Source organism: Tachypleus tridentatus, chromosome 7 (genome assembly GCF_004210375.1).
Source record: "Tachypleus tridentatus isolate NWPU-2018 chromosome 7, ASM421037v1, whole genome shotgun sequence".
In the NCBI taxonomy this organism is placed as follows: domain Eukaryota; kingdom Metazoa; phylum Arthropoda; class Merostomata; order Xiphosura; family Limulidae; genus Tachypleus; species Tachypleus tridentatus.
Window position 1 is genome coordinate 53,042,316 of NC_134831.1, and position 288,358 is coordinate 53,330,673.

The window sequence follows — 288,358 nt, forward strand, 5'->3', positions numbered from 1 at the left end:
TAAGGGTTCGATTCATCTTGGTGGGCTCAGCAGATAGCTTGATGTGGGTGTGCTATAAGAAAAACGTACAGCCAGGGTTAGTCAATGTTTGTTGAAAAATAAAAATTTGCTGTTCTATTTATTTACGTTTAATAACAGTAAGTGATGTATTATAAGCTACAGACGCATCAAATCAAAAGAAAAATAATTACTTTTAACTTTAAAAGAATTCCTTAGTGGATTTGTTTTTGAATTTCGCGCAAAAATATACGAGGGTTATGTGAGCTACCCGTCCCTAATTTAACAATGTAAAACTGAAGGGAAGGCAGTTAGTTAGCTTGTCATCACTCCCCACCGTCAACTCTTGGTCTACTCTTTTACCAACGAATAATGGCAGAAAAGGCGAGCATGTTTGGTGCGACGGGAATTCGCACCCGCAACCACCAGATTACGAGTCAAGCGCCCTAACCACCTGGCCCTCCTGGGTCTTCTTCAGTTGGAAAAAAAATCAGTGATTGATAATTAACATGATAAGGCTGCTGGAACTTCATTTTAAGCATAAAGTTATATAGTTGTTCATCTGCGCTGAGCTCAATAAAGCTGAAACTCGCATTTTAGCGTAATAGGCCCTCTAGCTTATTGATGTGAAGTGGAGGATATCGTGAAACCGAAGTTGTTGTAATAATTGCATCACCACTCCTCGGCGTCAATAATTACTCACGTATAATTATGATCACTTCTTGGCACTAACGAATATTAACAGTACCTTTTAGACTTTTCTCCAAAATAAATGCTGTGAATAAATACTACTATTGCCATTATTTAACACAAGAAGATTTTTTTAAGCAAATGTATTTTTCAAAACAAACAATTATTTTTCATCATCAAACTAAGTGATTTACATGATCATCATTTTTCAGCAAAAACAATTATAAACGCATTCTTCACTCCAACAGTTACTTAACGCCAACATTATCTTATGCTAATTTTCTACGTGTCGCGAAACTAAATCAGGGTTACAACAATTTTATATGACTATCATAATTCCTCGACACCATTTTCTTAAACTAAATATAACAATTTCTTAACATCACTAACTATTAATGATAAGTACAACCGTTTTTGTTTTAGTATTCTCTGGCTGAGAATATAATGTTAATGACTTCTAAATCAAAATAACTAGTATATATAAACAATAAAATGTATGGAAATAATTTACTTTTTGTGTGTTTGTGCAAAACAGTGCTTGTAAAATATGTATATCAATGAAATATATAACTTACTTAAAGTACATATAAATATTAGAAAACAATACAAAACTAATCTTAATAATTGAATGAAATGATATGGATATAATATACTCAGTTATGAACTTATTATTAGATGTAAAAAAGAAGCTAGTTACCTTAACTTAAATTTAATTTGAAGCTCCGCCCTCCAGTGGCTCATCGGTATGTCTGCGGATTTAAACGCTAAAAACCAGGTTTCGATACCCGTGGTGGGCAGAGCACAAATAGCCCATTGTGTAGCTTTGTGCTTGATTCAAAACAACAATTTGAAGCTCAGGCCCAACACGGCTAGATGGCGTGGGCGCTCGACTCGACATCTGAGAGTTGGGGGTTTGAGTCCCTGTAACACCAAACATGCTCGTCCTTTCAGCCGTTAGGACGTTAAAAAAGTGACGGTCAATCTCATTATTCGTTTGTATAACAGTAGCCCAAGAGTTAGCGTTGGGTTGTGATGACTAACTGCCTTCCCTCTAGTCTTACACTGCTAAATTAGGGACAGCTAGTGTAGATAGCCCTCGTGTAGCTGTGCGCGAAATTCAAAATAATCAAACAAATTTTTAATCTTACATTTAGACCTATATTTAAAATACACATAGTTACGTTGAGAGCTTTATTTGTTTTTAGAGCAAAGCTCATTTGGCTATTTGTTGTGTTAACCGTGAGAAAATCTAGCTCCAGATTTTAGTGGTATCAGTTCGTGCACTTACCGCTGTTCCATCGAAGGACACGTTGAGAGATTTTGTACGTAATAGTGCTTTTATTTATAATTTCTATAATGTATTATGATGTTTGACTTACTTAACGTACGTGGCCCTGTTATCGTTACGTTGTAATTGAGGCACTCGACTCGTAATTTGAGGGACTCAGGTTCGAATCCCCTTCGCACCAAACAGATTCGCCCTTTCAGTCGTGAAAGTGTAATAATGCGATGGTCAATCCCACTATTCGTTGGTAAAAGAAATGCCCAAGAGTTGGCGGCGAGTGGTGATGACTAGCTGCCTTTCATCCAGTCTTACACTGCTAAATTAGGGACGTGTAGCTTTGCGCGAAATTCAAAAGCAAATTAAGTTAACGTACGTGAGTTATCCCTATGCCATTAAAACAAAAACATGTATATGATTATTCAATCTACTACTTTCGTTTATAAAGAAATATGGGTTGAAATGTGATTAATTCGATAGTTGTGCTGTTTTACACAAAATGTCTGGAAATTATCCTAACAAATTTAGCAACAGTTATTTCTGAATGTCTTCAAAACACAATTAACATTTTAGCACAATTTCTGAACGCCTTACATATATATTTACACAGTTTTAGTCCTAAGTTTATAGATGAAATGTCAATTGGCCGCGTAAGTTATATTTTGGATGGCTAAGAAGCCCAAGATCAGTAAGCTGGTACTTAAATACAAAACTATTACAAACAGAAAATTACTCCTGAGAAACGATACTTTCACTGACAGCAAGTGGCTATGGAGAAACATTTGTTTCAAGCATCAACACGTTTTCTTATTTATTTATTTCACATTAAGATGATATGTAATAAAAGCGACGTCTAAGTAATGAAGTGAAAGAGCACTTTCAGGAAAGGTAATAGTGAATGAAAAAAAACAACTATTTTTTCGCTTTTAAACTTACAACCGCAACTTAGAGGAATAGTAAGAGATTTAGAATAAAATAGAACGTACAGAATCTCCATTTCACTCTCTCCCAAGAAAAAATAAATCAAGACAAACGAAATCGTATTTGAATGTGTCGTTTTTCCTTTCTATTTTAAACGTTCGTGTCAAAAACCTGAAAACTTCGTGAATGGTAACTAAAAATGAACAAAATACAAAGAAATGATAAAACTTGAAAACAATTACAAACTTTCGTACATGACTTTACGTTTTCGTTTCAGAATACATATCCCTGCACTTCACTCGCAATCTGGGGGGGGGGTCGCGGATTAGAATCTCCGTCAATGAACATCTTATTCTTTCGGCAATGAGGACGTGATAGTGTGACACTTAATCCCACTATTCGTTAGTAAAAGTGTATTTAAGAGTTGGAGATAAGTGGTGTTGACTAACTTCATTTCGTGCTAAATTAGGGACGGATAGTGAAATAGCTCTTAAATGACTTTACAAGAAATTCTAAGTAAAACAGACCAATCCGATTAGATGCATTTTCTGACTTCCAAGCTAAAAAAAAACAAAAACAGAACAATTTTCTTTGTGAGTTTGTCTTCACATTAGATAAAGAGATTGACAAATGGACAGTTTTATTGTGACAGATTGCTTTATACCGCTTTCTTTGGCTCTATTAGAGACAGGTAGACTGTTGTAACCGTGCTTAGTAGGTTTTAGATATGTTCAGAAGTTGTAACTGTACTCTGTTGGTTGTAAGTATGTTCAGGTAGTTGTTGTAGCTGTACTTGGTAGGTTGTAGATATGTCAAGCAAGTTGTTGTAACTGTAGTTAGTAGGTGTTAGCTGCTTTCTGTAAGTTGTAGATATGTCAAGCAAGTTGTTGTAACTGTAGTTAGTAGGTGTTAGCTGCTTTCAGTAAGTTGTAGATATGTCTAGTAAGTTGCTATATGTGTACCAATAAGGCAAGTTATAGCTATACTGTGAAAGTTGTTGTAGCCCTACGTTAACTAGATCTCGAACAATGTATTATCATGGCTAAAACAGAATGGCATGAACAACCTATTAAGTAGAGCCACTGAATATAACTAAACAGCTACAGCTATAGTTAGTATGCTGTTATACCTGTATTCAGTGGATTTTTTATAGTTAGTACATCGTTGTATTCAGTAGTTTGCCAAAACTATTTTACTGTTTAGAAAAAAAAAGGAGGGATTTATAAGACACTGCATTACACCTTCATAATTCTCAGAGCTGATGAGCATGGCGTATTCTGTAATATGATCAATATTTATATGATGTTTTTACCAGCAAATTCAAACGGTTCTCGTAATGACAGCAAAAGTAGAAACAATTCAACTTTACCTCTTTGGAGAGAAAAGAATGTATGAACTAAAACATTTCTGAGTGTCTTCAAAACAAGAACACGTAGCATTTACATTAAATCATTTTTATTTCGAAATTCAGTGAGACTCATGCGATTATAAGAAACACAAAAATCTTGATGTTTTCAGTAATTATAAAATTTGGTTTAACTATAGATGCATACTATTGATGAGTTAGGCAGGTCCTTGAACTAAAAAACGACAGGCCCACAGAATCTCATTTATTTTCTAACATTGCTTTTGTTCTAGGTCTTTAACAGTTTTATTCTATCCACTTTTTATGATGATCATTGTAACTTGGTAAACTCTTCCCAAAATGAAGTTTCAACAACAAATTCGCTCTTGGGTGTACTGAAATATTTTTGAACGGCGTTTTTTCTTAATGTCAGAGTATAGTTTTACTGATCTTGCATTGTTAAATGTGGAGAATATAATAAAACAAGAAAATTGAGTTTTTTGTTTCATGGGTATTTCACTTGTGACTTTACATAAAGTCATAATATTTCAATTACAAGAGAATGAGGGCACATGGTTTAGCTCTATAATTCGGAGCTGACGAGTCTAGTTCAAATCCCTGTGAGGACACAAAATATTCTCCGCACTTTATGCTACGGGTGCGTTATAAGAGTGACAATTAATCCTTTAGAATAGATGATGGGTGTTAGGTGCTGCTAGTTGGTTGCCTTCCATTTGTCATTAGTCCCAAACAAGAGACAGCAGAAGAAGACCTTTGTATTTTTGATATAAATACAAAAAGCAATACAATTATAAGAAATTCTATAAAAAACAAACTCATTGGTAGAAACATCTCTCATGTTGTCCAATCTACCTTCGGTATAAAATAATAAACCTTCATTAGATTTATAGTTACTTCTACATTTTTTTTCTCTTACAGTTACTATGACGACCGGTATGCGCCATTTGGAGGACGTATTTTATTTCGATTAAACTAATCTTGATGCACTTTGTAGGAAACAGTTTCATCCAATCGTTAATAAAATATTTTTTTTAAAGTTATATGTAACTCTTCTTTTTTTCTTTCTAAAACACAAATGCAAAATATTTCTCCATAAGCGATAGAACATTGACATTTTAATGTTATTAGGTCGAAAAAGGAAAATATATAAAAAAGGAAAGAAACTTCTTAGAGGTTCTATTTTTTTCCTTTCATATTATCGATATTGCCCTTATAACAAAGATCTCTAATCAATATTATTTAAATAAAAAAAGGTTTATTTGATTTAACGTAGTTCAACTTGTATTTACAATGAGAAGAAATAAGACATAGACTTTTTCAAAATTTCAGCTTTAACTATTTTATATATTTCTCTTAGAAAAGAAAAATAAAGAACACTCTAGCTATTCAAAATACATTTCTAGTTGTTTATTTAATCTTCAACTTAACAAAAACGTGACTAGATTAATCTTAAAATTACCATCACTCAGCAAGTATTCCAAAAAAGTCGACTTGAGTATTTTTTTTAACGTACTGGATCTTAGATTGGTAATTTTTCCTATACAGTTAGTACACTGGCGTGGCCAGATGGTCAAGGCACTTAACTCGTAATCCGAGAGTCGCGGGTTCGAATCCCCGTCACACCAAACATGCTCGCCCTTTCAGCCGTGGGGAGGTGATAATGTTACGGTCAATCCCACTATTCGTTAGTAAAAGAGTAGCCCAAGAATTGGCGGTGGGTGGTGATTACTAGCTGCCTTCCCTCTAGTCTTACGCTGCTAAATTAGGGGCGGCTAGCGCAGATAGCCCTCGTGTAGCTTTACTCGAAATTAAAAACAAGCCAAACATATATTTAGTGAACGTTGTGATACTTTTTATTTATAAAACTAACTAGTGAATCTTTAGAAAAGTATACAAACAATGTCTGTTTTAGAAGTTTTACAGAAATTGGTAAAATAAATTACAGTTTCTATTGTTTAAACTCAAAAAAACATGGACAATAATAAAGGTTAGTAACAAAACTGTTGTTTAAACCATTTGAAGATGTTACGGTTGTGAAATAAACTATTGTGTATACAGTCATTGTTCAAACTAACAAATTATATTAAAGGTTTAACGTTGACCGACATTATATAGTTTAAACCTACATACTGTTAAAACTAAGAAAAATAATTATCGTCAAAATGAGTAAAATACACTACAATTTTAACAGTGACCGATGGTCAAATTATTAGAGATACTTTAAATTGATAGCAACTTTTATTAAAATAACCCAACTGTACTAACCTTTTAACATTAACTGTTATGGAAATCAATAACAAACCTTGCTAGATAACAGACGATACTACGATTTTAACAGTAACTTCACGAACGTAATATGCCACCTTTGTTAACAACCACCAAAATAACTGATATCTCTGCACGTTCATTCCTTGTAGAACTACTTTTAAAAGTAAACAATATAGATGTTTATATATATATGAATATTGCCAAGACAACCTGTTCGAAAGACAGGCAAATGTTTCATTCATCATGCATTAACAACAAGCCTTATACACGCATCCATTACCTTCTTCCATAAAATCGCTCCTTGCGTGTTGAAAACAACAAGGAATTTGTGAAAGAGCTAAGTGAACAAAAGCTCTCTACCTGATTCGTCAGAAGGAATGTACAGTTAAAAATGTTTTTTCTTGTCTATCTATACAGAAGCTACTGAGTTTGTTTACTGAACGAGTCTGTTGTTGTTCTTTTCAAAGAAAGGCAGAGAAGCTAGTCTATCTTTAATTAATTGCGCTTCCACGTAACGAAATTAACACAAACGAATTTTGTTTTAATTTAATTACAAACATTTCAAGCACTTTGCACTTTTGATTTTTTTTGTAAGTTTGTATAACCTTGGCTGTCCATTCGCAAGTAATCGTTTTTTTGTTATATTTTGTTATAGTATGATATTTCTTCTTAAGAGAAACTGTTTTACTATGTAAAACAAATGGAATGTGAACTCTATTGGTAAACCTAAACCTATTAAATTATTGTGGATTAGCAATATTATTGCTAATCCAAGACACTATGCTTTTTATAAGAAAGAGTAAAATTGTACAATATTGCCTGTCAAGTTTAATACAGCCATTTCAGTGGTTTTAAGAAGAACTACTGAGTTTATGTTTTTATTTTTTTTACCAAAAGTACCACAAGACAATGATAGACACCTGAAATAGACAGGCACACGTGGTGTTGACACACACAGCCAAAATAACGCGAAGCAATTTCCTTTTTAGGAACATGCTTTAACAAAGCTCACCTCAAACTTTATAATTATACGTAAATAATTTAAAGGGAGGAACGTCGCTTTCCTGTAGTCGTAAACCTAGAACATGCTTGAGTAACAAAATTGAGTCCCTTTAGGCGTTGTAGTAATCACAAAAGTTAAACAAACAGTTTATAGTTGAAAGCAACAAACTTTAATTAAACACTCAAACCAGTTAAATTGTTGTCAGCTTCCGAAAGGAGAGGGGGCTGACGATTATTTACTAAACACTTTTTTCTCCATAGTTCATTGAAAGTGAATTATTTACCTTTTAAGAAGAACGAAAATTGTTTGTTTTGAATTTCGCGCAAAGCTACTCGAAGGCTATCTGTGCTACCCGTCCCTAATATAGCAGTGTAAGATTAGAGGGAAGGCAGCTAGTCATCACCACCAACCGCCAACTCTTGGGCTACTCTTTACCAACGAATAGTGGGATTGCGACCGGGATTCGAACCCGCGACCCTCAGATTAGGAGTCGAACGCCTTAATACACTTGGCCATACCGGGCCTAAGAACGAAAATAGTTCAAACTATGTGTAAATCAATATTTGGTTTTCATTGTAAATAAATAACTCATTACATTTTTTATAGAGAACTTTTAACAAATTCAGTTTTATCTTAACATTTTTACAACTCTGTCATCAGTAAAAAGCAGGCGTATATAAATTTTGGAATGGAAATCTCAAACCTATTAAGTAAATAAACGTATATATTTATATATATATATATATTAATCTTAATATCACAAAAAATGCTCACTATTTTTCGACATACTGAGAGAAACCAATTTCAAGCAATAATTCTCTCTAAAGAGATATATTTTATCTTTTTTACATTATATTACATTCTTTAATATTTGCATGCTTTCACTTCAATTGTGGCTGTAACTTAAGGTTTGAAGAACATCTTGTATGTTTGTGGTTAAATCACCAGATCAGAGAACCCTAGGATTCAGACCTAACCGTCTCTAATTTGATTCACTGACCACAGATAGCTAGCAGTACCAGCTGTGACATGAACTCTGTATGATTCTTTGAATCCAATAACGGGATCAATTGTTACTTTTATAATGTACTTATAGCTGAAAGTACAAAACGTATACATTGCCATCACATTAGGAACCTTGGACCTTTTGAAACGCAGGCCGGCATGTTTACCACTATAGATTATGCCTATCATTACACAAGGATTGCAATGACCTTTGGCATTATAGTATTTTTAAAATTAGTTTTTTAACGATTATTTGGTTGTTGATAATGTAAAAACCAGACAACGCGCTGTTTCAGTTCTGCCCACTACAAATATTGAATCTGAAATTTGAGCATTATATGCCCTCAATCTTGCAGCTGAGCCTCTGGAGGACATTTCTATACATAAATATACTGAATTTCTCTAAAGTTCGGGCTTGTGGATAAAGGTAGCTTGCACGTAATAGATATATATATATATATCAAACCTTATATTATTCAGTTTTAATTTCTAAGTCCAGTGCTTTAATATATATAAAATGCGGCTGAAACACTCTGATCATAGATATCGAAAATAAATTTTAAAAACTGAGTGATAACTGTTAGTGTTTACAGTTACGACAGAAAGTGTTCGTACCCCTGCGTCGTGAGTAGTTTTTTCCTCAAAGCTCAACAAGTATCACGATTAGGATAATGAAAGTAAAGTATATTATAAATATTATACTAACACACATCTACATGAATTTTTATGTAAATTGAACGACAAATAAACTGTTTATAAACAAATAACCAAACATAGGAGGGGCAGAAAGCATTAGTGCGTCTACTTTAATGGTCAGTTGTATAGCCTTTCAGGTAAATTACTTGGCGCAATCTCTCCTCATAGCCCTCCATGGAGGCCCGGCCTGGCCAAGCGTGTTAAGGCGTGCGACTGGTAATCTGAGGGTCGCTGGTTCTCATCCCCGTCGCGCCAAACATGCTCGCCCTTTCAGCAGTGGGGGCGTTATAATGTGACGGTCAATCCCACTATTCGTTGGTAAAAGAGTATCCCAAGAGTTGGCGGTGGGTGGTGATGACTAGCTGCCTTCCCTCTAGTCTTACACTGCTAAATTAGGGACGGCTAGCACAGTAAGCCCTTCAATAGCTTTGTGCGAATTTCAAAAACAAATAAAACAAACAAAACCCTCTATGATTGTTTGACAGTACTCGACTGGTATTTTCTTCCATTCTTCTTTATAGAAGACCTCCAACTCTTGTAAGTTTTTCGGATGACGCTGATGAACCCTGGTCTTCAACTCATACCAAACTTTTTCAACTGGGTTGAGATCGGGTGACTGCGATGGCCACTCCAGAACGCTTATATGGTTCCTTTGCAACCAGAATTGCACATATTTCGATGTGTGCTTAGGGTCATTGTCGTGCTGGAAGATCCAACGACGCCCAAGCCGCAAGTTCCGAGCATCATTCTTGATATAAGTGCCTAATATATCAACGTACTCTTCTTTTTTCATGATTCCGTTGACGCGGTAAAAGCTGCCTACAACAGAAGAGCTAAAGGAACCCCATAGCATGATCGATCCACCTCCGTGTTTAACTGTAGGGACAGTGTTCTTTGGAAGATTTCGTTTCCCCTTTTTACGGAAAATATAGCGAACATCATTGTAGCCGAAAAGCTCTATTTTAGTCTCGTCTGACTAAAGAATACTCTTCCAATAGATAAAGGGTTTATCTACATGCTTTTTTGCATACCTCAATCGTGCTTCTAAATAAACAGGCTTTAAATATGGAGTTCTACGAGGACGGCATGCTTTAAATTCAGAAGAGTGTAACATGTTACCGTAGAGGTGCTTACTTCAACCCCAGTTTCCCTTACCAGTTTCTGTATGTCATTCTCTGAGAACCTTCCTCTTGGTTCTCTCTGGAATTTCGGTGGGGCATCCGGAACGAGGGAGGTTAGCAGTTGATTCTGTAAGCTTAAAGTTAGCAATTATGCTTTGAACAGTAGATTTCGGCACATTAAGTTGTGTAGCAATACCGGAAAGAGACACAAGACTTGTATTTTACAATAATTTGGTTTTTTAAATCACTGGACATTTGTTTCCTGATCGCCATGATGACCAAGCAGATAATGACGGAAACGGCGCTAAATTGCCGGAAGTACATTTTATGGTGGCTAAATTCCAATAATTATGAACCAACTGTCTAGTTCTGGAATGTTATAATGTAGTTTATTCGCCAAACTAAACAAAATTTTTACGGGAATATCAGTTTTCTCACACGTTCTGAACTGTACGAACACTTTCTGCTCCTCCTATTTTTGGTTATTTGTTTATAAACAGTTTATTTGTCGTTTAATTTACATAAAAATTTATGTAATTGTGTGTTAGTATAATATTTATAATATAGTTTACTTCTATTAGCATACTCCTGATACTTTGTAAGTTATGAGCAAGAAACCACTCGGGACGCAGGGGTACGAACACTTTCTGTCCTAATTGTAAGTATGTCTATGGACTAACAACTCTAGATACAGATAACTTATTTTATTCAGTTATTTCTTTTGTTATAAATATTTTTGTTTCAGAGAAATTAATATCAGAATTAATGTAACTTATATAAAATATATATTTAATTAACAGTAAGAAGTCTGGAACAGTTTACAATTATACACCGTTTTGAATTCAATAAGTTCAAAATAAGTTTATTTTATTCAGTTGATTTATTTGCAAATCAAAGTTTTCAGGTATTTTTTTTATTCAAACAATGTCAGATGATTTTTTTACGTAAATGACAAACCATAACCTACATGAAAGTAATTTGGCAAGGGTTTGGTATGAATGTAAATAATTTATTACAAACGTATTGAATGCAATTGCACAAATTATGTTTGAACGTTGATTATTATTACATGGTAAATCAATGAATTGCTTGGATTTTATAAACCAAGGATCGAGAGCATGGTAAGGATGTGGCATTTTCGGATAAAAATATTCATTCACAAAGATAACTGCTAAAAGTCCTCAAATAATGAACAGAGATTTCAGGAAATTAATCTGGCTAGAACTGATTGAAAGGTGTAAATAATGAACTGGACATATTCAACCAGTGGTATAATATGAAAGCACAATTCTTCATTATACACTTAGCAAAAAGTCGAGTAAACAATAGATAATATCACAGAATTTAAGTGAAGTGGTAAATGAATGAGTTATAGTAAGTAATGATAATTGGGGTAGTTAAAGTTATTATTTCAGTTTTTTTAAAAATAAGCTCTTAAAGTACGCTCTGGGTTGATTCATAGACGAGAAAGAACACTACAAATAATGTTTTCATTAGTTGGGAGCAAAAGACAAAATCCATAGTCAAAACTCTAACAAACACACAAAAGAAGAGTAGACATAGTATACACAAGTAGACATAGTATACACAAGTAACAGGGAGGGAACAAAAGATAAAACCCATAGTCAAAACTCTAACAAACACACAAAAGAAGAGTAGACATAGTATACACAAGTAACAGGGAGGGAACAAAAGATAAAACCCATAGACAAGGCTCTAACAAACACACAAAAGAAGAGTAGACATAGTATGAACAAGTAACAGGGAGGGAACAAAAGATAAAACCCATAGTCAATACTCTAAGAGACACACAAAAGAAAAGTAGACATAGTATACACAAGTAAAATAATGTTAATATAATTCTACTTTTCAAAAGCCTTAAATTGTCATTGTTGAAGACAAGCCCGGTTAGGTTTTACACATTAATTCCTTTCAGTTTCATGTAGTGAATGTGAATTTGAGCCGCGCTTATTTTACTTTTTATATCATTTTAAATAACCTTTAGTTCAGTATTTTATATTTATAGAACAGGCTTTCATAAGTATATTTCAAACAACTGCTTAAAGTAATGTACAGCCCCAACGTGCCACAATGGACATTCTCCGTTAGAAACGAGGTTTCGAAATGCATAGTGGACAGAGTACATATAACCCTTTGTGTAGCTTTGTGCTTAACAACAAGCTCATACGCTGCAAGGTGGAAATGGCACTCACCGATTACTTTAAAAAAAAAATTCAAAATTTAAACTGAACTTTTACTAATTCTTTATAAAAGTACTGTTAACGAATCAGGACACTCGGTCTCGTGGACTATAACAATAATTTTTGAAAACCTACTAACTGTGTTTTCAGTAATGTGTTATGATCATTGCAAAAACATGTTCTTCAATGTTTTAAATAATTTGTTTTTACATACACCTTTATATATAAAACACATCAGGATTTCAGTCACGAACACACGAACAGCTGAATCATCAGAAAATTATTTGCCATGCGATACAAAGCTCGACGAATCTTTCTAGAATTTTAGATATCGTTTAATGGCTGAAGAAGTCCAATCTGTCACGCTATATAAGACGTACGGAATGCTTCTAGCACTGAGACTGGTTTCACCTGCAATCACTTTTGGAGGTAAGTTTTTAGTTATGCAGTTATTTATAATAAAACTGTATATTTATAAAATAGAATAACCGGAATGATCATGAGTAGCAATGCATCTGATATAATGTCAAATGTCATCGTACGTTCTGTTTTTCCTTTTCTTTACGAGATTGAAGAGAAAGTAGCTGTGTTGAAATATTACGTATAAAATAATCGCCTGAAAGTGCTTTCAGCTTGTCATTTTTCAAACTACTTGTTCCATCTGCCTCTTCAGTTCATGTCACTTCTGTCAGTACAGTTGACAGGCTGTGCTGAAAAAAGTTACTTTTTATTGCTTTCAGGAACTACGATAACAGATTTTAAAGCATAGTATGTCTACAGTCCTTAGTCACACAAGTCATATGTTTCACTCTATCAAGCTGTAGAAACATTACTAGCATTTCTCATGGCTAACTAGCAATGAGTAATCATATCAATCAAATGGCCAATGACAAATTGTATAGATATTTAAAGCACACGTAGAAGAAGACTCATCACCATGTGATTCTTTCTATCTACTGCTAATAAAGATCCTTAGCTATGCATAAAGTAATTCATTTGAAAATAGGAAGGGATGTACGTGATCTAGTATAGAATTAGTGACTCTTTGACAGTGAGACTTTAGTAAAATACACAATAAATAAGCTATATAGGAATCTTCTATGTGACTTTATTGCTAAAAACCGCTAGTCTGATTTAGCAAGAAGCCCATGAATTATAAAACTATACTACATACAATATACATTTTAGGTGTTACTTACACGTGAAGGGTGTTGTTGTTATTGAACCAGTAGTAACACACTTGTGACACTGTGCAATATCGCTCTGCATGGCCAGGTGGTTAAGGCGATCGACACGTAATCTGAGGGTCACGGGTTCGAATCTCTGTCACACCAAATATGCGCGCCCTTTCAGCCGTGGGGACGTTGTAGTGTGACGGTCAATCTCACGATTTGTTGGTAAAAGAGCAGTCCAAGAGTTGGCGAGGGGTAGTGATGATTAGCTGCCTTCCCTCTAGTCTTACATTGTTAAATTAAGGACGGCTAGCGCAGATATCCCTCGTGTAGTTTTGCGCGAAATTCAAAAACAAACAAACAAACGATACAATATATTCTCCTCAGAACAGTTACAAATCCAAATATGTGAATAATTAAAGTTTTGTCTCTTTTTCAGTAACTGTCCAAGTTAATACTTTAACATCAATAGAATTTAGAACTGTTCTTTTTACAAGGTTAGGCTTACTTAACAAAACAGTACGTGAACTGTGTCTGTGCAACGTAACTTCTCCAAATTACATAAGACGACTAATTGAGGTGTGTGTGGTTTGTTCTTGTCTGTGAGTCACAACCCACTCCGAAGTTCTGCTTTTGTTCAGAAATAAATGCATACCTTTCAATACAAAGCATCCAACAAAGTTCTTATGCAATGTGAGCATTCGCGTCCTTCTGCAAGCTAGTACTCATATATTTAGTTACGTAAGAGACTCGACTGTTTCGTGAGTTTTTTATTTCTATTACTTCACATCAAACATTCTACGGCAGTGCTTGAGAATAATCATTATTTAATTTTCTCAAAACTGAAAGCACCAATAAAACGTTGTACATGTAATGATGCACTGGCTCTGAAGTAGTGGAGTGTTGTTCATTGTACTACACCAGTGATTGATCACTTGTAACTGTTAATTAAAACAACATCTGTGTCTCATTTTACTGTAGCTCGCTAAGAAATTCTTTATTAATATTAATGTCTTGTATTCTACTTTCACTGAGAAAAGGAACTGTAAATACAGTTATGTAGTACCTACAAAAGGCGTGGTATATGTAAAGGTATAATGGTATAAACGTATAATGTAATCGTACTGCAGTTAATAATATAACATCAGTCAAGAAATACGCGAAACAATGCATTAAGAGTCATGGATAGTTTAAGTGTCTCCCTAACATACTGTACGTACGTATGTAGAAATAAAACACTATTACAGTTACTTAGTGCGATAACAACTGGTAATTACTTCTAGAATTTCTTTGTCAGAAACATTTGATGAGTTCTGTATGCTATCCTATGATTGAACATTTACATATATATATACGAGATACATTCCTTTCTTCGTCATGCTTTGGTAGCATCGATGGTCCAGCAGTAAGAACATGTTCTATTAACTTCTATTTTACGAAGATGACTGTGGTTGATCTAAAATCTCTTTAGTCGTTTGTGAGTGAGAAACTCTTGTGTTGTTTTGAACCCTTTGAGGTATTGGCATGTGGTAAAATAAATTAGTAGATTTACTTTAGTAATGGCATGATATTTCTCTTCTAATTCAACTTTGATTGAAATGAAGACCACAGACAGTACTTCTATTAGAGCTTGTATTCCATTTTAATGATCTTGACCAATATCACCAGTCTTTACTTATCTTGTGATAGCATCTGAGATTCATATCTGATTGTCATCGAGGTGCTAAGTGGCTTTATGTACAATGATTTTACATTCTACCTACACAAAAGTGTTTCACTCAAACATTCAAATTCTTGAAAAATTTACCGTTAAGAGGGAAATTTGACTTTTGAAACGAAGAAATACAGAGTACTATATTTCCGACGGTCTTCAGAACGAGATAAAGCCTTCATAATGATTTACACGAAATTTAAGTGTTAAAAGAAACTTATAAGTGGCAGTGTTTAGATACGTTGTTGTTGTTGAATTAAACACAAAACTATACAATGGGCTATCTGTGCTCTGCCCACTACGGGTGTCGAAATCCGGTTTTTAGCTTTGTAAGTCCGCAGACTTATCGCTGAGCCACTGGGGAGCTTTTAAATACGAGCCCTCATCACATTACGAAACATTGCGTAATATATAGTTTTAAGCCGGGCCCGACATGGTCAGGTGGTTAGGTTGGTCGACTAGTTATCTGAAGGTTGCGAATTCGAATACCCGTTACACCAAATATGCTCGCCCTTTCAACCGTGGGGGCATTATAATGTTTTGGTCAATTCCATTATTCCTTTGTAAAAGAGAAACCCAAGAGTTGGCGGTGGGTGGTAACGACTCTAGTCTTACACTGCTAAATTAGGGATGGCTAACACAGATAGCCCTTGTGTAGCTTTACGCGAAATTCAAAAACAAATAAACAACCTGTTTCTCATTTGTAACATAATAAGTGCAACAATGTTTGAAACCAGTTAATTAATTAAATAAAACTTTTAAAAGTTAATTTGTTTGTCTAAGTTAAACACAAAGCTTGACACTGGACTATCGGAACTCTACCCACCAATGGTATTAAAAGTCCGAGAAAGAGCGTTGTGCCACAGGAGGGGTAAAAGTTAACACAAAAATAAACAAAACATACCATACTACATATACAAACTGATTAGCTCCCATTGATACACCAGTATGTATGCAGACTTACAACTCTAAAAATCGAGTTTTGATACCTATGGGAGGCACAGTAGAGACAGATCATTGTGAAGTTTTGTGTTTAACTTCAAACAAACAGACAAACTGATTAGCTATATTGTGATACCATGCTATTTTAGGAAAAGTAATTGATTTGCTTATGTAAAAATAGAACAAACATGTGATGTATCAAACTGTTCGAATTTTGCAAGTGTAGAGATAGAGTCATATCACTATTAATCTGCAGAAAGCAGGAAAGAGAAGCACAGATCTCTTCAGTTTTCTGAAGGACATTACCATGGATGCCCATCTAACAAAAGTGTTGTTATCAAAGAATATTTATTTGATTTACTTTTAAAAACATGTCATAAAGTCTATCAACAACAGCCATTAAAAGAGATATATATCAGTAACTAGGAATACGCGTAAGATAAATCGATAATACAATGATCTATACTAATATATTATTTTCTTATAATTTAATTATCGTATAGCTAGCTATTAGTTTTCAATCATGTGACTCAGCTAGCATTATTGACACAGAAACATTCGTCACTACTGGGGAAAGTTATTAAACATCTTAGCCTAGCTAGTCACATTATTATTCTTGATCTTAGCTGAGTGGCCAAACTGTGAGTGACACATGAGTGATTCATTATTTTTTTGTGTGTCATTTTGTCAACAAATTAGCTGTAAACTTATAATTTCTTATATTCCATTGAAACGATTTTCTTTGTTTTGAATTTCACCCAAAGCTACACGAGGGCTATCTGCGCTAACCGTCTCTAAGTTAGCAGTGTAAGACTAGAGGGAAGGCAATTTGTCATTACCACCTACCGCCAACTCTTGGACTGCTCTTTTACTAACGAATAGCGGAATTGACCGTCTCATCATAACGCCCCCATAGCTGAAAGGATGAGCATGTTTAATGTAACGGGATTCGAACCCCTCACTCTAGGATTACGAGTTGAGCGTCCTTAGTCACCTGGATATGCCAAGTCTGTTAAAACGATAAATGGCGTTGTTGCAAGTATGGGTTACGCCTTAAACATGGGTCTTTTTGTGAAGCGTGAATTTTAACATTATATAATGCCTTTTCTTTTAATCATTTATTTCCATAGAAAACTTTAAACGTCTGTATCGTAGGGTTTTTTTTTAGTCGGTGTATACGAATACGAGAACCATCAAGTATATACAGAAATACAGAGTACACCACTAGTTAAAATCGTGTCCATACAGTTTATGGTGTTAAATGATGCTTTACATAAAACTAGCTGATGACTTGACGAAGAAAATGTCGAATCAATAAAATCGTGCATTAATTTTTAATGCGTCTGTACTTTAATTAGTGTATTGCAATGGTAAGTGTACATAAAAACTGAATGTTGTTTTATACGGGCTATTACAAAATTTAGCAAAGTAAAAAAATGTATTATGTTCTTCCCATTTTTAGATATAAATTCTAACGTATATAGATATAACGTGTGCTTGTAAAGAGAACCCAGTTCTTTATATTATTATAGCTTATAACGTATTCGTCTTACGGGAGGGAAACTTCACTAGTAGAATATCGGGAATTATGTTTCTATGTTATTTTAGCAAAGTTTGGACATGGAATAGAATGTTTCATAACATTATCATTTTGGTTGTACAACTCATTCCCTGGCAGACCAGTACTTCTGTTTGTCTTTTTTACCTGTCTTTCAACAATGTAATTGTCAATGAATATAGTGTCTACAATAGATTATGCAAGCAATAAGTTACTTTAGGTAGCGATTTAGCATGCGTATTGAGAAAAATGGAGAGCATATTTTGAGACACTCTGTACAACATCCATACGTTTTTCAACGAAATACATATGATCTCCGGTGTTCTTCGGGAGAATTTATATTTCCAAAGAGTAGTTTTTAAAATATAATAATTTTTAAATGTGGGATTTTCCCTATTTGTTTGGAATTAAGCACAAAGTTACTCAATGGACTATCTGTATTCTGCTCACCAAGGGTATCGAAACCCGATTTCTAATGTGTGAGTCCGGAGACATGCCACTGTGCCACTGGGGGGCGATTTTTCCTGTAATCACCATGTTTACTGTCCCCAATGGCACAGTGGTATGTCTGCGGACTTAAACTACTAGAAACCGTGTTTCGAAACTCGTGTGTAGCTTTATGCATAACAGTAAAGTGAATTTCAAGTTGAAAATGAATTTCTTAAGCTTAATTACATCTATTAGTTTGCTTTTTCTTTTCCAAAGCTATAGAGATCAAACAGGGGTTGCTATTTGCTAGTTTGCTGGACTTTGGTGTGCGTCTCGAACTAACAGATTCATGCTCCACGCTTTGAGGCCATGAATGCATTATAAGATCGATGACCAAATCCCAGTACTGCAATAGATCTGGCAGTAGATCTGATCTTTAGTCCATCAGTTTGAAATTAAGAATATCCCACTATCTCAGATATCCCACGTGTAACTTGCTTCGACCTACTTATTTCATAATAAAGATCCATTGTTACAGAAGTCCTCAGTGTTCTTCGCTTTCATACTATGATGATTATTAAAACGTAAATAAACATTGGAAAGATAAGAAGAAGGCATTTTTTCGATGTGAAAAACAACTTGCTGTACTTGATACATTTGATTCAATAATTGTAGCTTTCGACCTACATGGGTAAAAGTTAACTTGTATAAATATTGGGTTTACCTGTGATTCAAATGAAAATGTCCTTCTCCAACAACCTTGGATAAATGTGAATGTGAAGGAGAAGAGCATATTAGTTAATACAAACAGCTTTTGAGGTATTTATGTACTTCAGTTCCTTGGAACGTTATTTTCGGGTTCTTCCATTTTGAATTTGGCTGAGAAAGAACATGATTGATTTAGAGATTATCATTCTCTTTTCTATTTTAAAATTTCATAAAATGAGAATTAATTTTTCGTGTATGAGGAAGAACGTTTTAAAGAGTGGTTATCACCTATTTTATAAATTACTTAAATTAGATCTCTTCAGAAAACTCATATTTCTTGCTTATCAGTTAGCTTGAATTGGTGGTTAGGGCGATAGTCTTAAAATTTGTGGAGTTCAGAATCGAAATCCGATGTTGAACATGCTCGCTTTTTCAGTCTTGAGGCGTTATAACTTTACGATCAATACCACTGTTCGTTAGTAAAATAGGAGCCTGAGGTTTGTCGGTGAATAATGCCAACCGTCTTTCTTTTGGACAACAGTTTAATATCATGGATGGTAGATGATAGTTAGTCTTAGCAGTTTTATGATATTAGAAACAAACAAAACTTCTAAAGTGTAATTGTTGTGTCTATGTTACAAAAGTTTTTAGTTCTATTTTATTTAATCAAAGTTTGTAGATTACATTAATGTAAGTTTTACATAAGATCTTAGTTTTATCAATAAAACAAAGAGAATATCATCCAAAAACTTACTAAACCGTTACAGAAAAAAAAACAGGAAAGCAAAAAAAGATAAATAGAGAGTGTATGTTTTTTATAACAGAATCACATCGACCTATCCGCTGAGTTCACCAAGGGGAATCGAACGGCTGATGTTAACGTTATAAATCCTTAGATTTACTTCTCTACTAGAAAAGGACGATAGAAGAGAGATATGTATTGTAACAAATCATTATATATACGTTAACGGACAATAGTTAAAATTGCGTTGTGTGACAATTATTACTGTTGTCCAGATCTAGTATTGAAGCTCTGTGCATAGGCTATTCGGTCTTCCCACTAAAAGAACAATGAAAATCAACCCTATATCTACAGTTGTTAAACTTGATTGAGGTTTGTCTTGACAGAAAGCACAAATTGTCCTGTTTCAGTAATATACTTGTATGGGACTTTGCTTATTGTACGTATATTAAACATCGTTTACACAACATAATTCATGAAAGTTATTCTCATATATACTGGACACTCTGTTAACGCTGTACATTTTAATGAAAGCTGACGTAACGTATGCATGGACTGAATCTGTTTTGAATATCGTGATGGACTACATTTCAGTATTTCTCTTAAAGTCTTGCTTAGGTCCATATGCAGTTCTTAGAAACATCTATTTTCAACTTTAATGCTATGGATGCATTCATCTGTTTACATTCGTGTAGTTGTAAAACTACTAGCTCATTGTGTGTCAGTCGCGACAGCTATATTGTTGAAAATGTATTTATAAAGCATACTATAATGTGTTTTTACATTTTCGAGTCATGAGCAAACAATCAATCATAAATTGTACATATTAAGATAAAATTACTAATTGTTCTTTCGTTTCCAATTTGATTAATTTGAAGTTAAAATGTTCTGTTTTTATTTCTTTCACTATCTAATGTTTATGCCATAAGGTCGTTATTTTTGCTGTTATTGTAGTTTTAGACTTGGTGTGTTAATGGTTAACGTGTTGAACTGTTAGTTCGAAAATTAAAGATTCGCGATTAGTTACATTTAAATGCCCTTTGAGCTTTATAATTGTGGGGATGCTGAAAGAGTAATAGTCAAATCGCACAATGCGTTCCATCTAGTGAATCATTTGTATCGACTGATAGAATTAGATATCTTCTGTGTAACTTTGGACAGAATTCTGAAATAAACAAACTAATTTATCAACGTAATAGTTTGTTTAACGACATTAAAAATAACAGGATGAGTTTAATAATATTCAACTCATGTTTTTTTTTTATTATCGGAAGTTATTTAATGCTAGTAATGAAGGGAAAACAGAAGTGTGTTTACACATGTTGTTTTCTTCTTATTCTTATTACATAGGAATGTTCTTTCAGGTATAATTCACTCATTTTGAGCTTTGAGCTGATATATTTTTATTCAGAAAATTTCATTCATTTCCAAATGACTTTCTTTGATGTGTGTGATAAATAAATTCTTAGTGATATTTAAAGGAATGTTGGAAAGTTTTAAAGAAATCCAATGAAAATGTATTCGTTCAGCAATCTAAGTTCATGAGTTTCCTTTAGGGCGATTAATCTTCCTTCCAGTGTTATAGAAGAGACGAAGCCCTAGACTTCCGTGCTTCGATCGACCGGCCATTGGCCCGAGGTCTTCTTGTGCAGGTCGACTCAATGGGTCTCTCACAAATAATCACAGTTTGTAAAACATTATGTTATACAGCAGACATAACAACTAATACTGGCGCCAGCAATATTATCCCAGAATGCTTCCTAGCTCGGAATTTTGCCAAAATGTTAAAAGAAACTACGAATGTAATGCTATTAATGTAAGTGAATACTTTTCAAAGTATTTGACGAATGTAGTTTAGGGTTTAGTGCTGAGATTAAAATCAAAAAGTCAGATAACACTGTAAATGAGAATCAGAGATACAAAAAAGAAATGAAACTTCCTATGCTCTTGTAGTATAATTATTATTGTCAGTTTACACTTTACAGTGACGATTGGGCTAATACTTTAAATAATTTTATAAAATTTAATATATTATGATGTATAATCTCTAGAATAACTATGATCTATCTCTTGGTACTTTGTGTAATATAGTAACAACTACAAATCCAGCCGACCTGACGAACTGTGGTATTAAGCGACAGGCCTCGTCGGCAGAGATTTGCAAAACGTAAATTATGCAGTTGAAACATACAATCTTCTTAGAGATAATCGACACGTTTTCAAGACTGTTCTCAAATACGACCCTTTATTTAAATTCGGTGATACATAAACCCTCACTAGTATTGGAAGATGTATTAGGAATAAATAAATAAATTATCTGCTTAGCAACAAAATATAAAATAATAAACGTAAAATATCTTGTAAAAACATTATTTTTTAGCTTATAAATATCAACGGACTAGGCCTCTTTCTTCTAATTATTAGAAATCAGGCTGAAGTATAGATTTTTTTATCACATCAAAAGACGGATCTTAGGATTCTAGAAAACATGAATTTTACAGAAACTTGCAACTTTTTCTCATCAATATAAACTGAACTAATTTTCATTACTGAATAGATAATAGATGTAGAAAAGAAATTCGAATGTAACTATACTGTAGCACGATTTTTTTTTTGTTAATATTCTTTGAGGGACCCTCAAGTAGGAGAACAAATCACTAACAAAATAAATAAATAAAAATCTCGATATTAGCCCCTGGGGATCTTATCCTGCACTACGCACCTGGGGACTTGGGGTTAAGGAACTTAAACCGCTGTGTTGTCTCAAACCGCTATAAACAATAAGAAAAGGAAGACTTTTACAGCCAGCGTATAAAATGACACGTGAAAGTAAAAATACTGATTGAATAAAATCAAATATTAACGAACAAACCACCAATAGATAAAAATGTGTTCTATAAAGTGTCTTTACATATATTACCGGTGCCCCAGTGACATGTCTGCAGACTTAGAATGCTAGAAACCGGGTTTCTATAGCTGTAGTGAAAAGAACACAGACAGCCAATTGTATAGCTTTGTGCTTAAGTTCAAACAAATGTCTTATCAATAAAGGTTTTAGTTTTCCCCGAAAATATCATTGCTATTTCTGTGAATTTTATAATTCATTTCTGTTTCCAGTATCTTCAGTTAGGGTTTTTTCAGTATTATATGAGTTGTAATTAATGAACCGTATCCTATTAAAAAAAACAAAAACATTTGGTGATTCAGCGGTAAGCTCGAAGACTCATTAGGCTAAAATTCGGAGCTTGGCCTTTGTTGTGGACATATAACAGTAATTTCACTGTCCTTAACGAGAAAGAAATAAACAAATGAAAAAACAAACAGAAATATATCTATGTTATACTTACAGAAACATACACACAGAGAAGGAGATTATGTAGTTAGAGTGTCAATGCTTTTTGTTGTTTGTTTTCATCGCTAAGTTTAAATTTGCTTTTAGTTTACCATATTTATCGATTCAAATCATTTCTTAAATATATATTTTTTTACTTTTAAACGTTAGCTATCTCTACGAACGAAATATACTATAGAAAGTCAGGCTCTATTGTATAAAGACTACTTTATCATCTTTGAAATTTCAAGCAATCAGTGTTTTATCCATAACTATCTTAAACCTGAATAACAATCCTTATGCATCTCAATAAAGAACATAATTTGTTGTTCTTCGTACTTCGCTTACAAACACATCAAAGAATTGTCCATGCAATACAAGGATGAATGTCAGCCTCATAGCCCATTCTTTCACAATCAATAGTGTTTTGTGTTATGGACTTGGTTATGGACTATTAATCTGCATTTCAAATTTCACTGCAGGAGGCTTTTGTGCACTGAGGTTAATTTGTCTTCTTCCTTTTTACATGCTTTCCAAAATCTATCCGTTGTGTAGGGATTACGATTTTCAAGGCTAGTTTGTGTAACCAAAGAATATTTAAGTTTACGAGAATATAGTTCGAACTTTCGTTTCTTCTTGCACTTAAGAAAGGAATAATTTGTTAAGTTCGATACATGACTGAATGCTTTGTCTTGAATGAACCATAATTTTTAGAGATCTGTAACGGATTTACTGATATAAATTTATTTTAATGTCTGTGTTTGTTTCAGTTTGATGCATATGACGTATACTTTTGTATGTGTATTGCGCAAGTCCCACTTGTTCCCTAAATTTGAAAAAGATTCTCGAGAGTAAGAATCAACAAGAAAAGTTTTACAAAAATACTAGTGTATCCTCGAATATTATTGAACTTTCGAGAATCTCGCCTAATGAGTATATAAAAGCAAGCCATCACAAGACGCCGAGAGACAGTAATAGAATATTATATTGTTTGGTCGCTGCAGTCAGTATACTATAAGCTTTGGAAACTATAATTGTGACAAACGCTTATTAATCGGTAAACTATCTGACCAGAAAAGCTTATATATTTCGAACATTACGAACCGTTCAACTTTATAGAATTAACTTCAGGCGTTAGTATTTATACGAAGCCACTGCATAACTTCAGCAGAAAAACTTAGGTGTGAAGAATAGAGCAAGCTAACATCCCCGTCAATAAATATATATCTGTGTATTAATATAAAAATAAATTGCGCCTCGTGAACCTGGACCGTTGATAAAATATTCAGTTTCAGACCAGACAGAAGATTTAAAATTGTTTGTAAAACTTGTATATAAACCGTCATTTGTAATAACAGTAATTAAAAATTGTATTATTTTTATATTAAAATATATTTGTGCTAAAAAAGGAAATTGTGTGCATCAATCTTGTTGGCAAATATAATAAATTTGGCACATATTAACATTTAATTAACTTATAAATTCAAAATTAAAATTTACGGCAATTTGAAATCGTAATACGTTAACATACGTAACATGATAATTTGTTTTTGTTTGTTTTTGAATTTCGCACAAAGCTACTCGAGAGCTATCTGTGCTAGCCGTCCCTAATTTAGCAGTGTAAGACTAGAGGGAAGGCAGCTAGTCATCACCACCCACCGTCAACTCTTGGGCTACTCTTTTACCAACGAATAGTGGGATTGACCGCCCCCACGGCTGAAAGGGCGAGCATGTTTCGCGCGACGGGGATGCGAACCCGCGACCCTCAGATTACGAGTCGCACGCCCTAACACGCTTGGCCATGCCGGGCCCGTAACATAATAAATCGGAGACTCTTCCGAGATTAATTATAATACGTAACGTTTCCTATACTTACAAAGATGGTATTTTTTATGCTGTAGTAGGATCAACATGTTAGCTAATAGTATGCATATTTAGAATTGGTATTTGTTTCGACTCTCTAAATGTTTAACGGACCACTATAAGTATATACAACAACAATCACAAAACCCTTAAAAAAACCTTTCTTACAATTTGTGAACCATTGTTTAAATGATTAGTCAGCAACAAGATGTTAATCATGTATCTCAGAACACCTGGTATGGGTATTAACAGTTTTATTGATAAGAAGAGAACAAAGTTTCTACCTTCCTAGGTCATCTTCAAGTTAAGAAAGAGAGTATTTGAATGTGACCGTTGACGGACACATGTTTTAGGGACGAGAGAATAAACGTGTACCGGATTGTAGGGGCGTTGCAGGTGGATGTTAGGTTGTTATTTAGTATAGGTATAAAGGTATTCCTTTATGTTGGTTTTAGTTGCTGTATAAGTAGTGCTTCTTTGATTTTGCGTTTGTTTATATTTGTTTCCCTACTTAATATCTGGATGTTTCTATGGTTATGTTGTGTTTATTTGATTTGCAGTGTTCAAAAACGTTTGAAGGTGTTTTTTTTTGTTCTTTTAATCTAGTTTCCATTTTCTGCTTGTTTCTTTAATATAGAAGTCGCGGCAGTTGTTACAATGTATTTTATAAATTATATTGGTGTTGTGTTTCTCAGTGTAATTCTTACATAGTATGGACGTTAGTTTTATAACTGATTTTTTAATAAATTTGATGTTTACTGGAATGTCCTGTTTTGTTATAAGTTTCCATTCCCAAATGTTGATTATTTTTTCGCTGATGTCGGGAACATATGGTATACAGCAGTATAAGGTTTTGTAGTTTGTTGTATATTGGGATTTATTGTTGTTTGTTTGTTGTTGATCTAGTTGGGTGCGTATAATTTTTTCACGGTTTTTTGAGGTAATTTGTTGATGTTAATGAAGTGTTGTAATATTTTGTTTATTTCATCGTTAATTTTTTCGGGTGAACATAATTTTGTGGCTGTGTTTATTTGGTTTTTAATATGTTGAGTTATTGTTTTGTTTCATGAGTCCCAGGGAATGTATAATCCAGTATGGGTGATTTTTCTGTGGATTTCTGTTCTGAATTGTGTATCAATTCTAGTGATTTTTAGGTTAAGAAATGCTATTTGATTAGTTTTTCCTGTTCTTACCTTTTTATTTCAATGGGTTTCTCGTCATCAAGAAGATGACAATCAATTACTCGGACTTTTACAGCGGACTAAATACACATATACTTCTTCTAATGTGACTACATACTTCCATTAGTCACATTATTTATACCACTTACGCAGTTTTCGACGGCTCATTTTCCATCCAGCAAAGTATCTTGAGGAGATGCCTGTATTTACGGTTCTTGTATTGTTGTTTTTTAAATCCAGTGTTTTGTAATTATCTTGAATTTACAAAGTTTCTTCTTGAATTATAGAAGATCACTATGTTACTAAGTTACTTCCAGTGACAAGCTGATTAATTGTCTCATCTACCATCAGTGTGTGACTGGCAACCAATCGTGAAGTGCCTGTTGATGTTTCTCTGCTGGAATCACATCTTCCATTATGATGACGAGAAACCCACTTGAAGTTAAAATGTATTCTGAAGACGGATGGTATGGGTATTAAAACTCTAATTATACAAGAAATCAAACCAAAATTAATCCAATATAAAGGAACGCCTTTATACCTATATTAATTAATAACCTAACATCTAATTGCAACGCCACCTACAATCTCATACCTGTTCACTTTCTCGTCTCTAAGACTTTTGCACAGCAACGGTTAGTTGCTAACTCTCTTTGTTAAGATGACCTAAAAATGTTGAAACATTGTTCTGTACTTTATTTTAATTAAAGTTTTAATACCCGTACCAGCCGTCTTTAGAATACATCTTTCATTGTTTTGCAATTACAATTCAAAACTGTAGATGTCCATATATACACGACTCAATACTGTAAATGCCCATATCATTAAATGGTAAAAAAGTCGTGGTTTTTAACCCGTATAGTCACAAGCTACTAAATGATGACTGGATATCTAAATTATCACCATATGGTCATTAATAATACCTCTGCATAATCTCGATAACAACGTTTTTGAAAGAGAATTTTCTCCGTGATTTTATGATACCTCACGCTGATGTTACTATATGATTCTAAACAAGAATAGTATCTTTAAATCTTGAAAGACAACAGTGGACGCTTTAATTACTTGTACCAAGAAATCACGTAAGAGAAAAAATTACGTGAGTCATAAAATAAAAACCGATAACCCGAGCACTTTTGGAGGATAAATATCTTCCAGGGATGGTAAAGAAAGGTTTATCTTCTGAAACTGTAGATTTATTGGACTTTTTATGATGTTTTATTGATTATTTAAGTTGGAATACAATAAAGCTGCAAGAATTACTTTTGACACCTACCTTCGGAATATCCAAAATACTTTTACTTTCCACAAATCCTCTATGGTACAAAGGTAAGTTTGAGAGTTTACGAAACAATAGTTCTGGGTTTTATCTCAGGGATGAACACAACCTATATAGCCAACTGTGTAACTTTACATAAACAAATCTGCTCTTCAAAAACGCATTCACCTTGGAACACTCAAGCACTGGTGCCATGGAATTTTTCTTCTTTTTTTCTTTTTGGAGGGTAATGCACTTTAAATATCTGTAATTAACAGTCATTTTCATTAATTTATGCAAACAAAAACATTTTTTTTTCATTGCTGTAAACAGGTTTGAACCCAGTACTGTTACAAACAGAAAAAAGTCGATACTTGGAAACTTACGATAAAAACCAATATTATATATTATAAAAACTAAGTTTAATACTCAACTAATCTAGTGAACAAATACGTTATAAAACGATTAAATCCAATGCTATTGTACTATTGTTTAGAATGAAAAGAACGTTGTAATATCTACTTTTTCGATACTATCCTTGAAAGTAGTTTTATACTGTTTCACTTATTGCTGATAGTGTATTGAATATGCCTGTTTTACATTTTATAGTTTAACTTATTAGAAATGTATGATAATACTATGCTCCCATAACTAAATCTGAGTGTAAATAGATGTAATTTATAGAATATTTGGATTTGCTTCCCTTCCATGCATACAAAAACACATATCTATATGATTTTTTCAAATTTTCTTTCACAAACTTACTACATGTTTAGAATAATTTATAAAATAAGGCAGCTATAGATGTTGTTCATTACATTGCAGCACTCGTTGTAATTCTACATGTTTGATAAAACATCTTGTTCAGAATATTAAAATGATTTGTTGCATTCCAATCGCAGATGAATGTTTTAAATATTTTTTTTTCTGTTGTCTGATTTTGATACGAAAACATACAGTCTCTCATTACATAACAAAACCTTCATCATGTATCCATAAGAAGGCTGGTATGAGTATTAAAACTTTAATTAAAATAAAGTATAGAACAACGTTTCGACCTTCTCCTGAAAACCTTCACCATGTCCAGGTGATAAGTACAGTTTCAACAGTAGAAGTTATCATCATTCTAATTAACCTACCAAGACAATTTATCACTTAGTGGAATGTTTTATACTCTATTGTGTGGAAAAATATATCGGCGTACTTCGTATGTAATTTTTATTTACGGACTTTTATTGTCATGTTTATGTATATGGAAGAGTCGAACTGTTGCTTAACTTTAAAGATCTTGTTTTTCATTTATTCATGAGGAGACATGTCTGTTTATGTTTTGTTTTACTTTTCCAATGCATGTTTCTGCTTTGTTTTACTTTATCCAATGTTTGTTTCTGCTTTGGTTTACTTTATCCAATATCTGTTTCTGCATCGTTTTAATTTATCCAATGTCTGTTTTTGCTTTGTTTTACTTTTCCAATGTACGTTTGTGCTTTGTTTTACTTTATCTAACACTTGTTTCTGTTTCGTTTTACTTTATCCAGTATATGTTTCTGCTTTGTTTTACTTTATCCAGTTTATGTTTCTGCTTTGTTTTACTTTATCCTATGTCTGTTTCTGCTTTGTTTTACGTTATTCAATGTCGTCTTCAAATTTTACTTTAACTTGCAGAATTAAGAATCTTTTTTCTAGTCTATAAAGATAAATATGAGTTCCGGGTTCTCACAAACTGTTTCATCACGGTAGATATTTGGTTGGGCATTGATTTTGTGCTTTATGACCTCTCTTGTTTTCAAATTGTTCTTATGTTTTATTGCAATTCACCTTTTACAGTAAGAAAAATTATTGCTTTGGACAGGTGCAACGTTTCGATCACTGAAACGATCATTTTCAAGTATATAAGTTATATAGTTGATGCCATTTCTAGGTTTCCATTCCTATTTTAAAATTTCCAACGGTATTTCATCGTCATCAAAAACTTAAGTCGGGTTTTAGTTTCTGTACAGTTGCTGTGACCTCTGATTCGAGAGTATTAGCGGATGATTAATACTATATTTTCTGGGCTCTTTTTTAACACTTGTATTACGGTATTAAACATTTATAACTGGGTTCAGTATGTAGTCTACATACTGTTACGTATTATAATTTATCTCGAACGAGTCTCCAATTTATTACGTTACGTACGTAACCTGAAATTTTAATTTGGATTTGGAATTTGATTTAATGTTAACATGTATCAAATTTATGATATTTGCGAAAAAGATTGATACACACAATTTTCTTGTTTATTACAAATATATGTTAATATACAAACAACAATACAATTTATAATAACGGTTATTACAAATATTGATTTATATATAACAGTTTTACAAACTTACCGACAATACTGAGTCTTAAATATGGTCTGGAACTGAATCTTTTATCGATGGCTCAGGAAGAGTGAATTAATTCTATGTTGTACACAGGTAAACTTCTTTACGGGAATGCTAGCTAGCTTTATTCTTGTCTGGTTTCACGTAAGTTTTTTGACAGCTGAAGATATGCAATGTCTTCGTAGAAATGCTAATATCCAAAGTTAATTTTTTGAAGTTTAACTGTTGGTAATATTCTAAATCTGTAAATGTTCCTGGTTAAATACCTGTAGTTTTCCAATTAATAAGCGTTTATTACAATTATAGCTTCCGAGGTTTATAGTATACTGACTATAACAAACCAGCCATATTGAAACTGTATGTTGATGTATCCATTTATAAACTTTAGGCGAGGTTCTCGAAAGTTCAGTTAATACAACAATGCTGGTATTTACGTACATATATACAATGTTGATTCTTACGCTTGAGAATCTTCTACAAATTTAGAGAACAGACGAGATTTTTTGAAATATGCATTTAACCAAATAACTTACATGCGCTTCTGAATATATATTTAGCTAAAACAAACATCATTAGTAGCAAATTCATTACAATACTAGCAGTTTAAATAGTCAGTGGTGAAAGTATAAACAAATGTTTAAATAACCGCTTTTGAACAAATTAAAGAAACAGCAGTTGTCAACATTTGTGTGTGCGAATGATACTATTTTCATACATACCTCAGATTTATTATCAAGAAACCCTAAGTACTAGTAATATAAGCAATGATAAATTCTTATGTAGATTATAGAGTAGCAATCGGAACTGCTATTTAATATATTTATTATTTTAATTTATGAGGAATATCATTCTTCCTCTTTATTCTTATGTCGTATTTAGGAACTATGGAGAATTAGTTAGAAGTATGAATACCTAACCCTTTGTTACAGTGAAAATTAAACAATTAAAAATGTAATTTCCCAAGGGAAAGAATCAGAAAAGAACTAAAACAAAGCGTTTTAAATATATTCATTTCGTTTGGCTAAGCTTGAGTTAAAAATGGAATGAAAATATTATAGAAACATTTTTAAAGTAACCCCATATATCGATAGGACTGAAAAAATATCATGTTAATCGTAAATAAAAAGAATCGCTTTTCTATACCAAAGTTTTTTTACATCTAAGTGAATTAGCTGTGTTGAAAAAAAAATGTTAATTTTAATTAAGAGTAGAATGTTAATATAATCCCACTAAATCACTAACAACCGGGCATGGCCGGCTGGCCACTAAATCACTAAAAACCGGGCATGGTCGGCTGGTTAAGGCACTTAACTCGTAATTTGAGGGTCGCGGGTTCGAATTTCATTATACCAGACATTTTTGCCATTTTAACCGTGGGAGAATTATAATGTAACGGTCACTCCCGCTATTCGCGGGTAAAAGAGTAGCCAGAGCGTCAGCAGCAGATGGTGATGACTGGTTTCCTTTTCTCTAGTCTTACCCTTCTAAATTAGGAATGGCTAGCGCAGATAACGTAAAATTCAAAAACAAACAATTTACTAATAAGAAAGCATAATTTTATTTACGTGATCACAAATCCAGAATTAGGGTAAATTTTAACACTATATTATTTAAACACCCATAGTATTAGTTATTAGTTTTATTGAATCAACCTGCTCACTATAAAGGCTCTAATTAGGTAAAGTCGAATTAAACTTTCATTTAGTTATTTAACACAAAAACAAACCTCTGATGCAACTTTACTGCGCTAGGTTGACCCTAGAAGTTTGCTTACGTAAATATTTGTTTGTTTATATTTTAATTCAACATTTTGTAGATGTTGAGAAACTTAACCGCATGGCTGATTCATGCCAACTAATAGCGTTCATGTTCAAGAATCGACAATAATTATAACAATTTTTAAGAACAATTAGAAGTATGTAATTCGAAAGTTCGAATAATGTATAAACATACACGTGGAAAAAAATGTATAATAAAAAGATTTATTGCAATAGACTGATAATTTTAATCCACTTCTTTTGCATGCAGTGCATGAACCAATTTCCACATGAACTAATGAGCAAATTATGTTAAACTTTTTACATTTCGATATTAGCGTGATAATACTTAAATAGCAGCTCTGATGGTCTTATTACATGATGCACCTGGGAATGTTTTAAACATATTAATTGTTCAGCTGAAATGTATATACAAAGTGAATGGTTCTCTGGGGAATCAATGGTAATTTACCCACTTACAATGCTAAAATTCGGCGTTTAATTCCCAACGGTCAACAGAGTGCAGATAGTCAATTGCGAAGCTTTTCACTAAGAAAAAAACAGTAGCAACAAAACAAAAGCTAAGCACATAAACTAAATGATATTTTAAATGAAGACCCCAACTTCTTTGGAAATATTAGACACAAAAAGAGAAAAGAAATAGTGGATTTAAATTCATTATTAATTGCATATATAGTTGTGTTTACCTCTCGACTATTTATTTATTGTTATAATTCCATGGCCTAGCGCGTTAAGGCGTGCGCTTCGTAATCTGAGGGTCGCGGATTCGCGCCCGAGTCGCGCCAAACATGCTCGCCCTCCCAGCCGTGGGGGTGTATAATGTGACGGTCAATCCCACTATTCGTTGGTAAAAGAGTAGCCCAAGAGTTGGCGGTGGGTGGTGATGACTAGCTGCCTTCCCTCTAGTCTTACACTGCTAAATTAGGGACGGCTAGCACAGATAGCCCTCGAGTAGCTTTGTGCGAAATTCCAAAACAAACAAACAAACTTGTTATAATTCACAATTCGCTCTTACGTCCCCAATCTAATTGTACGCTTCTCTTAAGTGATTTGTTAATCATGTCAATAAGCTAGTGAGTCTAGTATTACCCACGCTAAATGTTCCGTAAATTTAGCAGATAAACTAAAAGCAATATTTAAAGATTTTCTAATTTGCTCCTATAAGGTAAAATTATTTTTATATTTTGCTGCCATCTAGTGATGGCTATTTCATTTATTTAATACCCAATAAATGCCCGGATGAAAATATATCATCAATATAGGTTATTTTTTTACGTCGGTATCAATGTCTGATGAAGCTTTCAATATAGAAGCATATTAAAATAGTTTACATACCCATAGATATATTCTAATGTTGTTTATCTCTACGGTTTATACGTAAATGGTATTTGAAAATAAGTATATATGTGAACAAGGCTATGTGGTGCCTATTAACATTGAAATGTATTTTGGGTAATTACTTTATCATCTTAAACGTTGTTGTTGTTTTTTAATTACATTGAGATTTCGTTTGTGACTGTTACATTTTATTTCGTTTTTCTTATTTAATTGGTGTCATAGAAGTAATATTCTAACAGATTTTGATTCTACATGGTTCATCATGTAGAATGATATATAAAAACTATTTGCAGTCGTTCGTCCCTAGGTGAACTTCTTAGAAAAAAACTAAAACACCAATTCCACACGTTCTATACACAAATATATACATAAATAGAATAGTAATATCTGTTGTCTGTCTATGTAACAACTCCGAAGGGTGTGGATGGACCTCCACCAAAGGGGCATGGAAGCTCATTAGGTCCGTACGGGATACATACAAATTTTGCGTTTTGCAGTTTTAATGGGCGTTTGTGCGTGTTTTTTTACTCCTTCGCCCTCTGTAGATGGATCTTCACCAAATTAGGTATGTACATTATTTGGGTCCATAGAGAGATACATGAACATTTTTAGTTTTACAGTTTGCAGTTTTTACAAACATTTTTTACATTTTCGCCTTTTTACCATTACCTCGTCCCTTGTTGACGGATTTCTACCAAATTTGGAATAAAGGTTTGTTGGGTCCCTGGAGAGATATATGAAAATTTTGGGTTTCACATTTTTTGTTTTGAAGTTTTTATGGGAGTTTTTTTACAATTACGTATAAAGACAGCAACTTTGAATATCCTAAGATAACTTTTCATTAGTCACGAATTTACACAACCTCTGTCCAGGACAAGAGGGTACTACAATTAGTAGCACATATAATATGTAGTACTTACTGTTATTGTTTTAATAGCAGAACGAAATATTTTCAAGGAATGTTTTACCTAACTAAAGTCCCCCGCTAGAGTCTTTGGATTTACAACGCTAAAATCAGATATTTGATTCCCCAAGGTGAACACAGTAAATAGCCCGATGTGGCTTTGCTATAAGAAAAACACACACACAATTACATAGAAACATACGTACTTTACATAAGGGTGATAGTACTGTGTGTGTGTGTGTGCATGTAAAGAAACTGAAGATTAAAACATTTCTTAAACGAATACGCGCGGGTTCGAATCCCTGTCACACCAAACATGCTCAGCCTTTCAGCCGTGGGGGCGTTATAAATACAGTCAATCCCACTATTCATTGGTGAAAGAGTAGCCCAAGAGTTGGCGGTGGATGGTGATGACTACTGCCTTCCCTCTAGTATTGCACTGCTAAGTTAGGGACGGCTAACACAGATAGCCCTGGTGTAGCTTTGCGCGAAATTTAAAAAAACAAATAAATAAACATACCCTCAATCTATTTGATATTGTCCTTAGGTTACGGCGAGACTATTTCAATCCTATGTAGGCCTAACGTATTACTCTCAAATTCCATAAAACATATATATCTTTATAAAACGAAAACAATAATCTTGAATATACTCCAACGAAGTGCGTGGTATAAGGTAAGCAGAAGGTAAAAGTTTGTAGAAGTTTAGTAAAAGTGTTTTAGCGGTTTTGTAATATAAATGTCGGTCTTCGTGTATTTATTGGAGCATTACTGCAGTTATTGAGTTTTTTTCTTGTGTTTGTTCAATATATCACTACTACACGAAGCTTATGTCTAGTCTTAGAATCGTCCTTTCTTAATGTGTATAGCTCATGGAACGTTATTTTACACTATAAACTCCTTAACGCGTTTACGAAAGCTATTGATCTTTTCTGAGATCTTGGTATTATGGTATACGGAATAAAAGTTAACCATTTCTCGCTAAAACAATGACTGATAAGTATTTAACGGTTCAAAATACGCAAATCATTTAATTACGTACAGAGGTCCGACTTGGGCAGGTAGTTAGGAGAACTCGGGTTGTAATTCGAGAGTCACGATCTCGAATCTTCGTCACACTAAACATGTTCGACTTTTCAGCTGTGGACGCGTTATAATGTTACTGTCACTCCCACTCTTCGCTCGTAAAATAGTATCCCAGAGTGGGTGGAGATAACTAGTTGCCTCCTCTTTGGTCTTACACTGCTAAATTAAAAACAGCTACAGCAGATAGCCCTAGTGTGGCTTTGAGAAAATTCGAAAAGAAATAAACAGTTACGTATACATAAGCATAGTTTGTTCCGAAAATGTTTCAATATCTGGATGAAGTTAAAATTTATCATAATTCTATAAGAATTAGAAGCAGGTTACCTGCTAGTACAGCGGTATGTCTTCGGATTTACAACCCTATAATCAGGGGTTCGATTCCCCTCGGTGGGCTCAGCAGATAGTCCGATGTGGCTTTGTTATAAGAAAACACACACACACACACACACTAGAAGCAGATAATGGTATACATTTAAAAAGTTCATTGAAACTCTTATACTTTGAGGAAAAAAATTATTATAACGTAATGTGTATTTTTGGCACAACATTTATTAATCGATAGTAATTAATTATTATTAATGTTTATAAAATTGATTAATTGTCGAGTAACAGTTTTATGGATACGAATTGAATTAGTCTTAAAACAATATAAAACATTCGATGGAAACTGACGACTCATTTCTACAATGATACAAATCGTGACACACTTTCATATTCGAATTTGTAAAACCTCAAATAAAGAAGACTGACTAATTTCATGTTCATTGAATAGAAATGAAAGGATATAACTTTTACTATTTAAAAACTTCAAAGAGAAATTTTCTGTATTATGTTGACTTATTTTAAATAATCGCATGTTATTAATTTGTTTGTGGGTTTAGAATATTATTGAAAAAGTTAATTAAATATATTTGCAGGTAATTTTAGAGTCAATTAATCTTTACATACTTTCGTATATATGTATATGTATGCAGAAAGTTTTCAGAAAGTGTGAGTTGTAATGCGATGACCACAAATCCTTGGATTCGTAATGTTAGTGCTGTTTTTAGCCGTTATCGAGATAATGATCATACTAAATTACACACAACTTGGAACTCCAAAGACTTACTACTTACGGATTCTACGTTTGAAATGCTTCGTTACTTACGATCAGTGTACTCTGTCTTTATTATAATAAATAATATAAAATTCTTCAAAGCTAAAGACTTTTCTATTCGTTTTAAATGTAAGCTATCATAACAAAGTATGTTTTAGTAACTGCTTATAAAAGTTGGGAATCATCATATTTTTATACCTTTTAATACGCTTGGAGTGTGATACGCCTCTAGGCTCTAGTGTTTCTTTGTTTCGTTCAATTAAATAATCATGAAAATAACTAGTGAAATGTGTTTCATAGAAATAGTGCGAAATTAATTATCAACCAAGGTGTATCAATATGTTGAAGGAAGTTTTAATTTGAAAATTTAACAAGAGAAGTATATTAAATCATATATAACTTTGTTTTCCTTAATACATATTTAAAAGTTGTTAGTTCTTACACGCCACGCATAGCACCTTCGTCCTTTCCAGGTGGATACGTATAATTGTTCAATGACTATACAGCATTTTGATCATGTGACCAAAACGGTCATCCATTTTGTAACTTTCAGCCAGTAGGTACGAAGACCGAATATTTAAGATTCTTCGGTTCGTTGGCATAAATGGCGACGCTTAGGCTTATGGACTATCAAAGTTTGCGTTTCAAACGGTAGCCAGCTGATGTGGATAAAACAATTTAAACAGGTATTTAAGTATTTAAAATTATTTGAAATGGAATGTTTTTTTATGAAACTATTAAGTGAGAGAAATAATTGTAATACATGTTAGTTACTACTTTGAACTACTTAGTTTTACTAGTGTTGTATATGAATATTAGTATTAAAATCTCAATTCCAAATATTTCATTTGATTCTCGAGTCTGTTATTTGCATGTTAACCTACTTAAATATTTTCATATTTAAGTTTAAAGATAGAATAATTTTTTAGTGTCAAATACTTACTCTATTGAATTAAAGTAAACAAATATTAAAATGTTAAAAATGGGACATCGTGAATTTAAAATTTAAAAATCATTTTGAACGATGGAAAGACTAAGCTTAAGGTTAATTCATTTGTAGGTTAAAATGCACGTAAAAACTTCAGTTACTTAGAAAAAAAATCAAAATTTTGTAGGAGAAACAAAATTTCAAAGTTATCCAATTATCATGCGATAAGAAACACGATATTTGTTCTTTAAATTTTTTGTAGGTTTTTTTTTATCATTTTTTCTACAATGATAGTGAAACCTATGAAATAGATCACAAAGAAAAACGTGATTCGAGAAATAAGATTGATGTAATGATTTGTTAATAATAGCAAGTATTAACTATTTCAGTGCTTTAAACTGTTGACCATTTATGGAAAACGTGTGAACACAGTAGTTTGTTGTATATTTCATGACACGTTTTTTAAATTGTTGCTAAAGGTGCCATTTTTTAACATTTATCAATTTAAATAAGGTTTCAAATTTTAAGTAGAATATTTTTCGTAAGTTGTAATGGACTGTACTGCATGCTATTCTTTTACCTTGTAATGGTAAATTATTTTATCTGTAGTGTATCATAACCTGCTGAGAGAGTTGTTAAACATGTCTTGTTAAATGGCTATTTTAATATTTTTAATCTCATTTAAGATCTGCCATAATAAATTTTGCAGTTGATATTTGTACAAGTTATACCACATAGACAATGCAGTGGCAGGAGTTGATACTTCTAATCTAAAAATGTGAATATTGAAGGCTACTTAAATTAGAGAATAGTAACATCTAGAGACTGATTTATCTTGAAGCTCAGTGAAACAATCTGAATAAAAGTTTTGCACAGGAAGAATAAATATTCATTGCCATTTTTGTTTATTGTTGATTTGCAGGTGTTTGCTGTAAACTGCTATTAATTATAGGTATATAAAACTGATTTTGAAAATATTATTATTGTTTGAGGCTATTCAATACTCAAGTGTTTGGACTGTTGGATAATTTATTATTTGAAAGATTTTTCTTGGCTGTGAGATTTCAAGTAACTGCAAGCAGATAAATATTATAAATGCAGTTGCAACTAAATTTTTGCCTAACTTAATCATTTATGTAATTCTTCTCATTACATTTGTGGACTTTTGGTGAATATTTGTTTGGGTGTAGTGTATATTTTATTGAATTATTTAAGGTTGTTGATGTTATGTCAATATAATGTGCACTTGTTTTAGGAGAAAACTTAATTTTTCTGAAGATATTATTAGATTAATATCATTTTGAATTTTTTTGTACCAGTGTTCAAGTTATACATATTTGGAGTTGTAAATTATTTATAGTTTTATAGCCTTTTGTTAATGATATAATGTACACACTATTTTGCCATGATCTTCTATTAGAATATTGATTAGTGTGTGATCCAGATGACAACCTGATTTAGAATTATTACATTCCATGTTTATTAATAAAGTGACCTGAAACTAGGCTTGAATAATCTAGTGGTACCATTTCCTGTTTAAGAATTAAATTGGTTTACTCTTAGAAGTCTACAGGTACATCATACAACTAAACTATTTGTAAGTACACTACCAGTTCTGCCAGACCAGTTGTAATTAAACTGTAGTACAGTCTATTCACAGCAACCTCATTTAATTTTTTTGTGTGTGCTAGAGATGTTTTACATTTATAGTGCATTCATCTATGGGTATAAACAACAAAACAAGCAAACATTTTTATAAATTATTTTTTTTTTCTTTGTAAGTGCCAAGTATTTGTTTTAGTGTAAAAGAGATGAATTTAGTAGGTTAAAAGGTACTGTTGCTTTCCAGTTCTTGTGTTAAGTGTATTGTAACTTTCACTGTGTAAAGTAACTTTTCCATACTTAAGATAATATGAGTTTATTATTTTGAATTTGTGCTAAAATGTCTTTAATTGCTTGGATTTGATATGTACATTATACTAGCTGAAGTGTGGTATGTGATGATGGTTTTTGTACATGTTAAATTAAGTGAATTAAGTTCATCTTATAGTTTTCAATGCTTTATCCATTCCCATCTTACTAAAATGATAAATTCAGTATTAGATGCAACAATAGATCTTTCTATATTTTTACAAAAATGTGTGCAAGATTTGCTAAATGTTTCTCATTGCACACACAAAAGAAATTATTTTATAATGAAAGGTGGTAGCATTAAAAGAAAATAGGATGTTTAATGTTATTTCTAATTGAAATTATTTATTCTTAAGACAATTCCACATCTGGTTGTAATTGGTATGAGAGAGACTTTTTGTTTAAGATTGGATATTTAATTCTTTTAAATTTGAAGACCAAGATGCAGATGTTACTTATTTGTGTGTCAAAATCAGCTATGCAACAGTTGAAAATTCACCAGATTTGATTGAAACTGTTAATAATATTCATATATTGTGATTCAGTTGTGCTAAATATCTTCTCTATTTTGCTTTTTTGTGACAAATACAAATAATCTTTTAATGTTAATAAATATGAAACTTGAAAAGTTGACTTTGTATGTTTCTTTCTTCTAGTCTGTTATTCTTATCAATGAAACCAAAGAAAGATACATGTATGGATAATCAGCATGCATCAGAACAGGAGGAGGAAAAAGAGACCAAGTTATGGAGTTCGAACTGTAGAAATCAGCCGGGGAAAGAATGGTTTTGGTTTTACAATTTCTGGACAAGTACCATGCATATTAAGCTGTATTGTCACAGGTAGTCCTGCAGAAAAGGCTGGCCTTCGGCCTGGGGATTTTCTCATTGCTGTGAATGGACATAATGTTTCGAAAGCTCCACATGATGACGTAGTTCGCTTAATTGGTAACTCTAATGGAGTTTTGAAGTTGCAAATTGCAGAAAATTATTACTCAGACTCGTCTGATGAAGAATTTGTTGCTGTCACCCGACCTCGACCAAAATATCCTCATCGTTTAAGAAGACATCATCAGTTCAATGTGTGTCGTGCAGAAAAAGTTGTCCAGGATCTACAGTCAGGAGCTTTGTTTGTAGACTTACCAGGTGGATCAACTCCTCATCCCAATCAGAAACGTCATTCAAAAGATGGAGGAAATCTTCCAATTGATGTGACACTCAACATGGGCAGCAGGGCTAACAGACCCTTACTAGATCTTATTTTACAACATAGGCTCCGAGGATCTGGTTCTAGAAGTTCAGGTTTAATTGGTTCTCCAGTTGGTGATCTAGGAGTTAAGGTCATATCTAAAATCAAACAAACTCCAAATTCGGTGAAACGGAAAGATCAGAAGTTTCCAAAAAGCCAAAGTCATCCTGATCATCTAAATATATCTGGTGTTACAAAGCCATTTCATTCAGTCTTCACTGAGCAAGAACTTAACAATATTTTATACCCAGCAGGAAGCAGGCAGTGTGACCAGGAAGACAAGGATGATAGTTCATCAAGTAACATTATCTTACGCGGCTGTTGTTGGCTACTTGGGAACAATTGAAATGCCCAAAGAACCCCAGTTGCAGAGTTGTCGTCTTCAGGCCATTAGGAACTGCATTCGAAGGTTAAGAATAGAAAAAAAGGTTCATACTTTAGTTCTGTTATCAGTTTTCTCTGACAGTGTTGTTCTTACTAATCCCCATGGTTTAACTTTAGCAAAATTTCCAGCTGAGAAGATTACTTTTAGTGGAGTTTACTCTGATGATAAGAAGTTCTTTGGTCTGGTCACTACTCATAATATTAATGAAGATATTGTTGAAGAAAATAGGGTTTCTCCTTCAGCACTCAGTAGTTCATGCCATGTATTTATGGTTGACCCAAAACTTCAACCTCATCACCAACACTTGAAGCGTGCAAAAGCTTTCCATCTCTCTTGTACATTAAATCCAGTGACTAATCGATGTAAAGAGTTTCCTGAATCTGCAGAACCCATTTTACAGGTTATAACAGGCTTGTACAAAAGTAGACTTGGCCTAAACATTGATGCTGCACCTGGTTTGGTTGACATTGATGCTCACATCTCTCCTCAACCCAGCCACACAAGTAGCAATAGCAGCAACAGTGACAGTGGAATAGGTTTCAGAGATGAAGGTAGGAACATTAAGAAATCAGATTAATTGTTATTGTAGATAGACTAAGTTTGGAATTTCATGTAGTTTGCAGGCTACACAATTTGTACTAGTTTGAAAAAGTTATGCTAACTGGTCAAGTCTCAGTAAAATTATGTATTACATGTAGTTAAAGGATTATGGTCTCTTAATCAGTAGTTATGTCCTTAAAAAAGTATTATTGCCTAAATATTTGTCCATGAAAAATTTAAAAAATATTATATAAAAAGGAAAACATGGCATGTTACATAAATTCAGTTGAGGTTCTCTACATGTATAGCTAAATGCTATCATATGTATAAAGCTAACTACAAGTTAGATTTATTAATTTTCGGGTGCACATAAATAGGTTGTTGATATTTTACAATTCAGGAACATTAATATTTCAAAACACACTATTTTCTTCTAAACATATATTAAGAGATCTCCAACATATTGAAACATTAACTCTTGCTACCATCTCTCATTTGGGGACAACTTATCCAATCTCAGTTACAACAGTCCTAACCTTTTGAAAGTGTGATTATCTATAAAGTAATCTTCTAACATGTACTTATCTATGTTTGTAATAGGCAAGTCTACAACCACTTCCATAGGTAGTTACTCTGTCAATAGGAACTTGTACCCCCTGGTGTGGATTCCTGTACATGGTGAGGGGACCTCCCAGGGAAGATTCTGTTCTTTCAGTTTACCTCCTTTGGGATCTAAACATCCATCCATGTGTTTGCCGTGTGTGGCAACCCGTACAGAGGAGGAGAGGATTTTGGTGGTTGAAGTGTCCAACCCTAACACACCACTTTAGCCTTGAATTCCTAGATGAGCGGCCTTGGGGTGGACCCCCTTGGGTCAATCGGCTAGTCCACTTTGGCTAGGTTTTACCAAGTATCAATGTTGGATGTTCTCAACAGGTGTTGTGAACATTGTATCTGATGCTGGCATTTGGGTATTGTGCTCATGAAACCCTGGCGTTGCTACAGTGTCCTTGTTTGACATTGTAGTGCGTCCCCTCGTAGAGCTCCATGGTGGGTGGGGTCAGTGGCCACCTAAATTTCCCCTTTTTTTATGGATTCTCTAGATAAAAACTCAAATAGTGAAAAAACAGTCCACAGGTAAACTACTATGTCTTGACGATTCTAAGTAGCTATCTTTAACATCTGTAATATCTGTTGTACCTCATTTTCTTATACTACATTCTCTCTCAGACAACCTTTAAGACAAATGTCTCCCTTTTTCATTCAGAAGGGACTTGCTGGCTCTCCAAAGTCAGTAAAGAAGCTTTGATCTGGTGACTTATTGGTGGAAACATCCACATCTCAACACATTGAACTCCTCTTGCATTCGAAGGTCATTGGGGATATACCTATTCAGGTTACACCTCATGCTACTTTGAATTCATCACAAGGAGTTATTGTTGAGAGGAATTTGAAGAACATTCCCGAGTTGGAGATTCTTGCTGGTTTCACCACTCAAGTAGTTTCTGCAGTGAGGTGTGTCTCCACTTGCAAAGGTGGAATTACAGTGTCGACCAATATTCTTGTTCTGACATTTACATCATCATGTCCACCTGCAACCATTAAGGCAGGTTATAGTAATTGCAGGGTATGGCCATATGTCCAAACCCTCTCCGATGTTTCCAGTGTCAGAGCATCTGACATCTTGTCGTGTTTCACTGACATGTGCTTGTTGTGGTGGCAAGGACCATGATGCCTATGAGTGTGAAATGGACCCTCATTGCATCAATTGCACTGGTTCTCACCCATCCTACTTTTGTTCTTGCTCTAAATGGTTGGAAGAAAATGGGGTGCAGCATTTGAAAACTATTCATAACATTAGTTATCCTGAGGCTCGAAAGTTGCTGTCCACCACTTCATCTCGGATGTATGCTGCTGCACTTTGTTCCACAACTACAGTGGGAGTGCAGACATATTTCTCTGTATTTCCAAAAGAATCATTCTCCAAACAAATGAAAAGTCTTTTGACCTCCATGGCTAAAAAAATTGATGAATCAAGTTCAACACCTATTTGTCTCTTACATACATTTCCAACAAACCCCAAGATCCACATCCTTTGGTACCAGGTACAGGCATCTCCTTGGATACATCATCTTCTCCCACCCCAAGATGCAAAACAATCATTCGTTCATGTCCTCGGTCACTGGACTCCCAACATCAAAGACCTGCCCAATTGACCCAGGGCAGGATCCATTAAGGTCGATAGACCTCCATCAAATTAGGACAGTAAGGACAAAAAAGACATGGTCGTAAACAGAAGAGCTCTCCATTCAATTCACCTGTAAGAAAATAAAAATGGCCACATAGATACAATAGAACTGTTGAGGTTTACGTTCTAATCTGGATGACATCAAAACACTGATTGCTTCCTACTATCCTGTATGTCTTTCCTTACAGGAAACGTTTCTGAAACCTACTGATACAATCACCTTTCAGTGGTTTTATTTGTACAGAAATGACAGGCTGTGTGATGGACGAGTGCATGGAGGGGTGGCACTGTTTGTTGATCAGCATGTGCCCACCCTGTCTTTGCGACTTGACACACCCTTGGAGTTCGTAGCCATCTGTATTTCCTTGGGTCATACCATAATTGTTTGTTCTCTCTACCTGTTGCCTGGAGAGACCTATGATCAATCAGACCTTGATGCCCTCATTGAACAGTTGCTGTTTCCCTCTTTAATTCTGGGGGACTTTAACAGACATCATCCCCTTTGGGGAAGTGCTGATATTGATAGGAGGGGTTGCCCTGTAGAGCATATGCTCTCTCATCACAACCTTTCTTTTGTCAATACTGGTTCTTCTATTTATTTACATGCACTTAGTCAGTCCTTTACTGCTATTGATCTCTCAATTTGCTCCCCTTCATTATTCTCTCATTTTTTATGGAAGGTTGACAATTATCCATGAGGCAGTGACAATTTTCCTTTAATTTTGGGAGAGACTGGCTGTGGTCGATGCCACCCAACCTGCACTCCCAGGTGAAAGCTGGATCATGCAAACTGGCCCTCTTTCATTGCTCTCGCAGATCTTTACCCTGCCATCGTCTGTAAGCCATCAGTAGACAACTGTGTGGCAGCAGTAACTGACTGTGTTATACAAGCAGCTGCTCAATGTACTCCTAAAACCTCAAGTTTTCCACTATATCTTCGTCTGTGGTGGAATCCTGCCTACCATATGGCACAGAAGGCTCAAAAATGGGCCTGGGATACTTTCTGTACATATCCCACACTCTCAAACCGCATCCCTTTCCAGCAGGCCCATGCACATGCTCGATGGGTAAGGCGTCAAAGTCAGAAGAAATCTTGGATTAAGTTCACAACCAGCATATCTTCTACCACTAGCTCCAAAGTCATATGGGACAAGATTTGAAAGGTCAGTGGGCAACATAATTTTGTCATCCTCTCATTCTTGCTGTCTGATGGCCAGGAAGTAGCTGATACTCGGAACATTGCCGACACTCTAGGTGAAAGCTTTTGCCAGGTATCTAGCACTTCTACTTCTTCCTCCACCTTCTTAGCCCTCAAGAGTCAGGCAGAGTGATCACCTCTTTCCTTTCAAGCTGATTGTCTCTGTAACTATAATCATACCTTTACACTGGTGAAACTCAAATTGGCCCTTCATCGGTCTGGCAGTACATTGGTTGGACCTGATGATGTACTCTATGAAATGCTGTGCCATCTATCTCCTTCTTCTCTTGCTATTCTTCTGATTGTTTTTAACTGGATCTGGCAGGAGACTTTGTCCTGATGCCTGGTGCCAGGCTGTTGTCTTTTCTTTCTCTAAGCCTGGGATGGATCCCACGATTCCTTTAAACTACCGTCCGATTGCTTTGACGAGCTTTCTCTGTAAGACCTTAGAGAGGATGGTTAATGCTTCTCTTGTTTGGTTCCTCAAATCAAACAACTTTATCTCGCTCATCCATTGTGGGTTCTGATAGCAGCAGTCCACTATGGACCACCTGATTCAACTTGAAACATCAATCAGATAAGCCTTTCTCAAATGAAACATCTTGTACCTATATTCTTTGACATTGTGAAGGCTTATGATACAAATGGAGATGTGACATTTTGTGAGACCTCCAGTTATGAGTTACATGGCCATTTGCCCATTTTTATTAAAAATTTCTTAATGGACATGAGATTCCTAGTTTGGGTTCAACACTTTTCCGTTCTTTTGTACAGGAGCTTGGAGTTCCTTAGGGCTGTGTTTTGAGTGTTACACTTCAGTATAAAGATTAATGCCATCACTGAACAACTCTCTCTCTCACTGATGCAAATGGGCTCTGTGTCAACAACTTTCACATCTCATGTCAGTCATCGTACATGAAGTATATTGAGTGGCATCTACGGACTGCCCTCAATCGTTTACTGGAGTGGACCACAGCAAATGGCTTTAACTTATCTCTCTCTAAAACTGTTTGCTTGCACTTTTGCTGTCAATGGGGTATTCACCGTGATCCTGAACTCCATATCTGTGAAGTTGTGCTGCCTGTGGTTTCTGAGACAAAGTTCTTTGGGCTTATCTTTGACCATAAGCTGACCATTATTCTACACGTCAAGCAGCTAGGGTCAAATGTACAAGAGCACTGAATATCCTCCATGTCCTCTCTTCCATCAGTTTGGGAGTAGATCGATGTTCTATGCTAAAGATATATCGTGCTCTTATTTGATTGAAATTCGACTATGGCCCTACTAGAACCTTGGCCTTAAAGATGCTGGTCCTCATTCATCATCAAGGACTTAGGCTCTGCACATGGGCTTTCTGCACTTCCCCCAGTTTAGAGCATATACATAGTCTCATGAACCTTCTTTACACCTCTGCTGTTTGCAACTGCCTTTATTATATGCTTCAAAACTTTGTTTGTTACCAAAGTATCCCACCTGGGGTTGTGTTTTTTTTTCCTCGGTGGGCCATACTTTTTCAGAACAGACGAGCTGCCATTGCTCCTTTTGGCCTTCGTATCCAGGCGCATTTGGTTGAATTGGGTCTGTCCTTGGATAACATTGCTGTATTCACTGGTTAGCCCATCCTACCATGGCTTCTTGCAGTCCCCAAATGCAACTTATCTTTGAGTCATCTGAGAAAAGCACACATTTCTAATTGGAAATGCTGTTTGTTATTTGCTGAACATTTTTCAAATCATCCTTCCATTCCTATTTTTGCAGATAGTTCGAAATCAGGCGACTCTGTGGGCCCTGCCATGGTTTCTTATGGTTAGGTGGTTATGTGCAGAATCCCCCTCTGCAGCTTCTGTGTTCACTGCTGAACAGTATGCTATTTCTCTTGCCCTGGATCACATAGAAGCTAAGCAGTACTCAAACTGCACTATTTATACTGACTTGCTTAGTTCTCTACTGGTTCTGGAATTGCTTCATGTTAGTTCACATGAACTTGCTGAAGGCCAACTTCCTCACTGATATTGAAAACTAACTGGCCCATTTCTCTTTAACATCTACTTCTATCCAGATATACTGGATACTGGGTCATGTTGGTATTTGCAGGAAAGAACTTGTAGACACTGCAGCTAAATCTGTCTGCTTTGACACTATCACTGCTGTGCCTGTCCCATACATGGACTTTGGTCATATATTTAAGGCTTGGCTCTGTGCCAGCAGGCAGTTGGCTTGGAGTGAGCAACGTGAAAACAAGCTTTTCCAAATAAAACCTAATATTAGGCTCTGGATGTCTTGCTTCTGTAAGGATCCGAAAGAGAAAGTTGTTCTAACTGGACTACACATTGGTCACAGTTTTTTAACTCGTCGTTTTCTTTTATCTGGAACTGATGCACCAGAGTGTAGTCTGTGTAACACTCAGGTCACAATAAGCCACATTTTACTATCTTGCCGTCATTATGACTCTCAATGATGGAAACATTTTAAACATGTTCTGTTCCAAGATTTGTCCATAACATTACAGTGTTATTGGTGATGGAGACACTGTCCACCTTGGAAATGTTTTTAGTTTTTTAAAGGCTATTAATTTTTTTAATGCATTTAAGTTTTTTAATGTATACATTAGACCTTTTAAATGTGATTTCCATTTTGAGAATCACAGTCCATCTATTTCGATTTGAAATTAGAAAATGGCCATAAAGTGAAAGTAATCGAAACCAGGAATGGAAAGGCCAACTTCAGGTGACTAACACTGCTGTTTGAACTACCAATTAGTCATTCTGGCAAGTTATGATTAAAATTTTGCTACAAGTCTTTTAGAACTTTTATTACTTTACTTTTTGAAAATGGCCATAATGTAAAATAACTCAGAACCAGGACTGGAAAGGTCAACTTCAGGTGACTGACAGTTGTTTTTGTATTTGCCTGTTAGTCTTCCAGGTGAGTTATGATAATTAGTTATGCTACATAAAGTCCTTTTGCAACTTGTATTACAGTAGTTTTTCTCTTAATGTTATAGATTAGATATAAACATTGGTTTTAATGCTATTTGTTTTGCTTTACCTTAATTTCCTTTTATGAATTTTACTAAATTTAATTTTAACTTTTTACTGGATGTTTGGCACAGATAGCCTAGTTACTTTGTGCCATAAAACACTAAATCAACCAACCAGTCAGGAAGTTGTGTGGAATGCAATTTACATTATTTTTCAGAATTTTTTTTTCTAATGTTAGTGTTACCAACAATAGTAACTTTGTTATACCCTGTCCTTTCTTTAAGGTAATTTTCATTAATAGCATTTGTTAGTATATTTATAGTGACAAATTTTAATTATTTATAAGAAATGTTTCAAATTGTAAACTTAGTTTATGAATTTAAAGATAAGATAAATCTTCAAAGCAAGTACATTTTTCATGGTATTGTAGTTTACATTTGGACATTGGCTCACACAAGTAATCCTTTTATTACATTGAGCAAACAGTGTTGAGTAGAATGTCTAATATATGTACTTTTGTTTAATAGTTTATTACTTCTATTTTTATTGATTATTCTATATCCTAATAATCTTGATTTAGTATTTATTATAAGGATTATTTCACATTGTTTGCTTAGTTTGAGGGCTTAGGACTGAATTAAACCTATTAAGCTAGCTGAGCTCACTATAACTTTTGCTGCTCTTACTTGGACACACAGTGGTGGTTAGAATATTTAATATATCTACTTTTCAATAAAGGCTTCTTATTCAATTATTTTTGACACATTTCATTGTTCTTTTGTTTTGTTTTGTTTTGAAGATGCCTATTTTCTTGAGCATATATTATCTCCATTATCTCTAAAATGGACATTGTCTGACTGATGAATATCCAGATTTCTATTTCTGCTAAGCTAGATTCTTTGTTTAATTTTGTAACTTGACTATTCCAACATAATGCTTTGTATTTCTTTTTTTATTCTATGACTATAATGTTTGTCCCTTTACCAATATATATCAGTTATGGTTGGATAGAGGTGGTGGCTGTTATTTAAAAACGTTTTAATTTTGTAGTATCCTAAAAAGTTTGAAATTCACCTCAATCTCCCAGAACTTGAACAGTATTCATATTTTCTCACAGCTCCTATCATTCTACACTGGCTACATTGATATGTGTTTAGTGTTCTGCTTTCATTGACTGAGGCTTTGGTTTGAATTTGAAGGCTTTTACTTTCTTCTCCATTTAAGACTTTGGTCTCTTTATCACTTTTCTATCATTTATGACTTAATTTTCTGGTGTTAGCTGATAATTGATATATGATAGAAAAATGATAAAGAAAAGACTAAAGTCTTCTCCATTTAAGAATACCCTACTGCCCTTGGGAGTTATGAGAGGTCAAAGAAACACTGGGTTTCAGAAGAGCTGCATCCAACCTTGCACCAATTAATTTTTGTTTTGTTTTTTAAACCAAATTACGAGACCTATTTTCACTGTCTTTAAAGTTGGAGATCATTTTCTTAATCTTTTGATCTGGCAAAAGCTATGACTGTTATCACTACTGTCCTTGTCAGCACCAAACTTATTTTTGAGTGCTGGCCCCAGCATAGATGGATTAACAAGGGTAGTCAGAAAGTGCATAGTTTCATGCACAGTGGCTGTACAGATTGGAAGTTGAACATCTTGTAACCTTGTACAGTTTAGGTATTCAAGTGAATAATGGTTATCGATGATGACATGCCAGACAGTAGCAAAATTTTGGTCACATTCAGCTAGGTGTAATACTATCTGTTGGGCTGATGCATATTGGACCCGTCAGTTGCACAACAAGAAGTACTGTCATTAACCATAAACTTTCTGCCAATAGTGTAGCCACTTGTAATTTGGGCAGTTTTTTTTCAGTATGGAAATTATATTGTTGTCATGATATCTCAAAATGTTTTTACATTGTATATAAATTTCATGAAAATCGGTTAAGTCCCAGTTTTTGACTTCTGATCCCTGTCACCAAAGCATGTCTGGTTGATGGAGAGATCCTGTATTACAAATGTTAGACAGTAATCAAGTTTCTATGATTTAAGTAAAAATACATTAATTTACATATGATTAATGCTGCTCCCAGTATTTGTACAGTAAGTTTGGTGCATTCAATTAACCCCTTTACAACAGATCAAAGGCTATGCCATCATGTTTGTTGGCTTTCATTCAAAATTTTATTGAACTAGTATTTTATGAATACATGTTAATAAGTTTGAAATCAAATTTTAGATTATAATTCAAACTTTAATATTATGTACGAGTTAATTTCTTAATTTAAAAGTAAATATGGAAAGAATACACCTAAAATAGATTTTAATGAGTCACATGGAATGTTGAATGCAGTACTGTTTAAAATTAGATGTTTGTGATATCAGAATACTAAGTCTATAGCTTTGTACAATTATGAGTTCAAATTGCTAATATTAAGAAGCTTAGGACATAAAATAAGAACCTCGTATCTTTTTATTTTGCTGAAGTATGGCTTATATACTGAATCAAACACAGTGGCTCCCTTCACCTCTTTTCATTTTTGAAAACAGTCCCTTATATACACTTATACAGGGTGTTCGGGAAAGTCACTGTGCACTTGTATATTTATTAACAGACATGTTTCAATATAGAATACAGGAGGTAAATATGAATGAAAATTATAAACAGTGTTGAAAGTGACCTCCGTTGGCATCAATACAGGCCTGGATTCTTCTTATTTTGTTTCTAAACACTATCAGTTGCTGGCTTGAAATAGACTGAATAAAATATTATTACAAAACTGCACAGTGACTTTCCAAACACCCTGTATATGATATGTGAATAACCAATCATCAGCTTGTAATGTCCCCAAGTGGTTTTCTTAGCCATTTTAATTTGTGAAAAGTGTACCACAATCTTTCAAACATAGATGCCATTGAATGTACCTTGTGTCTTTAGAGTGCTCATAATTTCATTTCTTAAATCTAATTACATCTTAGTTACTAAGCTTAATATATTATAGTGGTATTCTATGGTATCAGTATAGTTATTTATGATTTTGTTATTCAACTGTTTATACAAAACCTAAAAATAATTGATACTCCACATGCAAAATGTTTAAAAGGCTTAGCTACCAATGTCCAGCAGCAACTGAGTTCATAGGTCATAATGAGAAGGGATAATCATTTGCTTTACTTCTTGATTTATTGTTCTCTACTTTAAGAAAAGTAACTTTAATTTATTTCTAAATAGTAATAGTCTATATACATGTATATATGTATAATAATTGAAATATGACTGTATATTATAAAATACTGGTCCACTAAAACACAGCCAAGACAGGGAAGACTATAGATCAGTTTTATATTACATGAATTCACATACACTGCATCAATGCAAGTTGTGTAAATATAAGCTAGTCATGACTGCAAGACCAATGTAATAATAAATAAATATATAGCTTTATGAGACTTAAGCTACTTAGACTAAACATTTGTATTTTTGTGTTATGATATGCAGTTATTTTAGCACGAAAAAAGCATAATTTATATTTCTTAATTTTTTTATGATGGTAATGTAGCTAGTTTAGTGACAGACCTTACATAGCTAGAGTATAGAACATAATATGAAATATAAAGCCTTACTGAAAACAAACATTTGAAATACATTTAGGAGGTTTCAAAGATTATGCAAATAATATTTGAAATTTTTGGGATGAAGAATAATTTTCTTAATCATAACATGAAATAAGTTTGCACTCAGACTAGAAATGAAACAGTATTTTCACAAACAAATCTTTAGTGAAAAATATTTCATTAAAAAATCTGATTTTTTGTGTACATAATTTGTAATTTTTACTAAAAGTTTACCAGATTTTGTGGAAATACACATTCTGTATCAAAAGCTGTAATGCAAATAATTAACATGTGGAACTGTAAATTAAGTTGTGTATTTTATACCGACCAAAAGGGTTAACAGAACTGCAGCTGACTTGAGAAAAAAAAGAACTTTAAGTTACCATTTGAAGCAGTTGAATAATCATATATTTTTAAAATTTGTTGAATAATTAAACATACTTCTAACAGAAATAATAGTAAATTATTAGTGTTGTTAGCATGTATTTTATGTTTGTATTTATTCTACTATAGTTTGGTACAGCAGACATTCAATGCATTTTATTGAAGCAATGTAGCCCCAAAATATACTGCCCTATTTTTCATCATAATGATCTTCTCAAATGCATGGAAGGAGCTGCTATGTAAAATGTTTTGTTTTTAATACATCTTTTGTTTAAGTCATGAGCAATTATATAAATTAAAAGACTGAATTTTCCATGAAGTAACATTAAATGTCTGGCTACTGTTTAAACATTCAGATGGATACACATATCAAAGAAAAACATTTATCAAACCTGAAACTGCTTGAATGCCACCTGACAAACTGTCAAACATAGTCCAAGTGGTAACTTTTATTTACTGATTATCATAAATGATTGAAAATGCAAAAGAAACTCCATGTTTAGATACTTTAAAGCAGTTGATAAAGTGAAAATTGTATAGCTTTAGCATATTAATTTTACCTGAAGGCAATGAGAAAGTAGCTTCTACTATCTCGATGCACAATTATATGTAATATAAGCATGCCTACAGTACAAGATGTTGCAATGAACTTTGAAGTTTACTGAATATAATTGTAGAGATTGACTGTATCTTCTGTAGTGTTAACCAAGTAACAAATGGGTATGGAATTTGAGAAAAAACAAACATCTGGTTCAAGGGACAAAATTACAGAATTGTTTTCTTAAAAGTCTGCTTATCTTCCCCTGTCCCACAAAAGAAAGTAGAATACAACTTTATTGTTAAATAAAAGCAAAACTCTATAAACGGTGAAAAACAAATTCTGAGATTTGCGTATTGATAAAGGGAGATAAAATGCATTTACAAGCCATTTTTTTATAAATTTTGTCTAAATTATATATATGATGTTGATCATATCGTATTAAATGCATTATTTTGCAGACACAGCACAAAGCTATCATGCAGTCAGTTTTTTAGTAAAATTAATAAAAAAAATATTTTTCTAAAAAGTGTGATTTATAAGATATAAAACGTGTTTTTTATTATACTTTCTGTCGCCAGTCATTATACTTTCTGCAGTGTAAAATTTGTAAGTCAGATCTGTGTTACTATTAATAATCATATTTGAATTTTGTGTATGTGTGTGTATTCTGCATTTTTGCAGATGTGAAATGAGGTGTGGGATATGCATTAAGTAAATCTGTTACATAAGATATTAAAATATAAAAAAATATATGTAATTACAACTAAAATATAATACATCAGAAAACAATTTAAAGAAACAAACAAGTCAAGAAAACAAAAATGTAGCACAATTGAAATAGTTGAATTAAAGTAAGTTTAAATCTCGTGAAAACCATGTGTTATTTAGGAATTGAAGAAAATGTTTACGTATGTTTCTTTTATAAGTTTAGTATCATGTTTGACTGTTGAGAGAATTTTGAAGTCAATTTCCTGTTTCTGTATTGTGCTGATAGGGAGGGTTTGTAACCTTCCTTCTTGTTTTTGTAGATATGCCCATGTGTTGACATGCTTGTACTTTAAGATTACTTTTAAGTTTCACCAATACATAGGGTCATTCCTTAAGTAATGTCTGATTTTAGGTTCAGAAAAAAGATTTTATTTGTTTTTAATATTATTTAATCGGTAATATATGTTCTATTATTATTAATCACTTTCTGCCAATGATTTACAAGCTTCTGAATGCCACTACTACAAAATTCTTGGGGTTTGGAGGAAAAGAATGTAGAGAGGTTAGTTTTGACATCTTCATGTGTTCCAAGCTCTTTTTCATCAAAATTGTTCTGCAAACTTAAGAAAAGATCATAATAAAATGGGGCAAGGTCTGGAGAATAAGGAGGATATGGAAGTTTTTACCAGTTTAGCTCTTCAATCTTTGCAGATGTGATGCTTGCTGTATGGGGCCCTGCATTGTCCTGGTGTAACACAACATCTTTGCAATTGATCAAAGCAAACCTCTATTTTTTTTCATTGCAACATTCAAGTGCTCTAACTGTTGACAATAGAAGTCTGATGTAATCGTTACATTGGGTGGCAGCAACTCAAAGTGGATCACACCAACAATATCCAACCAAACACTTAACAAGACTTTTCTAGGATGGAGGTCCATTTTGGACTGTGCTTTAGCGAGTTTACCTGCACTGAGCCATTGTCTGCAGCACTTAACATTTTCATAAAATATCCATTTTTCATCTCCAGTCACTAAACTGTCCAAAAGGTGAATTACATTCACAAGAGTGCAGAGAAGTGCAAACATCCACTCTTGCTCTGAGGTTGGCTTCTGTCAAATCATGGGGGGACCCATTTTCCAAGTTTGACATCTTTCCAAGGTGTTGCAGCCAGCAGCAAGTCATCATTAAACTCGACAGGATGACCTGAATGTGGCACATCACTTAAGCTGTAATCATCTAATCTGTACTTTTGAAATTGCCTTTGTCATTTTCTTTCATTGAGAGACTCCACACCATAAACACCTTGAATGTTTCGTGTAGTTTCTGCTGCACTATTGCCTTTTTAAACATATAAAGCATTATGTGCCCAATGTGCTCCTCGGACTCGTCCATCTTCATAAGGGTTTATTTTATTAATGATCTGAAAAAGTGGAGTTTGGTTAGTTTCTTTTATTTGTCTGAACATTTTTATACACGTCCTACTACATAGTTTCATTGTTAAAGCTTTCTACAAAGACAGAAATGATGATGTGCTTTCTGTATTAAATTTTTGGACATTACTTATGGGATGACCTGATAGGACTAAGTCTCTGCATGTGTTATAGTGGATGAGATGTGAACAATGGACAGTTGGCAAATGACCTTTGTAGCAGAAAAAATTTCTAGTCTGAAATTTTATTTCATAATAATTTTTAGCTAAAACTTGGGATAATAAGTGTTAAATTTTTACTTTTTGTAACAAGGGAGCTTTTTCTCGTGAGATATTGTAAGCAAGTGTATAAGGGAAGTTTGGGTACAGTGGGTATCTTGGTTTGGCAAACGACTTCATTAAGAAAGAGAAAGCTATTTTCTTGAACTAACTTTTACCACTGTGTGGGAATTCTTATTTGGACACAAAGTGATTGTCAGGAAATTTTAAGTTAAGTAGACTAGAAATACAGATTTAAGAATAAGTTTTCTACGTGTTACTGTGTAAGTAATGGTTGTATAAATCATGTACATGCACGTTTAATTAAAAAGGTTTGTGATCACACTAAAAAAAATGCTGCTATATCTGTAAGTGACTGCATAAAAAGTAGAGGAAAAGTTTAGTACATGTTTGTAACTTTGAAAATTTGAAAACAAAGATTTTTAATTCTTTCATCAAACTTTTCATACACCAATTATTTATAATAAATAGAATGTTTTATTTATCTTTATTATGTGTTATTACAGTGGGAAATGCCAGTGATCGTGTGCTTATTGTTGATGTTGAGAACTTTAACCGCTACAGAACCAACAGCTTGGATCGGCAGACATTATCTGTCCCAGCACTAAGCCTCACAAGGCCACCGTTGAGAATGTTACCAGTATCTCAAGAAAACAATTCTCAAATATCGAGTAGTCAACACCAAAATAATGAAGGGAATAAGAATAGCTCTCCTCAAAATGTTCCTGATGACCAGTCAAGTAGATTGACTGTTCGAGCTATGCCTGACCCAGTTGGTTTGGAAAGGGCTAATGTTTCTTTGAATTCAGAAAGACTTGATGCTCAGACTAACCCAAGCAATATACGTTTGAGCATGCACAAGTACATGCAGCAGCAGAATCAAGGAAATTTTCTTGTTCCCCAAAACTACCAAACTTCTGGCTTCTCCAAATCATCAGTAGGGAATAGCCAAGATAAATCAGAAGAATGTGTTGTAAAGCAGAAACAGATTTTGTCTGGTTTCCATAACACAACCAGCCAGCATCTTGCAAACTATAAGCTGAGTCCTAAAGTGTATGGATTAGACCCTGTCACACTGGTGACCAATAAGTCTGAAATTAAACAATTATGTGAAGGTGGTGATACCAAAGAGCCACTGGTCTTGAGTGAAATAACTACAGAGAATTTAGATGAACAAACTATATTAAATGTTGAAAACCACAAAGACTGTGGTGACTGTAAGATTTATGACAGGGTTGTGGAAGGAGCAGAAGATGGAGATGAGAGTAAAACAGCCAAGACCTCAACACAAGATGAAAACAGCAGTGAAGATGGCTGTCCTAAGAAGGTAAATTTATAATCATCTGAATAGTTGAAAAAGTATAGTAGTAGTTCTAAGTATAGGCTTAATGTTTACTGTTGTAATGCTAGAAGTATAAGAAATAAAATATAACTTTAAGGCACTGGTTGGAATGGAAAATTTTGATTTATGGGAATAACTTAAAAATGATTAAATGTACATGATTTTGATTGCAGAATTTCTTTGAAATATAAGGTTAGAAGTTATGGATGGAGTACTAAAGAAGGGGCAGGAGTGACTTTATTTGTAAAATGTGAGTTACATCCTGTTGAAATTGGGGATATCAAGGGTAATAGTAAGGAGATTGAATCAATTTATGTTTTTGTTAATGGATATAAAGGGAAAAGGCTTTTGTGGGAATTTGTTACAAACCATCAAATCATACTGATGAAAATTATCAATAACCTTTATGGTGAGATTTAAGATTTCAGCTGTGAATGAAGTCATGAGTGGTTTTAATTTCAGACATATATTGGGAAATGCTAGTTAAACTAAAGGCCTGTATGATAAGTAAGATGCATAACCAGTTAAGCCTAACTCATTAGCTAAACTGTAACTAGTTAATCAAACTTTTGTTTTCTACTTTGATAATTTACACAATCTTTTTTGCAGCTTTCTCTTTTTCAGAATTCACCAGATTTTTTTTTTCAAGGTAACTTTTGGTTTTATTAATTACTGCAACATACTTCAAATATAATTTGCATAGTGATACATTCAGTTTTATCTATACCATATTAAAACCAGCTTCAATTTTTGAACGAAATCTTATTGAATGAAAGTGACCCCTATATGATAATCTCTACTTTATTCACTGGTTACAACATATCAATTAAAGTTTTTAATAGCATGTATTTTGCAGCTTGTGGCTTTATCATAAAGTGAAAGAAGTAATTTTACTTTGCTCATTTACATGCATATGGAAGATATGCCATCTGCCTGAACATTGTTTATATATATATATATATATATATATGTGTGTGTGTGTGTGTGTGTGTGTGTGTGTGTGTGTGTGTAAAGTCAGTGGAAGACATAACATGCCTCTTTTTTCTGTTCTTTATGTCATGTTCAAATAAATATGTAATTAACTATATTAAATGAAGATTTTAGAGGTTGATTGCTAGCACTTGTGTATGCTGAAGTAATTATTTTTCTGACAATTTACAAATAAAATTTTGATTTGTATAATATATTTTTATCTAGAGCTATACTCATTTTCTGCTATAAATAGTATGAAATATATATATATATTAACATTGTACATACAGTGTATAGTAGATAAAATATCTTTGCTTGTGATATTCTATCAAAGAAGATTGCCTTTTCAGCATGGTTAGACTTGGTGGTTTCTTGGAGGTAATACTTTTATGATGCACACATCAGTGGTTTTGAACATTTGGAATTTCACCACTATACAATAAATGTTGGGAACGTAAACTAAATTTAATCTTTTTCTTATCTTCACTTATTTGGAAGAATTTCCAAATGTCTGACATTTATTTTTTCTCCGTATTGATGATTACTGTAGACTGAAGTAAGCATCATACTCATCACATATTTACTGTAATGTCAAGACTACAACCCAAACAAAATACAGCTCTGCAGTGTTTCTTTAAATTCCTCACCAAATTACTCATGTACATATGCACACCTTACAACCCAGAATTGTACCAAAAATCATGTAACAAAATCATGCTGTGTAGTGTGGTAGCACTGGAGATGACAGTAACTACAAATAGATACAGTAGCAAGCAAGGAAACAACTTGTGCAAAAATATCATCAAAAACTATAAAATTCAAACTGTTTTCAGTATGTCTTTACTTATCTAACTAATGATTATTTGGTTAGCAATTTTGTAACTGATTATTTGTGGTTAACACAACAATTTAACTGCTAACATTTAATTGTTTAATGACAAAGGCCCTAAGACAAGTCATGAGGGAGGTTTTGAAAACTGTTCAGATTGGTTTTCTTTACTAATTGTTCAAGGAATCTACTAGAAATAATGCTATTTTAGATTTGTTAACTTCTAATCTAGAAATTGAGAGGGTGGAAATTAGGAAACATCTGGGTGTAAGTGCTCACTACTCTGTTAGATGTGATGTTTTTGTTTCATATGGGTAAATTAAGAATAATGATAACTTGTTTACAAATTTTGAAGGGATGCAACAACAATTATCTGTTGTGAATTGAGCAGTTGAGTTATTTGAAGATACTGATCAAATGTGGGAACTGTAAGTGATAACTTTTTAAATATTCATAATAAACATACTCTTTTATAGAAAGAAAATAGTGGATTGATTTAAATAATAGTTTGATTTACAGAGTCTAAGAGAGAAATTAAAGAAAAACAAATCTAAGAAATTTTAAGCAGTAATCTTTACCTTTTGATAATTGATAGATGGAAACAAGGAAAGACAAAGTCTCTGAGCCAGATAGTATTTCCCCACAGGTTTTGAAGGAGGTTAAGGATTGGATATGTGAGGCATTTGCTACTAGTTGTTTGTAAGAAGTCTTGAATAGTGTGCATGTTTCAATGGATTAGAAGTTATTTAATGCCATTTCTCCTTTTAAGGGAGGTGATAAAAATTGTTCCAGTAATTATAGGCCTATTGGCCTTGCATCAATTGTAGGAAGAGTTTTGGAAAGTCTGATAAAAGATGCTTTTTGAAGTCATTTAACAAAGTTTAGAATTGTATTGGATGGCCAACATGATTTTATGAAGGGAAAGTTGTGCCTTACAAATCTTTGATGTAGTTGTGGATAAATAATGTAAATTTGGTGTATCTGGATTTTCAGAAAGCCTTTAACAAGGTAACACAAGGCTTGTAAAAAGTTATCTCTATAGGTGCTTGGGGATAAGTTAAATAATTGAATAGTATGGCTGGATGAAAGAAAACAGAGGGTTGTTGCAAATGGAGTTAAGTCAAATTGGATTAATGTCACAAGTGGGTTGCCTCAGGGTTCAGTCTTAGGGCCTTAGCTATTTATTTACCTCAATGAGATAGATGAAAAAATAGCCAATAAGATGCTTAAACTTGCTGATGATATTAAGGTCCTGAGCATAAAGAGAATGCTGCTGCTTTGAAAAAGGATTTAGATTATTTAGTGAGTTAGGCAAACATGCATTTTAATTATAATAAATGCATGTGGTTTATCATAAATTGTAAGTATAATTTGAATGGAAGTAACCTTAGTGGGATCTTAGTGTAATGATTGAACGGTATTGAACTACCCAAGTAGTGTGCTGTTGTTAGTGGTAAGACAAATATGATTTTAGGTTGTATCTACAGAAATATTGAATACAAATCTAAAAAGTTTATAATTTTATTGTTTAGCTTATTGCTTAGGCCACATATGGTGCATTGTGTTTGGTATTGGGCTCCTTATCTTAAGAAAGATATTGATCTTTTGGAAAGGGTTCAGAGAAGGGTTACTAGGATGGAGGGGTTATCATATGAGGAGAGATTGAACTCTCAAACTGTTTTCTCTTGAGAAAATAAGAGTTAGAAGAAGCTTGATTGTTTTAAATTGTAAAGGAAAGTATTTTCATGCATTATCATTTTTCACACTTAATGGTGAGAAGAGTGTGAGTAGGCAACACACAAATTTAGCTTAATGGGAGTCATCTTCAGTTAAGGCAGTCTTTTTTAACATTGTGGTTCACATCTGGAATGGGTTGCCTGTTGGAAATTACCATAGTTTAAAGAACAGGACATCCTAGATTGAGCAGCAGGTTGTTTGTTGTTTCTATATATTGTTATTACTGTCCTCGTACATACTGTGCGTATTTTTAGACCTAGAGGTATGCAGGTTACTAAATACTAATATGCGATACTGGTAAGAAAAAGTTCTACGCTCATAGTAGCGACTATGGGAGAAAAACAAAAGTAGAAGCTACAAAAAACAAAATTCACCATAGTAATTACAAAGACAAAAACTGTGGATTCAGTTGCTTTCACGTCTGACATCCAACGTACTAAGAATGTTTATAATTACCAAAGATCTTGTAGCATTTCATTCTTTCATTGGTTTAACTAGTGATGGAGTTAAAAAGCTACATATGAATATAACAATGTCCATGAGCTTGTTATGTTTTTTTTACTTAGCAAACATGATGAGCCTGTCTCTGGTATCAATAGTCTAGTCGTTCGGACAACCTGTGTAATAAAGTATAGGCCTTGAACAACATAATGATCCATATAAAATCCTCTCAACCTGCTTTCACAAGTCATTTTATATTTTTCAAGATCCGGAGTGAATACTTGGCTTTATCGTTATCGTAATTACAAAACAGTGAATTGCTTGACGTCCAAAATGGTAGATGCCATCATTGCGCTTCCCTTAAATTACATGATCTGAAAAGTATTTCAGTTCTTAGTACTATGTTTACAAAACATAAGCCTTAAGTTTCGTCGTTTATTCATATAAAATTAACTAAAACATAATTGAAATAAGTTAGAATAAAATAATTTCTTAGCAAGTTTTGTACGTGAGCTGCTCATGAATTGTGTATTAGTAGAAACGCTACTCTAAGGATGGTTATTTATGTAATCATAGTATTCATACCTCATTCGAAAATAATTTAAAAAGGTAAACAGTTTCTAAAGAAGGATTGTTTTATGTGAAGCACTGCACGGAAAGTGTTTCAATTGTACTCTTTAGTCATACGCAACTCATTGCATCAAATTCATTCAATGTACAGAGCTTCAAATTTTCGTAGATGTTACTGATATAATCTAATGTTTTATAGATTAAAAGTGTTATATAAGTATTTTAAGAACTCAAACTACACGGTACTACATTTAAAAATTACATTTAAACCTTCACGTACAGTTTTAATGATAGTTGTGTTCTTGTTACAAGGAGAATACTTTTATTTTAAATTGTGGTTATATTATAAATAAATGGTTGTTGCACACATCAGCTATTTTCTAATTGTCTAAATCTTGAATTAAAAAGTGTGAATTTATGTATTTTTGTTTATGGTATCGTTCAATAGATGGCGAAGTAGTTTTTGTTAAATACATAAAATTTGACATACGTGCAGCGTCCATTATGGTAAGATAATTTATGGAAGTTAGCTACCCGGTCAATGTACGTTTTAGTTTTTCTTTACTTAAGCAGGACTAGCACTTAATACGGTTCAAAGAGCAATAAAACAATAAAATTAAATGAAAAGGGTTTTGAAGAGAGTAGAAGACTGAACGTTTTAGGATAAGTAGCTGCGATTATCTGTTAGAGTTGCAGTCTTTCTAGAAAGAAAAAGCGTGTTGTAGGCATTTTTGTGATGGTTACAAGGTTGATCAGATAGGCCGATTGTGTAAAGTTTTATTTTAATAGGTGTTTCATTCATTTAGGATGTTCCTAGAGGCTATGCAAATAAAATGTGAAAATTGTAACATGAAGAAAGTTTTTCTTTCTTAACATGAAAAATCACACTGTATTACGCTGAGCTTACTCAGATTCCGATTCCATGTATTCACAGACAAGTCTGGTAAAACATTTTTAAACTAAATGTCTGTGTACAAAAGTCTTGTTGGGTACTAAGAACTTGTCGGATTTTGTGAAGATACACTTTCCGCATTAAAGTTATAGTTTTATGATAACATAATGGTTGCAAGTTTAGTCAAAACTAAAAAGCACGTGTAGAGGGTTAATAGAGACATGGCAAGGTTGGACAACTGTGACCCTAAATTGACTGGTACAAATCGTACGAACTTATCAAACGGCAGTGGTGTAAACAACTTGTTTTCAATTAGTTTTGAAAGACTACTTTGTGCAAGCATTACAAGTCAGCGATGGCAATTTTACTGCCCTAGATCACAGAACAATTTTCTACTTTGCACATATAAACAATGTGAATTATGTGAATTAGTACGAATTAGTGATTACTAAACCTAGACCGCCACAAATATATATGCGTTGATCAAAACATAATGACATGCCAGAAATATAAATATAAATACCATGGTTGGTCAATAGAGAATGCGATATTATTAACGTTTTGTTATTGTGATGTAATATTATACGCTTATTTACTTTAAGGGACAATAATGTTTGTTATATTCTGGTGTGTACAGTTATTTTATGTTTACGTGGTTTTACCCAAACCTGAAACAAGTTATTTTTCTGTTATTTGTTTAGGTATAAACAGTTTCACTTGTTAATTAGATCAAAGTTTTGTATGATTTGCTATGAAGTACGAGTGTTTTTAATACCTTTTTAATATAAGTTATGTATTCAGGTTTATACAAGTTTCGGGACCATTCAAGATGGTCGTTCCACTTAATATGCAATGTTATTTAGATAACTTTATCTATTGTACGTAGACTCATTTGATTGTTTATTTTTGAGTTTCATATTGAAGATGTAACAGTTAGAGAATTTCAACAATGCGTGGTCCATACTGAAAATTAACTTTCTCATCTATATTTGACTTCAGTTTGTAAACACTTAAGATAAGATAATCGTCAATTACTATTTTGTAGATTACGTAACGTAAAATTCACATTGGTCTGTAAAGTGTGTCGTGTTTGGACATCGTGTAAGACAATTCCAACTAATTTGGTCAATAGATGGCGACAATTACTAGCTTTACTAACATGAATATCACTTTTTAAACAGTTTTCAGTGTTGAGGTATGTAATTGTTTTGTTCGTTTCTTATGACGTATATTTTTGCAATAAATTTGTATTTATTTATTTATATACTACTAGAGAAAATGCATTTTTTTAAGCATTAGTGATTTATTATGTTTGGATCAATGTTATTCAGTACTTTTGTTTATTATATTTTACACCTCGATTGATCAATGATAATGTGCACGTTAACTTAGTGTTTAATATAGGTGGCAAGAAATTAAAGTTGTGGAATTATATGTATTGTAATTACCAAGGAAAACAATGGACCAAAGAAAGGAACAAGAAACCCAAAACGCGAACAGTGTTGGGTCCCCTGCAATTAACGTTATTATAAATAATCAAAGGGAGGGGTGTACCAATTGAAGAGTAGTGCAAACCGAAATGGTGATCGCAGCTGAAATTAATTAGGAAGGTCGCCGTCCAGCAAGGTGTATCTGAAAATTAGGAAGAAGCACCTACGTAAACCATATATGGCAGGAAAACTAGACATTTTAATAAAAGAAGCAGAAAGTACACTAGGAATCTCATACGCTAAATGGGATGATTCAGGATATATCCAGAAGGAAAACGTTTTTTTTTTTTCACTCTAACAGATGGTAAACAACTCAATATGGAGTTGGAATACTTTCACGGAAAGACTGTAATACACACACACACACACACACACACACACACACACACACACACACACACACACTGCTTGATTTACCATACTTTAACTATACGCTTCAAAAGAACATTTCATAAAAATATTTTATGAGGCTGTACAAGAAGTAACCGAACAGCTATGATGTGTTCCTGATAATTGGAGAACTAAGTACAAAAATAGGTGAAAAACGATTGATGCATGTCACAAATTAATATGGTTTAGGCACTATAGACGACAGAAGGTTTTGTTTTTGAATTTCGCACAAAGCTATGTGCTAGCCGTCCATAATTTAGCAGTGTAAAACTAGAGGGAAGGCAGGTAGTCATCACCATTCACCGCCAACTTTTGGGCTACTCTTTTACAAACGAATAGGTATTGATTGTCACATTATAACACCCCCACGGCTGAAAGGGTGAGCATGTTTGGTGCGACAGGGGTTCGAACCCGCGACCCTCAGATTACGAGTCGAACGCCTTAACCCACCGGGCCATGTCGGGCCATCGACAGAAGGGAACACTTCAGTTTTGTAAAGAGAATAATTTGATTATAAACCATACCTCTTCCAACATTATAAAAAAAAAAATGAAGACTTGCTGAGAAATCATATCGATTGCTTCATGACGAAAGATCGCAAGAAAGTATCAAATAAATAAGGACATATATTGGAGCGGACATCAACTTGGGTCATAAATCTCTCGTGCAGAAAAGGTTAGACTGAAGAAACCATTAAACACATCAGAAAACTGGATGAATGGGAAACAACTAAATATTAGACAAACATGCCAAGTTGAAATGAGAAGCAAGTGTGCAAAATGCTAACAAAATGATGTATACTAAAGAAAAATTTGGTAAATAATCGTGTATGAAAGAAAATATTTTAAGTCTCATGGAAAAATGATAAAAGCAGAAAAATATATCTGAAAATCATATCAACAAAACGATTAGTAGTGCAAACAAGGAAAAGAAGAATGACTAGACTACTTGAGCTGATCGAGAAACTTAATCATTTTCATCAGATGTATGACCAACAGATAAATGTGCTTATAGCAGTGACTGCATCAAAGTTAACTGAGACAATCCTAATTAAAAATGAAGTTCTAAGGAGATGGTCAGAATATCTTCAGGACTTCTCTAAAGATGACAAATAACAGAAATCATCGTAAAAAAAGACGCGTATGAGAGCCAACTGTTCTTATATATTAAGTAAAAAATGTACCAAAATGTATGAAATTGGTAAGACCTAATAGAATAGACAAAATATCTTGTGAGGTACTGGAGACTTTTGAAGAAGAACCTAGTGTTGACCAGCTGAAAAAGTTATGCAATACTATATACGAATAATACACGCTATATTACAGAAATTCGCAAGAAATTACGCCTCTCCCCAAGAAGCAGAAAGCAGTAGATTGCTCGTACTTTAGAGTGTTCACTGTGAAAAGCCATGTTACTAAGTTATTACTTAAGATAATATTAAAAATAATTGAATACAAAATAGAAGAGACTAACCATAGGTGGCATGAAGGTAAATATATAGAGGGTACAGCGCTAATGGTTGAAAAGTGTAATAAATTGGAGATAAAAATTTAATAAAGTGAGTAATGTGTATTTAATACGATCCTTAAGGTAACAAAGATATTTACTGTTAGTAAGAAGAAACAATAGCCCAAAGCTAAAATAATAATAATAATAATACGGATAAAAATCGGGACAAGTTAAAAGCTGTTTATCTGTTTAAAAAACTGTTTAAGACAGTTAATCTTATAGAAAATGGATAAGGAGAACAGCTGTAACAGAAATTGCCTTTAATAATAAAAACAAATTCTGATATCAGGAAAAACCTCCCACGAAAAATGGTAATCATTAAATGCTAAATATGACTAACGTTGTTGTATCGTGCAATGACTTGAACAGTCAATAAAAGTATTCAAGTTCGGTAGTACTTAATGATAGGGACTGAAAATGGTTGCTAATTAATCACGCTCCTCTAAACCACCATATTGAATTCCGAAGAGAAAACCTCTTCATTTGGTGTATTCTTTATGATACTCGCAAATATACTACTACACCAGAAAGTTCGCTAATATTTCTGATACAACAATTCAAAATTTTCTGAAATAGCAAATTTTTTGTTTACCGTCTACCTACCTGATCACGTCAGCTGGACGGGCGTCTAGACTATATGATTTCACCAGTTTACTTGACTGATCTGTGGGTATCCACTTTTGATATTGTAATGAAAAATCCACACACATACAGGTATAAATGGTAAACATATGCACATACTTAAATATTTTTTAAACACAATGGGTGGCGCTACATATCGACTGATACACTTAACAGTCTTTAGAGTTAAATTATATACTTTTACAGTCATAACATAAAAAGTAAACAAACAAAAGTATGAAGCAATGAAATTTTAAAATTAATTCGGGATCCTGCCATAAAAAGAAATGAAACGAATCTTAGAAGTGCTATCATAATAAAATTTATTTTCTACTATACCAGTTTTATGCATTCATCTGTTGGCTAAAGTAAGGATTACATTTTATAAATTTGTGATTGTGGTTTTAATTCTTATAAACGTTATGGTTATCCGGGATATAGCTATACTAAAAGTATATAAATGTTGTATCCATTCCACCAACGTCCGCCTTCCTCCAGTTGCACAAATTAGGTTTTGGTACCCGAGGTGTACAGACCACAGATATCTCGTTGTGTAACTGTGCTTAACTACAAATAAACAATCCACGGACGTATACAACTGTACAAATAGATAAGATAAAATAATTTTTAAGGGAAAGTAGGGATTGTTTGTTATTCGTAGAGCTGCTGTAAGAATTACATGTAAGAAATGTTACAAAACGAAAAACTATGAAAAATAAGCAATAGCACATCTTATATGCAACAAAAGCATGGAGCGTCTTATGCAACGATAGTGACAAACAAAAATATAATGTCCACTGTCATTTACTATCTTGACAAATTTCTTTACTTTCACCGTATTTACACTTGTAAACATGATCAAAAACGCGTTTCATTTTCTTTCAATCTTTGAATTATTTAAATCATGAAACTAAGATACCAATTTCAATATACTTCGTTTACATTCATCCAAACATGTCCCGGATTGGACAACGGTAAATATTTGGATTTACAACGCTAAAATCAGGGTTCGAGTCCCCTCGGTGGTCACAGTACATAGCCTGATATGGCTTTGCTACAAGAAAACACCGTTGGAGTTACTGTTTCTCAATTTTTTTAATGTTCATATTATTAGAAAATAAGATAAATTTTACACGTGTGTTATAAGAAACCGTTGCACTGTGAACAATAAAAACTTTGAATACTAAAATGTTTCATTGAAAACGCTCTTGACTTTACTCAATCCTAACAACTTAAACAGTGAACTAAGGAGAATACATAGGTTTTTTATTGATAAAAATGGTTGAGCAGGAGATAAAATTAAAATAGTGAGTTGTAACTAAAACTATTTGAAATGTTTACACGTTTGTTTCTGTTAATACGACCTGCTATAATGAATCAAGGTTGATAACTGTTCACTAAAAGGATTATGGTAAATGAGTGATTAACATCTGAAAGACTGGCGTTTTTGCTGACAAATACAATCTTTTACACTTTATGCTAAAATTAAAGATCAAACTGCAAGGCGTTAATGTGCTTTTGTGAGTAGTTTGCTAGAGAACGAAGTATGTATTAAATCTCGGGACTTGTTAGTTAAATGAATCTGCAATAACATCATAGGAAGTAAGACTTTCAATCCTACTCGGAACCTCCAAGTAGAACAGTGGTATGGAGGCTTATGTGCTAGAAACCGGATTTTGATGCTCGTGGTGGGCAGAGCGTACATAGCCCATTGTGTACTTTGTGCTCGAGTGCAAATCTACTCAGTTACAGGAATAAAGAATATTTCGAAGATGGTGTTAACAAATATGGTGGTCAGGCTTCAAATTATTACGTTTTCATGTGTGTCATGCGTTCTGATTAGAAAGCTAAAGTAATTTAAACTTAGCGTTTACGCATGTTATGTGCCAGACTTTGAAAGCTGGCACAATATGTGAAAGATTAGTCATTATTATATAAGAGAGTTAAGAGATGAAGCGCGCTAGGGAGCTGCATAGCTGAAATAAGTTAAGTACAAGTTTATTTACACATACCGGCCTTCACGGTTCATCTAGCAGATCAGCGTTTCAGTTATTTAAATTTATTACACGTACAAGTATTGTACGTGGTTTGTTGTTTTAAAAGGCAATTGCTACTTCCAAAGAACGCGCGTTTTTAACTCTTGTATGTAACGATCAGTGTAATAGGGTGGGGGTCAGGGGCTAGTTTTGTTACACCCAGACCTCATGATGTTACTCCCGTTGTTAAATTCTCTCCACGTTCTTTCTACCACAGCAATATACCTTCTGTTCCTATTGTTATGCTGATTGATACCTTGTGTCTCAGTTCTCAAGGAAGAGCGGAACAACAGCAAAGATGCTTGTATAAAAGACCCTCCCACTTCGTTGTCCTGCTATCCGTGAAACTGATCTATTACTATTATTTATTATGATAAACTGGCCTTTAATGAAAGCGAAGACGTGAACTGTATACATAGCGTACATTTTATTTTTTTGATACAATGAATTACTAGTAATGTTAGGTTTGGATTCAAATAATCCGTATTCTGTAGTGCAGAGTCGTACTTATTGCTTTTCAACTTTTCTCATGGCAAAACTATAAGCGTTTTTCATTCTCTCCAGTCATAATAAATAATTGCTTTTGTAAGTGCTAGTATTCAACTTTGTTTTTAGGTTATCTGGTGAAGCTTTGGAGTTGTAATGATTCATCTACTGTTGCTAGTATTAGTTACAGTTGTTATTTGAACAAGTTGCGAAGACCCATTTACTGTGTCCTCTGGTGGCAAAATATGGTATTTTATATATTAGTGATTCTATTAATATGATATTTAAGTTCTTGTCATTAAAACAGAAGTCGTGTGATTTAATTTATGAAAAGTACGAGAAAGAAGTGTTGAATCAGCGATTTCTCTTTGGCTGTATTAAATATTTTTAGAATTGCAATTTATTGTTTGAACGTTTTAGTGATACCGCAGCATTATATATTTTTATACTATTATAACTATTTCATGTGTAGTTTAAAAATGACATTTCGATTTAGCGGTTGATGTAATTGAAACTTGACAACTACAATAGGTGGCGCCTCTAAATGTGTTAAAAGAAAATATTTCTTTAACACAGTATTTAGCGCCATCTATTGTATATAAGAGCAAGTTTCTATATTATTTTTCACTTTAATTCTAACAAAAGATAATATTTAACTTGTAGTGAAAGAAACAAATTACAAAAATAACTAGGAATCAGTTGTGAAGTAACAAAGATATTGTTTTCATGCTGTTTTTTGCACTTGTATGTGTCTGAAGTATATACAAATATTTGTTTTTAAGTGGTTTGTTTTGAATTTCGCGCAAAGCTACTAAAGGGATATCTACGCTAGCCGTCCACAATTGAGCAGTGTAAAGCTAGAGGGAAGGCAACTGGTCATCACCACCCACCGCCAACTCTGAAAGGGCGAGGATGTTTGATGTGACGGGGATTCGAACCCGCGACCCTCAGAATAAGAGTTGAGTGCCGCTTGGCCATGCCGGGCCTGATTTTAAGTCCAAATATGCTTAATAGGCTGTCTGTGTGTGCTCATGGAAAATATTGAATCCTGAATTTTAACTCTGGAATTTCCGAGTTTATTTCTGAGCCACAGAATAGTGTGTAGATTGATAAAGTTTGAAATGGAGTACTTGTATTTTTGAATGCCATATCGTGCAGAACGTTTGCGACTATTGGCACCTGGTTTTCATTCTGTGATTTTTTTATAAGAACAATGACATCTTGCTTGCAAAAAGAAAGAGAGAATAAAGTTTTAAAATAATTTAGTTTCAAAAGAAAAAGTACAGATGATATCTTGAAACCTTACGCGCGCGCATACGCCCACACACACGCACGCACCTTACACGAGCTGTGTGGAACTAGTACAAAAGAATCACATTACGATAGGAAAGTTAACATGTGAGACCAAAAATGTACTTTATTGTTTGGTTTGTTTTGAATTTCGCGCAAAGCTACACGAGGGCTATCTGCGCTACTTTATCGTTAAAATTCGTATTCTCTGAACTAAATAGAATGTAATAGTATTTGTAGTGTTGAGTTAACGGTAATTCGGGTTCTCGTTTTGTTGTCTGCATGTTTGCTTAAGTAACAACTCGCAATAAAAATAAATAAAAAAAATTATCTTCTACTAAAAATATGCAACTGTTTCTCAGTAATTTTGCGATGATATTTTTATAAATCATTAAAAATTACTGATCTTTGATTTTCGAGTTATGATAGATTATGAAAATGGAAATACGATGAATTTATTCCAAAAACTTTCTTATATGTCGTGAAAATAACTTTAACTTTATTCATTCGTTTAAAATTGTGTTTAAGAACGTTTAAAAACAATATATAAGCGCAATAACAGTTTAAAAAGGCAATAAGCATAATAAGATTATATTTTGAACATACATTCAAGTTACATTGAAACTTTCAGTATGTTATTAGGCTCAGTATGGCCAGGTGATTAGGGTCCTTGGTTCGCAATTTACACTCGTGTGTTCGAATCCCCGACCCGCCAAACATGCTCTCTTATTCAACTATTTGTATGTTATAATGTTACAGTCAATCACACTGTTCGTTGGTAAAATAATAACTCAAGAGTTGCTAACACAAAATTCAAAACCAAACTGTCATGATATTATTTTTGTTACAAAATATCTGCTTGACTCGTAACGCTGTGGGAACCAACAGTAGTTTCCCATAATTGCAGGATTCTGTCATTCTTGATATCACTGTTCCATTGTGAATATATCTTGATGGACTCACTGCACCTAGATCATTTGAAAAGAAGTCTAAATAGAAGTGTAAGAAGAACATCTTTAGTGACAACCTGGACCCAATTTTTCTTTAGTTCTTGAACATGTAATCATAGTTTTTCTCTCTGTGATGTCCTAAGAAAATCATCATTCATCAGCTCTTCCCTAATTTGTGGCCCGACAAAGGTACCTCATATCTGGATCCATTACCATCTTTTGTTCTGAACCGAAGTTATGTGAATTGATTATTAATAAAAGTTATCTTAGAGCATAAAAAGTTGCTTCCGTTTTATGTAATTGTAAAACAAAACAAAACAGAGATGCCCATAAAACTGCAAAACTGAAAATTTGTATGTATTCCTGCATGGACGTAATGAACGTCCAAACAAATTTTGGTGAAGATCCATCCACACCCTGCGAAGTAGTTACAGCAGTGCTATTATATTTATGTAAATTACAGTAATTCGAAATATAGAGGTTATGAACATATTCTGATTATATTTTTGAAACCAACATCGTCAAATTATTCCAAATCACTCGAGATTTCTCCAGTTACAAATGTTTTGTTGTTCGGTGTACCACTAGGTACTGTAACAGGAATTAAACTGCACAAACATTGACTCTCTAAACTACACAGATAGTTGAGAACTTGAAATATATATATATATATACACACGCACATACTTAACTTAAATATCGTCATCTAAAAATAAAAAAAATTCTTGTGGATTAGAGGCACGTCTGAGAACTTGCAACATAAAAATCCTGGGCTCATTTCTCCTTGGTGGACATTGTACAGATAGCCCATTATGTAACTTTTTCAATAGAACAACGACGACTTACAAGTAATAACAACAGCAATAAGAAGGAAAAGTGTCGTGCTTAACTTTCGAACTTCTTTTGGTAAACAAAAACAAAATACATTACATCTTGATACAAATTTCAACAAACGCTTAAAAAATGACAGTTAGGCCTAAAGTTTAAGTATGCTTCATACGCGAAGAACAAGTTTACTCGTTGGGGTAATTAAATATTACACCATTTTAATTATTTTCGATAGTGGACCTGACGCTTTGTTAATACATTGGGGGAGAATAATAAAGAGTTGATACTATTGTCTAAGGGAAAAGAAATGAAATAGCGGAAAACGGAGACAGCTTATTTTTACAGCCCTTGGTACCATAATTTTAAAAAATCATCATTCTATATCGTCGCGTTATTAAGAGTTCGATGAAGAAAATATCTCAAGATCTGAGTTAAAGATGTTAATTTTCTAGAAGGGTAAGGTGTTTATATAAAAAATATATCGTGTACAGAAATATATGTTCTTTATAGTCGTTCAAGCTACCGACCATTGTATTACAGAAATCGGACAACTCTTGGATCGAGCAGTTAGTTAATTGAGTACTCAAACCTGCGAATTTAAACTTCATAAACGCTGATTTGGTTTTAATAACGGATTTTCCTTAATTCGTAGGTTACGAAAATAATATTATTTTGTTCTGTCGCATTCACATAAGCTTTTTTTTTTCAACTCGGGAAGCAAAAGACATTTACTTAGATCAAATTATTATTTGTTTACCACAATGAATATTTTTATTGTTATGTTTGCTTTTGGGTTCTAAAACGGCTTATAAGACTACTCACGTCGCGATTGGTCTAGAGAAATTTATAACTAGTGGTTGTCAACATTTTAAGCATAACAAAGTGTGACCCGATTTCAATGAAAATGATATGCTTATATAAAAGTACATGTGACGTTTTGTGAAAAATCTGTACATGATGGAGAAAAAAATGGATAATATTTTCTTATTCAGTACACAGGAATTATCAAGGAAAATGTAAACATTTCAAGAAAGTAAAGCCACCTCAGGCCTGTATTATTGCTAACAGAATATGTCGTATGCAGGTTTACGAAATGTTAGTTAACAATCCATTAACTGACACATAACAAAGTTTTATGTTTTTGAATTACTTTAATGAAATAAAAACGATGGAATCTTCAATAATTGCAGCACTTGAAATTCGTTTGGGCAGGATTAGAGTAAATTAATCCAAGAAACCTTGAGCGTGATCAGATACATCAGCGGATAGGGTTTGACCTCGGGACTCCAAAACCATAATTAGATCTCTCAATTTGGTCAAGAGATGACAGAGCTATGAGCAATAAGTTTGTAATTAAAAAGAAAAAAACACACCAACAAACAAGCTTGGAACCCTTCTGTTATCTGCTATACCGAAACTAAAAGTACTTACTATATAATAACGAATTATTTTCCTGCAAAGCTAAATGGAATCATGTAAAATTCATAGAGACTCGCAGAACATTTTCGTTCAAATTACTGTCCAATGCAACAGTACTTCTTTTTAATACAGGATTTCTAAAGTAATGCAAAATAATTCTAATCACAGACATCGAAATCAACAAGCCCACTTGTCTCAGGCCAAACATTAGTAAAGCAAATATTAAGTTCAGGCTATATTCTATAAGAAATAAATTAGCACTATGCCATGTACGATTTTCCCTTTAGTTTAGTTATGGTCAAACATCACCGAACTTGTTATTGTCAATAAAGTTAATGTTATTGTACGATTTCTGTCACATCAAACATACTAGCCTTTTCGGCCGTGGGGTTGTTATAATGTAACGGTCAATCCCACTTTGTTGCTGGCCCGGCATGGCCAAGCGTGTTAAGGCGTGCGACTCGTAATCTGAGGGTAGCGGGTTCGCATCCCGTCGCGAAAAAACATGCTCGCCCTTTCGGCCGTGGGGGCGTTATAATGTTACGGTCAATCCCACTATTCGTTGGTAAAAGAGTAGTCCAAGAGTTGGCGGTGGGTGGTGATGACTAGCTGCCTTCCCTCTAGTCTTACATTGCTAAATTAGGGACGGCTAGCACAGAAAACCCTCGAGTAGCTTTGTGCGAAATTAAATAACAAACAAACAAACCCACTTTGTTGATAAAAGAGTAGCCCAAGAGTTGACGGTGGGTGGTGATTGCTAGCGCAAATAGCCCTTGTGTAGCTTTGCGCGAAATTCAAAACAAACTAAACAAACCAACTGTATGATTTAGTGTTAGACATTAAAAAAGTGATACTTTTTTAACATGTACAAAATCTTCACTAAAGTATCTTTACACCAGTTAAAAGTAGTGCTCGCGCATGCGCGTTTCAGGATAGAAACTGAGAATTATTATAAATAAATTTGTGGCTTATTATTGATTCTTGAATGAACTGTTAAACTGATGCATGTTTATTTGATATGTTGATTACAGTGCTTTTTGTTTGAGAACTTGAGTATTTCCGGATTGTTTCCGTGTGGTTGTTATCTGGCTTGAATACTGTATATATAACTTATTTTGATAAAACTATCAACAACTTCCAAATACAATTTAGCTGTTCATATTGCTTAAGCTTTATTGAAATTGAAAAGGTGTTAAGATTTTACACATTTCATGTGTGTCACTATGATTGATAATTGCATAACATGTATATACCTAGAGCTCGATCAGTTTTTTTCTTATAAGTAGTAAACGTGGACTGTAGATGTTTAGGATTTGACAAGTACGTAGTAGTGATTAAAACCACAATGAAACGAGCTTTTATCTCACAGGCTTCACGTTACTGCATTATACGACCATTGAACTCTGAAAATGTGAAACAAGTTACACCAAATGACCTTGATTACTAAAGATCGCTGTCATACAGAACGATGATCTTTAAGGCGATTGTTTTAGGTGACCTTGGTCTGATCTCCGTCTTGTATGTTTTTAAAACTTTCCAGCAGACTAGCATGATGACTGTTCCGTATTATAATTAAATTCGGACGAATCTCTGATTTACTTTGTTACGTATACCACGTATTAAGATTTCAAACAGTTGGAACTTTTAGAATCAGTTAAATGTATCAAATTTATGATATTTGCCAATAAGATTGATACACAAAATTTTCTTTCTTAACACAAATATATTGTGTTATTTATAATAACGGTCATTACAAATGGCGGTTTAAGTACAAGAGTTTGACAAACAAACAATTTTCTATCTTCTGTCTGGTCTGGAACTTAATATTTTATCAACGGTCCAGGTCCTCAAGGCACAAATTACTTTTATGTTGAAACACAGATACACATTGCTTGACGATGATGTTAGCTTGCTCTATTCTTCATACGTAAGTTTTTCTGCTGAAGTTATGCAGTGGCTTCGTATAAATACTAACGTCTGAAATTAATTCTATAAAGTTGAACGGTTCGTAATGTTCAAAATCTATAAACGTTTCTGGTCAGATAGTTTACCGATTAATAAGCGTTTGTCACAATTATAGTTTCCAAAGCTTATAGTATACTGACTGTAGCGACCAAACAATATTCTATTACTGTCTCTCGGAGTCTTGTGATGGCTTGCTTTTATATACTCGAAGATACGCTAGTATTTTTGTAAAACATATATTGTTGATTTTCACTCTCGAGAATCTTCTACAAATGTAGGGAACAGGCGGGACTTGCGCAATACACATATAACAATATACGTCACATGCATTAAAAAGAAACAATCCTGAAACAAACGTTGGTATTAAACTAAACGGTTTAACGGTAAATCCGTTACATGCAATACAAAAATTTGACACTTCACTATAAGTTTAATTAAATTTGAAATGTTGTTGATTCCTTAGTAATATGGTCAAGAATAATTTTTGTAACACTGCTAAGGTTTATAATTCTAACAAACATTTTGAGGCTAGATGTGACATGTAAGCCTGAAATTTGGCTGCTAAGTATTTGAATGCACACCATTTTTGCTATTATTTTTAGTCTGTTTTACAAAATAACAGAAATGAGTAACTTCTTATGTCAAGTCGACATGTGGGGTTCTTTCTTTGTAAATACAAAACTAACAGCTTCTCAAAATTCTTCTAATAAATGGGTGCGAATACTCTTAATTAACTTTTATTGCTTCAAAATTATCGGTAAGTTCACAACTAGGATGTTATCTGTGACCAATTTATGTCAGAGTGGGTTGTCTTGGAAGTTTATGAAGAGTTTGATGGTCTTACACTGAACAAGTAGCAGTTTCATAACCTTCTGTTCAGATATGTAAAAATTCTTTTTGTTCAGACGTGTCCATCTGTTCAGACATACAGTTGTGAGAATTCATGATGACGATAAACCCGTTTGAAGTAAAAATGTATTCTAAATAAAGCTGGTATAGGTATTAAAACTTTAATTAAAATACAAAACAACGTTTCGACCTTTTAACCTTTTTTAACCTGAAGATGACCTAAAAACGTCAAAACGTTCTTTGTGCCGTAATTAAATTTTTAATACCCATACCAGCCGTCTTTAGACTACAGTTAACGAGAATAGTCAAAATATATGAGTTTTATTTTCTGCGACTTTTTGGTATACATGATTTTGTTATGCTTGTAAGTTTTGTGTTTTATAAACAATAACTGAGTAACATCTTTTTGGGTTAATTCTTGCTCGTAATTAAAATTAATATACTTCACTAGCGTCTGTTTAAACCTATATTTTTGAATGTATGTGTGTTATTTGTGGAAAAGTGGGTATGCTCTTGATACGTTTCCTTATTATCGTTTATACAACTTGGTGTTTTTGTTCTTCTCTCAAACAATTGCCAACAGTAATTCAGTTCCCCACGATGAATATAGCACATAGCTCAATGTGGCGTTGCTCTGAAGCATTTACTTGTACCGAAACTTGAAAAACGTTTTCTTTATTTATAATATAGTTTCGTATCCTTTCTCAGAAGTATGCTTCGAGTTAAATAGTTACACAGTTAGGCCTCGAATTTGACAGTTATATGTATTGTCAACGTTCTATGGTACTTAACAGTTTTACGAATGTTTTGCGTATTTATCGTAATTGCATTTTTAGAACCACGTCTCGATCCTCAAATTGTCTATAATATATATATATATATATATATACATACATATATGTACATGTAAACATGTTAATACGTAATAGGACATTTTGTCATATTTAAATAAAGGGGAGTGTTTTTTTCGTTAAAGTTAGATAAACTATTCTTCAATTAATTATATAATATTGTTGAGTTTGCTTTATGCTGTTACTTACTTGAGACGTTGTAATAAATAGTGAAAAATATGACTTACGAATGTTTTATCTATATATAAACACACACATGAAGCTTCAGTATATTTTGAATGTGTGTCAGCATGCCAATGCCCCAGAGTCCTAGACAAAGCGAAGGAAAAAAGCTTTCGTAAAGACATGGCTTTATAGTACGCGTTTTTGTTAGGAATACCAAGTACTATATTTTTCGTCAGTCCTTAGAACGAGATAAAGCCTTCATAGTGATTTACCCGAAATTTAAGTGTTAAAAAACCAAAAACTTATAGGTGTCACTTTTTAGATACGATCCCTCATCACATTACCGAACATTGCATAATATATAGTTTTAAGCTGGACCCGGCATGGCCAGGTGGTTAAAACGCTCGACTAGTAATCCAAGAGTCGCGAATTTGAATCCCCTTCATACCAAACATGCTCGCCCTTTCAGCCGTGGGGGTGTTATTATTTTACGGTCAATCCCTCTATTAGTTGGTAAAAGAGTAGCTCAAGAGTTGGTGGTGATGACTAGCTGCCATCCCCTTGTTTTATAGTACTAAATTAGGGACTGTTAGCGCAGATAGCCCTCGTGTAGCTTTGCGCGAAATTCAAACAAACCAACAGTTCTAAGCTATCGATGAATTATGATATTATGCTTGATGTTGGCAGTCTTTTATACTTCACTAAAGTGTAAAAAATGCTGAGAAACGTGTAAAAGTATACAAAGTGTACGTTCAGTTTGAAACGCAGTTCTAAGCATATTTTGACTAGTGTGTAAAATTGTAGGCTCATCATGATGTACATACATAAATAATATACGTGTTCATACAAACGTTTTCAGGATAGCTTATATAGTATTGATTTTTCACAGTTTTAAATCACACCAGTGTTTTTTAGTTACTAAAATAACCATGATAATAATTTAGTGTTTATATTCGTAAGTTGTAAATATTCTATGGATTTTTATCAGGCCTATATCTTGATGCTAGCTGTCTATTAAAGTAATAATTCAAGTAAGGTTTCAGTTGTTCTAGTTTGTTAAAAAGGTTCACCTTAGTAATAGCCCGAATAATTATTAGCCAGCGGTAGTTATTTATTATATGTAACCTGTGGAATAAATAAACGTTTGATTAGACCACGTGGGAATTCCCGACATAATTTTTCCCACAGAAATAATCATGTAAGATGTGCACTAGGCAGAACAAAAGGCATAAAGCTGTCCTTATAATTACTAGTCCTGGAAAGATGGAGATAGATAAATACGTGTAGTTTTTATCATACATTTTGGGCAATTGGTCGTTTGTTCAATAGGATTATAATGATAACTTATGCTTCTTGTTCTTTTTGGACCTTTTTACCATATCAGTTCGTTAAGATTACCACCGTCACCCACCTCTTTAAGTAATCTTCATTATATAATTTGCACGTGCACTTACACGCACACATAATATTAGATAAAGGTAGTACGTATTTACGGGCATAAGTAAATGTCCACTTTCATAACTCGTACTACATACAACAAATTGTGTAAATGGTATGGGAGACAGAAGAGAAATGTTTGTTTATATATGACGGATGCTTATTCCTCGTTTATATATATATTAGCACTGCAACAGTTATATGACTTCTTTTCAACACAAACGAAATTTGTTTAATTAAGTATTTGTATACGTGCATTGTTATAATAAATAATCTCACCCATAGTCATCTGATTCTAATTTTATATAAAATATTATTATTATCATTAATTTCCAGAACTGACTAATTAAACTTCGAATTATTACGGTGTTAACAACGCTATTAATATGAAGGTAATATTTGTTTATAAAGTTAACTCGACTGTGAATGTATTATTCCCATGAGATGGTAGATTACATTTGGTAAATATACGATCATCATGTCTTTAAAAAAAAACAACAAAAAACACGTTTATTTATTCCTTAGAAATGCGGGTTGATCCTCTGGTAGAACTATAGATTTTGGAACTGGCGAGCCGGGTTCGAATCTGTGCGATGCCACCAAATAATATTTGCACTTTAAATTGTGGATGATACGTTATAAGAGTGAAAATAAATTCCGTAGCATTGGTATTAAAACACTACTGACTGACTGCCTTCCCTCTGGTCAGTAGTTCAAAATTATGTACGGCGGCAAACAGCCTTAGAAACTTTGTCATAAATACAAATATACAGGGTGGCCTGTAAGTCCCTACCCATCCATATATCTTATGTATCCAGTGTATCTGTGTGGTGTCACCAGTATTCTTGCGCTCATGTACCCACGTACTTGTCACAATACGCTCTTGAAGTGTAAATGGGCTTACATCATCCATATTTCTCTGAAAAAAAAATATGCGTAATTGAATATAACTAACATATGGATGGTTAGGGACTTACAGGCCACCCTGTACATATGTATATATATCAACGTTTCGCTTTAACAAGCTTATAGCTTTTTGGAAGAGCATGCGTCAGCTAACGAAGGAAGTCACTTGTAAAGTTATTGAATGTAACATAGAAACGCTTTAAACGCGTTTGATTTGGTCTCAGTTCTGTTACCGTTAAAAATACAACAGCAATTACATTGTTGTAAGAATGATAATACGCATCGAAATAAGTAAAGCCGGATGAATTGTAAAGGGTTGGTTAACGTTTTAAGGCTGCCAGGAAAATAATAAACTATATCGAAAAACTAGTACATTTATGTGTGTAAAAACAACATGTAAACATTTCATATGTGTGTTTGAAAGCAGCTGAAATGACGAAGAAAACTAAACCTGTAACAGGTTTATAGTAGTACTTTAAAATACAACACAGAGACGAGGTTACATGATTTTTGCCTAGTGATTGATATTGCTATGCTGAACTAGAAAATATTACTGTCCACACTTTTGTTGTGGCAGTATGCAACACTTATTAGAAGTCGTGCCTTTTCTATGACTTATGTATGCTTATAGTTGAGAAGGAAGTTTAATGTAAATAATTACGTGGCTTTATACGTTTAGAAATAAAGTAACCACCCTATACGCCCATTTTATGTTATTATTGCTTAGGTAAACCGTAAGTACATAAAAAGCCTTAATAAACCTATTGTTAAATTTACAACTCAATGATTAATATAGATATTTCTTAAATGTTACGGTTTAAATGCTAAAAGCTGTCGAAGCTTTAGAAACTATTAAAATCACATTAACTGCGTATGTGTTTTTTCAATATTCCTATAAATTTATCCACTGCCTCAAGAGGCCCTTCATTTGATAATAGCACTCGTTAGCTGGACCGAACGATGAGAGTCAAAAAACAAACATGCAGTTAACATGTTTTTAATCACGAGTTTTGGATCGGTTAACTTCTAGTGCTTCGCTTTCGGTGTTTAAACCATAACTTTAAATTATTATACTGCAAGTACAAACGGTATTTCAGATTTCTCGTCGTGCGGACTGAGTGTTTAGTTCTTGTACTGAAAGAAAGGTTTCTTGGGCAGTGACTTGTGGGAGACAAAATATTTATTTAGAACGCTGTTTCTACATTCCTCTGATCTTGAATGCACATACACAAAAGTGCAATTAATGTGATTTTTTATTTTATCGTCTAAAAGTTGAAAATGAATGAATAAACTTTTAGGTTGCATCTCACGATACAAATGTTTCTTATGAAGCTTGTCAAACAAAAATAAATGTATGTTTATGAGATATTGCTCAAAGGTTTGTCAGTTTAACTGGAACCTTTTGCTTTGTCAAATACTTAGTAGGCAGTTGTAGAACTTTTGTCTGTCCTGTGTTTGTTGACTTTAAAAATATTTTATTGTGTAGAGGGTTCAGAACAATGAACTTGTATTTGATTTTAAAATTACTTTATTTGTTTTTTTGTCTATCGAATATTCTGCCATGTACATTTTTCATTATACATTCGTGTGTATGGTGAAATGCCTCTATAATAAAGGAAGGAATCTGTTTGAATGGACAACAGTGACCAAGCTGAGTGAAAACTGGAAATTTGCCGGCAGCGATAACAAATCAAAATGCAGAACAATGTATGAATCGATTACAACCAGTTAGAATTTTTTAAACTATAAGAATGTGGTGTCGCTTGGTATGTCTGTGTGTTGCTAGGAGGAAGAGGGGGGGGGGACGCATTCCTTCACGCAAATCATTTATCGTGATTTAACGTAGTTTAATTATTCTGTTGAACTTTGTTGGATCACACTGTAAGATGTGTTCGTAGTACAAATATCTTTTCACCAAGTGTAAAATTGAAAATATTATTTGTGACATAGAGGTCCAATATATTCTTTGATTCACTGAATCCTTAGCTGTGGGCTGCAGTATTGACCAGTTGAGGCTCATCAACATGGCGTGGATCAAAACAAAGAAATGAAAAGTTACATGCGTGTTTAAAGTGTGAATTGGATAGATTTTACAGCCTTATAATGACCAGCTATGGTACCTATTTAAAGTTCTGATATTGCATTAGAATTACTCACTTAGCTAAGTGGTTCGTTCTATAGTATGTAAATTATGAATTTTTTTCTACTTTAGATACGTGTATTCTTCATCACTTTTCACTTAAGGAAATAGTCATACTCGAACAAAACTTTATGAATATCAGCTTTTCCCTATATAAATATGTTCACCAAAAATACTCCTTTTCTGTGCAGTTAAAAAAAAAATCTTTCATTCATATATTATCGGTCGTCTTCATTTAGTGGCATTTCTAACATTACTAAGTTAAATTACGAATAAAAATCATTGTAATAATGTAAGACTTGCTTGCGTTGCATAATATTAAACCATAGTGTCTTTTAGTTGCAAATATGGCCATTGTTATTTTCATATAATCGTATGTACGCGTTTCACTCTACTAGTGGTATGAATTTCAACATTGACCCTAGCGTGGCCCATAACGTGGGATAAAAAAATATTAACTAATTAACTTATTCAACCTCCTTAACTTTTCTCACCCTTACTAGCTAATGGATCTTCAGGTTTTATAAAGTTATTGGTAATTTGTGGCATTTACGTCACACCTTCAGTCTTATAAAATATCTCGTTTATCTGCTGTTTTTAAAATTTAGTGTATGAACGTTGATTAGTATTCAATGAAAGCGATTGAAGAGCGTTTAAAATAAAGCAGTTGTTAATAGTTGCAAATATAAATGTCTAAATACATGTATTATTTTAAATTTCGATAGTTGGATAAAGAGAATAACAATGTTATATAACAAGCAGTTGTTACATACACTGACATTTTGCGTAAACTTAAAGAAATAAACGTTGGTCAAAAATACTTTTTTTTTTTTTCCATCGGACCGAATGAGGCTAAATGGTTAACATGTTTGGATGTGGATCGAAGAATTCATGTTTCGAGACGTGTTCTAACAGAATATTTTCAGCTGTATGTTTTAGAAGTAACCATTAATCTACTTTTCTTTGTTTTTTGCTCGGTACTTTGAAATAGGGCCACTTGTATCTGAACCTTATATTGATCTTAGATAAAAGTAAGCGATATAACAACTGAACTGTTACTGTTACGGTGAGCCATTTGACGAAGCTTCAAAGATTTTGTAAGAACAGGGAACATTAAAGGGTGTGGCTGTATAATAGCAACTAAAGTTTAATAGTTTATACTGACTTCAAGGGTGCTGTTAAAAGTGAAGCGTTGACTATGAATTTTGTATTCAACAGTGTTTGATGTTGTTTAGTAGAATATTGCACCGGTTATGCTGATTTTGGTGTATATGCTATTGTGACTTAATTATAATAGTGTCCATATTTTCGGTTTGTATATATATATATATATATATATTTGAACTCACCCTTCTCTTACAGGGAATGTAGATATATGATGATGGAACAAAGGAACATTTCTTATGATTAGTAATTTGATTATCGGTATCTGTACGCTAAGAACTTGCATTTTGATGATTTACGACACCCATTATTTCATAAACATACCTTTTTTATATATTTTTATTGTAGTAAATGTTAAAAAATAAGTATTAGTAAGTATTTTCGTGGCTTTAGGTGTTACACTATATTCTTTCGTTCTAATCATTATAAAATTACAGTTTATTTTTGTTTTGTTTTTAATGGCGCATAATTTCTGGTTCACCCTGTGTTCCCTTGAGGTCTGTACCACATCTAATGTTGTATTAAACGTGCACCGGACATGGATGGAGGAAGAGGCGTGTTTCTGGGGTAGCCAATACAATATATGTAGAGGAAACCGCTGCAGTTGCATTTAGGGCCTTGTTTTCAGGCCACATACTCGTGCAGCGTTTATCACGTGCATTGTTCTTTTTTCTGTCCTCGCATGGTATCACTTTGAAGATTTCATCTGTGCATACAGAGAGACTAAATAATCGCCTAGTGTATTATTACTGTTAGAGTTAACTGTGAAGCTGAAAAGTACAGGACTACAAAGTGTAACGTACTGTATATGCACTCCAGTGTCATGTATTCCTGTTTAGTCACCACATCATGATGAATCATTAGTTAAGGTGTGGCTGCCGGTTTAAGAAGTGCCACCTGCAGGCAAAACAATAATATTAGGTATCCAAATTGCTTAAATGGTATGTATTTATATTACGAATTTACGATATTATTCAAAAAACATATATTATTCCCTTAGTTCACGTATATATTTGTTGTTTTTTGTAAATTTTGTCGACACAAATTTGTATTACTAAATCTTTTGATATAGTGCTTTAGATGCCTGTTTATTTCCCATGGTAATAGATCCGATTATTTATTAACTCGTGTAAATAAGATAATGTGGTGAAAAAAACAACAACTATTAACCAAACACATTTACTGCAGTAAATCATATAGGTTATTTTCAAATATATGTTAAGCCTAAAGGTAATGTTAATAAAATTCAGTCCTACCATATAATATACAAAAAAAAAAAGAATATATCTGTGTGTGTACTTGAATATAAGTTATGATGAATTGCATAAAACATTATCCGTCAGTCTCAGTCATATAAATATAAACTTCAATGGAATAATCTTAGTATATTAAAACTATATTGTGTAATTAGTATAATGTTTTACTTCATTTACCGGCCTCTTGTTTAGACCATATGGTGGAGAGAAAAAGCCTTTGGTTTTGTGTTTCAAAGCTGAAACTGTAATTATTTCAAGAAATTACAATCTAATAGTTTTCAATTGTCACTAGAAGGGAACCTGTAGAGAAAAAAAAGTGAAATCACTGTTCGTATCGATCTCAGAAACCTGTTAAAAACTAAATTCTGTATGTTACGCTTGCATATTCAACAAATGATAAAATTGTTGTTTCGTTCAGTTGTCACTAAAGGAGTTATAGTAAAAAATATATGTGTGTGTGTGTGTAAAGCTCATAAAAACGTGGGGACTATTTGAAATGAACGTCTTTATCAACTTTTTTTTGTAGTTGAATAACATTATATATAACTAGCAGAGACCCGTAAAACGTTTGTTCAAATTATTATCTTGGCCTGGCTTGGTCAGGGGGCTCAACTCCTACTCTGAGGGTCGCAGGTTCGAATCCTCGTTATACCAAACATGCTCGCTCTTTCAGCCGTGGGAGCGTTACAGTTTACGGTCAATTCCACTATTTATTGGATAAAGAGTAACCAAAGAGTCAGCTGTTGGTGGTGATGACTAGCTTCTTTCCCTCTAATCTTACACTACTAAATTAGGAAAGGCTGGTGCAGATATCCCTCGTGTAGCTTTGCACGAAATTCAAAACAAATTTTTAACTTTATTGCAACATTATTTTTTAAATACAGTATTTCTAGTGTAAAATACAAAAGTATTTTAATCGCAGATATCGAAATCTGTACGTCCGCTTATAGATTAATTAAGTCATTATTAAAGTACGGCATATATTCGATAAAGAGTTAACATTGTAACTTATGTACTTTTGGTGCTTTAGTTTAGCTAAGGCTGAAGTTTACTATACTATTTATTTGTAAAGTTATTCTACGAACTAACGTTAGGCATGTAAAAAAATTGATAAACTCTTAAATTTACACTCGCCTTTTGTTTTCATCAGTTGAAAGATGTGCGTACGCATACGCATTTTGAGCACAGACAGGAACCGAAGATTATCACAATAAATATATTTTAAATATACAAGTGTTTTTTATGGATATGCTTAATAAGGTAAAGATAATTATACTGTTTCTAACGCTATTATTATTGTTATTTACTCAGAAGAGTGTAGCATTTCCTTCTATTGCTCATTTACCTTGGAGGGTAACGTACCTGATAAAACGTTTATATTTATGGAAGAGAAAAACAACAACTTATAATCTTAACTACAAGATTGCGATAAAATTCATTAAGTTTTAGAGTTTTAATGTTTTAGGTATATATCAAAATACGTAGTGAATAAGCTCTAGCGTCAAATGTTTGAAATTGGTTAAAAAATACCAAACCACATAAAAATAAAACGTTAATTAATTTTTTTAATAAATGTTAATGAAAGTCATATTTAACAACATATGCCGGAAAGGAATGATAATTAAATGATTTTTTTTTTTTTTCAAAACACTTGCTTATTGGCTTACATTTTAGTTGGTGAGCCGCGAGCTTTACATGGCATGTACGTTACATTTTTAGTTATCTTTTAGTTTTGATATATTAAGAGTCTATATAGTTAATGTGTGAACAAGACCCAACAATGTAGCAGTTTGTGTAGGTATATTTTAATTCTGGTTTATTTTTGTCTTATTGGTGTGCTTATTGTGATATTATGTCCAATATTCAAGAACCTAGTTTGTTTGTTTTTTTCTTTTTCGTGTGAATTCCTACGGTCACAAAGACCTTGAACGCTATTCGCCTCCATGTCTTACATCAGTGTGGTTCGTGTTTATGATTCTGTCCACGTGGTTTGCAGAAATTATTTAAATAATATCTGAAACGTTTTTCAGCCCAGTTTTATCCGTATTTAGACACTCGTTTTGTTCGTAACTGTACCATCATTTAGACTGTTTACGTTAAGAAAACTTACTTTTTTTCCATGTTTGGAAGGTAAGAAATCTCAATTTGTTTATTCTTACGTTGCATAGTTTCTGTAATTACTGTAAGTACCAGTGTAGCATTCTTTAGTATAGAATGACTCATTAGGTACCTTTTCTATTATTATTTTTTTGGCATTTATTCAAACCGCAGTTTTATGTTGATTCTAAAGCACTGAGTTCTTGCTGATTGTCTGTTTAAGCATTGTAACGTAGTTCGTGTCAGCGCGAGACAGGTTTCAAATAGCTTAAATATTTGTGTATTGTAATGCATTCTACGTTCAAGAAAAGACCAATTCATGTAGTGCTCTGGAGTGGCCTACGTTCAGATGAAAGCATGCATGAAAATGAGGAGCTTATTCAGGTTGCAAAGAAACAGACATTAGCTTCATGTAGATTACGTGTTTACTGACTCACTACTTGATGAACGGCTTTTGCCACCATTCCTGTTAGTGATTCTCGTTAAAACATTGTCGTGGCTCAAATGTAAAGTGAAAGGCAGTGCTTTGGACGTCTGTCGGCAATATATTAAAAATAGTAATAAGTCGTGTTCTTGTGTATCGTATACTTTTATTTTCAAATGAGTTTGCGTAAAACGTCTATACTGGTAAGACGAAAAATGGATTTTGATGTCGCTGATATTCGCATTTGGACGAAAATCTCATCAGCTGTACATGATACAGTATGGATATGAAATTGAATCTAGAGATAGTTAACTTATCGACGTCTTTCTTTAACATTCGTTATGAACTGGGTGAGTAACTAGTCAATTGCAAAGCTTGGAGTGAAAATGTAATGGAACCGTTTTAGATTATTCATATTCAGGATTAGTTACTTTGTGCCCTTTGTGGCTGTTGGTGCGTTAGAAGAGTGACGATCGGATGAGTCTCCGACTTATTATGTTATGATTTCAAATAGCCTGAAATTTTAGTTTAGATTTAAAAGTTAACTAAATGTCGATATGTATCAAATTTATGATATTTACCAACAAAATTAATACACACAGTTTTCCTTCTTAATGCAAATATATTTTAATATGCAAATAACAATACATTATATAATAAGGTTATTACAAATAATGATTTATATACAAAAGTTGAGTTTTTCATCTGGTCTGGAACTGAATATTTTATCGACGGCTCACGACGGACGAATTAATTCTATATTGATACCGGTACCGTTCGTTTAACAGGTAAGCTGTTTCTCGCTGTTCATATGCGAGTTTTTCACAGATGAAGATACGTAATGCCCTCGTAGCAATACTAACGTCCAAAGTAGTTCAATGAAGTTAAATGGTTTGTAATGTTTGAAATCTATATACTTTCCTTGTCACATATCTGTGGTTTTTCGATTAATAAGTGTTAACGACAGTTATAACTATTGAGTCTTGCAGTATACCAACTGTAGTAAATCAACAGTATTAAACTGTCTCCCCGCTTGTTGAGATGGCTACGTTTTGTAATCATTAGGCGAGGTTCTCGAAAGCTGAGTTGGCAACAATGTGAAACATATATTGTCGATTCTTACATTTGAGAATCTTCTACAAGTTTAGAGAAGAGGCAGAAGTTTCGCAATACACATTTAATAATATAAATTACAAACATATTAAACATATATATTAAACTGAAACAAACAAAGATATTAAAATAAATATATAATATTAAATCCATTACAAATATTACGAATGATTAGTGCAGACAGCCTCCAAGTAGTTTTGTGCGAAAATTTACAAACAGTTGTGTGTGTGCATTTTCCTTTTTTTATAGGAAAGTCCATAGGGGAATCGAACTCCTGATTTCAACGGTGTAAGTCTGAAAACTTAACCACTGTCCTAGCGGGAGACAACAAGAAGTTACACATCCTGTTTATGTTGTTTGTTTGTTTTTTATCTAGAATATCCTGCATATTAGTTCAGCAGACCTTGGAACTTATTGTAATTGGTAAGCAAAATTATGTTACTTCTCAAGTGGCGAAAACTACTAAGATACTGTATTGAGTTACAAAAAATATGCACAGAGGCTTATGTTTTCCTGGTTGGGCCTTGTCTAGTGTTTAGCTTAACTTGTATATGGTCAGAGGGTTGGCGGTACGTTGCCGCAAAACGTACTTTGATACTGATGAAGCACAATAAACGTGACAATCAAATCTTATTATTCCGTCAGACAAGAATTGGCGGTAACTGCCTTCTGCTTGGTGTATCAGTTCAAAATTAAGGTTGACTTGTCACTAATAATGACAAAGAAGAACTCTTTGGTGAACTCAATCTTTCTATTAGGACGTAAATCCTGGATTCTCATGGTAAAAGACGAAAAGAGAATACAGAGTTTTGAAATATTGTCGGCGACTGTAGAAAATGTCTTGGGCAGTCTACAGATCTAATGATGAAGTTTGGACAACAATCACGGGTAACGGGCCAACAAGAACAACTGCTCTCTACCATCAAATGAAAAAAGTGCAGTAACTTGGGCACAACAGGACCAGCAGCTCAGTAAATACCATACTGATCTACAAGTGCTTTAACTTGGACACAACAGGACCAGCAGGTCAGTAAATACCAGACTGATCTACTGACATTGCGCTTCTTTTTTTCAGAGGGAGCGAATTTAACGGAACCTGAACTTTTCAGATAGCAGTTATACATGACGTAATAAAAACCTGATAACCCGAGCACTTTCCAGAAGTGGATCCTTTGTTCTTCAGTGGGGTTTATCACTTTGTATCAAGATTTCGTGAACATACATGTTTTTCTGATATAATGAATATTTGTATATTAAGGGCATCGTTACTATCTAGTGACACTATGCAATATACGTTGTTTTTATATTAATGAATAAAAATTTAGTATATTTAAATGGAGATTTTGTTGTTATTTCAGTCCCTATAGGAATACCTGTACTTGAGGGTGATAAGCGCCGCTCGTCTTTGATAGATTGTTTAGGCAGAGTATTCATCAAATGCCGCTCTTGTTTGCTACGATTACATAAGTATAGATGGATCGCTCTTGTGGCTTGTGCCGCTGCTTGGATCATCATCATGATGTGTTGTCTTCCTCGGGAAGGTTGGTTGTCGTTATCTTCCACTTCTGTTTGTACTGTGATTTTATCACTAGATCTTCATATTTTGCTATTTCAATCTATTCTTTAACATTTGTTATCTCCTGTGTTCTTGGCCTTTTCGTATATCTCTTCCTTTCTAGTATGACTCGCTGGATGTTGTCTCGTCTCATAATATGGCCAGAATATACTGTTTTCTCCTTCTTGACAGTTTGCATAACATATCTTTTCACATTCGCCATACTGAGAATTTATTCATGAGTAAGATGTTGGGTCGCAGAGATCCCTACTTCACCTCTGTTTCCACCACCATTTCTATGTCTAAGGATCATGACTATCTGTGGGATTATACTTGATGAGGTAATTGAACACTTGTCCTTTTTCGTCAGGAGTGTGCCCTGGATGTGTTATCTATCCTGCTATTGCTCCCTTTGAACGGTTGATCATCTAACGTTCAGGTTCATCCGCTTTTCCTGTCGCTTCAGTCTTTGTGCACTATGGGTGATATCCCCTGAACAACAGCTCATTCCAGAACTGTTGATATCCTCACTTTGTTTAGCACACCAATCGAGGCGATATCCCCTGTTATGGCCACCGGTACTGCTTAGATACATAAAAGAATTGACAGACTTGAACCTTTGACAGCTTTTCTGAGTTACAAAAGACCTAGTTCTGTGGAGGAGTTCTGAGTTCTGCGAGATTTGTCACAGTAATACAGAAACGATCAATCCGGGTCAAGGAATAATGACCCACTAATGAGAAAATAGCCCGTTAAGTAGCTTTTGAGAGAAAATCTAAAACAAACGTTAAGAACTTGTATTCTTAAGAATACTAGTTTTTGATAGGAAATACATCTTTTTTTTTTTTTTGAAATTGTATATATATATATATATTCCAATAATTGACAACCAAAGCATGTTATTACAATTTGATTTACAAATGAGTTTTATTTTCATTTTGGTAGTAATTTCAACATTGTTTATTATTTGTCGAATTTATATGTGTATTACCAATAATTTACACTATACACTGTGGAAACGTTTGTGGATGAATTTAATACCTGCAAGAAATGCTTTAGGGTCAGAGAAAAAATGCAAATCGCTCGATGAAGCTTAAATTTTGTTTAAAAGTATTTTTGAAAATGCATGAATATCTTTGAATTTATTGTCAGAAACCCACTTGAAGTTAAAATGTATTCTCAAGACTGTTTGTATGGGTATTAGCACTTAAAGTACAGAACAAAGTTTCGATCTTCGTAAGTCATCTTCAAATCATCTTTGTTAACGTGAAGAAGACCTAAGAAGGTCGAAACGTTGTTCTGTACTTTATTCTAATTAAAGTACCAATACTCATACTGGCCGATTTGAGAATACATTGTGAGAATTCTGATGTAGAATGTGAAACGTATCCTCATTACAAATTCGTTAATTTTTCGGTAACTGTGAAGAATGATGAATATTCTAAGGAATGTAGAGAATAACAAAGATGCACATTGAAATGTTGTCCTTTTTTGTGCGTAAGTATGAAATTCGATAAGAATGTCTATCTTACGGACCAGAACTTCATAAATGTTGCTATTTTAATATTCTTGTGTCCATTATTTTGTTATAATATATAAGCTCCAAAATAATCATATAAATTAACATGGTAGATGCACATGACTGTTTCAGTTTAAGTCTAATGTGAGCGTTATGATTTAGTTAATTTATATAGTGTGAATGTTATATTTAGTTTTTAGAAGTACTATTTTATAGCAAGTTTATTTCCGTACCTTAATGTGCAAAAGTGTTAGGACATGAGAACATTTTGTAATTTCTTTCATTTTATTGAGCTAATTCATCTATACCGTTACTAAATGTAAATTTCAACACTGTGGTAATGCTTCACTGATCCCTATTGTCAGTTGAATGAGCCAGGGTGAGAATACTTATCATTCTTTAGAATTCCCATGTACTTGTACCAAGGGCATGTCATAAGGGTTCTGCTTAAATGAACATTCTGATTAAATTTAGGGTCTAAAGTAACTGCCATGGTCTTAACTATATGGAAAATAGCTAGCAAAGAGCTAGCATGTGGTACCGGTGTATGCTGTAAAAATTACTTTGATAGCACTCTCAAAGTAAACTTTAATAAAAGCAGTGTTTGACACTATATATTAAGTTTTTGTTGTCATGCCACGGCCCAGAAAGCATAGAGAACTATCAGTAGAGCAGAGATTTTCGGTAAAATCTTTGTGATGCTGGTTGGATTCTCCAACAAATTGATGCAGACTTGAAATGCTCCCCAAACACTGTCAAGCACACCCTAGATGGTGAGCCTAAGACAGATAAATTTGAAAACAGAAAAGAAAAAGAGGCAGAACATCAAAACTCAATGATACTGATATAAAGCATTTTTGTTTATACAGCCTTCGGAACAGAAGGAAGACTGCCACTGATCTCAAACATGAAAGAAACGATCTTGTACCAAATTATAAAAAAAATGTGTCCAGATCTACAGTATCAAAAAGACTTAACAAAAATTGAATATTTGGTCATGTAACAGTGAAAAACCTTTATTTCAGTCTCTAAATATTTTCAAGAACTGAAATTTGTGAAAAGTATAAAAACTGGGTTGTTGGTGATAGAGAAAAGGGTGTTATGGATATATGAGTCCAAGAGTGAATATTTGGTTCAAAGCGTAGATTGTACATCAGGTGAAAGGTACTTACCAAAATGTCTAACACCTACCATGAAACATGGGGGAGGCAGTGTAATGGTTTGGGGATATTTTCTGCTGAGACGACAGGAGATATTTGCAAAATATATTCAATAATGGGCCCGTGCAAGTACCATCAGAACGTCATACGTTATAATACGCATATCAAGTGGTTTGCATATTATTGTTAAAGGATTCTACTTCCCAGAAGATAGTGACGTCAAACACTCATCTAATTTATACAGAAATTACTTAGCTAAGGAAGAAGCTGTTGGAGTCATTCAAATAGTGCAATGGTCCTAAAAAGAGCCCTGATCTCAGTCCAATCGATTAGATCTGGGATTCAATAGACCAAAAACTTGAAAAATCGAAAGTTACTTTCTAAGAAACTTTATAGGAGTGTATTACAGACATTAGGAGTAAAATCACAATGAACATTTTTATTAAATATATCGCAACAATGCCTGAAAAGACTCTGCAATTATTAAAGCAGAAGGGAGAGATAAAATATGAACTGTTTACTGAACTCAAACATCTCCACTGAGTTTCTGTTGTAATAAATATGAAGATTAATAATCTTCTGATGTTTCACTTGTAATTTATTTTCCATTGTTCTTTGAAAATAGCTTGAAATTTAATTTTTTACTTTAACTCTTTTGCACAAATTGTTTACCAGTCATGGGTTGTGTAGTTCAGTTCTTATGAATTAACGATTGTTTACAACAGTAAGATTTCTGCATCATGTTCTTAAAACTTTTAATTGATTTAAATTGCGTATTATTTCATCAAGATACCTAGCAGTATTTGAAATGTTCTCGACCCCCAACAATACATTATATTGTAGTACATTTGGAAAAAGATGAAGGATAATATAAAAGTTTTGTAATAATTTCCGTAGTAAGGAGGCTCGGCATAGAAAGGTAGTTAAAGCACTCGACTCGTGATCCGAGGGTTCTAATCTCCGTCACACCAAACATACTCGCCCTTTCAGTCGTGGGGGCGTTATAATGTAACGGTCAATCCTACTATTCGTTAATAAAAGAGTAGCCCAAAAGTTGGCGGTAGGTAGTGATGACTAGCTGCCTTCCCTCTAGTCTTACACTGCTAAATTATGGGCAGCTAGTGGAGATAGCCCTCGTGTAGCTTTGCGCAAAAATCAAAACAAACACACTGCAATAAGGAACTTATTGAAAATTACAGTTATTATTATAAGTTGATGCTTGTTTTATATCTAAATATTTTATAATTATACTTTATGGTCACACTATAAATTACCCGTTGATGGTATTCATCTAATATTAATTGTCAAATGTTGATATACTCCTTGCTATTTTAATCCCTCATTCTTGATAATTCTTTTATATTAATTAGGTTAAATTGTTTGATTCTAGTGTTTTCTAGTTATAGTATTGATAGGTTATAGTTATGGAGATAAATATTATTTTGTTAATCGATAAAATGATATCTCACGTTTTGATAGTCAGTTTCAAAAGCTTTAACCATATTAAAGCTTTAGATCTGATATTGTATACAAGTTCACGTATTCATCGTCTAGGCTTAGTGTGTAATGCACATGTTTTTCCCGGAAGGATCTAGACCGGAAATAAATATTTAAACATTGTATCTAATTCACACGGCCACTTACAGTTAACAAATTAGACACCGATGACAGCATTACCTTTACATTCATGTTTAATCTCTCTCTCGGGTTTGGATATCATATGTACCCTAAAGGGTCAGGTGCTCTTTGACCTCTTTCTCCTTCCTTTACTTATGTAGTCATGCAGTGTTTGATGGTGTTAGTTACTGCTTTTGGGTCAGAGTGGGCTGAATTACTCCGATCCTTTACAGGGCAGTGTCCATGTACTGGTATACATATATAGATATTGTTTTGCCCTATTAGTAAGATGTACAGTTTGATGGTGGCCCTTTTATATATATTTATTTATTACTTTTTATTTATATTTTTTTTCAATTATTTATTTTCATGTTTAAAATATATGTTGATCGGGGAGAGGTGTTTAGGACTATCTTCATCATGTATGAGGTACCTGTCTAGTTCGCATAGTAATTCATTTTTCATCCAATTTTTATCAAAATACGTTATTGCACTATGTAGGAGTCTCTCTGGTATGGTTGGTATGTCTGAATATTTATGTATAAATTGAGATGATGTTTCTCTGAGAACTCTATATGCTGTTGAGAGGAGTGTGATTTGGATTTTTTGTTGCTTGGTTTTAATTGTTTTATCACTTATAGTTATCCATGTGGAGCTGCATAGTTGATTACTGGTCTAATGCATGTTTTGTAAATTTTTAGTATGTTGTTTTCCAGACTGCCACATCATCAGCGAACTGTGAGGAGAATCCATGATTAGGATCATTCAATGGCATATTGTTTACATACATAATGAAGAGTATAGGGCTAACCACCCCTCCCTGAGGGACATCAGCTTCTGGAGTAAAGTACTCAGGAAAGGTACCCTCTACATTTTCCATTTTCCAAAAAGTTAGATAACCAACGAATAATTCCACGCAGTAGTCCCATTTCATTCATACGGAACCGTAGACCATTGTGCCATACAGTGTCAAATGCTTTCTCAATGTTAAGAAAGCAGGCGACAGTGCATTGTTTTTGTTAAAGCTATCTATTATTTCTTCAGTTCCTCTGACTAAGTGGTCGGTTGTTTGTCTAAATTTCCTGAATCCATTTTGTTCTTCTGGTAATTTTGATGTTCTTTCCAAGAATGTGGAGAGTCTGTTACTAATTATTTTCTCAAGGATTTTGCCTACACAGCTGGTCAGGCTGAATGGTCGGTAGCTATTAGGTTTATTTACTGGCTTTCCTTCCAAATGGAACATTAATATATTAGCAAGCTTCCACGAAACTGATACGTATCCTGACAATAGAAATAAGTTAAAAAGTGTTTTTAGGTGGTTAAACAATTTCGGAGTGCCCTTTTTAAAAAAGATGGCTTGCATCTCATCTTCACCCGGAGATTTGTTTTTTGTGTTTTTATTGCTTCAAGAAGTTCATGTATAGATATTTTTTTAGTTAGGATCGTATCTTCATAGTTTGTGATGTTTCTTATATTTGTCTCAGATATACTTGGAAAAACTGGTTCAAACTGTTCTTTTTTGTTTAGTATATAATTTCCGACTGCTGTAGAAATATGTATTCATATCTGGATCAGAATGTGTTTTAAATGTATTCTGTGGTTGGACTTTAAAACTTCGGCTTTTTCTTTATTTGTGTGTTCATGTGCAGGATATTTCTCGGGTCAGTTTTATCGTTTAATTTTGAGCGGAAATTATCCCATTTATCTTGTTTTTGCAGTTTTATTTGTGCTTTGATGTGATTTCATATATTGTTTATTTGTGTTCGATAGGATTCGAACTCTTACACATGAAATTTCAGGAGTTATTCCTTCAGGCACAATAATGCAAGGTAGATGGATTGGCCTGAAGTATTATAGACGAAACTGTCTTTCATTGTTGTTTATATGAGTGATGTTTGCCAATTTGTGACTTTGTACCATAACTTTCTCTCCGAGACTTTCCTTGGAGATTAGATATTTTAGTATTGAATAGGTTAAAAGCTAAACAAGAATAAAGTGATATGTAACGGTTGATAGTGGTTAGACATCTTACGCAATCAACCAATCACGATGCCCTCTCCAATTATGAGGATGACGACTGTAGTTTTCATTGTTTTGCAGCTTGCTGCCTATTGAGGTGAGTTTAGTTGGCTTGGAGACGAAAGGCGGAAGACTTTTGAAACGTCCTCCTCTACACTTGTGTCTCCACAACAGGCAGTTCCCGTCCATTCTACAAGATTTCATCATGAATATTCTGCCTAAACAATCTATCAAAGAATATTTCAATATTTATTCTCCCAAAAATATTGCGTAATAAACGCAAATGTCTTAAAATTATTTATAACAAAATGTTCCAATTAATATTGAAATATAGCTATGATAAGATGTCGCATTATTGTTTATCATTTTATAATAGAATTGTATTGTTTGATTTAAAAAAAAAAAAACGTCTTGCTTGTTGGAATCACCCCCTAAGATTTGCAAGTTTAGCCTCAAATTCTTTGAAATAGCCGTCTCTGATTCATTAAATACTGTGGTTAGACGAGAGTTTGTTCAGCTGAAATACGCTGTTAAATTGCCACAATATTTCTTACACACATCAAATTTATTTGCGTGACATAATTACCGCCCAGTACGAATTATGTAAGTCCAGCCTGTCACGTGAGGTAAGTAGAATATAATTGGTTGCTTTTTCAACCCGAGTTGATTCGCTCGCTGTTCACTAAATTGACATGGATGAAACAGTAGAACATCTACAGAGGAAGACAACAAGAAAAATAAGACTTGGTAAATGCGAAAGGACTTCCGGAATTTAACCCAACCAGCGTTTTATTTCTAAGCAACATATAGATGTAGATTTCAGGCAGTAACAAATTTTATTTTACATTTGGGTTAATGAAAGCTACGATAAGGTTTATAGCGTGTGAATGAATATGTTGCGGTAGAAATCGAACGTATGAAAAGCTACAACCGTTAAAATAAAACGAACAGTATATTTTAGATGGATTATATCGTTACTTTTATAGTTGAAAAAATAACTTAAGCGAATCGTTCTCTACTTGTGCAGTAATCACCTTCTTTTTCGTTTGTAGGATTTTGAGGTAAGTTTAGTTGGCTTATGAAAATTAGATATTTTTAAAGTAAAATACCAAATACAAAACATTTAACTTAGTTCTTTATCATTTTCGTCATTACTATTTTTCTCAACAATTATGTAAGTTTATTTCTTCTTTGTAGTGAACCCAAAAAGGTTCTTTTCTGTAGTGAAAACAAAAAGTTGATTGAGCAGAGCATAATATTTTGATAATTCATAAAATACTTACGTTGGCCTGAATGGAAACTCACACGTGTGTTACGGAAGTGATCATAATTTCTGAACAATTGTGATGGAATAATATTGAAATGTATTTGTTTTATGATGATAGTTTTGGTATTATTAATTAAACTACTCTGTATACACATATATATTCTTATTTACAGTGTATTCATGGTTATCTAAATCTGTATTGTTGGAATGATGAATCAACCACACTCGTTCACTATTTCACGGCTATGCCAGTTTTCTAAACGTTTAATTTTGAATAAGTTATACGCAATTAACTGTTTATATATCACGTATTAAATGTAAAACAGTTGAACATAGTTTATTGATAGTGTGTTTGCTGCCTGTTTTGTGTTTACTATGTCAGTGTCCTGCGAAATATTGTTTGGTTCACAATGCAATTATCGTATACTATATAGGTGTGTAAGTAACATAACAGACAATAATTTCGAATGTGTATTCGTGTTTGTTAATATGCGATATGGTAGTTATTCTCTGATTTATTTGGTATTTGTTAATTATCTTATATTATTTAACTGACTACATGTTCTGTTTTTCACAGTACTTCAGTTGCTAATTAATTGTATAAAATGAGACTGAAATAACAAGGCGTTTATATTTGTGTGATTTATTAGTTAAATAACGTTGAAGTGACACAGGTTTTCACTTGTTTGATGATAAACAATGCAGTCGTTGTTTACTGGGTTTCCTGTTTTCAGTGTTTGTTGTAGAAATGACGTGGCCGTTGCTCATAACATTTGATTTACGGTATAATCATCGCCTACTACGTGTTGCCACCCTGTGGCACAGCATCACGTCGACAGACTTACAGCGCTAGAAACTGTGTTTCGATACTCGTGGTGGGCATAGCATAGATAGCCCGTTGTGTAGCTTTGTGCTTTGGCTCAAACAAACAAACAAAAATGAGTGTTACAGCCAGATGTGGCCTAGTGTTAGCATGTACAGACTGTAAATCCGAGGCTTCATGATTACCGCAAATTCGCGCTTCATACTTTTTGGGGGCATGTGCGCCTTATAATACTGAAGTGATCAATTTCGCGAGGATAATACCCCAGATAACGTTCTTTTGGTGTTTCATTTATATATTTATATTTTCTGTATGTTTCTTCTTTGTATCATGAAACAGTCTTGTATCCGGATATAGAAATGTTCTAGAGAGCCTTTCTACACAAAGATTAAATTTACTAGAACTAGGCTTCGTGTAGCTTTGCACAAAATTCAATACAAACTAAACCAGACGGAGTTACAGTAAAGCATAAAATAATATGTATGAATATAAATATAGACAGACACTTACTAAAACTGACTAAGTTCACAGAGAAAACTATAGAAGAGGTATAAGGGGAAAAATAAATTATATGTATGTATACCGTACCAAAACTCATTCTTGACTGTATGTAGGTAATTCAACATATTTCTTACTAAATCCTCTAAATATTTTGTACATATTGTACAAACACTACGACGGGTTGGTGAGTGTTTTACGTAGATGTAAAGTGAGTCTTTCATCATATAAACGCCTGCTTGTATACATGGGAAGAAAGATTGAGGTGAAACGAACATTAACGAATTAAATGTGTGTAGGTGTTTCTGTCTGGTATAGACTAACATTTCAACACACTGATTAGTTTCTCTTAGTTTCATTTCTTAAGAGCTAGTATTACATGAACTAAGTGTTGGATTTCTTATGTAAGTTTCAATTATTCTTTCCTTGTTGAATTGTAATTACGTTCATTTGACAACGGTATGATAGCTGGTAAAAGTTGGTTTCGTTAAACAGCTTTTGTTCAATTTCAATTTATCTTTTAAGTGCATATATATATCACCTTTAGTCTTTTAGTATAAAAAATAATGTATTTTTCTTATTTTATTTTGAAATCTCAACTTGATTGTTCATGAAATAATGTTATGATATTTTCCAAATTAAACTGCGTTTGTATGAGGAAATATGAACACCAGTCAGTTTATTAAGTATATGAGCTAATTTTATATTAGGTTGTTACAGAGAATAATGGAAAGTAACTTTCAAATTTGAAGCATGTTTACATGATATTTTAGTTATATTATTGCTGTTTTGAAGAGTAGACAAGAATGAATGTGTAGAAAAGTTGTTGTTTTTTTCCATTAAAAACGTTCTTGAGTAGTGGGATGGGAACAGTATAATATTTGTGTATGAAATACACCAGAACTTTCGTTAAAACTGAGTCTCTGTGTCACTTGCGGAAATGAGTCTTCAGAGGAGTCAGTGAGTTCTGCACATAAGTATTTCTTTTTTTTTTTATCCCTTGCGGCGATCAATACAAAAAATAAATACAGGAGAAATAAGCGAGCATATCCTCTTAATTGATAGATAAGATGGACTAAAAATAAAACAGTAATTATGTGACTATTATGAAATATGTGTGTGTGTGTGTGATTGAAAATTTAGAAATAAAGTCCCGTTTGATAAACGTCTGGTCAAAGTTATCCAAGAAAAATAATATATTTGGCGTTAGTTTCAACTACTTTTCGTATGGTATTTTCAAGCTGTTGTGCGGTATATATACATATATTTGTTTGAATTGTTTTGTACATGATACGTGTGGGAGTCTTGGGATACTTGTTTGGTGTAAAAATATATATTTTTAAGTCAACCATTTCGCTCATCTTTTGTATGACCTATACCTAATCATATCACTCCATATCCGATTCTTCCTTCGCATACTTTAGTTTGAAAATGTAGATAAAAAATGTCTTCATTAATTTTATCTTTTTCTACAAAACTAGTAATCAAGTATCTTACCATCCATATCCATCCTTTAGTTTGTGGTGTTAAAACTGTAATTCCAATCGTATCCTGTCTACTTCTGACTTTCCTTTGATGCGAAACTACCGGCATATCAGGCCCGGCATAGGCAGGTGGTTAAGGCACTCGACTCGTAATCCGAGAGTCGCGCGTTCGAATCCCCGTCACATCAAACATATTCGCCCTTTGTCTGTGAATGAATATAAATAGCTTCGTGTAGCTTTGTGCGAAATTTAAAACAAATCAAAAACCAACCGCTAGCCTTCCCTAATTTAGTAGTGTAAGACTAGAGGGAAGACAGCTAGTCATCACCACCCACCGCTACCTCTTAGACTACTGTTTCACCAACAAATAGTTGGATTCATTGACACATTATAACGCCCCCACGGCTGAAAGGGCGAGCATATTTGGTGCGACGGTGATTCGAACTTGCGACCCTCAGTTTACGAATCGAACGTCTTAACCTGGCCATGCCGGGCTACTTGCTTGAAAGTCCTAAAATTAATATTTCAAACTATAACAATTTTAAGGTGAAGTTAGTAATGAATAGTATATGTTCAACATAGTTATGTCCAGTAAAACGTTGAACGTATTTAAAAATTGTTGTTTTAAGATAAGGCTACATAATGGACTATCTACACTCTCTCAATCCAGCCATTCTTAATAGTAGAGAATGTGATACCCAGAAGACTACCATATTTCATTTCTTTTTAGCTTAAAAAGTAAGCGTTTTACCGAAAATTTCGAAAAGTTCCAAATATGCATGCTTTAATTTCATGGACACTCAACGTTTTGTTCGAGAGCATTCTCTAAAACACAAACCGAAACTCTGTACAGAGTTTCAAATCAGTTTCGTTCCGTTGGGTTCCTGAAGCTATTGTGGTTAATTCTCAGAACTGAAAAATTATATTTAGAAATACAACAGAGATTGATAATTGAGTTAGCAAATTTGTCTGTACAGTTTCTTACTTTTGTTTTGTGAATACTGAATTTGATTTCAGCAAAGTATTAAAAGAGGAAAAGAGTTAAGTACGAAAGATCAGCAAGAGGAATTGTTGTGCTAGCGTCTGTTGCAATCCTGTAAATTTACAACTCTCCGTTAATGGTTAACTAAAGAAACATATAAAACGTATAGTCGAAGAAATAAATCGCTTTTTTAACAACGACCGAATTATATTTAACGAATAATCCAAAAAAGAATCCAGCCAATAACAGAACTCGTTATAACTGCCTTGTTATATTTAAATCGTTGTTCAGACGAGTAGACGAGTTCATGATAAATTGTGAAACTGAACTCATATTTAAAGGAATTCCCAGCGGCCTATTTAGGGTACATAGTGAGACAGTTTTTAAAATCAGTGGCTTTTATACATACACATAAACTACATATATTTGACCTTTCATTTTCCTATAACAACAAACAGCATTCAAATATTTCGGCCCGTTTGTCCACAAAAAGGTTCTGAAAATGCCTAGTAAATCTGTACAAGACGCAAATTGGTGTTGTTTTACAACAAAAATAATTTTATTTTTAACTTCACGCACACCATTAATTTTGTTTGCATTAGACTACTAAAGAGAAATTATTTGAAATTAATTTTAACCATTTTTGCAAGTATAGAACTCGTACTGAGGTTACGATTTTCAGTTGATCTCCCTGAAACTTGTTTTACTGCAGGTTTTATTGACTAATATTTTCATTATATCATCGTAAAAATTAATAAAAGGATATCAACCATGAGTTGCTTTACTCAACTGTTTGTACGTCATCACTGTATAATGTTTGGTATTAATATGCTCTATTTCAGTGGGTAATGTAAGTACTTTTGTTAACAAACAATAAATGTATTTGTGATGAAACTTTATATAATAGACGACAACAGGCAGTTGCCGTCCATCCTACAATGTTTCATCATGAATACTCTGCCTAAACAATCTGTCAAAGAATAAATATATTTCGCGCACTGTAAGCAAGATAACCATATGACACATCTGAAATGCTAGTTTGTTAAGGTTCTCAGTGACGTCTATCAGTTTCTGTAGCAGAATGACACCATCGGTTACAATTCGTTTTCTTTTATGGACCAGCTAGGTGTATCTGTAGATGTAGAATCTTAGAAAAGGCTATAAGTTGGCTTTCATATGCCAACTTAATGGATCCCTCTCTGTATGCGCTCTCTCATCAACATCACGTTTCTTTCAATCATGTAGTCTCGAATCGTCAACTTTGCTGAATCGAGGCGTACTATACATACTACAAGTAAAGCTTTAGGTTTATCAAACAATTCATTTCTCATCTCCCAGAAATCTCCAACACTTGGTAGCACTGACTCAAATCTTAGCATCTGTTGAAGGGTCTGGCTAAATTCACCTTTTCTAATCACTTAATGTACTTCTGCTTTTACGTGCTATCTATGTGTGATTGCTCTGTTGTATTATTGTATGTACTCTCAGGCAGTTTCACAGGGTTAAATTTATTACTCCTTTCTTCCTTCCTGTGCCAGTAACAAACAGGACTGTGAAATTACTTAACCTAAGAATATAATATAACAAAATAGTGATTTTCTTTGCCGTAAATGCTGTATACTGTATAGAACCACTATGGAACCTATTTCTTCTTGTATGTATTTGAGAGTTATGATTTCTTTCTTCTTTGTAGTTTTGTCATCTTCAGGGGTCAGTTAATAAACTGTTTCTTTACAACCTGCCTTTGAACTTTTATTACAAAGCGATCATTTCTCCAGGTATCACGCATGACCTTTATGAAATACATCTTGTTTTCACCATTTGTGAGGAACTGTTTCTAGTTTGGAGATATTTCTGTATTGCTTACCCATGATGATGAGCTGTTTTTTACGTCCTTTTCCTTTTCTCTCGATTGAGTTCACAGAATCATTTTTTTGTGCATCTATGCTGATCAGCATATCTTATTTCATTGTTATCGTATCAAACATCTTATAGCTAGTCTGAAATTTCAAGGTTCTTATTTCATGAAATAGAATGTTACATTCCCATCATCAGTATTCTTGTTTATTCAGGTAGTAAATTTGCATTTTTCACATTCTGGTAAGTTAATGAAAAATAATGGCTGCTGTAAAATTGTTTGTTTGTTTGTTTGTTTTTGAATTTCACACAAAGCTACTCGAGGGCTATCTGTGCTAGCCGTCCCTAATTTAGCAGTGTAAGACTAGAGGGAAGGTACCTAGTCATCACCACCCACCGCTAACTCTTGGGCTACTCTTTTACCAACGAATAGTGGGATTGACCGTCACATTATAACGCCCCCACGGCTGGGAGGGCGAGCATGTTTGGCGCGACGGGGATTCGAACCCGCGACCCTCAGATTATGAGTCGCACGCCTTAACACGCTTGGCCATGCCGGGCCACGTGAAAATGAATCCATCAGTTGTTCTAATGCTGTAAGGAACAGGGGTGAGCTGGTATCCCCTCAGGTTTTCAAGCTTTACTGGGAAGAGTTATCTTTCAGTGTGCCAAATGCTAGGGTCTAGTGATGATTGTGGTTAATTCAGGACTTCTGAACAAGTGTCAAAGGCTCGTGCAGAAAAATTTGAGCTTTGTAAAATTCTTCTTACCATTTGTGACTACTCTGTAATTACATTGACAAAGAGATTATGTCTACTTTTACAATGTAGCCATCTGATCTCCTTGCTCTGAAGCTGAATTGGAGTAACATCCAAAATTTTAAAGTACTCTGTAATTAGAAGATATGGAAAGCTGCCAGAATTTCCAGAGGGTACGGTAATTATCTTCCACACGCACATGGCATTCTTTACAGCAGCGTTAGTTGTGTCAGATTCATGAGCAAACTTGATCGCCATTTCAGTACTTGTTTCAGAATTGTACACAAGGTAGATCTGGAACTTGTTTTGGTTGTCAAGTTTACAAAATGACAACGTTTGTTTGTAGATGTCTAACTTTTCTCTGATTTAGACTTCAAGTTTTCTTCCCTGTAATCTGAGATAGAGCGCTTCGTATTCTGCAAAGTAAATATGTACAGTTAATATAAGTCACATAGTTTAAGGATGTTTCTGGCCACTTGGGATTTCTCTGTTGATTATTTTGCAAACATTGACAAAGTCTAATATGTTCCTTCGCAAGCTCTTTTTGCTTAAACCTTTCCTTTTCTGGTTAGAGCGCTCGACTCACAATCTAAGGTTTGCGGGTTTGAATCTTCGTCATACCAAACATGCTCGCCCTTTCAGCCGTGGGGGCATTATACTTTGACTGTCAATTCAACTGTTCGTTGGTAAAAAAGTAGCCTAAGAGTTGGCGGTTGGTGATGATGACTAGCTGCTTTCCTTTTAGTGTTAAACTATTAAATTATAAATGACTAACGTAGGTAACGCTCGTGTAGCTTTGCGCGAAATTCAGAACAAACAAACAAATCGTTACTTATGTGATCGTTCTATCTTCGGGAATATTTGCTTACTTTTCACATGGTATTAAAAAGTTCTTTAAAACAGTAATTGTCATCCATCCATCCATTGTAACAATAATATGTTATATGAGAGAACTAAATATGTCTAACTATGTCTGGTGTTGTTCGTGTAAAATAAATGAGCGGTACAATGTTATTTTCCTTTCTGTAAATGGGTCGAGTATTGCCAAATATTTGCATGCAGGACCATGGATCTGAAAGGTTAAATTTGTGTCCCGTTACAACAAAAATTAATATTGATTTCCGAAATTTGTGCCATGAATGTATTCTAAGGGTGAAAGTCAAATTATACCACTCGATCAACAATAGGACTCAAAGAGTTGGTGATAGGTATTATTGAATAGTTACTTTCTATGTAGTCTGTTGGCTCAAATTTGGTGAAATCATATAGTCTTTTGAGTAGCTTTGCACCAACAACCGAAACAAACCAAGTAGATACGTGTTGTAAGTAAATTTTGAAAGTTTTTCTTTTTCTTTAATAAATTTAGTTTTCTTTATTGGCTAATGAAAAAGAAGGAAAAGTTGGATATTACCAGAAGTGTGTTGTTATCACCAGAAAAACAAAATATAAATCAGGTATATGTTACACCAGATATTCGTGTACTGAAAATTTATTTATTTTTTCTGGAAACAAGTTGCATAAATTACCCACGCTATGCTGCGGGATTCATATCCCATCCATCTAACCCATTATGATTCACACACCTCTTTCATTTTCCCCATGTATATCTGTATTTAACCTTTTTGTATCTGTAAGTGCAGTGCCCGTGATATGTGAGTATATATACTACATTTGTTTTCTCTAGGAATATAAACATTGTTCCAGGGGTCCCTATTGGAGCCCGAAAAACAATTTCAATGCCAGGTCCAAGTTCAGAGACCCTGCAAACCTACTTCTAGATCTTCATCATGCTTGGGTGATTTTCCGGGCGTGTGTTATCCTCTTAATAGTTAAGAGCATATAGATAAGTAGGTGATAACCCTAGGCCACCCGGAGTTACTGTTCCAAGTTTGAAGTTGCTAACTTCAAATCTGTGGGAGTAGGTCGCGGACAAACAAATCCACAAACACACAGCGCGAATTAAGATATGTGATTTTAATAGAACAGCAATTTCTAGTGAGAAATTTTGTGTTAACTGAACCTCACGCGAATTTTGAAAATTTGTCACAACAGAAGAACGTTGAAGCCATTTGACAAAATTCATAAGTGATGCTTAAGCAGTTGCATAAATAACGTACAAAAGTAGCTACAACGTAATTTAAGTTTAAAAAAATCTAAAGAAGTGATTAAGATATTCGTAAAGAAAAGAGAAGAAAGTTGGGAACTACCGGTAAATGAAATTATCTTTAAACATTATACTTATCGGCATTCAACTAGTGTATATGTTACAGAGCAGCCACGCTTTGGTGTGTATACTTCGATACTTGTTTCCTCTAAAACTCAATTACTTTGAAAAAGTACGAATGTATTAACATTCATAATTCAGTTCAAATCTTAACTTTAATTCAGAACCACCAGAATGAGCACCAACCATATTTCGGGTATAAAAGGATCAGTTGACATATTCGATCACAGCATCTACTCTTTTAACTTAGGAATCGTTTTTTGGTCTCACTTTTTAATTTATTCACTTTTTTATATATCAAGTAAGATTGTGTGCCGCTTTCATTGTTATTAAATTAAACAATTTACAGTGTTAAAGGTTTTTGTTTATTTCTAAAGAAGATCATTGCGAACGATATTTCTTTCACTACGTTTGTACGTTGGTAACTAAAATTACGACTACACAAAATACAGAGTATAAGTTGATATTAAAAAGACAAAATATTATTGAAATGTTATCAATCTGACATTAAAACACAAATGTTTCATCACGGTTTTAAACCACCATAGGAAAGCTGGAAACATGAATATTGAACCATGTTTATCATTTACTATTTTTTGTTCCATACTCGTTTTCTTTTTACCTTTACTGTTTCGAGTTAAATGTACCAAACAGTTATTTTATGACTCGGAGACATGCACAAGGACCATCTGACTTGTTTCACAATATTCTCGTATTAAGAACTGTCTGAACGCGTGAAATTGTATTGTTTACTTCGAATTTTGGTCAGCACATGTTGGAGTAGAAAAGTTGTATTTTTGAATGCAATAAAATGATTTTTGTTTGGTTCTAGACCTGGATAACATCGTTCCTCAACAACTTCATACGTGAGGTGGATGTTGTTGTTTTTTTATTGTGCCATGTTTTTAAGGCCTCTTATCTCCTCCCGCCAACCTGATTGTAGGACAACTCTTGCTCCCAGTCAGTGATGTCACGCATAAACCAGATCTCGTATTACTTATTAAAGACATAATAACAAACTATTTAGTATTTATTTTCTTTCAGATTTTTTCTTCCAAAATTATTATGTTTATAGAATTCATTTCCATCTGATTGTGGAGCTTTCGCGATCTGTGAATCTGAAGATCTTACGGCTCGAACACGCGATACCTCTGAAATGCTTTTTCAGACATTCCAATGTGGGCGTGCTATAAATAACATTCATACCTGTAGGCGGTGGACGTGGATGACTGTTTGACCTATCTGTGGTTAGAAGCTCTAATTTAGTGACGGTTATTCCTGAATCAAAATACCCGGATGCCTCTGATATTATCTAACGTGCTCAATCCAGTACATTTTATGATAATTATTATTCAATATTTATTACCATGTTTTAGAGCTAAAATGAAGTACAAAAAATAAAATAAACGTTTTCAAGCAGATGTCTGTGCACGAATTGCAACCCAACCACGACTGTCATGTTTGTTTCTCAACGGATGTTGTTATTGGACGGCCTTTGCAAATATCATACCTTAAGAAAAAAGTAAAATATGGATTTGACGGATGTGTTTTGGTTAAACGTTTATTTCCAAAATTATTTGCAGTAAGTAAGAAGCAGGATGAATTGTTAGAAACTGGTCTGTGTTGGATAAATTCCAGTTAGATAGAAGTATAACATATGGATCTCTTAATAAATATTTAAAATAAGTTTTGTCAGTTGCATTGTACCTAACCTTAATTTGTATTTATTTTTAATCCGGAAAGTTGAATGCTTCGAAATTTATTTAACAATAGATATTTTACTTTAAAAATCAAAATGTTGTTGGATTAACACTGTAGTTCAAATATATGAATTCTTAAGTTCTGAAGTCGCAGAATTACATATATTAACCTTCAAATTACCGACTTTTTATATTCGTTGACGGACCTACGTATCATGTTATATTAACAAGTTATTAAATGGTGGTATGTTTTACTTGTTATAATATTTATTATAAGTAACTTACCAAGCAAATGAGTGAAATCACTTATTTTCAATGTAATATACACAAGTGTTGTTTGCATTAGTTGAATCTAATGTTATTATAGAGCCTGTATTTGTCGTAGTTGTGGGCTCGTAAACAATTTAGTGCATTAATAGGATTGTTCTACAAAAGTCGATATTTTTTGGACTTCTGTAATTTTACAGCTAATATATGTATGTTTTAATTTTTTTAACTCTTGAAGTTTACCCGTTTAATCTGAATTATGTAGATAACTTATTGCTCATGTATTCAATTAAATATTCTTAGTAATATTTGCCCTGATGTCATACATACTACTTTGCTCATTTTGTTAGACGTAAATCATTTCACGTAGGTTAAGAATTGACCAATGTTATATATTTAAGGTACCTTACCTCGTTTTCTTTTCGCTTTACAGACTATGTAACTTTGCATCATCAGAACCTTTTTGTCAACAGAGTAAACACGAACTGCTTGTTCAGTGTACGGTGTTAATCTATTAGTCCTCTCCTTTGTGACTTGATATCTTTTGACATTTACAAAAGGATTTTTTGTCATATTCAGGTAGTTTTGTTGTTTTTTTCAGTTCTTTCCTTAGAAAACATTTGATGTATTTTTTCTTCATCTTCCGTCCGGAAGACAGGAAGTAACATAAAATGATTAATAAAGACTATAATGAAGATAAGAAAAAATACGTCAAATGTAAGTAGTTGAATAATATATTCACTATGACGGCTTTGACCCTAGCTTTGTACTTTTGACCGAAAGTACTGGATTTCTGAGCCTGTTGACATGCATTTAAAGGAATTTGTGGTTTTATCTGTAGATAACCGAATGCTAAATTTAATATAAAGCTAACATAATTGTTAGCAAGTACAATAAACACACGTGGGACTTTTGTGATTTTGAACACATACGAGAAGAAAAAAAAGGAAGTGAATATGAAACTGAAAAAGTATGAATGAATTCAGTGTTAAATTTTGGACAATAAAATTAGCTTTATTAAAAACAGCCTAACTCTAAAATAGACTACAGGTTTCGACAACGCTCTGCGTCTCCATCATTAGGAGGGAGAGTTAGAATCAAATACTTCTATACGTACGCATGCGCGCACACACACACACATATATATACACATCATTTTACGTAAACTTGCATTACACCATCAGCACCATTTGTGCTATGAAAACGATTCCACCTAACCTTTCTTCAATGTTCGCGATAGCACTAACGGTGTAATATATAGTTATATTAATGAAAGTAGATGTAGTACATGAGTCAGTATCTGATTATGACTTTTTTTCTTGATGATAGCAGTTTAGAATGTTCCTTAAAGAAGTAATGATTTTAAGTCTGTGCCTTGTTTTAGCAAAGCTAATTTTATTGTGCAACAATTTAGCAATGTGTGTTCGTTTTTAATATTTTATTTGTTCACAAGTGAGGTTAATTTTATCAGGCTGCTTCAAACCAACTTAACAATACATTAATTTAAAATCAGTGCTAATTAAAAACATACGTATTTAGTTTTTTTTGACTGAATTTAAAGAAATTGTTTTATTCGGTGTCATTACAGGACATTGAGTTCAGATGAGCCAACAAATTTTTCCAGGGGCAATAAGAAGTTTTGTACTTTGATGGCAGTATAAGAAATAGTTATTAACTAATCTCAAATTACTTTTCAAGTTTAGTTGAGAAAATAAATATATACAATATAATGAAATTATTACACTCTGGCGATGCTTCTGGGGAACATTATTGCCGTACAAGACCCTTGAAGTGTTATAATGGCTAATAAACATAATAACCTGATTTTTATTTATTTATTTTTTCATGCTAGCTGGGGGTTGGGGCGATTTTAGCTGAGATAATGAGCGGGCACACACTCTTTTTATATATACTGTTATCATATAGGTGAAATACAATTTCTGTTTAAAAGTTTTTATTTTTCAAAAGTTGCACTCGCAAAATGTCAAGTAAAAATTCATTTGTATTGTACAAAACTCTGTATTCGTCTGTTTGTTTATACTTGAACTCGTGTGAGAACTTAAAAGGCAGTGACCTTGTTACAGGTGTACATTATTCCCTGCGGGGATCAAAAGATAATTATAAAATCTGGATTGGTATCAGCTTACATGACAGTTTTTATTTTGTTTTGCTCTTTTCGCGGTACACAGATCCAACAGATTTTTTTAACGTCATATCAGAGCTTCACTTCGCTGCTTTTTTTTTTTTTTCTCTCTCTCTCTCTCTCTCTCTGTCTGTTGCAGTAGTTCGTCAACTTGTCTTCGTTGATCGCTGTTCCCAGATATTAAATTATAGGCTTAACAAGTTTGGTTGAGTGTTAGCGTGTCTTAGCGATATTACTTCGATATTGGCGCATGGCTGCTGCTACTTTTTCTTCTGCTTCTACCTTTTTGCTTTTCGTAGTTTATTATCGAAATAGCTATCTTAATTAAATATATATATAAGGTTCTATTTTACCTTTTACAATAACATCTCAAGAAACACTAAAAGTACAAAAAAGGAAAACAATGAAAGATAAAACAAAGTATGAAATCTACGTATGAAATGAAATTTTGACCGAGAAGCATATACGTAAAGCATCAAAATCGAATCTGTGTAAGCATTTTTCTGTCAGCTTCCTGTAATCTGATCGGTAGATAGAGAAGACAAGTCACGTGAATGCACTTCATATTTTTTAATCAAAAGTATTCATTGTGTTTCGTGAGTAGCGTCGCAGAGTTAAGGGTTATAAATCATTCTTTGTAGTTATTTCACTTTTTTTTTAATATTATTTTTACACACTCTACCTACATAATGTTAAGAATCTTGTATTTGTTCTCCAATGCAGAAATCAGCACGTTGGGAATCGGGCCATTACCATTTCAATCTTCTCAGGGAATTTTAAGAGACTAGATAAGTTACAACTCTTTCTGTAGGTAGGCAGTGCGGCCCCCCTTGCGTTACTTAATTACCTTAACCGTGACCCGTTTCACAAGTGTGAGTCACGGAGTTCGTTGAGCAACCATCGTTCTGTACTGTTATGTCCCTTTTGTCATATGAACACGAAACCCCTGCCGAATTGTTAAGGGTGAAGGTGACACGTAGCTGACTCGTTCTCTAGACAAATTCTCACGTTTGTGATATATATGATACTAGTTTACTCAAAATTTATAACCTGTACTGTTGTACCGAAGCAGAATGGGAGAACGAAAACCACTGGAATAAACTGAAAAAAAAAGTAAAAAAACAACTCACCTTATCTTAATTATTTGAATTTTGCTTCATATTTTTTACAACCAAATTTACACCTGTGAATCTGTTTTGATGATTTTTCCATTTCACCTTGTCCTATACCAACATTATAGTCGTACATTTATGGTGTTAAAATAATTAAGAAAGCTTAATCAGTATAATCTTAAAATTTTGCCCATATCTACCATGAACGTATCTTGCATACAACAGACTCTAATGTAAAGGTTATCAAACATTTTGTTATATTTTCATATATATTAACAACAGTTTAAATTTTAATTCATTTTATGCAGAATCACCAAATAGTGGCACCAAGTAGAAAGTATAAAAATGTATATAATTTGTTACAAAATGTTTACTCAGAAGTAAAAAAAATTATCTTTGTCTTTAGAAGTACCTTCTTGTGAAAGCCAACAAATCATGTTTTGTCATTTTACGTCTGTAACAGTTTATATGAATGTTAAAGTACCTTTTTGCAAGTGTTTTTGTCACTGTATTTAATTTGTATCTTTTTTGTTGTTGTTTTTTAAACCTCTTCATCTGCAATGTAACCTTTTCTTAAATATAAAAATGTTAAAATAATGCTATTTTATTTATTTAATGTGACTATTTAATTTTGAAATTATTCCTTTCAATTTATTATTAAATAGTTATACATTATTTGTGTATTATTCATTCTCAGTGACTTTTGTTGTGGGAATTTGTAAAAAATGTGTGTATTACATAGATTATTTTGAAATGTATATATACTCTTCAAAACAAGAAATGCAAGAGGGATATTTTTGTTATTTTAAAGAGAAATATATGTAATAACGTTACAAGCTCAGAGTATGTGATGTTACACATGTTAAGGCACTGATTGTCAGACCCAAATGACAATAAAAGTTGTGCACTTTGAAAACGGAGGAAAACATTGTATTTTTCGCCAAAACGCATGCGTGTCTAATAAATTTGTTTGAGAGATCTGCATGTTCTGCAAGTGCAACATGTGCAAAATCCCTATAAAAGTGACGGGTTCTCGGTTTCCATAGCTCAGTGTTAAGCCACCAACACGCAATACAGTTAGGCCAAGACTGACTGAAGCACAACGCAACAACGCCATTGGTCGCTTGGAAGTAAGCGAATTTCGATCAGATGTTGCCAGAGCTGTGAATGTCCACCCAAGCACCATCACAAGGCTATGGAATCGTCACCAACAGCATGGATCAACTCGTGACCGTCCACGATCTGGCAGACCTCGTGTGATCACGCCCGCAGAAGATTGCAACATCCGGTTACGTCACCTTCGGGATAAGACCACCACTGCGATGTCAACTGCCTCAACCATACCAGGGCTGCGTAGGATTTCCGATTAGGCCGTACGCAACCGTCTACGAGATTCTTAGGCCCCATGTGCAACCCATCATGGTGAACGTCAACGACGTTTTTCAACATGACAACGCCCGTCCTCACACAGCCCGACTCACCACTGTCTTCTTGAGACACCACAACATCAACGTTCTTCCCTGGCCCTCCAGATCACCAGATTTAAACCCCATGGAACATATTTGGGACGAGTTGGACCGTCTGCGACAGCGACAACCTCAACCGCAGACTCTACCTCAGCTTGCAGCAGCTTTGCAGGCTGAGTGGACAGCCATTCTACAGGTTGTGATTCATCATCTCATCGCTTCCATGGGCAGGAGATGCCAAGCAGTTATTGATGCTCACGGGACATACTCGTTATTGATGTTGAGTGACGTTAAACCTCACCTAGTGAGCATGGACTTCGCTTTTGCAGACTTTGGATATTCAGCAGGGAATGTGCAAAGTTTCACACATGTCATACAGAACTACCCGGAATAAACTTATTAACAATTTGTCTCATATTTTGCCTTTTGCATTTCTTTTTTTGAAGAGTATATATTTTAATATATTGTAACCATTTTATATTTTATATATAAACATAGAAAAAGGTTTTGGTTTGATAGAAATGCACTAAAGAAGAAAATTAGTTTAAAAACCTAATTTGGAGTTTTTGTTATATTTGATAGCCTTTACAAGTACTTAGTGACTGAACCTGTGACATTGGTATTTTTCTAATCAGATATGAAGAATCAGTATTTCAAGCACTCAAAAATATGCATTGTACATTAGAAGTGAAACCAGAAAAATATTGTAATATTTCCCATAAAATGTACAACAGTAGGATTGGGAGCTCTGTAAATATCCTTTTTATACATTTTCATTATATCATTTACTGAGTTTTAAAGTGGAGCAATGTAGTAATTTGATATTTGACTAAAGTTACCATATGATGGCACATTGAATTGCACGTGATTTGTTTTTTTATTCATCAGAAGTACAACTTTTTTTTTATAAAACATAAAAGACTTAATAAAATGCTTTCAAGTATATGCTATAAGTGTGCTATTTTGCACTTGTATCTTAGTGAGTTATGAAAATGGCTGACAATATAAACTGCATATAAAGCACTTTATTAGTAAACACAAAAAGATTTTCATCAGCAGTTTTTACATTCCAAATATTTATTACTATAGTTTTTAAACACAGTATGTAAAACTATATAAATGGGTTAGTAAAATGTGTTACTTTTTTATTTATATAAATGACATATTGTTAACGTGTATGAAGTAGTTAGAAAAAACATAAAACAGTGGTAGTGGGTTAACAAAGTACCTCAGTATGTTACAGTACTCATTTTTGGTCATCTCTTTGGAGGAAATCAAATTCTATAAAACATTGGGACTGGGATACACATAAGTATTGACATTCAACAGGGGAGTAAAAAAATTTAAAAAAAACCTTGATTCTCTCAATTTTAACAATGACAACTTTTTCAGAGGGAAAAAGTTTTATTAGCTTGGTAGTTTGAGTTGCTAAGAACAATATGTCAACTAGCAGTAAATGCCTAACCTTGTATTAGTTCGTGTTTAGTTTCCATCATCTGTTGAGAGCTCACAGTTAAATGTCATTGTTCTTTAACATCATTTTTATTCATTTAAGTTAGTATTCATGTTATGATTCACAGAAGATTAACTAGAAGACATACAAAATTTTATGCTATTTTTTAAGCATTTATTTAGGAAATACACCTCACAAAATTTAAAAGGCTAAAATGAATATTACACAGTTTAAAGTTTTCTCAGCTATAAATTTTAAAAATTGATGAAGATTAGATATAAAAGTAATAAAGACACCAATAATGCATTATTCTCTTTCTCTTTTTAGGTTGAATACGGTCTGGAGGCAACAAAGAAGTGGGTTAGGACATCTTCTCTTCGAAGACACCTGGGAAGAAAGCAGAGTGTTCGAAGAAAGACTCATGAGGTATATCAACAATAGCAGCTTATAAACACTTGGAGAATAAATCATACTGCCTACAAAATTAAATATGTTTGTTCTGTCCATGAAAGCTTTTATTTTGTTTTTCAAACTTGTCTGCTTTTTGGTTTTTTTTCAGTCCTTATTAATTAATATTAATTAATCATAAGAAGATATCTACAAGACCAGAAGTTATAACTAGCCCACTAAATTAGTACTTTTATTGTTAATGATATTTTACACTGTGATAAATTTCTTAAGTCAATTTTGAAGCCTCATCTATCAAGAACACAATAAAATATGTTCCTGTAAAACTGTGGGAAAGAAGGTCTGGACTACTATTGGTACTATTAAATAAATTTTATTATACCCTTAAATTTGTAAAACCTTTCACATACTAGTACCTCAAAATATGGTTTGTTACATAACATTGTTTTTTTGTTATAAAATGATCTTTAAAATTAACTAATTCATTGTACTATGCTTATAACAACAGATTAGATCTTGATATAAGGTGCACATGTATATACAGTTCATATAATAACAGACTTCCCATTCGATTCTTTTTAAACACACAATTGATATTGCTATACATGTTCTTATCAGTTTCTCAAAATATGAAATACATGCTGCCTTTCATTTAACCTAAATTTATATTGAAAAATTTAACTTGTTAACACTTCATTTTTTTTAGTTACTATTTTAGGGCTATTGATTCACATTCCTCTAGTAATTTTAAATTTCTAATAGTTCAGACACTCATAACTACTTATAGGTTTTATAAAAAAAAATTGAGTTCTGAGATTTCTATGAAAACATAAAAGCTTTGAACTTTTCTTTTCATGGAAGTTGAAATTTTATAGGTTTATATTTGATGGTGCATGCTCTGTGGAGTAATATGTCATTGGTTTTATAAAATATGTAAATCAGAAATTCCTTGAATTCCATATTATCACAAGGTTTATACAGTTTATTGAATTCTGGAAGTTAAAAAACAATAAAATATGTTTTGAAAACCTTTGAACTCAGGAAATTTTTATGAATCCTAGTTTGGTCATTGAATATGGATGGAAAACCAAATAGGTTTGAGCTTACTACCAAAGTTGTGTGCAGTTGCTGACTTCTAATTCACCATGTGTCTAATGTCCCTGAGCAGTCATGTTTTCAGAAGAATAAGGAAATCTATACTTTTAAGTTATTTTACATGATAGATGTAGTATTTTGACTTATTAAAATTACAGTGGATTTTATATTGTAATAAGGTGATATAGTGTATTGTTCAGAAATGTATTGTTTTACTGTTAAAGTGATATGGTTAAAATGTTGTGAACAGAATAGTTATCTTTACTGATATATGTGATAGGCAGGGACTGTATCAGATGGGGAGCTAGCTACCAGTAAACACTCCCCAGCAGGAAGTATGCTGTGCTTGAACCAGGCTAGTGACAATTCCATCAAAGGTAGCAGCAGTTGTAGCAACTCAGAGAGAGGAGTAGATGTTGGAAGAGTTGGTGGGTGGGCAGCAGGATTCAACCAGTTACTGGAAGATCCAGCTGGGCTTTATACCTTCACAGTTAGTATAATTTACTAAGTCTGAAATTAAAGAACATGTTTATCATGATAGAAAAATATTAATAAAACTTTAATAATCTCCAAATTCATTTCTATTCTGAATGTACACTTGTGTACACATAATTTGTGATCTTTATCTACATATATATGTGTGTGTATGTGTGTGTGTTAAAATCATTTTTTCTGTTGATCTGTTCCTTATGTACAGCCATAATGCTAAAGTTACAAACTTCAGATTTGGGGTACAGATACAGCTTTGTGCAGGAAATAACATGGGCTATGTGGTTGGAGACTCAAAGGCTGCAAATTGTGGCCAAAGTGACCAACATAGCAATTCTTTGCAACTAGAATGACCAATTAGTCTCAAGTTGAAAAGGACAATTTTATTTTTTTTGGTAATGTGTGATTAACCTTTAAATGGCAGTCATCATCAATTGATACTTCTACCTACAACATTCCCATTTTTCAAGGGTTAAGAGAGTTATTATTTATATTTCTTCTCTCTGTGAGAACGTCTCCTAATCATTCTATTTATAATTAGTTATGTATTAAAGAGACTTAAAAACTTTGTGGAGTTTTCATTTATGTTCTTTTCTTCTCTCTCTCTCTCTCTTTCTTATACACATACATGTCTGCTCTGTAACTCCCCTTCAGTGAAAGAAGCTTTTTCTCAAAATGTGTTCACATACTCTCAACTAAATAGGCTTACTTCAGCCATATTATTTGCTTTGCTTGAGTGTATTCCCAAGGATCAGTTATACAATGACTTTACATAAACCTTTGGTATTGGCAAATTTCATTTATGTTATGTTGTAATGGGAAAAGAATAAATCAATTCTTCATTAAAAGAAGGATTACAAAATTGGAATGTACTGCAAATGACATGATGACACAAAAATGTGGGGAATTTTGTTTTGGAAACTTGAAATGTCATGCAGAGCATATGGAACAATGTACCTCATTCTGCTTTGATTAAAATAACTGTGCTAAATTTTTATTTTTTTGCACATTGTTATTTTTATTGATTTTAATCAATATTTTGTTAATTAAAGAAATCATTTTGTTTTGGGTTTTTTTGCAAAAAATCTTGATTAATATGTTTGAATTAATTAAAGCAATTCAGAATACTTAAAGTCATTTTCATCTGATTAACACTAGGCATTCTTCCCATATAGAATATATAAAGATCACTCCTTTTTTATTTAAGTAGTCACTTAATATTATAATAGCTGCTTGCTTTGATATTTCTCAAAATGCTAGTGTTTTAACTCTAAAATACTTGAAATCTTGTATTGGAAGCAAAGTTTTTTTTGTTTTTTGTTTTGTTTTTTTTTTTTACAAGTTGAATATTCCATGAAATAAACTTAATTTTTTTCAATACAGGAATTTTGGAAAAAAGAATTTAGCCAAGAGAACATGATGTTTTGGATAGCTTGTGAACAGTACAAGAAACTAGGTGATAAGGAGAAGGTAAAATAACACAAGATTGATATGTAAATAGACAAGAAACTTAATGATTAACCCACGAATACATTGGGTCAGAGGTCATGTCATCACATTTGTTTACACATTGAAAATTTTATTGAACATTCATTTCATGAATTTGTGTTATTATGTTTGGTATCAAACTATAGATGATAATTCAATTTTTATATTATACATTATTCAGTTTCTTACTTGAAAAGTAAATATTAAAATAATGCACCTAAATATCAGTTTTTATGAGTTTTTGTGTGTTGAATGCAGAACTGGTTCACATTAGATATTTGTGACATCAAAATACTAAGTCTGTATTTGTGTACAAATTAAAATAAAACCTTTTATCTTTTATCAAGTTATTTATTGAGCTATTAGTATATTTAATGAATCAAGCACAGTGGCCCCAATCACCTCTTTCCATTTTTGAAAGCAGTCCCTTATATGCACTTATTTCTATATATGACATATAAATAACTGATTGAAAACTCATAATTATCCTTTGTGATGTTCTAAGCCACTTTTAAGTATAACAGCTTCATCTGTTTCTTTCAAGACAAACTTTGTGCTGGTGAGTTGAGTTTATAGTCTCCTCAAAATTTCTTATTTTTTAGATACAAATACAGTTTAGTTACTAAATTTGATAAATTATAATGGTATTCTGTGTTATCAAGGAAGTAATTTATGATTTTGTGGCTACTCAACTGTGTATATAAAACCTGAAACAAATTGTTTTAAGTCCTCCACTTGTACAATTTTAAGGTTTAGCAAGCTACAACAAACAGCAACTGAGTACAGTTGTTTTCATTATTTACTGTTTTAGTTTTTAAGAAAAACAAGTTTAAAACATTGTTTGTAAATATTAATAATCTATATACATATATAATGTATAATAATTGAAATGTGACTGTATCTTATAAAATACTAGTCCACTAAAATACAGCCAAGACAAGTCACTTTGTAAAGACTTAAGGCCAGTTTTATATTACTGGATATAGTTACATTAGCCATGTCTTTGTAACTTTTGTATTGTTAGTCAGGCTAAATTGTCAATATATATATATATATATATAAATTTATAATGTAATGAGCTTCAAGTTGTTTAGTTTAAACATTTGTGTTTTTGTGTTATAATTTGTTGTCATTCTAGAATGAAAAGGGCATAATTTATAATTATTTCCTAATTTTATGTGGTGGTTATGAGAATGCTGAAATCAACTGAACCCACACAAAAATTTGTTGATGAAAATATAATAAAATACAAAGTATTTTTTAAGTAAACATTTGGCAAGACTATTCTTTATTATAAGGACTTTGCATGTGAAATTTGAAAATTTTTTGATGCATTGAAGTATTTTTATTCTTAAAATGAAAAACCATTTGAAACCATTAGGTGAAAGTAGTAAAAAAAAAAAAGAGAGAGAGAGAGAAAACATTGCTTAACAAATCTTAAGGCTTAATAAGAAAAAATCTGAATAGTTTGCATGTAAAAGCATTGTAATATTTGCTGATAATCTGCCAAATGTCATGAACATACACTTACTAATTCAAAAGTAATAGAATGAAAATTATAACAAGCACAAAATTGTTATGAGGTTGGTCCCATAGACTGAGCTTGTGCTAAAATGGTTAAAGGGGGATAAAGCAAATCATATTACATGATCAGGTTTGGACCTATGGAAGAAAATTGGTTAACATTTATAATTCTAGTGAAAGGATAAAAAATAAAGTACATGCAATTTGCTATACAAACTGTCAGGCTGTTGCATGTGAAATGTCAGATTTTCATATGCAAATTTGAAACTTGGATTTCAGTGGCTGAAAGTAAAGCATTATTGTAAATTTGTCAGAATAATGTAGTATATTGTCTGCTTCATTTCAAGCTCACTTTATTTTTCTTATTTTAGAAACTAAATTATATTGATTTTTGTTACCATGGATAAAATTTATATTCATGTAATTTTCTTGTATGAGTTCAAGCTTGGTCACAGTGTATAAACAGCAGCTAGTAATATCAATCGTGCATTTGAAGATGGCACAGCTAATGAATACACAACATATTATTAATTTATGAGACTTCACTCTGGTGGCACAAGTCTCGAAAATGAGCCTTGAGGCTGCCCTCAGACAGCCATTAATGAGTAAGAATTGAAGATCTTAGTTGAATCAGATACAACCAAACTGTGAGAGAACTTGCTGACAAATTTAATGTCCATTATTCAACAGTTTCCCAACATCTTTAAGCAATTGGTAAGGTAAAGAAGCTCGATAAATGGTACCTCATGAATTGATTGAAAACCATCAAACAAAATGAGCTGAAATATGTTCTTCATTCCTTACTTGCAATGAAAATGACCCATTTCTCCATAGAATTGTCACTTGTGATAAAAAAATTAATTCTTTACAACAATCAGTAATTATCTGGACTGTGGATTGACTAAAACATGTACTAAAACCAGATCTTCACCCTAAGAAGTCGTGGTCGATGTTTGGTGGTCATCATCAGGTGTGATCCATTATTCATTCTTAAACCCAGGAAAAACAATCACAGCAAAGAACTGTTATTGTGAAGTTAAAATTATACATCAAAAGTTGTGATGAAAACATTCAGCAATAGTCAATAGCAGCGCATCTATACTGCTTCATGACAATGCTCGACTTCATGTCTCGCATATTACTGCCCAAAAACTAAATGAAATTGAGTATGAAACTTTACTACAACTTTTTTTAAACATTTGGACATTTTTTAAAGGAAAAACGTTTGCAAACCAAAGGTCAATTGAAAGTGTCTTCAAAGAATTCCTTGCATCCAGTTCTTTGATGAAGACATTTACAAACTTAAGAATCATTGACAAAAGTGTATTGAGTCTAAAGGAGCTTATTTTGATAAAATAAATTAAACAACAAAAAGATATACTTGTTTCACATTTTCCTTTAAAAATCTGACATTTCATATGCAACAGTCTGATAAATTGTATAAATCTTTAAACTTGTATATATATATTTGTTGAAAAATTCAACAAATGTAGAAAAAAAACAAATAACATTTCTACTGATCAAAATTATATTTGTTTAAATTATGGCTCCACAGGAAAAAAGTACTTATGATTGCCTATGTGATTTACACATAATAGTAGTCAAAGTATTAAACAAAAATTTGGTTTGTAACTTGATCCAATACTATATTTTAGCCATAAAAGTTCTGGACTATTGAGATTTTTGAAATAATGCTCTAGAAATTAGTTTTATATTCGTGTTAATGCCACTAAGATTAAAATAAAGAATTACAAAAAACAGAGTTTGACTGTGTGCTTGACTTGTCATGGTTTGTACACAACTTAAACACAAAATGCAGTGCATTGTTTTTGTTGCTCAGAAATCTTACCAGCAAAGCATAGTTGCAGTTCTTTGTTTTTATGAAAAGAAATCTAAAACTTTAATAGCTGTCATGGACTGGAAATTTTTATCCTATCATAGTTAAAGGAATTGTGCAAGCAGTAACATAAAATGTTTGAAAAGTATAACATGTTATCCTGCCAATAGAAAAGCAAGTTTAATTTTTCAAAGTAATTTTCAGTTAAGTTATTTATTTATTTACCACCAGTTTAGTTAATTAGTGAATGTCAAAATAATTACTACTGTATAAATTATCAGTGTATGATTGACTATAGCATTGTCACTTGAAAATTTGTTTACATTTTCTGTGAATTCAAGAAATTGATGTAACACTTAAAATACAAGAAGTGTTGTAATACTGTCTTTTTTTTTTTTTTTGACAAGATGAAACAGATGGCCAAGGACATCTTCAACAAGCACATGTGTGTTGGTGCATTGGAGCCTGTCAATGTTGACAGCGAGGCAAGACAAGTAACAGCTGATGGATTAGAACAACCAACATCTAACCTTTTTGTTGCTGCTCAGAAACAGGTGATCATTAATTATTCATGAAAAGAAGGTATTTATTTAATGTGTAAATCAATGTTACAAGTACTGTTATACCAAAAAGTGAATATAAGTCTAGATAGCATGCATAATAGATAAGGGCACAATCAGATTAGTGAGTGTCATTATAATGGAACATATCAAAAATGGAAATATTATTATTACTATGTGAAGTTTTATGATAGATGAGTGATTTTTATGGTGTAAGCATATCTTAGGGTGTGAAGGGAATACACATATAATTTGAACTGTGTGAAGTAATAAAATAATTTAATCACACATTGAAGAATGTAATACTAAAGTGTAGATGTTGACATGAATGATTATTTTATTCATTCATATGCATTTTCATATAAGTACATACTTAAAGAAACTGAAAGTTTCAGGTTAACAGTTTCCTTAAAAACAAAAGTGATATAGTCATTGAAGAATTAAATGTGATTGTTTGGCATTAAAAAATTATGAGCTGGGATTTAAGATACACACATACAAACATTTGTAAAAAATGGTAAAGAAGAAAAGCAATTCTGACAGTGTTTCTGTTAGATATTATTCTTTTATTTTCCACATCATTTTCAGCCAACTGTATTCTCTGATATCATTATCTGTAGCAGCTATTTTCCTTCTTTATTTCTTTTGTAGATATTTAATCTGATGAAGTTTGACTGTTATCAGAGGTTTCTCAAGTCACAATTGTTCAAAGAGTGCATGATGTGTGAGATGCAAGGACGGCCTCTACTATATGAAGGACAAGCTGATTCTCTGTTTGCTGAATTTGGTATTAGTGATGACAAGGGAAATTGTAAAGAAAAGAGTAAAGAGGATGCAGAGGAGAGGAGAAAGAAGTATCTTTTACCTTGGCATAAAAGTGAGAACGTTTAAAGCGTGTGTTTATACACATGTTTATATATGCATGTAAATAACTAATACTAGTTATGTTAATTATTAGTTATGATGTAAACATTACAGTAGAATTTTCTTTGTTGTTTGTAGTTGTCATGACAAATAATGCCTATGGTAAAAGCACTCAAATGCTGCAGACAATAACAGGCAGTAGAAGTTGAGCTATTACCAACTCGGACTGACACTGGCAATTCTACTGTAATGCTTTAATTATATTAAAATATTGGCCATTTATTTAGATTACTGTGATTGAATTTAAGAAATTGTTAGAAAATGTCTTTGGTGCATTTTTTAAAACTTTAGTTTCTGAACATTTGTACAAATAACATTTAATTGACTATGTATATCTGTTAAATGTCCAAAAGCAATGTGAGAGATATCTACTGAATATCATAACTAAACTAGCATGTATTTTATATTTATGTTTGGTTGAACCAGAAATTATGAATATTAAAAATAGTATTTTTGCTGTAGTGTTCTTTACTGCAAACAAGTTGGAAACAAGAAATCCTTAAACAGTGATAATATCTGTTTAAAACAGAGGAAATTAATAAATGTATACATTATTTTTTATTATACTTATTTTGTCTTCATTTTAGCAAAACTTTGATAACTTGATAGTAGTTAAAATACATTTAGTACTGCCTATCATGTATTTCTGATTAATTTGCTGACATTTCCAGTAATTTCAATTCAATTTGATTTTTTTTCCCTTAGGCAGTAAAAACAAGTCTTCTGACAATAAGAAAGATGGAGGAAAGATTGTAGACAGGCAGTCTGATCTCCGCAAATCTTCAAGAAGAAAGAAAGAAAAAGAAAACATTAAAGCAGAAGACACCAGTTCAACTTGTTCCACCAATTTTACTGGAAGTCGTTCATCAGTTGCAAGTAGTGACTTTGGAATGTTTTGCAGACCAGCAACTTCCAAAGAGGTAACAGGACCTGCAGAATTATACAATAGAATGAAATTAAAATAAGAAAATGTTCTGAATTTGACTGAATTATTTGTCATAAATATTATGTTGTCATCACTATAATATATAAGTTTTAAGTAAAGACAAAATATGGCAATTTTGTTGAAAAATGCTATTTATTTAACAATTCATCTTACATCTAATAACAATGAGCTGCAATTATGTAAATCAGATAGCATGTGATATCTGCCTCTGAGCAGTGGCATAACTAGAGAACATCAGTCCCAGTGCAGTCATAGCTCTCTCTTTCTATATATATATTATAACCATAACTTTTTCTTTTAAACCATAAGCCAAAACACATTAACATGAAATAAAATACACTCTCCTAATTTCTTATGTGAGACTAGCAAATTGGAGGTAAAAGACTGATTGATGGTGAATCTCCACCATGATGTGGGTCCTACTTACTGAGTTACCTCCAAAACCTAGGATACATTTTATAATTCCACATTGTGGTTCATACCCTAGGATTTTTTTTTTTTAATATGCAGCATATTTTATTTCATGTTAATGTGTTTTGGTTTATGATTTTAAAATAAATTTTTGATTATATTATAATTAATCAGAGGTTGGGATTTGTTGTTTTTAATGCAGTCCTTCCTCATGATTTTGTTTATTCAGTTAACTTCATTGAGATATAATTGTTTAATTTCACTAATATATACATAAAAACTAAATCAGTGTTAGGGAAGTAAACACATAGACATAATTTTATAAACACATAAATTATACAACACACTCCATTCCATTCTCCAACTGTATACCAATGTTCAAGATGTATCTCATCTAATCTGAAACACAGCTGAAAAGTAAATAAACAAAATTAGCACTGCAAGGCCTTCCAGAATATGGCTTAAGACAATTCTTGTGGGACTAAAGGCCATCACACACCAAAAGATAAGTCTCATTTAAAAATATTCTTCACTTATTAATATATTTTAGGTTTTAATGTACTAATACAAATGTCTTGCATGGAAAAACTTTGCTTTGATTTGTTGGATAGTTTATTTTAATTGTATAATGTAAATAAAGAATCAAACCTTTACAAATGAAACCAAATATATTGAAAATATGACACCTATTAGAAAAATAATTCAAAGTCTCTCTTGGTATAGATCAGTGGCTTTTGTACATCTTATATGTTTTGTTTGTTTATAATTTATTCCTACTGATTTTAATTAGTAAGAAATGAATTTAAAAATGTACAAATAGATTTAAAGAATTTATTATAAAGATTACTTGTGTTTTTGTTTTATACTTTTCAAACAATTTTATCATTATGATATTAGTTATGCCAATTTGTGGCAAAAATCAACATCTTAGTACTTGTGCACATCTAATGAATTTTTTAATGCTGTAGCATATGTAACAATTACTTTAGGTTCTGAACTTTTAGTACAAAAATTACTTTAATCTTAAAACCCTCTTTTTTTTTTTTTTTTTTGCTTTTCTGTGAAATGGCTAGATGATATGCAAACCCATCACGTTTTCTCTCTTTATAGTTTGATAATTAGTTAGTTTATCACTTAGAACTGACTCATTTTGTGCTTTTCTGAATTGTCTAGGATTTTTCTAAAGAAATTATTTTTTTTCTTGTGCTATAAAATTGTTTATATATAGATTTTTTAAAACTAATTATCTATATACATCTTAAATAAAGCATGTAATATAGTATTGAGTCCACAAAGTATTTCATATTTAACACCTTCTACATGAGCCAGTCTGGCATCTTGAATTGGATCCAAAACAGTAAGTAATTCTGTAAAGAATCAGATTGTTTTGACTGGGCAAAACAATGTTTGACACTGTTTTCGAGGTCTCGGTCACTGGGCCAGATCTGTAATCATGAAAGCCAACATAGAGATCTCTTGTAAAGTGATGTAGTTATGAAATGTATTAGATGTAGTTGTGAATGTGATCATTTAAGTATAGTGGTTAAGTTAGTACATACCAGCTGAATCAGATATTTGTCAAGTGATTACTGCATTGATAACAAAACATAAAAACAGGCACAATAGTGTTGTTATCTGTAGAAAGGGGGATTGGAATGATATGTTACCAATAATTACTTCCAATATTTTGTGCAGCTAAATGCATAGTAAGGCCCAATTATGTAGTGTTGAAGTTTAAGCAGATGTACGATGCATTACAAAATGATTTTGCTAGTGATTCTCAAATTAAAAATGCCACTTATACAATGAAGAGTATATATAAGAATGATGGTATAATCTATATAAATTTCAACATGTCTTATTTTCATGAATATTTACTTGTTGTTTTTTCATTTTAAAAGTTGTGGCAAGCTTCCTTCATGGAGATCTATCAAAATAACTGTAAATGTAAATCACTGGTTTCTGGAATGACCATCCTAGGGTCCATACTGAAAGATGCTGGTCTTGTCTTGTTCACGTGGCAGATGTTAAAAACATTTTTAGAAAACTATTGATAAAAAAAGAAATATAAATTCATTATTGTTATTTACCCTCATATTTAGTATTTTAAAGATATTAAGTAAACTTGTATTAATACATTTAATGTTACATGCCACATTCATAATTTGGAAGTTTTACCTTTGTAATTAATATGAATTATATGTGTGTGTGACAACCCTGTATTTCAAGAAATTATATATATGAAATAGAGAAAAAAGTTCAGAAACTTGGTAATTTTAGTATTTAACTTGATTGCCTTTCTAAATCATAAATTTACTCAGACTTTACCTTAAGAAGTAAAAATGTAACATGTCTATATTTTTAATTTTTGATTGTTATTGATTTTTGCAATATATCTGTTTCAGTCCCTGAATTCTGTTGAAGTAGCAACATTTTCAAGCCAATTTTTGGAGGGTTGTCACCTATGTCGAGTAATTCTTCCAGACAAGTCAACAACAGTAATCAAGACACAGCCTGGTGAAACTATTGGCACAATGTTACGTAGATTGATTGAGAGGCGAGGATTGGGGTTCTCAGCTGCTGATGCATTCATTGTTGCTACAGGAAAGGTACAAGAAGTATCAAGTGATCTTATATGATAAAAGTACAACAACTTATGTTTGCTCAGTTTTCTTATATATAAGCTACTTTTAACATCTGGTTTTCCTTACAACAGCTGGACGTTTCTGTAATAAAAGCCTTTGATTCTTGAAATATTTATGATTTTTTACTATTTTACCCAATTTTTGAATATTTGCTTTGAACTGCATAGAAAGAAAAAAAATGATATTTTTAATTGGCCCTGAACTTAATTGTATGAAGTACTTTGTGATTGTTGGTGTATAACAATAAAGTTTGAGGCTTCTGGTATGATGAATGATGCTCTTTCCACAATAAAAAAGTTATAACTAATTAAATTGTGAATTTCTTTATGTATTTTAAAGCCATGTAATAGTGATTTTTAATTTGTTACAATAGCACTTTCTTTAATGAAACTCTTTTTTGTGAAGGCTTTTGAAATTACTTATTTTCAGACTAAACCTTATTGGTTATAGCCTCAACATGTTCTCAAAACAAATTTATATGTAATAAATTTTTATGTATGATTTGTGTATTTTCTTGCTCTCACTCATACTTGATTTGTGTCCATAATACATCGTGTTTGGTCTTGTATGCTTTCTTGATTATTGATTGTATGCCAACTGGCCATTTTATTACCAATCAGCACAAATGATAAAATGAGTAGAACTGTGGAAAATTAACTGCTTATGCTTGCTGATATAAATATTTTGAAACAAAAAGATTTATATACAGTTGTATGTAATGCAGTTATTTTATGTTTTTATTCTTAATGGGTTAAGTGATTCTTTTTAAGATGATTTGGTAATAAATATTTTTTTAGTCATTCTTGAAAACCAAAATAAAATCAGTAGGTGTCATTACGAAAATTGTTACTAATGGTGGTTTCAGTCAATGGTGTTATCACTGTCCTTTTTTTAAGAGTATAAATATGAAGATGTCTATTCTGACATACCACTTTTTTTGTTTAATAAAGAGGTTAGTCCAATTAAAGAAAGAGGATACAGTACATATAGTATGTTTGAAATTAGATTTAAATGCCTAATAATCAACAGTCATGGTTTAACATTACTGAAAGTTAAAAAAGTCCATAAAGGGTGGTGTGTGCATGTTCTGGATTTACCACAGTTGTGATATTTTTCAATGTTACTAAGGGAAGAAGGATTTGGAAAAAGCTTTAGTGTTTCAAAGAAATATTTTTCTTTAAGAAAGAGAAAATAAGAGTTGTGTAACACTGCAATTTATGAAATATTAATTCCAAGTGCCAGCTGTGAACATTAATGTGCTTTAGCATAAAATTAAGCTATTTTTTATTAGAATTATTGTTATGCATCAGTTTGAATCTAATGTTTTTGGAATGATAAAATTAATCTCTTATTTCAGTTTTAGCATTTGTATGATCAACATTTATGTGGAGAATGAAAAATTTAGAACAGTTATTCTAAACATTGTTTCTAAAGTGTTGCTTTGTTTGACTTTTGTATTGAGGCTGTAGACCAGAATGCAGATGTTGCAACTTTGGGATACCAAGAACTTCGCATGGAACAGCGAATACTTTTCTGCTTGGATTTGCCTCAGAAAAAAGTCATTGGAGTAAAGGCAAAACCTGGGAAGACATGTGGAGAAGTGTTGAAACCAATCTTGGAGAAGTACCATTATAATATAGAACATATTGTCCTTCAACTGGTAATTTAATTTTCAAATGGTTTACTAGCATTTGACATGAGTATCACCTTTGTAAATGTAAATAGTTGTATTAGATATTAAGAAAAGAGTAGTTTGAAAGCAATGTGGTGAAGACACAAATCACATTTAGGTTTTGTTCATTCTGATTTTTTATTTATTTTTTGTATTTAACACATAGTTTCCTATAGTTTAGTAGCTCTTAACATATGAGCCATGAACTACTCAATGTGTTAGCATTCTTCTTCAGGCAGTATGTAGAAAGGAAGTACTAGTATTGTAGATTTGTATTCCACTGAGATTAAACAAAAAAAAAAATCAGGTGGTTCACTTTTCAAAATATTTGATAATCTCTACTCTGGTTTATGCTCATTTGAAAAAGTTGTATAAAACTATGTTCAAGTAGTATTATTTTTATATTTCATTAGGCTCGAACACAGAAACCTGTGACAAACCAGATGCCAATCTCTGTTCTGGATAACCAACGAGTGTTGGTTCAAACTAAGGATGACTACAAAGGTAAGATATGTTGATAATTAATGTTGAGCTTCTTAAGAGAGCTTTCTTTTAAAATGCTAAAAACATTTTAAAATCTCATATTCCATGCTTTATATTATTACAGAAATTGTTCTTTTTTTGCATAAATTGCATTTTCTTTCTAATTAAAACCCTCTGTTTCTAGTGGAACACTGTGCTACTTCCTGCAAGCATAAATATTAATTTTTTGTGCCCTCTTTTTGTAGAGTGGGCCCCTGAGAGTGGTAAGATAATTCCAATAGCTGTTCGGCTACAACAGTCAGCGAATACTCCAGAGCAAGAGGATGTTACTAAAAAAGCATTTGAAGAATTGTTAAACCAAAGCTCACAACTTCAGTTTGATGACTTGGGTGTAGTGGATTTAGAAAATCAAAGATCTGTGGAGAACAAAGTAAGAATTAATGGAGGGAGGGATAAATCTATTGTGTAAGATCAACTGTGTTTAGTTTTGTGGATTTTTGTTTGTTATAGAAAAATATGTATTAAAAAGTAACTTGTACATTTATATAAATTCAGATTTAATAAACATTGGTTTAGTAACTGTTGGATAATGTGCACAAAGTAAGGACAAGTTCTCACCAAGTTTCGGTGCAGTATGAAATGAGAAAGCTTGACTCTTACTGCAGGTAAAGCCTTTGCCAGCAACAATACAGCTACAGAGTGGTTTTACTGAGCCAAAGAAACTACAGTCTGGCCTTGTTCGTCGCAATTCGTTTCATCTAGACCATGAAAGCCAGTCCAGTCTGAAAAATAAGTCAAAACATAATTTTGGTAACCGAACCTCTCTACATGAAGCAATGGGCATAAAAGTTCAACTTCCTATGCTGGATCATCCTATTTCTAGTCAAGATGGAACTAAACTGGAACGGGATGGTCAGTTTTATTTTAACTGTTTGTAATATTCTAAGGTTTAAAGGCTTCTCAGTAATTTTTAGATTAAATACTTTATTGGCAAATATTTGAAATTGATTGCATAAAAATAATTATTTTGTTTGAGAAAAACTTTGTACAGTCATTAAATTGTCAAGAAAATGACATTCTGATACAGTACATTACCTCCACATACATAAATAGCTATTCTCATACAGTGCTATCCTCTGTGTGTAGAATTTTTTTTACATGCCACAAGCTTTGAATCTTCCACATCTTAAAAAGACTGATTCTAGAGCATCTTGCATGCAAATTATTCTGCAACAACCATCCATCAATAATAGTGCAATATACTCTCTTGATGCATGTAACTGTTCAGTTCTACCAAACTGTCACTTCTTGCTTGGCAGTACTCATACCATCAATAATAGTGCAATATACTCTCTTGATGCATGTAACTGTTCAGTTCTACCAAACTGTCACTTCTTGTTTGGCAGTACTCATACCATCAATAATAGTGCAATATACTCTCTTGATGCATGTAACTGTTCAGTTCTACCAAACTGTCACTTCTTGCTTGGCAGTACTCATACCATCAATAATAGTGCAATATACTCTCTTGATGCATGTAACTGTTCAGTTCTACCAAACTGTCACTTCTTGTTTGGCAGTACTCATACCATCAATAATAGTGCAATATACTCTCTTGATGCATGTAACTGTTCAGTTCTACCAAACTGTCACTTCTTGCTTGGCAGTACTCATATGTTCTGTTGTTTAATTTATGCTCTTTTCAGGTGATTTATTGTAACTTTTTCCGTATCTTTCTATTAATTTTTCTCAATAGGTTTATTATTTATTATACAATTGTAATATTTGTGATTGTTTTAGTCATTCTGAAGTGGAATTATTTTATATTTATACCCAATTACAGAACTAATTACTTCATTACAAAAATAGTTTCTTTGTGCAAACACAGTTGTGTTTGGTTATTTATTTTTGCTTTATTAATTCTATGTTTACACTGGCTTCAGGTCACAGTACGCCAAGGGAGGATTTTCAGCTTTACTTTGTCAGGAGATTTATTGTTCAAGGAGTTGATATACATTGGGCCTCGCCTCAAGTTTTGGGGTCCACAAACTTTGACAAATAGTTTGTCAACTTTAGAAAAATAAAATGTTATATTGTTATGGTTTTTGAATACTTTATTATTATTATTATTAGTTTTATTATACAAGTTTCATTTAATTTAGTTTACTCATAGTTCAGTTTAGGTTAGAAATTAGGCTTAATTGTATCCTTTTTCTATACCACTGATACTGGGGTTCTTTGTTATTTTAGGATTACCTGTAATTGAACCTTACTGGGAAACCAATCATTCTTTTAATTATTGTTTTTCTTCTATGCATTACTCTTTATACGTAGGTTATTGTTCATACACACTCATTTAATTTTATAAATACATTTTTATTTCATTTTCATTGTTAAACTTATTGTTAGGTTTTTTTTAATTTTAGGGCTTAGTGATATCCTTTGTCCTGAACTATTTGATTAGGCTTAAAATGTGTCTGTAATTACCAATTACCAATCTTACCAATAATTTTGTTTAATTTATACTCTGTACTTGGTTTCCTTAATTTTGGTTTTGTGTGGGTCCCTGTCTGCTCCCAATATTACTTCTTCTCCTCCTGTACCCTCCTCAGAAGGCTCATATTTTCAGTTTTCTTTTACCTCATCATGGACTGCATTCTAGGCTTATCCGTGTTGGTTTTTTTAAGTCACATTTCACAGTATATTACCTTCTAACATTGTCTCTTTATAATCTTTTTGTCTCTTTTGAGATTGGGTATTTTCAAGCCTCTCCATATACAGGCTTTAATTCTTTTTGCCTGAGCTTACCATCAGGCAGGATTTCTTCTTAATTTTGTGTTATTCAGATCTCTGTTAATCCTTTCCATTCTTCCCCTACCCAGTTTCTCAGTTTTGTTTTACCCTGTCTTCTCTCCTACAGGTAATTTTTACCTTCTCCTCCTTCCCTCTATATTGTGGACAGGTCTCTCTTCTGTTCTTTCCCTCTCCATGTAGTTTCTTTCCTTTTAGGAACTTCTTGAGTGGGACACTGCTGTTTGTTTTTAGTCCACTATTAATAGGGACTTGAAGTCAGTTTTTTTTCTCCATCAGTCCATATTCCTGGAGCTTCTCCTATATATTTAGAGTCATGTGGGTTATAAAGCCTTGCTTTATTCGATTTTTGTTGTTGTTGTTTTATTCCAAAAATTGTCATCTTTATCCTTTAACAAGTCCAGCAATTTTCCCTCTTTTTTGCCTGTTCTACCAATGGTTTTTTTTTCTATTTGTCTTCTATGCTTGATACTGTTTGGAGCTCTGGATTGATTGGTTCCACTTCAGCTACTTCTTGGGTCTTCTCTGTTTTCATATGTAGTCTTTGTTCATATATAGGTTTGCTATCCTGCCTGTTGAGGTATTTCCACATTACATGTTCTTATTTTCCATTATCAGGACTCTGTTTTAGGTTATTTCACCATGTGATTTGGTCTCAGTTTTATGCCTTGCTCTTTGTACTTGCCTGGGACTGTGCACCTTTTGTGGGATGGTCTACATTTAGCTGAGCTTAAACTTTTCGTGAGTGGTTTTATGTATACCATTCATTGGCTGAACAGCTTTTGTTAATTACTTCCAAATAGGGGTAGTCTACTCCAAATACTCATTCCATAATTTGCTCAGGTTGATGTTTCTCCTTTTTTTTTTTTTTTTCTGTTTCATACTTCACATTCTAGTCTCTTTGGGATGGGTATTTTTACACAACTCTTTCAACTGGGACTATCCATTGATTTTCCTATTAATTTTCTTTCTTTCTTCTTCTAAACATGTTGAAAGATTTTCGCATTCCCCATATTGTTTGGTTTTCTGCTTCCTTCTCCTCTTCTGCATTGTTTCTCTTCCCTGATGCTCATCCAGTGGTTTAAGGTGAAATTTGGTCTGTAGAAGGCTTCAGGAATATAGTTTCCAAACAAATAGCTTTATTCCCTTCATACCAAAGATCCAGTTCAGTGTGATTTAGTTCACTCTTTTCATTTTGTCAACATTTGATTAATCATGTTTCATTTCAAATATCTGATGGTGGTGGCTTCTATTACTTGCAAACATGATGTTCTTTCTTGATCCTTTTGTGGTTGACAGTGAATCTTCCTTTTTGAACCCATGCACTTCATGTGCACCTTCTGGATGGTCAAGTTCCAGGTTTTTGTCTTTGTTGCTCACTGCTTTTTCAATCCCATCACATTTTCTTCCTAGGAATGACTTCTCAATTCTCCAATGTTTGATGGTTTTTATGAAGTTTTTTAATTTTTTCAATTTCTGAATAATTCCCTCTTGTTTTTAACTTCTAGTTCATCATCCCATTGCTCTGGTTGTTGATATATTCTGACAGGATTATATCTATTTTTTTCTCTTCCATAATTTTTTTCCAAAATATTTATTCAACTTTGTCTCTGGCTCAGGTCTTTCTAATTGATTTATGGAATTTTCTGCTGTTTGAACTTGACTGTTTCCTTTGTTCTGGATCATTTTTGTCTTCCATTTTGTAGCTCATGTGGCATACTCATTTCAACTTTTCCATTTCTTAACATATTCATCTTGATTGTTTCCAGATGATCTTGTCAGTCCAGTACGTGTTTTGAGTTGCTTCATTGTTTCCCAGGTTATTCTGTGGAATCCACCTCCCACAGTTTCTTTCTGTGACCCAGTAGGTTTGGATTGTGATCCAAGTGACCTTCTGTTCCTTGGATCTTTTTTTCCCATCATCTATTCCTCATGTCTTCACTCAGACAATGCACTTTTGCTACATATCCAAACTGTCATCTGTTGGAGGTACTTTGTCTATCAAACATCAGAACTACTCCTTATACATTCATCTTCCATATTTTAATTTAGATAGCTGTTTCTTCCATGTAAGAGTACCATCATCCACTAGTTTCCATTCTTCACTCTTTTGTGAGATTGTGACTGGGTAAGTTACCTTTTAGTATACATACCTCTTATTTTCAGTGACATCTCTCTTTCTTTTTAATCATTGATCCTGCTCTGTTGCAAGTGATGTCTATCCTGGTGTACATAGACTAATAAAAGCCATACTTTGAGAATTTGATGACTCAACCATTATAATTCAATGGCTATGCAATGCGCATTGTGGAGTTGGGGTGTTCCACAAGATCAGTGTAGGTTTATCCTTGCAATATGTTTGCTTCATTAGTTTGTCCATCCCATACCATATTAACCCATAGAATACATGAGTAAAACAGAAGAGGGTAACAGCCCATCCCTACCATGCCTTGTATTGAATACATCAGTATGATCTGCTTTTCAAATTAGGGTTTTGTGGTCACTCATTGTACTGTCTCAGGTGTTGTCATTCCTTCAGACTCTCCACTATGTCTTCCCCTTCTTTTCTTCAAGTGGAGTTAGAGAATCCTTACCACTTTCCAGTTCCAAGCCACTGGGGGTGGTGGACCATAGAGGAATCCCCCTAAATTAATAACTAAATACAAATAATATATATAAATTATTATAAAACCATTTAGTTGAGAGGAGGGTGGGTGGTGGCATTATGTTGGTTTAGGTGTCAATATTTCCTTCACTATATAACACAGGAGTGAGCCATCAAAATTTCAGTTCACCCCTTTTGGATCCCTCATCCTACTCTCATGTGGTTGTGAGTTCCTAGTGGCTGAGTTTTGGTTATAGAGATGAACCAACTAACATAAATCCTCACAGATGTATTACAGTTGTTTCTATATGCCCAGTCATTTCTACTCTTGTTTCTTTTCCATATAGCATGTCACAATGGAAGTTCTTGCAGATTAGTACAGTTCTTCCCCTTCTGCTATCCTTTGATGATTATTATTCCATTGATGTTCCTGAACTTGTGATGGTTTCTGCCATTAGATTTTTGAGTGAGATGGGGTTTACATTATAGTTTTTTTTTTTTTTTTCAAATGTCAGGTTCCCAGATTAATTCTTCAATTTCTCACATTGTGATAAAACAACAATATGCCTGTTCATAGATTCCCAGAATTTGTGGTAAAGATGGTATCCTCTTTCTTACCCTTACATGGATGTTGATACCCAGTGGGATGGGTTTTGGATGTTGTTTACTTTCTATGTATGGTACATTGTACCCTAGTCATTCAACACCTAGGGGAACATCCTTTAATTATACTCATATTTATGTTTTCTGTGATTGAGTTTTAATAACTTTAATATATAATATATGGTTCAGGTCAATATCCTGCCATAGTTCTCTCCCATTCAGTTGTGCTCCTTGGATTTTCTGACCATATATGCAACATCTTTCCATAACAGGCAAAGAGTATACCAGGTTGAGAAGTGATGCCATCTCCCATGTACAGTCTTCGACATCAAATATCTCTTTGAGAGTCCTTCTGACACTTTTAAAGGATGCTCCTTTTTTTCCCTCACAATAATCCCTCCACCTGCTCAGTGTGGGATTCTAGCAATTATGTGAGAGAATGTAATATACTGTATCAGAAATTATAATTTCAGTATACTGAAAATGTATTTCCAACAGGTACTTACTGAAAATTGGTGCTTCTATTTTCTGCCAAAACCTCAGGTTATAGTTGTGGTAATTGAAAAGATGGAGTCGTGCATTAACATAGTATGTGTCACTCATATTGGTGGAGTGTTGTCACATGATGATTTACATGCAAGATACATTGGAATCAGTCTGTTACAAATTTGGAAAATTTAAGGCTCGTGGCATGCAATTTTTATTTTTATTTTTTGTTGTTGTTTTTTTGCATATACTGGGCAGCACTGAATGATAATAGCTATTTATGTGAGAGAAGGTAATGTACTCTTATCAGAAAGTAATTTTCACTGTAGCAAAATTATAACTTTCATACACTCAAAAATGTTTTGTGCTAAACTCTTAAGATAAAAGTGCAAACTGTATCTTTGTATGTTTTGTAAACACTTCAGACATTGGCTTTCTTCAGAATCATATTTAGACAATACATGTGAAATGTATTACTGTGTTCTGATTGTATATACTATGTATTGCAAAGAAGATTAGTGTTGACTGAATTGTTGAAGAAAATATATCTACCTTAACAGGAAAATGCATTTATTGTTTTTATGTTTTTAGACCTTTTTGAAGTGTGGAATAGAGCTGAGCGGGGTCGACTTGATGATCAGCGAGGCACAGAGATCAATTTTGAACTACCAGATTTTCTCAAAGTAGAATCTAATTTATTAAGCAAAAAAAAGAGGCTTGGGCAAAGTCTTCCTGCAGAACAGGAGTTGAGAGAAATTGTGAAATATAGAGACCATTCAAAGAAAATCGAAGATCACACATACCTTTTGCAAAGTTTGAAAAAGATTTGGATATTTCGCCAACCCTACACTTTTCTGATCATAGTTTCAGTGTTGATTCAATTTTTCCTACTTCAGAACAAGCGGAGGAATACTTTGGTGCTAGCCTGAGATGTAGGCCTCATTTAGGCTTTCCAGGTGACATGCAGTCAGAAAGATTTTTTTGTGATTGGAGAATTCCTCCTACAAGTAGACAACGTCCAGTGCCTCCTTTGCCAGGTATACCACTGGTTAAGCTCCCTCCTCGGCCTTCTTCCCATCCAATCCCACGTTTTCCACCATATCAACGACCTACAACCAGAAGCCTTCCACTCTGCATAGAAGAGTCAAGTTTTAGAGCTCCTTCTATATCTCCAGCAACAGACATGGATGATCCCTTGTTCAAGGATAACATAGAGACATTAGACTTAGATCTGGATCTTGATGTAAATTTGAAAGCTCAGCAATCAAATGATGAATCCTTGAATCGGTTGAAGATTCCCCCTCCATCAGTCTTAACAAGTACTGCTATTCATTTAGACAAGGCCAATTATTCACCAGTTAAAACAGCTATAAATGACAATAATTCAGATAAAAAGTCTTTTTCTCCACCTCCTTGTCATCATTCACCCACCAGAAGATTATCTTGTGAACCACCCCCTCTTCCTCCTAAAGCTAAAGCCCGAGGCCCTCCACCACGCCCTCCTAGTCGTCAGTGTCCATCTATGAATGCTCACTGTTGTCAAGGTTCAGAAGAGGAACTAACTAGCGAGAATGATTTCCGTATCCCTCTTGCCACTACCACTCAGAGCATAGCCAATAGTAGGGCAGAGTTCAACAAACTGAAAAATTGGGCAAAAAGAGGACTTCAGCATGAAAAGGAAAACTCTTCAGCTAAATGTAACATTAGCTTTGTATAATCCAGCTTTCTTTAGAAATAAATCTTATGGCAATAGTTTTTTTTAAAACATTTATAAGGTTGCCATATGTAAGAAAATTGTATAGGTTGAAACTAGAATATATTTTGTAGTTTCTCTTTAATGTGTGTTTGATAAACCTATACCTGTAAAGAAATGCAAATTTAGTACAAGTGTTGTCACTAATCCTTTTTTTCATGCTGTAGAAATGTTTTGTTTTAAACATTGTGTTATCTGTATACAAAAATTCCAGCTCTTGTTTATATAAGCATAAAATGTTGATTATAAAACAAGATAAAATTTCTTTTTTAAAATATATATATTCAGGGATTTAAATAATTTAATTTTTAGAACTGAAGCTACTTGTTAGTTTTGAGAATATTTTAACACAAGAACTACATTTATTTTGCTCTGATTTCAACTAAAATTTACTTTCAAAACTTAATTCTCTTTGTATTAATATGACTGATGTAGGTGTCAGTATTGGTCATGTAGACCTTAGCTTTCTAGTTTTATTAACAAATAAGTAGAGGAACTAATTCCATCAGTAGATGTTAAAAATGAGTCTAAGGTTGTAAAAATAACTTTATTACAGACATACACACAAATATGAAAAAAACAAATTACCATAATTGGTCCCATAGCCTGACAAATTGGTTTGAGTCTTTGTAATTAAACTTTCATAGCTAGTTATCTGTTATTTTAGCATCCCTTTTGGTTGTAATCTTATTGAAAATAGGGAGGTATCTATGTAGAAAATAATTAAGAATGCAGGCATCACCTTGCTGAAATGTTCAATGATTTCATCATCATGTGATACCCAAGGTAGCAGAAAGAAACAGTGTACCAGTTATTACTTGAGACAATACTTTTGGTATATTTTATATTGGTTCATCTGTATTCCTAATATTTATATGTAGTAAAATATGATACCATATGATTTTATTGTTATTTATCACTTACACTTATAGATTTGTAAGATACTCCATTCAAAAATATTTAATCATGACATTTGGACATTCACTGAGAGAGAGAAAATATATATATATATATGAACTAAAGGTTAGTATAATATTTACCTAACTTCTTTCACTAGCATAGTTAGTACTTAGACATGGTGGACTGAAACCGTTGTAGGAGAGGATAGATGAAAATAAATTTGAGTGTAATTTACATATACAACATTGCTAATCTAGTTTTCCAATATGATTTAAGAAAAAAAAGGAATTTTAACATTAAGTTTTCTAATCAGATAGGAACAGTGTCAATGAAATATGTAGTGCTGAATACAATAAGTGTTTGACAATAGGTTCAGTTAGCCATTTTCTTTTTATTCTAGGAGAACTAACTAGGTGATGTGATTATGAAATGATGAGGGGTTTAAATAATATAATATCTTGCAAGAAATGCCATCCATGTTTAACATATGAAAGTGTACATACTGGAAATTTTGTAACTTATTTATTTTGTTTAGTTTATGACTTTAACCGTACAATTTAAAAATTACCTGATTTTTATAGCCTTCTATGTGAATAACAAGGTTGTGTAATAAAAAGTAGTCTTGCTGGCCCTGTCATTAATGCAATAATTGTGCTAGTCTGTTCTTTAGGCACATGAACATTTTTAGTTGTAATAACTTTAAATGATATTGCTTCTGTTCTATACAGTTAGATATATTTCAAGTTGTTTGTTTCACTTATCTATTAAATTTCTTTTCATATCTTGTTGAGTGTTTATGATTACCTGATAGCTGATCTACTGAAACTAGATTAGTTTTTTCATACTTCAAACAGATGACCTTTACTTTGTTAATAAATTCTGTTTTGTAAGTTGTTTTCATTGATTCATCTAAAACCTTTTTACTTATAAAGCCTAAGTCAGCAAAACATTGATGCAAGAAGATTAGTTTGACAGTTATTATTTATACAATTGATTTTAAATAGCACCTAGACCACTACTGAGTGTTGTATCCCTGTTGTCTTGATGACCCTTGTTATTAAAATGGCCTTCTTGGTATTGGATATGACAGGTGTAGTTTAATTGGCATATTGCATTTTTTTCAGTACTTCCACTTACAAATTCTTAGAAGTGCTAATATTGAACCACTAAGTATAATGTAAAATTATAATTGTCATAAAGATGTGATATCACTTTGGTGTTTATACGTATGAAAGTTAACAGAAAAATATTTTGTGAAGTAGGGAGAAAAACTTGTAAGACCCTGTTGAAGGAATAAAATGGGACAGGCTAAAATACATAAAGAATTTTCCTATTATTTGGTAGTGAGAAGTCAAAGGTAATCTGAAATACAATCTAGCAGGAATCTTTTGTGGTGAGAAATGAAAACTGAAGGTGAGTTATTTTAGAAAAAAAAAGTTTTTTGCTTTCTTTTGGAGTGAAATTGCACATGTAGAATTTTGAACTTTGAGAAGTTTTAATTGAGGAATAGAATGGCTAGATATTGGGTTGACCCTTAAAATCAGAGTTATGTTATTTCAATAATTGAACAATGTTCTAAATGTTATTTTTACAACTTAGAATTTTGTTAGTCAATTCTAACTTGTACTACTCTTTGTGCATCCCAAATCTATATTCTAGTGTAAACTGTTCACTGCCGTGTAAACATGTCTAAGATGGTGGGTTTCCAAACTGTGGGCCATAGGCCATTGGGACTCCTTAGTCAGGATATGGAATATTCTGGATATGTGCTGAAGGAGTTTGGGAACTCCTGGTCTAAGAGTATGTAATTAGATCATTCCCCACAAGGTACTGCAGAAAAGTGGTACAATTCAGCTACTAGATTTTCAAGTGTTTAGATATTTAACTTTTTGAACCACTTGTTAGCAGCTTTAAACCTTTTAAATCAGGTGCTCAGTTTTTGATTTATTTTGATATTGTAATGATGTCTTGAATCTTTAAAGTATTATTCCTAACTTATTAGATGATTTACAAAATATTTCAGTGCTAAAATTGTTTTGTCACTTGATGCATTAAATGTAAAAATATTTGAATATTTTAACTAGTTTCATATTTTAGCCTGATATTTCACAGGCGTTTCTCTTATGAGTTTATACCTTGGTCATAAATATTGTTTATTATAAAAACTTTAATACCACAACCATAAAGTATAGTTCTGGCACCTTTGTTCACTGTCATTTTTGAAGAAAGGCATGTCAGTGTACATAAATAGAATTTTTTTTCTTGTGTTTGATATTATTTGGTACTTTTTATTGGAGGTTTTGTTAACCTCAATTCTTTTATTATCTTTGACATTTTTATTGTTTTCACATTCTGTTAATTTCTGTTTTAGAAAATGTAATATGTATATATTGTGTGTGGTACGAAATTTGTATGTAGTAATTTTAAAATATATCTTTCTTGAATATAATAATTGGTATTGGATAATTACTGATATTTTATATAAACTTGTTATTATTCATATTTGTGTGAAATTAGAATTTCTGTGTGAAAGTGAGTGCCAATTTGTAAATCATAACAATCATACAATGACATGAGTAAATCATGTGGGTAAAAATGTGTTTGTCAGAAAAATATTGTACATTTGTAGCTGCTTGGGGTAATGTTGAACCTGGTGTATAACGTGATCATTATCTATTTGTGAAGGTGGTGTTCGTGAACAATATTTTTATTTGGGCTGGGAAGGAGCGGTAAATTTCCATCACAGCACAACTCCAGTATTGGGTTTAATACATTGTATATTTATCTTCAGAATAAAGCTTTTTATTTTACATGCATTTTGAACTCTGTGTTATTTAATATATCTAGACAGTTAATATGTGAAACAAACAGTTCTTGTGCGAAGAAATTTAGATAAAATTAATCAAACGAAACATCAACATTTTTTACTTGCACAGTGATTCATTTGTGGAGTTTAAAAATATAAATTAAAAAGTTTTAGAAACAACATGCTTCAGTAGAGATAATTCCACCATCTTGAAAAGAATAAACTACGCATGAAGAATCTTATAAACTTATTAAGGTGTATAATTAGTATGTTTTTACAGTGTGCCATTTAGAACAACGATTTTCAAAAATTTAATTCCATGTATCCTGGGCGTAAATCTCTATTTATATTCATTTTGTTTTTAACTATTTCTAAAGATTCTCTTGTGTTTAGTTTCATCTTTTCTCTTTATCTGTTTAAGTATTTTTATATTATCAAAGTCAATAACGTGTAAGATTCGCCTCATATTCAGACAGAGCCAATTCACCCGTTTTTATTTTATCCATCACATTTTGGTGTTCTTGTAATATAAATTTTAAGTTTCTGCTTGTCTGCCCAATATACCTAGATCACAAGTACATGAAATTATATATATCTATATATACCACATTTATCCCTTAATTCAGTTTTATCTTTCAAACCATTAATTATATGACTTAATTGAGGGTAAATATTAGTTGGCCTTTCACCTTTTGCCTAAGCACATTACTTTTTTTTTTTTTTTAACCAAAGTGAAACATAAGACAGACATATTCTTTCTCTACCGATCATTTTTGAATGTGCGACTTACTGCATCCAGACATTTTGTTACAATATTTACATCCTACTTATGGTTTTAGGTTGATGCCCTCTATCAATCGCTACCTGTTTTAAATAAGTCAATTCTAACATCAAATCTTCGTTATATAAAGAAACAATAATAGGCCAATAAACAAAAGACTAAAAATGACATATTTTGTGATCACTGATGATATGATTAACCTGTAGCACCATGCCAACTGTAAATGGTTTCTTATACGCAGAAAGTCCTATGTATAGAAACAACAAAAATGATTACAGCCTCATATTCTACTTCTGAAATGAATTGTACAACAATGCTTTTAGAACTCAGATACATTCGGAAATCAATATGTTTCCATGTGGCCACACCAGAAATGTGTCACACACATCTTGAATTTTATCACCAATGTTTTTAGCGCACAAGTTTCAACCTCAAACATGGAAATATTCACAAACAAAAGTGATAACGATGACCTCATAGACAAACCTGTATTTTTTGTAAATGTTTCCTACCTTAAAATACGTATTAGTTATCTACAACCTTTTTAAATTTATAATGTACTTCTAATCATGAAAAAAGTTACCAGCCAGCAAACTATTGTTAAAACAACATAATATTTCTTCTATAGGTACATTTGTAAATAATAACACATCAAAAGAAACTAGTCTATTACTTTATAGTGCGCACATGTTCTAAACCTTTTTTTACAAATTCCGATGAATGTTTAACTGTGTATTATCCGAAATTGTTATAAACGATTTTTTTTTTTTTAAGAATAAACTGGCCAGGTAGTTAGGGTGCTCGATTCGTAATCTGAGGGTCGCGGGTTCAAATCCCTGTCACACCAAACATGCTCGCCTTTCAAACGGCCACACGCCGTGGTCAATCCAACTATTCATTGGTAAAAGAGGAGGCCAAGAGTTGGCAATGGGTGGTGATGACTAGCTGCCTTTCCTCTAGTCTTATCCTGCTAAATTAGGGATGACTGGCGCAGATAGCCCTCGTCAAACGTGTTGACGACCCTCTATTATTAATTGCATTAGGTATGTGAGTCGGATTTAGTGGAACATGTGGCGAATTCTACACATGTTGGTTGGAATAGTGTAAAAATACTTAAACAGGTAAAGGGAAAAGATGAAATAAATATAAGAGAATATTTAGAAATTGATCAAAACATAAATGAATATAAATAGAGATTTAGGCCGAGGATCCATGGAAGAAAATTTTTGAAAATCGTTGTTGTGAATGGCATCACTCTAAAACCATACTTATTATGCACGTGCATAGGTTTATAAGAAATCTCATGGTTTATTGTCCTGAAGACGGTGGAATTATTTTCACTAATACATGTAGAGTTTTAAACTTTACAAATAAATTATTATCAAAGAAAAACTTTGATGTCTCGTTTTGATTAATTTTATTTAAAATAATTTACCATTTTTTCTTGGAAATATCAGCTTGTAACGAATCTGAAGCACCTCTTACTATTCAGTAATGTAGTTGAAGATCTATTAAAATGTGTGAAATTAACAAATTGAATGTTCAGTTCGCTAACCAATCTAATTTCTCATATTTTGGGCTAAATAATTGTTGAAATGCTTTTAAAATAATAAAAACTAATGAAGTTAAATTAGTAAACTAATTAATTATTATTTTTGTAACAACATATAAAAATAAGGCATAAAATAAAATACACGAAATATAGGTTAATGTATAGTTACACATTTTCTCAAATCATAATTAGAAAAGGTTGTACAGCATTGATGATTTGTTCTGTTGAAAGGATTTTATGAAGCGTGTAAAAAAAACAAAAAAACATTGATATGGGGTGACATGGATTAGGTACTTATTTTGATTCTGATATGAATTAATGTTCAAATTTATTGAATACTTTTTATAGTATATATATGCTTTAGAAAAAGTGAGAGAGAGATAATTACGTAAACGCACGATTTTTCAAAGAACATTCCCAAACAATGATAACAAAAACATCTAGGCTTAGTAACTTTTCATTGCTATAGAGAGAGCTCTGCAAAAAGTAACGTTAGTTTTTATGCGTCAGATGGCACTACAAACAAATTCAAAATTGTGATTTTTTTCTCTCGCTACTTTATTTTTTAACCTGAGATTGACGTGACTTAATTGTATAACCACGATTTTAAGTATTTAACTAGGCGCCTCACAACATGATAAGTTCTTACAAGTTACAAAATTAACGTTTATCAGATGTAGAAGTCTTACTTTGGAACCTAGCTGATTGTACGTTAAACAATATTTTAGTACAGTAATGAAGTGCCAGAAACTAATGTCGATAAATCAGATTGTATCCGTCAGGAGTATTCCTGATGAGTTATGTTTAGAAGGCGTTTTTTCTATTGGTAGAAATAATTCTATTTATATATTAATAAATATAAACGCGGCAGTTTTTTGTTCGTTTGTTTCACAGAATAACTGTCTTGCTTATGTTTTATATTTTTGGACCATTTAACCAAGTATTTATTAAATCACACGAAAAGCAAATTCCTAATAATCATTTTTCACGCATAAGCATAATACTTCCGGATGTTCTTGTGAACGTTCGTTCTCACGTCCATAAAGCTAAAGCTGTTTCGGTGATATTCGTGTGCTCACTTTCATCTTTTGCTACAGGACTAGAATAACCTGAAACATCTATTAATAAAACGCGTAACATTTCCAAGTGTCACTTACCTACACGGTTAGTACGTGTACTATCACCTCACTGCAATAGCAAAGTATGTTCGAGCGATGGCTGAGTTGTCAACATGTCGGATTATAATACTTCTGGGTCCATGTTTACCTCCTGTTACTGAAACAAAGAACCAAGTTTTTAATATGATTACTTTAACAAATATAACATATTCAAGGGTAATTGCGATACAATGTTAACACATTATTTTTCTTATATTAATTATTACTGTTCTTTAACATTCAAATCGTGTGGAGCGAGCTTGAAAAAAGTGAGTTATCAACATTAGTTGATTATTTTCAAAAAGTTAATAGAGGTCTATGTGTAGCTTGGTTGCTAACATACTATGCTGAAGATCCAAAGTCCAGGGTTTAAAATGTTATGGTGCAGAAAGGCGGTCTGCATTTCGAACTATAAACTCATTAAATAAACCGTCAATCCTATTATCTTTTTAACAAACTAGACTAAACCTCTGTGACTGAGGGTGCTTAACGTAGATTGACTTTCATCTGCTTAGTTGTTCAAAATTGAGGTCGAGGGTTTGCGATCTATTTTTTTGTCCTAGTGTCGTACTGGTTTAAAATCCTAATTTTGTAAATGAGTAAAGAGTTATATCAATTAATGTCCTTTTTGTCGCTTCAAAAATCGCACTCTAACCTATCATATCCATAAATGTTATTTTTCGATGTTTGTTGCGTGTTATCTATATTTACATAAAATGTATTTTCTGAAAATGTGCAGAGGCTCAGAAAATCTAATTTTATTACATTAGAATTCCACTGTCGTTCAGAAATAAATATGACGGTTTATAATACTAAAAAGTGTATTTAGAAACTCACGATAGGTAGAGTGAAGATAGCTTATTTTCTAGCTTTACACTTGACAAAACTTTGAAAACATATGTTGATAATAGCTGTCTTCAGAGGAAAAAAAATCGGGGAAAATATTATGTCTAAGTATTCGAAAAAAAAATCCCCATTTGTATGATGTTACGTGAAGTTTGAGAAAATTTCAAATTTATTTCTGTTGTCTGAAATTTGAGGTATTCGACCTGTAACTATGGTCAGGTATAGTTAGTGGTTTGCATGCAGGACTATCGTTCCGAGGTTCGAATCCTGTTTTCAAAAAATAAAACGCAGTTTAGAGCCGTTGGTGCATCATAAGAGTTACAGTTAGAGCTTACTATACTGGTAGAATACCTCGAAAATTGGCAGTGAGTGCTATTGACTAGTTGCCTTCCTCTAGCCAATCAGTTCAAAATTACGGACAACTATATCAGATGGTACTTGTTCTTTTCACAAGAATCTTTAAAATAAAGAAAATTGGTTCTTTAACTTAAATAACCAAACATATTTATACTCATTTATAAGAAAAGGTGATTGTTTTATTCTCTCACATGTGATTTATCTTTTCTTACTATGTAATATATATATATATAAACATATGAGTTAAATGAATCAAGAATTTTACCAAGAAAAATATATATTTGAACACTTGAACCTATCTCTTTTTGAAATCTTGCCAAAGTGTAATGTATTTGTTGCCACTGGATGCGTCTTTTCTTCGGTATACAAAGAAAATGCCCAAAAACATCTTTCTGTTCGAGTTTTAGTTTCGCACACAAATTGTCACAATTTATTTTCACCAAGAAATTAACAGTCGTGATATAAGTTATGTTCTAAGAGTGACGCTTGGGTTAATATGATGTTGTTTTACAACACGTCTAGTAAGAGTTTGACTTTGCTTCTGTTACGGGTATTTGAGCCGGACTGTTAGCCTGTGTTAAACTAGCTAAAATCTGAGATATCAATGTATTTATATTTTCGCACGGTTGTCCTACAACGTAACGAGACAATTCTCGCCTTTAAGATAAAAGTCACTAATCATTGTATTGAATAAAATTAGAATGATTGTGATCATTTATATTTTTATAAGACAGTAGAATTAGGACTAATGTTGTTAAGACACTGCTGGTCTGATTAATTTTTTTCTGATTTTGAGTGAAATTCGTCATCAGCGCCTCCAGTGGCACAGCAGTATGTCTGCGGACTCGCACCGCTAACAACCGGATTTCGATACCCATAGCGAGCAGAACACAGATAGTCCAATGTGTAGCTTTGTGCTTAATTCTAAACAAACAAACAAACAAACAGTCGTCATCAGCAGAAAATATGATAGATACAGTGTGGTTGAAACATTAATAAACATTCTTCTTATGGGAAAACCTAAGAGACTAATTAAAAATGTAGTGTTAAAAATAATAAAAAAGGCCTAATACTATTGTCCTATGACAATACATCATATTTGATGTAAAAACAAATTTATCTAGCGATGTTTTGAATAATTGTTGTTTGTCAAGCTTGATATGAAAATAGTATAATTTCATGTTTATATTTTCTCACACACAAAGCTACACCATGAACAACATGTGCTGTGTTTACCACAGGTATCACACCTTGATTTTAAACTTTACAATCATTCAAACTCATCGCTGAGTCACTGGAAGACTACTGGGGAAGAGCAGTTGCGCAAAATGTTGCAAAATAAAAATAGCTGTTTGTATTTCAACATTGTGTTTTTACAGTGATATTGTTTTGTTGCATTAATCCCTCAACGTTACGCAGATTCTGATTTTTCTTATTACAAATATAATTAATTAAAATGATTGTATTTGATTTTTACACCTAAACACATAAGAGATAGCGCAACAATACACTAGTTACATAAGTACAACTCGACAAAGATATTGAAAATAAAACGTAAACGGAGTTTATAAATTAGTATATATAATACGAGTGTATACTTAAACATTTACACGTAAATAATATGTTTATACAGAAGTGATAAAATCAAAACTATTAACAATGATAAAGTATTATACTGTTGTGAGAATATATATGTATATACACAAAAGACACGTATATTTACACAAAAAGAAGAGACAGATAGATACTTCTGTACAAGAATAAATCAAACTGCTAAGATTATTATTCATCTGACGTATAGAAATAATGAGTAGGAAAAAGATAAAACGTTCAATGCTTACATTTAGTTTGATGGTTCCAAGTTCAAACATTATTTATTTGCAATAAAATTATCGTTTCATAATCAGTATTTTATTTATGAATATATGTGTATGTGTGTATACTTGGATAATATAAAGTTATTTAAATACACTTGTTTTGCGTGTAAACGGCCTCCTGAAGCTGACGAAACATAATTACGAGTAATTGTACTTATAAGATATTACTATCGCTTCTAGAGTGTGTTTTAATACTACATGATTTATTTAATCCTTAAGGGTTTTCGTATAGAAAAGGAAAAAAAAACCAAGGAAGTGAATGAATAAAAAATGTGTTGTTAAAAATGTACCATGTCTAATGGTATTACTTATAAGAAGTATAATTAATATAAATCAATGCAAAAACAGTTGTTATGATGTGTAAGCCTTTTCTAAGCTAGCGAACTATAATTATAATTAATTATACTTGCCATAAGACACTGATGTTAGACTTAGTTTATTTATTTTTAATACTAAATTATTTATTCAGTCCGATGTAAAATAGTATTTTAATCACACTATGTCCACTAGTATAGTTAATAGTAATTTATGTAATTAATTTAATTGTCGTTAAGTACTGGTATTAGGCCTATTATATATATATATTTATTTAACTCTGCATTGTATATCTAGTACCTTGGAGAATTAGACGAGTACACTCATAAAAGTATTTCATCCATTCTATATAATCTAGTCTAGATTCGCTGTTCCGTCAGTGGCACAGAGGTATGTCTGCAGACTCATATTGCTAGAAACCCACTATGTAACTTTGTGCTTAATTCTAAAAAAAACTATATTAGTTGTATTACCGGTGACGACGCGTTTCATTCGATACAGAACTCATCCGTTTATCAATGGGTTATATAAGTATGGTTGTTGTGTGCTGTTCCTCCACTAGGACAACAGTAAATTTATGTATTTACAACGCTAAAATTACGGGTTCAATTATTCCTCGGTGGACACAGCAGACAGCCCAATGTGGCTTTGCTATAAGAAAACACAAACGTTTGTTGTGTTCTTTAGATGACCTGACGAGCTTGTATCAAGCGAAACGTGTAGTCGGCAATCGATATTTCAGACATAGTGTGTTTGGAATACTATTATACACTCCTTTCCTTAAAACATCCTGAAAATATAATGATTGAAATGTAAGGCTTGTACTTATGCTTAATAACAAATACACTTAATCATAATCATACTTCGCCAATTTAGAAACACTGTTCATATGATAAGTAGTTTATATACTGTTTTTTTCAATTTCATTGTTAATGTTCATATGCATAACTTGTCACTTAGGACCTTCAAAACGCGCATTCGTATAAAATGCGTACACAATCATTCTAAATTTATTTTGTGTACAGATTACCAACCTTTATCTGTGGAATGGCACCCGATCGAAACGTTATACGTCAACTGGGAGAGAACAAGTATTTTGTATTTTACAATTTCTTTGGAAAATGTTTCAACATCTTTTCCAGTTAGAACCTTAATTTCACCACGTGTATCTTTCTTTCTCTTTTATGTTGCAACTGTTAAATCACCTGTAAATCTGTACATCAGCAATTTACCCATGTAAACGTATTGATGGCTAATGAAGTAAAGATATTCAACAGTTTTCAGCATTAGTATTTTTATTTCATTTTACTTACGTTGCTTAAAATTGCTACATTCAACTGTTCCCTGATATGTTTAGGTTGCAATATTCTTCAGCCAAAATTTTGAAATTATCCAAGCTGGTGGATAAAATAAGTTTTGACGTATATTATTTGATCTCGTACTGTGGACTGAAAGCATAAAATTAAAGAATTTATGGAAATTGACATCACAGTCTTACTTTAACTTTACTATAAGTTTTCATTTCGTGAGCGTTAAACTTCAACGAATGTGAGGATAACATCATACGACACATAGTGGAATAATTCAATTTTTGTATTTAAAATTAACCTCATACATTTATGTTGTCGCTTAAACATTATAATCAAGTTATTCATCGAACCACTAAATGAATTTTACTTGCCGAGAATTATCGAAGAAGCTAATAGTTTAAAGTAAAAGTGAAACCACGAGGTAAATATTAAATTTGTTATACAATTTCATTAGACTATGTCAACATCGCATTCTAGATTATTTGTTTTTTACGGTACAACTGTATGGAACAATTAATATTGAAGGTACACTAGGATACGGCACAGAGATCTTTAATGGTGTTCATTGTGAACTTCTTCGTGGTAAGTGACAGTGATCACTGTATTTCTCATGTTAGGGAGAATCCATTCTTCTAAGTGATCACTTTCGATAGTTCTGTCGAAGGGGAAGCCCATAGCCCGCCTATCAGGATAAAGCTGATCTTTAGCACCACAGTAACTGACAGCATCTACACAGATACCGGTCTTTCCGTGATCTCCAACCTGCACAGGAATAAATCCAATATGACACTAGATATCGAAGCATATTTGAATAGAATTGTACATGAAACTACTGGAAATGAAATTACAATTTTGTGCATGAAGTAAAAATTTGTTCAAGTTCTTATATCGCACGAGGCTAATGCGTTAAATCATCGTTATATAACCAATTAATAAAATAAGATTTAAGATGAAGATATTAATATTCACAAGTCTTTGATTTTTATTTCGAGTACTATAAAAACGTACAACTTAGACAAATATTATTGTTTGCAAAACACTGCAAAGAAACACAAATTATTTACATACTTGTAAAAAGCGTAATAAGCACCAAAAACATTTTAATGCAATTATTACAATATTTACCGAAAACGGCCGATTATTAGTTTCCATTTAAGTACAATAATTAGTTGTGTTTTTTAATAGCATTTCAATTTATTTCAGGGAACATCACTTAAGTAAACCTCATAATATTAGTTTTCTCGAACGATCAATTACACTAAGATACATCTAACTCTCAGCCGCAGCGCGATCTAATTTAAAAACAATTAAACACTTGTTTAATTCACTCCTGAAGGAAGAAGGTACACTTTTTGAAAGTGCTCTGAGTACAAGATTTCTTATTTTACGATTCGTTTAATTTTTGTTCCTGCGTTATTTCTTAGAATCACGTGCTTATAGTTAAAACTAACGTATGCTTTGCTTTTTAATGTTCAACACTATAAAATCACAGTCACATTTGTGTTGTGTGCATAAAGTTCTATTTTATCTTTTTGGACACATTAAAACAAAGTATGGTTATTTTTATAATTTGGTCAACTGGTTAAGCAGTCTCATAAGTTTGTATAACGTTCAATGTAGTTACTAAGTTATAGAAACGTATTGTTAACAGAAGGACTTACCTGATCATGTAGCCAGTCCGTCAGCATAACAAACAAGTGGAAAGGCATGCCCTTTTCATTACCTCGAGGGACAAGGAGATGATCAGGCCATCCACAGCTGCAATATTCATTGGCATGCTCATTTATACCTTCACCATGCGCCAGTTCCTCGAAGGTACGCTCAGAAGACAAAGTCACACTGGAATCCTTGGAGTGACGGATAATGGTGTTGTGGCCAGGGTGCACTGTAAGAGGAGATAAACAACAGATCAGTTACTTCCAATTTCAATATTTGAAAATCAGTAAAATGTTTCAAACATATAAGTTATTTTTCAAGTCTTAAAGCTACCACTGATAAACCAATCTGAAATAAGAGTTAAAAATAATAACTTATTGATCTATGTATAATGTCGAGTAGCGTTCCTATGCTCAAATAAACGTGTTTCTTACGATCATGATGGAACTTGTCCATTTCAATCATCAGACGACGCAAATCCTTGGTTTGTAGTTCATTGCCTAGTTCATCGTATTTGGGAGCCATGAAGATTCGAACTGTACTTGGTTTGGTCCTGTTGCTGTGATTTTCAACTTCAATATTGTAGTCGAAAGATTCGTGACTCAGATGATTGTAGCGAACCTACATGATTACGAAAATAATATTTTTAGAAATCTCAGACAAGAACTGCAACTAAAAACATTAAATATTTTCTTTCGAATTGACATTGAAGTTCGGGTATCATATACACTATGATGTCATGTAACAATAGACAAAGTGGTCATTGTTTTACTTGCATATTTGTAATTTAATGACGACAAGTTCCTCACTAATTCTAAAGATTTTAAATTTGATACTAGGGTGAAACTAGAGATAATTAATGAAATTACGTTTCATTTAAGTAATGTCTTCATGGTTGAAACAGCGCTCTGAGAAAATAAAGACTTCATTTCATTTTATAATGTTTTGAAGTACTTTTAGCGACGTCTATTTAATAAATTTTGAATCGATCTTGTGTTAAACATCTTAGTGTAAATTTATAATTTAGACTCAATAATAGCTTGAGATCATTGCAATCTTATTACCTAAAATTACTGCTGTATTATATAAGTAAGTTTGTATTTAATCGACGTTTTTAAAAACCGAAAACATAATTAACGGGACAAAATCAGTCTTAGGAAAAGTTATATCTATTATGGAATCAAACTTAATCATGGAAGGACTTTCTTTATATTTGTGTTTTAAAATAAATATTAAGAAATAGACCCAAGAACTTATGTTAAATTGCTAAAGTTATACCTTGACGTTTCCAGTTCGGCCAAATTCGTAAGCGTGAGAAAGGTTGAGCAAAGCATTCTCTTTAAATGTGTTGATGTTATTTGCGTGTTCGGCACTTACGATAACATTCGTAATTTCAACACCAGGGAATTCAAGCTATATTGGAATAAAAACAAACAAACAACGTTTAATTTAAAATCTGGGCTATATAGTACAATAGACTAAAAGCATGTTTTTTGTTTCAAAGTATAAAGCAGTTACAATATTAAACATGTTTTTAAGTTTTGGACATATTTTACATTATAAAGAATGCTATATATGTATTATATTGGCCTACATGAGAAATTTTAATATTATAGAACTGAAATCTCAAAGATTTATATTAGTATTAAAGCAAATCAAATATGCCAGTGTGTTTAAGCACACTGTTTAAGCCTAACTGTTTGAGCAGTGATAGAAGTATGTATTTAGTCCGATAGGGTTTGATTCAAATACTGTTGGTGCTGTTTTCATGAAATCATATTTTCTCTGTGTATTATTTGTTTGTTTGAAGTTAAGCACAAAGCTACGCGATGGGTTATTCGTGCTCTGCCCACCACGGGTATCGAAATAACTATGTTTACTTACAAAAGAAAACAAAAAACACCATAACCATCATAGGAACCAAACTGTTGAAATCTATATTCCGAAGGTTTAATTTAAAGCTAAAACCCCGGCTTTTTGCTTATTTTTTGTTATGGAATGGAAATATTGGGATCATGTAGTCATATCTATATATATAGCAGAATGAAACTTAAATCAGCAAAAACTGAATAGTGCTTATGTCATCTTAATGCAAATACAATAAGTTTATCCATGATAAAGGAGGTCCATCTCCCAAAGAGATGAAATACCAAGGTGTTTTGATAAATAAAAACTTTGAGAAAGACATATTTCCTAAAAACATCAAAATATGTAATAAATGAGAACCATAATAATCTGTTTTACGTTATGTTGTTATATATTAATGTGTGTGGAGTTCTTTTAGGTTTAAAGCATACAAATGTTCTTGAAGTTAATGCCTACCTGTTACATTGTAAGAATCTTTATGTTATGATAGAACTGTTGTAACAAGGTGGACGTCACGTTTTACTTTGATTCCATTAAATATTGCAGTAACAACTGTCTAAAAATAGAGAAATTTGAAGTCTTAATGCTAACTTTGATATTCAGCAGTTAGTCACATGCAAAAAGATGACCTCATTCCAAGACTTCTTCATATTCGTAACTGCTGACTTCTTATCAAAGAGACATAAGTGAATGAATGACTTCCTTCTCGCCTAACGACAGGATATGCATTTACCTCATCCTTTTTGTAGTGCGGTAGGGTCTCCTTGTAGTCCTGGAACAAGTTATCAATAAATCTGTGCCAACGGTAAAAGATGGGGTCTCTTAGGGAGGTTGCAGTGTCACTCATTACTCCTGGGTTCAACTGGAAAGTGAAAGATATATAATATACAACTTGGAAATGCTTTCACGATAAAAAAGCTATGAAAACAATGCAACACATTATAGAATGTAAAATGGGTTAGCTTGCTTTAAAGATTTTCGTAAGGTAATACAAAGAACTAACTGCATATGATCTTTTCCATTTTGAGCTAATAAATTATATGAAAAGCGTTTGGTCTACAACATTCATTGCAAACTCTTGGGCTACTCTTGTCTGACCGCATAGTGGACTTTAATAATCACTTTGTAACATGTCAATGGTCTCAAGATGAAGTACGCGTGTTAGCAGCAACAGGTCTTGGTACGTTAAACACAAGTAAGCCTACTTTGGGACCAGACTTGGTCTAATGGTTAACGGACCAGGAAGTCTACTGTTTTTGGGTCTGACCCAAAATGAAAATTATTTTAATATTTTAACATTTTTGGTGTGTCCAATAAAGCTGTGCTGTGTATACCGAAGCAAAAGTATGGAAAATATATCACATAAATAATGTTTTCTCCATTTGAAAAAAATTGCGCTCTTTTTCATTGTTTCATAAATAAATACAGAAGGTAGATTTTAGTTTCAGCGAAAACCTATAGAACGAGCTATTTGCGCTCTGTCTATTAGAGTGTATCAAACCTAGGAGTTTATTATTACTTACCTCTGACCCACTGGGATACTTTAGAGAAAGAAGTATTAGTAAGTGTTGTGAAATACATATTTTATTAGATTTGTCGTAAATGAGTAGTATATACAATTTTTTTGTTTGGGAATTTCGCACAAAGCTACTCGAGGGCTATCTGTGTTAGCCGTCCCTAATTTAGCAGTGTAAGACTAGAGATAAGGCAGCTAGTCATCACCACCCACCGCCAACTCTTGGGCTACTCTTTACCAACGAATAGTGGGATTGACCGTCACATTATACACCCCCACGGCTGGGAGGGCGAGCATGTTTAGCGCGACGCGGGCGCGAACCCGCGACCCTCGGATTACGAGTCGCACGCCTTACGCGCTAGGCCATGCCGGGCTAGTATATACAAAGTAGGGAACTTACAAACGAAAGGCATTAAAATAGTTGCCATAACAAGTTAATATTTAACATTTAAAATAGAAAAAAAATCTCATGTTTTTGTGGTTTACTTCAGTGCCTTCACTAGGAGCCAGACTCTTCACATGCACATACTAAAGAAAAGTAACATATTATCTTAAACTTACGTGGAAGCGACCATCGGGGTCAAGAACTCTAGCGGTAATCACGTGACCCCAGTTGTGAATGCTGCCATAGAAGTGTTGGTTGATTGACTCGTGACTAGCTTCGATAATAGCGCCTAAGATGTCAATACCATGAGTTTCATCAAGCAAATACTCATGGTTGTTCTCGTCTTGCACATGACCAATGTGGATAGCGTCAGATATCCTACTTCTCCATCGCTCCATATCCTGGACAGAAACTTCCTTCAGGTCTTGCAATTTTAGGCCTTTAGGTCGTGAAGGGTAGGACAAACCGTTGATCAAAGAGGTTAGGTGGGATGAGTAGCCCTCCAAGGGACTGTGGAAGTTGTGGAAGGGTTCCATTCTGGGCATATCATTGGACAGTCTCTCACAATCATATCTGTAAAGAAAATTAGAACAACGGTTTAGTGTTTAAATTGAACATTTTAGTAAATGAACAACTGATTTATAATATAGCTCGACTGTATGACGTCACGGTGGGAGTGAGAATACTTTTTAGCAATTTCTTTCCTTACTAGCCTAACGAAGGATTTCACTTATGAAAATAATTCATTTATTCTATTTACAATGAAATTAAGCTTGTAGTAATTTTAGTAATGAAGTTGGTAGCGAATTTTAACTTAAAATCGGGCGCGTTTTTGTAGAATATGAGCTACTGATGATATTTCACAAAAAAATTCTCACAAAACTACAAAAGCTATCTGCACATAGTCACTCCTATTTTGAGTTGATAGACTAGGGAGGAGGCAGTAGCTAGTCAATAGCTTCTAACGTCAAGTCTTGTTTTTATCTAACCAAACGATGGGATTTGATCATTATAGCGTACCTATAACCTAAAAATACGAATGCGTTTCTTCAGCAACAGACTGCAAACCATGAATCCTAAAAATCCACAGCCCGAACACACTAGTCATTTTGTCACATTTGACTCAGTATTGACGTGTTTAAGAAATGTGTATGTTTTGTTACAGACAAGTCACATCGGGCTATCTGCTGGATTTACTGAGGGGATTTGAACCCCTGGTTTTAGCGTTGTAAATCCGTAAACTTACCTCTGTACCAGCGGGAGACGTGCCTAAGAAGACGTAAACCAAATGAGGTAAACATTTTTTTAGATAAAAAAAATGCCCCCCGGAATTACAATGCTAAAATCAGGGATTCGATTCCCTTCGGTGAGCTCAACATATAGTCCAGTGTGGCTTTGCTATAAGAAAAACAAAAAAAAACAAGATCAAAAACTTTTTAAATCGATATGATAGAACGAATTCAGAAACATATTTTAGTCATGGTGGAAGTTCGAAACTTGGCGTTTTGAATTAAGAAGTCTTTATTTTATTCTGGATATATAAGTTTTGAAAAATCTTTGGTAAAAATAAAAATTTACAAGACTTCGGAAACATTAGGGCTTTACTTATTTTAGGATGGCGCTACTTTATTAAAAGTTTGTACTGGTTTAGCACTAAGGTGTACTGGGGGCTCTTGCTTAAGCACCGCCAACACGCCCTTTTATCTTACATAAAAATATTGCCTGCCCACAGTTATCAAAATTTTTAAGTGTTAAAATGGTTATAATACCAACTTAAAATAGGATATGTTTATTTTTTTATTTGCTATCATTCCCAGATTTGAGAGTAGGCTGATGGAGATTCTAATGAATAAAATTGAATCGGGTATACGCGCACTCCACCTTTGATATTACTGGCGCACAAAATATAGCTAGTAGAAAGGAAAGAAACAAGGATAATATTTTTTTAATTTTATAAAGATGAGTCGGGAACGATATATATGTATATATAATCTAGTTAGCTATAGTAATATAGAAAGTTCAATATTACAAGAAAAGTCTAAACCACTAAAATTGAGTCGTTTAAGTTTTAAAAAAAATATCTTCTTTCGTAAATTACTGTAATTATATTAATCAGAGCCCAAGTTGGGATACGTCTTAAATTTTAAGTAACACAGTTTTGTGATTTTGACTTTCTTGTTTTAATTCCTTCTGTAGCATCAAAACATGTTATTACAGCTAGTTTATGTGTATGTATCGATCCCTACTTGTCTTTATAAAATGTATTTGTTTATTATACTTCAAAATATATAAAATCGATTCTTACCTAGCACACATCTGTTGGTGCATGTAATAGAATAATTCTCCTTTCCTGTCCTTAACCTTACCAGTTACCTCTGGACGCCAGGTGGCAGGATACACCAGATGCCAATGCCAATGATGAGCATTAATTCCGATATCTTCTCGATAGTAGGCTATGTTATACTCTGGGTCGCGAATATTGCCGGTTGATTGCATGTCAACAATGATCTCTTTCTGCATGAATAATAATATATATTTTTAATATTTTTATTTGATAGAAATTGCCAATAAATTATTCTATGTATAGCTTGCTATAATATTGGTCTAGGTGTAACATTCATTGCTGTATATTTTATTTTTTAATAAAGATAAAATAAAACTTCATATACTGCTCACGATACAAGAATTAAATTGTTAAGTTTCGACAGGGCTGGAGTTAGAAACAAACGTAAACAGGAACTGAAATTTTATTTTCCATTTTATAGTGAACTCTTTCAATATGAAATTCATACCTCCTTGTCGGGTTCCGTGAAGGCTTCCTTCAAGGCATTGTTAAAAGTCTGCACAGGTACAAACTTGTCAGGGAAAATCTCCTGAATGGGTGGAAGAGTAACTCCCTTGCAATCTGAACGATGAAGCAAAGCAACAGACAAGGCATATACATAAAGACCTTCGTTGACAAAATCGCGTACTTGATGGCACAAATCCAGAAACTCCTCGAACGTCTCAGCCTCTGTTGCATTTGAAAATACAAAAATAAATGGTTAGTAAAGATTATTTATGATTATTTCTCATTCAAAATTATGTATAATATTGTTTCATTGATAATGTGAAACGTAAAGGTAGAATCTTTCTTATCTTTTATTGGCTTATCCGAGTCGAGCAAACATTCTATATTTTGTTAACTCCGATTCGGATATATTTTAGTCATTGGTCACTATTTAAGGAAGCATATAAGGAAGAAAGTAAGGTCGATAAAAACACTGTTCTTTTGGGATATGATGGGAAATATCTTGACATGTTTCCTAACTATTTTACTTTTCTTAGCTTTACATGCGAGATCAAAGAGCGCTATTAAAACTTCCCAAGGTGTTTTTATCACACTTGTTTATTATTATTAAGCACAAAGCCCACAACTGGTATCGAAACCCGGTTTATAGTAGTATAAATCTCCAGACATACCACTGTGCTACGGGATGGCCATCGAACTTGTGCCCACACATTAGTGGTTAACTTATTCTCATACAATTTTATATACTTATAAAGTCTTTACTTGTAGAAACATCAATTTACAGTAAAAGCCCAAACGTATGCTCCGAGTTTTCACGTTTCAAACGTCTTAATATATTTAATCTTTATACTGTATAGCTTAAATTTCTAGTTTTTAGAAGTTTTACATACTCCGAAATAGCATACATTCTTTTAACTGTTACCTTATTTCAATACCTGTTATTAACCTCAAAAGAATCTTGCTTCTTCCAGTTAAATAAGTAATACGTGTTCTTAAAAGACAAAGCAAAAAGAAATTACAAACTTCTGAAAATAAGAAAACAAATATTTTTTTTTAAATTTCTTAAAACATTAACTCTGAAACCTGTGATATAATATTAACAGATGAAGGGAATCTCACCATGTGTTAAAATTAAAGTTTGATAACTTGTGCAGATTATTTTATTTCAATCAGAAAAACACTGAGATGGATGTAGATTTTGCAGAAAATATTCCACATCTAAAGGAGGGCAATCAAACATTTTTGGAATTTGAAACGCATTTTGCAAATTGCATAACAAGTTCCACATCATTAAAGTAGAGAACTACAATTGATAGTTATATTTCCTCTCGTTGATAAAGAATGATAATCTATACATATGTTTATTCGTCTTTCCTAGAAAACACTTTTTAGTTAGGTTTCAAAAATAATGTTTGCACGAAATTCCACATCAAGTTTCAGTAATTAATTGTTAATTCCACATCGTTATTCAAAAATATTCCTGAGGAAACCATTTCTCTCACGCGACATCTTTAAGCATGTAAAATTTTTACAATTTTTTTTCTCACTCATTTAATCTGCAAGTAGTCATGAAATTCTCATTCGATCTTAGCCGGTTTGAAACATATGATTTGAATTTAGTTTAATTTTCTCAGACCTTATTTTTTACAACATTTATTTAAAGTGTTATTGCCAGAATACTTTATATAATTATTGATTAATTCACAGTAGGATTGTTGTTGTTTGCAGTTAAGCACAAAGCTGCACAATGGACTGTCTGTATCGTGCCTACAAAGATTATCGAAAACTAGTTTTTAGTACTATAAGTCTTCAGGCTTATTGCTGTGTTGTTGTGGATTGGGGAGGTAATGGGAAGATTAATAGAAACAAAAACCTACCAATTAGCACCTCATAGAGCTTGGTGGCTTCTGCTAAGTGTTCTGCATGGAAAAGAGAGAAAAGCTGACCACGCCCAAGGATACCAAGTCCTTCAAATTTGTGGTCTCGATAGGCCTTCAGAGCAAATTTTTCCTTGGTGGGAATAGTGGCACACTCAAAAAGAGGAAGCACCCGGAGCTGTTTCTGTAGGACACTGAGCACCATGATGGCGGCGAAGGATGACTATTACTGATTAACTCTCGTTCCAGTCCTTTCTTCTGAGACCCAATAGAATGCACCGCAGCAGTCTCTCTCTGAAAAATACTTTTGAATGAACGGCTTTTATACCTTAATAACTGCGATAGGAGAGTTCAATTCTAGGAAATAACTCAGTTGAGCGATGGATCTAATTTACTCATGCAACAAAGTATTCTGATTAACCAGCCAAATATAGCCTCCCATGTTTTCTTGCGTCTGCTGAACGAACTATACAAAACACGTATTTTTAAAAACATTTCTTACAAAGTAAGAAAGGAAGTACAGGTATATCTAAATACGACTATAACATCTGTGACTTTGTCAGGATGTCAGTATTTTTAGCAGCCTATATTATCCGAGATACGCAATTCCAAGAAGCCACGACAATTCAGTCCACAGCAAATGGGCAGTTGTGGGTATACTGGGAAGCGCCCTGGCAACAGTCGGACCGAATCGCCTCTATAAATAAGAGATCAACAGAAATGATAAATAACAGGAAATTCCCTCCCATGGTAAACGTTGCCTCTGTTTATATCCATATACCGTTTTTCTGAAGAGATATTAGTGATATAAGCGATTACCAAAGAAATTAATAGTTATACCCATCCAGACATATTTCTCACAATAAAGTAATTAAATCGTAAATTTAAAAATATGAATAAACCTATTCAGTGATGACATTATATAGATAAACTTATTTAGTGATAACATTATGTAAGTAAACCTATTCAGTGATAACCATATATAGATACTTAGAAGAAAGTTTGTTCTCTTCATGAAAAAACTTTTTGTTATTTCACTTCATGGCTTCGTGAATTGTTCGAATACATTTGTTATCCAATCACCTGAAAGATAGAGGGAGGAGGAGTTTTAATTTTTATCATTCATATATGTATATATGAATTTTGAGTTATTGTAAAAACAATAATATCTCATTTAGTAAGTAAAATATTCAGTTTAAATGGCAATATTAAGAATTATTTTATTTCTTCTTGTTTTTTGCATCGGATTGTTTAATATTAACTTGGTTTATGTATTATTTAAGTCTTGAATAATAATTGTTTATTTCAAGCATTAAGCGTGTTAAGGCGTGCGACTCGTAATCTGAGGGTCACGGGTTCGAATCCCATTCGCGCCAAACATGCTCGCCCTTTCAGCCGTTAGGGCGTTATAATGTGACGGTCAATCCTACTATTCGTTGGTAAAAGAGTAGCCCAAGAGTTGGCGGTGGGTGGTGATGACTAGCTGCCTTCCCTCTAGTCTTACACTGCTAAATTAGGGACGGCTAGCACAGATAGCCCTCGAGCAGCTTTGTGCGAAATTCAAAAACAAAAAAAAACAACAACAAAAGATCAAGTATTTCTTATTAATTAAATTTCTGTAAAAACAAGTGTATTAATTTTTTATTAGTCAACTTTCTTTAAATTTCTACTTCATAAGAGTTTTTTCACTGGTCATAATACTCAAGAACAACAAGTATCAAATTCATTTATAAAACGATCTGAAGATTGATTAAAAAGGTTGTTTTTAATGTACGTTTCTACACATACACATATATATATATATAATAGATGATCAATAATTTTTGTTTCCTATGACAATTTTTCAGGCTTACAACACTAAAATGCGGGGTTTGATCCCTCACCACTGACAGAGTGCAATAGCTCATTGTGTTGCTTTGCAGGACGAAAGCAACAGCTATCACATTAAACTTAAAATAGACGTTGATATCAAAAGCAATACGTTTGTTTGCTTGCTGATATTAAGTACAAAGTCGCGTAATGGACTATCTGTGCTGTGCCTACCCGAGAAATCGAATCATGAATTTTAGTGTTATAATCTCTTGATCGTAATATAAACTTTAAGAGTCGTATTACGGAGCTTTATCGTATAAGATAGTTCATGACAGTGTTTTCAATCAAAGGATTGTATAATTATGTCTGAGGCTGAATTCTCTGAAACGTGAGGATAAGATCTTCCTGTTTATAAAGTGGCTTCCTCTAGCAGTTTTTCCATTAGCTTTTTTTTAGCAAGTAAAGCAAACAGTGTTAATTGTGAAACCACGTGTATATGTATACATATCAGTAGAAACTTAAAAAAAATATGTAACAAATGTTTTGTCATTATTTTATAAAATTGTGCTCCAAGAAAAAGGTACAGAGACTTTGTTAATAAGTTTGTGAAGCTCTAAAATAAGTATTAGTTATACTTATAATAATATTTTCTTAATAATTATAATAATAATTATAATATTTTCTGAATATTATAATTGTGTAAATTCAAGATAATCTTTAATATGAACTACTCACATTAGACTTTGTATACACGCCCTTGTTTTGTAAATAGTTTAGACAAGCGTAGGACATAAAAAAGTTAAACAGTTAAAAAGACAATTTTAGGTACATAGGTATAATTATAGGTAAATATATATATATGTTTAATAAATTTGATTGCCGATAACATGTCAAATAAAACATTTACTTAACCACAAGTATGTACGTCAGCAAAGGGAAAATTTGTGACCACTAATAAAAGAGATATTAAGTACTTTAATATGGAATAATTCATTCTTAATATAACGAATTGAGTGAGTAAAGTGTTGTTTGTGGTTAAACAGAAAGGGTGCTCGGTGCTCTGCCCACCAAGGTATCGAAACCAGGTTTTTAGCCCGTAGACATTCTGCTGTCCTACTAGGACAATACAGTTACTTTAAAGGCTATTGTTCAGGTAGAATATAAGATTTAAATGTATAAAAGTAAATAAGTTTTCCAATCAAACACTTCTCGTTATCCTCATGTTAATTGTTACTTGAAGAATCATAACACTGATAGATTATATTTCGTTTTTTTTTATTTGATGAAATTTTAATTTTGGTTATTCTTATGCTAAATTATTTCTTCGAAAATGACATTGTGCTGGTTATTCAGGCAATGTATCAAAATAAAAGTGAAGCGGATTAAATATAAAACGAGTTGTTTGAAGAGAACTATAGAAAAACTAAGCATACAAAAATAAGTTATTCATAAATTAAGCCAGTGAGTGTAAAAAAATGCCAATTTCAAAATAAAAAGTTTGCGAACGCATATTAAGATTTTAAAAGTGGAAAATGAAGAAACGATAGTAGAATATTTATTAACTATATGTGGTTTATTAGGGTATTTAATTACCAAAAAAAGAGTCTTGATCTATTCCCCTAACGTCACGGATTGTAACTAAAGCAAAATGATTTCCATGTTTAAAGTTGTTTTGCAGTAAAATTCGTTGAAAACAAGTGAGTTTAATATGATTTTAAATATATATATATAAGCCAGGTCTTTTGGCCTTACTTGAATGAAGTTTTATTTCTAAAACTAGGCCATGTGCATTAAACGTAAAGTATAGATTCTGAAGGCATACAAAATAAATTGTTTCAACATCTTTAAAACCGTTTATTGGTTGAAGAGAAATTATTTTGCGGAATTTTGCTGGTTTAATGGTAACTTCAATTTTGAAAATGCATGACTCTTACAAGGCTTCATCTGTTTCTCACTTCGACTAACTATCATTGTGTTAGTGATAACGTTGTTAACTCTGTTGAAACGTTACTTGTAACTCTCGTTTCTCTTGAACCTGTTGTGTTATACGAATAGACAGCCATCTACTTGTCTTACAGGCTTACTATCTGAAAGCACTTAGGTTTAAAAACTGGATACTAAATATTGATTTAATTCCTGGAGTAAGAGGTAGCAACAACTGCTAAAATAAACTGTTTGGTTTAATGAATAAAGGTTTTCTTTTTGCCTTCTCTTTCATCATTCTCTCTCTTTTATTTTGTATTCTCTTCATCTCTTTTCCTCCTTTCTCTCAGTCTTCTTTGCTTCTCTTCTTTCACCATTCTGTCTGTTTCTTTAAGCCGAATCGTCTCTATTTTTTCTTGCCAGATTTTATTAATCTTTCTTGTCAGTATGATTCCAGTTTTTGAACTCTCGGAGTCTCTCTAATCTGGCCGTTTCTCTTGTTTTAATGTTAACCTTTTTCACATTAACATTATTTCTTTTTTGTCCCCTCGGTGGGCTCAGCAAATAGCCCGATGTTGCTTTGCTATAAGGAAACACACATACGTTTTTGCTCTTCATTTAATCTCTGAATAATATTTTATTTTATCTCTATGTGCGCGTTTTTTTCATAATCTTTCTGTCTCCCTTATCTTCAATAGTTTTCTTTCATCTTAACAAAATATCAGCTATCTAATTCAACCATCTCCAGTTTTTTCACATTATTGTATATTATCTTCTCTAACCCTTCCCATCTTATAATCATGAGCACAAATTTCTTCTCAGTAGCGTTTTTTCTTCTTTACTCAGGGCCTGGCATGGCCTAGCGCGTTAAGGCGTGCGCTTCGTAATACTCGGGTCGCGGGTTCGCATCCCCGTCGCGCTAAACATACTCGCCCTTTCAGCCGTGGGGGCGTTATAATGTGACGGTCAATCAATGTGAAAATTATTCTCTATAAATACTTCTCTATTCTACAAAGTCTTGGGAATGACAAGAAGAATCTTGTTGTTATCCAGGGACTTTCTGATTGAGGCTCAAGGTACTAAAAAAAAACTAGAAGCTTTTGAATCAGACGCTAGTCTGAATATCGTTGCCAAGGGAACGGAGTAAGGAGTCACGACAGCGGAAGATTTTATCTAAGTGTGTTAAAATGCCACGTATTAAGGAATTTGTTGTTATAAAGATATCGTTTGACATTCAAAATGGGAAACAACCAGACAATAAGAAACTAAAATTTAAAAAGTACATTCCTTTACTTTAGGGATTTTTAAAGTCACCAAAGATCCTAAAATATAAAGTACCTAAAATTACAATATTTTTTATAATAACTTGAGTTACTAAAATTATAATTTTACTGGTTTATTTAAGCTTCTATCTCTACGACTTTCACTTTTAGAAGGAGCTAAGCACGTTTATTGTTCATAAGGCAGAATAAAATAAGAGAAAAAAAATCTCACGTTTAATAAAGATCGTGAAGATATATTCAAGTTTACGCATATGGGTAACAATAATAAAACTAAAGGACCAAAACAATGTTATTTGTCCCATTTATAATATTCCACACTAAAGGTATTTATATTGAGAGATGTTCTAGACCTAAACGGCTTTACAAACAGCAAAGTTTTGTAGAAAAGTCTAATCTAATATATTTTGTCATTTTCGTGCCTACAGAATCTCATCCATAAGGATCAAAGTGAAGAAGGCAGAAGCTTTTTATGATTTAAGTATAAGAGAAAATAACTTAAATCATTTAGTCACTGCTAGTCCTAATGTCTGCTACAATAACTATCATCTGCAAATATTCATACAGTTAAACGTCGTACGTCAACTGAAATCATCTTTGCGTTTGAAACTTGACGTTCCTTCTGAAAGTAAAAACCGTTCGATATAAAAAAAATGTTTGAAATTATCCTATAAAACATCAATAAATAATAAACCATTATATTAAACTCATTTAAATTAATCACTAATTTTTAGTTGTGTTGTCTACAGCTCCATAAAAAAATCACAATTCTACGTACTGTTTCATGTGATTAGAATGTTCATGATCTGTAAACACTAATTCTTTTACATTTTTTTTACTCAAATTTATAATATAAAAAAATTGTTCATTTTTTGTTATTTTAGTAAGCTTCGATAACAGTGATGTGTACTTATTATTATTTTTATTTAGTCTTTCACTAGTCAACTGAAATCCTATTTGGGTTTATGATTTGTTGTCTAATTATTTTATCAATCGCAAGAAAAAGTTACTGCACTTTCTACATCTTTCATATTTAAGTCTAAAAAAAAAATAAAAGAGAGAACACGAGTTGATGTTTGCTTCACGGAACTAAATTATTCTTTACTGAAGTACAATTGTTCCATTATCTTAAACTTTAATATATGAAAGCGATATTGATGAAAAGAAATATAAGAATACTTAAATGTAATAACCTGAGAGTGAATTTTTCTACTTTATTTTTAGCATATTCTAATTGCTTAAATGCTTGTTTAGCGCATGTTGTATAGTTTCTTTTATGAAACATCAGTTAGAGGAACTTTGGTTGCATTACCATAATACAAATTTAAATTTTTGAATGAAATTATGAATTTTGGTTGGAACGGAGATTTTATTTTTCTATTATTTTGCCCCCAAGGTGGCACAGTGGTTATGTCCGCGGACTTCTATTGCTATAAATCGGGTTTCGAAACTCGTTTTGGGCAGAGCACATATAACTCTTCACGTAGCTTTGTGCTTAATAACAAACAACAACTATTATTTTGATGAAATATACGAAAATAGTTTTATATATTTCTAATGCTTCCACTAGAGGGCACTATGTACAATCATAATTTTCTTAGCCTAGTTTTGAGAACGCAATTATTAATACACATTAGGAGAAACAAGCGTGACTGCTCTACTTTTCCTATTTTGGGCAATAACGACTCAAATCGAAGCGTCTTAATTAGACACACGAGGCTCAATATTTATAAGTTAGGCTTATTTCGTTAGTATCTATAAATTATCGTGCTACTTTAACATGACAAAAAAGACTGATTATTGTAATTTAACCGTTAGAAGCATCATAAGCCGAAACGCTCAAAGACTCATTTTTTGTAATTATACACACTTATTGAGATATGTGTACATGTATATGTGTTTATAATTAGAAGTGTAAAAAAACAGCGACAACATAAAGGCTACTTAACATTTTCAGACGCCCAAAATTAACACATTGGCTTCCAAGCCAATTTTACCGATACTTTCCAGGATTTCACTAGTCATTTTACAATCACTTTTTTTTTTAGAAAGAGTGTGTATGTAGCTGTTGTGTCCCAGCCAATAAGTGGCCCTTTAAAAAGAAAATAGAGCACGACTCACTGGTGGGTCGTGTGGGAGCCAACATGTTAAAAACTGTTATGTAGCTTAGGTTCAGTATCAAAGAAATTTATGTATGTGCTTAATGACGTTTTGAAATATAATAAAGAAATCGTTATGAGCTCGATCAGTAGAAAACAACACGGATTTAAAAGATGCAACAAACTAGCATGGTTATTATATGCGACATTAGGCGCGCTTCTAATTAAAAAATAATATAAATATAACCAGATGACTGACTAACAAAACAACAAGGGTATCGTAAGTCATTAATCTTGAAACTTACACTAAGAGGTTTATTTATTTATTCCACATACAACGATAATGAGTAAATATGATATTGATCCGTAAAACTAAAGTCACAAGTTTAGTAATTCTCCCATAGGTCAGCATTAAGTTTATGGACTTACAATGCTAAAATGTAGTGTTCGATTCCTCGCAGTGAACAGAGCACAGATAACTTATTGTTTAAGTGTACTAAAGGAACAATAACCATTAACTCAACAAATATATGGCAGCAGAAAGTTACACGAGCTAAAATTTCGACAAAACCAATTCTTCAGACCATAGAATTAAGCTTAGGACTATACGTCATCACCGGTACCGGTCAGTTGTCAATAATATTAACTTGTTTTCCCGAGTAAAAACAAAAAAATATATCTTAAGCGAAACACAAGATTCTTTTAAAGAAAAAAAGCTGGCATATTGTATTTTCGCTTAATTTTAATCCAACACTTAGAACTGAGTAAGTTTCTTGTAATTGTTTTAGATTCTTATTTTTATTAAATCTGTACTTTGTGATTTTTGTTAATTTCTGTTCATTTTAATGCATTTACTTCACCACGGCATATGTTTGTTTTCTGTAATTGTTTTATTTTTTCTCAATAAGTTTGTTAAACTTATATGAGTCTTTTATAATGATAAACTACTGAACGATCTGCTCTTTATAATATTTCATTTTGTCTTTTATGGTTTTTGAATCCTATGAAATAAAGGTGACATAATAAAGGTCAAAAGTATACTGTAAATAAACATATTGACCATATCAATCCAAATTCTCATAGCAACAATGAAACATATTGAACACAATTTTCACTAAATGAGAAAAGTCCACTTAAAAAGAATAGTAGGTGATAAGTTTGTCGAGTTGTCAATAACGGCCACATTCAAAATAATTTTCGCGTAACATTTTTCAAGAAACAAATAGTAGGAACTGGTCTTATAATAGAACAAACGTTTACTTAGTTTTGTCTAAAGAGATAAAAAAAAGATTGAGTCTTATGAAAGTATTTATAACGGGAATGGATGAGTTCAAAGTAGTCATCAAACTTTTCATATTAAAATAACTACTTAATAGGGATCTATATGTGTGAAATATAGTACAACATAGCAAATAAACTGAAAACTTTTACACTGTAATGTTCAAGTCCAGTAAAAACAAAGTGTGTGCTTTTAATGCATTATCATATCTTTACTCAATTAAAACAGAACTTGAAGCCGTTCTTACTATAAAGATTTTACGTTATCTATAATCAGTTCGTTTTTCTTACCGAAATAAAATGTTTCAAAAGGTTTGACGAAGTACAAAGCTGCACGTTGATTTATGTGTCTGTGCTCACTGCAGGAGTCGAACCCTGTATTTTAGTGTTAAAAACTTTAAAGCATATAAGTGATTCATGTCGGATTTATTGGGCAATAAATAATGAGTTTTTATATGAAACACCGAGAGACTGATGATAGAAATAACAATGATTTTAACTGGCTTTTCACTGTTTACCAGATACGATAAAAGCCATGTTTTATATAGCATTAATTCCTAATATATTATAAACTGCAATTTTTATTCAATGTTACAGTTTTCGTTAATACTATCTATTTAGTTATTCAGTTATATTGAAAGTATGTTTGAAACCTTCCTATTTAATATAAGAATCCAGTTTTACGTGTATAGATTACAACGAAGAATTTTTGAATAGTCTTTTTCTTCTTGTTAAATAAGTAAAAATATGTTGTTTTAAAAATCATGTAGGTCTAAAGATACTTACTCTACCTTGGGTAATGCCTTGTTAAAGACAGTTACGAAAATAATATAACTAATTGGATTTGCGGCACTGTTAATTACAAGAACACCTAAACACGTCATTCATTCGGTAACCAATGATGTGCATTTCTCATTAAAGATGTTTGCAGGATTTCAGATGCAAATAAGGCTCTTTTAACACTTTAATTAAAAACAAAACCAGCAAACGTAAAATTTATTTTCTAGATCCTAAAGAGAATCACGTTACATGAATATTGAATTAAATTTTTAAAAAATCTTTTTACCTCGGTTTTATCAATGCTATTAATTCAAGGAATGAATGATTTTAATCCTGTGATATTTGAGTTCACAAACTTATATTAAATTTGCATGTGGATTACCCATGACGTTAAAATAAGGATTTTTTTGTTATGCTACTTTGTACGCAAAACTTAAAAATTACGAAGGTTGTAGAGGAATATAGCATTACACTGAGGTCCAATTGGTATTCAACACCAAACAAAGCACGATGTATTGTCTCACTACATCAAACATTGGTTTTTCGAACATTACCAACCTGTATACGTAACGTAAAACCTTTCTTTATTGCTAACTATCTTTAACTTTGTTTGTTTTGAATTTCGCGCAAAGCTACACGAAGGCTATCTGAGCTAGCTGTCCCTAATTTAGCAATGTAAGACTAGAGGGAAGGCAGCTAGTCATCACCACCCACCGCCAACTCTTGGGCTAATCTTTTACCAAGGAATAGTAGGACTGACTGTCACATTATACCTCCCCCCCACGGTTGAAAGGACGAGCATGCTTGGTGTAACAGGGATTCGAACCCGCGACCCTCGGATTACGAGTCGAGTGCTTTAACCACCTGGCTATGGCGGGCCTCTTTAAATTTATATTAACTGATGCAGGAAAAAGACATAATTTTATGAACTAGTGTGTTGGTTTCTAGAATCTTTCTTCAACATTTATGTGTCAACGCAATCTACAAATGGTCTGATTTAATTTATTGATTTGAAAATATCCTAGAACGGACTACTTTAACTCAGCTTTTAAACAAACTCCAGATCAAACTACTTCAACACAGGGCTAAAAACAATCTCTAAATTGGACTGCTTTAACTCTGTACTGGTTTAACCTAGAGCATTCAAGATAATACAAGTAGGACCTCTTCAATTCAGACCTAAAAAGGAATCAGAACTCTCGGCCGAATGTTTTTAAATTGTAAATATAAAGAAAAAATATACTGAACTTTTTTAACTTAGAGAAATAAGGGAACGTTATATCGAACGTTATTAGGACAGATCTATAAAGGAGAACAGGCTGAAGTTGTTTTTATTTAAGATTAAACAAAGACCTTAGATCAAACGAAGATCTAAGTTGAAGTACCTTAAAGTAGTATGAAAAACACAACTCATGAAATTTTGTTCGTAATTCTTTACTTTAGGCTATAAATAATCTTCATATAAGACTTTATTAACCAAGGAGTCTTAAAGAATTTGTTCGGACTATCTTATTACGGGACGACACAGATACTAGAAGTCAGGCTTTAAGTGGGCCTTGGATCAGACTGCTTAACTCTTAACTATGAAGGAAATTCTGATTTAATTAATGTAATTCACAAGTATAAAAAAAACATCAAATGAATCGCTTTAATTTAGAAATATAAAAAATTTAATTTAAATTTCTTTTACTGGGAAATATGAAGAGATTCTAGACTGGAGTTCTTCAACTTTTGATTATGAAGGAAGTTAAACCGGATAGCTTGAAATTAGCTTGATTATAAAAGAACTCCAGAGTGAAACTGTCTAACTCAAGACTTACTAATTATATTTAAATTTACACGAAATTTTAAGACTCGACAGCTTCTGAGATAACTCCATCCAAACCATTTGTATGTGATATAACTATTCTTATTAAGGAATTATACCGGACACTAAATTTTATACAAACCTGAAGACTAATTTAGTCATTTGATTAAAACCTTTACACCGTAATAGCTTAGAATTTCACAGCGAATGTTCTTTGAAGATTGTCGGAAACGTTTGAACAATTACAACTAGTTCTCCATGTGTTAACATCATATATTTAGTTTTCTGTTAACTCGTAAATATACTGGCCGTGTTTCTCATTTTGTCTGTTTATTCAATTACATCTTCCTCTAAAAATGTGCAGTAATAACTTTGTAATTATCTTTAGTTATTAAACAACGTTATATGTGTAAATAGCAGATACACAGCAAAATTACAAATGTTTCTATCTTCATTTTGAACAAGTGAACCTTACATTAATTTAATAATTTGTTATAATAACTAACTAATTAAATTATCTTTATCAAATTTATTTTAGTGTTTACACCAACACAAATTATCCAATTACACCTAAGCTCGTACATTTATTTTTTATTCTAATATTTTACAAATACTGGATAATTTTGATTTCCATAAGTAGGTACTCATACAAATGAAGTGCGTGGTGTTGGGGAAGTTATGATCAAACATATTTAATTAACGTTTATTTTCCAAAGTCTCCAGGCTCCTAGTAGGTTTATGTCGCGTTACTACCATATTTCGTGCACAGTGGAACGTTTCTTAGTGGAATTATAGTAGTTAGTATAGGAAAGATTTAATTTTATAAATATAATTTTCCCACACCCTCTACGTAAGTTATATATATTAAGTACTTTCTCGGCCCGGCATGGCCAGGTGGGTTAAGGCGTTCGACTTGTCATCTGAGGGTCGCGGGTTCGAATCCACGTCGCACTAAACATGCTCGCCCTTTCAACCCTGGAGCATTATAATGTTACGGTCAATTTCACTATTCGTTGGTAAAGAAGTAACCCAAGAGTTGGCGGTGGGTAGTCATTACTAGCTGCCTTCTCTCTAGTCTTACACTGCTAACTTAGGGACGGCTACCGCAGATATCCCTCGTGTAGCTTTGCGCGAAATTCAAACAAGTATATACTTTTCATGTTGGTTTGAACTTCGCGCAAAGGGTTATCTACGGTACCCGTCCTAACTTTAGCAGACTAAGGCTAGAGGGAAGGCAACTAGTCATCACCAACTTTTGGGCTACTCTTTTACCAAGTGGGATTGACCGTTACATTATAACACCCACACGGCTGAAATGGCAAGTGAGCATGTTTAGTATGACGTGGGTTTGAACTTGCGACCCTCACATTGCGAGTCAAGTGTCTGAAACAATAAGGGCTGGCATGGTCATGCGGTTATTTACTGAAGGTAAAATTTAACTAATGCAATAAAAAGTGTCTCATAAAAGAGAAGATATGATATATTCCTCTTGAAACTCCAGTGATTAGTTCTCTTAGAATTCATAAACAATGGTGTCTTTGTGTAGCTTATGTATACTACAGTTTTGCAATAAACATTGTTTTTAATCTGAGCTTTTCTTAGATTTTTAAACACCCTCATTGGTCAGAAAGGAACTTATATTTGTTTGTATCAAAATAACTTACAATGTATTGAATTCGATTTACTTCTGAAAGTTAATGAGGTGTGTATTTATATTCAGTATTTTATTTCAATATAACGACAATAATAGGAGTTGTTGGCTTATAAGCAAAAGCAAGAGACCTCTATGAATCTTCCATAAAAATAGCAATCAGGTAAAATAATGTAAAAATTACTTAGGCTTTTTCTAATTCTAGATATAAACTTATTCATAGTATATTCTAGCTATAGACTTAGTTGATTATAGATGTAAACCATGGTATAATTTATTCTAGATACAGACTTAAACTTATATGGACAAAAACGTAGTTATTTTTAGATAAAGATCTATTTCTAATTAATTTTCGATACAGATCTAGTCCTAGTTGTTTTTTAGATATAGATCTAGTTAATTCTGATACAAACCCCGTCAGACATATATCTAAGTCTTCGTTACTCTAGAAAGAAAAGTGACCTACTTGTTTCTAAATATATATCTAGCCTTAGGTATTTATAGATATAGAATTCTAGTTATTTCGAGATATAGGTATAGTCACAGTTACTTTCAGATATAAATGTAATCTTAGTTATTTCTAGATATAGTTCCAGTCCTACTTGTTTCTTTATATATCTTTAATTATAGATATAAGTTCAGTCCTTGTTATTTTAAGCTATAGATCTAATTCTAATTAATTTTAGATATAAAATCAGTTCTAGATGATATAATTTTACTTAATTCTACATATAGATCCAGTCTTGTTTGCGTTTTTCTTATAAAAAAGCCATATTGGGGTATCTGCTGTGTCCACCGCGGGGAATCGAACCCCTGACTTTAGCGTGGTAAATCCATCGGCGTACTGCTGTACGAGCGAGTGCTAGACCCAATCATACTTTTACAATTCTAGGTATACAGTACTGTGCAAAAGTGTTAGAACAAAATCAAAATTTAGATTTTAGTCTACTTTCAAAGAACAATGGAGGTAAATCACAGATGAAACACCAACACTTTATTAATCTTCATATTAAGTACAACAAACTCAGTGGAAGTACTTGAGTTCAGTAAATTGTAAACACCAACACTTTATTAATCTTCATGTTAAGTACAACAAACTCAGTGGAAGTACTTGAGTTCAGTAAACACCAACACTTTATTAATCTTCATGTTAAGTATAACAAACTCAGTGGAAGTACTTGAGTTCAGTAAATTGTAAACACCAACACTTTATTAATCTTCATGTTAAGTACAACAAACTCAGTGGAAGTACTTGAGTTCAGTAAATTGTAAACACCAACACTTTATTAATCTTCATGTTAAGTACAACAAACTCAGTGGAAGTACTTGAGTTCAGTAAATTGTAAACACTAACACTTTATTAATCTTCATGTTAAGTACAACAAACATAGTGGAAGTACTTGAGTTCAGTAAATTGTAAACATTAACACTTTATTAATCTTCATGTTAAGTACAATAAACTCAGTGGAAGTACTTGAGTTCAGTAAACAGTTAATATTTTGTGTTTCCCCCATTTGCTTTAATAATTGTAAACAGTCTTTCAGACATTGTTGCAACGTATTCAATCAAACTGCTCTTTGGAATTTTACTACAAATATTTCTAATACGCTTTTATAAAGTTTCTTTGGAAGTAACTTTTGATTTATCAAGTTTTTGATCTATCAAATCCAATGTCTGCTTAATTGGATTAATACTGGGGGTCTGTGGGGGGATCATTCCATAATTTTAATGTTTTCAGCAGCTTCTTTCTTAGTTAAATAATTTTTACATAGGTTGGATAAGTGTTTTGGATGGTTATCCTTTACCAATAAAACACTAATCACTGTGTATACCATAACGGATCAATATCTGATGGTATTTGTGCTCGTCTATTAATCTGTCTATTTTGCCAACATCTCTGTTGCCTTACGAGAAAACATCCCCAAATCATTACACTGTCTTCCCCATGCTTTATGTTATGTGATATACACTGAGGTAAGTACATTTCATTTTTCTTCCGCCGGACGTATAACCTGCACTTTGAATCAAATATTTTAAACTTGGATTCACCCGTCCATAACACCTTTTCCTAAAGAACAACATTCAAAGTTTAGTCCTTTTTTTGCAAATTTCAGTCAATTGGCAGTATTTGAATATTGAAGTATAGGTTTCTTAACTGCTACATGCCCAAATATTCTATTATCGTTGAGTCTTCTTCATACTATATATCTGGACACTTTTCTATCACTCAGTATGTGCTTGTTTATCTCATGCTTGAGATCAGTGACAGTCTTCCTTCTGTCCCAAAGGCTGCTCTTACTTTACTATTTTCAAATCTACCTGGCTCTGTCTCACGATCTAGGGTGTACTTGACAGTGTTTGGGGAGCATTTCAAATATGCAACAAGTTACCATGGAGTCCAAACAGCATCACATAAAGCTTTTATGTGAACTCTCTGCTTGACTGACAGTTCTTCACTCTCTGGGTCGTGGCATAAACAAAACTTAGTATATATGGTGTTAAATACTATTTTTATCAAGGTTTATTTGTGGAGTGCTATTAAACTGATTTCTTCAAGCATTACTGGTACCATATGTTAGCTCCTTGCTAGTTTTGTAAGACCTTATACGTGGTTCCATGATAGTTATTTCAGACCCTAAATTTGATGAGTATGTTCATTCAAGCAGAACTCTCATAAAATATTTTGGTACAAGTATATAGAAATTCTAAAGAATGATAAGTATTCTTACCTTGGCTCATTCAGTGATCAACAAGAATCAGTGAAGTATTACTATAGTGTTGAAATTTACATTCTGTAATGGCATGGAAGAATTTCCCTTACAAAATGGATAGAATGACAAAATATTCTCTTGGCCTAATACTTTTGCTGCACAGTACTGTAGATTTAGTCCTAATTAATTTTATATATGTAATCAGCAGTTGTTCTAAGTTTAGTGGTACTATTTCGGCAATAATCTGCCTGAAAGTGACTCAAACACTTTCAGAGCACACATTTTAAATGCATCACTAAAATTTATAAAATAGGTGCCAATATTTAAAGTGTAACAATTCCAATGAAACTGTCTATTGCCTATTTATGGAGAATGAAGCTAAATTTATCTGTTGACTTTCTACACTTTACAGGCCATGGGTCTTGAAAGTTGATACATTTTATACAGAATGAAAACCAGCTTTTCTAGAAATATGAGACATGACAGATTATCGACTTACGTGATAACTCTTTTTTTTTTTTTCAAGTTTCCTTTCAGGCTGAATATTGATTTTTTAAAAGGTAGGTTAACATTTTATCTTTATTTAGAAATATGATGTATTACACACGCGCGTGCAAGCTAATAGTCAATTAATGTGTCTGTGTGTTTTCCTATAGCAAAGCCACATCGAGCTATGTACTGAGTCCGCAGAAATAACCAATGAAAAATTTTGTACACTATTTCTAAAATTTGTATTGAGATATGTTAAAATTTCAAAATTTAATAGTTTTGTCATAGTTGATTTTTTTGAAAGCACAAATCAGTCTCAGTGTTAAAGATCTACTTCAATCTGTATATAACCATTAACAGGCTCACAAAAGTATATGATGTAAGTGAGTTAAGATTGAAAATATGTGTGAATGGCTTCATAACAATTTTTCACTTACCATTAAAATCCACAGATAGCAGTGAATACTTTTGTTCACTAATATGACAAATATCTTAACGAACTCTACTAAATAGATTACAGTGTTCTAGTGTGATAGATATTCCTGTATAATGCTCTACAAATTAAGATGTGATCTAATCTTGGCAATGTTTTAACAAATTATTCAAAGTGGATATCCTGGCCTAATATTTTTTGCTAGTACTAAGAAAAGATGGTAGAATTAAACAAGGTAAAGCCACAATTAAATTAGCTCTAAATTCTCCTTTGGAGGCTGTAGTTAAACATCCACGTTTCTCAATGTGGTTTTAATCTAATACTTTTATTCATGACTGGCCTCAGAATATATCCGAAAATATTTTCTTTGGTGATCTTTCATTTTTAGTGTTTTGTGCGACCTTAAAAGTTTCGTGTACTATGATACTTGGAAACGTTGTAAAAAAGTGGTTTAGTCTCATTTTTCAAATAGTAAGTGGCATTCCTTCAAACTATAATCAGAGGAGTTTTGCCTAGTATGGAAGAACTCTCTACAGTTAGACTGTTTCGACCTGTGAATGAAGCTATGTCTTTAAAAGATTAGACAAAATTTATTTGCGCCAAGTTAAAGGAATAGTCAGTAAAAGATCAACGAAGCTTTCAACAGCTAAGACAAAATTTATTATTGTTAAGTTGAAAGAAAAGACAACAAAAACATAGGAATCTTTACTCCTGAGCTGTCAAAAAAGTCAGGTTTGCCTTAAACACCCGAAGTACTGCAGACTCGACAAAGTGTCTTCTAAATATCTTGAGAACCATTGTTAATATACATGGAGATAAATGGTATAAAAACTGTTTCTCAGCATTCTCAAGCCAGGAATAGCTGAATCGACCAAAAAACAACTGTTTGATTATCCTGAGCATGGTTGAAGTAAAGTTGTGCCAGCCAAGCTGCTGTCTTTATATATATATACTCAGGAACGTGATCCAAAATGCTTGATTTGCCGATCTCTGTGAAATAATACACTATCAGGCAGGAGAAAAGAATACTGCAGATTAATGCAATGATCAAATTGTAAAACTTAGCTTTGGTAATTTTGGTCTAAATAGCTTATCAAGGAAACTTTAATAAATCCTGTTATTAGATCTTTAAATCACTGGATCATCTTTAACACGTTGTGAAATATGACGATGATGAGAAACATTACTGGAGCTTTTCGTATATTGGTGAAATTGATTTTGTGTTATTATAGCAGCATTACAGCTAGGAATTACAAACACAATAGATGGTTATCGAGAAATTCTTTCTCTATTAGAGTTGACAGTCAGAGCTGCAGTCCAGAAGAGTGAAATAACCTATTTTCAACATTATCATATAATAGTCTTATTTCTTTCTATCGCCCGAAGTAAGGACAAAAGCATTGCAGGAAAAGCTGTTAAATCACTAAACAAGACCGCTATTGAAGTGATTGTTACAGTTATCACAGAAAAGCTTGTGAATACCTCAAAGATGGTTTTGTGTGTACACTAGCACGTGGCTGTTCAACTGACGACAAAGTGACAATGAAGATCGACCAGTCAATGGATAAAAAGGCTGGTATAAGTGTGTATTGATCTCACCCCGCCTCGTTTCAAACTGTAGCTTATATGTAATGGTTGTAGCGTTTTACTACACACACTATACATTTCAATTGTGTAAATTTACTATTGTTTATCTACTTTATTGCAAGATATTTATAGGACCTTGAATACAAAACCAAGGATTTTACTATTCAGAATGCAAGTGAAAACTAGTTATTTTGTTTTAATAGACAAGCAGTATTAACAAGCTTGGAATATTATAATAACAAAATTTTTGAGGTTTTGCACTTGAAAATACTATAATAGCGTTAAAATCAACACATAATATCCAATATTTCATCAAAATACTCACAGGTTTTTCTCTATTTTCATTAAAAAATAAGAGTCTAAAAGGTCTTGAAACCATCTTTATTCATTTCAATTAAGTAAGACTTTTTGTATTATATTTGTTTTCGAAGTCTCGTTTGTTTCAAAACGGTTTGCAAGTACTCGATTTGAAAAATATTCAGTTCATAAATAATTATGTGAATAGTTTTTCTGGCATTCACCAAGTATGGCACAAACTTCAGGTTAATCTAGGATGACATAATGAGATCGAAACGTTGTTCTATAATTTAATTTGACTAAAGTTTTACTACCCACAAAAGCCGTATTGAGAATACAATTTTTAACATTAGATTGCCCAATTTTAATAATACTTTTCAGTCGCCAATTTCAAAAATCAATTTTATCTTTAAGGTCAGTGAATGTAGATTAAATTCCATAATCTCCTTTGCTGCTTTTTATTAATTTTCGGTTCCGAACACAGTACCGTATTAAGAGTTTTGTATTGCATGTCACTTATAAGCACATATGAATCGCGTGAATAAAGAATATATATCTAATACATGGTGTAACCTTACGGGGCTTCTGGTGAATCAGCTGTGTGTCTTCACTTTCATCAGAATGCGCTCGACCTTTTTTGTATCTCAGCTGTACGTCTCAGGACGTAAAATGCGTAATTCGAATAGCCGCGATAGATGGAACGCGGATAACCAACCGTGTATTTTAGCGATAATGAAAAAACAACATCTAAATATACCTGCTGCCGTATGTGTCCTTACAGAAGTATATTTTATCCCATACACAGTTTCTTTTTTCTATACCATATGTTACGCTTTTCGTTATCGGCTTTGTTTTCACAATAACTGTATTGTTTGTTTGTTATCAAGTGCAAAACTACACAATGGGTTATTTGCGCTTTGCCCACCTCAGATATAGAAATCTAATTTATAGCATTGAATGTCCATTGTTATGCCGTTGTGTCACTGGAGAGTACTGAAATATCACGAAAGACAAGATATTGTGCCTGGCATGGGCAGGTAATTAGGGCGCTTGACTCGAATCCCTGCCACAATCAACATACTAGCCCTTTCAGCTGCGGAGGCGTTATAATGTGACAGTCAATCGCACTATTCACTGGTGAAAGAGTAGTTCAAGAGTTAGTGGTCATGACTAGCTGCCTTCCCTCTGCTCTTACACTCCTAAATTAGGGACGACTAGCGCAAATATCCCTCATGTAGCTTTACGCGAAATTCAAAACAAACCAACCAAGAAGATGCAACTTACGTATTCTCTTTCCTTTAGATGTTAAATTTAGCAAAACTTTTATGAAATAATTAATATAATACTAATATAATAATTAATATAATACTAATATAATTAATATAATACTAATAAAATAATTAATATAATACTAATATAATAATTAATATAATACTAATAAAATAATTAATATAATACTAATATAATAATTAATATAATACTAATAAAATAATTAATATAATACTAATATAATAATTAATATAATACTAATAAAATAATTAATATAATACTAATATAATAATTAATATAATACTAATAAATATATTAATATAATACTAATAAAATAATTAATATAATACTAATATAATAATTAATATAATACTAATAAAATAATTAATATAATACTAATATACTAATTAATATAATACTAATAAAATAATTAATATAATACTAATATAATAATTAATATAATACTAATAAAATAATTAATATAATACTAATATAATAATTAATATAATACTAATATAATAATTAATATAATATTAGTTGCTGCTTTTGTATTTGTAGTTGGACCTTCAGCATCTTCTTCTCATGGGGAAGAATATTAAGTGAAAATGAAAGTTAAACCATCGAAACTTTTACATTTTAGGTGTAGTTGTACGTGCTTGTAAAGGTTTAAAACCATGGATTCGCTGAATTAACTCGAAGGATCTAGTGCGGAACGTAAAAATGTAGTTTCCCTCGCATTTATCCAACTAGAACATCAGGTGAAAATTTATTGTTTAAAATAGTGAATGAAACCTGAAGAGTTTTTTTATAATGTATAAAGGCATCAAGAGATCTGTGGTTTGAAAAATGTGATAGTTTGGTGTGTTTTTTATGTATATTAGTCATAGAGCATGAAGTTTTAGTGTATATGGAATAATGTAAAAAATGACAATAATGTAATGTATGACAACGTCCACGATAAACTCTGTGAAGAGATAACGAGTTATGACTAAATATTGGTAAATAATGTACTTACGTACAAATAAAAGAAATAGGCAAACGTATAATTATTGAATTATTTATCATTAAAACTTCCCTCTGCTTATGAAATAGCGACGTCCTTTTAGTTTTCTTACATCCTGTAAGAAAGAGTGGGTGATCTTAACTTCTTGGCCCATTTGTACGAAGTCGTTTGATTTACGTTGCATTGCATACTTAATTATATTCGGTTGATGCTCAAGAGCCAATTGCTATGGTAACAAAAAAGTACACTATGCGCTGAACAAATTGGGATGTTTTGATTCAAACAACGATATTTATCTTAAATATTTGCATTTTTTGTACATTTATTTTGAAAAAGACAAGCACCCCTTTAGTCAGTGTGAAAAATGCCGCTTTGATGCGTTAATTTTATGTTTAAAAATCACCCAGAACACCACATAAGCAAACAGTAAAGAGTGTTTTAGGCAAGCGGAACTATCACCTACACAGTTAAGCAAATGAAACAAAGACATTGTGTTTTAATATGGAACTGGAAGTATAAAACCAGAAAGCACCTTGTGTGTATTGCGAACGCGAATTTAACTGTCAGTTCAGAGGACACTGAAGGTTTAGGTGTAGTCGTTCCAATATTTGAACTTCTGTCACGAGGGTGTGTAGCTAAGCAACAACATCTGCTGTAGTAAAGAAGTTTTTCATGTTCTTTTGAACCGACTAATGATATTTACTGTCGCATTTATAAGCACTAACAGTTAAAAATATGAAGCGTGTTCAGTGGTGTCACATCTTGTACTCCGAGACCTTCATCTGCAGCTCAATACTCTAACCATTAGGTCATCATATGAAGAAAGATAACCATTTATAACGTTCTACGGTGAGTAACAAATTATTTTGACTGAGGTTCCGTGTAGTTAACATTATATACATATACATTTACGCCAATGAAACGTTTTGACTTCAAAAAATGAAGAATTCAACGATGAAACTTTAAAACACTGCATGTTATGCACAAATGTAAACTTTGTTATCTTAGATTTTTATCTAGAATAAAACGTGAATAACACTTTGTCAAAAGCATCAGCAACAACACAGCTTTGCTGATTATTTTATCTGAGTTGACAGTTCCAAATTACATCAGAGGAAGCTTGTACAGTTTAACAAAAAATTACCTTGGTATGCAAGTCTCTCCAAAATATATATTTCAAAACATTTTGATACCGACTGATGTCTGATATTTCTCTATATATATATGATATATGACTCTAGCTGGTGTAGTAAATACTTCGATTTTCACTACACCAGCTAGAGTCATATTTTGTCTTATCACAACAAGCGTGTTCACATGTTATCCTGCGATATTTTCGCTACAAACGTGTTTACATGTTATCCTGTGACATTTTCGACCCCTCGATGTGGATTCCTGTACGGGGTGAGGGGACCTCCCAGGGAAGGTTCTGTTTTTTCATTTTACCTCCTCATGGTTAAAAAAGTTGATGAATCAACTTCAACGCTCATCTCTGTCCATCACATACATTTCAACAAACCCCAAGATCCACATCCTCTGGTACCGGGTACAGGCATCTCCTCGGATACATCATCTTCTCCCACCCCAAGATGCAAAACAATCATTTGTTCACGTCCCCAGTCACTGGAATCCCCTTACAACATCAAAAGCCTGCCCAATCGACCCAGGGCAGGATCCATTAAAGTCGATAGACCTCCCTCAAAGTATGAAAAAAATACATGGCCGTAAACAGAAGGGCTCTCCACCCAATTCGCCTGTACGTAAATAAAAATGCCACCTAGATACAATAGAACTGTTGAGGTTTATGTTCTAATCTGGATAACATCAAAACACTGATTTCTTCCTACCATCCTGTGTGTCTTTCCTTACAGGAAACGTTTCTGAAACCTATCGATACAGTCACCTTTCAGTGGTTGTCTTTGTACAGAAATGACAGTCTGTGTGATAAACGAGTGCATGGAGGGGTGGCACTGTTGGTTGATCAGGATGCGCCTACCCTGTCTTTATCACTCGACACACCATTGGAGTCCGTAGCCATCTGTATTTCCTTGGGTCATACCAAAACTGTTTGTTCTCTCTACCTGTTGCCTGGAGAGACATATGATCAATCAGACCTTGATGCCGTCATTGAACAGTTGCCGTTTCCCTTTTTAATTCTGGGAGACTTTAACGGACATCATTCCCTTTGGGGAAGTGCTAAAATTGATAGAAGGGGTTGCCCTGTAGGGCGTATGCTCTCTCATCACAACCTTTCTCTTGTCAATACTGGTTTTTCTATTTATTTGCATGCACTTAGTCAATCTTTTACTGCTATTGATCAATTTGTTCCCCTTTATTATTTTCCCATTTTTCATGGAGGGTTGACAATAATACACGAGGCAGTGATCATTTTCCTATAATCTTGAGAGAGACTAGCTGTGGTCGATGCCACCCGACCTGTGTACCCCGGTGGGAGCTGGATCAAGCAAACTGGCACTCTTTCACTGCTCTCGCAGAACTTTATCCTGCCATCGTCTGTAAGCCATCAATAGACGACTGTGTGGCAACAGTAACTGACTGTATTATGCAAGCAGCTGCTCAACGTATTCCTAAAACCTGGACACATTTTCCACTATATCCTCGTCCATGGTAGAATCCTGCCTGCCACATGGCACGGAAGGCTAAAAAACGAGCGTGGGATACTTTTCGAAGATATTCCACACTCTCGAACTGCATCGCTTTCAGTGGGCCCGTGTACATGCTCGATAGGTAAGACGTCAAAGCTAGAAGGAATCTTGGATTAAGTTCACAACCAGCATATCTTTTACTACCAGTTCCAAAGTCATATAGGACAAGATTCGAAAGGTCAGCGGGCAATATAACTCTATCCACCTCTCGATCTTGTTTTCTGATGGCCGGGATGTAGCTGATACCCAGAGCATCGTTGATATTTTTGGTGAAATCTTTTGCCGGATATCTAGCATTTTTGCTTCTTCTTCCATCTTCTTAGCCATCAAGACTCGGGAAGAGCAAACGCCTCTTTCCTTTCGAGCTGATTGTCTCTATGACGACAATCGTTCCTTTACAGAGATGGAACTTGAACTGGCCCTTCATCAGTCTGGCAGTACATCGGTTGGACCTGATGATATACAGTATGATATGCTGCGCCATCTATCTCCTGCTTCTCTTGCTATTCTTCTGATTGTTTTTAACCGGATCTGGCAGGAGACTTTTTCCTGATGTTAGGTGCCAGGCTGTTGTCCTACCTTTCTCCAAGCCTGGGAAGAGTCCCAAGATTCCTTCAAACTACCGTCCAATTGCTTTGACAAGCTGTCTCTGTAATACCTTTGAGAGGATGGTTAATGCTCGTCTTGTTTGGTTCCTCGAATTAAACAACCTCCTCTCGCCCACCCAGTGTGGGTTCCAACAACAGCACTCCACCATGGACCACCTGATTCGACTTGAAACGTCAATGAGAGAAGCCTTTCTCAAACAACATCTTGTATCAATATTCTTTGACATTGAGAAGGCTTATGATACAACATGGAGATATGAAATTTTGCTAGACCTCCATATATATGGGTTACGTTGTCTTTTGCTCATTTTTATTTGAAAAAATTTATAGAAGATTCCGAGTTCGTGTGGGGTCGACACTTTCCCATTCCTTTCTACAGGAACTTGTAGTCCCTCAGTGCTGTGTTCTGAGTGTCACACTTTTCTGGTTAAATTTAATGTCATCACTGAACAACTCCCTCTCACTGTTGCAAATAGTCTCTATGTCGACGACTTTCACATCTCATGTCAGTCGTCGTACATGAGGTATATTGAGTGGCAGCTACAGACTGCCCTCAATCGTTTACTAAAGTGGACACAGCAAACAGCTACAACTCCTCTCTCTATAAAACTGTTTGCATGCACTTTTGCTGCTAACTGGGTATTAACCCTGATCCTGAACTCCGTATTTGTGAAGTTCTGCTGCCTGTTCTTGGGGCATATCTTTGACCGTAAGCTGACCATTATATCACACATCAAGCAGCTACGGGTCAAATGTACAAGAGCACTGAACATCCTCCGTGTCCTCTCTTCCACCACTTGGGAGCGAATCGATGTTCTATGCTAAAGATATATTGTACTCTTATTTCATCCAAATTTGACTACGGATGACTTATCTATGACTCTGCCAGAACCTTGGCCTTAAAGATGTCAGACCCCTTTCATCATCAAGGACTTCGGCTCTGCACTAGGACTTTCTGCACTTCCCAAGTTCAGAGCTTATACATAGAGTCTCGTGAACCTTCTTTACACCTCTGCCGTTTGCAACTGTCTTTGCTATATGTTTCGAAACTTCGTTCCTTACCAAAGCATCCCACCTAGGGTTGTGTTTTCCTTCCTCGATTGGCCATGCTTTTGCAGTCCAGATGGTCTGCCATTGCTCCTTCTGGTTTTCGTATCCAGGCGCAGTTGGATGAATTGGGTGTTTCCTTGGATAACATTGCTGATCCACTGGTGAGCCCATCCCACCATGGCTTCTTACAGTCCCCAATTATGACCTGTCTTTAGGTCATCTGAGAAAATTAGACACTTCTGATTGGAAACACTGTCTGCTATTTGCTGAATATCTTTTGAACCATCCTTCCATTCCTATTTAAACAGATGGTTCGAAATCATGAGATTCTGTGGGCTCTGCCATGGTTTGTTGTGGTTCGGTGGTTGCGCGCAGAATCCCCTCTACAGCTTCTGTGCTCACTTCTGAACAATATGCCATTATCTTGCCCTGGATCACAAAGAAGCTAAGCAGTACTCAAACTGCACTATTTATACTGACTCGCTTAGTTCTCTACTGACCCTGGAATCGCTTTACATTGGTTCACACCTTGTTCTTGCCGATATTCAAAGCCGAATGGCCCATTTTTCTTTAACATCTACTTCTATCCAATTTTTCTGGATACCGGGCCACTTTAATATTCGAAAGAACGAGCTCACCGACATTGCAGCTAAGTCTATCTGCTCTGGCATTGTCACCACTGTGCCTGTTCGGTGGTTGCGCGCAGAATCCCCTCTACAGCTTCTGTGCTCACTTCTGAACAATATGCCATTATCTTGCCCTGGATCACAAAGAAGCTAAGCAGTACTCAAACTGCACTATTTATACTGACTCGCTTAGTTCTCTACTGACCCTGGAATCGCTTTACATTGGTTCACACCTTGTTCTTGCCGATATTCAAAGCCGAATGGCCCATTTTTCTTTAACATCTACTTCTATCCAATTTTTCTGGATACCGGGCCACTTTAGTATTCGAAAGAACGAGCTCACCGACATTGCAGCTAAGTCTATCTGCTCTGGCATTGTCACCACTGTGCCTTTTCCATACATGGGCTATGGCTCTGTGCAAGCTGGCAGTCGACTTGGAATGAACAACGCAAAAACAAGCTTTTCCAAATAAAACCCTATATTGGACTTTGGCTGTCTTGCTTCCGTAAGGATCGGAAAGAGGAAGTTGTTCTAACTAGACTACGCATTAGTCACAGTTTTTTAACTTATCGTTTTTCTTTTATCTGGAACTGATGCACCAGTGTGTAGTTTGTGTAACACTCAGGTCATAATAAGCCACATTTTACTTTCTTGTCATTGTTACGACTCTGAACGACGGCACCTTTCTAAACATGTTCTGTCCCAAGGTTTGTCCATAATATTAGACAGTGTTATTGGTGATGATGATACTGTCCACCTTGGAAATGTTTTTAGTTTTTTAAGGGCCATTAATCTTTTTAATGCCATTTAAGTTTTTTTATTTTTACATTACATCTTTTAATGTGGCTCCCTTTTAAAAATCACAGTCCATCTAGTTCGATTTGAAATTAGAAACTGGCAATAACATTAAATAACTCGAAACCAGAACTGGATAGGCCAACTTCAGGGGACTAACGCTGCTGTTTGAACTACCCGTTAGTCATCTTGGCGAGTTATTATTATAATTTTGCTACATGCCTTTTAAAACATTTTTATTACTTTCCTTTTTGAAAATGGCCATAACGTCAAATAACTCGGAACCAGGACTGGTAAGGTTAACTTCAGGTGACTGACGGTGTTTTTTTGAACTTACCTGTTAGTCTTCCTGGCGAGTTGTGATTATTACAGTTACGCTACAGAAAGTCCTTTACAACTTGAATTACTGTAGTTTTTCTCTTGACATTGTAGACTAGATGTAAACATTGGTTTTAAGCTATTTATGTTTTTTAAACTTTGTTTTGTTTTACCTTAATTTCCTTTTATGAATTTTACTAAGTTTACTTTTAACTTTTTACCGGATGTTTGGCGCAGATAGCCTAGCTGCTTTGTGCCATAAAACACTAAATCAACCAACCAACATATTCGAATAAGGCAAAAATGTTGTGCATTAGGTAGAATTATGTTCTGTAGAACGCATACAAAATTTTATTTTTGCTTCAATCCTTATCCCAAATGGCACTGAAATATTCTGTGTTGTTAGAAATATTTTCCTTCTATAAGATTGAATTTCTGTGATATTTTATACGTTTTACATAAAGACATGGGAAGTGTTTAGTTCACCATCTTCCTAAAACAGACATTTATTTTTAAATACTACAGAAACCCTAGAGAAACACAAGCTTTGTAAAACTTGTGCAAGCTGATGTCATGAGATATAAATAGCAACAGATAGTAATTCAGTTTAGAATTCCGATGGATTAGCGGTAGGTTTACGATCTGGGTCTTCTAGTGAGTACAGATAATGATTTTCAGCAACCAATGATAAGGTACACATGGGACAACTTAATGTCTCTTATAGAGTTTTACAATACATTCAGCAACGTAACAAAACGCACAGTAGTAAAAGGTTTATTATGGGATAAAATGCATAACCTCTGTTTCTTCTTCTCTTGTAAGTTCCTTTTACGAGTTAAAAGCAACAGAAAAAAATCTATAGACACTTTCCTTATTAAACCCATTATATTTAACAGGGTCTAATGTTAGCATTGAAAATAATAGTTTTAAATGAACTTCAACTCATTGCTTAACAGTTAGCTTAAAGGTTTATACGATAAAAATCTGAGTCTGATACCCGTGAAGAGTACTGTGTAGGTTTGTAGCTTTGCTCTTAAAAATATTAACAAACTCAAAGACCCTTTACACTGCTGAGTGATAAGGTTGTTCTTCAAACCAAGAAAATGAAATCATATTTATAATTTTATGATCTCCTGGTGGATGTTGTTTGTAAATTATGCTAACGTAATATTTGTAGTTTAGGATCAATCAAAACTAATAGACTAAATAGCAATGCATGACTTACATAAGTTAATCCCACCTCTGAAGCCCCATGAACGCAAAATACCACAAAGGAAAAATCGTATGTTATCACATTTATAAACTGTAGAGTCTGCACCTGAATAAGTCCAAGTTCCCTAAAAATTTACGTTGTTCAACTACTTCACGGGGTTGGTGATTAGGGTTCTTAATTCGCAATCTGTGAGTAGCGGATTCGAATTCACGTCGCCGGACATGTTGGTCGTTTCAGCCATAAGGGAGCGTAATGTGACAGTTTACCACACTACTTGCTAATAAAAGAGTAGCCCAAATGCCTTCCCTCTCGTTTTTCTCTGCTAAATTAAAGATAAGTATCTGGATAAGAAATGGAAACCACCAGGTAAATCTGCCAAGAATCACCGATGATGAATCAGCATATAATATTCGTAAACAACCTCAAAACAAAACGTTTCTACCATGACTGGTTAGGATAAGACACCCCACTCTCGTTTGTTTCTTGTTAAGCGCTAAACCACCCAATGGACTGTTTATTCTGTGTATCGAAACTCGGTATTTAGTGTTACAAATCTTCGGATTTACCACTGAGCTACTTGGGGTAGCTGCCCTTTGTGTGCTAAGCATTATTATTTATGATGTATTGGATTAGTATTTTGTTTATTTATTGTTTTGTTATAAGCTATTTGAAAAACACTGTGTACTACCAAATGAACTGTATTAGTGTCAGCGCATGTATTATATTGCTAATGTTTGTAAAGTTCAGTAGCCCATCCATATACATTGTGTTAGCAACAATAGTTCATTACATATTAATAATTAACGTGTAATGTAGCTGGACATTTGTTAATGTTTATACATGTTCTGCTAAAGGGTTAGGTTAAGGTTAACAATAACATTAATAAGAGTCACTTTTTACAGATCAGAATAACTTAAGAGGTCACTGTTTTCCAGTTTACATAATATAGTATTAATAATTTATTTAATGTCAATATAAAACATGGGTAGTTCCAAATTCTATGTCACTATTCAAAACTAAAATGAAAAGGCTCACTTTCGTAATAATAATTTGAACTTCAAATGGCTAGCACTGCACCATGCATGAGTTTCCAGTATGTGACGTCACTAACTGCTATCAGCTACAGTATGTAGCCAGTAAGTATAGAGGCAATTTTGCTAAAACCAATGTTCCTTTGCGCCATCATTCTAGACAATACGCACTTCGCGCATGACTCATGACCTTCCCGACCCCTACTGAAATCATCGGTGATTTCTAAACACATATTTCGTTTAAATTGACCGTGATATGAGTTATATGAGATAATTTTCCCCATTTTCTGGAGAAGGGAAAGGCACATATCCAAATTCTTAGGTAAAACGGCCCCCAAACGTGAAAAGTGCGTTATTTTTTCATTACATGAAAATGCCTATGTCCAATGTTTAGTTTAACTAGAAGTTACACTTATAACAACAAAAGAATAATTTTGAAACCTTTTGTTTTTTAGTGGCCTTAATCTTAACTGATGAATACCACATTCAAAGTTACGTTAGCCGTCTTAACCCATTTTCTTCTAAGTATTATTGAGAACATTTCTTAAAATACTGCTTAACGTTCGTAAATAAATAACGAGCAGACTTCTCCAGTTCTCTGTTCAAATACAGGACTATACTTTACTTAAATTAACGAATACTGACAAGTAATTTAATGATAGAGTTTTTCAGCAGTAAAGTAAGAAAAAAAGAAACACATTTACTCTACAGTCACTTTTCGTTTCAACCAATGTTTCGCAACTGCTGCTTCATCAGAGCTAGAAGCTTTAACAACAAGTTGCAAACTGAAGTGACAGCGTTGAACTCGAGCCTCAGTTTATAAATAGATGAAGTCTCTTTAATACGGAGGTTTCTTCATCAGTGGCCCTATTCAAGATCTGAAATAAATTAGAATGAACACAAACGTTACATTCACCTAGGGCGTATATAAGTACATTAGACTTAATTAGAAATATAGCATTAGCGTGTTATTTCGTACGAATTATTTACTTTAATTTAGTAGAACCAATCTAGCTTTTCCGACAAAAAGAATTTTCGAACATCACAAAATTCTTGTGTGAAGATGATATTCCGAGTTATTTTGTTAGCAGAATATTTTATTGTTGCTTAAATAAGCGAAGTTTAGTTACATATTGTGCTTATGATGTGACTAGAAATATTGTGGTTATTAGTTTACCTTATAATTAAGTATAGTAGTACTTAGTAGTAGGAATCGTGATGAAACGAAACGGCAGCCAGAAAAATTGCTGTTTAAAACCGCTTTTAAAATGTAGGAATGTTAACCATTACTATTTCACAGTTCTGATTGAACAAAACTAAGAGCGATTGTACGTATAAAGCTGCTCGCTATATACGTGTTTATAGATTTAATCAAAATTTTAGTATTTGAACGAATTTTCATGTAAATAAGTAAGTGAATTTCCCAAACAAGCATACAAAAAAAAAAATACAAACCTTATCACTCGATTTGTTTTCACAAGACTATTCCATCTGAAGTTCCAGTGATTATCTTGGATGCTTGTATAGATGTATATGAAATAAACGTTGCGCTATTTTAGGTATACAATTAATGGTGCGACATGGCCAGTTGAATAAGGCACTCGACTCGCAATTCGACAGTTGCGGGCTCGAATCCCCAAACATTATCGCTCTTTCAGCCGTGAGGACGTTACAGTGTGACGGTCAATCGCACTATTCGTTGGTGAAAGAGTAGCCCAAGAGTTGGCGGTGGGTGGTGATGATTAGCTGCCTTCCTTCTAGTCTTACACTGCTAAATTAGGGACGACTAGCGCAAATAGCTCTCGTGTAACTTTGCGCGAAATTCAAAAGAAACAAGGATACAATTAAATATGAGGGTAAATTGTTAGAAATTCTGATGAGTAATTAACTCGAATCGAGTATACACGCGCTCCACGTTTGGTATTGCTGGCGCACAAAAAAATATAACTTATGAAAATAAAATACAAAAGATATAATAAAAAGGTCAGTTTTTATGAAGACAACTATGGATCAATATACATGTAACTTACCTACTGGTAGTAACATGGAAACTTCTAATACTACAAAAAGAATTGAAACAGAAAACTCAAAACTACAAAAAACTGAGTTATTTAAAACTTAAAACTTCTATTCCTAATTTGTCTCAGAGTAATATTTTTGCTTGTTTTGTTTTGAATTTCGCAAAAAACTACTCGAGGGCTATCTGCTCTAGATTAATATGATTCCTGTGATTTCCCAAAGTAGGGTAATTTGTGTTTAATTTTACGTAATTCAGTTTGTATAGCTTTGACTTTCTTATTTCAACAGTTTTTTTGCAGAATTAAAGCTTTCTGTATTACTATAACTAGCTAGGTTACATGTATATCGATCTATACTTGTTTTAATATTTTTTTTATTTCTCTTATGTAGGTAAATGTTCTTTGATTATTAAAAGTCATCTAAAAATATCATCTGCAGGGTATGTTTGAAGGTACAACTGAGGTACATTTTAAACCTAATTGTCACTTTAGTTCTCTTTTTTTATTTAATGAAAAAATTCCATCTTTTCAATCTTCTTACATTGCTTGTAAATTTACTTGTTTCTGCTGTCAATAGCGTTACATTGGTTCTATTATAATAAAGTTAGTCACTCGTATAAAAGAACATGCTAATATTAACTCTCTTGTTAACTTTAATATACTTACACACACCATAGGTGATGTAGCGTTATTGTTATTTCTAATTTGTTTACGATTTGGCAAGGGCCAGTGATGAACAAAGCCTTCATATTAAGGATAGGGAGATCTGAATAGAAGAAGCGTGATTATAAGTATTAACGTACATAATTCACGATGAATGGACTTAACAAATTAAAGAACGTTGGAAAGAGTTACGGTCATGGTGTATTTGCAAAGTGTAGAGTAATGTGCATACATAAGAAGCCATTCAATTAACACCATATATATTAAGTTCAAAACAAGAAGTTCCTTCTTATGCAGGTATTTTAAAATGTAACGTCTCTAGGCAAAACAAATCCATGTAAAGCAAATTTAGTTTATTTCTTTAATATTTTTTGTGACCAACCTTTGTTAAACTCACTGCCTGAAGCTGAATAAGTATGCTATCTTTAAGGTTTTTATATAGTTGGTGGATTTAAATTACATACAATAAAATATTCCACTGATTTCATTTGTTTTGCTGTTTTATTTCATCAAGATACTTTCATATACACTCAGTAATACTGATGTTTGAAGGTTACACCAAATATGTCTGGGTTTCATCTCCTCCCCTTTCTATTGAGGAGCTGTTTTACCACGTTCTCTGTATTTTTGATATGGTTATGGTTAAAATAAAATATTTCCAACTAAGCGACTTTCGCGGTAAATTAGTATTTGTTTATATTGGGCAGAATTTGGAATTCCACCAGTATTATACAGATCATCTCTTTTGGTTAAACAGTATCTTACTTGGATACTTCCTCTACCAATTATTTTTCTCCAACACCAGTAGTTTCTTAAAGTATTGCAGGAACCTGCCAAAGTCGCATCTGTCTCTCAGTGAAGCAAGTCTAAGGTATTTAACATCGTATCTGGAAATCTTAGGTCATTTTCTGGTGCATGGTCTTATTATCAGTGGTACTAGTTTTATACTTTATTTAGATTATATATTTATATTTTTAAAGAAATTTCCCAACAGTAGTCTTCTGTATACAAAAGTGATGTATTGCGTCTTCATCGGAAAATGTATGTCTTGGAGTTGTATTTCATTCCTGAAAATAGAAAAGTACAATACCTCACGGGAGCGAAAAATTACAGAAATACATTATATAGCTTAACTGCTTTATTTATTTATTTCTTAAATTTCACATCACAAAAGTAATCATTATATAATATTACATTATATTAATATTACTTCAAATAAAGTTGACCACCACAATTTATTTAATTTTTTTATAAATATTCAAGAAGTTTTTTGAATGATGTTTTAATTGTGGGTAATTGCACTAAGTTTTTCTTTACATATTTTTTGTTTTGTGCTCAGACAAATATTATTTTTTGATTGAGTACGCATTTTGTTTTTGCCAATCATTTTTGAAAATTTTTAAGTCTTTTGCATTTGAATGAAAAATTTATTTGACAACTGTTTTATCGAAATAGAACCTTTTATTTCCAATGATAAACCAATTTTATGGAACAAACTACCGAATTTTTTTGCATCAATATGTAATTCCTCATCTCGAAAAATATAAGCTATATTTTTTCATCTATCTCATTGAGGTAAATAAATAGCTAAGGCCCTAAGACTGAACCCTGAGGCAACCCACTTGTGACATTAATCCAATTTGACTTAACTCCATTTGCAACAACCCTCTGTTTTCTTTCATCCAGCCATACTATTCAATTATTTAACTTATCCCCAAGCACCTATAGAGATAACTTTTTACAAGCCTTGTGTTACCTTGTTAAAGGCTTTCTGAAAATCCAGATACACCAAATTTACATTATTTATCCACAACTACATCAAAGATTTGTAAGGCACAACTTTCCCTTCATAAAATCATGTTGGCCATCCAATACAATTCTAAACTTTGTTAAATGACTTCAAAAAGCATCTTTTATCAGACTTTCCAAAACTCTTCCTACAATTGATGCAAGGCCAATAGGCCTATAATTACTGGAACAATTTTTATCACCTCCCTTAAAAAGAGAAATGGCATTAAATAACTTCTAATCCATTGAAACATGCACACTATTCAAGACTTCTTACAAACAACTAGTAGCAAATGCCTCACATATCCAATCCTTAACCTCCTTCAAAACCTGTGGGGAAATACTATCTGGCTCAGAAACTTTGTCCTCCCTTGTTTCCATCTATCAATTATCAAAAGGTACAGATTACTGCTTAAAATTTCTTAGATTTGTTTTTCTTTAATTTCTCTCTTAGACTCTGTAAATCAAACTATTATTTAAATCAATCCACTATTTTCTTTCTATAAAAGAGTATGTTTATTATGAATATTTGAAAAAGTTATCACTTACAGTTCCCACATTTGATCAGTATCTTATATAATGTAATTAAGTTCTCACATTGAAAGAAACAAACCTAAATTTCAAACAAACAAATTTTCAAGATGTCGTTTAAACAAGTGATAAAAATAAATAAAAACGTAGACTATATAAACATATTTGGGTGAGATATCGTCATTGTTTCCAAAAACCTGTTCAAACATTGTCCGAATTCCTAGTCAAAGATTAAAGAAAGTTTCTTCTACATTATACAGAATCATACATTATATGATTAAGATAAAACATTTTGAATGCTTCTAGAATAGAAAATTCATAAATGTTTAGAATGCTTTATGATGTTGTACATCACTATAAAAGTTTTAACATTATAAAAACTAAAAACTACATGCCCTAGTTTTTAGAAAAAAATTATTAGTGTCATTTCTAATAATACCTCTCATTTCTTAAAATTCATTTAAACCAAACACATGATTTGGAAGGTATTTGAATAAACAAGGGTTTTAGATGGGGATTATTATTGTATTCTATCCTAGACATTTTATGCACAGGAGATTGAGTGGTGCTCTTAAATTTTTGAACAGTAGTGCATATGTATGTAGACTAAACATTCGCCCTCGAGTGGCACAACGGTATATTTGCTGAATGACGCCGCTAGAAATCGAGTTTCAACAACCGAGGTGGGCAGAGAACAACTAGCTTATTATGTAACTTTGTGCTTAATTCGAAACTAAATACTAACCTGTTTCTATTATTATTTGACAGTGATTATGTAACATATAACTAACGTATGATTTAGGCCAGTCCAATAATTTTGGACATTATGTAACATATAACTAACGTATGATTTAGGCCAGTCCAATAATTTTTACCCGAGCATAGCGGCTCATAGAATAGCTCCGAGTTTTTTAAATACAAACGTTTGTCTCGTAGCTTTGTTCTCTAATGATCGATTTGATATCTAATAAGATTTGGATTTATGAGATCAAAACTTTTCGATTGATATATCTGACCACGCCCAATGTCAGTTTACTCTAATCCAGTCTAAGAGAATTTAAATTTGAGGATAAGCTAGTAAAGATTCTGATGAGTAATAAAATTGAATCAGGTATACACGCAAGCGCCCTACGGTTGGCATTGTTAGTACACAAAAATATAGGTATTAAAAAAAAGGGGTGGGGAATATCTCAAGGATTAATTTACTCTAATCCTGCTTAAACTAATTTCAAGTGTCGCGGCTATTGAAGATTCTCTCTTGTTTGAATAAATATACTGAATTAAAATACGAAGATCTAAGGGTTCTAGATTTACATAAACTAAAATTTTGACAGAGAATTACAAAACTAAATAAGATTTTAAAACCAGATGGTTCGTATCTAATGAATTTATATTAACCTTTACCCGAATAAACCAACGATGAAAAGGAATTTGGCAATGTCAGTCTGCATCAACCTTATGAGGAGACATCATTTTTTATTTTTGTTTAAGAGTATATACCTAGTATCGTCAAGAACTTTGAGCAAAGCCTACTGTGACTACACTTAACTCTGAACAAAAGTCTCGATTTTATCGTATTAAGACATGAGGAAACAATGCCACGTGCCTAGAAAAGATGTAATCGTCAATGATTTAGCTACATGAGCACTCATTAGTATACAAAGAGGCATCGTTTCTAGAGCTGACAAGCGCGTGCTGCTGTGTGATCAGATTTTCTAAAAACAATGGCAACAAATTAGGTACGTATTCTCAAGAACGTTCGAAACGTTTGTCGGTAGTATTGTTTTTTTAAATCCACAGAACTAATATGTTTAGTTTAAAAGAACTGTAATTTTGAAAGTATATTTAGTGATTTCAAAAGAATCATCTAAAATAAAGATTAAAGCAGTAAGAAGAAAACTTGTACATTTCTAGAGATGCCATACTCTAGTCACGTCTTCGTTATACACTCTTATGTCGTGTTGATTTTTCAACGCGACATTTTCTACATTTTAACAAGGGTGATGATGATATGTCACAAATTTGACGATTTTTCAGTTTCTAAAAATAATGTAATGGGATGTTGTAGAAACTAACACATGTTTATGTGTTTGGAATTAAGCACACAGCTACACACACAATGGGCTATCTGTGCTCTGCCCACCGTGGGTATCGAAACCCTGTTTTTAGAAGTGTGAGCCCTTAGACATACCGCTGTGCCACTGGAGGGACTAACATCTGACAGCTTTCTTGTTTAATTTTTTAATATTTCAAATTATCAAACACACCTTACAATTTATAATGCGGTTTCTTTCACAGTATGCTATACATTATGGTATTCTGTAAATAATTATTTCTGGGAAATTTTTGTATCTTTTGCAATTTAAAGCACCGGATATACCTTGCGTCTCTAGAATGTGGTGTATGTTTCGCTACAAAGGCAAGATTGACATAATACTAATAATAGTTTCTGAAAATAAAATCTTTTGTTACATCTAAAACGTTTTGGGCTTCCAAAGGTGTTTCTTGGCAAATATTTTTTCTTTTACTCTTTGTGCGTGTTTTTTTCATAGCAAAGCCAGATAGGGTCTTCTGCTGAACCCACCGCGGGGAATTGAAGCCCTGACTCCGTAGACTTACCGCTGTACTAGCGGGCGGCTACTCTTTGTTAAATATGACGTTGTAATAATTTTTATATTATTTATCATGTGAAATTATCAAATATTAAAAGAACCTCTTTTGTAACTTTCATTCCATTCTTCATATGAAGTAAGCATGGAATATTACGCTATATAATTAGAACTTTCATACCTATCATTTTTGGATTTAATCGGGCTTTATATATTCAACAAACAAAAACTGAAAACTGAAGAAATAGTAATGTTCACAGCTTTAGGCGCAGTAATTAGCGTAAGTTACTTGTTTGAAAAATAGTTTAATTGTGTAAATCATAACTGACATGAAAGATTTTAAAAAAGGTAAATGGTCTTTTATCATTTTATCATGATATTAATATAACAAATGTATTTTGATATTTACTGAATGTCTGTAATAACGAGACCAAAAACGATGTTTTATTTTAAGAAAACACATTAATACTCTTTTTTAACGTTTCGAAACTAAAAATAGATATATTTTAATTTTTTCATGAATTTATAAACTAAGCTTATTCTGATACATTATTATTATTATTTTGCTCCCAGCAAATACGTGGCTTGTTTTTGGACAGACATACTACTTGATGACCACAAAGACCACTTTCTAAATGAAATAAAGTAGTCTTTCTTGGTTGTTTATTCTCCCTTTGTTTACTGTAAGAGTGTTTTTTGGTCATTTGGTAGTGATATTTATGTACGTGTTTTGCCGTTAGAGATGAGCTCTGTAGGTCTCTATTCCATCGAAATAAAGATAATTCTTGCAAATGTTGATTCTTTTGTCGTTCATTCTGGAAATCTGACATCTTAAAGTGACATCTAGATTTACTGACATTCTTTCGTTTTGAGTCTTTATTCCAGAAGTCATTGTTTACTAGAAATAAACGTGGTGTTTTTGGCTGTTCCTTATCTTCCTGCTGTGCTTGAGAAATTAAGAATATCAGATTACATCGGCGAGAAAACCATAATCTCAAATGGGAGAGGGACTGTTTAAAAGTAGAATTGAATATGCAATGTAGAAGGGGGTTAACAAAGGTGTTGCAGAGAGTGAAACACATTACTCCTATGTAGATGTGAGAATGCATGTACATCCCTTCCTGTTTTTTACTGTCAAAATAAACAATGGAAACTACCACGTGCATTGGAATCCACATCAGCCCAATCACCACAACATTTGTTACCAAAATTTTCACTGTACGTAAGTGGCGCTGTGATCGCAGTTCATACAAGGTTTTTCCTCCGTGTCGATAGGCGGCTCCACCATGTGTTGTCACGCCCCAGTTATGTTCCTTAAGTGTTTTGAAAATTTGACGATAGTTGTAGACCAACCAAGACACTGGGAGAACATAAACTAGAAGTAAAAAAGATACAGTAAAAGTACTAGTTTCTCCCACGGTTGTTCTATCCGGCCAGATAAGTGTACAAAACTTCACTACATTGTTTTCATAGGGCAAAACAACCACAGTAAAAAATAGTGCACATGGTAATAACAGTGCACTACCTATTGCCCAAAGTGCAACAATGAGTCCAAGAGTATGCTTGGTAGAAAGTTTAGAGCATGCTGTACGAGAACAAAGTCCACGATAGCGTTCAACGCTGATCAGGGTCGAGGTCCAAGTCAATTGAAACCCACATAAGCACTGCGAATAGAACAAAACACTGCATAGGCCCTTTCCAAATAACCATTCCTCGGTGATTCTGGTTGTAGCAATCAGAGGAATACCGGCGGCAAATATCAGGTCGGTAACTGCCATGTTAATGATCAGAAAGTTGGTTCCAGTCTTCATGCGGCGGTCGCGGTAAAACACCCACATTATTAAGATATTTGTTGGCACGGCGAGCATCAAGATAGCAGACAAAAATACAACTTCGAGCAAACGTAATTGAAGAGGTCGCTGGAATTCACTATAGAATGTGAAGTATGCTCTCGAAACTCCCCTCCACTTCTCACTGGGGTTCAGGAAATAGGACTTGTTCAGTGGGTTATCTTCATCCATCGCTAAATATCCTGCTTGAGTGAAGAAAAAATAGAAAGTTCTATAACTCACTTATATGTTCTTTTTATAATATCTTCGTTAGTAGTTTCTAGCGTATAGGTTACAAGTACATATTCACCTACACGTTACAACTATATACTTACACCTACACGCACGTACATACACAAGTATACAGATGCGCGTATTTAGACAATTACATACTCAAACCCTCTCACCCACAAACTAACTACATAACTTATCACTCACCCACGTAAGTAAATACATCTCCCCCCACATATATATATAGATGTAAGTGTTTTATGCATTCACGTTACTTTCTACAACTTCCCCGTTGGGGCAGCGGTAAGTCTTCAAATTTACAATGCTAAAATCAGGGGTTGGATCCCACTCGGTGGACTCAGCAGAGAGCCTGATGTGGCTTTGCTCTAAGAAAAGTACAAACACACATGCTTTCTACAAATGTTTGATGATATATAATAAAAGATGTTTCGTTATAATAATTATTCTCCATGACGATAAAATACAAAACAAATTGTAGTACAGTACGATTACTCTTAACATTAACTATACGTAGATAATATAGAATGAAATTATATGGAAATTATATAGATTTTCATTCTGGGAAGTGAACGAATATATCAAATGTGCTGTACGAGGTGAACTTCAAGATGTTTGTTTCTCTGTAAATTACTTTAATTTCGCAGCCTCTTTTTTATTGCTGCTGATACATATATTCATTTATAATAACCTAAATGTGTAATGATAAAATCGAGCAATTTAATAACGAGAATCACCAACTTCCTTGGTTCGTTAATAATGAAAAAATAGGACTCTAATAATCGATCATAAAATGGAGTATTGTAAAATATAGTTAATCACTGACACATGCATACATAAATATATTTTCCGTAGCAAATAGTTAATCACTCACACGTACATACATAAATATACTTTCCGTAGAATGTAGTTAATCACTCACACGTACATACATAAATATATTTTCCGTAGAATGTAGTTAATCACTCACACGTACATACATAAATATATTTTCCGTAGAATGTAGTTAATCACTCACACGTACATACATAAATATACTTTCCGTAGAATGTAGTTAATCACTCACACGTACATACATAAATATACTTTCCGTAGAATGTAATTAATCACTCACACGTACATACATAAATATACTTTCCGTAGAATGTAGTTAATCACTCACACGTACATACATAAATATACCTTCAGTATAAAAAAAATGTTTTGTTTAACAATTTAAGTATTTTTAAATGCAAAATAAATGGAAAGATTAATTCTAGTAGTGTCAGGAATCATCTATTGAAGGTGTATGAATCACCAACAAAGTACAGAAGAAAAACAAACAAACTTTCAAACAATTTGTGGTATGGATAACAATACCTATACATCATAACCAGCTGACGAATGCAGTTTGCATCACGCCATATTTCATACCTAACAATAAAACTGGAGAGATAACTTCTATTGAAAAGCTGAATAGTCTCCAACTCTTTCAGAATGATAGGGTTTTAAGATGAACGTGTAATAAAAAGTGCAACAGACAGTTCGATACAACTTATGAAGAAAATAACCAGCAACATCAAACAGTTTACACTTCTCATTGGTGTTATTTTGACATATCAGTAAGAAAGTATAGTCTCACACTTAAAGTAAATGAGTAGGCTTAATGCTGAGCCATCTTGTATAAGGTGTGACCATTTCTATCGATCACCAAACTCTCTCTGAAACGTAACTATATTTTTACTGGTACTATAGATAAATACGTTAAATAGAAATTAAATGGCCGGATATTAGATTTTGACTAGTACCGTTAATGAACACAGCCTTCGAACTTGTTTATTCGACAACGTGATGTAGTAACATCAAGATAAGCAAGTGAACTCATTGTTTGTTTTGGAATTTCGCACAAAGCTACTCGAGGGCTATCTGTGCTAGCCGTCCCTAATTTTGCAGTGTAAGACTAAAGGGAAGGCAGCTAGTCATCACCACCCACCGCCAACTCTTGGACTACTCTTTTACCAACGAAAAGTGGGATTGACTGTCACATTATAACGCCCCCACGGCTGGGAGGGCGAGCATGTTTGGCGCGACGTGGGCGCGAACCCGCGACCCTCGGATTACGATTCGCGCGCCTTACGCGCTTGGCCATGCCGGGCCAAGCGAACTCATAAAAGTTATTAAAGAAATATATTTGTTTTCATAAAAGAAAAAGCCCTCTGATATCGCACTTGTTTTGATTGAAAGAAAAGATTGTCACAAACTATAAAAAATGGCATTGAATGTTTATAGGCACGCTAATGTCTATAAAACAGCGAGAAGTAATTTAATTAGGTACGTACAGACAAACATATATCCCACTGTACAACTTTGTGATGTAAATTTTCGGTCAGTGGTTCAAACCAAGATACACCAGCATCAACAAACATTATAAGTACAGTTTTTTCCTGTAACTCTTTGTTAAGAAAATTGTATATGATTAATTATCTACGGAGTCGAATATAAATTTGTATGCAGTAATATAGTTTATTAATCCGCGATAGAAAACTTTGACATAAGAAAGAACGAACTAGAATCATTGTTCGTCTTAATTATTTTGGTAAAATCCTGTTATTGTTGTTGTTTTCAGGAAAGTTTGCAGAGTAAGCAATATGCTGGAAGTTTCTTTAAACACAATCTTCCAATAAATATCAATGTAAGTTTAATTCCACTTGAATTTACGCACACATTAATTTACTATACAAACAGTATAGCAATTCATGGTGTTTACACATATATTTAACTTTGTAATAACCACGGCTTGTGGAACTGCACGATCTAAGCATTAGCTCTATTCAGTGCTTAAAAACACAAATATTTGAAAGCAATTTTATTCCCCCCCCTAAAAAACTAACTAAATGAAGACGACTGTATTCACTACTATCTTGTGCTTCGTAAGTGTATTTCTTGATTCCATCTTTACACACTGTTTGTTTGTTTTTGAATTTCGTGCAAAGCTACTCGAGAGCTATCTGCGCTAGTCGTCCCTAATTTAGTAGTGTAAGACTAGTGGGAAGGCAGCTAGTCATCACCACCCACCGCCAACTCTTAAACTATTCTTTTACCAACGAATAGTGGGATTAACATTATAACGCCCGCACGGCTGAAAGGGCGAGTATGTTTGGTGCAACGGGGATTCGAACTCAGATTACGAGTCGAACGCCTTAACCCACCTGGCCATGCCGGGCTCTTTACATACTGTGAATGAAGGTTCGTGTAGTGTACGTTTGCGAATAGTGTTCAGTTTCAAGCTACTTAAAGATGTGTGACACTAAAATATCCACGGGAAGATCCTTTCATTTGTCTCTTAGAATTAGATCTCATAAGACTGGGTGGACAACATGAAGAATCATTTTCAAATAACTCCCATCATTTTCCTACTATAATGAATTTTTTGCTTGTTTGAAGCTAAACACCTAGCCACACAATGGGCTATCCATGTTCTACCCACCACGGGGACCGAAATCGGTTTCTAGGGTTGTAAGTCAGTAGAGACACTGTTGTGCCAATGGCAGGTTTCTACAAAGAATCAGCAGGGCAATTATATGGGTAAATCGGGTTTTAAGTATAAAAAGAAACAGAAGAAAAATTTCACATTGGATAATAAAAAGTAACATTATACAAAGAAATAAGTGTCTTACCTTCTTAAAATGTATATAAGATGACAATCTAGATGTATTGTTGTACGTTAATTACCGTTGTACGACTGAACACATTATGACAAAATTTAGAATATATATGTAAATATACCTGAAGTTGTTTTATCTGTAATCTAGCAGGACACTTGACGTCATTCTTTCCAATCTCTTGAAATAGCTGGTTAACTAGTACTACAGCAAAGCATTAGAGGGGACAGGAGAGAAATAGTAATACAGCAGAGTATTAGAGGTGGGGGAAAAAGAGTAGGGAACCACTTATACCCTGATATAACAGATGGCACGTACTTACGACTTTCAATCAAACGAAGTTGTTATCAAGGTGACTTTATTAGCGCGATTAGTAAGCTTTTAGTAATTTTAGCATTTTTTTCCTCTTAAAAATGTAAAACGAGAAAGATTAAACAATTCGTTGTGAAGATGAGTGGTTGTTTTTTCTTTAATTCAATTTGCTTAAAATGAGTCTTCGATACGGTCTTACATTATTTAGCTGGACAAATAAAATAAAATTTACTTTGGTGTAGCTACACTTATTGAAAGTGAGGAATTGGTTTAGTTGTTTAAGATTGAAATTCACAGATTTTATTTTGTCTTCGTATTTCTTGTTGCTAGGTGCCCAACACTTTGCATCAATGTTGTCGCTCAATATTTCACTTAAACATGTGTTAACTGCATCCAATGTTACACAACATTCAAAATTCATATATTTGTCTTTCGTGTTATTATCATTGTTTCACAAGCCTACAAAAAATCGGCGATGAATATTTTATTCAAACTTAGGCAAACCAACTAAAAGAACTCCAGCGCAAGCCATGGGAATATTTTAAGTCGATTCTTGAAATAGAAGAAGAGATTTTGTCAGGTTTTTTATTGCTTCTGTCCAAGTTTTAATTCGACGCCATTAAAGCCCCGAAGCCTACAACTAAAACGACTAGCTATACTGCGTCAAAACCTATGTACAGCTACTAAACAAACTCTTGCGAAGTTGATTTCTGAAAGTCAAGATATTTGCCCTCTAAAATATTCCAAGTTCTTCTTCGCTACCAACATGAGCTCTTCGAAACCATTCAAGCATGAAAAAAATGTATAAGTCGTTTCAGCACTGTTATACCAGTCGGAAAAGCTTCGTTTTATTAGAGTAAACGATGTGTTTATTACTATTGATTATAGTTTTGCAAGCCGCTAAAGAGTAAAAAAAAACGGCTACGAATATTTTACTGAATCATGGATGATAATAATAAATACAGTATTTAGTACATCACAGGGTATTTTTAAGTTAATTTAAAATCCTTCGTTTCTTCACCACTGAAAAAACAACTTTATTTGACTGATGTGCATTAATTGCAAAATAACTTGTGCTAATTGTAGTGCATTAACTACAAACTGTCATGTTGATTAATCATCATTTCTAGGGTTCGCTGTTCTTTATTCTTTCTCGAGTTTACTGTTGTACTTTATCTCTACGTGGTTTTCTCTGACTATGTCATGAATCTTTTAACAGTTGACTGTTACCATTGTAGATTTCTCTACTCTTCTGAGTGGTGATTTATTCAACTGACTTTCGTAGTTCGCTTATTTACGTCCCACCTGGAGCAGCGGTAAGTCTTCGGATTTACCAAACTAAAATCAGGGGTTTGATTCTCCTTTTTCGGTGGACACAGCAGCTAGCCCGTTGTGGCTTTGCTATAAGAAAAACAATAAGCTTGTTAAAAGTGTGTTTACACGAAACCTCAAGCTCAGTAGAAAATGTTAGGTAGAAAAAAGTGAATGCAGCACTAAACCTTTGGAAACAACGTGAAGCCCTCAGTTAAATGTATATGCAGGCATGAACTTTAAAATTTATTCTTCATAAATAGACATAAAAACCTAATCAACAAGAAAATAAAAATTGTTAATTTAAAAGAGGTTGAATAGGGGCCGTCAAAAACTTAGAAAAACGCGTAGAATCAAAACACAAATATTATATTTTTAAGTCTGTAACTAAGGACGATAAAAAGGTAAATAAAGTAAACTCGAAATTGTCTAGATAATTTTATTAAGCTATTTTAATTCTATTAAGTTTTACAGGTGTTGTAGTTATGAAATAAAAATGCTTAGTTTGTGAATATAATGTGGATACTTTTCCTAGTTTTTAGTTTTTAAAAGTATCCCAAGAATGATAAAACAGCTAAAGTATATCTCGTATAGACACAAAAAATGAACAAACAACACATATGTGGTTCATATAGACACACTAGAAAGGTCAAACAGCTCGAGTGGAGTTCGTATACATACACAAAAAAACATAAAATAGTCAAGGTGTGGTTCACATGGACACATAAGAAAGGCCAAGGATTGAAAGTGAGTTTTTTTTTATCTAAACACAAAAAAGATCAAATTATGGTTCATATAGACACACAATAAAGAACACACAGACCAAGTGATGTTCGTATAGACATGTAAGAAAGAACAAAACAGCTAAAATGTAGTTCAAATAGACCCGCAAAAAAGACTGAACAGCCAAAGTGAGGTTCATATAAACACAAAAAGAAATATTAAACAACCGAAGTGTGATTCGAAAAGACACACGAAAAAGAACAAACATCTAAAGTGGGGCTCGTATAGGCGCACAAGGAAGACCAAACAGTCAAAGTTTGGTGCATATTGAGATACACAAAAAAGAACAAAACGCCAATTTTTAGAGTTCTTATAGACATGCAATTAATAACAAAACAAAATATACGTAAAAAAAAACATAAAACATAACCAAACACCCAAAGTGGAGTTCGTAAAGACACACAAGAAAGACCAACAACCAAAATGTAGTTCATATAGACATGCAAAAAATAACAACTATCCCAAATACCATTTATATAGACATACAAGGGAAACCAAACATCCAAAATATTGTTCTTGTAGATGTATAAGAAATACAATATTCTTGAAATAATCTCAAACTATGACGCTCCGCCGTCTGTGATACATGTAGATTCTAAAAGTGTTAAACAATTTTTTATACATAAGTTATCAAAAACAATCTATAACAGTAACGTTTTTTAACAACACTGAAATATCAGTGAAGTGCAGAACATCTTTCTATAGTTTTGATTTTTTTATTATCTGTAACATATATATATATATATTCACAGATAATAATAATAATAATAATAATAATAATATATACACTGCTGGCCAAATTCTTAAGGCCTATGAACATAAAGAAAAATATGCATTTTGCGTTGTTAGACTCAACCACTTATTTGAGTAGAACTTCGAAAGATGAAAATAAGAAAAAAGAAAATAATAAAAAAAACGTTTTTAGCATTAATAGGAAAATGTGAACATTATAAAATTAGCCTAAATACTAGCTGGTCAAAAGTTTAAGACCATCTCAAAAATAATTCATAGACAGGGTAGAAAATGCCCAACAAGAGGTCTCAGTAGTGAGTTGCAGGCCGTCATTGCGAATAACTGCAAAGATTCGCTTTGGCAAGGTCGATATAAGCTTTGTAAAGGCTGGCCGGAATGTTATTCCAAGTGGTGAAGATGGCTTCATAAAGGTCATGCACTGTTTGGAATTGACGTCCATTTCTATAGACTTCCCTTGCCATCCACCGCCAAAAATTTTCAGTATGGTTAAGTTCGGGTGAACACGCTGGATGGCCCAAAAGAATCACGTTATTCGCCATGAAAAAGTCCTTTGTCCTGCGGGCATTGCGGATTGCAGCGTTGTTCTGCTGAAAAATCCAGTCATTTCCACACAAGCGTTTTGTTTGTTTTGGAATTTCGCACAAAGTTACTCGAGGGCTATCTGTGCTAGCCGTCCCTAATTTTCCAGTGTAAGACTAGAGGGAAGGCAGCTAGTCATCACCACACACCGCCAACTCTTGGGCTACTCTTTTACCAATGAATAGTGGGATTGACCGTAACATTATAACGCCCCCACGGCTGGGAGGGCGAGCATGTTTGGCGCGACTCGGGCGCGAACCCGCGACCCTCAGATTACGAAGCGCACGCCTTAACGCGCTAGGCCAGCCACACAAGCGAGTCCCTTCAGTCAATAAGGATGCTCTCTCCAACATGCCAATGTAGCCAGCTGCTGTTTGACGCCCCTGTATGTGCTACAGCTTCATTGTTCTATGGAAGAAGAAAGCACCCTAGATCATGATGGAATCTCCTCCACTGTGTCTTGTAAAAAATGTCTCCGGTGGAATATCTTTATCGTGCTAGTAACGTTGGAAGCCATCTGGACCATTCAGGTTAAATTTTTCGCATCAGAGAACAAAACCTTCTTTCACTTTTCTACGTCCCATGTTTGGTGCTTCTCAGCAAAGTTTAACCGAGCTATTTTGTGGTGTAGAAGGAGGCGTGGCCTTTGAAGACGTTTATGGTTTTTAAAGCTTTTCTCTCGAAGATGCCGTCTTACTGTTCTTGAGCTGCATTATGCGTCCGTAAGGGCCTTAATCTGGTTCGACGATCGGCTGGTGTCTTGCCGGACGACCCGTCGAATCCTCCTGCTCAACGCCGGCGAAATTTTCTTTGGCCGACTACTTGAAATTCTCGTTCCGTATCCCTCAGGGTCTTTTAAGAAATTTTCAACAGCAGTTTTACTTCGCCCAATCTCATCAGCGATTGCACGTTGAGAGCAACCTTGCTTTTGCAGCTCGACAATTCTGCCACGTTCAAACTCTGTCAACTTTTTAGCCTTTGCCATGCTTTTACCCAATGTAACACAGGAGATGTCAGTGGGAGATGTTGACAACGCTAATGCTTGAACACAAATGACTAAATTTCGTTACGTGTTTACCGATTAACGCTTCGTTTCAGTACGGTGTTAGACTTTTGACCAGCTAGTATTTTGGCTAATTTCATAGTGTTCACATTTTCCCTATTAAATGCTAAAAATGTTTTTTATTTTTATTTTCCTTTTTCTTATTGTCATCTTTCGAAGCTCTACGCAAATAAGTGGTTGAGTCTAACAACGCAAAGTGCATTTTTTTTTTTATGTTCATTGGCCTTAATATTGTAGCCAGCAATGTATGTGCATGTATATGCTCTGCACAGCTAAGCTTTAGGACTTATTAAACTAAAATTATAGTTTCGATTCTTGCGATAGTTCGTTGTGCATCTTCGAATTGAACGAAGATAAATAACCTTGTACATACTTTGTAACTGTGACTTGTTATTAAGACGTAGTAAAACATTCAACAACTATAAATATTAAACAACTTAGAAATAAATAATATGAAAGGATCAGTAAAGTTTCTTTTATCGTGAGCTTTCGGATCCAACTTTTTCGACATGTAATCTTCAGAGCAAAGAACAAGCAGAGAAGTCCTTGTTTGTTTTGAAAGAAGTTTCGAAGCTGTTAGTAACATATCTATGTAACTTCAGCTCCAAATAAACTTTCGTGTTTTTTAACAGAAAAAGTAGAAAAAATTCAATTAAAAACGTTTTGTTTTGGTTTTTATAGGACTTTTTTATATTATGAGGTTGCTAAGCACCCGAATATTATTTTTCCAAGGCAGTAAGCTATGATGTAAATATTTTTTAAAGAATTCGTGTTCCTTATTCTAAACATTGTACATCCACATATTTATTCGGATATCAGAAAAAGGCGCTCTGTACTTTTGAAGCGTGGATGACGTGTAAGGAAAACGGTTTATTTTTTCAGGAGTTTTGTACAAAGCTGGATAATTGGCTATCTACACTTAGACGTTCTTAAATTTAAGCTTACATAATAGAGGAAAGGAAGCTAGCCAGTAGCACAACCCGCCAACTTTTAAACTACTCTTACCTGACAATATAGTGAAACTTTAACGCTCACTCATAGAGCGTTTTTAGTCTTAAAGTACAGAGCGTGTTTTAATAGCAATGAGGTTCAAATCTTGACCTTTCAATTTTACACTACAAAACGCTAATCATTGGCCACGCTTGACCAAAAGGAAGAAAGTGAAATCCCAGCATTCTCTGAGATAAGAGTATCTCAAGTGCTGTTTTCTACCTAGTAGCCTTTCTATCCAAATATTAAAGACAGTTATGCCTATATGGCCGTTGTGCCTCATATAAACACACAACAAAGACCAACTGAGGTTTGTATAGACATACAAGAAAAACAAAATAGCTGTTACAACTACAGCAATACGTTTTCATTTGTTAGAACTTGCTCATTGTTACCCCCGCAACAAACAACAAACTATAGAAGTACGAACCAAGTAAAGACCTCGAGACAAAGGATCAAGAGTTATAGAATCCAGAATTACGAATCTTATTTAATAAAAGATTTGAAAAGAAAAAATATGTGTAATGTGGTTCAAAATTACAATCAAATTACCAAAGTGAAATGGAGGAACACGAGTTATCTGATTCCATTGCATATAGTAAAGAAAGAGAAATGAAGGAATACAAATTATCTGATCCTTTTGTATCAAGTAAAGAAGGTAATATCTGTTGGAATACGAGTTGTCTGGTCCTTACGCATCTAGTAAAGAAAAATGAATCTGTTACAGATTTATGAACTAAGCAATGAGGAGTTACTATTTATTTAATCCAAATATTTTGATGTACATTTGATTTCATTTAATGTTTTTGTTGTTGTATTTTTTTGAGTCTGAGGAGGACTTTGTCAGACTAATTGATACTAATGTATTAGATATTCAAAACCGGTATCGATATCACCTTTTACACTGGTTATAAAATGTTTTGCTAAAATGTTAATTAGTCAGTTTAGAGTCAGTTATTCGCAATCTAGTTCACAAAAGCCAAATGCATATTGTTTTTTTTCATCTTCATGCTAACATATTTGAGAGAATTAGTGTTGTACAAGAAACCATAGCCTTATTTATCTAACGACTAGAACATTTGAATCCTTTTATTACTCATAATACTGTATAGCATTTGATTTTCAATGGCACATCTTACGAATTACAAGATATAAGCAAACTCGTCCCTTCATGTAAGGTAAAGCTCAAACATAACGAGGTCTACACAGATGGAAGTTCGCCAGAGCGATCCAATTAGCGAATGTTTTTTTTTTTACTTTTGTTGCATTACGTTAGGTCCTTTATCATTACTTTCCGCCTCGCATCATTCTGTCCTATTTATGAACAACTCAACCTATTTACTTACAATGATGATATTAGTGAGTACAAAGAGTTATCTGTTGAAGAACAAGTTTGAGAAACTTTTGGAATAGTTTCCGGTTCAATTTAAAAGTTTCTAGAGTTTATTAACTCATTTTAAGTTAAAAACTGATATATTTTTGAGATTAAAAACTGCTACTAGTGATTGCAAAGCTATTTTAAAACCATTACCGACTTGGAATGTTTTCCACATTATATATTTTTAAATGCAAACTTCCTTGTTAAATCGGTTTTCCAAAAAGTATAAATAATAACCTATTTAAGAACTAAGTTTGCATTTAAAAAATATATAATGTGGAAAACATTCCAAGTCGGTTCCCTAGGTTCTTGAATTCATGTCTCGTTGCTGCAAAACCGCGCCCTGCATTTTGGGACTGTGCATTGATCTAACAGAGTAGTCTAATTGTTAACGGTGGGTGGGTGTCTGCTCACTAGCTGCTTTCCTCTAGTTTATTAATACGAAATTTAAGGTGGCGATTTGTAATAATAAAGTAATAATAAAAAATCTAATAAAGTATGAAGTAAAATCATCATCGATTAGTTTTCCTAATGAAATTATTAGAATAATGTCTATAAGTCATAAAAAAACAATAAAAAACAAAACATTATGGCTTGATTCTTCAGGACCTTGTCTGTTAGCTTTATATATGTTTATTATTAAGCACAAAGTTACACAATGGGTGCTCTTCACACCACAGGTATCGAACTCCGCTTTCTAGCATTGTAAGTTTGCAGACATAGTGCTATACCACTGTAGGCGCTAGTTTTATGAACTTTATCACTAATACAATTTACTTACCTTATTTGTTTTTCGTAAGCGATTTTTGTTCAGAACTTTCTTTTTTACAGTTTCTGCCAAAAACATTTTAAATTGCGAAACAAACTATTTTGCAAAAGCATTTTAAAACGAACAAAAACCAACTGACATTCATTTTTTAGTTTCAATCCTTTCCTTTTTCTCTTTGATTTGAGAGCGGTAGTTACATTTTTACAATTATTATCATTTTATCTTAAAAGTAGAATGGTCGTTTCGTGTTCTAAACGAAATTTGTTTTTTAATTCACAATAGTTTCTTCCACATTTCTGGTCTCTTGAGTCTTGTAGAAATAACTACTTTGGTAATTTATATTCGATTAAATCAAGTTGCTCATTTTCCACTATTTTTCTGATAAAAAAAGGCTACATATTTCATTGCAGTTTTGCTTATTACGAAAAAAAACACAATCCAAAAAATACCTCCAGTAGTTACCAAATAGTTATTGGGTTGCTTGTTTGGAAATTTTTCGCAAAGCTACACAGTTTAGTTGTTAAAAGACGTATGATATTCTGTTAATTGAATAAAATATACTCGACTTCAGAAAATGATATTGGAACATATATAGCGCATTTAATTTTAAACATTCAATTCATATGCCGCTATTACAGCTTTGTAAAATTATTTCAAACGTTAGGCATAAATGTTAGGATTACTGACAGTCTGGGACCTATAATTTAAATCTACGCAATGTCGAAGCCTTATGGAGATTTTTATGAAATATATCAAAAGTTTAATGTAGATGTAAACAAATGAAGTTATTTGTGTGATTGAATATAATAATTTCAACATTATTAAGGAGAGTTTGTTAAGAAATTTTTATATTTTGGTTAAACTTTGGTTATATTATTGTCCTTTGAAGGATAATAAGCTGTCTACTTTTTTAAGTACCTGGCTGAGAGAGAGTTTTAGGATTATTAGAAACTTACATTTTTATACTTTTAGATATCTAACTTTTACCACTTTAGAGCGAAGGGTGAGTTATAAGAGTGACGGTAAAATATCATTCTTCAGTAATCAGAGAGTTAGATGTCGGGCTGTTATGTAACCTCATTTTTTTCTAGTCTGTTAACTGAAAATTAGGGACGGCTTGCACAGATATCCCTCGTGTAACACTGAATAAATCTGTGAATCAAATATTAAGGGGTTTTAAACTTGAAAGAAGCCATGTTAAACTTTTTCTTGGTCGATAAAAGTAGTATAAAAAACATGAGATCATACAATTTCTCACACTGTATTTTCATCGACATTGGAGTTTTAATAATATTTTACATAAGTTAAAATATTTGATATGTTTCGTAATGTACAACAGTTCCAACATTCCCAGGAAGGTTGCATCTCATCTGGCGGTATAATATAATTGTGTTTTACAATCCACGTAATAGGAATGCATGTAGCTGACCAAACAAGATAATGTTGTAACGGTTTCTATTACTGAACTATTCCTTTAGATTATTTTATAAAAAAAAAAAAGGAATCAAAGCAAAGTCCAGTCCAATAATGATAGCGAAAGCGTTTTATTTCTTCGACTATAAATTCTATAAGTCAGCTTAATTAATGCTTACTGATAGGCCTAAGTTCACAGCAGAATCTAGTAGAACAGTTCCGTTTATTTGCCAATTTCATACTTTCTATTTATTGTATCACACGCATGAGCTCTACAGCACTGAAGTAACCGGTGACAACAAGATGCAAATTGGCTAAATTGTGCACTAATTACTCGATTATTGACTAAAAATCAATTGAGAAACACTAAATTAATAATCACCTTAATATTCGTTTTGTGTTGTTCAAATTGTTTTAAAACGTCGGATTTACAACGCTAGAAACCGGATTTCGATACCCGTGATAGCAAATTATGTAGCTTTGTGTTTAAATACAAACAAACAGGGAATTATTTCTGCATACACATCCTTTATCTAAAATTAATTGACAAAAATGAAAATTGAATATTGAATATGAGATCTTTACCCTGATTGCGACTTCGTGTGTTTGAGAATTTTTTGGCAGGACTCCGGTATTTAGCACGATACAACTGCTGCACACTATGCATCAAGTGTCTTTATGTTTGCTTGTAGTTATCCTTCTGTACAATAACATTCAATAGCTAAAATATTTGACAACTACATAAATAAACCAACATCAATCGATAATCATCACATACAACTTTCTTTCCTTCTTTTACTATTCTTTTTAGCTCAACATAATGATAAATACTTATTGTCTATTTTTGTCTTTTTCCTTGATTGTTTTGTCATTAACGAAAATTAAGCTATGGATCAGTTAAGTTATAATTCAGAGTGTCACTTATAAAACTAAGCTATGCATTTGAACTGGGAAAACTGATACACAAACTTGTAATACGGTTTGTTTTTCATAAGAAAATTACTACGAACTGTATCAACAGTGAGGAATCGATTTGAACGTTGTAAATTTGTAAACTGGCCAAACTCCTGTGGGCAAGACTGAAATAACTAAAAGTACTCGTATTGTTACTGTTTCTAAAGGTATTTATATTGTGGTTAAAATGAATGTTTGAGGAGGTAACTTATCAGAGGTCTCCTAAAGAGCTCTAGGCTATATTTACTGGACTCTGTTCTTGTGTTATCGCAATGACAAACCAAACGAGAGATCTCGTCCGCAAAATGTATTGTCAAAGTGTTTTAGTTTGTGGGGGTACACTTACAATTCTTAGTTTGAGAGATAAAGATATATAACTTCTTCGGTATAATATACATGTTATAAAACAAGAATGCCCCTTTATTATTTTCGAGTCAATCCAGTAGATTGCATTTCTGCTAACGAAATAATACACTTAAGCTAAAGTTTTTAATTAACCTAAAATTGTGACGTTGCATGTTTTTCAAAATATATTAAACTCAAAGTTCAGTTGGCTTATAGGAACACATTTTGAAACATCTCAAAATTAGTTCGAAATGTCATTACTTCTATCAACTTTTGAATATTCTAATAAAGGCTTCTGAATAGAAGAAAAAACTGTTAATTTCAACTACTCCACCTTTGTATTTTCAATCATTCTTTTATAACCTCACATATTTTTACATGACATTTTGAAATCATTGCAAGTGCAAAAGAATGGGCATAAAAACTATTATACATTTTATTTATTCTTAAAATTTAAAAGCATGTATTTTTTTCAAACTTTTTTAATTGTTGGAAAGATTTAAGTTCATTTTAAATTATGTGATCTGAGCTGATCCTTAACTTTGTAATAATATTCACTGAATAAATTTGTGTTTTCTTTAAAAGACAAATCTACAATGAAAAGAATTAGAGAAATGAATTCAATCGAAGGTTTAGTTTTATGAAAGAGTCCCATAAACATATTCATCCTGAGAAACCCGAGAATATGTAAAATTCTATAACGGATTTTCCAGTCCATTCTCTACAAAAATAAATATCTAACAAAAAATACCCACTGAAGAAATATAAGTAAAATAGAGGGTGGGAGAGAAATTCACAATGACACATTTTTAAGTTCGTTTCTCGGTTTGCCACGTGAAGTCGAATAGAAGATTTTTTCTTTAAAACTTTCCTAGCAAGAAATCAATGATGCAACTTCTGTACAACCTTCAAGTAAAGGTTTCTATCGATTGTCATTAAAATAGCTACCAGAAACTTTTTAAAGAATCTATCATACCACTGATTAAGGGACTGTTATAAAAAGGATTTTTAAGTCACAGTGAATAATTTGCATCGTTTCGTGAAAAACAAAACAAATACATTTCAAAAAGAGAATTTTTTTTTACATATTAAGAATGTTACTGACAAGATAATCCCAGAAACTAATTTAACGTATATTTGCATATTTTCTTTTGACGTAATCCAATTTATTTTAAATATAAACTAACGAGTTTGTACTAGATTAGAGTTTACGTCTTGTTTGTTATCATACGTATAGCTAGTGTATAGAATGTGCGTGTTCGTGTCTGTTTTCTTATAACAAAGCCGCATCGGACTATCCGCTGTATCTGCTGAGAGGAATGAAACCCTGGATTTTAGCGTTGTAAATCTGGAGACTTACTGCTGTCTCAGTGGAAGACGAGTTGATAGTGTGGCTTCAATGTTTACATACGTATACATAGAGTAGAGAGTGTGACTTCTACGTTTTCATACCTATATCTAGTAGTTTCATAATACTGATATTTTGACACTGTTAATTATATATTTTAAGTATATATTACTTGAAGATTAACAGTGTGTATAACTAAAAGACATGCTATGTATCAACTTTAAAAGTATGGGTTTAAAATCATGTTAGAAACACTCATATTGGTGCTGAGATTTGCTACCTTGTTTGACTATTTGTAAGTTGATTTAATTTTAGACCAAACTCATTTTACATATTATCGTTTTTCATCACGTGTAAAATCATCTTGTTAAAAAGTTTAAAAGAATGCTGAAGGGCCTATCCATTATGGTTTAAAAATGATAGAAAGTAGAATATTATGATCAGAGTCACAAAGCAGGATGAACCAATGTACATAGAGAGAGGAAGGAACATTTTTCCCTTGAGAGATATATACATTCACTATTTTCAAAGATGTGTCTTTGTGGCTCTGAAATAGTATAAGTTTGTAAGTGATGTTTTCTTAGCCAGTAAGGGTGGTTATTCCTAAAGTTCTACGAGCCGTTCTCTTATTTGTTACTAGAGAAGCTGGTTCCATTATCCATTACAGCTCTTGGTAAAATGTTTCATTTTGTCCAGTGTTTACATTCGTAACGAATTATCTTGTACGCTTCCCATATTTTTCCCTTTTTAAAACTCAATCTTTTTTTTTAAAGTTATATTTATTTACGTATGTATATATTATATTATATATATATAGATCGGATAAGCTGAACATATATGCTATACAAAAGACTAAAACTTCAAGTGAAATATCAACAGAACGATTTAACTATATCTTGAAAAATAACAATTTTTCATGTTAATTTGCATTCGTTTTACTGCACCTACAAGCCATGACGACATTGAACGATGCAATGTCGCCTTGGCGTCTTATGACTGGAAGATTATGTCACGACATTTTCTGGTGAAAGATTTTCGTATAGTGAGATTGTTACACAATTTAGGACCAAAGGACAAATTTTAGAGGAATAACACTTTCAGTATTCTATACTGAAGCGGATACACTTCCACAGCAGAATATTTAGAAGAGCATCGCGCTCCGAAACCACACTCCAATCTGAAACTTTATTTCTATATGTATGATGAAGGTTTTCATTACACAAAAAGAACTTTCCAACACAATAAGCTATTGTGATGAACCTCATTAAATTTGTAGTTTTTGAAGCTCATCAGCCAAATATAACATGTTTTCAGGCACTCCTTGTAAGTATAAACTGTTTCCATGAGAAATACAAACTAAAGTTGCGAGCTTGTTTGGTCACGTATCTGTTAAGTCCCCCGGTTGTTCTCCAATGGAGTTTTATGCTTATGGTTTGTTTAATCATAATCGTAGAAACTGTCATCTATATACAGTGGAAAACCTGGGAAAAGTTCGTCAAGATGTGTTGTTTACACCGAACTCACGATGAAAACTGTGGTGTTAAGCAATAATGCGTAATCATGGCTATCAGTGAGAGAGATTAATGATGGAGGCAGCATTCCTATATAGCAGCACAGAATTTGGAACATTTATTCTTCTATAAAATTCACATTTTGTTGCCAAAATTTGTGGCCAAATATATTGCACATTCACGTTTCCTCATTCAGTGTTTAGTTTGTTATAATTAGGCTTTTCATATGAGACATATAATTAATTAATTGAGGAAAATACGAACATTTTGTGGTTAAGACTTTTACATTTGATTGTTTCTTAGATTCATTTTATTTTTTTGATGACTATAATTAGGAAAGACAGTATTTCTTACTTTGCTTATCTGATGGCTTTTACTATTGAAACTTTAAAAAACAAACAAAGTGGATGATCACTAGGTACCTTTGTTAGTACAAAAATTAAACAAAAAAACTCTTAATACAAGAGCAAAACGTAAAGTTTTGTTAATGTAAACGAAACACACAGATATTTAAAAAGCCAGTGTCTTCAGCTAGTATATATTTGTATAATGCAGATATCACTCCAATACAGATTCATATTAAGAAAACGGCGCACTACACTTTCATTCAAGCACTTTAATCCGAGGTTACAAATCCTGATAGAAGCCTTCAAGGCACTGAACAGACTAGACTGGGACTTTAGTGATTAGTACAGTGGAGGTGGCATTACCTTTAATTTAGCGATAAAATGCCAGGCATTAAATATTTATACGTATTTTTGTGTGTTATACATATTCCTAGACATGATCGCATTTTCTGTAATACATAGAGGATCAGCTGTAGTTGTAGTTATTTCTTCAGTTTTTGTGAGGGTTCTCATCAAAGGTAAGTTATAATTTACACCGAATGTTTCAGTTGTAGGATTGAGTATTATAAATCTTGAAAAATACGGGCTTACTAATGTGTGAAGATGCATAGTTTATTTCTTTATACACTTTATAGATATGATGCATATAGGATGTATAAATAATTTATATCATTTACGACATAAAAATCGATAACTAAAACTGTTCCCTATGCCTATATTTACTAAACATTTAGGCTCATTTAAACATTTCACTACACAGCAACGTATCAGAAAGTATAGAACAAGAGACAGGCGCAATAATTGGAATCGTTTTACACGGGATTAGAGCAAATTAATTTATGAGACCTGTTTTGTTTTTTTTTTTTTTTCCTTTTATTAACTATATTTTATGAGCGCAAATATCATATCTGGTTTTATTACTCATCAGGATCTCTACAAGTGTACCCTCAAATTGAAATTATTTTAGGCAGAATTAGAGTAAATTAATCTATTAGACTTTGGGCGTGATCAAATATATATATTGAAAAGGTTTAACGTCCTGATTTCAAAATTGCAAATTATATCTCAAATCAGTCTAGAAATGACAGAGATATGAACTAAAAAAAGCTTGTACTTGCAAAAAAAAAAACACCTAAAAAACGTAGTGCCATTCTATGAGCCGCTATGCCGCGGCTAAAAATCTACAGTTTATATTCGTTCTTCCACATTTCTGTTTAAAAGGAAGGGAAACAATACTTACTTCCTAAGAACTAACCGCAGTATTGCATATTTAAAAGCAGACTCACGTATTCTTTGTGAATACCTTTCAAGAAGAAACAAAAAGTTGCTGACAGATGAGCACCATATATTATTCTCCCTCTGGTACAGCGGTAAGTCTACTGATTTACAACGCTAAAATCAGGGGTTCGATTGCTCTCAGTGGACTCAACGGATAGCCCGATGTGACTTTGCTATAAGAAAACATACACACACCATATATTAGTGACAACTTTGAAGAAGTCCATGTTAAATTAGGAAGTATTCATATAAAATATTACTTTGTACATAAATTTCTATACTTGCACTTAATTTTTATAAGGATACACGAAGGATCTGAATGAAAATTAATATAGAATGTTTACAAATTAACGTATAACATTTAAAGTGACATGGACAACGTTTGTCCGTCTCTCTGATTCGATTAAGCTTCATTTGTGCGCTTAATAAATGCCAGTTAATGGCTCGAAATTTATTATCTTGAAGGAATTTTTACAAGATGTTTTATATGGGTTATTCATTACAGTATAGATATTACACCTAAGATCAAACTCTATCAGGACTGTACGTTACATGGGATTAACAGTGGTATAAAAATATATAAATAAAAATTATATTTTAGGAGGTTTTCACTTTCACTTTCTTATTCTTAAAGATTTTATTACCTTTTCTGTCGTATTACAGATTATTTATGGTAATATGGTGATCAAAATCACCCTGAATTACAGAACAACACCGTACAACCCGCTTACTACGTATTTGTAACGTATAAAACAAATTCTTAAAATTAGTCACATGTAAATAGTGTTCTCATTAGAATATTAGAACTATTTTTCTGAATAGTGATGGTCCGGCATGACCAAGCGTGTTAAGACGTGCGACTCGTAATCTGACGGTCGCGGGTTCGCATCCCGGTCGCGCCAAACATGCTCGCCCTTTCAGCCGTGGGGGCGTTATAATGTTACGATTAATCCCACTATTCGTTGGTAAAAGAGTAGCCCAAGAGTTGGCGGTGGGTGGTGATGACAAGCTGTCTTCCCTCTAGTCTTACACTGCTAAATTAGGGACGGCTAGCACAGATAGTCCTCGAGTAGCTTTGTGCGAAATTCAAAACAAACAAACAAACAAACAAAATGAATAGTGATAAAACCTTGTAGCTTCTGACTGAAATTTCCGGATCGTATTTAATACCTGCCTAGTGACTTACTCTAAATGATGCTAACAAAATGTTAAAAAAATAGCTAAGTTTTTTTAAGGTACATTTTTTCTTTATTTATTTTTACGTTTTATGTTGTAACTGTTTGGTGTGTTTTGAATTTCGCGCAAAGTTTGTTTGTTTATTTGTTTTTTGAATTTCGCACAAAGCTACTCGAGGGCTATCTGTGCTAGCCGTCCCAAATTTAGCAATGTAAGACTAGAGGGAAGGCAGCTAGTTTCACCACCCACCGCCAACTCTTGGGCTACTCTTTTACCAACGAATAGTGGGATTGACCGTAACATTATAACGCCCCCACGGCTGAAAGGGCGAGCATGTTTAGCGCAACGGGATGCGAACCCGCCACCCTCGGATTACGAGTCGCACGCCTTAACACGCTTGGCCATGCCGGGCCATTTCGCGCAAAACTACTCGAAGGCTATCTGCGGTAGCCGTCCCTAATTTAGCATTGTAAGACTAGAGCAAAGGCAAATAGTTATCACTACCCACTGCCAACTCTTGGGCTACTCTTTAACAACGAATAGTGGGATGGACCGTAACATTATAACGCTCTCACGACAAATAGAGCGAGCATGTTTAGCACGACGGGGATTCGAACCCGCGATCCTCAGATTACGAGTCGAGTGTCTTAACCACCTGGACATGCCGGGCCGTGTTTCAATGGATTTAGTATTGTGTATTTATTTTAATATCCACATTTATTTCATTTTCGTATGTGTTTGGAAGTGCCAGTGACTTACATTTTTGGGTGTGTTTTATGAAGGTCTCGCCTGTTCTCTGGGTTTGTGGGCGATTTTCGATCATGGGAAATGGTAGTGTGCGTTGTGTGTGTAGGGGAATGTCAGTGTTGTTGCCTTGGCTGGGATGTTTGGAAGGTCTCCTCTTAAGTTTTTAAGAGGTAACCAACATAACGCGGGAGGACAGTCTAATAATATTTTTGGTTTGGTACAGTCAGTATACTATAAACCTGTGAAGCTATAATTGAGATAAGCATTTATTAGTCGGAAAACTACAAATATATGACCAGGAACGTTTATAGATTTCAAACGTTCAATTTCAGAGAATAAACTTCGGACGTCAGTATTTTTACTTGGACATTAGATATCTTTCTCGGTAAAAAGTGAGCTTGTAAACCGGGTGATGCCTGCCAAAAATAGAGCTAGATAGCTTTCCCGTCAAGAGAGGTGTATAAACATAGAATTAATTCGCACTATGTAAACCGTTGAAAACAGATAGAAAACTCAATATTCTTTGTATGTTTCTAAAACTTTTGTATATAAACCATTATCTTTAATAACTATTTTAAATAACTGTTATAAAAACTGTATTGTTGTTTGTATATTAAAATATATTTGTGTTAGGAAAGAAAATTGTGTGTATCAAGCTTGTTGGCAAATATCACAAATTGATATTTAAATGACTTCTAAGTTGAAATTAAAATCACCGGCTATTTGAAATCGTAATATGTAATTGTAATATAGGTAACATAATAAATCAGAGACTCGTCCGAGATAAATTATAATACGTAACAATGTTCCATGTATCATATCTAAGTTGACCTCTTTGGACCCAACATGGCCAAGTGGTTAGGACGGTCGAAACCGTGATTCTCAGATTACGAGTCGGTCAATCTCACTATTTGTTGGCAGAAGAGTAGCCAAAGAGTTTTCGGTGGGTGATGATGACTAGTTGCTGTCACTCTAGTCTTACACTACTAAATTATGGATGGCTAGCACAGATAGCCCTCGCGTAGCTTTGCACAAAATCCAAAAAACTAACAAACTTTGATCTACTCAAACCTCTTTACGTACACTAGTTCCTATTTAGATTACGTTTTTTTTTTTCATATACCATTTATCACAAAACGAAACAAAACCAACAGAACATAAAATAAAATATTTAACTGCTACTAAAGCGGTCTGAGCAAACTGAAGAATAAGTGATGAATTCTACACATGTGTTTTTCCTATATCAAAGCTATCTGCTGTGTTCATCGAGGGAGGTCGAACTGTATCGTAAATCCGAGCTTACCACTGTCCCAGCTGGAAACAACAAATGAATTTGTGTCTATAAATGTAGATCCTGAAAAAATATATTTATAACGCTAACACCTGGATTTTGATTCTCCGTGAAGAACGCAACGCATTATGTAGCTTTTCGTTTAACAACATGCAAACAGAAAAGAGTGTTTATCATGAAGAAAATTTAATTCCATCAGATGTAATTTATTAATTTTGAGATTTAAACATATTATGACAATCACATTTACAAACAAATAAGTCTCTATATTGTATTTTATAATAACTTTAAGAAATCGGAGGTGGTAGTTCTGAGGAAGAAAAGCCTCTATCTAGAAACGCTGACAGCACACAGTTGTTTTTCTATTTGTTTAAGTGCAGGCGTGTTACGTCTATATTAGAGAAAAATTGGATCACTTGATGTCGCTAGATGGAGTTTTTGTTTCATACCAATGAAATTTTGGCCTTTCAAAATAACAGAGCAGTCTTTAAATTATTAGCCATTTTATAACGCAAAGATACAAAGAATAGAGAAAATAAACTATGAAATATTAAATTCACTATGAACATTAGTTGCCACTTATTTGAATTTAACATAGTTTGTTTGAAATTACACATAAAGCTACATAACGAGTTATTTGTACCCTGCCCACGAGGGTTATCGAAACCATTTTTCTGTGATTGTTAGTTTGAATACATACCGTTCTGCCATTAGAGAACAGATATTAGAAAGATCTAACTAAATGCTGAAATTAATTTCTCTTTAACTCCTCGCTGCTTGTATTATCTGGGTGTATAAATGCGTGATTTCCATCAAATACAGGAAAGTTAAAATTGTGTTCAATGGTTATCAGGGTATCCACTATAAAAATTGTCCTAGCGTCAATGCTAGTCTGCGGTTAAGTGTTGATTATTATAAACTACGAAATAGCAGTACTCAAAACATTTTCATTTAAAAAAATAAACAACACATGCACGAAATGAGCTTTGATAACCTTGACTCTAATTTGTAACAAGGTGTGGGCTACTGCTAATTGATAAATAATTATATTCAGGACATGCTCAACAAATAAATAAATTTATTTTTATCTTGAATATGATAAAAAGTTAAACATTTTGTGTGTGTGTGTGTATGTGTTTTTCTTATAGCAAAGCCACATTAGGCTATCTGCTGAGCCCACGCAGAGGAATCGAACCCCTGAATTTATCGTTGTAAATCCGTAGAGTTAATTAATTAATATACCGTAATAAAGGATATTTAGATTTACCTTATGCCATGTTAGTTGCAGCCCTATGTTCACAGCTTTCTCACTTGTTAAGTTTCTAGAAAAAATAAGGATAATGGAAAAATTGTGTTTCATTGCGCATCTCGAGTGCAATAAAGCAAGTTAAGAGATACATATAAAAAAAATTCAAGTTCTATTTTGCTCAAGCAGAAATCCATTTCAAGCTGCATTAGAGATCCCAGTTTATTAATTATGCCGAAACTAGGGAAACAACTATAAAAGAACAAAAGAAATAAAACTTATTGTTATTGCGTATACGAAATAAGCCTACTTGATGCATTACGATTTAGTGCTGCTGAGAACAGGTACTTTTACGAAAGAAGTGTTTTTGTCTTTAAACGTGACGTATTGATGCTACTAGTTTGTTATTCTAATGCGTTCCTTATCTGTTTTTGTATATAACGTGCTGTCGTCCTTTTAACACACTTTGTGTTTAATAATCTGTGATAAGCTGAAATATCTTAATATAATTCTGATTAATTTACATTTGTCGCGACCCAGAATATCTTCAAATAAATAGTTTTGAAATGCAGGTGATACATGGAAACACATCAGTGCTGTACACGTGGAGAAATATTAATATAAAACACATTTTGAGTTTCTCAATCATCACCTGTGTAGCTTCTAAAATAAAACGGTCCGAGTTTTTGAAGAAAGAATCAGAAAGGTTAAAGGAGTAGAGTTTCCAAAATTAGAGTTATATTTCTTAATAAAGTGATGCTCACCATATAGTACTAAAAATGTATGAGCAGCAAATATTCTACGATTTGAATGATGATGTCATCAAAAGTACAACTATCGTTGTCTAAATTGGTAAGGAGTTTAATTTTGATAAAACATTTTCAAATTCAGTAAAGACAGAAGTATAACTTGTTTTAAAAATTAAAGGGGAACTAAGATATCAAATTAAAATCATTTTTAAATTGTCTGATAGATTATAATTAGATAAATTATGTATTACACTATTGGGATTACCTCAAAATATTGTAATAAATTTCGTGCTTTTTTAGTCCTTTACTTATGTCTTTGTTCTAGACGGGTTTTACAAACAAAATTATTATTTTGGAATTCAATATAATTCTTCAAATATGCAAAGCTGAAAAAGAAACTTAATTTTCACCATTTTAAAGTATTTCTAGTAAACAAGGTTTGAGTGTTTAAGAAATTTCTCCGAGAGTTACACAAGGATTGTATGTGCATAACCGGCCATTATTTATAACTGATAGACTTAGCAAAGGACAGCTAATAACAGTACCCACTTCTAACAGTTATACTATTTTTCTTCGACAGTTAAGTGGAATTTGAAATTTATTGTTAAAATACACTTACTTAACAAAGTAAAAACTGTGTTTTTGCGGCAGTAGAAAGCAGGCCATAAATTGTGATAATGATAATTCCAACACACTAGCCACTTGGCCACATCCAGCTTAGATGTATATATGTATATATAATACTTGTTTGTGTATTTTACAGAAATTTATTTATAAACCACCAATAAGTGTTTGGATGGTTTGTTTTCAGGTACTAAGCAATACATTATGATATCTGTGCTCTGTAAACCGCGGTAATGGAAACCAGATTTTTTAGCGATATAATCCCTAAGACTTACTTTTGAGCCACTTATGAGTTCATTTCATATAAAACATTTAATTAAGACCAAGTTATATTCAAAATTGTTGATAAGATTATGTCGCACTTGTTATTTGAAGCAGAAATAAGGTATTTCTTCATTATATCAAAATATTTCTTTATAAAGAAATAAACTTTATAAACTAGAAACGTAATTCCTACTTTGTTTAGTACGCAACCTTAGATAATTTAGTTGTAAACTTTCTGCAAAATTACAATAACATAATTGATCAGTAATTTGAAATAAAACAAGTAAGCAAAAAAACAACAACAAAAAACAAACAATAACCGAACAGGCGTTGTCGTCACTTGTTAATCAGTTCATTATATTAACTGTAGGTGGCGCTGATGTAAATATATTGGCAATATAACAAGCACATGCAGTGGAATGTATGAACTTAAACATATTGAAATAAGGTATACTTTAGGGTAAAAACTTTTCAAACAAGATTTAATATTTGTGAATCAGTGAATATTAACCGTTCAAATAAGAGATGATGTAGTTATAGTAATATTTCACTATATTTTCAGCGAAAAACAGGTCTGATGAATTACCGACATAAAACCACAACTCTATGACTTATTTACATCCATAGATTTCTAACTATATTACGTAAATACAAGCTCCTGAACAGTCTTTTATGATTCTAAAACGCATACCACAAGTTTGATGGTTAGACATCCGTTGTTCGTTACCTAAAGAGTGGTGTTCAATAAACTAACCAACTCTTCTTTTTTTTTAATTTTCGCTACTTCATTGCACCGTTTGCTTGGTTTCTTAAGAGCAACATTTATTCAACTGCATTAGGATTATGCATAGTATTAAAAGTATGTTTATGTTATCCACTGCTAATGCGAATTGCTTTGTTTGGTTGTTTAAGTTTGCACAAAAGCAATAATTTTTAAGACGTAATTTTGAAGTGATAGACAAGTAAGAAGGCAGCCAGTCAACACCATCCACCGCCAAATCTTGGACTACTTTTCTTTTATCAGCAAAAAGGGGGATTGACTGTCACATTATAACGTCTTTACGGCTGAATGAATGAGTATTTGGTGACGCACATTGCGAGTTTAACATCTTAATAACCAAGACATGCCTGACTTAAAATGTATTTTGCTTCTTTCCATTAAAGATTAATTGAGCAACAGACATATGTTTAAATTCTTTCAATGTTTCGTGAATACTGTTAGACAGCCAGCGTAATACATTATCATAATTTTTCCGTGACTAAAGTGTATGTGTTTTATATCATCCCATTCAACTTACCTGACACAGTGACTTTCTACAAGGTTCTCGGATGTTTGGGACTGTATTTGCTTAATTCTAAGATGTGAATATCTTTCATATAACTACACACTTCATCAGGGATCTTTTCCACTTTTTATCTTCTTTAGCTTTGGTAGAAAGTCCATAAAATCCATAATTTTTAATTGTTTTATACGCATTTATAGCTTTCAAATTAAAATATTGGGAAAATTGAATTATCATAGGTAAAATATTTTCTATTGTTTTATGATATTACAATAACATTTCTTTTCTTGCATATAAAATGTTAGTTATGGCTGCTGCTGTGTGGCATTAAGAATGACTTTCCACCGTCAAATTTTAATTGTTTCATCTGTTGCATAATTGAAGCTTTCTATTCCTTACAGAAGCAATTTGTTTAATTTCTCTGGTTAATACTTCTCTGTTTTATGGTATTGCGTATTGAAATCATGTAAACTTATGTCTTTGAAGTGATATTAAAGACTAATATAAACAACACAATATGCTTTCAATATACAAGCTGTTTAGATACTTAAATACAATCATAACCCAGAGATAGGCAGAGGTATAGAGTAAAACATAAATAAGTACGTGTAGATAGACATAAACATAAATATTCATAAAGAGAGAGAGGGCTACAGATAGGCAGATGTATAAACATATAATCAAACAAATAATATCAATAAATAATTAATTGTATTAAATGTTTTTAAATTATATTTTGCTTCTGGTTACACACATTGCGAAAGTAATGCGAGTTTGTCAATGGACGTTTTTCTTCTACGCGTTATGATACGTTGGTAAACATAATATACATCTTTCCATACGAAGCCACAGACTTCATATTTACGGTTAATAATAATTCATACCGTTGCCATGGAAACCTTTGGGACGACGTTTCTCGGTTGCAAAGCCGCTCTTGGCTAGCAATTCCCTTTGGAAGAAATGTTGAACATCATGGGAATTCAAAGTACGTTTTGATACCAATGTGTTGCATTACAGTTCAATACATATGCATATCTAAATAATGATTATGTAGGCGCCATGAAGTATAGCTTAGTGCCTCTCTGACAACCGGATTTTCCTGAGTAATATCAGCCTTTATTGTGAGCTTTATAAATAAGTTTATGGAAATGAGTCCGGAAGACAAAGAACTGTTGCTAAATGTAGTCGTAGCGTTTCTGATTACACTTCTTCGTGGGATTCCTGATGCTTCAATTCCTTACTATAGTTTTAAGAAGTTGTTTACTCACGTCATAAAATATATTAGCTGGCTCATCCGACTAAAATGGTTTTGTTTGTGTGACAGATATCTCTATTTAAAGTCTATATTTTTGTCAACTTAGACTTGGCAATAAAACACCTACTTGGACTTGTTTTGAGATATCAATAAGATTATGGTGATTCGATAGATTGATTATGTTTTTTGTTGAATCAGAAAAACATTAAAATTAATGTATAAAACTTGATTCAAAACGAAATAATGCATTAGTTCGCAACATTTTCGGTTACATATAAAAAATCTGATAGCATAGATTTACATGAAACTTTTGGCTATTCACTCTAGAAGATTAATATTTATATTTTTACTCCCATTTGTAAATGTGTACCACAAGCATGATCAGCATACGAATTGTGCAAAATGTTTGCTATTAGTATAAGTTATTAATTCCACTTTTTCTCAAAATAAGTTGAAGAATCTTTTGGATCATTGACAACTACATTTGCTCCAAGACTTCCGGTAATTATCTTAATTAAAGTATAACAAGAAATTTTTATAAACCATTAACACATCAACGTCTTCATTATATGTAAGTGACGAACAGTAAAGTAAGAGTGTAAATAACAGATCTGACTGTTAGCTTTACAAAAGCTGGTGAAATATTAGCGCTCTCTTGAATTAACTCATTTCCCCCTTGTGTATTATCTTAAGTAAGTTTTGTTTACATCTTGTTTGTTGAACAATATGGGTTCTTATTACATGTTAAGCTGTAAAGCAATCACTTCTCGAACTGGTTCAAGCTGTAAGATCTGTGAGCTTTAGCATTACTTCAATAGTTTAGGTGTATGAAAAGTGTGTCTAACCTGTTTTTCATAAAAAAAAATGAAACAAGGACTGAATAATAAAACAAAAAATATAAATATATATTGCCTGTAGGCAGTGAAGGATGATAATATGTGTGTGATGTTATTTTAATGATTCTTTTTTATGAATGTCTTCGTTGAGGCTGGTGAACGGAGATAAAGTATCCCCACCGCAATGTAAGACCTACCTCGGCAGTCACCTCCAAAACGTAGGGCACATTTTGTATTCCACATTCTAGCATGTACCCTGGGGATTATTTCAACTTATGTAGCGTTTTTAATTTAATATAATAATCAGAAAATATCACTTCATCATAGTTCAACGCTTTAAAACTTTACTTAGCAGCTTTTGATATTTTAAATTCTTAACCAAAAAGTTTTCTAATGGTATTTATAAAAAAACTTAAGTTTTTAAAGTCATAGTGTTTCGTTTTCTTTGGGAAGAATTATTGGGAAAGATATAGAAAATTTGAAGATAACATAAGCGATAAGCGCCATACATAGGAAAACTGTTAGAAGTGAACCAATCCATTATCTGCAGCTTTGTTTACTTGATTCACTTATTTTTGTTTCCCGGACTGATATGATTAATTTGTATGCTTTCATGCCTTTAGTTTCATTGTGAGGTTTCTAATCTACTTATCAGGAAACAACTCCCAATGGCATCGTTTCAAAACGATGTAGCCTAATCCATCATGAAAAATAAAGTGTTCGAACTAATAGAGGCAGTAAAGGCGTAGCTTGTTAATACGTAAACTTTCAAAACAAATATACAACAGTCTAGCTTTCATAATGGATATGAGTGTGCAACGGATTTTGCTAATTAATAGCACATAGTAACATTATTCAGGTCAATTGCAATTTCAACTACGTAATCATCTTAGAGTGAAATTACCATGAATTCCACCATTCATGGAGCCACTGGTATTTTTAAGCACATGATAATAATATTAGACTATTTATTTCAATTTAATTCAATGTATCTACAATCTGCTTTATTCAAAAAGCAAAATGTTTTTTAGCCAAGAAAGGTTCGCGTTTATAATATATTATAGCTATAAAGGAATTTAGCTTACCTTTTACAACTTAGGTTCAGAAAATATAGGAAATTATGTCGAAATTTTAAAGCAAAGCTAAACATCGGATAACACATAGAAAAACATAATTAATATGAACATTTATATATCAATTATTAACTGACGCCAGACTTTCTTCTCCATATAGTATCTTACTAGCTGTCTCTTAACTTGAAAATATTTATTCCATGGAAATTATTTCTCCTGAAGAAGCACATTTGTACGAAGTCCTTGACCTTCAAACTAACTGTTGAGGATCGACCAATGATAACAGTTGATGGTTTTGCTGTTTTAACTTCTTTGGTATTTTTCGCATTAACGTCAGTGTAGGATAATAACAGAGATTATGGTTTCGCTATGGTAACTAGAGTTACTTTCTTAATATGGAAACTTCTTTTTGCCAATACGTCACATGATTATAATATCATAGTACACTTGAAATTCTAGTGCCTTACTACCCTAGTGTTTTTTTATTATTCTTGCTATCCAGGAAATTCTCAGTGTCGTACCTTTATCAATCTCTTTAGATCCATTTTTTTTACAGAGCTACATTAACAGACTTTTTTAAAAATTACATAGCCATTATAATTTTTTTGCTTGTTTCTAAAGTTTATCGTTTTTACAAACCAGCTTTAAAACACTTCAATATATAAAATGGTCAAGATCAGGTGAATATTGTAACAGATTCACTGTTGTACATTTATTTTATTGCTTACATTTATTTCAGTATAGTTTTTTATGCATTTGACGTGTATTGGTGGATGCGAACTGCGCATGTCCAGCCTGTTTTCTAATTTTTAGAATATCCTTGAGAGTAGAAATCAACAGTATTCGTTTTACGAAAATGCTAGCGTGTTCGAACTTTGTTAAACATTCTAGAATTTCACGTGATTTGTATAAGAGAAACAAATTAACCGAGAAACAGAATTTTGTTGGTCAGCTACAGTCAATAAACCACAGGCCTTGGAAGCTATAATTGTGATTGACTCCTACTAATCGGAAAACTACAGAATTAGCCCACGAACGTTTATAGATATCGAACATCACAAACCATTCAACTTCAGTGAATCAACTTTGGACGTTAGTGTTTTTACGAGGACATTAAATATCTCCTTCGGTAATAAGTCAGCTTACAAGTGGTGTTAGGGCAACCGAGTTAGTTAGCTTAAGCGAGGTGTGAAAATATCAACTCAGAATTTATTTGCTCGTTGTGGAATTGATATAAAGCTCAGTATTAGCATTGTCTGTAAGTTTACAAAACTGTTGTATATAAATCATTATTTGTAATAAGTATTTGCATTAATCGTTATTATAAATTGTATTGTTGTTAGTATATTGAAATATATTTGAATTAAGAAAGAAAATTGTGTGCCAATCTTGTTGGCAAATACCGTGAATGTAATGCATATTAAAGGCTAATTAATTTCAAAATTAAAATTTCCAGATATTTGGAATAGCAGTATGTAACGTATAATAAAATAAATTAGAAATTCATCCGAAATGAACTATGATACGTAACGTAATAATAATATATGTTTAACTAAATTGTATCACATGAAAAGATAACAAAATATAATTCCCATACCTTGCATTCTGCAGCAACTTTATGTCTGTATGAGTTGTCAGTTCCCCGATAGTACAGCGGTAAGTCTACAGATTTATAACGCTAAAATCAGGGATTTGGTTCCCATCGGTGGGCTCAGCAGATAGTCCAATGTAGCTTTGTTATAATAAAACACACACATACACACATGAGTTGTCAGAGACTTTGATGATTTACGTATTTAAAATCGTTTTAATATAACGTATTCAACTCTCTACATCTTTAATGTCTCTAAATATGTTTTTTCTTTTCATTAGTATTTCAGTTTGACTTTACTATAATACGTATCTCTTCTGACGTAAGAATCTCTTAAGTTGAAAACGAATAAAGAAAATACTTTTTATTGATCAGGCAGCTGTGAGACCAAGGAAACCAAGAACAATTAAACGTAAACAAAGATTTCGAAAAGGTTTTATTTATTTCGGAATTTTACAAAAAGGTAACTTATCTATAGTCGTACCGAATTTTGAATTGATAAACTAAGCTAGTCAATAGAACTCCACTGTTACTTATAACACATCCACATCTCCAAAGTGCGGAACTCATTTCTTTGTCAACGGTTAAAAATTCATGAATTCTCAGGTTAAAAATACGTGAAAACTAGCCTGTAGATCAGGACTGACTCAACTTTCAAGGTTCAAAACATTTTTTTCAAGAAATTTTATATATAAAATATAATATGCTATCATTGAGAAGTAGTTCCTCACATGTTATGAATAGATCTTGATAAAACTCTTAGCACAAAAGATCGTCCAAAGCAATCAAATCGATTTCAAACAATCTTTCCACTTCAAAAACAAGTAGATTTCAATCGCTCTCACCCCAAAAAAATAGTATGTTTCAAAGGATCTTCCAATAAAAGAAGTACGTTACATAAAAATTCCTTTAAGAAAAATAAAATATTAAAAAATAGTACAAGTCTTCGATGTAACAAATGTAGAAGTAAGGCATATAATAAAAGAAATATATTAATTGTTTAATAGAGTCCCCCCAACAAAAAGATTGCAAAAAAACAATTTTCGCTCCTATATTTCTATTGCAATGTGTATCACATGCAGAAGGTTTTCAGTTTTTAAGAAAGGAAAATTACCATCTTACTGAAAGCTTTCAAAATTAATAAAGAGTAATATGAGTGATATTTCCACAGCACAAATTGAGTATTTGATTTAAAAAATATCATAACGGAAACATTATAATAGGCAAGTTCTGATTTTGGTAGTTACCACGTGTCGATTTATTTTAACGAGTCGTTATAAGAATGTTACAATCAAAAAGCAGTTTAATTGCAAAGAACATTACAGATTCGTGATGATGGAAGCAGGTTCACAGATGGTGTTAAATTAGTTTTTCTAGTAAAATGTTATGTATGTTTTGTTGCAACAAAACCAATTTGAGCTATCTACTGTGCTCACAGAGGAGAACTGAGTCATTGATTCTGTCGTTATAAATTCCTAGACTCACCACTCTCCTAGTAAAATAAGACAGACAAAACATTAATATAGATAATTAGGAATTCCTGATTTCCTTTTCAGCTTCGACCATTTTATCTTTAGGTTTTTTAACTATATTTGTTCGGCGCGGTATGGCCAGGTGGTTAAGACGCTCGACTCGTAATGTGAGAGTCACGAGTTCGAATCACCGTCGCACCAAACATGCGCGCCCCTTCGGCCGTGCGGGCGTTATAATGTTTCAGTCAATTCCACTATTCGTTGGTAAAAGAGTAGCCCGAGAGTTGGCGATGGGCGGTGATGACCGGCTGCTTTCCCTCTAGTCTTACACTGCTAAATTATGAAAGGGTAGCGCAGATAGTCCTCGAGTAGCTTTGTGCAAAATTCAAACTAAACTATATAGATCAAGAGAAGGAATATAGTTTGGTTTCAATTTTGAATAATTTCAACATTGTTTGGCAGTGGTAATATGTTTTGCTTCTTTAAGATGTTCAAAAGCACATGAGGGTCCTTTAAAATGTTCCTGAAGTCGGATGTACATTTCACTCCTGTTTCTTCCCATATTTTGTACAGTGTTCTATCCTGTTTATTTTCAGTGGGATAACTGTTAATAATAAAATTATTTATTTTAATACCTTGCTTTTGTAACATTGCAGCATTTATATCGACGCTGTATCCTTGATGAGTCGTTTTGTTTTGTTTGTTTAACTTTGTTTAAATTATTTTTCAAACCACTTCTTCTGAAGAGTTGATTTAATAATGTTTGAAAAATTATTTGTGCTTTAACCTCTAATCTGTTTACAAAGCATGTCTGAAATGCTATTTGCATAATACACTTCAAAATTCCCAGCTTATATTGTATAAAATTTGCGGATTTTCAATTACTGTTCTGAAATTGATGCTTTTATATGAATTTACTCTCAAATTATGGTTGTATTTTTATGATGTGGGCTTTTACAAAGTTTGTAAATTTTTGTTTAAATTTTCAGTTATAAGTTGAATTTTGGCACGAGCCGTATGTTGTTCCCTTTGTTTGAGGATCTTTATTTTTTCTTCATCAAAGCTGAAGCAATAGAAAATATCGTCTACAGATCGCAACCAGGATGAATGTTTGAAGATGTCTGTGTTTGAAGTCTGCTCTTACAATTAAATTAAAAAATTATTCACTTGTGTGCTTGATAGTGTTCTGCCCATACTGGTGCAGTCGATTTGACAATAAGTGATGTCTTTGAATTTTAAACAGAACCATATAGCAATTTTAAACATGGCTAGAATATTTGGTAAATATGTATAAATTTCGCATTCCGAATCTTTGACAAATAGTTCAATGGTGAGTCCAATATGTCTGATTTTTATCTTGAAATATGGTATATTGATTTTACACATCTAAACGTGCCATGTTGTGTCTTGGACCCAATTTTATTAAGAATCCAACCAACCGAATAGCGTTTTTGATTATCAACTCTACCACCACTATAATTCTTAGTATAGTTACTTAGCGCCGCCTACAAACTGGTCTTCATCATTTTGAGTATGTCAAATATTTTGGAATTTAACTGACTTTTGGAATATAACCATTAGCTAGCGATGACTAGATAATGTGGGTCGAAACTTTGCCATTATTAAAATCAGAACTCCTCTGTTGTTAAAGTTACAGTTATTTTAATTAATTGTTCAGTTCAGAATGTCCCTCACTAAACGTTAAACAGAGAATGAACTTCTCATTAGAAAGTAGTAGAATAACTTTCGCCTTGTTTTAATTTAATTCCTGTCATTACATCAGTGTTATGCTCGTGATGGAGTTATGTAGTGAACAAACTCGTGTTCAACTCTCTTTTGCCTCAGTTCTTCATTCTTTTAATTTCTAACAAGGTTTCCCTTCTGTTAGATCTCTACCAGTGTAGATAAAACTGTGACAGTTATACATACACATAATTAAATTCAATTTTCTATAAGAAAAATTACCGCCTGTAAATAAAAAAATAGAAGTCACAAAACAAATTTTCCACCTCTGTGTAAAAAAGATAAAATAGCTTATGTGCTGAGTCCCGGTCTTTGAGGTAGCAGTGGAAATAAGACCGAAATTGCATTGGGGTATCTCCTCTGTCCATTAATTTCCATTGCCGGTCTCACAATTTGTTAAAAGCGTCTAAAATTATATATTAAATTAAATCCGTAATTAGAATTGCCGTTTCTATATGCAATATCTAAGTTACATAAATCTCTTATCAAACTTCATTTTATTTCTAGTTCAGTAAAACTATACTCGATGAACCTGCGTTTTATTAAGTAAATTAGTGAACTAGTTATTGTTAAAAAACAACAAAACATAAATAACAAATAGAATTTTGGGATAATAACAAGTAACGAAACTGTTTAACAAATCCTAAAAAATTTAACTAAAGCACAATTAGCAAATACAATTCAAACATACATTTTCACAATATTGTTTAGGATTGTAACGATTTGGTATTGTTGGTAAATTTATTAATAAATAATTTTATTGGTTTCTTTATAAAAGTACTAAAATCAAACACTTACAGATAGTAATATTAAAATCATATTTAGTTTTTGTCTGTATAATAATTATATTGATTTTGATAAATACATTTTAAATAAATACCTGGAAAACCAATGGGAATTAATTACTGAAGTTGCGTCACCAATATATGTACATATATATATATATATCATTATCATTATGAAAAGAAATTTATAAAAAAGTTTGTGTTCTGACATTGAATGTTTGCTTTCTGGTTGCATTTTTATTATTTTTCTATTATATTTCTTGTTCAAAGGGCTATGTCGTTTTTCGTTGTTTTTTAATAGACAAATGAATTTAACTATCTCATCTAAAGTTTCAATATGCTGTATATCCGCGGTTCTTTCCTTTAATATGGCCCAACATGGCCCAGTGGCTAGGGCGTGAGACCCACAATTTGCTGGTCGTGAGTTTATATCCGCATCCCACCAAACCTTTCAGAAGTAGGAGCGTTATCATGGGTTTGTTAATTCCACTATTTGTTGGTAAAAGAGTATCCCATGAGTGGCAGGTAATGACTGACTATCTTTCACTGCTAAATTAGAGACAGCTAGCACAGACAGACCTCGTGTACTTATACTTGAGCGAAATTCAAAACAAACAAACCTCTTGGTATATTTTTATTGATAAGATTTCGTAACGTGTGTATTTATGCATGTTAGTGCAAAAAAATGCTTGATTTTCCTTTGCAATAATTTTCAATTGCAATAATTGAAATGAATATGCAATCTAATTACTGAAAAGTCGCCCCGCTAATACGGCGGTAAGTTTACAGATTTGCAATGCTAAAATCAGGGGTTCTATTTCCCTCGGTGGACTCAGCAGATAGTCTGATGTGGCTTTACTATAAGAAAACACACACAATTACTGGAAAAGCGTGAAGTTTTGTACAGGTCATTTATCAGCACGACCTGAATATGTATTTTTTTTTTTAAATTAAGCTATTAAACGTTGATTACTCGCTTGTTATTTTCAAAGTTTATATAGTATGAAAATAGAAGAATTAAAGAGCATTAGTACGTTCACTACTTCAATCGTTTTATAATATTTTAATAAAAATAGTGTTATGTTTAGATAAACATAGTTAGGCGTGTTATTTTCTTACTTCAAATGTTTTTAATTTTGACTTCACTTATCTTTTCATTCTGCTCTGTTTTTTCTGCTTTAAGATTGAAAAGTTATTTTCTCTATTTTAAATTTTGGAAACTAGGATATGTAACAAAGTTCTCGTGTTTTTTCTTAAGCATATTGAAAACATTGACGTCTTCTTTCATTCTTTTGCAAACCCATCAAAGTTTTTTTTCTATTGCATGAACATACGATAAACTTCAATCTTTTTTTGTATCTGATTTTATCAAATGTGTAATAGCTCTTTATTCTTTCTCTCTACTTACAGCTTGATTCCTTTGTCATTTCAAGTTTAATTATTTTCACTGTTGACTTCATTGAAACCTCTACAAAAGAAGGTGGTTTAGTATGCAGTCTACAATAAACACATTTATGGTTGTTTTCAGGCTGAGAGTTCTAATTAAATAGAATCGCTAAGCTGTAGCAGATTATTCTAAAATAGTTAAGAAAATAAAATTACACTCATGTTCATGAAAGCAGAAATAAAAGAAGTTTACCACATCAAAGTAAAAACAACAAACATGAAATTGTATCATGGTCTTATAATTGAAATCTAAGCATTTAAAAAAAAATCAATCTTACCTAATAGTGTTTAATTAATTAAAATTATTATATTAACTCTAATAATATCAATTCTAATAAATATTTAGTAGTGCATCTTTATAAATCGAACTGTTATGCAAATTAATGAGTCGTCCTGTAGTATCCCAGAACTGAAATAAACGCTCGAAGTTCTATTCATAAATACATCTAATTATAATCATTACACACATTCGATACATTATGTTATTTCCTCGATGTCAGTGTCTATAAAGGAAGTTTCCTATGCTCTTGCATATATGGATATATGACATTGAAAGGCTATCCAAATCTTTTTTTTTTAATTTATCGCTGACTGTATTGAGCTAAGAATGACTAACAGTCATATTTATATTCATATTGTTACCTGATTTTGAAGGCATTGTATATATCTCTATGTTGTTCAATTTTATCAGTTGTTTTGTTTCTGTGCAACTTCGTTTTTGTCGTATTAGTTTCTAAAGTTAAATTCAGTTTTGTCAATTTTATTTAATGCTTTTTTTTCGTACACTAAATTTTAAGTAACGTTTTCTGTAGATATTTTTGCTCAAAGCTTCTTAAGTGATATTCACTCATAGCTGTTTCCAGTTTGTTACTGATATACTTAAGATAAGGCAACTAATCAAAAGCACCCTTTTCCAGCTCTTGAGTTCTTCTTGTCTGACCAAATAATAGTATTTGACCGTAAGTGTCAATACGAAATAGAAAAAGTTACTGAAATTTAAATGATTTGTTGGAACATATTTTTTTCCGTCACAGGAGAAACAAAAAAATTAAGAATATCACGTACTATAAGAAAAGGCTTATTCCCTTTGCCACTGTGTCGAGAACGCTTTCAATCTCCTTTTTTGTAATGCTCAACAATATACATCGTTGCTTAGCAACAGAACTATCACCTGATTCTTCTTAAGACAACTAGGGTGTTTATGTAGAATGTTCAATCTTCAAGTTGATTTGTTAGAAAGGTTTCTTTTTATTCTTTACTATTTTGGTAACTTCGGTGACATTACAGCCAAATAGTTTAATTCAAAAGTGTTATGATATTCAGTTGTAGTTAAAAACAAAATAAAATTTACTAAATAGTATTCAGTTAAGCCTTATGTGTGTATGAAGCCTAATGTTTAAATGAGAATACAAATACGGCTATCGTTACTAGCGTTATGAGGTCAGGGTTTTAAAAAATTAAGTGGAGAATAAAATGTTAAATTATAAATATTATTTTAGTATTTTAATGCATATGTCACTTACTTGAACATAAAACATAAAGGAAAATAAACGTTTATTACTAACAAATATATTTCATCCTTTGTAAGTCGGAATGGTTAAATTTTTGTCGAAATGTCTGCACTACGTTTTCCACTTCCTGACCTAGAATAAAGTGGAAAAGTTCAAGAGAGTGCACGCTAATGGTTTCATGTCATTTTCACGGGTTTTTGTACTAGTCATAAATCTAAATCTAAATTCATTTCTTGAAACTAAAATGAGCAACTGTTACATCGACCAAGCCCACTAATAACAAATTGTAAACCTTAAAACACGCACAGAGATCAGAGATTTTCTCTGTCCCTTCGAATGTATATTATGTAGCGAATTGGCATCGACATATCAGAATTAAGCTTTTTTAAAAAATTTTAATTTTTTTTTATCCTGCATGATGCGTTTTCGCAGAATCTTAGTTTCCAATTGGCCAAACGGGAATTTTACTAAGGCTTTCGTGTTCAGTGAATCTTTATTTTTGCTACAAGATCTTAAGGGCTTGTATAACTTGCTACCAAATTTATTTTTAGTTATCAGTGAGTTATTCCTGCTACCTAGATTTTCTAAAAGGAAGATAACTGATGACTATTATTAAAAGGCCTATTTAAGCAAAGTAAAAAAAATACTTTTTTAAACTATCTTGGCAAATGCTTTGAATGTACCATTCTAGTATATGTTGATAATACGTTTTTTTTTTTGTTTTACCCACGTTTACCTTTTATAAATCCACTGACATTTTAATTACCAGTAACTGAATTAACTCAATGACTAGATAGATTTGTTGTTTTTTTTAATTTCGCGCAAAACTTTTCGAGGACTATCTGTGCTAGCCGTCCCTAATTTAACAGTGTAAGACTAGAGGGAAGGCAGCTAGTCATCATCACCCACCGCCAACTCTTGAGCTACTCTTTTACCAACGAACAGTGAGGTTGACCGTCACATTATAACGTCACCACGGCTAAAAAGACGAGCATGTTTGGTGTGACGGTGATTCGAACCCGCGACTACATAGGAAGAAAGAGGAAGCTAAAATTTGACTAAGTATCATAGCTAGAAAAATATTACTCAAAGTAATCAGCTGGATTTATTTTGTCAAACGTTTTGATCTATAAATGTTTTAGTAAGTTCCGGAAAAAAGATTTTAAAGGTAGGACTTCAACTCCATTCGGTAATTTTCCATTAATTGAATAGTTTGATTTATTGATTTTTATGTTTAACTACTTAAAAATCAATTGTTAAAAGCGACTAGTATTCTTGTTCTTTCTCCCAAAACGTATTCTTCACCTTTATAAGATGCTTATTTCTCATTTGTATGAAATCCAAAATTGTTTTCAACGTTGAAAGCTACATTTGTAGGTAACACAAAAGGAAAAACAAATCTTTTGAAATGCTTGGTCGAATATTGTCTAATGGCTAATGTTTCGTGACATGGATCAAAGAGTTAACACACTCTGCACTTTCCGTTGGTAGCATTATAACAATCACAACCAAGCCTGCTATTCAGCTAACCGGACAAATCTCTTGTGGCAGGAAATGCTGCTAATTAATTTTCCTTCCTTTCTTCAGCAGCTCAAAATTATGAATAGGTATACCTGAATACTAACGGTTTTTAACCCAGATATTAGGTTAACGTATACGCTGAATACCGCTTGAGTTAAATTAATTTTTTTGTAAACATTTAAGTACTTTAATATTTACAATGAATTAACATTTAATAGTTTTCAATACGAAAGAAAAAAATCTTAATGTCGATTAAATTTTCTAAAGAAAAACTCCTAGAATGACATTATGCTTAGTTCTAAAAAAAAAGCTTTAATGTGTAATTCGAGAAGCTTAACTTAAGTGATTTGCAATCAGATATCATCAACTAAATCGTGTGAGTTGTGACTACTGTTCTAGGTTCTCCAACGAGATCGTGTGACTCTTGACAGAAAGTGTTTTACTGTACGTAAAAGACAATATTTACATGTAAATAGTGTCAACATCTTTAGGAGAGATTTTGACGTGAAAAAGTATGACGCGGTAATTTATGCATATTCTAAGTCAACACAGACAATAGACCTTATGTATAGTTGAATTTTCTATAACTAGCTTTATTAATATAGTATCTTAAGAAACATTATGCTACTTACAGTAAAATCCTCAATTTGATATTTTGCGAACAGTTAGGGCTTAAGATCAGTACAAAAGTTAGAGAAGAAAGAAAAGAGCTGATAATAAAACAATGCTTTAAAGTGCAAGATTTAAAACAAAAGTTTTCCTACACAAGATCTTCGAGTTCCTGTGAAAGTTTAATTATATGAATTTTAAATGTGTTAAATTTTTCTTCTTATACGTTGATTAGAAAATAAAACTCAAGCGTTTTTGAATACAACACTATTTACCACTAACACTTCACTATACTTTTGTTATTGGGCCTGGCATGGCCTAGTGCGTTAAGGCGTGCGCTTCGTAATCTGAGGGTCGCGGGTTTGCGCCCGAGTCGCGCCAAACATGCTCGCCCTCCCAGCCGTGGGGGCGTTATAATGTTATGGTCAATCCCACTATTCGTTGGTAAAAGAGTAGCCCAAGAGTTGGCGGTGGGTGGTGATGACTAGCTGCCTTCCCTCTAGTCTTACACTGCTAAATTAGGGTCGGCTAGCACAGATAGCCCTCGAGTAGCTTTGTGCGAAATTCCAAAAACAACAACAACTTTTGTTATTAAAAGTCAACTGCTTGAAACAGCGCGAGTTTCTGAGTTTTTGAAATAATCTTGATTATTCGTGTGTGTTTATATAAAAATAATAAAATACGCGTATGATGATGAAAAAGTAACGTAGAAGATTGCTGCAAATTGTAGTTTTTTTTCGCTTCTCAAATTGTAAGTCAAGTTTAACAATATGAAAATTGCATATTTTGTTTTGTACTCTAAAAAATAAATATACCACCAAGTTTGAAAAGTAACATTTCAATGTAAATAATAAGTTTATACAACGATATTGTTTTAGACTGTTTTTCAACTAAGTTCGCAATCACGTATGAGATTGTTTCATTGTTTCTGAATAGTAATACTTTACAGTAGATAAAATATAAATATCTGATAATACATTAAAGTAAACGTATGGTTCCTATGGTAGGAACAACTATAAATGTTTTCGGATCAAGGTTTGGAAAGATTTCATTTTATTTATTGTAGACGCTTAGTCAAGGAACAAAAAGTATGAACAAAAATATTAGTAATCTGTAGTTTATATTTTTTATTAACATATATTCTTAGTGGAAATATATTATTACAAAAAACCAATCGTTTGATGTTGAAAATGACCATTGAATGTCATTCAGTATTTTATTAATTTCATAATTATTTCTTATACCCCAAAAACAGCTTAACTCATTTTAGTATTCTTATCTTTAAGTTATAGGCTTTTTTTTTGTTTGTTCAATCTAATGTCTTCCAATTAAATTAAAGCAAGTAATAATTTTGAAACATTAATTTCGAATCTTTAAGTTTATTCATTAATTGACAACAACCATATTTCTACGTAGAAGGTATCTGTAATGAAATCTTTGTTTATTTAGTTTTCTTTAGCAGAGTGTACTGGAAGATTAATCGTTGTAGGGAATGTTCATATTTTATGAAGTGCATTATTACTTTCTAATATATTCCAATTTAATATCGCAAAATCAAGGGACCTATTAGGTTTTCTAACCGCAATTTAGATTGCTTTTTGAGTTATGAAAAACACTGATGTCTTATTCACGAAACACGTCTATGCAGTTAGACTGGTCTAGTAATTTATGGAACTATTCGAAAAATAGATGCTGACTCAGTGATAGATCGAATAATTTAAAATGTTATTCTCATCTTCACTGAGTTTCCGTCGAGTTATTGGGTAGTAGCCTCAGAATAACTGGAGGCTTGCCAGGGAAAGTAATTCAGAGCAGCATGTTTTTTCTGGCCTTAATAAGTTTTAAACAGAGACTGAAGTCAAGTTACAAACACTAAAACACTGTTTATTCATATTAAACAAAAATCAGTGTTAAAAGTAAGTGTAGATTATGCTTCCTTTAATAGAGAGAAATGTTAAGAAGGTAAGCTCAAGTTGTAAAAAATCTATGTTGTGTTTATTTCTCAAAACAAAAGTTGAAATTAAGCTATAAATAAAGAAAGTTCTAACACGACAGTTGGGTTACTTTTTAAAAGTTGTTGTTCCAGTGATTGAATTTAAAGTTATTATTCCAGACTAGGAAAACATAACGTTAGACACTAATGAGAACTACATTTTTCTCAGGGATACAAACACTACACAGGTGAGTGACAGCAACCTTCACTTCAAAATAAGGGATGTTATATCTCTGTGGTATCGTGTTAAGTGTAAAGTATTAAAAATATCTGTTGATTTCTATACAGTGTCTTTGATGTTACATAAATATTTTCACGAGAAAATGTATATAAATCTTGTTGACTGGCCTAGTTCTATAAGTAAATAGTATTTTAAAACTTAACAGATCCCTCGACGGGACTTTTATATGTTAATAAGAAAATAATGTATTTGTCAAAATTTTACATTTTAATCAAGAAGATATTTTGTTACTGCATATCCCACTTCTTCTCTTCTCTTTATCCACAATCATTCCTAACTTTAAATACTTAAATGATTAAAATACATTGCATATCATTCAAAATTGTCGTAACTTATTCTGTTATAAAACACACAAGTAAAACAAAATTATTAGCAGCAATTATACAAATATCTACAAAAAATTAACCTCTGTATGTGCGTAAAATAATAATGAATAAATTTGCTCAGTATTAAACTAAATACAATACAGCAACATAGTTTAAACAAAATCCAAGTCACAAAATCAGAAGCAGAATTATATAAACATGCAATGGTACCATTTATAATTTAACCAACATAAAAGCTAGTGTGGATCACCTCACGTCACTCTTGATTTCTTGGAATAGAAGGAGTAATAAAGTCAATATGCATTTATTCAGATAGAATAGTTCGAATACTCTCTACCATTACGATTTTAGTGACGGGGTGCAAGGGAGCTGTGAGAGGGCTACCATAAAACCTTATAAGTGTAGTGAGTGTTGGTATAACAAGCCTAAAATACAGACGTAGTGTGGAATGAGTTACTTTCATGAAATTTATCATGGAATTAAAAAAAATGTCGATTCAACTTACACTTAAATTGTTTCTGAATTAAGCTATTTTCTGTTATATTACCACCGTTTTAAGTAACACCCAATGCTCTTTAATCAACAAAGATTCTAAATTAAAAAATCAACATTTTTTTAGTTTTGTTTACACGTTTCATTTTGTAGACTAACAACAATATTAAGTTACACTGTTGTTGCTAAGTGACATTACATAAAAGCCATTATTAGAAATTAAGTGTCATCAAACCAAATTATCATTTTCATATATTTAAAGTTGTTAATACAATTGATTTTTACCAATAATTATTCTACAAATATGCCACGAACTAATTTCGTAAATGATCTTAATTTTAATTGGCTCACAAAGGAATATACTGAAATTTGACTGTCTCAACTGCACTTTTCTGCATTTTTGTTGGTGAAGTTTGATTTTCCAAAATTTATTTGTTTCAGTTAGCTATGAAATGTGTGTTTATGGTATAATGTGGGTGAGAAGGGATGGTAGTGCTTGCCTTATCGTGCTAAAATTTTTTACCATCCCATTAACATATGAAAAAAATTAAGTTTGCTTACATTGAACACAGACCATCTAAGTCAACGATATACTTATTTAGAAGCTCAAAACAATTAATAAGTAAAAAATATGTACACGTGCAATATTCATAACTAATATAGCATAACATGAGGAAAAATAATGATGATGATACATAACGAAAATTATTGATTTATAACATTGTTACAATGAAAATAAAATAACTATAGAACAAAACAATAACAATATATTATGGTAAATAAACAAGAATAAAAGTACTATACACATGTGTTAACGTTTCTGAAGAAACTGGGACCCATATGTACTAAAGAATTCTAAAGGCAGGTACACCAAGGCAGCGATCCATTTGTGATGAGTCCTGGTATGTGAAGGATAATCACAAGGTCCTTCCTAGTTTCCACCAGTTCATTTCAGAGATGATGTACATCTGCAAAGGAGGTTCAAAATCCTTCTTCAACAGCTGGTCTACCTTCTGGCTATAAAGTACATAGGCCTCACTGAATCGTTGTGGCTGCTTGCTCCTTGCAATGGATATTTTGAACCTGTATCCCATTGGACATGGGGTATGGGGTGCTCTCTTATCTCAGTCATGGCTTTAACGGTAGCTCAAATTTTCCAACAGCACAGTTTGAGCTCATTTGTTAACATTAGTTTATCATAGTAGTCTCAGCTGCTGTCCGGATGTTAAATCCAAGTTCAAGGTGGATATTTGTAGATCCTTCTAGTATTTGAAAGATTTCCTCAAATACTTTCAGTCTAGGAAGGTTTTCTTTGATCATACAATATGATAGACCAATCATATGTGTATGCTTCTCAATAAAACAACCACAAGAAGAGGTTCCATTGATAACAACTTGTAGCTACATTGAAACCCAGCAGCGTTACCTTGAGTATCATCCAGTTGTTACACTAATAATCTAGATCTAGTATAAACCAAATTAGGGTAAGACTACAAACACTAGTTCCTACATACGTAACCAAAATATATACACTACTATATGGGATCTAACTTCGAGTATCTGACATCTCATTTCCTTACAGATATAAACGCTTAGCACAGCTAGAAGTAACTATGAAATATTGCTTTCATAAAAGAACTGTTTAGAAAAGAGTGTTTTAAAGACTAGAGTCATAAACAAAAAACTGAGTGAAGCAAACCTACATTTGTTTGTGAATTTCAATTTGTACAAATAATTTTTGCCTACTAACTAGTGTTTCTGTTCGATCTTATTCAAAAACTGCTTGAAAATGCTAGTGAAAACATCAGGTCAAATTATTTTTAGGCTTAATGCGAGTTATAAACGATTCCAGGAAATTTCAAATACTTAATTATCGAAACTGATACAATTTCTCATCAGAGTGAATGAAAATATTAACTACATTGTTTCTTCAAGTAATGTTTCACAGCAGAGTTATCGTAGTTAAATTTATACCATCAAGATCTTAAATACCAATATCAAAAATTTTATTGTCATTCAAATTTTGCTTGAATGTTGGGTTCTCAGTAAATAATCCTTTTGTCTTATACAATAATCATGAAAAAATGTGTGTTCAATTCCGTATACATATGCAACAATACACACACACATATATCTACTGATACATATCTCCTAACATTATTTCATTACAAGCACTGGTAGCTCTAAACAACTATTTCCAGCTGGTGTTGTGATTATGGTTTAAATAAATGGGTCGCGGGTTCGAATTCTCGTCGCTCCAAGCATGCTCGCCCTTTCAACCATGGGGGCGTTATAATGTGACTGTCAATCCCACTATTCGTGGGTTAAAAGAGTAGCTAAAGAGTTGGCGGTGGGTGGCAATGACTAGCTGTCTTCCCTCTAGTCTTACACTGCTAAATTAAGGACGGATAGCGCAGATTGCTTTCATCCACTAATGTTATTTTGATAGCTATGTTGCCAGATCAGATATTAGCCACTAAATTCAGTCCGTTTTATTGCCATTATAAAGTAATTAATAATTATGGATTAATAATGATGCTTTTATTACAATACATAAAAATACACATGCAGGTTAATCAATGTTAAGTTCAGTAATAAACAGTGAAATACATTTATTATCCTAGGTGGCCACCAAAACCAGTAGAAGAGTTTTCAAGATATTGCATTACTACACGCCATTCATTCCATTTACTTTGTGTGGTGTCACATAAAGGTAAGTCTAGATACAAAAACTATTCCACTCAGATTCACAACGACCCAGATAGGTAGAGTAATTGTTATAAGATGTTAGATGGTCATTTCTCTTGAAAAAAGTTGCCCAGTAGCTCAAGGTAAAAGCTGCAATACTCTCTTAATTAAGTTTTGAGCTTCTAGTAATCCTCCTCAGTCGCACAAACAGATTTTATAGAAATTACACTTACTGACATCAACTATCCTAACAATGGGATAATTGACAGTTATTATCTGATGTCTTAATGATATCTAAAAATAGTGGTCACAACATCATTATAGTCTCTTAATCTTTATATAAACAATTAGTTGGCCGGCGTTTATTGGCGCAAAAGAACTGGGATATCTGCGCCAAACAACCTAAAATACTTTTCTAAAAAAGTAAAACGCGTAAAAGTAAAATCGTTCTGAGGATAAAACTAAAGAAACTTCATAAAACAGGTAAAAAATTGAAATAGAATTTAAAGGCTAATGACCCTTAAAAAAAAAAAACAAAGTAAGGTTGACAGTGACACCATCGCCAATGACACTCCAGCGACAGGGGTAAAGTCATGGAAAAACATGTCTGAAACGACGGCATGACAGTAAAACTGGACTATTGTTACTTGAGCGTCACAAACATTACATTGGTGCATCAGCTCTAATCAAAAGAAAATGATAAATTAAAAATTGTGATCACTGCATAGCTTTACCAATAGAACTTGCTCATTTTGATTCTTACCGTAGCAAGATAAGCAAAGAACAACAGAAGGCTTAATTTGGAAAAGTTATCGCGTTTTCTCTCTAAGCCGACTGCAAGCTGCCGCGGAACCAAGGCTTTAATATAGGACCATATGCCATGTATGGGACAGGCAGTAATAGCACTAGAGCAGACAGACTTAGCTGCAGTGTCAGTGCGCTTGTTTCCACGAGCAATTGCGTGGCCTAATATCCATAAAAACTAGATAGAAACAAAAGCTAAAGAAAAATGGGTTATTCGGCTTTGAACATCGACAAGAACAGGGCGAGAATGAACTTGAAGCTATTTTAGGGTAGTAGAGAGTCGTATAAATAGTACAAATGGTGTACTGCATTGTTTATTCGTGATCTATGGCAAGAGAAATGGCATACAGCTATGTAATGAATACAGAAACTTTAGATGAGATCTTGTGTGCAACCACCAAACCACAACAAACCATAGTAGAGCTCATCGAGTTACTTGAATTTAAACTATGGAAATGTAAGGATGGTTCGAAAAATGTTCGACAAATAGAAGACAGTACTTCCAATCAGGAGTGTCTGCCTTCTTCAGATGAATCAAGGAAAGGTCACAGGTGTGGATAGAAATAAGCCATGATGGGATGGGTTGAGCAATGGAGACAGCAATGTCACCCAAGGACAGATCTAATTCAGCCAGCTCTATCTTGACACGAAGAATAAAAGGAAAAAAAAGATCATCTCTTCTGAAAAAGCATAGCTCACTGAGGAAGAAAAATACAACCTCAGGTGGGATACTGTATAAAGGAACAAAGTTTTGAAGCGTACATTAAAGAGAGTTGCAAGTGGCAGAGATGAAGAAGAGGTTTATGAGTTTCAGTGTACATACTCTGAACTGGAAAAGTCTGGGAAGCCCCCATGCAGAGCCGAAGCCCCATTCGGTGAATGGGATCCAACATATTTGAGACTGAGGTTTTAACAGAACCGTAGACCAGAGACCCCTAGTCCAGTTTTGATCAAATGAAGGCTGGATAGATATTTAACATCGAACATTGATACACTTTTCAAGAGGTGGAAGAGAGGATGCAGAGAATGTTCAGTACCCTTGTACACTTGACGTATAGCTGCTTTATGTGTGGAATGAAGATCAGCTTATGATCGAAAATAAACCCCAAAAACTTTGCCTCAGGAACCACAGGAAAATCAACATCACTGAGACGAAGCTCGGAATTGGGGTGAATACCTCATTGATGGAAAAAGGGCATGCAAACAGTTTTCAAGAAAGAAAAGGGAAACACCATTTGCTATGCTCCATCTTAACAAACAATTGAAGGTGGTCTGAAGTTATTGCTCTATAACTTCAATATAGATCCTGTTTGCAATGGTAGAAGGAAGCTGTGCAGTGATAGCATTAATCTTCACACTGAAAAGATATTAAAGACACAGCGCTCTGAGGGACTCAGAGTTCCCATGGAGAACAACTGTAAAACATTGAGCCCATATGTACTTGAAATCGCTAGTCCATTAAAAGGTTTTGGATAAGACTTGGTAAATGGCCACTCAACTCATATCATTGGAGGTCTTCTAAAATGCCGTACCTTCACGTACTATTGTAAACATTTTTAAGGTCAAAGAATATAGAAACAAGATATTGTCACTTGAGAAAGGCGTTTCTGATCGATGTTTCAAGTCCAATCAGGTGATCCACGGTGGAGTGCTGTCGTCAGAAACCACACTGATAGGCTAGTGGGGATATCTGATTTGACGAACCAAACAAGATAAGCATTAATCATCCTCTCTGAGACATTAAAGAAACAGCCCATAAAAACAAATGGATGATAGTTTGAATTTGAAGGAATCTTAGGATCCTTCCCATGCTAAAATAAAGGTAAGATCTTGTTAAAAACAAATAGAAGAAAAGAAAGAGAAATAGTAGAGAGATGGTGCAACAACTAATTATGAATATCATTAAGTCCAAGTGATGTACTACCACATCAATGAAGAGCTAGCTTGAGTTCCACCAGGGTAAAGGGGCGATTATATTCACAGAGATGACTACTCTTCCTAAAACGCGATAGCCAAGAAGGTGGGGAACGAAACAGGAGCGCTAGATGCATGAGATAAACTTTTGCCAAGAGTATCAGCGACACTCTGGTCATCAGCCATTTTCTGGCTATCAAGAGCAAGATGAGGGAGGGAAATATACTGCCCACTAACCTTCCGAATCCTGTCCCAATAGGTTTTGGAACTGGTAGTAGAGGAGATGTTACTTGTGAACATAATCCAATATTCCTTTTGGCTTTGACACATTACTTGCTAGGCATGGACAAGACCCTGCTGAAAACAGTGTAACTTGAAAGTTTTGGATACCTGCAAAAGGTATCTCAGGCTCGTCTTTGAGACTTCAGTATCGTGTGGCAGGTCAGATTCCACCAAGAATAAGGTAAAAGTTTCAAACTATTAGAAATACACTGAATATCTGCCTGGACAAAACAGTCAGTCACTGCTGCCACACAGTCGTTTGTCAATGGCTTACAGACGATGGTAGGATGAAGTTCCAAAAGATAGTGAAAGAGAGCTAGTTGACCTGTCCAACTTCCACCGAAGCATGCGGGTCAGTTGACATCAACCACTGCCATTCTTCCTCAAAATGATAGGAAAATGATCACTGCCTTACGGGTAACTGTCTACCCTCCAAGAAAAGTGCATGGGAGCAGATATAGAGATCAATATCAGTAAAAGACTAGACTAGATGAATGAAAATAACTATATGAAGGGTATTGAACAGAGTAAGGTTATGATCTGAGAATGCACGCTTTATAGAATAACCACTTCCATCAATATCAGGCACCACTCTAGAGGGAATTATATACATGAAAATCCCCTAGAATTAACAATGGAGATGGCAACTGTTCAATGAGAGCATTGATGTCTCATTGATTATACACTATGCAACACTCAAAAAAAGACAAGAGATCTGTGGCCATTTTTATATGCAAAATGACATGGGAAATCCATTTCTGGCCTTCTTTTTGTTGAATTAGGCATGGTTTTTGCAGAATTGTCACTGTATACCCTTTTTGTCATTATTATTAAATAAAATTCTCTACCGCATTGTAAAATGGTTTTCAACCCAGGGTTAGAGACCAATCTTAGTAACACCTACAATGTGATATGATAAATAGCACAGTACAGTTTAAAATCGTATTTTCTGGTTTATTATTGTGTACTTATATTTAATTGAGTTTATCACTTAATACTTTGTACGTCAAAGCTTGTGTTTAATGTTATTTATTTTTTTTCTTTCAGATCTTATTTGTTTTCAACAATGAGTGCAAGACAGTGCAAAAATGATCCAAACAGATTCTATTACATATGTGGGGAATTAACTTTTGCTAAAGAAAAGCGCAGTATTACACGCCATATCAAGAAAATGTACAAGGCGTACTTCGTTTGTGACTTAGGAGACCAGGACAAGTCATGGGCTCCTCATGTGTGTTGCCTTACATGTGTGAAGACATTGAGTGCCTGGTATGCAGAAAAAAAATGTTCACATGAAGCTTGGTGTGCCAATGATTTGGCGTGAGCAGAAAGATCACTCTAATGATTGCTATTTCTGTCAGAAAGACTTTACAGGCTGTACTACAGCAAAGAAAAGAAACACATTGTTTACCCAAATTTGCAATCAGCAATGCGCCCAGTAGAGCACTCAGAAAATTTACCTGTGCCCAAACCTCCAGATCAAGAAATGCAGAGTTCCAGCAGTGCAGATGAACATTCCAGTGGTGAATATGTGTAGCCCAATCATCCAGAAAGTGAGAATAAACCAATACCATTTTCTCAAGAGGCTCTAAATGACTTGTGCAGGGATCTCTATTTAACCAAAGACAAAAGTGAGTTTCTGGCATCATGGCTTCAAGAACGTAATCTTCTTGAGAAAGGAGTGAAGATAACACTGTAATGGAAACGTACAGAGGATCTGCTTGCATTATTCACCATGAAGGATGACTTATGCTTTTGTAATGACATCACTAAACTTTTTGAGCAACTGGAAATACCATATGATAACACCAACTGGCGACTTTGCATAGATGCATTCAAGGACAGCATCAAAGCTGTTCTGCTACACAGTGGTAACACTCTGTCTTCTGTTCCCATAGCTTATAGCACAACCATGAAAGAATCATATGAAAATCTGAAAGCAATTCTAACAAGCATACAGTATGATGACCATAACTGGCATATTTGTGCAGATTTCAAGGTTGTGGCCATGCTTACTGGCCTTCAGCTTGGCTATACTAAATTTTGCTGCTTCCTGTGTTTATGAAACTCCAGAGCAAGAACTGAACATTATGTACGCAAGAATTGGCCGATCCGAGATGAAATTGAGCAAGAAAAACACAACATCATGCACAAACCACTTGTGAAAAGTGATAGAATTCTTTTACCACCTTTGCATATTAATCTTGGTTTGTTTAAGCAATTTGTGAAAGCCTTGGACAAGGAATCCTCCACATTTGCATATCTTGCAGAGAAGTTCCCTTCCCTGAGTCAAGCTAAAATTAAAGAAGGTATCTTCATAGGTCCCCAAATTCGAAAATTTTACTTGATGAAACCTTCATCACACATCTCAAGAGAAAAGAAAAGCTTGCCTTTGAGTCATTCAAGAAAGTTTGTGATAACTTCCTGGGGAACCATCGTTCAGAAGACTATGTGCAAGTTGTGAATGATCTGCTGAGTCATTATCATGATATTGGATGTAACATGTCTCTAAAAGTTCATGTGCTCCATTCTCATTTGGATTTTTTTGCGGAAAATCTTGGTGATGTGAGTGATGAACATGGCGAGAGATTCCATCAGGATATTTCAGTGATGGAGCGACGATTTAAAGGAAAATGGAACCCTGGCATGTTAGCAGACTACTGCTGGGGTATAAAAAAAGAAGATCACACTCCACACAAGAGGCTTAGAAGAACAAAAGTTGTTTAAACTGACAGGTGTGTCAAGGATGTATCGAGTGACAAAGGGTGAATGCACTGATCTACCAGTAGTGCCACTTTTCACTGCACTCGTCTACCGCAAAGCCTGTCATTCTGGTACAAATAAAATTTCAAAAAGGTGACTGTATTGACAGGTTTTAGAAACTTTTCCTGATATGAAAGGCATAAGGATAATAGGAATCAATTAAGGCCGTAATGTCATCTAGATTAGATTGGAAACCTCAACAGTTCCATTGTATTAATGTGACCATTTTTAGGTGGAAAACCCTTCAGTTTTCGACTGTGTCGTTTTTCTTTAATAGAAGAAGGTCTTTCGACCTTTATGGATATTGCTCCGAATTGAGTGGGTATGTCTCTGCCGGGAAATATAGATTCCAGAGACTGAAGATAGAACAAGTAATCGTTCATCATCTTGGGGCTGAAGAAGATGGACCCAGATATATGCAAAAACTGGGGCTGAAGTAGACATTAGAAGGAATGGTGGGAGTAGATGTGAACTTGTCGACACGTTTATCCAAATAGGGCAAAGGCTCTGCATATGGTTTAGAAATGACTCTGGTGGAGGCATTAAAATATCTGTCTGCATTCTCACTGAAACAGTGGAACATAGTGCAACAGCATATGCCCAAGATGGGGATGGGTACAATAACTTCCGAGACTCAAGCTAGAAATGTTGTTAACCATTCTCAAATGCTGCACCTCTTTTCCTCCAACCATTTAGAGCAAGAATAAAAGTAAGAGGAGTGAGAACATTACAATTAGGACAGTGAGATTCCAGTTTGCACTCGAGGCATCATGGTCTTTTCCATTATAATGGGCACATATAAAAGAACCATGACATGATGTCTTCGAGTGATCGAACTAATAACTGTGATAAGGTTGGGAATATATGCCAGTATTTTACAGTTCATATAATCCACGTTTACTACAGCAGGTGGACAGGGTGACATAAACGTCAAAATTAGAACATTGGTAGGCAACATAATTCCGTCCTTGCGAGTGGAGATATGCCTCACTGCAGAAATTCCTTGGGTGGAGAAACCAGCTAGAATCTTTAACTCGAGAATGCTCTTCAAATTCATCTGAATAATAACTCCTTGTGAGGAATTGAAAATGGCATGGGGAGTAACATCAATTGGTATATCCCCAATGTTCCTTGAATGCAAGAGTCCAGTTCCTTCAAAATAAGAGAGGGAGACATCTATCTTAAAGATTTGTATGACAAAGAATTTAATATCAGAAAATGAGATAGGGGTGTAGAAAAAGGTGGCGACTGCTGTTCAAAGCCTTCAAGACATTGTCTTTTATCACTGAACTGTTTTTATTATTTTATTTAGATTTGAAGAATCCATAACAAAAGAAGAAAAATCCAGTGCCCACTATGGTGGCATTTCGCAGATTGAGTGGTGTGATGTAAAATCTATATAAAACGTTTCAATTGCTGAATGCAGTTAGGGTTTTCTCTGTCATTCAATTCGATTTGGCTGGGACTAAAGTGCTGAACTATTTAATAACTTTCAATGTTCTCGGACATTTATCTATTCATATGAGTGAAAAGGTGTTAGTGTAAATCATTGTGTTTAACCTTGTAAAATTACCACATAATCTTGACAAACCCTCCTTATTTCTGTTGATAAGGACTGTAGGTTATCATGCATTCTTCAAAGGCTGTATGATTGCATTTTTTAACATCCTTTGTATTTTGGTGCTAGCTACATCTCTAGTGTCACAAGGAAAGTCTACACAGTGACTGTTTAATTGGACTTACATAATATGTGACTCTGCAATGATGAGTTTTTGTTCAACACAGTCGATCATCTGGTCTCACAAATACATTGGCATTTTAAACCAACGATGTTGAATCACGATTGCTTTCACAATCATGAACCAGCAACATCAGATATGACAGCAGCCAAATATTTACTTTTGGAAGCAAAGCAAATTTATTTGTCACATATATTGCATATTTATAGATGAGTATCTCTCACATTCAAGCAATGCTTCATTTCCTCACCATGTGGGTTCTCAATGAAGTTATCGACTAGGATGTCTGCACAATTTGGTGATCCCACTGGAAAATATGACTTTCAAGGTAAGTTTCATAGAATATCAATATATGTGCCCATGTTTTCGAAGGGATACATATTGAAGCCTACAATTTGGCACAACTTAGCTACAACTGTATTCTAGTCCTGCAGATGCACCTCACTCAAGTGTTTGTTGAATCTTGAACTGCTAGATCCAACCAAGAGGTCAGGTGAGGCACTGGTTGTTCCCAATCCAGTCATTTCAGGCTAAATAAATCGCTCAAACCCTGTTTTGCTATACCCTTGTACATTAGGGGTGTGAAATGATTTGTGATCTACCACAGCCACACGTGGTTTTGGCATAAGCTTCTCTTTACAAGCTCTCAGCCAAAACTATAAAGAGATTAAGATATTCAAAATATTAAGGTGTTAATCAGAGGCCTGATTCAAGGACATCTACAAATAAACTAATGTTAGACCCCTGTTATATGATTGCGGAATAGCAAGTTAGAAGAGGAAAATAGCTCATTGGCTCAGCATGAACCTAATTTAGAAGTTCTGAACCGTGGTTTTCCTGACATTAACTGTATTAGCATCCATCACAGAAGCTCAACACTGCTACATATATATTGTTCCATATTCGTTATCTCTCCTGCTGGTGGATGTTATACACCTGTCACATCCAATCTCTCTCTGTCAGTCATGGATGTTGTCGACCAGAATCCAGGTTGGACTACAGTGGTTAGCAAATGCCTAAGTTCTGTAGAGACTATCTCATCCAATCTAACAGTTGTCAGACCACACACCAAAGCACCGTAATGATCCTCATTGTATTAATCTGATCAGCCATCCTTTGTGTTTAATATTATGATAGTTCACCTTAGCGAGTTTGAAGAATATTATAATAGTAGTTAAATTACACCTCGTCCATAACATATATTGCCGAGAACTAATTTCAGTCAATACTAGAACTAATCAGGTTACTTGAGATATAGAAACATAGTAGTTGTCAACATAGAGGGAACAGAGGGTAGATACTTCGTTATGCAACTTTGTACTAACTTCACAAAAAGTCGTATGACAAAGTATAGTTTTTGACTTAAAATTTTATAGCTATGAATTTCATAAAACAAAATATCTGATATATTTGGCATTAAGGAATATACTGTTCCACGTGATACAGGTGAGGTTTGGTGTGATGTTATTTTCAACATAACAACAGATTTATCTAAACAACAACAAAATAATCATCGCACTAGATAAAATTGCCATAATATCAGTTATTACACTCTTTTTTTTGTAATTAAACACAATGTTACATAAATGGCTATCTCTGCTCAGCACTGGTATCGAAACATAGTTTCTAGCGGTAGAAGTTCGTTGACATACATACTACTGTGCCACTGGGAATGCAGACATTACATTACAAATATGAGACGTACACATATTGTCATTGTATTGCTTTTAACAATAAGCATACAAATGAAGACATATAAATCATAAGTTACAGATAAAACGTGAAAGTAATGACTATTTCGTTTTTGTATCTTTAAAAACCACTGAATTTTAGATACAGTTGTAGGAGTTACATTAGCATATATTTTGCATCACAGAACTAAATTATGTATGTGCCTTCAAAGTATTTAAAAATTAGTTTGTCAATAAAGTAATTTCAAAATCAAAGTTACTTTAAAATTCACTGAATGCATAGTGTAAACTACATTAATAAGATCATTAGAAATATGAGATCGTTAAAGTGAGCTCGTGGATATTTCCATAGAAACACAGTGTCAAAAGAGTTGACTCACACAAGGAGTCATTCGTTTGTAATTTTTCTTGTTCCAAAGGATTGGTTTGTTTTGAATTTCACGCAAAGCTACGCGAAGGATATCTGAGCTAGTCGTCCCTAATTTTGCAGTGTAAGACGAGAGGGAAGGCAGCTAGTCATCACTACCCACCGCTAACTCTTGGGCTACTCTTTTACCAACAAATAGTTGGATTGACTGTCACATTATAACTCCCCACGGCTGAAAGGGCGAGCATATTTGGTGTGACAGGGATTCGAATCTACGACCTTCGGAATACGACTGGAGTACCTTAACCACCTGTCGACCAGAATCCAGGTTGGACTATAGTGGTTAGCAAATGCCTAAGTTCTGTAGAGACTATCTCATCCAATCTAACACTTGTCAGACCACACACCAAGGCACCCTAATGATTCTCATTGTATTAATCTGATCAGCCATTCTATGTGTTTAATATTATGACAGTTCATCTTGGCGAGTTTGAAGAATATTATAATAGTAGTTAAATTACAACTCGTCCATAACATATATTGCCGAGGACGAATTTCACTCAATACTAGAACTAATCGGGCCTGTTTGAAAGAAAGTGAAACTAATGGTGAGCGTTGTCAGCTCTTAAAACTGTTGTTTTTATACGGTAACTATTCGTAAAATGTATATTAATTATTAACTAAGTTTATCAACACACTTAATCCAAACTCCTTATTATCAAATTCACATTTAAATTATTAATAAAGTTTATCGACAAACCAAAATGTACAAGCGTTTTAATTACAAAAACAATTAAATCTTATCAATAAATGAAACCTACATCGTGTTTTAACTAATGAATAAATGACTATCCATTAGTCTGTTAAAAAAGTGTGCATACATCAACTAAAGCGCTTGATTGACTTATCCATTATTTTTATTGAAACAAGTTTTAATATATCCTGATTAGAAATCAATAGCTGAAATTAATTACAATAACTCTCTAAGTCTCCCAAAATACACGCATGGAAGACATTAAGAAGTTTTGTTTAATTAATTTGTCCCGGTAGAAACCTCAGCCCTGTGTAGGCACTTCACAACTAATTTAGCCGCAGGGAACTTTTACTTCATTATGTCAGCAAAACAGTCGTAATATTAGACAATAGACAATTAAAATATTTAAATACGGTAAATTACGCCGGTCTAAAAGTTTTATAGTGTTTTCTGACAGATTGTTAAGTGAGCTTAGAATGAACATTTGTGTAGTAACGTGCACATGGCAATATTAATTTCATGATACATGTTAAACACATTTTGTCGCAAGTGTATTAACCACAGTTAAAGAAACATAATAATTCAAGCTTTATTTGAAAAGCTTTCTGATTGGTTGATGGCTTGCGAGCTAGACAATCACGCAATTTGAATGTAACATAAAATTATTTACAACGATAAACACAACCAAAAAATTGTGAAGATTTCAATCCTAGCAAAGGTAGTACGGATACATAACTGGACAGCACGGTGTAAGAGATTGCAGAAGAGATGCTCAGTTTATTTATTTGTATTTAAACATGAACCGTCTAATAGCCTTAAGGGGCATAATTTACTTTTAAAAAATGCAAGTTTTATTTTAAAAAATGACATTAACAGGAATAAGAAATTACAATAATAGACTCGTTGAAAAGTATAATTCTCGTTGAAACTGATCTTTTTCATATACATGGTACATCTTAAATTGTACGAAGAGTTGTTGTTTTGAATTAAGCACAAAGCTACATAATCGGCTATTTGTGCTCTGCCCACCATGGGTATCGACCGGTTTTTAGCGTTGTAAGTCCGCAGACATACCACTGAGCCACTGGGGGGCTGTACGAAGAGAATTGGCCCAGCATGGCCAAGTGGTTAAGGCGCTCGGCTTGTAATCCGAGGGTCGCGGGTACGAATTCCCGTCAAACCAAACATGTTCGCCCTTCCAGCCGTGGGGCATTATAATGTTACGGTCAATCCCATTATTCGTTGGTAAAAAAGTAGCCCAAGAGTTGGCGTTGGGTGGTGATGACTAGCTGCTTTCCCTCTAGTCTTACACTGCAAAATTAGGGACGTCTAGCGCATATTGCCTTCGTGTAGCTTTGCGCGAAATTCAAACACAATATAACAAAACAAAAAATAATGAAGAGAATTAGTAAAACAAAGAAATAAAAGTAAATAAAATTCTGTTAGAGAACATGAAGAATTTTTTTTACTGAGTGTGTGGAGAGGAAAACAAAACTTGTTACAAACAAAATCGTGTTTGTCATTCAAAATAGCAAAAAATATTTGGGTTATTGTTGTCTGACAGGCCTATCACAAATGTACGACACGACCGTAAGTTTATCAAGTTTCCACAACTACACTTTAGTTGTCCCTGACTACTAATAATGAAGTTTAAGGAAGTGTTCGTTTTTTATCGGAAAAGAAATCGATCGAAAATAACAAAAATTATGAAAAGAAACTGGAAATAAGGACTAAGAGAAAGCGAGCGACAAACGTGATAAACCTTCGTTGTTAAAGTAAAAAAGTAAAGAAAGAAACTGGAAAAAATGAGGAAGTGGTGATTCGAAACGATATCCGATGAACATAGGGCTGAGAACGTGACAAGAGAATATGTTTTGACAAAAAGGAAGAGTCAAAAGAAACGATGATATAAAAGACGAAGAAAATGAAATATGAAACACCTATCAGGAAAAATAACACAGTATATGTTAAAGTATTTATCAACCACCAATAGTTTATCTGAGGTTTTAGTCATTTTTCAGCCATTCTGAGATACATTTTCAGCTCAAAGTTATTTTGGAAATTCACAGCAATGGTTTGAATTGAATGTATGGATGATAGTTAGATAGATACAAATAGTAATACCAAAACCAATGTTTAAAGTAATATAGATTATTTCTTACAACGTTTCGGGAAACTGCCTTTTGGTAGATTTTTTCTTAAGAGCTACCGAAGCATAACACCAAACAAAACGCAATATCTTAGATCGGCTTTAACACTGTTTTTTTAAGTTAATGTTTGTATCAACCATTTGTTCAGATGAGCGTGGTCCTGTGGTTAGCGCGCTGGGCTCAGGATCTAAAGGCTCAAATTTAAGTACTTTATGAGCTCCGCACATTCAAATGTGGAAACGTTTTACAGCATGCTTAAGTGTAACCGTTTAAAGTGGGTGGGTATTACTAACTAGTATTATTTTCTTTTACCAAAACTTAAGTTATTCATGATGACAAGAATATGCTCGCCCTTTCACCTTATGTTGAAAGTAACAAATACCAGTGTTACCATTTATCATCTACGATTTGTAACGATTTCTTTGTTTGTTTTGAATTTCGTGAAAGGCTACACGAGGGTTATCTGCACTAGCAGTCCCTAATTTAGTAACGTAAGAATAGAGGGAAAGCTACTAGTCATTACCACCCTCCGCCATCTCTTGGGCTACTCTTTACCACCGATAGTGGGATTCACCGTCACATAATATAGCCCTCATGGCTGAAATGGCAAGAATATTTTATGTGACGGGGATTCGAGCCTGCGACCCTCAGCTTACGAGTTGAATGCCCTAACCACCTGACCATATACGGGGAAATTACACGACAATGTGTAACCAGGAATATTTTTACAGTGGATTCTTTACCACGCAAATGCAAGAGAAAATTAATATACCGTGATACAGGTTTGTTGTATATTAAAAAAAAAAACTACATTGTTTTCTTACCTCACCCTATAACAACATTTAACCACTTTTAAACAACAGGTATCTGCATCATATATAACGATTAAGTTTCATTAGAGTTTAACGTTATTCAAGTTGTAATTCAATAAACAACGCTCTTAACTCAAGTGGCAAAGCGCTTAAAATGATTATGTTCCGAGCAGGCTTTAGCCTTGATCTTTGTCTTCAGGTTTTATATACACTAAGGCACTATGAAACTGGTGCGTTGGAATTTATAAATAGCAGATATGAAATAGGGTGCACAAAGTAAAATCTTTATACATAAGGGCAAAGCACATCCAATACTCTTTTCATAGACTTAACTAAACAACTGAATTTCCATTTGTTCTATGTTTATATACGTTTTTATATAATGATGTATAATAAGTGTGTTTATGTACACGTATGCATAATACATATGTGTGTCTGTGTGATTAGTTAAACAAGACTTGCAATTCTTAAAAATGTTTATTTTACCGAATTTGTAAATTTTCCGGCTTACTCTTCATAATAAATTATACAATGAAATTAATACAAAAAGTACATTATATTTCATTAAGAAATCTACAGATACTAAATATTATTTAAAAAAATATGTAAACTGTGATAAGAGAACCCACAATAAGTAGGGTGTTGAAAAAAAATTTGGTTTCCAAATACATACTTTACAAAATACAAACTATATACAAATACATACTTTACACAAATACAAACTATATACAAATACATACTTTACACAAATACAAACTATATACAAATACATACTTTACAAAAATACAAACTATATACAAATACATACTTTACAAAAATACAAACTATATACAAATACATACTTTACAAATACAAAAAAAATACAAACTATATACAAATACATACTTTACAAAAATACAAACTATATACAAACTACTATACAAATTGTATAATTTCTAAAATGTGAATGTTCACGCTTTTCTTTTTCCCGTTTGTTAAAGTCCTCCCTGTAAAAATTGTATGCACTAATATGTGTTCGCATTATTCACTTTTAATGTTTACCACTATTTTTTATAGTATTGGGTAAATGATAAATATATGGTAAAAATATTAAAGTCATGTAAGTAAAATGCGATGACATCCAATCAGTAAATATTTTTAACACTGCTTTGTTAAAGAAAGTAATTGATTGAACATGTCTCTAAGCATTCTTCAGTTTTGTTAAACATACCTTGTTTGGAGTAAAGATATAGCAGTCAGTTAATAAGTAAGAACGAGGATGAAAACGTAAACTTTAGGTATTAGGCCGTATGACGTCATAAAAGAGAAACGAAGAAAATCGATACCCCTCACTTTGCTAAGACCTTGGTTCGGTTTTACGAAACACAAGAAACTCGTGAACTGAAATGTGTTTTATTATCTGCTACATACTCTACAGATTCTAAACTACAAAGCTGCATTTATATGAAAACCGCAACCAGGATTTTAGTAGCATTACCAGGGAAAAATTTATGTTAACATAAAAAAATAACTGAAACATAAAGGAAGGTAAAAGCTGACTCAGCCAATAGTTTGTTTGCACAGAAATATATTCGCGTTCTTCCAATATTGAAAAAAATTCAATATAAATTTGTAGATAATGTTCTCGTCTTCCCTTTATATATAATTCAAGCTACAAAATGACAAAACCTAATATTAAAACATTAACGTTTAGTAAATCTGGAATTTTCATATTTACACTTAATGACATCTCATGTAGTATGTTAACCATGAACAACAAATAGCTTGGCATTGATGCTGTGTACTTAATATAGGAATGTTGATAAAATCGAGAGGTAACCTTGGAAACAGCTGTTTCCAAAACATCTTCAGTATCTCCACAGAATTTATCTCTCTCGTTCATGGATTTGAAGTCTGGTAAGTATTAACGTTACTTCAAGAACTGTGTTTACAAGTTTAGAATGGTGAGAAATATTAGGCGTTAGACCAGTGGTTCTCAACCTTTTTTGACTTGCTGCACGCTACGACAATATGAAAATTTTCGCGGCACACCTGGAAAGCCTTAAAGATTTTTTTTAGGTACACGTTATACAGCAAGCGTTAAAAGCCTTAGAACGAAAATCACGGTCAAAGCAAGCGATATTAATGTCATCTGCACATTGACAATACTAAATCTTGCTTTGGCCGTAAGTGTCGTTCTAAGGGTTTTTAATGATTTTGTGGTACAACAGAAAAATCAAAACTTTTTTATTTTTACATATGTTTTCAATGTGACGCTTGTGCCTGCTTCCGAGAACAAATCAAATTGAAGCGAGGTTCTAACGTAGACAAACAAGCTCGCATTTCATCATCGACTGTGAGAAGCCTCTCTCTCTTTCTGGCTTTAATTTCAGTCAATGCTGAAAATCCATTTTCGCAAAGCCGCGAAGATGCAAATGAAAGCAGAACTTCAACTGATTTTCAACTGATTGCAGGACATGAATTTTTTATGGAGATCAAAAACTCATCCAAGCTCTTTTCGGGGAACAATGACTGATAAAATTTGTCGTTTCGTAAATCAATGAGCTGTTCTTCCTCCTCAGTAGTAAAATTTATTGTCTCGTTGATTTCGAATGGACAGCAAGTGACGGGAAGTAATGTTTTAGTGCGGACTGTAGGTCGCTTAATGTGTTCAAAATTTGAGGGACAATTTTCTTTTTTGACGAACATTCGTTAACAGAAGGAAAACAATCGAGGACTCCTTTCGAGATCTTATTCTTCCACAGCGTCACCTTTTCATCGAAGGCCTTTAGTTTGGACGTTGGAGTAATAATGTTTTCAGATGGTCCTTGGAGACTTAAGTTCAGAGAATTTAATTTGTGAAACAAGTAGGAAAGAAATTGAACCTTCAGCCACCAGATCTAATCATGAAAAGAAAATTCAAAACCTGCTTCCTCAACCTACAAGAAAGAAATTACTTCAGTCTTTAGTTGGACAAGACGCTTTAACACCTTTTCTTTCGAGAGCTATCGAACTTCAGTGTGATACAGTAGTTTTTTGTAGTCTGAATCCATCGCCTTACAGAGAAGAGATAAAAGTCGAGATTGAAGTGGCCGAGACTTGATGAAATTCACCACTTGAATAACTTGATTCATAACAAACTGCAAATCTTTTGGCAAAGATTTGGAGGCGAGTGCCTCTCTGTAAATAATGCAGTGTACAGTCCTAATGTTTGTATTTTGTTGGCGCACCAGGGTGACGAATTCCTTCTTTTTTCCATGCATTGAAGGACAGCCATCGGTGCAAACGCTGACACAGTTATTCCAATGTAATTTGAAGAGCAAAATGTTTTCATTCACCAATTCGAAAATGTCTTGGCCTTTCGCTGTACTTTTTAAATCTTTGCAAAATAAGTATTCGTTAACGATTTTTTCCATCTTCTATGAATCGAACAAAAGCCAGAACTTGAGCATTTCCATTAATGTCAGTAGATTCATCAACTTGAAGAGACCATAGCAGAGACAATTCATCTTCAGGCGCTTCAAAGTCTTCGCAAACTTGATCCTTGAAATCCGACAAGTCTACAATTCTGCGCGAAATTGTGTCATTGGACTGTAAAATTTGCTTAACCTTTTTGGCGGCATCCATTCCAAGCATAGTTTCAACCATGATTGCTAACGCTGGCGCAATGCCTGATTAGGTCTCCGTATGCGCTTTCTTGCGTTTTGCCAATGAGCAGCCTTATAACTTGCAATCAATCCTTTTTCAGGCAGCTTCATGCAGTTCACAAGCTTCCTTGATTGTTCATGTTGTTGGGCCGCGAGATTCTTGAAGTATTCTTTTGGTTTATCCTTCACAGCTGAATGTTTTGTTTCCAAGTGTCTCTTCAGTTTGCTAGAAACAAGCACCTCGTTCGATAAAGCTGCATTGCAGAGTAGGCAGAATGTTCCGATCCCAAAGCGATAAAACCATGTTCGTTGTATTCGTATCTGTACTTTTGTTTGATTCCTTGTTCTTGATTCACACATTCTCCTTTGCAGCACCAGACTTACTTAAATATTTTTCATGGATAAATGATAAAGCTAATTCATACACGATAAGCACGAAGTTCTGCAGTTGATATAAAATTCCTACCTTCAGCGTAGTAGCTGTAGCTTACAGCAGAATGAGGACGTGTTCCAGAAAGCAGTTTGATTGTTTGATGCATCATTTATGACGTACGAAGCGCTTGTGGCGCCACAATTAAACTAACAGTCGAACCGTTGCAGTCGAGAATGAAATTTAAGTATAAACTTCTTAGTGCTTGAGTTCAATGAAAACCATCGAATGTTTTGGAAGGTTTAAGAGTGGCTCTATAGTAGCTTTTATTAACTGATGTGTTCGACTTGCTTGTAAAATCCCAAGAAAGTTGAATGTGTTTCAAAAACACCGCAGCACACCTGCCAATCTCTCGCGGCACACAGGTTGAGAATCACTGCGTTAGACTAAAGTCATAGCCAATTACACTGGAATGTGACGACAGAAGATCGTGCAGTGTGTCTTTTTTATTGTGTACATGTAATAGTACCATTCTGTAGGATTTAGAGGTCGGTTTGTTCGTCAATGCTTAATTTTGTCTAGATTATATTTACACCACCACTACTGCATGAATCACATTTCTCTGTGAAAGTAGGTCTGGATCTGGCTTCAGATTTTCTTTGAATAAGACACTTGATGTTGAAGCGCGACTCATCCGTAAAAAGAATATTACTCAACGTGGTACTTTTGTATGTGTTATTGTTATCATTGAATGCAAGCTATAGTTTACTTCACTGTGAAACCAGACGCCAAATGAAATGTGTTCATGTCTAATCATCTGTGCTCTGACACTGTATACAGTTTTGGATTCAAACACATGACTTAGCATCGGAAAATGCGATTGTCGTGCGGCTGAATCTACGGACAGCGATTATCTTTTTGTATTGACTAAGTACTCACACAACAGTATAATTGTTTTCAAAGCGGTTTCACATTGTAGTATCAACAGCAATTTAACTCCTTGTATGCCAAACTTACTACAAACCGCTGTGATTTGATACTCTTTGAAATGATAGAGTTCAGTCAACAACACTCACCTGCAGCTCTTAGGCTACTGTAGTAGAACATGAAAACTTGACTGTCACTCATAATGTATCCACAACTCCAAATTGCAAGGTGCTCTTTTCTGACAATAGGATTCGCATCACTTATTCTAGGATCCATCAGATACCCAAACTCTTGAGAACGCCCAGTCCTACCTCAAAATCAATAATTTCCATCTGACTGATTGACGGATATGACTGATAATCACTTTCCTGGTTTGCAGCGACAGTAACTAAGAGGGGTAACCAACATTATTTTATAACGATCCTTTTTGCCTTGTCAAAGATAGAATGTTACAAATTTTCATTGTCCTTTATTTTCTTTCTGCAGAGTATACACACAGTTAAAATAAAAAATAAAATTAAAATTTTCGTAAAAGAATGTCTTAAGTAAAAAGGCATTTACGATGAATCCAAAAAATCTCTTTGCTAGAAACATATTAAACATTTTTATACATTTAAAGAAATGTCCCTCGATAGGAGAGCAGTAAGTTTACGGAGTTAAAACTCTAAAATCTGAGATTCATTCCCCACAGTGGACACAACAGATAACCTAATATAGGTTTATTCTGAAAGAAAAGTTAGAAAATGTTGTTATACAAGACTTTATATATTTATTTTTCACTAATTTATAAAAAAATAATAATTTTAAGCTTTCAAACAATCTCTACTTGCATTCCTTCTGTAGAAACGGTTTTTTCTGTTAATGGTATTTCGTGCATGCAGTTGATATCGGAATTTATTCACTCTTTAGCTAGTTAATAAGAAATTAACCTTCTAACATTAAATAACAATCAAATTTATCTACTTAACACTCCAGTACCATTATAAACATAAATCTATATATTTAATTACATTAAGACAATACATATATATATGTCGTTGTAATCTCAAGACAGCACATAAAGTGTGTTTTATAAACACATTTATTTCACACTCAATAACAAAGTAATACGTATTCTGTTAAATATGTTATATTGTATTTATAACTGTTTTTTATCACTGATAGCCACATTCAGCATGATTTCGATTGGGGTCCAATGTTTTATCGATATGGCTGTTGTTAACATTGCCACTTCAATGGTAATTATTAAACCAATGAAAGATTCATGTGTCTCGTGATCTACTACTGAAACGTACAGCCATTGCTTTCAACAGTGGCTCTTGAGTGCTTGATAACAATGTAGTCAAAAGGCTGTTGCTTATAGTACATATAACGGAAAAGAAAAGTATCTTAGAACATATGCTGAGAAACCACATTCTTTCGTCTTTTGTTCTTCTCTTGAAATATATGAATTATATTTTCTCTAGCAAAAAACGGAAAGTAAAGAATGCTAAAACACGTTGGTTAGATCTTCATCTTAAGCCCAGTGGATCTATTAACCCTGGCGCAAGGATAAATTGGCTTGGTGAAATGTTGCTTAAGGATAAATTGGCTTGGTAAAATGTTGTTTAAGGATAAATTGGGTTGGTGAAATGTTGCTTAAGGATAAATTGGCTTGGTGAAATGTTGTTTAAGAATAAATTGGCTTGGTGAAATGTTGCTTAAGGATAAATTGGCTTGGTGAAATGCTGTTTAAGGATATATTGGCTTGGTGAAATGTTGTTTAAGAATAAATTGGCTTGATGAAATGTTGTTTAAGGATATATTTGTCTGGTGAAATGTTGTTTAAGGATATATTGGTCTGGTGAAATGCTGTTTAAGTGATATAAAGGACATAACAAAAGTACTTTAGAACTTGCTTCGAAAAATAAATCTCAATATACCAATAGTCAGGAAAAAAATTAATGTATATAGTTGTTATTTACAATTCCACTATTTAAGAGCTTCAATAATTTAAAATTTGTTCAGAAATTTCTTGAAAACCTACACCTAGACAGTGTAACAAGTTCAAGTGAATATTTAAGCAAAAACGATGTTTGATTATTTTCAAATTTTGTATATGATAATAAAAGTTTGTTGGTTTTTTATTTATGTATTGTAAATCATAATGCAGTAGAAACTACCTAAGATATATAACAGAAACGAGTTTAAAATATTATTGTGTTTCATAATTTCAGAAATAAGTTACCTCTCACATAATAGAGTTAAAAAATAATTCAATGTGAAAATTATTCTCTATAAATACTTCTCTATTCTACAAAGTCTTGGAAATGACAAGAAGAATCTTGTTGTTATCCAGGGACTTTCTGATTGAGGCTCAAGGTACTAAAAAAAAACTAGAAGCTTTTGAATCAGACGCTAGTCTGAATATCGTTGCCAAGGGAACGGAGTAAGGAGTCACGACAGCGGAAGATTTTATCTAAGTGTGTTAAAATGCCACGTATTAAGGAATTTGTTGTTATAAAGATATCGTTTGACATTCAAAATGGAAAACAACCAGACAATGAGAAACTAAAATTTAAAAGTACATTCCTTTACTTTAGGGATTTTTAAAGTCACCAAAGATCCTAAAATATAAAGTACCTAAAATTACAATATTTTTCATAATAACTTGAGTTACTAAAATTATAATTTTACTGGTTTATTTAAGCTTCTATCTCTACGACTTTCACTTTTAGAAGGAGCTAAGCACGTTTATTGTTCATAAGGCAGAATAAAACACATTTAAGCAATGTACAAAAGAGATAGTAGTATAAATATAGATATTTACCTTTCGGTTGGGTCCCGGCATGACCAGGTGGCTTAAGGCGTTTGATTTGTTATCTGAGGGTCACGGGTTCGAATCCTCGTCGCATCAAACATGTTCGCCCTTCCAGCCTGGGGGGGCATTATAAGGTGACGGTCAATTCCACTATTCGTTGGTAAAAGAGTAGCCCAAGAGTTGGCGGTGTGTGGTGTTGGCTAGCTGCCTTCCATTTAGTCTTACACTGCTAAATTAGGAACGGCTAGCGCAGATAGCTCTCGAATAGCTTTGCGCGAAATTACAAAAAAAACAAACAAACCTTTCAGTGGTATTTTCATAATTTATGACTAGGGCCATTGAGCTCTGTCATTCGCTGTGTGTAACTGTAAAGTAATTTTAGATGATGTATTATTTGACTGATAGTTGTTTGTCAATTACTTTAGTCTATAAATGTGAGTGATAATCTTAACTGCGCGAAATTAAAAACAAAACAAAAACAAATTAAGCCACAAAGTTAGTTGTAGTCCAAAACTACATAATAGGCTATTTGTGCTTTGTCCATCATAGGGAACTGAACTGTAATTTTTAGCTTCATAAGTCTGTAAAAATTGTCTGAGACCCGTTAGGGAACAAGCAAGGCACAAGGAGGCGCTTCGTTGTGTTGACATTGTACACAAGCTAGAGATGTTAGCCCTCACGCAGCTGACTTACAAATAATATTTAATGTGAAATCTGTTACTCGTTTTTATATCTCGCGTAACTCCAATAAAATGTGTGATGGTCAATCCGTTAAAACAAATAGTTCTAAGAACAAATCCTATCAGACTCCAGTAGGGCGTAATAATATTAATGGATTGTATATTCTGATCACTCGCTTACGTGAAGCATTTTGTGTGTATGTGTTTTTCTTATAGCAAAACCACATCGGGATCTCTGCTGTGTCCACCGAAAGCAATCGCACCTCTGATTTTAGTATTGTAAATCCGAAGACTTACTGCTGTTCCAGCGTAGAACAGAAGCATTACACTTACAAAAGCCAACACTGGTGCTTCGTGACATTGAAGTAGCACATATTTTAAAGTTGATTTATCGAAAAAAAAACCCGACTTTATACCATAGCATTTATAGTCACGCGACAAAACGACCTCGGTCCATAGTGAATGTAATGGCAGGATTAGTGCACAACTTGTCGTAGGAATAGTGGATTGTATACCTTTAAAGATGGCTATTTATTCACGAAAGTCATTATTGACAGTTGTTAAATTCGTTAACTTTGAAAACTCTCTATTCTTTTTTTCATGTAGTTGAAGCGCATACATTGAACTAGTTAGAATGTGACCGAAGTGCTGAGGGAAGAAAATATCAACTAAAGTATTAAATAATAATACACATATATATATTTATATACACGAATAAACTTTAAAACAACTTTCTTACCTGTATGTGAGAGTGTTATAGAATTATTTTTCAATTGGAAACTATACTTTTAAATAACGAACATATAATAGCTACAAAAAAAAGATACTAAAATGTTATTACGATGTCAGAATGACAAATGTGCAATCTACATAAAGTCTGTAAGCAAATAGTGTGGCTTATATACGTTTGAGACGGATTCCATATCATCCTTAAGTCCAAGTTCCATAACTTGAAAGGAAGATAAACGTGTGAAAAAAACTATTACAGGTAGAGCCACTCAAAATAATATCAAAAATTATTCAAACAGTTCAGAATTCTACACGATAAGTATTAACATAGCCAGGTAATCAGTAACTGTAATAAGATAAACTTGTTTCCGTCCGTTATATTAAGGTTTTTAATCCTATGTAACTGTATAAGCATCTGATTCTGTTTGTTATTGTAGTTAAAAAATGCTGTTAACACAGATTTAACAAATCTATATTACATGTACTTGTAGTGTCATCCCTCTGTATTTTGTTAATATAAACGTATGTTTATTTACATAAGTTAGACAGCGTTTTATTCATTCCTATGAATAACACATTTACCTAGTGAACTACGTTTGGAAATTAACACGTGTTCCCTAAAGTGTCATGAACTGTGACTTTTAGTGAAAGAGACCTTGTTCATGCACGTGTGTTGAAACAACACTCGTTTGACCCTTATAGTTAAATTACTTTATGTATACCGAGCTGTATTACTATAATAATAAATTTCTGTGTTGGTTTGTTCTGTTGTTCATTTGAGTGTAATAGCATAAACTGTATTAAGTCACGTTTACTGTCATTCGTGCGCTTCAAACAATATTCCTTTCACTCGCAACTGGTTGCACAATTTATTGTTTCTTGGAAGACATACAAATATTCACTTAGCAGCTAACATATTTCTGTCTGTATGTTTTTCCTTTTTTATCTTTATGAGAAAAAAACACTTAATATTTCTTTTTATATAAATAAAGACAGTCATAAACAGTTAATTTCAAAGTGTCTTTCACTCCGACTAGTATGTTTTACTTGTATCCTATTGTGATAAGTAAACTTATTTATATGAATTTTCTATAGTTTTTCTTTATTCACAACTGAGATACTATGCAGGGAGAGAGAAGAAATGCATATTTAACGACGTTTCAAAAATAAATTTCAAACATGAAGCCTACTTTACGTTATTGCAACTTAAGTTTCAAATTATTAACGTGGTAATCAAAACACGTCATATATGAAATATAAACACACGTGATATTACCATCTTATATAACTTCTTTACCTGCGACAGAAACATGCGCAGACATGACCTCTAGAGATTAGGTTCACTCCCACACTCACATAGTACGAAACAATGGCAGCTAAGTTTCAAAGCAAACAAAACACTTTTGTTTTATTTACAGCGTAAACATGATACATACGAAAGTAAAACTTGGTTTGTTTGTTTGTTTTTATTTTCGCGCAAAGCTGCTCGAAGGCTATCTGCGCTAGCCGTCCCTAATTTAGCAGTGTAAAACTAGAGGGAAGGCAGTTAGTCATCACCACCCACCGCCAACTTTTGGGCTACTCTTTTACCAACGAATAGTGGGATTGACCGTCGCATTATATCGCCCCCACGGCAGAAAGAACGAATATGTTTGGTGTGATGGGGGGGGTAAAACTTATGATATCGAAACTCGGGGATGAAATGCAGAGATAGAAATATTATTATCTGTGTGTTTCAGTTTTGCCCTTTGTCTGCTTTAGAAAGTTTTATATACTAAATCCAGAAGGTTCATCACAAAGATTTATTTAAAGGAAACAGAAAAAAAAATCAAAACGGAATGTGCTTGCCATCAAACTATATGAACTGTCTTTAAGGCTATAAATACACCATTTGGTCTAATAATGCTCTATCTCTATTAACCAAAATTATGTAGTTCCCTTTACTTTTGTTTGTTTCTATTTTGAGTAACTGGGTTGATATCGCACCACCTACTGCGTTTGAATAATATATTTGTAATTGTGTCATTTGACTCGAATCTTCTTAACCAGAACTTACTTATCTCACACGTTAGTTACAATTAATTAATATACAGTGGTACCTCCCTCGAACATTGTTGGTTTTCGAACATATTTTTTGAGAAAAAATGTCTCGGTTGTCGAACATAAATTCAGTTACCGAACCAAGCTGTCGTAGCCCGAACCCCCGAAATAACCCGACTGGTGATCCGAACGACCCTTCAACCATTTTCGGTCCACGCCAAGCTTGCCCAAAACATTTTACCCGCAACTGTCGCTCAGTCCACACCCCCGCTAAAATCTGCCGTGAACGTTCTCGTTTTTATTTTTTTTCTAAGTATACTGATTAAATAAGCAACCATGGAGTCAAAGAAGGATAATGAAAGCAGCAAACCAAAAAGAAAAGTTGTTAGAGCCACAATAGAGGTGAAAAAAAATCTCATAGCGAAGTACGAGAGTAGTGTTCGCGTGTCTGACCTGGCTACACAGTATGGTATGGCGAAGTCTACAGTCTGCACCATACTGAAAAATAAAGAGCTCATCAAAGGAGTTGATGTTGCAAAAGGAGTAACAGTGCTTACGAAACAATGATCACAAACAATGGAAGAGGTAGAAAAACTGTTGTTGATTTGGGTAAAAGAAAACAAGTTTGCTGGTGATAGCATTTCTGAGACCATCATTTGTGAGAAAGCAAAGGTGTTGCATGCTGACTTCCTGACGAACACCCCTGGATCGAGTGCTGATACAAGTGATGTCTTTAAGGCTAGTAAGGGTGGTTTGAAAAATTTAGGAAGAGAAGTGGCATACATAGTATGGTGAGACATGGGGAGGGTGCCAGTTCTAATAAAGACGCTGCTGATAAATGTGTTAGGAAGTTTAAGGGCTATGTTAAAGCTGAGGGTTTTATTCCCCAACAAGTGTTTAACAGTAATGAGACAGGCCTCTTTTGGAAGAAAATACCAAAGAGGACCTACATCACTAAGGAGAAGAAGTCACTGCTAGGACACAAGCCAATGAAGGACAGGCTAACTCTATTATTATGTAGTAATGCAAGTGGGGACTTAAAACGTAAGCCTTTGCTTGTGTACCATTCTGAGAACCAGAGGGTTTTTAAGAAAAATAATGTCGTGAAGGTAAACTAAATGTCATGTTGAGGGCTAATAATAAAGCGTGGGTAACCAGGCAATTTTTTATAGAGTGAGTCCATGAAGTCCCCACGTATAAAGAATTACTTCACGGAAAAACAGTTACCACTCAAGGCCTTTCTTGTGATGGACAATGCACCTGCTCACCCACCAGGCTTGGAGGACGCGTTGGTGGAGGAGTTCAGTTTCATTACGGTGAAGCTCTTGCCCCCTAACATGACTCCTCTCATTCAGCTCATGGACCAGCAGGTCATATCGAACTTTAAGAAACTCTACACCAAAGCACTGTTTCAAAGGTGCTTTGAAATGACCTCTGACACAGAGTTAACCCTCAAAGAGTTCTGGAAAAATCACTTTAATATCCTCCATTGCTTGAGAATCATAGACAAAGCCTGGATGGAAGTGTCATTGAGGACCATGAACTCAGCATGGAAAAATTTGGGGACAGACTCAGTAGCAGATAGAGACTTTGAAGGCTTTGAGGCTGAGCCTGTTGTCGAGAATATTTTCTCACTAGGTAAGTGTATGGGCTTGAATGTGAGTGTTGATGATGTGGAGGAGTTGATGGAAGACCACAACACTGAGCTCACCATGGAAGAACTCCAAGACGTTCAGAAGGAACAGCTACAGAAGGCAACTGAGAAAGTGTCTTCAGTTAAAAAGGAGGGAAGGGAGGATGTTCCTAGTTCACTAATCAAGGAAATGTGTGGAAAATGGGGAGAGTTACAAAGTTTTTGGAAAAATTTCACCCTGACAAAGCTACAGCAAACTGCAGCATAAACCTTTTCAATGACAATGCCATGCCTTATTTCAAAACATTTTAAAATGCAGGCAAAAATAAACCTCATTAGACAAGATTTTAGTGAGAAATAGGTCCAGTGAGTCTCAAGCACGTTGTAGCGGTGCAAAGAGACAGAAAGAGAAAGAACCCCAGAAGGAGAGTTACCTTACGTTTTATGGAAGGCGACTCCCCTTCCAAACAATAATAACCCTCCCACTCTCCACGTTCCTCACCACCTTTTACTTACACCACCAGCTCTCCTCAGCACAGGTAAAGTGCAGTTAAATTTTCACTTATTGTTTTATGTATTGTGTTTATAGTTTTTATGGTTGACTATGCATGTAAGTATTATCATACAGGTATAAATAAGCAATATTTGTACTTAAAATGCTTCATAATGCGTAATTTTTGGAGGTCTGTAACGGATTAATTTACAGTATTTCTTATGAAAAAAATTGATTCGGTTTTCGAACAAATCGGTTTTCGAGCAGCCTTCTGGAACGGATTAAGTGCCACTGTAGTTTTTATTTGAAATATATTGATGTCATCAGCCACACTAAAATATTGTTAACATTATATTAAGAAATTAGTTTCTGTAACGAATACCAACTTTGTGAACACGTTTTTACAGCAGGTCACCAAATCTTAAAGTGTGATTGTAGCAAAAATGAACTGAACTGTGATGAACATTTTGTAAAATTATTTATTACATGTTTGTGACTGAAGTTATGCTACACTGCGCTGTTCGTAGCGTTTGAAGAGCATGAAAAATACATTTGTGGTTGTATTGCTTACCCCAGAGGGCAGGTTAAAGCAGTTTAAAAATAGCTTCTAAGAATTTCCGTGTAAAAGTAACATCCTACTCTTACATGGCAATAGAGGTCGTCCTGTAATTTTAACCCCAAAGAAATACATTTAATATGATAAATAATTTAGGGTCGTCTTATACACCGGCAAATACGATAACAAACAAAAGTATTCGTTAATCAAAACTTATCATAGTGTAATATTGTGATAATACCTTTAGTAAGAATGTTTTATCTCAAAATACTATGCATACAATAGACATCCTTAAATTTTTACTTTATTTCTATGTTTAGGATTTTTAATTTTTTTAACTGTTAAGTGTTTTTCCTATATCATCTGCACCACAAGTAGGAAAAGAGAGAATTCTTTAATTTATTAACACCACGATTTTCATATCTAAACACCTACCGTTAAATATTGTCCTTTTATTTTTTTCTATTGTAGTTACAGCCAAACACGTTTTAGTTCGTTGAGTTTTAATCAATGTAGTTATTAACTGAAGCAATCTTCCTATTAGCTCTCTACAATACGTCGTTTTGTTGTTGTTTTTTCATTCTCTTCTAAAAGGCATTCAGATAATGTGTTTGTTTTTCTTATAGCAAAGCCATATCAGGCTATCTGCTGTGCGGTATTCAGATAACTTAATTTATTTTCCTTCCAGTTCACAATATTCTTTTGGAATATGAACTGTCTAAACTATTATATTGTAAACTTCTAATGCAAATTCAAGTAAGAATATATGTTCCAAAAACAAAAATATCTAAATGTCAATGTTTTTAATACAAAATGTCTGTTAATAAACACCTGTTATTCAAAACCAAATAAGAAAAATTCCAAAATAACAATTATCTGAAATGTCAAGATTTGTCATCTAATATCCCCCTTTAAACTGAATTTTTCTTAAAAACAAAATTTATCAAAACAAAAATTTATTTATATTTTCATTACAAGTACTTTACGTTTCTTTTTAATGTTTATGCCTCTCAGTGGCACAACAGAATTTCTGTGGTCTCACTCACACCGCTAGATACCGGTTTCCGATATCCGTGGTGGGCAGAGCACTAATAGCCAATTATGCAGCTTTGTGCGTACTTCCAAAACAAACAACAATCTTAATATTTATTTCATACTAGCGAAAATGCACACTTCTCTCGACTTATGAGGTTGATATATTTCATATAACACTGCCAGTGTGTGTATTCTAAGCCAGTACAGCCTATATACTATTGTTGTTAAGTAACATGACTTGAAAGCCATTGATGGAACGCATTGTTGCCAAACAGCACTGGCTTTGTTATATTTTTAAAGCTGTTATATAAAGAACCACTTCTTTTATATGTTGGTTTTTCGCTAGCTAGCCTCAATAAAAAATATAGACTTGCGCCTACACACGTGTATAAAATAAATAAAACCCAGATACACACCCTCACTGTTTGCTTACTATGGGTGTAAGATTTCAGGTTTCTAGATTATTTGATCTTGGAGCAATGACAATCATATATTATTTGTATGTGAATTTTTCTTATTTGCTTACTCACAAAAAAATGGACGTACGCACAAGTTAAGTGATAAGATCCAAGTGTACACTCTCAATATCCATTTAGTATAATTGAGCGAGTTATAATAAAAAATACCCAGATTCGCTCGGATAATGAGGTTGATAGTATATCTATTTTGAAGCCATTTTAACGTATAACCTACATATTTTTGTTGCTAGGCAACATGAGATAAAAACATTGTTACCAAAACTCACTTCATTTTCTATATAATAGAAGTTGTTATATAAGGAACCACTTCTTTTTTGTACGTTTCATTCACTAGCTTGAGTCATTAAAAATATGCGCACTTGCATGCACGCACGAAAGTGGATAAGTAATACCAAGCTGCACATTCTCAGGGTCCTCTTTAGTGTAGGTGCAAAAGTTCAGGTTTCTAGATTCATTCCTCTTGGAACTATGGCAGCCATACATGAAAAAGGCCCGGCATGGCCAGATGGTTAAGGCACTCGACTCGTAATCCGAGGGTCGCGGATTCGAATCTCTGTCACGCCAAACATGCTGGCCCTTTCAGCCGTGGGGGCGTTATAATGTTACGGTTAATCCCACTATTCGTTGGTAAAAGAGTAGCCCAAGAGTTGGCAGTGAGTAGTGATGACAAGCTGTTTTCCTTCTACTCTTACAATGGTAAATTAAGGACGGCTAGCGCAGGTAGCCCTCGTGTAGGTTTGCGCGAAATTCGAAACAAACAAACACACATAAAAAAAACGACGTGAGCACGCACATGCGTGAAGGATACACTTGTGTCTATCTGTGGTTTTTGTTTATAATATAAGGAATAACTTCTTTTCTATGTGGCTTTTGCTTGTGTTTCTTATTGAAAAGATGCGTGTGCTAGCACGCATGTGGATAATTAATAACACCCAGATGCACACCCTCATGGTTCACTTAGTATGGGTGCAAAATATCCGGTTTTTATATTCTTTTCTCATGGAGCTATCGCGGTCACACAGACACACACAGACACGTTCTTTTATTATTATACATTATGATTCTTTAGGTATTTTTTTTTAAATACACCATTCACGATTTAACATTATCGCAACAGCGAGAAGCTGAATTAAACAGAATAAACAGCTTTATTGAATAAACTTTGTTGAATTACATTTAACTTGCTATTAAAATGTCATGAAAGTCATTATTTTTTTCTTCAGATTACCTAGATTAATCATACGTTATAATAAGAACGTTTCAAGCTCCTTGTTGCCTTGAGAACCACTTGCTAAATGTTTGATAGTGTATACTCTGACTGCCACTAATAAGAATTAGTTCCCGAAAATGCATTTATGCAGTGAGGTCAGTCGTAAAATACACATTTCCACAAACATTCACATATATATCGATGACGGCCAGCAAGTTCACGTTTAACTAAAAAGGTCAACTGCAAAGACATTTATAAGCATAAAACATAGAACCTTCACAGACACGTTGAGAAGAGGATGAGAATAAGATGAACATTACTTTTACTTTTCACAGTTCTTAGAAATGCTGCATTGGACTTGGAGTGATTTTACTTTTTCAAGGGATTTCATGTTGGAAAAGTAGTGCCAATACCTTTACTACTACTGAGTAGAATTCACCTTTACTTTATTGTGTTCAAATTATAGACAGCAACCATAAAGTGAGTTCAAAACCTTTTATAATCACTCTATCACAAATAGATGTTGCTTAAATGTTTTTTTTACACATCGTCATATGGGGTATGCTGACTGTTTACTGCCTATGTTAGATATTATGTTATAGTTTATTTGTTGTTGTTTTTTTTAAATTTCGTTCAAAGTTACAAGAGGGCTATCTGTGTTATCCGTCCATAATTTAGCAGTGTAAGACCAGAGTGAAAGCATCTAGTTACCACTACCGCCAACATTTCAGCTATTCTTTTACAAACAAATAGTGTGATTGATCGTCCCATAATAATGTTCTATGGCCGAAAGGACGAGCATGCTTGGTGTAACGGGGATTAGAACCCACGACCCTCAAATTACGAGTCTAGCCACAAGTTTAGTTTATCGGGATTGCATTTTCGAATAGTCAGGAACTCGCTACGACTTGATTTTCATACAGTGACACCCACATATGCACACTGTCTTCAACCCAACTGCAGATAATGTTTTAGCAAATTACCTCAAATTTGTATCAGAAACCATTCATACGCCATATTTCAACTATTTCTGTGATTTGCATGATGCTGTTAATAGTAGATAGATAGGTAGATAGGCTTTACAAGTAAAACACAAAAGAGAGGAGCTCTTGTCCTTTATAAACAGCAATGGGCTTACAAAAGATTAACTGTGTAGGAGTTAGTTCTACGAAAGTAGAATGAAGTACAGCTAGATTGTCACTTGCCGGGAGAGCAAGCGAAAAGTGTCTTAAAATATTTACAATTTATTTCAGAATTAAGTAAGTGTATAGAAAGTATGTTTCTTTTACAAAATAATATGTTTTGAAAAGATGTCTGATTCTTTGTTATTTGTCTACGAGTTTCCAGTGTCGTGATTAATCGAAAAAATAGACAGTTTGAAATTAGAGCTATTACAGTTTAAGAGTAAAAATAGATCCCCTACAAAGAAAAGAAGGAAATCATAGTGGTTGAGCAAAAGTATGAATATTGTTTTAACATGTGTATGTGTTCCATTCCTAGATAAGACTGAAAGATTCTTTAATAAAAGATTCGCAAACCTTATTGTTAATCATGTGAGAATATCTGGTATATTATTATATTTTGAAAATAAACAAATACACTAACTTTTACTTCTTTTACTGTGAAAAGTATGATTAATTCACCGTGTTGCACTTTAAAAATTCCAGAAATAAGCAATGCTTAAACAAACGCTTCAAATATCATATCTCTTATATAGTTTCTTTTTGTATAAAACTATTCAATTGGGTTTCTATGCCGCGTCCACTGCAGAAATCCAACCATGAATTCTAGCGTTTATGACCTTCAAATCTACCGATGAGCCTCAAGAGAACTATAAATAAAACAATAGTACATACAATAGGAAGAGTAAATATAAGTCAGAAATAAAAAATACAAGGTTTTCAAATGTCTTCATTAAAATAAAGTTGAATTATAATGTAAAATTAATCACTAAGCAGATGAAACTTAATCCTTTGGACACATTTTCCAACAAATAGTTCAGAGTAGTTAATGGTTAGAAATATAAGTAACTCGCAGTTGAAATCTATAAAAAAATACAAGAGTTATCATACGTTTCTTAGCCAGTTGGTTAAGGTACTCGCTCGTAATCTGAGGGCCGCGAGTTCGAACTCCGTTGCACCAAACATGCTCACCTTTTCAGCCTCGAGGACATCATAATATTACGATCAATCCCTCTATTCGTTGGTAAAAAGAGTAGTCAAAGAGTTGGCAGTGAGTGGTGATGACCAGCTGCCTTCCCTCTTGTCTTATACTGCTAAATTAGGGACGGCTAGCACAGATAAACCTCGTGTAGGTTTGCGCGAAATTAAAAAAAAAAAGCACTTTCTTAATTTTATCAACAGCTTAAACTCAAATATCGAACACGTTTGATTCTTGAAAGACACTTTCCTAAATTGCTCAAAGGTTTTATTTTTTCCAGTTTTTATGATAATCTTTCTATGAAGCTGTTTTTATTTTTCTTGAACACTAAAAATTCACGTCAAACTGTATTGAAAAACATTACGAATATTTTTCGTAAACACTGATCTTATTTATGTTGATTTCTCATAACTTTTGTACAATCGCGAATTGTAATTCTCATTGTCTCCTACAGTTTGGTAACGTTTGAGCTCTTTTGTGATTTTATCAAACTTAATGAAACTTTTTCCTATGCTAGGTTTTCTATTGAAGCCTGGATAGCGTTTTCTCGTTACGTCCCATATCCTAACAATTACTAGTTAAAATAAACAGCTTAAACCTTCTCACTTCATACAAGTAGTAGTTGTCTGTTTCAAGTGCGAATCTTCGACCTTAACCAATAAGCCTTGATACTAATCGAAAGATGTCTTCGATGCTGAATGTAACAGGTATAGTGTGATTGTAATATTGTTATATATTCTTTCACTTCACTCTTAAGTTCTTTGAAATAACTAGGGTGGAAATTGCATCTTACTCTGCATAATTATTATTATCTTCAAGTTTTAAAAAATTGCACTTGTTTCGCTAAAATGACTGTTGTTTAAAAAATTATACTTTTTTTAAAAATATTTTGCAGTTGCCAGAATTATTTAATCAAAATTGCATTAGTTCGATGGTTCATGATTATTAGTTTCAAAGCTGAATGTCTAAACGTAAAACTTCTTAATTATCAGAGTTGTTGTTACGTATATAAAACCTGACAAAACATAAGTGGTTAAAAAAAAAAAAATGTTCAGAAAAATGCACTGATTGGCTGCCTCAGGGAAGGGGATAGGTAGAGACAATGATGTCATAATTCCCAACATTGGCACTAGAGGGCGCTTTACTAGGACACCTTGACAATTATCTGGTGGAAGTTGTCATGCAATCATTACACTCTGACAGCGGAACTTGTCTGCTACCACAGAGCGCATTGCTAGAAGATGCCTTTTGAGATCATAGTTCGTGTGTTATTCACAGGGCGTGTTGCTTAGCGTGTTGCCAAGATACATAGTTTTACGAAGTGGCCCCAGATGCCCATTGCTATAATGAGTTAATTAATGAACTACCAATGGATGATATAACAACTCAATGTCTCTAAACTTTATAGTAACAACCAAAGTCTTAAAATCAATAATCTAATTTACATAACACGGTGTTTACAATTACCAGCAACTAAAAGTTATTTTATCATAATTAAAGATTTGCTTAACAGTCAGAAAAAAATCAATTTATCTATACTTGCACTTTATATAATGACAAATAAATAGCTAAATGTGACATTTTGAAAACTTCGGATTACGTTAGAAAATTATTTTCTATTTCCAAGCTACTACGTTTTGAGTTATAAATTGAAATGAGTTTTGAACTAAAACTTAGATATTTGTTGTTTGAAACTATAATTGTTTACAAAAATAACTCACCAAGGTTCATATATAGTTTAATATCTTATAAAGAAATAACATAAAGAAATAACAGTATAATATATTTTACAGTTTGAGTTGTGTTCTTCAAATGTATCTGAGGGGTAAAATTCTTTGACAAGCTGACAGCTCGATAACCTTTGATATTTGTATAGATTACAAGCTATTCGATTACCAAGATTAAATTAACTTTCATACAAGTCTAGTATATATCATTTAGTGTACGATTCTTGTATGGTTTTTTTTTTTTTGCTACATTAGGCTCTCATATGTTCTTTGGTCATATGACAGTCAATGATCTCAGCTTAGAATCAATCTGTTCTATTGTCATGAAGTATTTTAACATAATAGAAAGCAATAACTAATACATTTCCTCTGATATAACACAACACAGAACACTAACTGTAACTGTAAAAATTAGATTTTTCTCCTGTACGTATTCATAATGTTTTGTAAAATGTGTTAAGTTGTTTTGAATTAAGCACAAAGCTACACAATGCGCTATCTGTGCTCTGCCCACCACGAGTATCAAAACCCGGATTTTAGCGTTGTAAGTTCGCAGACATACCGCTGAGCCACTGGAGGGTAATGTGTTAAGTACTGTGACGTTACACTATTCTATCATTGGAGCATTAAGTACGACGAATATCATCACAGACGTTTTCAATATAATGAAATACTTATAATATCTGTGGTCTCACCACGAAAGATGTTGTCTACAAGAAAAGACAGATTTGTCTTTTCACATGAAATTATTTTATAAACAGCGTTCATATAAATTTACGCGTAAGACATTCACTAACGTGATTAGATTTATCTCCAGAGACCACTGATCGAAGGTGTGTGACCTGTTTAGGCCATAACATAATAATAGGGTTTTAATTTTTACATCTTAAATGACATTAATATTGTTGTAAGATTAACAAAAAGTAGTAAAGTTCACTGTAACAACATAAATACGATACGTAAGTTGTACTATACCATACAGTTCTACATCAGGTTGTAGAGTTGAAAACAACAACAACTTGTGTTCAGTATACACTAATTGTACAACAACTCTCTGAAGTAATGGAAATATCAAAATGTATAGCAATAAGACTGACAATATTTTTTTACCCATACTTTGCTTTACTTGTAACACTTGGGTAAAGGTGATGATTGAAAAAATTAGTTAAAAATGTAACTGCAGGAAAAGGCAAAGGAGGTAAAACTGAGAGCGAGGGTGTATTTTCAACAAATATTCTAATAAATATAAATTTTGCTATAATGAATTAGATAAAACCAAGAGAATTTTATCAGATGTCATATCAATACTACGATAATAAAAATGAAATATTAACAAAACATAATGGTTATTTTTAATATAAATAACATGAATTAAACGATTCCATTCTTTTAGTAGAAAATATTGTTCAATTATGCTCTGTATAGGTACAGTTATAAATCAGGTGCTTCCTTAGGTTTCATGGTAGCAGATGAAATTAATTGTCATTTTTATCTACCTTACCAGCTCTTTTTGATAACAGAATTATTTCTTTTCCCCTATTTAATTAATATCAGCAGCATTTATTTGCTTTCCAATACACTAAAATATAATATATATACATATAAATATTAAAAAGCATCAGTACTGTTTATTAATATTACTAAAGAACACACGTTACTACTAACGCTAAATAAACACAGAAAATAGATTTATAAGTAAAGAAATATATGTAACGATACACTTACGTTCGTCATTCTTTTTTTCCATGTGGTATAACTACACCAGTTTGATAATTAGTAGTAGACTGGATGGAGTATTTATATTTGAAAAGTGACACAGATTTGACAAAGTTTAGACGGATTTACAACACTAAAATCATGGGTTCGCTTCCTCTCGGCAGACTCAGCAGATAGCGCGATGTGGTGTTGTTACAAGAAACATACACACTGATATTAAGATATTTCTGAATTGTAACAAAAATTATCAACCCTATTTGAAAACAACTAATTCTATTACCATTGAATTAGATACGAGTATAAACGCATATACAAAAATATATCGTATTACTTAAAGATGTAATAAAGCTTTCGCAGTAAAATGTGTATTTTATATTTATCATTTTTTGTTCCTCTAAGATTAACTTTTAAGGAAAATTTTCATGGACCCATAGTTTTCGTAGGCCCTAGACAATGTACTTATTGTGCCCAATATATAACCTAGTCATTGTTACGCCATATGGAAATTTCTCTTGCTCTTTGTATTTCCTAACAATCAAAGTTTATTAATGTTATTTCAATTGGAATTTTTAGATAGTACTAGTAGTATGAATTAGAAATTCTTGCCTGATAATCGTTTCAATTTTCATTTTCGCAATAAAACATTTTGTTTATAAGCTGTACTTTGAAACCACAAAGTTTCAAAGTTCTAATTCATCAAGTAACAAAAGTGAATTTTTTTCTAAAGAAAAGTAAGAATAGTAACAGTTAAACATTTATATATAACCTTTAAGCCTTAGAGAAAAGAAAGCACTTTGTAAAGCTAAGTATGAGATTTAAATAAGCGGTCTTTTAAGGACTACTACATGTAATATGTTTATTAAAGAAATGAATTACCAATAACATAAAATATCAGAAAATGCAAAATTTATATCATGCAAGTTAAATATAGGATCAAAAGCTATAGAACTAATGAATTGGTGAAGTGATAAAGTAATGGGCAATTTTAAAAATATGTAAGGTAGATTACTGGCTATAATATTTTCTCCTCAGAAATTATGGATAACATGTGAGATAAAAACTGGCATGTGCAAAACACTTCGTTATGATAGTTGTCTCGTCAAAATAATAGTTTTGTTTGTAACTTTTTAGGACATACAACGAGACTATAAAGTTTTTGAAGTAATCTTGTGTTGTTCTGAGACACTCGACAATGAGCTCATTATCCCATTGAATTTATAGAAACGCTATGTGCACTAGCAGCAATAACCTTAGTAAGACTTTCCAACTGTAGAATCCTAGTTAAACAATCACCTAGTAACACCATCATCTTTTATAAAATTATGAAACAAAACTGTAATTGTGGCAAAACCTTTTTATTACTGATAATTTCAAACAAAGTGTCGTATAAAATAGACTTAAATATATATTTTAATAATTTGATTGTTACTATAAAGTTCAGACATGTTAATTTACATAACATCATGTTGTGCGCTCCTGAACTGCCCGCACACTCATAACACCAACTCTGATACCATTCCGTGGACCGTGACTCCTAGCAACATTTTTGTGTTGAGTTACACACAACTATAATGTTACATAACATCTCCTTAGAAACGCACTTTCTGGTAGAAGACAACTTTTACCTATTAAGGGTCATGACGACTTAGCAACGCACCTTCTGATTCTACTTCGTGGAAATAAGATAACATCGTCTCTAAACCCCTTCCATTGAGGCTGTCAATTAGCAATTAATTACTTACATAGACTAAACAGGCTAGAGATCCTTAAGGCTCAGATATATCTACTAATAACTTACAACTGCTAACAAAATGGGAAACAATCTAATTAGCAACACCATCAAGCTACGTGGACAATCATAGCTAAATAGAGAGATTCACTGATACACTCAAAATACCCCCGTTGTTGAAAATGAAGTATGTTCAGTGGCATATCTCATCTAAATCCATGGACGTTTTCATTGACCTTCGTCCCTACAGGCCAGCTACTAAATCTAGTCCATCCTTGAGTAATCATGATGTGTATATCATCAAAACATATTTTGAATATTCGCAAAACGACGGTGTTTTATCAAGCAAAACAACTTTTTGACATAGAAAACGTCCCGAACCCTGACAGTTCCGATAAATATCTATCAAAGAAAACTTCCGAAACTATCAGGTATATGCACATAACGAATATTTTAAAAACAAACTTTCTTAGCTTTGATTGTTGAAATATTTGTATAAGAACAAGCACAAACAGCAACAACGACAAACAGTTATTGGATCCTAATATTTGAAATGGTTGTCCAACAACAAAAAGTCTAGAAAAATTAAGGTTGTCAGGGTGAGTATGAAGTTAGATAAATTATTTTATTATATAGTACTGTTTGTTTCTTTATTTTTAACTTATCGCAAGACTACACGAGGGCTATCTGCACTAGCTGTCCCTAATTTAACAGTGTAAGACTAGAAGGAAGGTAGCTAGATATCACCATCCATTGTTAACTCTTGGGCTACTCTTTTACCAACGAATAGCGGGATTGATCGTTATATTATAACGCCCCCACGGATGAAAGGGCGAGTATGTTTGGTGTGACGGGAATTTGAACCCGCGACCCTCGGATAACGAATCGAGTGCCTTAACCATCAGACCATGCCGGGCCTATGAAGTTATCATTATTTGCATGAGAACGTAACAAAGAAATTCTTCCTGAATGCCCATAGTTGTCAGAATTAGTATTTTAAAAAAAGAAACCTTTCTCAATTGTCAGGAAATCGAGATTAATCTTAAACCACACTGCGTAATAAGTTTTTACGGGCTGTCCACTTCACGTGAAATTAACTTCCAATGCCACCTTTAATTAAGCAGACAAAATTACAAAAACAACAATATGGGAATTGCACCACTAGATTTGACAGAAAATGTGAGTTAAAGTATGGATGGAAAGTGAGAAACATAATTCTTTCTTTAAAAAAATATTCTCAAGACAGCTTATTGGATACAAACAAATTTAAATTAATACATACAAATCCAATAAAAACACGTGAAAACCAAGTAAACAAAATACTGCTACAAATGAGAAAACTAATACAATATCAGAAAACCTTTATTCTTACCTATGCAGGACCGTGCGTGAGTCGGTCGATAATGTCGACCTATGAATCGTAATGGAAATCTGGTTTGTGTGGTTTGGAGGATGCCCTATAGTTGTGGTGTGCGTGAGAACTGGCTACATCAGAACTGACCAGTTCTGATGTAATCTCTCTCTTCATAGACTTCTCAACTACCGAAGCCTTCATGGTATCTTTAGAACTTTATATCCATGATCTCAACCCATTGATACACATCCCCAGCAACCGCTTAACAACCCTTACAGAATTCGCTACCACCAAAATTAGCTCTACATTCAATAATCAAAGCTACCTACAAATGAATGGCTTAAGTATGGGCAACCTCGTGTCACCAGCTCTAGCCAACATTCTCATGACACAGATTGAATCTCAAGCGATCATTTCAGCATTACATCCACCACTATATTTGTACAGATGTGCTGACGATACAATTGCTGGATTCACATCTACAGAACATACACTTAGTTTTTTTCAGCCACGTTAACTTCATACACCCCAACATTAGGTTCACCTGTGAACAGAAAAAAAACAACTAACCAATTAGCATTTCTAAACCTCAAGATCACAAAAACCGATACAAAATTCAAAATGAAATCACCCATACTGGGACTCAGCACATGAAACAAAACAAAAACTTAACATATTAAGAAACAAAATAAACACAGCCACAAAACTATGATCACCTGATAAAATTAACAATGAAATCAACAAAATAAAACAACACTTCATCAACATTAACAACTTACCTCAAAAACCGTTGAAAAAAATTATACACACACACACCTAGATCAACAATACAGCCAACAACAAACAAACAACAATAAATCTCAAGATACAACAAACTACAAACTCTTACACTGCTGCATACCATATATTCCCGATATTAGCGAAAAATGACCAATATTTGAAAAAAAACTTATAATGAAACACATCTCAGTAATCATCAAATTTATTCAATAACCATGTACAAAACTGAAATCCATACTATGTAAAAACTACATTGACAAACACAACACCAACATTATTTACAAAATACATTGCAACAACTGCCACGACATATATATAGGAGAAACAAGCAGAAAAATGGAAACCAGATTCAAAGAACAAAAAAGAAACACCTTCATACGTTTTTGAATATTGCAAACCAGATAAACATAACATAACCATAGAAAACACCCAGATACTAAGTAGGGAAACAAACTTAAACAAATGCAAAATAAAAAATACTCTTATAAAACATCTCAAACAAAAATTAAACTAATATAAAGGAACACATTTATACGTAAGCTAATTAATAACCTAACACCTAAATACAACGCCCCCTACATTTCCGTACCCGTTTACACTCTCGTCCCTAAGCATGTGCTCGGCAACAGTCAGTGTGTGTGTCTTTCTTATAGCAAAGCCACATCAGGCTATCTGCTCAGCCCACCGAGGGAAATCGAACCCCTGCTTTTAGCTTTGTAAATGCGGAGACATACCGCTGTACTAGCAGGGTGCCCAACAGTCAGTTGCAAACTTTCTTTTTTAACCTGTAGATGACCTAAGAAGGTCGAAACATTGTTCTGTAATTTATTTTAATTAAAATTTGAATACCCATATTAGCTGTCTTGAGAATACATTTTTACTTCAAGTGGGTTTCGTAATCACGAATAATTATTTCTTAATTGATTCATCACATGTATACGAATTTACAAGTTTTATCGACTTCACAATTTCCCACTGCTTGTTACACTTAATTTTCAATTCTAATAAAAGTCGCCAGATTTATCAGCAGCTTTACGCAAAGTCCATACTACCCCAACCAAAAAGACCTAAATGACTTGATCAGAGATCTTGGTCTAACAAAGTCGAATGCCGAGCTTTTGATATCCAGACTCGAGGAGTAGGATTCGTTGGATGTGGCCCGGCATGGCCAGGTGGGTTAAGGCGTTCGACTTGTAATCTGAGCGTCGCGGGTTCGCATCCCGGTCGCTCCAAACATGCTCGCCCTTTCAGCCGTGGGGGCCTTATAATGTGACGGTCAATCCCACTATTCCTTGGTAAAAGGGTAGCTCAAGAGTTGACAGTGGGTGGTGATGACTAGCTGCCTTCCCTCTAGTCTTACACTGCTAAATTAGGGACGGCTAGCACAGATAGCCCTCGAGTAGCTTTGCGCGAAATTCAAACAAACCACTTTTTCGAAAGTTTATTCAACTGTTTTAAACATTTTAGTTTGAAACTTGAGTTCTAAATTGTCTCAGCAATATTTTTGCTTACGTCTGTGATTTATTACGAGTCCAATAAATTATATGGAATAAACAACATTTACTCAATCACATTTGTGAGTAAGACCTTTTTAATATTTGACTTATTGTTTTTGCTTACACACAAACTTGTAAAGATGAGCGTGGGTGCTTTATACATGTGATTATTATATCGCATAATTTATTCCCTTTGTAAAAAAAAGTCAATGCTTGATTAAAAAGAGTGTACAACGCATTTTAAAGTTATAGATAGAATAACTTACTTTTGTTTGTAACATTGTTAGTAATATACCATTCTGGCATCAGAAACGTTACTACAGCGTTGAAATATATGAACACTGAGTGAGGAATTTGTGGTTTTCGTAACAGAGTTTGCGTTATCTATTTCGTTTTGTTTTGTATTCACTAAAACAGGTAATAGCAGAATATGTTACCACAAACGTCAAACATCAATCAAGTTACAACCTTCTGATAGTACCACTATGTATTATTAACAAGTATCTTGAGAAAGTGATGGCTTAAAACAATTTTTTGTTTAGTCCTGTAGAATGTTTCTATGAAATATCAAGGACTTTTATAACAGTTATTCCTTATTTAAAAGAGAAATTGCGAGATACTGAACACGCTGTGATTTCAAATGTGTAAGGACCCTGTATAAGGGCTGGTTAAGGCACGCGACTCGTAATTTAAGGGTCACGAGTTCGAATCTCCGTCACAACAAACATACTCGCTATTTCAGCCGTGGGGACGTTATAATGTGAGGGCAAATCTCACTATTCGTTGGTAAAAGGGTAGCACAGGAGTTGGCGGTGGGTGGTAATGACCAGCTGCCTTCCCTCTTGTCTTAAGCTGCTAAATTAGGTACGGCTAGGGAATGATCGTCTTGAAAATAAGAGCTTGCAGCTAAAATAAATACGTTTTACAAACACGATGTTTCGATAAACAGAAGAAATACACTTGTTACCTGTATTTGTTACCTGTATTTGTTACCTGTATTTCTCCCAGATTTTACTGAATATTTTGATCACTTTTAATGCCCATAAAGAGAATATTTTTATACGTAGGTTGTTATATTTTGGTTTTAAATTATTTAGAATGACGTAGTAAGTAGAAATATTTCTTGAAGAAAAACATTTTTTAATGATAACACAATCATCAAATATCTTATCAAATGGATAAATTTTTTTATCCATATACAAGTTTGCAATTCTCAAAGCATTTATTCTGTCAAATATTTGTGTCAGAAATTGAATATCTGTATTTTTGATCGAAACTGAAATCCTTTTTGTCGTCGTGTGTGAAAGTAAAGAATCAATTCAATAAATGTGTTTTATAAGGCTTGACATATAATTATATAATTTTTGTGTAGGCGCAAATTCTGAATACCTTTTTTTCTTCGTTTTTAAACGAAGTCAAGCGACGTCTTTTTCAATACTACGAATAAATCGAAAAAGCCCTTAAAAAGTACTTTGATAACTTTACCATTATGGCGCATATGTTACTTCGAGTGTAGTAAATCGTGATTAAATGACTTTCAATAGGTAGCAGAAGAGGACCTGTTGGAGCGGTTGCTTGAGGTCCAGAATAAGTGAGAAATATTATTTGTAAAAACAAAAAATATGTGACGACAATTATAATGTTTTTTAATTTTTGGACGTAATGCTGTAGGTTTTGTATATTGTTTTCTATTTTTTAAATGGATACATTTGATAATCCTCTCATAACATTCGTACGTTAAAAATATGTCATGATAAAAAATTCAGTATAATATAAATATTAAAATTCAGCTTATATAATTTTATCTACCAAGTTTTGACAAGTAATACAAATGTTTTGTAAATGTAAAATAACGTAAAATGGCATATGAAAAAATATAAACAATAATATAGGAATGACAGAGCTATACATAGATCATTTCTACATGACTTTTAATATTAAAATTTAGTGTTACACTGAAAAATGTAAGATTATAAAATGGTTACGAGATCGGTCAGTTTCATGGACCTCAAGACGTATTTTATTCCACTTTATTTTCCTTGTATGTAAGTCTTAGGCTCTTACATACACGCTGCACTCTTATTGGCGCCTTCCCTGACTGGACTATGATATTATGATAAATAAATTGCGTACCAAATATATAACTTTCAACTACAATAATAGTAAAGTCAAGTATGCAATTAACAATGTAACATTAAATTTTAATGTTGAAAGTCATATAACGATCATCTACGTGAAGCTGTATCATCCCTTATATTATTATTTGCATTCTTTTTGCCACTTCCATCCCTACATCATTTTACATTTACAAAATTGTTTTCATTGCTTGTTTTGTGACGTTTCTCCCTTGACTGATTTACCGTATTCTAGGAATGTGTGTAATAAAATGTAATATTATGTGTATTAATTTTTTTGTTCTTCACTTTATACATAAAATAATGGTTAGATCTCCTAAAGGCAGCGAATGTATAGTGTACAAAACGCTGAGCATTAAACATGTTACGGTCGTCTAGGTGCATTGCAAAGTTCGTACAATCCAGATGTTGTCATGTTTATTCTCACTGTAAACTCATAGTAAAATGTTAGTAAAGAAAGACTTATAAAGAAATACGGTCACCCTACACTTAGCCCTTTTAAAGGAACACCATACTTCTGTATAAAAGTAAACTTTAAAGGGTAATGATAACATCGTTTACACTAGAATTGTGATTGTTTTTCTTAATTACTACTAGCTATTACAATTAAGCAAAGATATCATGCAGTGCCAAGAAAGGAATAGAGTGAGTTTGGGTTTAATTTGGCGTAAGTGATAAAGTAGTTGTAGAGTTATCTTGACTAAATCAAAAAGAAAGATGAAAATTTTGTTGGATTGTTATTTTAACCATGGGTGTTTTACTTGTTTTTTGTGTTTGTTGAGTAGAAAAACAAATGAAAGTAAGTGGCAGTTATCTTTTAAAGTGAAACTCTATCACTGTTGATTTTTTAGCGTGCATATTTATATTATGTCAGTTGAATACCTTGACCATCCATCCATACGTACAGTCTACCGACCTTACACATTCAACGGCATTTGAAACGACATTTGTTTCTCTAATGATTAGCCTGTTTTAAAAGTAATAAAATAAGTTATTAATGTCAATAAGGATGTCCATAAAACTTATATTTGAAATTAATTTGGCATTTTATCAATTAATTTATATACAAATATAATGAAAATGTCAGAAAATAATTAAAGTAACATGTTGAAACTTGTCTAAGAACATAGTAGTTAAATTATTTTACAATTTTCTCACCTTTTCTGACATTGATAATAATTTTTTTAGAACGCAATGGGTTATTTTTTTGAGGTTATGTTTGACAGTTTAAACATAAAACCTCATAAGAACCAACAAATTATAGGATGAGTTATTAGTTTCAATATTTTTATCAACCTATATTTGTGACGAATACATCTTTTCCACAATATCTACAAAACAACTGCTCAGAGTTTTTCATATGACTCTACTGGGACGTGTATAGATCATTCAAGAAGATATACGGATTGCCTCTTTACTGGAAAGGACTATTGTTCAAAGTACCAGTGATATCACCCGCAAGTAATATATCACTTCATGTAAAGACAATATTTATATTGTAAAGGTTTACAGAAAGAAGCAGTCGTTGCTTATTTAAGTAATTAATTTAACATTCGTAAAAATAGTGAGAGTGAAGAAAGTTTAATAACACAAATATGGATAAATAGATTATAAGGTTTAAACTCACTGTGCATTACTAATAGTGGACATAGCACCAGTCTAAGGGAACTAGAGCAGAAATTTATTCTATAATAAAAAGAATAAAAACTTCGGACATTCATAAGAATAAACAGAAAGACTGACTAAATGGATAGTTTAACAATCTGAAAGTAATAAAATAGTCAGTAATGTTATTAGTTAATTGTATTGTCATTCTTGCTTCACGCTATAAGGCTGTGTTCTGTAGAGTGTCAAATTGATGTTAGCTTTCTTGTCTGATGAAATAAAAGGTCGAAACGTTGTATGGCCGTATTTATATATGTATATATTTGTTTATAACAAACATTTTGCAAGTTACAAACAGTGAGGAAGAATGTTTGTGTGTGTGTGTGATTATAATAAGGCTATGTTATTTAAATTAAAAACATATAATTTCGTGTTCAATAATTTCTTAATTCTGTGATTTCACTGTAGATATTTTTTTCTTTTCGATTGCTGTAACTTTATTAATTAATAAACATAAAATCTTCCTTTTTACCGATTCACAAATATTTTACTCAATATGATGTGGATACTTGTGGACAGGTACTACTTGCATTAATACAAATACCTTACAGGTACTACCTACATTAATACAAGTACCTTACATGTATTACCCACATTAGTACAAGTACCTTGAAGGACTTTTTTGTCTGTCTATACAGAGGAAAGTATTATAATAGACTGCATCTGTATAGGAAGTTTTTGAATGACTTTTTCAAGTTACAAGCAACCAGATGAAGATCTGCACTAGCAGCCCGAAATGTCATTCAAAGATTAAGGTTTTTATCTGTTTGTTTGTGAATAGAATTTTCGAAGAAAACTGCGAAAGGTCTATATTACACGTAACTGAAAATTATATTGAAAGTGGCTCTAGTGAATAGCATCCACTGTCAACTTCTGGGCTACTCTTGTCTCACCGAATAGTGGGATCCGGACGGGATTCTTATATCACACCCAAGATCCCAAAATGCGGTGCGTGTTTTTGCTGCCGCAGGGTGTGAACCATAAATAAGTTAATTTAATCCCTTGCAATCTAATCACTAAACCACACCCTGCTCACCTTGGATTGGTTCGCAATACACAAACCATTAGTTATTCTCGATAATATTATCCAGTTATGCAAGACATTTCACTTACCTTCGAAGTTATAATCGATCATCAATGTGATTATGTTGTGACAACTGTGAAAGATGTGGTAAAGATATTGTGGTGGGAGTTACGTTCTGCACATTGAGCTTGAGAAGTGGCTGTGCAGTTTCTGTGCATCTAAAAGGCCTTGAATACTAAGATATTTTAAAACAATACACTCCAGGACTAATAGCTATTCCTCTTCTTATCGTCTTGCCAATGAACGCTGACCAACAGAACAATGCTGAAAGGTTCAAAACATGTCGGAAGATCTAAGTAGTACTACTAGTGTTTTTGAGATGGATATGATCCAACCAAACACCAGATATCAACCACATAAAATCAACCATTTGCAATAACTTGGGAGGGTTAATTCGAAAAGACAGACTAAAACTTTCTGGTTGTGTTTCAGTGGTCGATGTTTCCAAATAACAATTGAAACAAACTGCATCAACCAATCTTCTATCAAGACTGTTATGAAAATGGCCTTTAGATCCATCTCATCCTTCTCTGTATGACAATATGAATGATGCAAAATAGTGAGCCAGTAGTAAGAGAGAAAATAGTGACTTTGCGATGTGTAGAAAAAAATTGAAGTTCCAAAGAAAACGTTTGTTCATTTTAGAAAAATTCCACTTAGAAATTATGAAATGTGAGAGATATGAAAAAAACATTTTTTTAATAGTGTCAGGAAATTGCAATAAATAACGGGGTTACATAATTACAAAGATACCCAAAACTTCCAGAGTTAGAGTTACAGAGAAACAAGCTGTACAAAAACTAATTAGAAACAAAATGCAAGAAATACCAAAAGTGAAGACCGTATTTACGAAGGTTCAAAGAAACGGAAAGATAAAGGTGAAGATGTACAAAAGAGATACTCTTCATGTACTCTAATATATAACATTTATAACCAAAACGATATAGTTGATAACTTTGTTAGAGTTCGCTAGGCTTTAATTAAACGAAATTAGGTAATAAATTACAGAGTCTATCAAGAGTTTAAACCAAGTTAAAATTGAGACTATAGAGTATGAAATACCTTCATCAAAAAGGAAAATTTAAACAAGCGCCCTAGACGTCACTCATGAGGCTGCGATGATTCCAGGCTAGACATAATCTGAATTTGCTATTTGTTTTAATGAAAATGCTACTTATACTCAATGTTTTACTTCAATAAGTCTTGATAGTCGTTTGGATAGACCTTATGTACGTGTAATAATATTTGATTAAGTTTAGCTAAGAAAACTAATGCTTTGTGGGGGTAA

The 288,358-nt window shown here is 33.2% G+C and overlaps 4 protein-coding genes across 5 annotated transcripts; 2 read left to right on the plus strand and 2 right to left on the minus strand.

The window, feature by feature from the left end:
• The first annotated feature begins 36,542 nt into the window (after nucleotides 1-36,542).
• Nucleotides 36,543-138,943, plus strand: LOC143255665 (regulator of G-protein signaling loco-like). The gene is given in 16 exon segments (XM_076511700.1): nucleotides 36,543-36,701; nucleotides 39,511-40,427; nucleotides 40,429-41,038; nucleotides 54,921-55,741; nucleotides 112,815-112,913; nucleotides 114,271-114,480; nucleotides 115,863-115,949; nucleotides 119,736-119,882; nucleotides 120,540-120,765; nucleotides 121,518-121,732; nucleotides 124,575-124,778; nucleotides 126,277-126,474; nucleotides 126,900-126,990; nucleotides 127,215-127,399; nucleotides 127,635-127,881; nucleotides 134,066-138,943. Coding segments are annotated over 15 exon segments (4,542 nt in total). The 5' UTR covers nucleotides 36,543-36,701; nucleotides 39,511-39,563; the 3' UTR covers nucleotides 134,404-138,943.
• On the plus strand, nucleotides 134,436-138,943 carry LOC143255664 (uncharacterized). 2 transcript variants are annotated; one of them, XR_013030785.1, is made up of 3 exons: nucleotides 134,436-135,171; nucleotides 137,472-137,540; nucleotides 138,813-138,943. XR_013030785.1 is itself a non-coding variant. In XM_076511699.1 (2 exons), the coding sequence occupies exons 1-2, from the start codon at nucleotides 134,436-134,438 to the stop codon at nucleotides 137,486-137,488; spliced, it is 753 nt and encodes a 250-aa protein (XP_076367814.1). In that variant the 3' UTR covers nucleotides 137,489-138,943. The 2 variants fall into 2 exon arrangements, 1 of the variants encoding a protein (XP_076367814.1); XM_076511699.1 differs by having other exon boundaries at nucleotides 137,472-138,943.
• An 8,152-nt stretch (nucleotides 138,944-147,095) lies between these two features.
• LOC143255666 (hemocyanin B chain-like) lies at nucleotides 147,096-157,678 on the minus strand. Its single transcript, XM_076511701.1, has 9 exons — nucleotides 157,220-157,678; nucleotides 155,344-155,564; nucleotides 154,857-155,065; nucleotides 152,728-153,124; nucleotides 151,384-151,512; nucleotides 150,063-150,197; nucleotides 149,219-149,405; nucleotides 148,790-149,013; nucleotides 147,096-147,890 (listed from the first exon to the last, which is right to left on the minus strand). The coding sequence occupies exons 1-9, from the start codon at nucleotides 157,422-157,424 to the stop codon at nucleotides 147,681-147,683; spliced, it is 1,917 nt and encodes a 638-aa protein (XP_076367816.1). The 5' UTR covers nucleotides 157,425-157,678; the 3' UTR covers nucleotides 147,096-147,680.
• Nucleotides 157,679-194,003: 36,325 nt separating this feature from the next.
• Nucleotides 194,004-199,339, minus strand: LOC143257996 (neuropeptide Y receptor type 2-like). The gene is made up of 2 exons (XM_076517038.1): nucleotides 199,290-199,339; nucleotides 194,004-195,587 (listed from the first exon to the last, which is right to left on the minus strand). Exon 2 carries the CDS (start codon nucleotides 195,574-195,576, stop codon nucleotides 194,092-194,094), a length of 1,485 nt encoding a protein of 494 aa, XP_076373153.1. The 5' UTR covers nucleotides 195,577-195,587; nucleotides 199,290-199,339; the 3' UTR covers nucleotides 194,004-194,091.
• Nucleotides 199,340-288,358: the final 89,019 nt, after the last annotated feature.

Coding starts and splice junctions, on each gene's coding strand:
- LOC143255666 (XM_076511701.1), bottom strand. CDS start 157,424: ATGGTGCTCAGTGTCCTACAGAAACAGCTCCGGGTGCTTCCTCTTTTT. Junction 150,198..151,383: donor CGCACTACAAAAAGGATGAG/GTAAATGCATAT, acceptor ATTCCAATATAG/CTTGAATTCCCTGGTGTTGA. Junction 147,891..148,789: donor CGGACTGGCTACATGATCAG/GTAAGTCCTTCT, acceptor ATTCCTGTGCAG/GTTGGAGATCACGGAAAGAC.
- LOC143257996 (XM_076517038.1), bottom strand. CDS start 195,576: ATGGATGAAGATAACCCACTGAACAAGTCCTATTTCCTGAACCCCAGT.
- LOC143255664 (XM_076511699.1), top strand. CDS start 134,436: ATGCAGTCAGAAAGATTTTTTTGTGATTGGAGAATTCCTCCTACAAGT.